A 288358-nucleotide genomic window follows, 5' to 3' on the forward strand; every position below is an offset into this window, starting at 1 on the left:
CTAGAATTATAGGAAAGTGTTATGATTGAGTCACTGAGGAGGAAAAAACAAAACACAAGCTCAGCCCAGAAAATCAGAGAGGTTGGAAACTAGCGGATTGCAGACCCCTGATCCTATCACACAACTAGCAGTAGCCGTGGAGTGTTCCTACGGTGATCCTAGACACCTCGTCACAGCCGGAGATCTACACAAGCCTAGAGAGAGAAAAGAGAAAAACTGACGGCCCCAGAGCAGACCCCAAAGCAATAGGCAGCCCCCAACATATAATGACGGTGAAGCAAGATAAAAACACTAACACAGATAGAAAGATAGGTTGAGCAAACGATGGGGCCCAAGATAACTAAAAAGGACAGGACAGATAAGCTGCTGTCTGCAATCCGAGAAAACCCTGCCAAAAAATACTACCAACACAACTGATAAACAAAAAGGACCCTGAAGTAACTAGACTTCAAACCCTATATCAGCACTCAGAATATTCTGGAAGCAGAGCAAAAGAGAACACTGATCAAGGAAAAAGAATCCAGCACACCCTCGGCCGGGGATGGCTGAACACAAAAAACAAGGTAAACAAAACCAAAACTAATAAGTTCAATAGCAGAGCAAAAACTTATCTTTGGGAAGCAGGAAACAGACTGGTCTCCAAGAATCCAGCAGAGAAATCACCAGCGACTCAGGAGGGCGTCGGCTGCCTTATATCCAGTCTGTAGTTCCCGTTACCCAGTCACGATCCACCTGATCAGGTGTTTGGTTTCTTTCATCCAAATCAGCCTCACAACCTTCCTTCACCAGAAGAGGGAGATCCTCGGACGCAAAAGATGAATGAACAGATGAGCTCACAACAGGAAAGTGAGGGGAGGACATTGGCAAAAATGACAGTTTTTCAGAATGACCCGCCTCCATACAAATCTTCAGAGGTGTTGCTTGAAAGTCTGCCGGCCCAGATACCAACGGGGACCCATTACGGTCTCCATTAACTCCAGTGAACGTTTCTTCTGCGAGTGTATGCCGTGTTTTTTAGCGAATGCAATGTCCATCCAATTGCTGCTAGTCCCAGAATCAATCATGGCTGTACTAGTAATCCAACAGGATTGCACCCAAATCTCAATGGGAATAGTACAAAGTATGTCCTTTCTGACCTCGCCTGAGATCGACATAGCAGAACTTATTGAAAATACTTCCCCACCCACAGGTGACGTTGCTTCTGAACTAGAATCAGGGAAGTCTGGAGTTTCATCTGACATCACTTTCCTACAAGTATTTGACTGAGAACAAACGGAAGATACATCGGAAAAGTCACATTCAATTACCACAGCTTCGGACCTGCATTTTTTTCCGGGACAGACCGAGATGTAGTGACCCGATTTTCCGCAGGTAAGGTACAAGATACACTAGCAAGGTATAGTGTGCAGAGTTCCTTTATATATGCAGCAGACAGGAAACAAGGAGTATCACAGAGGAAACAAGATGGCCCCCGTGAAGCCAGCAACTCCATTTTGGATAAGGGCAGAATCTAACAGAACTAAGGGCAAAAGCAGACTAAACAGGTACGCAGTCCTAGTCCTCACAGGAGTGTAGCATGCAGTCAGGGATCGGGGCTCTCTTTAGAAAAGAATTGAAAAGTGGAATTAATATAGGGAGAAGTTCATCCTGGAAGGTCTTGTAGTATAAGTATGACAGACCATCAGGTCCCGGGGTCTTCCATTTGGAAGGTTATGGATTACATCTTAACTTTCTCTTCAGTATTTGCGTCATTTAATGATGCTATTGCTTCTGAGGAAAGAGAAGGTACCGTATTTTTCAGACTATAAGACGCACCGGACCATAAGACGCACCCCAAATTTTCAGAAGAAAAATAGGGGAAAAAATGAATGCGTCAAATGAGGGTCCATCTTACAGTCCGAATTATTCAGCTTACCTGGGGGGTAGGGTGTTATATGGAGTGCTGGTGGAGTGGGGTCACAGGAGGTGGTCTGGCTCATCCCTGGCTGGTGCAGCAGGTTCGGTTGTGTGGGGGCTCTGCCATTTTGTGAAAGCCCCCACACATCCATCCTAGGCTGATGGGTGGCGATTTGGCAGATGATCGGTGGTGCGGGGGCTCCGCCAGCATTAGTGGAAATCCCGGAGCCCCTGCACATCCATCCCAGGCTGGTGCAGCACTTTTGCAGGTGATCGGCGGTGCGGGGGCTCCGCCGACATTTTGTGAAAGGCCATAGCCCCCGCACTTCCATAGTTGTAATGCTGAATTGAGCTTCATGAAAATGGCCACGCACAGTGAGATCTCAGGAGACGAGATCCTCTCAGCGTTTTTTCGGCTTCATTGACGGAAATTATTTCTGGTTACTCGACCCCGCCGGCTGCATTTTTGGGAGGTGCCTCTGGCATGTCTCCGCGCATGTGCAGAACAGGCCATCTGGAAGCCTGAACCAGCAGTGTGGTGCGGTGGCTGTGCTCCTGCGCACACCCATGATGGACCGCCGCTGCCTGGATCGGTCTGGATAGGCCTGGAACAACATCTGCCTTTAATCTTCTTCAGGCACTGAAGGTTCTCCATCAAGGACAGAGAACCAACTGATGTGAGGAATAGGTACTGCCCTTTTTATCTGTACATTTCCTCTCCTTGAAGGGAGGAGCTCCTCTCTCCGAGGCGCTGTTGTGGGGGAAGGAGACACAGCTATTTCGCAATGCAAAGCAACAGTTTCTTTACAGACAGTGCAATAAAGCTTATAAGGAAAAGAACAACCTACCAATAGTTAAGCATGGTGGAGGATCCAGAATGCTGTGGGTTTGCTTTGCTGCGTCTGGTACTGGAGGCCTTGTCTGTAGCACAGAAATCATGAAATCAGAGAATTATCAAGAGACTTTAGAGCTAAATGGCCTACCCAGTGTAAGAAAACTTGGTTTGAGTCAAAGATCATGGGTCCTCCAGTGAGACAATGACCTAAAGCACACATCCAAAAGTACACAGGAATGACTGAAAGAAAATATGTTCTGTTTGAAATGTCCAGCAATGAGTCCTGACCTCAATCCCACTGGAAATCTTTGAGGTGAGCTGAGAAGTGTAAGAAGCTTATAGATGGCTACAAGAAAGGCTGCCATCAATGCCAAAGGGTGTGCAACCAAGTATTAATTAGGGGTGCCTTTAATGCTGCACATGTTTATTCTGCTTCTTCTTTGAAATTGCAACACGTAAGTTGAAAGACAATGGTTTATTGTTGTATTACTTTGGACCACTAATTAAAATATCCTGAGGATATAACTTTGGTATATTTACATTTATTTCTGAAACTATTGCACAGTCTATTAAAAAAAATGAAGGGGTGCCAATAATGGTGACCAACACTATTATACTTTCCTCCGATTGTTCCTCTCTTGGATTTGGCTTACAAATACTGAATGTGCGAACATGGCCTAAAAATCCAAGTTTGCTGTACAACGCTCCAATTAAATCTGCAGCTGAACTCAAAATGCAAATTTTATTATCACAGTGAAATGGAAAGTAAATACAGCAGCATCATTAGGTCTAATATATGCAGTTTCTATAGTTAAATATGGTGTCAGATCCACTTTAAATGGTAATAGATGATCTATACAAATGTTATCCTTAGATGAAATAATATTGCCATTAATCGCATGACGCATCTATTGAATATATTCAAGTACAAATGTAATAGCCATAGAAAAAAGCAATACCATAGTAAAAATTGTGTAAATATAAAAAAAAACAAAAGAAACACAAGGATGATTTATAAGATAGTGTGATGAAAATTTAATGCTGGAAGATCTAAAGAAATCATTAAGGTTAGCATACAATCGCACAAGTGCATATTCCATCCTTTTAAAAAACAGACCTCACAACTCTGGATCAATGGTAGCCAGTGAACACAAGCTAATTTTCACACAGATGTCAGGTCTTGTGGGGAAAAAAAAGGGAATTAGACCTACAGCTAATTCTGCTTCCAGTAGTCCCTCAGGACAACACCATGGAGGTAGTCCTTTCTTGACCTATAGTGGGACAGGATCACAGAGAGGTTAAAAGGCTCCTCCCACCTCCACTCTCCAGTGTTTTTTCAAAGTACCACAGAAGGATCGATGGAAATGGTCTAAACGCGCCCTTTGCCTACAGTATGTAAGACCCCTTAACGGCTCCATCTCAATCTCGAGCCATGTCGATCTGATGGATGAACAATCTACCAGTCTACCAGAAGATCTATCCCGTGCAAGCCTAAAGACAAACATAAGGGAGGGAATTAAGGGTGCTGTCCTGAAGGACTACCTGGAAACAGAATTACCGGTAGGTCTAATTCCCTTTTTCCATTACATCCCTCTGGGCAACACCATGGAGGATACCAAAGTAAAGGTCCCAGGGTGGGTACAGAAGCCCAAGGACCAAAGTCCCAGGCAAAAAACAGGTTAGATATAGAAATGTATATACAATATACCAACGGCGCTAGTGTGCAGGGTTGATTCAGCAGCGAGTAAGGAACCCCCACACCACCAGGGGTGAAAATAAACAATTTAAACAAAATGATACTCGCGCTATGAATCAATGGAGAATTAAAAAAAAAAAATATATATATATATATATATATATGTATATATATATATATATATATATATATATAGCTACCTGTAGGATCAAGGCAACAAACTCATAAGCATTAGATGTTAGAGGATACTGAGTATTGATGGATCAAACTCTGAATAGGAGTGCAGTGGGAAACGCCCGATGGTTCACTAATGTGAACAGACTTTTAAACAGTAGATTCACCGCTGTGAGTGGACTTTTGCTTTTGAGCGGTAGAAGCCAGCGGCATATACTTGCTAATCGTTTAGGAAGTCTCTCAATCAGTAGAAAAAAAAAAATAAAAAATAAAACAAATAAAACACCGAGCTCTGTTCCGGCCGGTAACAGGCTCCAGGTGCTGGCAAACATCCGATAATTCTCCGATGGTGATAGATCCCGCGTGAATGGCAGGACCTGCGATGATAATCCAGATCACGAGAGGCGCGCAATCACGTGATGTCTGATAACAAGAGTGCCGCTTGAGCCAAAATTCCAACTAGTTTTGGAATAGCACGAATTCCTTCCTCAGGTCCTGCCAGATTCACACCACGCTGACCGCGGGTGTCTACAATCTATAATGCGGCTGGTATGCTGACCGCCGTTGGACTGTGTCTACTTTGGTGAGCGATCATTTATGCTCTTTTTCCCTGCTCTCACGCCATTCACGCGGGATCTATCACCATCGGAGAGTTATCGGACGTTTGCCAGCACCTGGAGCCTGTTAGCGGCCGGAACAGAGCTCAGTGTTTTATTTGTCTTGTTTTGGGTTTTTTTCTACTGATTGAGAGACTTCCAAAACGATTATCAAGTATATGCCACTGGCTTCTACCGCTCAAAAGCAAAAGTCCGCTCACAGCGGTGAATCTACTGTTTAAAAGTCTGTTCACATTAGTGAACCATCGGGCGTTTCCCACTGCACTCCTATTCAGAGTTTGATCCATCAATACTCAGTATCCTCTAACATCTAATGCTTATGAGTTTCCTACTCCACACTGATGAGGGGCAATACCCCGAAACAGCTGTCTGTGGATGGATACCATGTTTTGGCATAGGTGGTTTCCTTCATTGGAGACTGCCCTTCCCGTGGTTGTTCCTTCCCGGTGAAAGACCTGGCTAGTCATTGCTTGCGTTGAGAAACATGTGATGGTGTCTCCGCGGCTTCTGTTTTTTGCATGTTTTACATATTTCCCATAAGGGATGGGGGCAGTGCTCTAGAATCACTGCGTTGAGAAACACGTGATGGTGTCTCCGCAGTGTCGGATGTTGATCTCCATGAGGTCAATCATCCTCATTTTTTCATGGTCTTTTACTAGGCATTGCTCCTACTAGCCAGTTTCCTACTCCACACTGATGAGGGGCAATACCCCGAAACAGCTGTCTGTGGATGGATACCATGTTTTGGCATAGGTGGTTTCCTTCATTGGAGACTGCCCTTCCCGTGGTTGTTCCTTCCCGGTGAAAGACCTGGCTAGTCATTGCTTGCGTTGAGAAACATGTGATGGTGTCTCCGCGGCTTCTGTTTTTTGCATGTTTTACATATTTCCCATAAGGGATGGGGCAGTGCTCTAGAATCACTGCGTTGAGAAACACGTGATGGTGCCTCCGCAGTGTCGGATGTTGATCGCCATGAGGTCAATCATCCTCATTTTTTCATGGTCTTTTACTAGGCATTGCTCCTACTAGCCAGTTTCCTACTCCACACTGATGAGGGGCAATACCCCGAAACAGCTGTCTGTGGATGGATACCGGATACCATGTTTTGGCATAGGTGGTTTCCTTCATTGGAGACTGCCCTTCCCGTGGTTGTTCCTTCCCGGTGAAAGACCTGGCTAGTCATTGCTTGCGTTGAGAAACATGTGATGGTGTCTCCGCGGCTTCTGTTTTTTGCATGTTTTACATATTTCCCATAAGGGATGGGGGCAGTGCTCTAGAATCACTGCGTTGAGAAACACGTGATGGTGTCTCCGCAGTGTCGGATGTTGATCTCCATGAGGTCAATCATCCTCATTTTTTCATACTCAGTATCCTCTAACATCTAATGCTTATGAGTTTGTTGCCTTGATCCTACAGGTAACTATATATATATATATATTTTTATTCTCCATTGATTCATAGCGCGAGTATCATTTTGTTTAGGTATAGAAATGATCTGAAAGATCAAAGAAATATAGATATCAAAAGAGATCCACAAAAGATTATCACCGTAGTGAGTGTCTGATATATGTCTATAATGGCCAATTCCAATATGAATGTGGTAAACAAGATATGCCGCAGAAACCGAGAGTGAAACACACCCGTTGTACCCCAATACCAATAATGAACCGCAGTGAATTACAGTTATTGTGATAGATACTTATAAACACTGCAGTCACAGAATAGGTTTAAAAAACCTTATTGCCCAGCAAAAGTATGGTGATAACCACAGCCACAATACAATGAGGACTGTTCAGACCAGTAATCGGCTGCATGTGCTTATAACACAGGATTGTTCCTTCATCGGTCCTCCTGGGCTCAGATTAAACCTTGGTTAGAGACCCAATTACCATACAAGGAGACCTGCAGGACAGAGACCCTGGACTGCTGGAAGATCAAAGCAATAACAGTTAGTACATGGAAAATGGCAGAGCATTGGGACGTATGTACCCTACTCATCCAGGAGATCATGTCTATTCCGAATCCTTAGATGTCTAAACCCCAAGCAAGGGTTGGATATTATTGAAACTAAGGAAATACTCCATCTGGCCGGTAATATCTCCTGCCACTACCAACATCAAGCTTCTCATTAGAAGCGTTGAAAGGGAAATGTGGACATCCCTTCTGTTTTACTGATGTTAGACACAGGGAGTCTGGACTCTGGAACTGAGGAGAGTAAGTGGTGGTGGTGGTGGGGGGGTTGTTGGTAAAAATCCTTTGACATAAGATACTATTTGAAACTGCCTCTATACAAGTCATTAGCCCAGACATTGTAAATGTGTCAACTTATTTATTTATATATTATATCCTAAAAGGCAATCTTCTTAGAGATATTTATACACCCCGACTGCCATGGTGGGAGGAACCACACTCTAACTAGAGGGAAGTAGGTTTCTTCCCATCACAGAGGGGATTGTCTACTGCGAGGCAGAAGGCCTATGCCTATGGCTTATCAACTGTAAGAGTCCTGGATACAGCTCTTTTTTACCTTAGGAGCCCTGACTACTGTAAGAGCAGTGGGTATGGGATCCTCTGCCACATGACGCAATGCTGCTGATTCGCCACAAGGTACAAAAGGCAGTGATGCAGTCCCTAGTAAACATAATACAATGGATTTATGGGACAAGAATCTGTCTACCAGGTGTTGATCAAGGAAAAAAGTCCGACTGCCCTATGTGGAGTCGGGAAGGATTCTTTTCTTCCACCTTGTGGGATTTCCTGCACCCAGAACAGTAGTATGTTCATTTATACTATAAATTTTATAGGATGAACCCCAAAGACGTATGTATCCCTTTAAAAGCTAACTATGAAAGAAAATTGCCTTTAACACTCAAAGCAGTAACTCACTTGAGAGTTCTGTTCCAAATAAAAGAAATGCAGCAGCAAAAAAGGCAAATACAATTCTAGGATGTATTAACAGAAGCATACAGTCTAGATCACGTGAAGTCATTATTGCCCTCTACTCCTCTTTGGTTTAGACCTCATCTGGAATACTGTGTCCAGTTTTGGGCACCACATTTTAAAAAAGACATCAACAAACTGGAGCAAGTTATTTATATAGCACCATGGATTCCATGGTGCTGTACAAGTTCAGAGTAGAGCGACCAGTCTGCAAACCATGTCCTATGAGGAACGGTTGCAGGATTTGGGAATGTTTAGCTTGCAAAAGAGAAGACTGAGAGGAGACTTAATAGCGGTCTATAAATATCTCAAGGGCTGTCACATTGTAGAAGGATCATCTTTATTCTCATTTGCACAAGGAAACACTAGAAGCAATGGGATGAAACTGAATGGGAGGAGACACAGATTAGATATTAGAAAAAACTTTTTGACAGTTAGAGTGATCAATGAGTGGAACAGGTTGCCTCAAGAGATGGTGAGTTCTCCTTCAATAGAAGTCTTCAAACAGAGGCTGGACATCTGTCTGGGATGATTTAGTGAATCTTACTTTGAGCAGGGGGTTGGACCAGATGACCCAGGATGACCCTTCCAACTCTACCATTCTATGATTCTAAGTTGCTAGGCCAATTCAAACATAGCTGTTCGTCTGGCTCAGCCCAGTTGTAAAGAATAAAGCAAAAGAAGCTGGATCTGGATTCCAAAACACAAGGACTCTATAGCCGGGGTTAGGGGCCCAAGACAAAATGTGAAGTGGCAGGCCGACCATACAAGGTGCGGTCACGCAACAAGGCACAAGTCAGAAGGTCTAAACCAGAGGTCCACAGCCAGAGGCACAAAGCCACAATGCCAAAGGTACTATGAAGCAATGAGGTACTATGACACACAAATGACAAACCTTGAGGCACAGAGGCACCGAAGCATTATGACGCATTATGATGCACAGAAGCACTATGATTCACAGAAGCACTTTGATGCAATATGATGCACAAAGATGCTATGGAGCACTGTGATGCACTTAATATGATATGCCATGGCACTATGAAGCACTATGATACAATGTGATGCATAGAGGCACTATGAAGCACTATGAAGCAATATGATGCATAGAAACACAATGAAGCACTATGATGCAATATGATGCACAAAGGCACTATGAAGTGCTATGATGCAATATGATGCGCAAAAGCACTATGAAGCACTATGATGCAACATGATGCATAGAGGCACTATGAAGCATTATGATGTACAAAGGCACTATAAAGCGGTATGATGCAATATGAAGCACTATGATACAATATGATGTACAGAGGCACTATGAAGCCATATGATGCAATATGATGCACTATGATGCACAGACGCAATATGATGCATAGAGGCACTATGATGCAATATGATGCACAGAGGCACAATTATGCCCTATAATGCAATATGATGCACAGAGGCAATATGATGCAATGATGCATAGAGGCACTATGATGTAATATTATGCACGGAGGCAATATGATGCATAGAGGCACTAAGATGCAATATAATTCTTGGATGCAATATGATGCAATAAGCTGCACAGAGGCACTACGATGTAATATGATGCATAGAGGCACTATAATGCCATATGATGCACAGACTACGGCCATGCTTGAAGGTGCCAAATGAGAGACCAGGCCCACAGTTACATCCAAGAGAGCAATCAATCAGAGATCCGGATAAACCTCGATTCTGAATAGTACATCTCAATTGTCAGACCGGCTACACCTGAAGGAACTAATTGTTACGTGCACACCGCTAGGTTCAGATAGGAGCGGAACAGGCCTCATTAATTCTTCGGAACTCTGGCAGAACTGTTACTCAGGGTGACCATGTACTGTAGCTTCCTCAGACACAAGATGGAGCCACTTGCTCACACAGACACAACAAATAGAGTCCTCATGAACATGAACAGTGTAGTTTAATATCACAGCACATTCAGTACAATTCAAGTCTCTTAAGCACAGGCTTGATAACAGTACAGCTGCTTCTTAGAGGCACATTGACTAACAGTCTATTTTGTTAGCACAGTTTAGCACAGAAGACTCTTTAGAAAGGCACAGCAGTACACAGCATTTCTGCTAGCACAGTGAGATGGAGGATGGGGGAGGGTTTACTTATTGTACTTATCTTCCTGCTCCTGATAGACTTTCTCCAGTAGCAGTATAGGGGTAGCCCAGCTCCACCCTGTTTGGAATCCTGTGTCCCTATGGTTCACTTGCCTGAACGTATTTTAGAGACAGACCATACACCACTCATACCTTTCGGCTGCTGCCAGAATGTAAACAAGTTTCCCACAATCCCCCTGGGGCTCTGCTAACCAAACCCTGTCTCCTGTGACTGTGTTAACCCCTCTAGTTGCTGGATGCTTTTGAAGCAACAGCAGTCATCCCTATTTCTGCATGTCACATAATTAATGAGCCGCAGCTGGAGGGCAGTCTTCATGGAGACCATGTGCTGCATTACCACCATGTGTCCAGCCATAAGGCTCTTGTGCAGACATGGCCTGCAATTAACTGAGGTCACATCATGAGATGTAGCCTGGACATATGGCCTTACTATAGCTTAGAGGTCCAAGACCTAGCTGCTTATATGTGAAAACACATCTCGGCACATGAGGCTCTAGGCCCGGCTTTCGCACAAAGGCATGAGACTATCATTAGCCCAGAGGCCTAGGCCATCAACACAACATTCCAACGTGCATTCACTTGTGCTGGCTCCATACCTGCTAGAAAAGCAGGGGGAGCTGGTAACGCCAAGAGCCCACCATGGAGGGAAGCGGCGTCCTATCAGGAATGTTGCATTACTGCCAGTGATTTCCTCTCCTGTTCCCCACGAGATCCAGGAAACTAGCCTGTTGCCTGTCTCGGTCTGCACTTTCGCGTTCCTCCGTGGAACGCACGCCGATCTTATGTCCCAGCGCCCCGCTCTGACATCACCAGAGGCGCGACGGCCTTCTCCATCGCTTGACTTCAGGAAGTAGCGGTGTTTTGCCACCCCCCCATCGGAAGGAAGCGGCTCTACCCAAGAGCCCGTCTGCTCGACTGGTCTCTGTGACTGAGGGACTCCCCACTGGGAAGTGTCAGCCCCAGGCTGCTTGACAGGGGGAAGGATTGGACGCACCGCACGATCTCCCTGAGCCCATTGCGCAGGCTGGCTGTTGGCTGAGGAACCTCTCCGAGAGGTGTTAGCCATGGTCCGCTTGACAGGGGGAAGGGAAGGCCAATCCCACCAATCCCTGAGACCATCTGGTACAGCGATTGATGGCTGAGGGACCTCTACTCAGAGAGGAATCAGCCATGGACTGCGTGCCAGGGGGAAGGGAAAGCTGTAAAATGTCCACAGGCCATCTTCATTCTAGGAGCAACCTCTCATACAACCGTCCTCTGTTGTAACAGGAAAAACACTGGAGGGTGGAGGTGGGAGGGGCCTTTTAACCTCTCTGTGATCCTGTCCCGCTATAGGTCAAGGAAGGACCACCTCCATAGAGATGTCCAGAGGGACGTAATGGAAAAAAAAATTCAGAATGCTCCTTTTCGTTTTGGATCTGCAAAAAAGTCAGTCATGTCTGCAGTTTCCGAAAATTTTGCAGCCATGTGAACTTAGCCTTAGCTAGTGACATCTTGCTTATGATGGCCATTATAAAAGGTCCAATAATCTGGTGCAGAGTATTTGAATATGAATCCATCTGTGACTGTGACCCGCAGCGTTGACCTGCGGTAAAAAGCTTACTGCAGGTCAGCAAGCGAGGGCTGATGAGACCACGGCTCCCATCAGACTATGCCTGCTGTCACTGATAACAGCTACAGCAGGTGCTGTTGCTGGGAGACGTAGTGTCATCTGCCAGCACTCACAGTTTAAAAAAAAAAAAAAAAAAAGTAAAATTACATACATATTTAAATTGAAAAAAAAAACAAACAAACCATGATACTCACCTAACAGCAAATCCCCAATGTCCTCATCTCCTAGAAAAAATGTAAAATAATACTTCAACATATACTCACCTCACATATTCCTGAGTGGTCCATGGCGATCTCACGTGCAGAACTGTCACATCGGGAGATGTTGCTGCTCTATCCGGCCGCCGTGAGAGAATTCACCAGAGTTCATCAGCTCCAGTGCTCTCACTTACGGCACTGCTGCGTGAGATCTGCAAGTGGGAAGGGAGAAGCTAAGTGCCAGATTTAGCGCATCTTATAGATGTGCCTTTTCTGGGATGGCTAACAGGCGCCACTATCCATGGCCCCTTCCTAGGCTATTAATATCAGCCCGCAGCTGTCTGCCTAGCCTTTGCTGGTAAGATTTATATGGGGACCCCATGTCATTTTTTGGGGGGGTCCCCCTGTAAATTAGTCAGTTAAGACTAAACAAACAGCTGTGAGCTGATATTAATAGCCTAGGAACCTTTATGGCTATTTGCTCCTTCCCAGAATATTAACATCAGGCCTCAGCTTTCCCTCTGCTAGTTATTAAAATTACGCAGGAGCCCATGCAATTTTTTTTTCCCTTCTTTTTTCTTTAAAATTAAATGTTGCTGTCTGATTACAGCCTATGTACTTCGTTCTGTTTGTCACCAGCCTATGTAGGAGCACTATGTGTGTGTGTTTGTTTGTGTTTACTTATTGGCTTATTAATTAGGGTGTCAGGCTGATACCTTTTCATTACTAAAGGGCCCGTCACACTAAGCGATATCGCTAGCAATATCGCTATAACGTCACTGGTTTTGTGACGCAGCAGCGATATCGCTAGCGATATCGCTATGTGTGATACTTACCTCCGACCGGCTCCCCGGCTGGTTATTGCTGATCGCGCGAGAACGTCCTGGGCCGTTTCTCGTCGTCAGCTTCCTGCTGTGGAGACGAGCGATGCGTGGACGCGGGCGGGAGAACGTCAGGATCGTCTCGTCTGACAGGTAAGTAGCGACCCCCGACTGCTGCTATGTCGCTGGTGAGATCTGCCTGTGTGGCAGCTCACTAGCGACCACTTAGCGATGCACCAGCGATCCATATCGTTGTCGGAATCGCTGGTACATCGCTAAGTGTGACAGTACCTTAAGCCTAGGGCTAGGTGTCAATGACAGCTGCTGACACCAAGCCTAATCCCATTACCCTGATACTGTCAGTAGCTTGGAGGATTCCCATTAAAAATAAAAGATAACCTTTAATAGTTCATTAAAACCTGAAACATCACATAAACAACACATAAACAAACATAATAGTGCTCGTGCGTATCAGTGCTCATTTTAAAAAATGGTTCGGTCTCACCATTAAGGCCCCGTCACACATAGCGATCTCGCTAGCGAGATCGTTGCTGAGTCACAAGTTTTGTGACACAACAGCGATCTCACCAGCGAAATCGCTGTGGGTGACAGCGATCAGCGACCGGCCCCCCTGTCGGTATCGCTGATCGCTGTAGGAAAGCCCTGGCCATTTTTTTGGTCGCTGGTCTCCCGCTGGCCAGCACGCATTGCTGCGTGTGACAGGCGGGAGACCAGCGATCAGCTGGTAACTAATGTACACATCGGGTATCTAAGGTACGTGCGGCCCTTAGATACCCGATGTGTGCGTTAGTTTCCTGCGCGCCGATGCAGGGAGCTGGTAACTAAGGTACACATCGGGTATCTAAGGGACACACGTCCCTTAGATACCCGATGTGTGCCTTAGTTACCAGCTCCCTGCATCAGCGCGCTGGTAACTAACATACACAGCGACGCCGGGCGCTCGGCGTCACTGTGCTGATCGCTGGTGAAGCTGTCTGTTGGACAGCTCACCAGAGATCACATAGCGACTCACCAGCGATCCTGACACGTTGATATCATTGTTGGGATCGCTAGTGAGTCGCTGTGTGACTCCAGCTTTACTCATGGACATAGATACCCCGGCGTATTTTTCAGAGGTCCCCTGCCGGGTATTCGGGTCCATATAGTAGCACAATACAGCGCGTGGAAAAAGAGGTTAAAGGGTTACAGGTGTGCAGTTTTCCCTATCCTCCATGTCGTGCCCAGGTATTACTCCTGCCCTTACAAGGACAGGCCCCCAAATAGACCCTATAGTGTCACCCCCAGTCATCAAAAAGGGTATTTTCTCCCTACGCGTTTCCTCCCCAATAACGGTGATTCATCAGGGGAGTTATACAAATAGATATAAGGGGGTTTAAATATATTTGTCCATAAAGAAAAAGAGAAGGCCCCGCAATGGCTGGGTGCCTCAACTAGCAGAGTGACTGTCCATATCACTGCCAAAAAGTAAGTCCTTACAAAAAGCAAACAGAGAAAAACACAGCAGCGTTTGCAGTCGATACTGAGCTGTCACCTTTTTCATCTCCAACATTCATGGCCCATTCTACTTCTCTGCAGTATTTATCAATGGTGTCCACTACACTCTGAGGGCTTCCACTCTCTGAATTCTCCTGGACATAGCTCAACATCCTTTGTTCCTTTATGTCTTCTTGCATTGTAATGTCACCTGAGCAAGTCTACAAACAAAAGAAATGGAGTAACAATATCACAAATATTGAAGTTTCTTTACTTATACAAACACTTGGGATATCAAAACAAATGTAAATTTCCTAAAAGCAGATTAAATGGAAGAACAATGTACCATAGTTGTCAAATAGTAACAAATTTATCTTGAGCTAATAATTGCACAACCCCCCTATATAAACACACATACAGCCTCCCTATATATATATATATATATATACACACACACACCACATACCACATGAGCACACACACAAGTTCCAACACAGCCCCCCCTACACACACACCCCATGAGCCCCCAAAAGCCTCCCCACATACACACATACCACATGAGCCCCCACACAGCCTCCCTATATACACATACACCCCACACAGCCTCCCTATATACAGTGGGTATGGAAAGTGTTTAGATCCCTTTAAATTTTTCACTTTTTGTTTCATTGCTATTTGGTAAATTCAAAAAGTTCATTTTTTTTCTCATTAATGTATACTCTGCTCCCCATCTTAACTGAAACCCCCCCCAGAAATGTAGACTTTTTTGCACATTTATTAAAAAAGAAAAACTGAAATATCACATGGTCATAAGTATTCAGACTCTTTGCTCAGTATTGAGTAGAAGCACCCTTTTGCACTAGTACAGCCATGAGACTTCTTGGGAACGATGCAACAAGTTTTTCACACCTGAATTTGGGGATCTTCTGCCATTCTTCCTTGCAGATCCTCTCCAGTTCCATCAGATTGGATGGTGAACGTTGGTGGACAGCCATTTTCAGGCCTCTCCAGAGATGCTCAATTGGTTTTAGGTCAGGACTCTGGCAAGGCCAGTCAAGAATGGTCACAGAGTTGTTCTGAAGCCACTCCTTTGTTATTTTAGCTGTGAGCTTAGGGTCATTGTCTTGTTGGAAGGTGAACCTTCAAACCAGTCTGAGGTCCAGAGCTCTCTGGAAGAGGTTTTCATCCATGATAGCTCTGTACTTGGCTGCATTCATGTTTCCTTCAATTGCAACCAGTCACCCTGTCCCTGCAGCTGAAAAACACCCCCATAGCATGATGCTGCCACCACCATGTTTCACTGTTGGGATTGTACCGCTTAGGCCTGTTTCACACTTCCGTTTTTGTGTCCGCCAAACGTTTCCGTTTTTTTGACGGAAACTGATGCAAACGGATCCGTTTTTTAAAAACCGGATCCGTTTTTTTGACGGATCCGCGGTAACCACTAATGGAAGTCTATGGGACAAAAAAAACGGATCCTGCAAAAAAATGGCGGATCCGTTTTTTTACGGAAACCAACGGATTTTGACGGATTTGAAAAAACGGAAGTGTGAAACAGGCCTTAGCATTATCACCAAAAAGTTCTATCTTCGTCTCATCAGACCAGAGAATTTTATTTCTCATAGTCTGGGAGTCCTTCATATGTTTTTTTAGCAAACTCTACTCATATGTCTTGCACTCAATAGAGGCTTCCATCAGGTCATTCTGCCATAAAGGTCCGACTGGTGGAGGGCTGCAGTGATAGTTGACTTTTGCGGAACTTTCTCCCATCTCCCTACTGCATCTGTGGAGCTCAGCCACAGTGATCTTAGGGTTCTCTTTACCTCTCTCACCAAGGCTCTTCTCCCACGATTGCTCAGTTTGGCTGGACGGCCAGATGTAGGAAGACTTCTGGGGGTCCCAAACTTCTTCCATTTAAGGATTATGGAGGCCACTGTGCTCTTAGGAACCTAGAGTATGTCAGAAATTCTTTTGTAACCTTGGCCAAATGTGTGCCTTGCCACAATTCTGTCTCTGAGCTCCTTGGCCAGTTCCTTTGACCTCATGATTCTTATTTGGTCTGACCTGCACTGTGAGCTCTTATATAGATAGGACTTGATTTTTAAAGGCACATGCCTATCAGTTTAATTAAACACAGCTTGACTCCAATGAAGAACTAGAACCTTCTCAAGGAGGATCACAAAGAAATGGACAGCATGTGACTTAAATCTGAGTGTCTGAGCAAAGGGTCTGAATACTTATGACCATGCAATATTTCAGTTTTTCTTTTTTAATTTGCAAAAAATCAAGATTGGGTGCAGAGTGTATATTAATGAGAAAAAAATTGAACTTTTTTGAATTTACCAAATGGCTGCAATGAAACAAAGTGAAAAATTTAAAGGGGTCTGAATACTTTCCATACCCACTGTAAATACACACATGCCCCCACTGTCACGCACAGGGTAGGTCAGACTAAGTGCAACACAAAGGGGATAAGGGAAGGGCAACAAACACTAGGGAAGGGGGGAGTGGAGACACCTAGACAGATCTAACATCACCCTGTCTGTCCAACTGTTCCTATATAGGTTCCTCACCTATCGCTGAGCAGGATACCTAATCCCTGTGTAAGAAGATGGACCGGATGTAACTCTCTTGCGCTGTCACCATTGTTGTCCGGGGGAAGGCTTCGCAACCCAAACCGACCTTTGCACTTGACAGCAGGGGGCATGACTAAGATAAAAGGGCCTGGGTGCATTTTTTTTTTTAATGAACAGCATTCAGACTGAAAATACAGTCTTGTGAACAAGTCCTTAGTGGGTGTTCCAGAGATGGAACACCACTGACAATGAAGTAATATTCCAGTAATATGCAATCTATTCTATTATTTCTAAACACTGTTTTTCGGTGATTCCTTTGCATCCCTGTTCATACTGCATCCACACACATACAAATGATCCACCATTTGAAAGGTAAACTTGCCCCCTTTAGCAAGAAAATAGCCAAACAAATCACACATCCACAATTTGATCACAAAATACAGTTTAAACATTAATTTTCATAAACCTGCAGTAAGGAAAAATGACCTGCAGGTGGCACCACAGTACCCCAAAGCACACTACCAACACATTTGTAAACATGCACTGCTTTTTTGCTGATGACTTCGCAACACACACACACACGATACACCATTTGAAAGGTAAACTTTCTCCCTTCAGCAAGAAAACAACTAAACAAGCCACGCATTTAAACTGTATTTAGTGATAAAATTGTAAACATTCATTTTCATAAACCTGCAGAAAGACACAATGACCTGCAGGTGGCACCTCAACCGGAAAACATTTTTTTGGCCACTACTTATCAAAACAATTTATTGTATTACCAATCTACATATATAAATACCTGTCTGTGTTCATCAGCTCATGAAATACATTTACATTTGACCAGCTTGCTTTTTCTGAAATTGCCTGCGCCCCCGACGACCAATGTGCGAAAATTTCGCACGAGCTAAGCTAGTCAATTTATTAAATGAGAAAGCCCTTTAACTAAAGTTGTGCAACATTTACATGGTTCTACACAAGAGGTTATGCTCTTTCTGCCCTAATATTTCACCTTGTAGCCAGTCTGCTTATTTCCCAGTGCAAAATTGAAACACAGTTGAAGAAGCCAGTTATCCAGAATATTCAGCTTTGTAGCTCTGGACATATCTCGCAGTAAGATCACATGCAGAAATGGTTGCACTATACAGCTATCTCTATAAAGTAACCTGCTATGACTTTAGCCAATGCAAGATAAAAGGGGGTCACCTGAAATTCTTATCGCTGCGGACATGTATGCCAACTGACTGAATGGTTGCCCATCACATGAAGGCAACACGCGTAGACCTTCTAAACGGTTAATTGTTACGATCAAAAGTAAATATCTGCATAATTCATATATATGGTAATATATCATGTGACATTCTTATTCATGCATATTTTTACTCTTTTGAACTCAGGGACATTATTGCCACAAAACTGCCAAGAATATATACAGCTTATAGTTAATAATATATAAGTAATAAATAATAATAGTTCACAAAGTTCCTCACTACTCACCACAAGGAATGTCTTCTTCTCCACACATGAATCCAGGAAGCAGTGATAGACCTGAATCACTCATATACTACTGCTGTGTCAGATTTCACCCCCTCACTGGGTGTAACCTCCTTAGAAGTGTGATTATTTTTTAGGGCCTGAGGCACAGGACAACCTCCACCTCATCTGTTAGGTAAGCTAGCAGCAGGCACAGGCAATACTAATCTGACCTATATCTTATCTAGATATTCAACTGCATGCTAATAAAAACGGAAGCTCTTTGTGTGACCGTATTTTACCTCCAAAAGGCCCTATAAAACAAAGGTATCTACGCTAACGGTATGCACACACATTATTTGCGCATTTGCATTCATTTTTTAATCAAAAACGTCTCTTGGCAGGAAAAACTGTGTTATAATTGAAAATGCTGAAAGAATTTATGTGCTGCAGATGTGAAACTATTTCAAATCTGTATAGAAAAAATAATGTCATTTCATAATTTATTTTTCTTATGGATGCAATATGTATCTGACCTTATAAAGGAAATGTCTTGCAATTCATGCTGCCCAAACTATGAGAAGGATGAATCAGATCATGTTTGCATGAATGCAGCCAGATATAATTTTTCTCTTAAAGGGAACCTGTCAGCAGGATTGTGCACAGTAACCTACAGACAGTGTCAGGTTGGCGCCGTTATACTGATTAAAATGATACCTGGGATGATGAAATCCGTCTTGTGGTTGTGCAGTATTTATTTTCAGTTAATAATATGCTCGCGCTCCGGGGCGGCCTGTGGGGGGTCCCTCAGTGACCTGCCCCCTAGTTTACGTAATTTATAAATGTACATACTTAAAAAAAAAGACACACCTTCTACAGGCAGGCACCAGATGTGCTCAGGGCCACCATCAGGTCATTACTGCCCTTAATGCTGTATGGGGCAGTACGCAGAGGGGCCCGCAGATCCAGGGCCCAGCTTATGTGCTTCTGCTCACCGGGCACCAGACATTAAAGTGGTGCGTGCTGCGGCACACACGTCGACGTTGGGGCCCGGGAGCTTTGTCGGAGCTGTGCACAGCCGTCTAACCTTGAAGGCTGCACAGCTCCTGCTCTGATCTTCCGTCTTCTGTGTACTGTCACGGCTGTGGCGCGGGTGCGATGACGTCATCGAGTACACGCCGACATGTACCGGATGCTGTAAGCAGAGCCCTGCTGCTGGAGAGCGTCTGTGAGGTAAGTATAAAAACGTTTTTATTTTCTTTATAAAATGAATTAAATGGGTGAGGGGAGGAGGAGAGGGACCTGCACATAATGAAGTTGGTGGGTTAAAGAGAACTGAACATGATGAAGTGGGGGGGGTTAAAGGGGACTGCACATGATGAAGTTGGGCGGTTAAAGGGGACTGCACATGAGAAGTTGGGCGGCTAAAGGGGACTGCACATGATGAAGTGGAGGGGTTAAACAGGACTGCACATGATGAAGTTAGGGGTTAAAGGGGACTGCACATGATAAAGTGCGGGGGTTAAAGGGGACTGCACATGATGAAGTTGGTGGGTTAAAAGGGACTGCACGTGATGAAGTGTAGGGTAAGTGGCACTGCACATGATGAATTGGGGGGTAAGGGGGCCTGCACATGATGAAGTGGGGGAAGGGGACTGCACATGATGAAGTAGGGGAAAGGGGCTGCACATGATGAAGTAGGGGAAAGGGGACTGCACAAGATGAAAATAGGGGAAGGAGACTGCACATGATGAAGTGGGGGAAAGGGGACTGCAAAAGACGAAGTGGGGGAAGGAGACTGCACATGATGAAGTGGGGGGACAGGGGACAGGAGACTGTAAATGATTAATTTAAAGTGAGGGAGGGGGAAAGCAAATTACTTGAAGGTGGGGAGAGCAGATGATGATCTGGGGAGAGCAAATAATGAATTTTGAGGGTGGGGGAGTAAATGATATATTGAATGTGGGGAGAGAGCTGTTGATAATGAATAGAGGGTGGGAGAAAGAATACATGACAATGAATTGGGGGGAAGGGGCATGTAAATATGAGTCGAGGGAGTGGGAGATACATTGCGGGGGGGTGTTGAGTATGCAGTGACTGGTAATGCATTGTGGGAAAGAGTACAGGTGCTAATTAATTTATATATTAGGTGGGGGAAGTGGCTATGTATAGTTAGCTGGGTCACAGTGGCGGTGTCATGTCGCTGTCAGACTCAGGGCCTGCTGTTCCTGCTTCAGCTACTAGGAGGGGCCAGACTGGCACGTCGCCACCAGACTCGGGGCCTGCTGTTCCGGCCTCGGCCACTCGGAGGCGCCGGTCTGTCACGTCACCGTCAGACTCGGGGACGGCTGTTCCTGCCTCGGCCACTGGGAGGCGCCGTGGCTCGCCCGTGGGTGATGGTGGTGACAGAGAAAGGGCTCCTGCGCAGGCATCTGGTGGGCGCAGGCTCCGCCCCTCTGTCAGTCATCTGGGGGTTACTACATCACCATCTGGCCTAGTCCTGGGGCGGTCCTAATGACATCATCAGTCCGGGAACCTGTGAGAGATGACCTGATCCCTCAAATACCTTGGGACTGGTCTTGCAATCCGCCAGATATATTCTTGGTTCCCCTGCATGCTACTGTGTGATTTGCTATAGTTAACTGACCTCAGCCTGGATTCCTGACCATTCTATTGCCTGCCGTTTTTGTACCTCTGCCTCTCTCCCGATTTTTGCCGCTGACCTTAGCTTGGATTCATGACCCTTCTTCTGCCTGCTGATTTTTGTACCTTTGCTGCCCTCCTGGTTTTTTACTGACCTTGGCCCGGTCTTTTAGACCCTTCTTTTGCCTGCTGATTTTGTACCTCTGCTGCAAGCCGGCCTCCCACTCCTGCCTTCGGACCACGATTACGGGTTTTAGTTTCAACCCCTTGGCGGCCGTCATGCTCTGGTCCACAGCTCCTCTAGACTGCTACCCCCTGGGCCTTGCTACAATTCCAGATCCCTGTATAGGGGTTAAGGGTCTCGGGGTTACTCGGGGCGCTGTTCCTACTGCAGCCCAGATTCGCAGACGGTCGTCACATTATATCCGGCCACAAAGACTGCCTTTTGAATGTATGTCCATTATATATAAAAGCAGTCTCCTGAATTTTTTTTTTCCCTTCTCCTGCCTGAGCTGATTTCTTGGCCTAACACCTGCTTCAGTGCACAGCCTGAAGGAACACTCCCATCTTCCTATACCAGCATGCTAACAACTGACGAAAAGCAGTGAAAAAATTCTAATATCGCATGGTAGAGTGCAGAATAGATTTTATTGAAAGGTGAAAAGAGCAGAACATGGCTAAAAAGTGACATTGGCAGGAAAAGAGAGGCCGGGTGACAATGGCTGCTCCAAATTAATAATCATGGAAATACATCAACATTGTGAAGTGCCTCAATATCTAGACATAGGTAGTGTTTGCCCATGGACGTAACCATGAAATACAGGGAAAAAGTCCCTAAATAAATTAATAACAGGCAAAAGCGTACAGATAGTAATCAGGAGAACACTTACACAGTGAAGGAGCAGCAAATGGGACCACAGCCGTACCCCAACGCGCGTTTCGGCGATTGTGCCTTCCTCAGGGGGCATGTGTTGATTCTGAAAAGGGCCCATTATATAGGGGAAGTGAAACTGAAAGTACCAATCACACCCAGGGTCAAGACACACCCACCCATCTCAGCGTGACAGTCACCGCTGGCGCTAACAAATCACAGGAGGGGAGTGAAAATGGAAGCACCAATCACGTCCGAGCACTAGACACACCCACCCATCCCAACAAGCAACCACCGCTGACGCTGACAAACCACGGGGCCCCGTGTAGTCAAACGTCAGACGGTGGGCGGGAGGGAGGAGGGGAGATGTCACGTCGTCCGTGACGCAATCGGCGCATGCGCAGTGCGGGCGGAAGTAACCGCGGCCATTTTTGAAAGGGGAACACTGTAAGGGCAAAGATAAAATCGGCGCCCGCATACAGCATACAGAAGTGTGCAAGCAGCCATTGCAGAACTGGGAATAAGAGGAGCAGGGACAGGGTAAATACCATATTGGGTACAGACAAACAAAAAAACAAAAACAAGATAGACAATGAATAATTAATATATATATCAGTTATATAATGCATATAGGTAAACAACTAATATATATAAAAATAGTAACAATAACAGTGCAAATAAGAATGAGGAATGTCCATATTAAAAGGGAAATAGTCCAATGCAAAAATCAGGTAACCAAAGGTTGGGTGTGTAGAGATGGTCCTAAGGCGCCGCATCCCCATAACACAAGGCTGGAATATTCATTCACATGAAGGGCCGAAGAACAGCAAAAGCACGAAGTCACTATAATAAGAATAAAACAAATTAAAAACATGCTAAAAACCACAAACCAATAACACATAATTGGATTAAAGGAAAGGAGCAAAAGAAAGGCTCTCATTGAGGCCATGTGGGTGAACAGTCTTAAGTTGCCAGATCCACCTGGCTTCAAGCTGGCTGAGTCTTATAGATAAACCCCGCCTCGAATATCAATTTTGAGCGCATCGATGCCTTTAACCTTCAATAAGGTAGCATCACAGTCATGATGATCAAAAAAATGACGTGGTATAGTTCTAAGGGTGGCAGGGTCCTCGTGTGTGCGTGCCGCTTGAATCCCCAGCACATGCTCCCTCACTCTTACCTTAAGTTGACGTGTTGTATGGCCAATATAAATCAGGCCACAAGGACAGGTGGCATGATAAATGACATATCTAGTGGTACAGGTTATTCTCTGACGAATGTCATATGTATTGGTTCCACTGGAGTCACAAAAAGAGTTACCGCGTATTATGTTGGGACATGCCACACAACCACCACAAGGGACACAGCCACCCCCAGAACTAAAATTATCCAAGAAAGTCAATGGTTTACGGGCACTATAATGACTGGAAACCAGATAGTCTCTAAGATTCTTAGAGCGCCTAAAGGACATGGATGGTCTATGTGATAGAAACTGGTTGATAACTGGGTCAACCCGGAGAATCGGCCAAGCTCTCTGTAGAGCCATACGTACCTGGTTGGACCTATAACTAAAAGTGGTAACGAACCTAATAATCCCGTCTGTTTTGGAGTGCTGGACAGACTCAGGGCGATATACAAGGTCATGACGGGAAGCATACTTAGCCCTATTAAAGGCCCGCTTGATGGACCTGTGGCTATAAACACGTACCAGAAAACGTTGACGCAAAATTTCGGCTTGCCGAAAGAAATCATCATCCGTAGAGCAGATCCTACGAAGACGCAGGAACTGCCCCACGGGGACGGCACGAATAATATGCTTGGGGTGACTAGAATTAGCATGTAACAGAGAGTTAGTGGAGGTTACCTTCCTGAAAATGTCCGTCTGCAGGACCCCAGCATGGTCCCTCTTAATAGTGACATCTAAAAAGTCCAAGGATTCCCCACTATAGAAAAACGTTAGATGAATATTCAGATCGTTGCCATTTAAGAGAGTAATGAGTTGTTCAAGGTCGACGGGTGTGCCATGCCAGACGAAGAATATGTCATCAATGTACCGTGTCCAAAGGGGGACACGGCACATTGAGAAACCCTCGTCTGACATGAAGAGGTCCCTCTCCCACAGCCCCAGGAACAGACCCGCATAGGAGGGCGCATAGGCCGCACCCATCGCAGTCCCCTGGAGCTGTAGGTAGAATGACCCCTTAAACACAAAGAAATTGTGTGTGAGGGTGAACTCAAGTAGTCTCAGCAGGAGGTCCCTTACACCCAAACATAGGCTGGAAGTACTTAAAAAGTATTTGACAGCCCTAAGACCATCGATGTGTTTGATGTTGGTATACAGGGACTCCACATCCGCCGAGACCAAGAGAGTGTCACCCCCAAGGCACAACCCGTCGACCCTGCGCAACAAATCACCTGTGTCCCGGAGGAAGGAGGGAAGGCTAGTGACAAGGGGCTGCAGGTGGAAATCAATCCATTTATTAACATTTTCCAAGACATTCCCCCGCCCCGAGACAATGGGCCGCCCGGGTGGCACAGAGGAGCTCTTATGTATTTTGGGGAGAAGATATAGGGTAGAGACTTTTGGTTCAAGGACAATTAGTGCATTATATAGCTCTTTGGTGATAATGCCGTCCTGTGTGGCATCTTTGAGAATAGTCTCCAACATAGCGGAGTATGCAGAGAGAGGGTTATATGTTAATTTTTTATAACAGACAGTGTTATTGAGTTGTCTGAATGCCTCCTTCTCATACATATCTACCGGCCACAGGACGACATTACCACCCTTGTCAGCTGGTTTGATGAGAACCCCAGGTATATTTTGAAGTGATCTCAGCCTACATCTCTCCTCATGAGAAATATTGTCATTAGTGACAAACCGAGGAATATTATAGAACTCCTCTGTGACCACCCGGACGAACATGTCAATGGTGGCACAAGAGGATAATGGGGGGAACTTCTTGGATTTTGGTCGAATGGACGGGGGAATCTTACCTCCATCGTTCTCATTTCCAGATGCCAACTCCTCCAGTATGGTTAACGCCGCCTGTTCCTCCTCTGTGGGAAACAGGGATTGCATGTTGTTAGAATGGAAATATCTCTTAAATAGCAACGATCGCGCAAATAAGTGGAGATCCTTTATGGTGTCAAATAGGTCAAATCCAGAAGCTGGAGAGAAAGAGAGCCCCCTACTGAGGAGCCGCAGATCGGCCGCAGAAAGCAAAACGCCACTAAGGTTAATCACCTTGTTGTCATGTCCGGAGGCGACCAGATTCCGCTTGTACGGATGGAACGTGTGGTCCCGCAATCTCGCCATCTCATTATTGGAAGCAGATAATGAAGAGGTAGAGGATAAATCAGACCGCCCACTCATGGAGGAGATAGATAAAGCAGAAGAAGCCTTACGTGAGGAGGGCTGGATGACGCTATGTCTCCATAAGTAAGGAGACATCTCTTGGATGAATAATCTTTAGAGTCCCTGTTAAATTTGGAAACTTGACAATCCTGAATCTTTTTAACAAGGGAGTCCATAGTCTTATCTAGATCTGTCTCAAATTTGAGCATTTTATCAGATGGACATAAGGTACGAAATTCATTTAAAGACGTGTCAATTGTGGTATCAAGACTATTAATAACTGATGTATTATGCTCAATAAGTAACCTCATCAGAGATACCGAACATGCATTACACGTTTCCTCCCATTTAGTGATGAGTGTCTCATCATCTATGGGAAAGGACGGTATGATTTTAACCCTCAGACCTCTGGGGATCATTTTATTGGTTACATATTTGTCCAAAAAAATCCTATTCCACCAAAGTTTGGACCTCTTGAGGAGCATGTTTTTAATCACAGAAAATTTGTCCTCCAATCCTAAATCCGAAGTCTGTAATGAATCAGCCGTGTTGCCGCTGAACACCCGATCCATTTGGGACAGCCAGGTTTGTTCTCTGGCTCGAAAATCCATGTTGCTGACCAAGAAACCTGTGCATAACACAGTAAGAATAAATCGTAAAAGCGAAAGACAGCAAAATGTGCTGGAGTGGATTATCAAAATCATAATGATCTAGATGTGTTGGTAATCACAACCAAGATTCCAGCACATGAATGGACAGTGCAGAACACACTGCATATTAAATGTAACAACTGACGAAAAGCAGTGAAAAAATTCTAATATCGCATGGTAGAGTGCAGAATAGGTTTTATTGAAAGGTGAAAAGAGCAGAACATGGCTAAAAAGTGACATTGGCAGGAAAAGAGAGGCCGGGTGACAATGGCTGCTCCAAATTAATAATCATGGAAATACATCAACATTGTGAAGTGCCTCAATATCTAGACATAGGTAGTGTTTGCCCATGGACGTAACCATGAAATACAGGGAAAAAGTCCCTAAATAAATTAATAACAGGCAAAAGCGTACAGATAGTAATCAGGAGAACACTTACACAGTGAAGGAGCAGCAAATGGGACCACAGCCGTACCCCAACGCGCGTTTCGGCGATTGTGCCTTCCTCAGGGGGCATGTGTTGATGCTGAAAAGGGCCCATTATATAGGGGAAGTGAAACTGAAAGTACCAATCACGCCCAGGGTCAAGACACACCCACCCATCTCAGCGTGACAGTCACCGCTGGCGCTAACAAATCACAGGAGGGGAGTGAAAATGGAAGCACCAATCAAGTCCGAGCACTAGACACACCCACCCATCCCAACAAGCAACCACCGCTGACGCTGACAAACCACGGGGCCCCGTGTAGTCAAACGTCAGACGGTGGGCGGGAGGGAGGCGGGGAGATGTCACGTGGTCCGTGACGCAATCGGCGCATGCGCAGTGCAGGCGGAAGTAACCGCGGCCATTTTTGAAAGGGGAACACTGTAAGGGCAAAGATAAAATCGGCGCCCGCATACAGCATACAGAAGTGTGCAAGCAGCCATTGCAGAACTGGGAATAAGAGGAGCAGGGACAGGGTAAATACCATATTGGGTACAGACAAACAAAAAAACAAAAACAAGATAGACAATGAATAATTAATATATATATCAGTTATATAATGCATATAGGTAAACAACTAATATATATAAAAATAGTAACAATAACAGAGATATTTCCATTCTAACAACATGCAATCCCTGTTTCCCACAGAGGAGGAACAGGCGGCGTTAACCATACTGGAGGAGTTGGCATCTGGAAATGAGAACGATGGAGGTAAGATTCCCCCGTCCATTCGACCAAAATCCAAGAAGTTCCCCCCATTATCCTCTTGTGCCACCATTGACATGTTCGTCCGGGTGGTCACAGAGTAGTTCTATAATATTCCTCGGTTTGTCACTAATGACAATATTTCTCATGAGGAGAGATGTAGGCTGAGATCACTTCAAAATATACCTGGGGTTCTCATCAAACCAGCTGACAAGGGTGGTAATGTTGTCCTGTGGCCGGTAGATATGTACGAGAAGGAGGCATTCAGACAACTCAATAACACTGTCTGTTATAAAAAATTAACATATAACCCTCTCTCTGCATACTCCGCTATGTTGGAGACTATTCTCAAAGATGCCACACAGGACGGCATTATCACCAAAGAGCTATATAATGCACTAATTGTCCTTGAACCAAAAGTCTCTACCCTATATCTTCTCCCCAAAATACATAAGAGCTCCTCTGTGCCACCCGGGCGGCCCATTGTCTCGGGGCGGGGGAATTTCTTGGAAAATGTTAATAAATGGATTGATTTCCACCTGCAGCCCCTTGTCACTAGTCTTCCCTCCTTCCTCCGGGACACAGGTGATTTGTTGCGCAGGGTCGACGGGTTGTGCCTTGGGGGTGACACTCTCTTGGTCTCGGCGGATGTGGAGTCCCTGTATACCAACATCAAACACATCGATGGTCTTAGGGCTGTCAAATACTTTTTAAGTACTTCCAGCCTATGTTTGGGTGTAAGGGACCTCCTGCTGAGACTACTTGAGTTCACCCTCACACACAATTTCTTTGTGTTTAAGGGGTCATTCTACCTACAGCTCCAGGGGACCGCGATGGGTGCGGCCTATGCGCCCTCCTATGCGGGTCTGTTCCTGGGGCTGTGGGAGAGGGACCTCTTCATGTCAGACGAGGGTTTCTCAATGTGCCGTGTCCCCCTTTGGACACGGTACATTGATGACATATTCTTCGTCTGGCATGGCACACCCGTCGACCTTGAACAACTCATTACTCTCTTAAATGGCAACGATCTGAATATTCATCTAACGTTTTTCTATAGTGGGGAATCCTTGGACTTTTTAGATGTCACTATTAAGAGGGACCATGCTGGGGTCCTGCAGACGGACATTTTCAGGAAGGTAACCGCCACTAACTCTCTGTTACATGCTAATTCTAGTCACCCCAAGCATATTATTCGTGCCGTCCCCGTGGGGCAGTTCCTGCGTCTTCGTAGGATCTGCTCTACGGATGATGATTTCTTTCGGCAAGCCGAAATTTTGCGTCAACGTTTTCTGGTACGTGTTTATAGCCACAGGTCCATCAAGCGGGCCTTTAATAGGGCTAAGTATGCTTCCCGTCATGACCTTGTATATCGCCCTGAGTCTGTCCAGCACTCCAAAACAGACGGGATTATTAGGTTCGTTACCACTTTTAGTTATAGGTCCAACCAGGTACGTATGGCTCTACAGAGAGCTTGGCCGATTCTCCGGGTTGACCCAGTTATCAACCAGTTTCTATCACATAGACCATCCATGTCCTTTAGACGCTCTAAGAATCTTAGAGACTATCTGGTTTCCAGTCATTATAGTGCCCGTAAACCATTGACTTTCTTGGATAATTTTAGTTCTGGGGGTGGCTGTGTCCCTTGTGGTGGTTGTGTGGCATGTCCCAACATAATACGCGGTAACTCTTTTTGTGACTCCAGTGGAACCAATACATATGACATTCGTCAGAGAATAACCTGTACCACTAGATATGTCATTTATCATGCCACCTGTCCTTGTGGCCTGATTTATATTGGCCTTACAACACGTCAACTTAAGGTAAGAGTGAGGGAGCATGTGCTGGGGATTCAAGCGGCACGCACACACGAGGACCCTGCCACCCTTAGAACTATACCACGTCATTTTTTTGATCATCATGACTGTGATGCTACCTTATTGAAGGTTAAAGGCATCGATGCGCTCAAAATTGATATTCGAGGCGGGGGTTTATCTGAAGCCAGGTGGATCTGGCAACTTAAGACTGTTCACCCACATGGCCTCAATGAGAGCCTTTCTTTTGCTCCTTTCCTTTAATCCAATTATGTGTTATTGGTTTGTGGTTTTTAGCATGTTTTTAATTTGTTTTATTCTTATTATAGTGACTTCGTGCTTTTGCTGTTCTTCGGCCCTTCATGTGAATGAATATTCCAGCCTTGTGTTATGGGGATGCGGCGCCTTAGGACCATCTCTACACACCCAACCTTTGGTTACCTGATTTTTTCCTTGGACTATTTCCCTTTTAATATGGACATTCCTCATTCTTATTTGCACTGTTATTGTTACTATTTTTATATATATTAGTTGTTTACCTATATGCATTATATAACTGATATATATTAATTATTCATTGTCTATCTTGTTTTTGTTTTTTTGTTTGTCTGTACCCAATATGGTATTTACCCTGTCCCTGCTCCTCTTATTCCCAGTTCTGCAATGGCTGCTTGCACACTTCTGTATGCTGTATGCGGGCGCCGATTTTATCTTTGCCCTTACAGTGTTCCCCTTTCAAAAATGGCCGCGGTTACTTCCGCCTGCACTGCGCATGCACCGATTGCATCATGGACCACGTGACATCTCCCCTCCTCCCTCCCGCCCACCGTCTGACGTTTGACTACACGGGGCCCTGTGGTTTGTCAGCGTCAGCGGTGGTTGCTTGTTGGGATGGGTGGGTGTGTCTAGTGCTCGGACGTGATTGGTGCTTCCATTTTCACTCCCCTCCTGTGATTTGTTAGCGCCAGCGGTGACTGTCACGCTGAGATGGGTGGGTGTGTCTTGACCCTGGGCGTGATTGGTACTTTCAGTTTCACTTCCCCTATATAATGGGCCCTTTTCAGCATTAACACATGCCCCCTGAGGAAGGCACAATCGCCGAAACGCGCGTTGGGGTACGGCTGTGGTCCCATTTGCTGCTCCTTCACTGTGTAAGTGTTCTCCTGATTACTATCTGTACGCTTTTGCCTGTTATTAATTTATTTAGGGACTTTTTCCCTGTATTTCATGGTTACGTCCATGGGCAAACACTACCTATGTCTAGATATTGAGGCACTTCACAATCATAGAATCATAGAATCGTAGAGTTGGAAGGGACCTCCTGGGCCATCTGGTCCAACCCCCTGCTCAAAGCAGGATTCGCTAAATCATCCCAGTTAGATGTCTGTCCAGCCTCTGTTTGAAGACTTCCATTTAAGGAGAACTCACCACTTCTCGTGGCAGCCTGTTCCACTCATTGATCACTCTAACTGTCAAAAAGTTTTTTCTAATATCTAATCTGTGTCTCCTCCCATTCAGCTTCATCCCATTGCTTCTAGTCTTTCCTTGTGCAAATGAGAATAAAGTTGATCCTTCTACAATGTGACAGCCCTTTAGATATTTGTAGACAGCTATTAAGTCTCCTCTCAGTCTTCTCTTTTGCAAACTAAACATTCCCAAATCCTGCAACCTTTCCTCATAAGACAGGGTTTGCAGACCGGTCACCATTCTGGTCTCTCTTTTCTGAACTTGCTCCAGTTTGTTGATGTCTTTTTTAAAATGTGGTGCCCAAAATTGGACACAATATTCCAGATGAGGTCTGACCAAAGAGGAGTAGAGGGAAATAATTACTTCACGTGATCTAGACTGTATGCTTCTGTTAATACATCCTAGAATTGCATTTGCCTTTTTTGCTGCTGCATCACACTGTTGACTCATATTCAGTCTGTGATCTATTAGTATACCCAAGTCTTTTTCACATGTGCTGTCACTTAGCCCTATTCCTCCCATTCTATATATGCTTTTTTCATTTTTATTGCCCAGATGTAGTACTTTGCATTTCTCCCTGTTAAAAACCATTCTGTTAGTTGCTGCCCACTTCTCCAGTTTATTTAAATCTTTTTGAATCCTCTCTCTCTCTTCTCTAGTATTAGCTATCCCTCCTAGCTTTGTGTCATCAGCAAATTTAATCAGTTTACCCTCAATTCCTTCATCTAAATCGTTGATAAAGATGTTGAACAATACAGGGCCCAGGACAGAGCCCTGTGGTACCCCACTTGAGACATTCTTCCAACTGGATGTGCAGCCATTTACGACCACTCTTTGGGTCCGATCACTAAGCCAGTTATGAATCCACCTAACAGTTGCCTTGTCCATTCCATACTTAGTCATTTTTTCAATAAGGATTGTATGAGAGACTTTGTCAAATGCTTTGCTGAAGTCAAGATATACTATATCTACAGCATTTCCTTGATCCACCCAATCAGTAATACCATCATAGAAGGAAATTAAATTAGTCTGACATGACTTATTAGTTACAAACCCATGCTGACTCTGTTTAATCACTTCATTCTTATCCAGGTATTGACATACATGTTGTTTAATAATTTGTTCAAAGATCTTTCCTGGTATAGAAGTCAGACTCACCGGCCTATAGTTGCCTGGGTCCACCTTCTTCCCCTTTTTGAAGATAGGAACAACATTTGCTCTTCTCCAGTCTTCTGGCACTTCTCCTGTTCTCCAAGAATTTTCAAAGATTATGGAGAGGGGTTCAAAAATTTCTTCTGCTATCTCCTTCAGTACTCTGGGGTGTAATTCATCTGGACCTGGAGACTTGAATACATTTAGGTTAGCTAAGTGTTTCCTCACTATCTTTCTGTTTATAGATATCCTGGATTCTTCTATTCCCTTAATAGGACAGTGAATAACAGTTGATGTTACATTTCCTTTCTGAGAGAAAACAGATGCAAAATAGGAATTTAAAAGTTCAGCCTTCTCAACATCCTGTCTTACCATTTCATCATTTTCATCCTGTAAAAATCCTATAGCATCTTTGACTTTTCTTTTACTTTTGACATATCCCCAAAATCCTTTATTATTGCTTTTGACATCTCTTGCAAGCCTCAATTCATTTTCAGCTTTAGATAATCTGATTTGTGCCTTGCAGGTTCTGCAGACAGCATTATATTCTTCTTTAGATATGCCTCCTTCTTTCCATTTTATAAACATTTTTTTCTTCCTTTTTAGCATGTGCTTAAGTTCTGTGTTCATCCATCCTGGTTTCCTTAAATGCTTCCTATTCTTCCCTCTTTTCGGAATTGTTAACAACTGTGCTTTGAGAATTTCATTTTTCAAGATTTCTCATCCCTCCTGGACATTTTTGTCTTTTAGGATATCCAGCCATTGGATCCCTCCAATTCTCTTTCTGAATCCCTTAAAATCTGCCTTTCTGAAATCTAACCTTGACGTCTGAGTCTTCACAGGTCTTCCGCCTCTAGTTATCCAAAATTCTAAAATAGCATGGTCGCTACCTCCTAGGGTCCCAGCCACTTTTACCTCCTCAACCATTTCCTCCCTGTTTATAAGGATTAGATCCAAGGTAGCAGTTCCCCTTGTTTTCTCCTTTACCTTTTGGAAGATAAAGTTGTCAGCAAGAGAGGATAAGAATTTCCTTGACCTGTTAGTTTTGCCTGAGAGAGATTCCCAACAAATGTCTGGATAGTTGAAATCTCCCATGACAACTATGTCATATTTTTTGGAGAACTTGGCCATTTGATGCATAAAGAGTTCATCCATATCTTCAGCTTGCACAGGCGGCCTGTAGTAAATCCCTACAATGGTGTCCTTTCCATTGTTCTGTCCTTGTATTCTTACCCAAACAGTTTCCACAGAACTCCCAGTCTCTGAAGCTTCAATCTCTGTGCAGATATACGCATTTCTAACATACAATGCGACACCCCCTCCTCGTTTATCAAGTCTGTTTCTTGCAAATAAGTTGTATCCTTCTAGTCTTGTATTCCAATCATGTGTATTGTCCCACCAAGTTTCAGTGATTCCAATGACATCATATTTCTTTTCCTGTGTTAGTAGTTCCAATTCTCCTTGTTTGTTGCCCATGCTTTGTGCATTAGTATAGAAACATTTTAGTTTGTGATTGGTTTCTCTTTCTCCAATATTTTTTTTAATTAGATTCTTTCGTCTTTGTTCTTCCTTTCCACTTCTAATAGCAGAGTTCTCAGTAGCATTTGTCAGGTGTATGGCTTTTTCTGGTCTTTTGCTTCCCTTCCCATGTTGTTCTAGTTTAAAGCTCTCCTTACAAGTGTAGCAAGGCGACTTCCAAATACCTGCTTTCCAGTCTTCGTAAGGTGCACCCCATCTCTAGCAAGTAGTCCATCGTATAAGTAGTTCACTCCGTGATCCAGAAATCCAAATCGTTGCTGACGGCACCATCGACGTAGCCAGTTGTTCACCTGCAGAATCTTATTCCACCTCCTTGTTCCATGGCCATCCACTGGGAGGATGGAAGAGAAGACCACCTGCGCTCCCAGTTCTTTCACTTTCTTGCCTAAGTCTTCAAAGTCTCTGCAGATGGTTTCCAGGTCGTTTCTTGCGGTGTCATTTGTCCCCACATGTAGTAGCAGGAATGGGTAGTCATCTGTAGGTCTGAAGAGTCCTGATATCCTCTCAGACACATCTTTAATTTTTGCACCTGGAAGACAGCACATTTCTCTTGAAGTTATATCCGGTCTGCAGATAGCGGCCTCTGTTCCTCTCAACAGGGAATCCCCCATGACCACCACTCTCCGTTTCTTCTTCACAACATTTTTCTTTCTCCATCCAGGAGGACTCTGAAGGCGTACAAGGTTGCTGTTTGTTGGCAAAGTCTTATCCTGATGTATTTCTTCATCGTTTTCCTGCGTGAGAGCCTGGTACTGGTTTCTGAGCAGTATGGGTGCTGACTGCCTCCTGATCCTCCTGCTTCTCTGGGTCACATGTCTCCAATCCTCTGTTTCTTCAGGTGCACTTCGAATTTCTTCTCTTTCTGTAACATGAAGAGATAATTCTGCTCTGTCCAAGAACTCTTCACCTTCCTTAATGATCTTCAACGTAGCTAACCTCTCTTCGAGATTTTGCAACTTTTCCTCCAACAGGGTCACAAGCTTGCATTTGTGGCATGTGAAGTTTGGCTTTTCCACTGGTAAATCTGTGAACATGTAGCAAGAAATGCAGCTCACCAAATGGCTCCTGGCCTCTTCCATCTTGAGATTTCTTAAAAAGATGAAAGATGAGCCAAAATTCGCGCGCCGATAGGTGCGCGGTTTCTCCGATTTCCTCTTTTCAGCTGCAACGGCCAAAACCCAGTGATCGTTGAGCTCGCGGAGACTCTTCACTTATCCCAGAAGGCACTGCGAATATGCAAATGATCTCCTCAAGACTCTTCCCCTGGTTTCTCCGATTTCCTCTTTTCAGCTGCAATGTTGATGTATTTCCATGATTATTAATTTGGAGCAGCCATTGTCACCCGGCCTCTCTTTTCCTGTCAATGTCACTTTTTAGCCGTGTTCTGCTCTTTTCACCTTTCAATAAAAGCTATTCTGCACTCTACCATGCGATATTAGAATTTTTTCACTGCTTTTCGTCAGTTGTTACATTTAATATGCAGTGTGTTCTGCACTGTCCATTCATGTGCTGGAATCTTGGTTGTGATTACAAACACATCTAGATCATTATGATTTTGATAATCCACTCCAGCACATTTTGCTGTCTTTCGCTTTTACTATACCAGCATGCTGCAGCCTGGAGACTTCAAGGGAAATGCTGGGCGCCAGAAATCCACATTCCTGGGACATCGGCCTCTGGGCAGCTCTGGTCATGCTGGCCCAGAGGCTCAGGTATTGCCCGCAAATGCGGCTAAAGTTTTGTTACCCGTCTCTCTCTCGTTTTCTAAGAAATCTCTGTGTGTGAAGGCTTATGTGGATTGCGGTTCTGCAGGCAACTTTATGGATTTTTTGCTTTCAAGGAATCTTGGTGTACCTCTGCTAAGGCTTAATGCCCCTGTTCAAACCACTGCGATTAATGGTACGTCTATTATCCAGGGAGGAGTGGAATTTGTCACTACAGAAATTGCTATGTCAATGGGGACATTACACACCGAACAGATGTCGTCTTTTGTCATTCACAATTTATCACATGCAGTTGTTTTAGGTATGCCATGGTTGCGCCAGCATAATCCTGTTATTGACTGGCACCTAGGTGATATCGTGCGCTGGAGTCCACAGTGTCAGAATAACTGTATGTCGCTGTCGGTGAACCAAATTAAAATTAAAACACCCTTTATACCATATGCAATCAGGGACTATGAGGATGTCTTTTCCATAGTGGAGTCTGAGAAATTACCTCCTCATAGAGAGTATGACTGTCCTATAGACTTGGTCCCAGGTTCCCGTTTCCCTAAGGGGAGAATATTTAATCTCTCTGGTCCAGAGAGTGTAGCTATGAATGACTACATAACAGACAGCCTACAAAAAGGCTTTATTAGACTATCCACTTCACCTGTAGGGGCTGGGTTTTTCTTTGTAGAAAAAAAGATGGTGGACTCAGACCTTACATTGACGATCGTGAGCTGAACGCTATTACTATAAAAAAATCAGTATCCGCTTCCACTCATCCCTGATCTTTAAAATCAACTACTTGGAGCCCGATGGTTTACTAAGCTTGATCTCCGGGGAGCTTACAATCTGGTCCGCATAAGAGAGGGAGATGAGTGGAAAACCACGATTAACACACCCCTTGGTCATTTTGAGTATCTTGTTATGCCGTTCGGGTTAAGTAACGCACCAGCCGTGTTCCAAAACTTTGTGAATGATATCTTCAGGGATATCTGTGGGGTATATGTAGTGGTTTATTTAGATGACATCCTGATCTACTCTGCTGATGTTCTTACACACGCGCAACATGTCTGTTCTGTGCTCCAGAGACTTCGAGAACATTCTCTATTTGCCAAGCTGGAAAAGTGTGTTTTTATGGCTGAGGAGGTACAATTTTTGGGGTACATGATTTCTGCTAAGGGGTTCCGCATGGATCCTGCCAAGATCCGACCCATTAGAGAATGGGTGCAACCCAAAACTCTAAAAGCGCTGCAGTGATTCTTGGGGTTTACAAATTACTACAGTAAATTTATCAAAGGCTTCTCTGAGATCGCCAAACCGCTCACGGATTTGACCCGGAAGGGGGCAGGCGTGGTTAATTGGAAGCCTGAGGCACTTCAGGCATTTTCTGTTTTAAAGGATTGTTTTTCTGCCAACATGATATTAATCCAGCCTGATCTAGACCGCCCCTTTGTGGTAGAGGTCGATGCCTCTGAGGTTGGAGTAGGGGCAGTGCTTTCCCAAGGCACTGCCTCCTGACTCAACTCCGTCCATGTGCCTTCTTTTCCCGAAAATTCTCTTCTACTGAGAAAAATTATGATATAGGGAATCGGGAATTGTTGGCCATAAAATGGGCCTTCGAGGAATGGCGCCACTTCCTCGAAGATGCGAAACACAAGATTACAGTGATCACAGATCACAAGAACCTGACCTACTTGGAGTCAGCTAAACGACTGAATCCTAGGCAGGCTAGGTGGGCTTTGTTCTTCTCAAGGTTTAACTTTGTGATCATGTTTTGTCCAGGGACTAAAAATGTAAGGGCTGATGCCCTCTCTCGAAGTTTCTGCCCCTCACAGGCCGAGGACTCGGAACCAGTTCCAATACTGGCCAATGGGATCATTGTGTCGGCAGTGTCTCTGGACCTTCTGGAGGAGATCCGTAGGTCCTCAGAACCAGCCCCTGACACGACGCCCCCCCAGAAATTGTTCGTTCCAGCCCCGTTTCGTCTACAAGTTCTGAAGGAGTCGCATGACTCTGTCCTGGCAGGCCATCCTGGTGTCAATAATACCACCAGACTAGTGACTAGGAATTTTTGGTGGCCGAAGGTAGTTAAGGACTGTAAAGATTACGTACTAGCTTGCGAAATCTGTGCTCGCGCCAAGTCTCCCCATAATCGGCCTGCTGGCTGGCTCCAGTCCTTGCCCGCCCCAGAGAGTCCATGGACCCACATCTCCATGAACTTCATTACTGACCTACCGCCCTCAGAAGGGAAGATATGTATCTGGGTGGTGGTGGACAGGTTCAGTAAGCAGTGCCATTTTGTTCCCCTGTCTGGACTACCTAATTCAGAAACTTTGAGTAAGCTGTTCATTATTCACGTAATAAGACTGCATGGCGCTCCGGTGAATATCGTGTCCGACCGAGGTACTCAGTTCGTTTCTAAATTCTGGAGGGCATTCTGCAAACGCATTGGTGTTGAATTATCCTCCTCCTCCGCTTACCATACTGAGACCAATGGTCAAACTAAGCGCACCAACCAGGCCCTAGAGCAGTATCTTTGCTGCTATGTCTCGGAACATCAGTCTGATTGGGTGGAACATCTCCCGTTAGTCGAATTCGCCCTAAATAACCAATACCAGGAATCCATCAAAACCACCCTGTTCTTCTGCAATCATGGTTTGCACCCACGTTTTGGTTCATTTTCGGCCAAGATGTCGGAGCTCCCGAGGGTAGAGAAATCCATACATCACTTAAGGACAATCTGGTCGGAGGTGAACACAAACTTGAAAGGGTCCCAGGTCAGGCAGGCTTCGGGCGCAAATAGACGGCGGTCCAAGGGGCCACACTAGTAGTTGGGGACAAAGTTTGGCTGTCTACCAAGAACATTAAGCTTAAGGTGCCATCTGCCAAATTAGAGGTAATTAACCCGGTAGCCTTTTGTTTAAAGCTCCCTCAGTCTTTTAAAATACCCAATGTTTTCCATAAATCCCTCCTCAAGATATACCGCTCCCCAATTCATCCCGTCCAGTCCCCTCCTCCTCCAGTTTCGGTCAAGTGTGCCTTAGAGTATGAAGTCCAGGGTATCCTTGTGTTAGCAGCGGATTAATCAGCGTAACATCCAGAGTCAGCAACACAGAATGTAGATTTATTCATATCCAGGTTGAACAGCTTACAGCATGAAATGTGATCAGTCTGGTATCTGCTGTGGCTTGCAGCATGGGAGCATTACAACAGCAAGAGAGGAAGAGAAGGAGGGGGCATCCTGTCTGTTTTTTGTTTTTTTGTCACTGAACTTTGTTAACAATCTCACAATATGCACAATATATAAAACAGTACAGTAGTAGTTGTTGCAATACATACAGATCAATATGCATTATTCCAATACCCCCACTCAACAACTACTTATCCTCTTAGTCCCAGTGTGGTCCTCAATTCTTGGAACCTGGCTCGTGGCAATGGCTTTGTCATAATGTCAGCTGCCATCTTATCAGTTTCACAATAGACGAACTGAATTATGCCACGATCTATCAAATCACGTAAATGATGATGTCTGACGTCAATGTGCTTGGTTCTAGCACTGATCTTTTCACTGCATGCAAGTTTAAAGCATCCTTGGTTTAGAAGAAAACTTCCATCTTCCTCTCTCTGGATTTGGATTCCTAGATAATATGTCACATTTCCAAGGTCTTTCATTTCAAAATGCTGGTTCAGAATTTCAGCCATTTTTCCAATTTCTGCATCTTCCTGATGAACTACAATCACATCGTCCACATATAAGAGAATATACATCCACTTTCCATCTGTATATTTTGTGTATAAGCATGGATCCGCTTGACCTCTTTTAAAACCTTCTTCCAACAAGACCTTATTCATCTTGGTATTCCATGCTCTTGCTGATTGCTTAAGACCATAAAGGGATTTTTGTAGTTTGCAAACAAGATTCTCTTCACCCCCTTTTACATAACCTTCAGGTTGAGTCATGTATAAGTCCTCCTCAATGTCACCATTTAAAAAGGCAGTTTTTATATCCAAATGTCTGATATTCATCTTTTGTACAGCAGCTACAGCTAACAAAGCTCTGAACGTGGTCTGTTTAGCGACTGGAGCAAACATAGCATCGTAATCTTCGCCATACTTTTGAGAATATCCTTTTGCCACCAACCTTGCTTTAAATCTGTGGACTTTACCTTCAGAGTCATATTTGGTTTTGAAGACCCACTTGCACTTGATTGCCTTTTTGTCCTGTGGCAGCTTGGTGAGTTTCCAAGTTTGATGTTGATGAAGCAATTTGATTTCCTCATTAGCAGCATTGATCCACTTTGTTCTTTCATGGACAGGTAGTTCTTACATTTCATCACATGACTGCGGCTCTGATTCAGGTAGTGTCTTGACTATGTAGGATAGACGTTTAGCTGGTACGCCTCTGTTTGATCTTGAAGATCTCCTGATTTCAGATTCACCTGATTTTTCTGTTGTTCCTTCAGTGGTTGAAGAATCCAGCCAGACCTCTACATCCTCCTTGTTATTGTCTTGTAATTGTGACTTCAGCTGGACTACTGGCGTGATGTCACAAAACTTGGGGGACACAAAGTTCTCATCAATCACTACATCTCTACTCATTGTGACCTTGTTTGTTTCTGGGTGTAGAATCCTATAACCTTTCTGTGTTTCACTGTAGCCTATAAGGATCCCTTCCTTAGCGTGAGATTCCCACTTATCAATCAATCAATCAATCAAATTTATTATCGCCAAGTACATATTACATATATACAAGGAATTCTTTGTGGCAAAGAGGCAACATAATATATAACAACAGATACAACAAGTAACATCTAACAAGACAGATACAGTATATAGTCTACACATGACGATTTAATTGTTGAACAGAGAGTAGATAGAAGCTGTTCATATGGCGGTTGGTGCTGCATTTGGGGACTCTGAAGCGACGTCCTGAAGGGAGTAGTTGGAATGAGGAGTGTCCCGGGTGAGAGGGATCGGATGAAATTTTCAATGCGTGGGATCGAATACTCTTATCATAAAGATCCTGGATTTTAGGCAGGGGGGAACCTATAATTCTCTGTGCTGTTCTGAAAGTCCTTTGTAAGCGGAGTTTGTCATGTGCAGTGGCTCCCCCATACCAGACTATCAGAGAGGAACAAATCACAGATCTGGTGACAGCATTAAAGAATAAGATCAGCAGATTCTTAGACAAGCCATATCTTTTCAGCTGACGAAGGAAGAACATCCTCTGTTGTGCTTTTCTTATAACAGCATCCACGTTTTTCCCACATTTAAGATCATGAGAGATGATAACACCAAGGAATTTGGTCTCTGTGACCCTAAGAACCACTTCGTCATGGATGTAGATTGGAAGTAACTCATGTTGATCTTTCCTAAAATCCACAACCATCTCAGCAGTTTTTTTAGTGTTGAGTACAAGATTATTGGCTTTACACCAGTCACATATTCTTTCCACCTCACTCCGATACAAGTCATCAGCATTTCCCCTGATGAGACCAATCAGTGTCATATCATCGGCAAATTTCAAGATTTTTACTGAGTCCGCTGAAGAGATGCAATCATTCGTATAGAGAGAAAACAGTAACGGGGACAAAACACACCCCTGAGGTGCCCCGATGTTTGTGACCAAGGTGTCCGAAGTGAATGGTCCAACTTTTACACTCTGTATCCTGGCTGTCAGGAAGTTATAAATCCACAAGCATAAGTTGAGAGTGACTCCAAGAGCTACCATTTTCTTATGAAGTAAATTCAAATCAATGGTATTGAATGCTGAGCTAAAGTCCATGAAAAGAATCCGGACATATGAGTGCAGTTCATCTGTATGATCCAAAATGTACTTCAGTGCCAGATTGACAGTGTCGTTTGCCGAACGATTCTCCTTATAGGCAAACTGAAGCGGGTCCCATAGCTTCTGCGTGAATTTTATCAGGTGGGACATCATAATTCTTTCCAAGACTTTCTTAGCTACAGATGTGAGTGCTACTGGTCTATAGTCGTTCAACTCAGAGGATCCCACTTTCTTGGGGACAGGGATAATTGTGGAATTTTTCCATCACTGAGGTACAACGCACTCTTTCAGTGACACATTGTATATATTTGTCAGTATAGGGGCAAGCTGGGTAGCACATACTTTCAGACACATTGGAGATACACCATCAGGGCCAGGTGCCTTTTTGACCTTAAGTCCCTTCAGGATGCGTATCACCTCTGCCTCGGAGATCACTACTTGGGTATTGCACAATGAATGATCTTTATATGAACAGACTGAGGAGCTTAGAGATGAATAGCCACTGTGTGTAGAGCTTGCCTCAAATCTGCAGTAGAATTCATTTAACTCTGCTGCCAGACTTCTGCTGGGGTTCACTATAGTGGGGTGGCTTTTATAATTGGTGACCTCTCTTAATCCTCTCCATGCAGATCTAGTATCTTTTGATGAGAACCTTTCCTCCAGAATCTTTGCATACTCGTGTTTGGCTAACTTGATCTCTTTAGATAGCGAGTTCCTAAGTTTCTTGAATTCAGTAATATCGGCTGCTTTATAAGCCTCCTCTTTTCTCTTACGGATCAACCTGACTTTATTTGTAGACCACGGCTTGTTGTTTCCCCGAAAGTGGACAGATTTGGATGGAATAAACGTGTCTTCACAAAAACGGATATATGAGGACACTGCATCAACCCATTCATCCAGACCCGAGCATGTTTCCTGGAATACCTCCCAGTCCGTGCATTCAAAGCATGCTTGTAGTTGCAATTTTGCCTCCTCAGACCATGTCTTCTTTGTATAAACTGTAGGTTTGGATGTTTTCAACCTTTGCCTGTAGGCTGGAATTAAATGAATTAGACAATGATCTGAAAAGCCCACTGCTGCTCTCCTCACTGCCCTGTAGGCCCCTTTTATGACTGTATAGCAGTGATCAAGCATATTGAACTCTCTCGTGAAGCAGTTTATATGTTGAGTAAATTTGGGGAGATCCAGGTTGAGTTTTCCTTTGTTAAAGTCCCCCATTACGATCACAAATGCTTCTGGAGATCCTTTCTCCCATTCTGATATTTTGCAAGCTAATTCACCAATAGCAGCTTTAACAGATGCTTGAGGGGGAATATATACTGCAACCAGAACCATAGATGAAAACTCTCTTGGAGAGTAAAATGGTCTACAATTGAGTGCAAGGTACTCTAGATCTGGAGAGCAACCTTTTCCCAGTATGTTAACATCACAGCACCAGCTAGTGTTGATGTAGAGACATATCCCACCCCCAATCACGGTCAGCTCTGTAGATAACAAAACGAGGTAGATCCAGACTACAATCAGAGATGGTCTCATTCAACCAGGTCTCAGTAAAACAAAGAGCAGCTGAATTGGCCATATCAGATCTCATGTCACAAAGTAAGCTCAGATCCTCCATTTTGTTAGATAAGGAACGGACATTAGCCAAGTGAAGTGAAGGAAGAGCTGTTCTGAACCCTCTCCTCCGAAGGCGTGCCTGGATGCCTCCTCTCCTACCTCTCTTGCAGTACACCTCCACAGGTTTCACAGAAGTAATGGATTTTATGTACTCAATTGTTGAATTAGCAATCATGCTCCAAGAAGGGGAGTCCATGAGAAATTGCGGATGATTCCAGAATAATAAATCGTCCCTTGAAATCATAAGAGTATGATTACAGAGTGCAGTGGCCATGATTACACTCAGCTTGTAGCTATAAAGACTGAACAGTCACAGCTTAGCAGAGTTAAATGTACAACTTTCCATAAAGGGTGCTTAGTTCGCCTTTCTTTGGGAACATGTACAAGCGCTTTACTTCTGAATATTCTTATATGATGTAGTTTTGGCTTTCTGCTGTTCCATTGCTCAAACGGAGTTTTCTCTGTAGCTTTACCTGGTAGTCTGTTCTGAAGATAGCAAGCTGTCATGATTGCTTCACCCCAATATGCTGTGGGCAGATTTGCATCAAACAACATACTTCTTCCACTTTCACAGAGTGTTCGGTTCCTTCTTTCCTCGACACCATTTTGCTCAGGATTGTACGGTACAGTGGTCTGAAATAGGATTCCATTTTTCTTTAAAATGCTCTGTGTCTCATTACTTGTGTGTTCAGTCCCATTATCTGCACGTAGAATCTTTGGCATTCTCCCAAATTTATTATATACCTCAGCTAGATATACTTCAAGTTTCTCTGGAACTTCTTTCTTGCTGTGAAGCAGATGGATAGCTGTATATCTTGAATGATCATCTATAAATGTGAGAAAATATCTCTTCTTCCCAGGAGTCTGAGTGCTCATTGGACCACAGACATCTGTATGTATTAAATCTAGTGTCTGTTCTGTTCTTGTAGTACTTCTCTTAGGAAAAGCTTTTCTAGACATTTTCCCTTTGATGCAGCTAGTACATTTCATTATCTGGTTACATAGATCAATTGTAATGTCCTCAGCTAGTTGCTTTTGAACTAACTTCCTTATTGCTTCTGGGTCTCTGTGTGCTAGGCGCCTATGCCATACATGAATGCAGATATTGTGCCTTTCTTTCTGAGCAGTATACACACTCTTTTCATTTAAGCTGGTAAAGTTCATTTGTGATTTTTCCTTCTGCTAGTGTGTGGCCCTCTTTTGAGATGATGCAGCTATCATGCTTAAATGTAACTTCATTTCCTTGTTTTGTGAGTTTCTTCACAGATAGTAAATTACTCTCAAGACTAGGCACATAGAGCACATCTTTTACTGGGATCTTCTTGCTTTGTGTTGGTGAGATTTGACAATCAATATAACCATCTCCTATACCTTGTGAAGTCATGTACTGACCATTAGCCATAATCACCTTCTCTGACTTACTTTGGATAAGCTTAGAAAAGAAGTCCCTGTTATTAGTCATGTGACTAGTTGCTCCAGAGTCTATACACCATGCATGCTTTGATTTAGTTACACTGACAGTAAATGCAGTTTCAGTATTCACAGAATCTTTTTCTGCAGACACAGCACTTTTAACCCTTTGAAGACTGCTTTGCTTTTTCAGCTTATTCATTCTAGCTTTCCAGACTCTGCAGTCGGCTTTCAAATGTCCTGATTCCTTGCAAACAAAACATTCACGTGTTTCTTTTAGGTGCTTTCTGTTATCATTTAGATTTTGTGCTTGTAAAGCAGATTCTGCATCGCATGTCCTGCTGTTTACACCTTCCGCTTTCCGCTTATATTCATCTATGAGCTTCCCTCTGACATACTCCAATGTAAGCTCATCATCTGGGCGCGCATATAGAGTGGTTACAAGCGTGTCATAGTTTTCTGGAAGACCGCTAAGCAGTAATGCGGCTACATGAAAGTCCTTCATATCTTCCCCAATGCCTCTCAGGTGTTATACAATCTCTAGAATGCTTGTTATGTAGTCCTGCATATCCTGGCCATTCTGTAGTTTAGACTGGTACAATTTTCTCATGAGATAAAGTTTATTGCTTAAATTTATCCTCTCATGCACCTTTTGCAGCTGCTCCCACAGTTCTCTTGCAGTTTCACTTTTATACACATGCACAATCTGATCATCATCATCTATACTGAGTGATATGGTACTTTGTGCTTTCTGATCCATCTCTATCCACTCCTGTGATATACTGTGTCAGGTTTAGGCTCCTGTGTGTATTTCCACGTACCCTCTCTTATCAGCAGCATTTTCACTTTGAATTTCCAGGATTGATAATTCTGATTAGTGAGACTTGGTAATGTAAACTTCATGGAGTTGCTGCTGCTGGTGGCCATCTTTGCTGTCTTCCTTTCTTTTCTTTCCTCTGTGCTCTGGGGATCTGGGACTCTAGGACTCTGGGCCCATAACCTTTTAGCAGCGGATTAATCAGCGTAACATCCAGAGTCAGCAACACAGAATGTAGTTTTATTCATATCCAGGTTGAACAGCTTACAGCATGAAATGTGATCAGTCTGGTATCTGCTGTGGCTTGCAGCATGGGAGAATTATAACAGCAAGAAAGGAAGAGAAGGAGGAGGAATCCTGTCTGTTTTTTTTTTTGTCACTGAACTTTGTTAACAATCTCACAATATGCACAATATATAAAACAGTACAGTAGTAGTTGTTGCAATACATACAGATCAATATGCATTATTCCAACACCTTGATTCCCGTTTGGTGAGAGGGTCCGTGCAATATTTGGTGCATTGGAAGGGCTACGGCCCAGAGGAGAGGTCCTGGGTCCCCGCTAGTGACATTCATGCCAAGGGGTTAATTAGAAGGTTTCACCTCCTTCACCCTGACAAACCGGGTTTTGAGGGTCCGGAGGCCCCTCTTGGAGGGGGGGTACTGTGATGTCACTGTCAGACTCAGGGCCTGCTGTTCCGGCTTCAGCCACTAGGAGGCGCCGGACTGGCACGTCGCCGCCAGACTCGGGGCCTGCTGTTCCGGCCTCGGCCACTAAGAGGCGCCGGTCTGTCACGTCGCCGTCAGACTCAGGGACTGCTGTTCTGGTCTCGGCCACTAGGAGGCGCCGGACCGTCACTTCGCCATCAGACTCGGGGACGGCTGTTCCTGCCTCGGCCAATGGGAGGCGCCGTGGTTCGCCCATGGGTGATGGTGACAGAGAAGGGGCTCCTGTGCAGGCTTCTGGTGGGTGCAGGCTTCACCCCTCTGTCAGTCATCAGGGGGATACTGCATCACCATCTGGCCTAGTCCTGAGGGCGGTCCTAATGACATCATCAGTCCGGGAACCTGTGAGGGATGACCTGATCCCTCAAATACCTTGGGACTGGTCTTGCAAGCCGCCGGATATATTCTTGGTTCCCCTGCGTGCTACTGTGTGATTTGCTATAGTTAACTCTGACCTCAGCCTAGATTCCTGACCATTCTATTGCTTGCCGTTTTTGTACCTCTACCTCTCTCCCGAGTTTTGCCGCTGACCTTAGCTTGGATTCCTGATCCTTCTTCTGCCTGATGATTTTTGTACCTTTGCTGCCCTCCTGGTTTTTTACTGACCTTGGCCCGGTCTTTTAGACCCTTCTTTTGCCTGCTGATTTTGTACCTCTGCTGCCCGCCGGCCTCCCACTCCTGCCTTCGGACCACGATTACGGGTTTTAGTTTTAACCCCTTGGCGGCCATCCTGCTCTGGTCCACTGCTCCTCTAGACAGCTACCCCTGGGCCTTGCTACAATTCCAGATCCCTGTATAGGGGTTAAGGTACTCGGGGCGCTGTTCCTACTGCAGCCCAGATTCGCAGACGGTCGTCACAGGCGGATTATAATTTATATTTGGAATTGTGGGTTGCATAATAACCAATTATATGTTAATGGTGGGTGCATATCTGTATTCAGATGTGTAGTGTAAAAGAAAGGGAAAAAATGGGAAATGTGCTCTGGAAGCCATGTTCTAGGTAACTATGTGTTATTTTATGCAGAGACGAGTCCTGGCTGGAAGAAGTGATGGCAGTCTGCATGAAAAACAAAAGCAAAGATGAAGGATTTAAGCTAGAGATGTCACTGGTGAGTCAGTGTGTTACCTGTACACTGACACTATACACTGTATGCTATATACAGAGGTCCTGTGTATAATGTCACTAGTAATCATGGCATTATGTGTACACTGACACTGTATACTATATACAGAGCTCCTGTGTATGTCACTGGTGATAACTGTATTACCTGTACACTTTCCACTGTATACAGAGGAAAGTATTCAGACCCCTTTAAATGTTTCACTCTTTGTTTCATTGCAGCCATTTGGTAAATTTAAAAAAAGTTTATTTTTTTCTCATTAATGTACACTCTGAACCCCATCTTGACTGAAAAAAACTGAAATATAGAAATTTTTGTAAATTTATTAAAAAAGAAAAACTGAAGTATCACATGGTCATACTATTCAGACCCTTTGCTCAGTATTAAGTAGAAGCACAGTTTTGAGCTAGTACAGTCATGAGTCTTCTTGGGAATGAAGCAACAAATTATCACACCTGGATTTGGTGATCCTCTGCCATTCTACCTTGCAGATCCTCTCCAGTTCCGTCAGGTTGGATGGTGAATGTTGGTGGACAGCTATTTTCAGGTCTCTCCAGAGATACTCAATTGGGTTTAGTTCAGGGCTCGGGCTTGGCCGGTCAAGAATGGTCACAGAGTTGTTCTGAAGCCACTCCTTTGTTATTTTAGCTGTGTGCTTAGAGTCATTGTCTTGTTGGAAGGTGAACCTTCGGCTAAGTCTGAGGTCCAGAGCACTCTGGAAGAGGTTTTCATCCAAGATATATATGTACTTGGCTGCATTGATGTTTCCTTCAATTGAAACCAGTCATCCTGTCCCTGCAGCTGAAAAACACCCCAATAGCATGATGCTGCCACCACCATGTTTCACTGTTGGGATTGTATTGGGCAGGTGATGAGCAGTGCCTTGTTTTCTCCACACATACCGCTTAGAATTATCACCAAAAAGTTCTATCTTCATCTCATCAGACCAGAGAATCTTATTTATCATAGTCTGGGAGTCCTTCATATGTTTTTTTTTAGCAAACTCTGCGTGCTTTCATATGTCTTGCACTGAGGAGAGGCTTCTGTCGGGCCACTCTGCCATAAAGGCCCAACTGGTGGAGGGCTGCAATGATAGTTGACTTTGTGGAACATTCTCCCATCTCCCTTCTGCATCAGTGAAGCTCACAGTGATCTTGGGGTTCTTCTTTACCTCTCTCAACAAGACTCTTCTCTCACAATTGCTCAGTTTGGCTTGACGGCCAGGTCTAGGAAGACTTCTGGTGGTCCCAAACTTCTTCCATTTAGGGATTATGGAGGCCACTGTGCTCATAGGAACCTTGAGTACTGCAGAAATTCTTTTTTTAGCCTTGGCCCGATCTGTGCCTTGCTACAATTCTGTCTCTGAGCTCCTTGGCCAGTTACTTTGACCTCATGATTCTCATTTGGTCTGACATGCACTGTGAGCTGTGAGGTCTTATATAGACAGGTTTGTACCTTTACAAATCAAGTCCTATCAGTTTGATTAAACGCAGCTGGACTGCAATGAAGAAGTAGAAGCATCTTAAGGAGGATCACAAGGAAATGGACAGCATGTGACTTAAATATGAGTGACTGAGCAAAGAGTTTGAATACTTATGACCATGTGATATTTCAGATATTTCAAGATTTTTTAAATTTGCAAAAATTACTACATTTCTGTATTTTTCAGTCAAGATGGCATGCAGAGTGTAAATTAATGAGAAAAAATGAACTTTTTTGAATTTACCAAATGACTGCAATGAAACTGTCATGGAGTGACTGGCACAGTGTGACAAAACCCAGCGATTGGTCGGTCACCAAAAATTTAAGCGACTCAACGCTGATGGTGTAGGGGAGAGGAAGGCCCTGACAATAGGGAACCAGGGACGGTAACCTCTGAGCACAACTTGAGCCTATCACCCTGGTCTAACCTAACACCCTATGCAGGTCCTTGCCCCTCCAGACCTCAGGATACCTCATCCCTAAACTGTCACCTTAAACTGCCCATGCTATTGCACTGGCCGGCTTAGGACGCTAGCCTAGCCACTACAGCTAAGAAACACAAGGGGAGGGGAACAGACACAAAAGGGACGAGGTAACAAAAATACAGCACTTAACTTATCTGCACCGCTACAAACTCCACACCACAGATAGCACAGAAACAGGACTCCAATACACCAAACTTGGCTGAACACCAGAGAGCTGCTTCTGCTTGGTTGGTATCCAGAAAGGACCTGTATCACCAACAGTCAGCTGATGCATCAGGTGACCTATTAAAGGATGGTGGGAGTGGTCACCACCTGCATCATCAAACCCAGCAGCAATGCAATTACACCAGCAGGCCATCAGGAGCAAAAACTGACATTTAGGCTGGTTTCACATTTGCGTTTTTTTGCGCTGCGCTTTTGCGCATAAATGCGCATGCATTTTTTTCCCCTATACTTAACATGGGTGCACATAGTCATGTGTTTGTACGTGTTTGTATGCGCATGCGTTTTTTTTGTATTGTGTTTGCCCGGGCGCACAAAATGCATCCTGTTGCATTTCTTGTGCGCCCGACCTGTCTCAAAAAAATGCATGCGCACGCAATGCACACGAAATTCACCCAAAAACACATGATAGTCTATGGGTGCGCTGACGTGTGCATGGTTATGGGTGCGCTGACGTGTGCATGGTCATGCGCACGTCAGGGCAAAAAAAGCATGCGTTTTTTTGTAAAAAACCATGTGCAAAAAACAAGAAAACACATAAAAAACGCCTGATGCATTTTTTATGCTTGTTTGCACTGTGCACACAGCGCAGCGCAAAAAAACGCAAGTGTGAAAGTAGCCTAACTGAAAGAAAAAAAAGTTTTAATATGAAAAGCCAGATCTGTCACAGATCCACAAAATGGATTGTGACAGAAAGAGTGAAAAATTTAAAGAGGTCTGAATACTTTCCATACCCACTGTAAGGGTTACTATCTTGTCCTTTTTTTCTTCTGGTAAAAGGCAAGTCTGCAGCTCGGAGTTTAGCATGAGACCTAGGAATGACTGTATTTTCACTGGATCTAGTTTTGACTTGTGAATATATATAATCCAGCCAAGATCTTCTAAAGCTGGCTCTCCCATCTTTCAGTTGTGCTGTACAGTGCTCCTCTGATTTTCCCACAATCAGGAAGTTGTCTAGGAATGGAATGATGATGGTGTTCTGGACTCAAAAGTAGGCAGTCATCTCGGCTATTACCTTGGTGAAGCTTCTTGGTGCCACTGATAAGCCGAATGGAAGGGCTCAGAATTGATAATGCCGTATTTGTCCATCTATATACTGTATATAAAAATGATTGTATGTATGTGTGTGTGTATCAGTCACGCCCACTCCACATAGCAACCAATCACTAAATATCTTTGATTTCATCAGAGCTGTTTAAAAGAAGCTGAGCTGTGATTGGTTGCTAAGAGCAACAGTTTTTCTTGTAGACAGTTGTGAGAACTGAAGACTATTATTCTTACCATTTCTATGGTGTTATTGTGTTATAACACAATTTATTACCGTGCCGACACAGTCCTCCCTCTGACACAAACTGCAGGGAGAGCCCAGTATCACACAGGATAAGATTAAATACATGGCTCAGCAGACTGTATCACACAGGATAGGATTAGATACACGGCTCAGCAGACAGTATCACACAGGATAGGATTAGATACATGGCTCAGGAGACTATCACACAGGATAGGATTTGATAGATGGTTCTGCAGTCAGTATCACACAGGATAGGATTAGATATACAGCTCAGTATCACATAGGATAGGATTAGATACACAGCTCAGCAGTCAGTAACACAGGATAGGATAAGATACACAGCTGAGCAGACTGTATCACACAGGATAGGATTAGATACACGATTCAGCAGACAGCATCACACAGCATAGGTTTTGATACACAGCTCAGCAGACAGTATTGCACAGGATAGGATTAGATACACGGCTCAGCAGACAGTATCACACAGGATAGTATTAGATACACAGCTCAGCAGACTATATCACACAGGATAGGATTAGATAACCAGCTCAGCAGACATTATCACACAGGATAGGATTAGATACATGGCAAAGCAGACAGTATCACACAGGATAGGATTAGATACACAACTCAGCAGACAGTAATGTGGCGCCCCTGAGGCTCAGTCGCCACAGAGGTATTGCACCTTCTCCTAAGGTGTAGTGCTCCACCAACTAGGTAAGTTGGGAACTCCTTTCCACACTCCAACACCTGCACCCACACACAGGATAGTTCAGCAATGGACCAGATTGCGGCTCCATGCTTAGAGGATAGCAGAGCAGCTTTCGTGGGTCCTTGCTTGGTAACACGAGATGTGCTGGGAGGTGGGTGGAGTTGGGATATATAAAAGGTTGGGATGGTTTAGAATTAGAGTTCAGGTCAGTCTGGAGGTCAGTCATTCATGAGAGTCTGAGGACGGATCCCTGGAGGAGGGATGGAGGAAGGAGTGCTGCACGCAGCGTTGGCTTAACATCTTCCTTGCCAAACACCACAGGTGGCATCACAAACTATTCCATTACACTTAAACTACATTAACTACAAACTACCATTGATTTGGGCGCCCAGGGCCACGGACTGGGTCACCGCTGCTGTGACACATCCCACTGACACCGGCCCGGTACCGAGTACCCCACAGTCCTGGGATGGAGGGCGACCCAATTTTGGCGTCACGAGCAGGATGACGAGACCCGATGCCATCGGGTTCTGTGCGCCTGAAATTTGTGAGACTTTGTGCTTTTGAAAATGTGCAGAAGACCTGATTTAATAGACTGTAAAATGGACATTAGAAATGGCCACTGGCGCGGAGAAGAAGGGCGTGAAGAGATGGGTGGTCCTAGGAAAAGACCACGAAGAGTATTGGGCTTTCCCTGCCTGAATTACTATGTGACAGCGACATGGCCCACCACCCGAGGGGTTCGTATACTGGCTTGGTATGGAGGCGCTGGAAGAAGACGCCGCCCTCGGAAGGAGGGGCAGAAGAAGCCACTGGCGGGAAAGGGGCCGAGGCAGGAAGAACGCCAGAACGCCATTTTGGAGAGTGAGGGAAGGAGGCCTGTGGAGCGCGGAGAAACGGATCTCACCGGTTCCATGGCTGAAGGCTCCGACCCGATCTCAAGGATGAATCATCAACAGCTGGAGGATGAGATTATTCTGCGACTGAGGCAATTAGCGCTATGGACATTAAACCTTCAGCGCGCTCGGGAGGAGCCTACACCTGTGGTACCCGCGACACCGGTACCCACCGCTGCTGCACCGGATCTTTTCCCGGCAGACCTTGCGGAGCTTGGAGCCGCTGCCATGCCATCGGCAGCGTATACTGTCCCCTCTTTGCCGCTGATACCGGAGGAGTTGTATACAGCACAGGGAGCTGAAGCAGAGGAAGAGAAGCTCCTGCCCGGACCTGGCGCGGCTGCGCAGGTCTCGCCAGCGACCCCCGCAGAACTGGAGCTGCCATAGGCTCCACCGCCGTCCCCGGTGTCTCACCGGGCAGCGCCCGCTACCACCACGCCTGCACTGGAGCAGAGGCTGCACCGCCGGGAACTCCCAGGTATACACCCCGGCCTTCCTAATGGGTTGATGGGGAGGAGGAGGAGGACCATGCTGCTAGGGTTACGGTTAGAGCCAGCATGCCCGATCAGACATCTACAGGCCAGAGGGGGGTCTGGATCATTTTGGGATGGTGATCTCGGGATTCCTTCACTGCCAAGTCCCAGGCAGTGGCTTGTCAGAGCCGACAAGCTGCAGAGGCCCTAGGAGCTAGACCTCGTACCAGAGCTACGGAGTCACCTATTGTGGAAGAGCAGTTGATGGGCGTTGAGATACATCATGGGTTCCATTTTCCACAGTTTCAAGGCCCTGTTTCAAGAAACCAGAATCACGATCAGAACCGTTCCAGTTCAGCTTCCAGAACTCCAGGAGGGGACCAGCACTAAAAACTTTTAAATCTCGTTACCCAGGAGGGTTTGTTTGTACCAGTTGTGCCTTTTTCTTTTTTTCTATTTTTGCTATCATGGTTTTCTGGTAGCGCCTTTAGTTGCCCTGTTTTGCAATAGCAGCGTTCTTCAATTTTGAACTAGCGATCATGAACTTGGAGTGATCCAAAAACTCTTACTTGTAAATAGTTGCACCTCTTTAGGTGCCCTCTCTTGGTTTTACATATAGAGACACTTTGCGAAGATAATGTTTTTGCATGGACACTTTTTGAGGATGATGTTTACCTCAAAGGACACTGCATGAGATCCCAGCTGGGAGCGGTGTCCAGCACTTACAAGAATAACTGTTGAATGTTTTACTGTGAAGTATTTGATAATGTGTTTTACAAGAGTATTAGTAACTGAGAAATGGCTTTTACAGAAGAATTAGGAATGTCTGATCTAGAGATGAGTGATGTGAATAAAGAATTGAAAGTAGACAGGTGACGGACCAGGTACTTGCGGTCAGTGTCTTGCGTCTAGAAGAGACAGTGAAAGTAGAAAAATAAATGTGTACTAGAGAAGGAAAATGAGAGAAAAATGTGTTACAGAGAATAGCACTTTGAATTGAGAATTGCACTTAGAATTAAAAATTTTAGATAGAATTTAAGATAGAATTGTTTGTAGCGTTCAAGACGAGTACCTCCTATACTAGGAAGATTAGTATAAGAAAAGTTTGTTATGCATTACAAAATATTTGTATGTCTTCTTTGCTGTCTACTTTGTTATCTTGCAGCCCGCGGATGTGCTGTGTTTAACGGGGGGTATGTGGCGCCCGTGAGGCTCAGTCGCCACAGAGGTACTGCACCTTCTCTTAAGGTGTAGTGCCCCACCAAATAGGTAAGTTGGGAACTCCTTTCCACACTCCAACACCTGCACCCACACACAGGATAGTTCAGCAATGGACCAGATTGCGGCTCCATGCTTAGAGGATAGCAGAGCACCTTTCGTGGGTCCTTGCTTCGTAACACAAGAAGTGCTGGGAAGTGGGTGGAGTTGGGATATATAAAAGGTTGGGAAGGTTTAGAATTAGGGTTCAGGTCAGTCTGGAGGTCAGTCAGTCAGGAGAGTCTGAGGACGGATCCCTGGAGGAGGGATGGAGGAAGGAGTGCTGCAGCTGCCTCAATAATCTGAGCCAGCTGGCACGGGAAAGGAACAGAAGGAGAAAGACGTAGAACTGCAACCTAAGCTTCCATAAGAGAGAGAAGGAACACCGCGGAACGAAGGAGTAGGAGAACAGAGAGGAGTTATGGGTTGGAAGAGGAACCCTGCCTGTAGGTTCTCAGCGCAAGGCCGGGGCCCGGTCCCCGAGGTTGTATGGACACTTATGGTTCTGCAGCAGACACCGGTGGAGTAGTTGGCTATAAATGCACTACTCCCATCCAAGACTTGGGGCACAACAGCATCTGTATAGAGAGCCGTGACTCAGGATAAAGGGAGTCCCTGAAGTAGGCTACAGCTGTCTGCCATACAAGGAGAGTTGTTAGGAACATCTGACAGGAGGAACTTCAGAGTACCACGGTACTGGAGCTCTTCACACTAAAAGGCGCAATTGAGGAGTCGTTCAGGAAAGGAACATGTTGGCGGAGTGTTGGAGAGGAGAAGCCTGACTTGCCCGGGAGGTTGATTGAGTCTCTGCCCCGGAGGACACGGCACGGAGGCAGGCACCAGTGTGTACCTCGAACTGTGAGTAAAGCTTTGGAACTACAAGCCCTGGTGTCTTCCATTCAATTGTGCGCCAACGCCGCCAGCAGTGCTACATCTGGGTACCAACATTCCTCACACCGCCTGCGCCTATACACTGCCCTGGGGTTACAGCTTCACCTGTGGGGAGCTACACCATCTATGCTGCAACACACCATCAGCCCCAGAGGATCTGCACGCAGCGTTGGCTTAACATCTTGCTTGCCAAACACCACAGGTGGCGTCACGAACTATTCCATTCCACTTAAACTACATTAACTACAAACTACCATTGATTTGGGCGCCCAGGGCCATGGACCGGGTCACCGCCGCTGTGACACATCCCACTGACACCGGCCCGGTACCGAGTACCCCACAGCCCTGGGACGGAGGGCAACCCAGTAACACACAGGATAGGATTAGATACACAGCTCAGCAGACAGTATCACACAGGATAGGATTAGATACACAGCTCAGCAGACAGTATCACACAGGATAGGATTAGATACATTAGATACATGGCTCAGGAGACTTTATCACACAGGATAGGATTCGATAGACGGTTCTGCAGTCAGTATCACACAGGATAGGATTAGATATACAGCTCAGCAGACAGTATCACACAGGATAGGATTAGATATACAGCCCAGTATCACACAGGATAGGATTAGATACACAGCTCAGCAGTCAGTAACACAGGATAGGATTAGATACAAGGCTCAGCAGACTGTATCATACAGGATAGGATTAGATACACAGCTCAGCAGACTGTATCACACAGGATAGGATTAGATACACGGCTCAGCAGACTGTATCACTCAGGACAGGATTAGATACATTGCGAAGCAGACAGTATCACACAGGATAGGATTAGATACACAACTCAGCAGACAGTAACACACAGGATAGGATTAGATACACAGCTCAGAAGACTGTATTGCGCAGGCTAGGAATAGATATGGGTCGCCCTCCTAGGGCTGTGGGGTACTCGGTACCGGGCCGGTATCAGTGGGATGAGTCACAGCAGCGGTGACCCGGACCGTGGCCCTGGGCGCCCAAGTAATAGGGGAAGTTGTGAATGGTAGAATGTAGTTAGATGAATACAGTTGTGGCCAAAAGTATTGACACCCCTGCAATTCTGTCAGATAATACTCCGTTTCTTCCTGAAAATGATTGCAAACACAAATTCTTTGGTATTATTATCTTCATTTAATTTGTCTTAAATGAAAAAACACAAAAGAGAATGAAGCAAAAAGCAAAACATTGATCATTTCACACAAAACTCCAAAAATGGTCCAGACAAACGTATTGGCACCCTCAGCCTAATACTTGGTTGCACAACCTTTAGCCAAAATAACTGCGACCAACCGCTTCCAGTAACCATCAATGAGTTTCTTACAATGCTCTGCTGGAATTTTAGACCATTCTTCTTTGGCAAACTGCTCCAGGTCCCTGATATTTGAAGGGTGCCTTCTCCAAACTGCCATTTTTAGATCTCTCCACAGGTGTTCTATGGGATTCAGGTCTGGACTCATTGCTGGCCACCTTAGAAGTCTCCAGTGCTTTCTCTCAAACCATTTTCTAGTGCTTTTTGAAGTGTGTTTTGGGTCATTGTCCTGCTGGAAGACCCATGACCTCTGAGGGAGACCCAGCTTTCTCACACTGGGCCCTACATTATGCTGCAAAATTTGTTGGTAGTCTTCAGACTTCATAATGCCATGCACACAGTCAAGCAGTCCAGTGCCAGAGGCAGCAAAGCAACCCCAAAACATCAGGGAATCTCCGCCATGTTTGACTGTAGTGACTGTGTTCTTTTCTTTGATTGCCTCTTTTTTTCTCCTGTAAACTCTATGTTGATGCCTTTGCCAAAAAAGCTCTACTTTTGTCTCATCTGACCAGAGAACATTCTTCCAAAACGTTTTAGGCTTTTTCAGGTAAGTTTTGGCAAACTCCAGCATGGCTTTTTTATGTCTCGGGGTAAGAAGTGGGGTCTTCCTGGGTCTCCTACCATACAGTCCCTTTTCATTCAGACGCCGATGGATAGTACGGGTTGACACAGTTGTACCCTCGGACTGCAGGGCAGCTTGAACTTGTTTGGATGTTAGTGGAGGTTCTTTATCCAACATCCGCACAATCTTGCGTTGAAATCTCTTGTCAATTTTTCTTTTCCGTCCACATCTAGGGAGGTTAGCCACAGTGCCATGGGCTTTAAACTTCTTGATGACACTGCGCACGGTAGACACAGGAACATTCAGGTGTTTGGAGATGGACTTGTAGCCTTGAGATTGCTCAGCTTCCTCACAATTTGGTTTCTCAAGTCCTCAGACAGTTCTTTGGTCTTCTTTCTTTTCTCCATGCTCAATGTGGTACACACAAGGACACAGGAAAGAGGTTGAGTCAACTTTAATCCATGTCAACTGGCTGCAAGTGTGATTTAGTTATTGCCAACACCTGTTAGGTGCCACAGGTAAGTTACAGGTGCTGTTAATTACACAAATTAGAGAAGCATCACATGATTTTTTGAGCAGTGCCATTACTTTCGTCCACCCTCTTTTTTATGTTTGGTGTGGAATTATATCCAATTTGGCTTTAGGACAATTCTTTTTGTGTTTTTTCATTTAAGACAAATTAAATGAAGATAATAATACCAAAGAATTTGTGTTTGCAATCATTTTCAGGAAGAAACTGAGTATTATCTGACAGAATTGCAGGGGTGTCAATACTTTTGGCCACAACTGTAGTTCGTGACGCCACCTGTGGTGTTCGGCAAGGGAGGCGTTAAGCCGACGCTGCCGTCAGATCCTCCGGGACAGATGGTGTGGTGCAGCAATGATGTTATAGTCCTCCACAGGCAGGGCTGTTGTCCCAGGGCAGTGTATATGTGGAGACACTTAGATGGTGTAGTGTTTGGTGCAGGGGATGTAGCAGTGCCAGGCGGACGGACACAGGAAGGAATGGAGGACACAAGGGCATGTAGTTCCAAAGCTTTACTCACAGTCTGTAGTGCCCGCTTCTGTGCCGTGTCCTCCAGGTCAGGGACTCAGTCAACCCCCAGGCAAGATGGAATGCTCCCTTCCACGCTCCGCCAACTTATGTGCCTTTTCTGAACATCTCCTCTATTGCGCCTTTAAGTGTGAATATCTCCTAGTACTGAGTTACACTGGAGTTCCTCCTGACAGATGTTCCCAAGAACTCTACTTGCACGGCAGACAGGTGTAGCCTGCTTCGGGGACTCTCTACACCTAAGTCCCAGCTCTCTATCCGTGTTGCTGTTGTGCCCTCAAGTCTTAGATGGGAGTAGTGCATTTACAGCCCACTACTCCACCGGTGTCTGCTGCAGAACCATTAGTGTCCATACAACCTCGGGGACCGGGCCCCGGCCTTGCGCTTAGAACTTCTAGGCAGGGTTCTTCCTCTAACCCGCGTCCTCTGTGTTCCCTTTTACTCCTACGTTCCGTACTTGTCTTTCTCTCCTATGGAAGCTCAGGCTTCAGTTCTATGTTTTTCTCCTTCTTTACTTTCCCATGCCAGCTGGCTCAGATCACTGAGGCAGCTGCAGCACTCCTTCCTCCATCCCTCTTCCAGGGATCCCCACTCCTCTCCGAGTGGTTTCCTCTCTCAGACTCTCTGACTGACTGACTCACCGACTGACCTGTAATCCTAAACCATCCCGCTCTTTTATGTATTCTCAACTCCACCCACCTCCCAGCACGTCTAGTGTTCCAAGCAGGGAACCACCAGAGGTGCTCTGCTTCTCTCTAAGCAAGGAGCCGCAATGTGGTTTTGCTGAACTACTCTATTGTGTGGGGAGTGAGTGTTGGAGCGTGGTCAGGAGCTTCCAACTTATCTGGATGGTGGGGCACCACACCTTAGGAGAAGGTGCAGTACCTCTGTGGCGACTGAGCCTCAGGGGCGCCACAGATACATGGCTCAGAAGACGGTAACACACAGGATTGGATTACATACTCGGCTCAGCAGACAGTATCACACAGGATGGGATTATATACACAGCTCAACAGACAGTATCTCACAGGATACGATTAGATATACAGTCAGTAACACAGGATAGGATTAGATACAAGGCTCAGCAGACAGTATCACACAGGATAGGATTAGATAGCTCAGCAGACAGTATCACACAGGATAGATTAGATACATGGGAAAGCAGACAATATCACACAGGATAGGATTAGATACACAACTCAGCAGACAGTAACACACAGGATAGGATTAAATACACAGCTCAGCAGACAGTATCACACAGGATAAGATTAGATGCTCGGCTCAGCAGACTTTATTACGCAAGATAGGATTAGATACACGGCTCAGCAGACAGTAACACAGAGGATAGGATTAGAAACACGGCTCAGAAGACAGTAACACACAGAATTGGATCAGATATTCGGCTCATCAGGCAGTGTCACACAGGATAGGATTAGATACACAGCTCAGCAGACAGTATCACACAGCATAGAATTATATACACAGCTCAGCAAACAGTAACACACAGGATAGGATTAGATACACGGCTCAGCAGACAGTATCACACGGGATAGGATTAGACACACAGGTCAGCAGACAGTAACACACAGGATAGGATTAGATAAGATACACAGCTCAGCAGACTATCACACAGGACAGGATTAGATACACAGGTCATCAGACAGTAACACACAGGATAGGATTAGATACACAGCTCAGCAGTCAGTATCTCAGTATCACACAGGATAGGATTATATACACGGTTCAACAGACCGTATCACACAGCATAGGATTGGATACACAGGTCAGCAGTCAGTAACACAGGATAGGATTAGATACAAGGCTCAGCAGACCGTATCACACAGGATAGGATTAGATACATGGTTCAGCACACTGTATCACACAGGATAGGATTAGATACACAGCTCAGCAGACTATCACACAGGATAGGATTAGATACACAGCTCAGCAGTCAGTATCTCAGTATCACACAGGATAGGATTATATACACGGCTCAACAGACCGTATCACACAGCATAGGATTGGATACACAGCTCAGCAGTCAGTAACACAGGATAGAGTTAGATACAAGGCTCAGCAGACAGTATCACACAGGATAGGATTAGATAGCTCAGCAGACAGTATCACACAGGATAGGATTAGATACATGGCAAAGCAGACAATATCACACAGGATAGGATTAGATACACAACTCAGCAGACAGTAACACACAGGATAGGATTAGATACACAGCTTAGCAGACAGTATCACACAGGATAGGATTAGATGCTCGGCTCAGCAGACTGTATTACACAGGATAGGATTAGATACACGGCTCAGCAGACAGTAACACAGAGGATAGGATTAGATACACGGCTCAGAAGACAGTAACACACAGAATTGGATTAGATACTCGGCTCAGCAGACAGTATCACACAGGATAGGATTAGATACATGGCTCAGCAGACAGTATCACACAGCATAGAATTATATACACAGCTCAGCAAACAGTAACACACAGGATAGGATTAGATACACGGCTCAGCAGACAGTATCACACGGGATAGGATTAGACACACAGGTCAGCAGACAGTAACACACAGGATAGGATTAGATAAGATACACAGCTCAGCAGACTATCACACAGGATAGGATTAGATACACAGGTCAGCAGACAGTAACACACAGGATAGGATTAGATACACAGCTCAGCAGTCAGTATCTCAGTATTACACAGGATAGGATTATATACACGGCTCAACTGACCGTATCACACAGCATAGGATTGGATACACAGGTCAGCAGTCAGTAGCACAGGATAGGATTAGATACACAGGTCAGCAGTCAGTAACACAGGATAGGATTAGATACAAGGCTCAGCAGACAGTATCACACAGGATAGGATTAGATACATGGTTCAGCAGACTGTATCACACAGGATAGGATTAGATACATGGCTCAGCAGACAGTATCACACAGGATAGGATAAGATACAAAGCTCAGCAGACAGTATCACACAGGATAGGAATCGATACACGGTTCAGCAGTCAGTATCACACATGATAGGATTAGATACACGGCTCAGGAGACAGTATCCCACAGGATAGGGTTAAATACACAGCTCAGCAAACAGTATCACACATGACAGGATTAGATACACAGCTCAGCAGACAGTATCACACAGGACAGAATTAGATACACAGCTCAGCAGACAGTAACCCACAGGATAGGATTAGATACACGGCTCAACAACAGAATGTGCCAATGGAGAGGATGTTTTCATTCCAAGAATTCCACTCATTCCATCTGTAACGATAATGTAAAATATGACATAAGATTTCCCTGATTATCACATTTTCTGGAACATTCCAGACTCTTTTATTCACATACTGAACTCTGCTATGCCAGTTGTGAGAGCTTGACCCCCCTTCCTTTCCCCCATGCCTGCAAATTTCTGCTCACTCACAGCCTGACACTGTCCACCCCCCTTGCTTCCTTCCCCCTCAGCCTGCACACACCCTCAGTGTAACCTGAGATACCAGTGAATAATTTCCCTCCTCAAAGGAGGGAGCCCCTTTGACTTCCCATAGACAATAATGAGAATCTATTCATTTGGTCATAAAACGATGTGAGGTTGTGCTAGAAAAATGAAAACTACATATTTGGAACGTTCTTCGACAGAACTATTTAGCCTGTGCTTTTCCCAGTTCTATCTTCAACGGAATCCGGGAAGTGGATTCCTGCGCAGCTGGGGCAGCTCGATGCTTTATGTTTTGTTTTGAATGAACACCAGTGACAAGCTGAATAAGATGATACTATGTGCGTTTCTATATGAGGTACCATCTGCGAGATATGACTATTACAAGTTTTCAGAACCAGATCTGTAACTCTGAGCTAGGTAAGGGAGCTGGAAAACCAGCCCCTTTAGTGATGTCACAAGCCCAGGGGTATAAGTCACTTTCACACAGGACAGCTCTCATTCTAGACTGGGAAGCTGCTGCAACCAGATCTCAATGCATTGTTACGTCTGGCTCCTCCTACCAGCATGGTTCTGCCTAAGATGATCTAAGCAATACGTGAGTTTTATTTTTTCTCTTAATCCCCTTTTATTTGTATTTGCATTGTACATATTTCGATGTCTCATATTGTAAAAGCTTTTTATATCTTCTGTAAACACTGCCTGTACTTTGGGAGTAAAGTATAAAATTATTAGTTCCGTCTCTATGCTCTATGACTAATTCATGTGCCTAAAAGTTAATTACGCTACTAATTTGGGTTGGCTTCGTACCCCTTTATTAATTTTAAATATCAATATAGAAATCGGGAGCTGGTGTCAGCGAAGTGTGTTTTGGTTAGGTGGGTAGCGCTGGCAGTGACGGAGCGGGTTTTATAAGCTGATTGTCTGGCTGCGGCCAGAGCCTTTATAATTCCCTTGCTGCAGCGTGCCTAATAGCCAGCACACAAGTGGCCTGTCTTGCGACTAATTATGCTAGCTGCAGTTCCCTGACTGACCTGAGGGTAAAGGGGCACCGGAGAACAGCAAGTTCCAAAGCAGAACCAAAAGTGGGATATACGTAAATCCCTGCAGTTCGTGACATATTGTGGCAGCAGTGGGATACCTACAATAAGTCCCTACGATAAATTGTTAGAGCAAGCAAGACTAGCTTGCTGTTTTCATCACATTGCCGGCAGTGGTGGGATAACTAAGATAAGCCCTCCTGCACATGTGATAGCCGTGTGAGACCAAAGGTCATACAACCCCTGATCGTGACAATTTGGTGGCAGAGTGGTGAGATCATAGAGCATTAGTGATCTATTTTGAGCAATCATTCCTCTCACTAAAGACTTGCACGGTTCTTCCGAGGACTCTGCAGCAAAAGTTTTGGAGAACGGACTCAGTGTTTATTAGTCCTGAGACAATTGTGTGTACTTGTGATTACCCCCTCCCTTCTCTTTGTTTTTCTATCTTATCTTTTATTTGGCAACCATAGCTATGTGGGGAGAATCCTAATATAAGCGGCTGAACAAAGACGGCCCTGTGCACGTCAAACCAGCTTGACGCCGCCGACAAAAGCAGAGAACAGTTGATCGTGGCACTGGTGCAATGTGAAGAGAGGCAGGACCATTCCCAGGGCCCAGTGGACACAGAAGGCAGAGCCCATGCCGATGGTGCAGCCACAGCGGTCCAGCTGGTGCCGGCCGGCCTTACCTGCAGCCAGGGAGCCGTGGACCGCTATCTGGAACACTGCCCCGCTGAAGATACGAACAGAAGTCAGCTGCTGATCCAGCAAGCGCTGGAGAGAGCTGAGAGCCAAGCTGAGAGAGCTGAGCACCAAGCAAAGGTTGAAAGAGCCGAGCACTGAGCCCAGAGAGACCACGAACTGGAGGTGCTCCGGCAGGGGGGAATACTCTCCACAGCCTGGAGCCGCAAGCCCAACAGCGCTCAGAGTCCTAAACCCCGGCCAGAGCATTTTCCCATGATGGAAAAGGATGGGGACTTGGACATTTTTCTGCAGGCCTTTGAGAAAGCCTGCAGACAGTACCAGCTGCCTATAGAACAATGGGCCAGGTACTTGGTCCCAGGGCTAAAAGGCAAAGCTCTGGAGGCGTTTGCTTCTCTCCCGCCAGAAGACGATGACAACTACGGTGCCATGAAGCAGGCCCTGATCGCCAAATACTGGCTAACCCCTGAAGTATACCAAAAGAAGTTCCGGAACCTCCAACGTGGCCCACACGACAGTTATAGTGATGTGGAGCAAGGACTCAGGACCCACTTTGACCAGTGGATCCACGGACTGTCAGTAAACACCTTTGAGCTGCTGAAAGACCTGATCAAAGACCAGTTCTTACATATTTGCCCAGCTGAGGTCTGACAGTTCATACTGGACCGAGAGCCAACAGATGCCAACGAAGCAGCGCAGATCGCCGACACCTATGAGGCCAACCGGAAACCGGAGACACGGAAGCCAGTCACCACCAGCTGAAGAGGGGATAAGCCTGCAATCAACCCCAGTGCCCCTGCCAGCTGACACAACGGAGGCCCTGTCCCATTTGCCATCGCCAGGCCTACATCAGACCCTTGCCAGTGTTTTCTCTGCAAACGGACTGGTCATATCAGTACCACCTGTCCAGAGAGGCAGAAGAAGCCCCCAGTCAAGCCCTCTGGGCCCAACGCCTCTGTTCTTTTGGTGGGTGGGGTGGCTGGGAGGATTGATGACAACGTGCAGCACGTCTGTGTGGGGACCAGTCTCGCTAGAGGCCTCAAGGACACTGGGGCCGAACGAACCCTCATCCGACCTAGACTGGCGACCCGTGAATAGATGATTGATAGGAAAACCATAACTGTCACCGGGATTGGGGGCGTCTGCTGCCCCTTGCCGATGGCCCAGGTTTTTCTTGATTGGGGTGCCGGGAGCGGGGTGAGGAAAGAGGGGGTGTCTGACAAGCTGTCCACTGATATTTTGTTGGGGACTGATTTGAGGAGGATGGTTGCATACTACGTCCCTGACACCCATCCCCAACCTGATTCAAAGGGTAACGCTAACCCTGATGATGATGGGAGGATGAATGTGTTACCTGACAATGCCTTATTCAATAATGATGCCTATGATAACAATTCTTTTCCTAGGAATGATGCCGATAGTGATGTAAAGGTGCCAACTGAACCTTATAACCATTTTTCTGAGAAGGTTGATGTGTCTACAGGTACAGGAGTGCTCAGCTACCTTGCTCTGCAGATTGAGAGGGCTGAGGAACCCCTAACAGGAGCAAGCGACGGTGCTCAAGGAAATGGGGAAGTGCATGGGAATCGTGAGGAAGGTGATGCCATGCCACTGACCAGTGCCACCGAGGAAAGTAACTGGCCCATAAGTAGCACTGCTCCTGAAATGTTGGGGGAGGTAATGCCCATAGCAGTGCCGGCTGATGGGTCTGTTGAAATCCCAGGGGAGACAGCCTATGTAGCCGCTGTCACCCGCGGTCAGAGTGCCCGGAATACAGGTAGCGCCCTGCCTTCTAGACACTCCTCTGCTACAGGAGTCACTGAACCAGAGGGGGATCCAGAGCAGGTCCCAGAGGGTCCCAGTGAGGAGGGGACCTTGACGTCACTTCTGGCTGCCTCCAGCCAGGAGTTCCAGGCCGCTCAACGCTCAGATGCGAGCCTGGAGAAATTGAGACACCTCGCCGAGACGCCCACCTCCATGACTGATAAGGAAAAGGTGTTCTGGGAACGAGGAAGGTTGTACCAGGAGACAATACCTGGAGAATCCCAAAAGGAGTGGTTGAGGGAAAGAGAGCTGGTCGTCCCCTATCAATTTAGGGTTGAGTTGTTACGGATTGCCCATGAGATTCCACTTGCTGGACACTTGGGGATCAGCAAAACAAAGGCCCGGCTGTTTCAACACTTCTATTGGCCCAAGAAGGGGACAGACGTGACCGAATACTGACACTCCTGTACCACCTGTCAAAAAGTGGGGAAGGTGGGGCCTGCTCTTAAGGCTAACCTGATCCCTTTGCCGATGATAGAGGAGCCTTTCCAGAGAATCGTGGTGGACATTGTGGGCCCACTGGCTGTCCCCAGCAGCTCTGGAAAGCAATACATTCTCACTGTGGTAGACTACGCTACGCGGTACCTAGTGGCAGTAGCTCTGTCCTCAACCAGGGTGGATAAGGTGGCAGATGCACTGGTGACCATCTTTTCAAGGGTAGAATTTCCCAGGGAGACGCTTACAGATCAAGGGACCCAATTCATGTCTCGCCTAATGGAGGCTCTCTGTGAGAAAATGCAGGTGAAGCACCTGGTATCGAGTGCGAATCACCCACAGACTAAAGGTTTGTGTGAACGCTTCAACGGTACCCTCAAACAGATGCTCCGCATGCTGGTTGAGACCCAAGAGCGCGACTGGGAGTGGTACCTCCCACACCTGCTATTCGCTTACAGAGAAGTTCCACAAGCCTTGACGGGGTTCTCCCCCTCCGAGCTCCTGTTTGGCAGGCGAGTCCGGGGACCCCTTGGGTTTGTAAGAGAATCCTGGGAAGATGAGCCAAACCCCACTGAAGTGTCCATCGTGGATTATGTCATGCGCTTCCGTGACAAGATGCAGACTTTGACGCAGTTGGTGCACGACAACATGGTCCAGGTTCAGACTGAATCGGAGCACTGGTACTACCAGAAAGCCCAGGAGCGGACCTACCAGGTGGGTCAAAAGGTGTGGGTGCTGGTCCCCGTACCAAAGGATTAGCTTCAGGCAGCCTGGGAAGGCCCATACGTTGTCCACCAACAGCTCAACCCGGTCACCTACGTGGTCACGCTTGACCACGCACGGGGTAGGCGCAAGGTCTTTCATGTCATCATGATGAAGGCTCATCACGAACGTGAAGCCTGCATCCTACTGGTCTGCAACCTGCCCAAGGATGGGGAGGAAGACCCCCTCCTGGACATGCTGGCCCAAGCCAAGGCCGGTGGGCCCATCGAGGACATGGAGTTAAGTGACTTGCTAACCGTACCCCAGCAGTAGCAATTGTTCGCCACACTAGGACTCTTCCGGGCCGCGTTCTCCAACCGACCTGGATGGACTGAGTTAGTGGCCAACGAGGTGGACACCCGGAATCATGCCCCACTACGGCGAACACCATATCGGATCTCTGAGGAGGTACAGCAGGTTATGCCCAAGAGATCGATGAGATGTTACAACTGGGGGGTGATTTAACGGTCCAAGAGTGCGTGGGCCTCACCTGTAGTCCTCGTGGCCAAAAAAGATTGGACCACCCGGTTCTGCGTGGACTACAGGGGGCTCAACACCATCACAACCTCTGATGCACACCCAATGCTGCGCATCGAGGATCTGTTTGAGCGGTTGGCGAATGCAAAGTACATATCCATCATGGATATGAATTGGGGATACTGGCAGATTCCCCTGAGCCCTGCGGTGCAGAAGAGCTACGCCTTTATCACCTCCTTTGGACTGTACGAGTTCACAGTCATGCCCTTAGGCATGAAAAATGCCCCTGCCACATTCCAGCAGATGGTCAACCACCTGCTTCAGGGACTGGAGAAGTGCGCCGTGGCGTACCTGGACAACACTGACATCTTCAGTTCCACCTGGGAGGAACACCTTCAGCACCTCCATGAGGTGCTCAAGCGTATTCACCAGGCAGGTCTGACCATCAAGCCAGGAAAGTGCCAAATGGGCATGAGCAAGGTCCACTACCTGGGACACTGGGTAGGTGGGGGTTCCAGAGCCTGATAAAGTGGACGCAATCGTGTCCTGGCCCACCTCCAGGACCAAGAAACAGGTGATGTCCTTCTTGGGCACTGCAAGGTACTATAGGCGGTTCGTACAGCACTATAGCGCCCTTGCAATACCCTTGATGGAACTCACCAAGCAGAAGCTACCCCAAACAGTCGGCTGGACAGACAGCTGCGAGGTGGCCTTCCGAGCTATGAAAACAGCCCTGTGCAACTCTCCAGTGTTGAAAGCAGTCGACAGCAGTCGGCCATTCCTGGTACAGACAGACGCCAGCGAGTTTGGCCTCAGTGCTATGCTCAGCCAGGTCGACTCAGGGAACCAAGAGCACCTCGTGTTGTACCTGAGCCGGAAACTTCTGCGAGGGAAGTGGCATACTCCACCGTCGACAAGGAGTGCCTGGCCATGGTCTGGGCACTGCAACGTTTGCAGCCCTACCTGTACGGGCGCACCTTCATGGTGGTAACCAACCACAACCCTCTGAGCTGGCTGCATAAAGTGTCCAGAAAAAAACAGAAGGTTGCTACGCTGGAGCCTTGCCCTCCAGCAGTACGACTTTACCGTACAACACAAAAAGGGCAGCGAGCATGAAAATGCCGATGGGTTGTCCCGCCAGGGCGAACCCGCTGAGGTGTGCATGGCAGAGTACCGATGGGTCCTGCCTCCTTAGCTCACTCTAAAAGGAAAGGTATAATGATAATGTAAAAAACGACGTAAGATTTCCCTGATTATCACATTTTCTGGAACATTCCAGACTCTTCTATTCACATACTGAACTCTGCTATGCCAGTTGTGAGGGCTTGACCGCCCCTTCCTTTCCCCCATGCCTGCAAATTTCTGCTCACTCACAGCCTGACACTGTCCACCCCCTTGCTTCCATCCCACTCAGCCTGCACACAAACTCAGTGTAACCTGAGATACCAGTGAAGGATTTCCCTCCTCACAGCAGGGAGCCCCTTTGTCTTCCACCATGTGAGGACTTCCCATAGACAATAATGAGAATCTAATCATTTGGTCATAAAACGATGTGAGGTTGTGCTAGAAATATGAAAACTACATATTTGGAACGTTCTTCGACAGGACTATTTAGCCTCTGTTTTTCCCAATTCTAGTTTCAATGGAATCTGAGAAGTGGATTCCTGCGCAGGCGGGGCAGCCCGATGCTTCGTGTTTGGTTTGGATGAATGCCAGCAGCAAGCTGAATAAGATGATACTATGTGTGTTTCTATACAAGGTGCCCTCTGCGAGATATGACTATTATAAGTTTTCAGAACCAGATCTGTAACTCTGAGCTAGGGGAGGGAGCTGGAAAACCAGCCCCTTTAGTGATGTCACAAGCCCTGGGGTATGTCACTTTCACACAGGACCTCATTCTAGACTGGGAAGCTTGTTATGATTGAGTCACCGTAGGAGGCAGACACAAAAATAGAAGCTACATCCAGAAAACCAGAGAAGTTGGCAACTATCAGATTGCAGACCCCTGAACCTATCAACACAACTAGCAGTAGCCGTGGGGGGTTCCTACGGTGCCCTAGACCCCTCGATCACAGCCGGAGAGCTAAATAGCCTAAAGACAGAAAGGGAAATCTAAACTGCCCCAGAGCAGACCCCAAAGTAAAAGGCAGCCCCCAACATATAATGACGGTGAAGCAAGATGAAAAAACACTCACACAGATAGAAAAATAGGCTGAGCAAACGATGGGGCCCAAGCTAACTAAACAGAACAGGAAAGGAAGGTTGCTGTCTGCAATCTGCCAAAACCTATCAAAGACATAAGCCAACAAGCTGATATGGAAAAAGACCCTGAAGCAGCTAGGCTTCAAAAACTAAATCAGCACTCAGGTATTTTCAGAAGACAGAGCTAAAGGAATTCAGCTCACCCCAGCAGGGAATGGCAGAAATCCAGAAAAACAAAGCAAAACAAAGTCAAAGCACAAATGCAAAAGGCCGAGCAGAAAACTTAGCTTTAGAAGAGCAGGAATTCAGACTGGTCTCCAAGGATCCCACAGAGAAATCACCCGCAGGGCAGAAGGGCGTTGGCAGCCTTATATCCAGTCAGTAACTCCACTCAGCCAGTCATCATCATTAGGCTCAGGTGTATGATAATCAGGCTCACTACCTTTCTTTACCAGAAGAGGGAGTTCCTCGGGCCTCAGTAGTGAAGGGGAAAATGAACTCACAACAGAAGCTGCTGCCATCAGACCTCAATGCATTGTGACATCTGGTTCCTCCTACCAGCATGGTTCTGCTAAGATGATCTAAGCAATACGTGAGTTTTATTTCTTCTCTTAATCCCCTTTTATTTGTATTCACATTGTACATATTTCAATTGTCTCATATTGTAAAAGCTTTTTATATCTTCTGTAAACACTGCCTGTCTTTTGGGAGTAAAGTATAAAATTATTAGTTCCGCCTCTATGCTCTATGACTAATTCATGTGCCTAAAAGTTAATTACGCTACTAATTTGGGTTGGCTTTGTGCCCCTTTATTACTTTTAAATATTAATATAGAAATCAGAAGCTGGTGGCAGCGAAGTGTGTTTTGGCTAGGTGGGTAGCGCTGGCAGTGACTGATCAGGTTTTATAAGCTGATTGTCTGGCTGCGGCCAGAGCCTTTATAATTCCCTCACTGCAGCGTGCCTAATAGCCAGCACACAACATGTGGCCCGTCCGGCGACTAATTATCCTTAGTGCAGTTCCCTGACTGACCTGAGGGTAAAGAGGGCGCCGGAGAGCTGCAAGTTCCAAAGCGGAACCAAAAGTGGGATATACATAAATCCCTGCTTTTCATGACATATTGTGGCAGCAGTGGGAAACCTACAATAAGCCCCTGTGATAAATTGTTAGGGCAAGACTAGCTTGCTGTTTTCATCACATTGCCGGCAGCGGTGGGATAACTAAGATAAGCCCCCCTGCACATGTGATAGCCGTGTGCAGCCAAAGGTAATACAAGCCCTTTTCATGACACCATCTGATTTGCCTTTTGATTTTTGGCATTTGCAATGTCCATTAACAAGGCTCAGGGACAGTCCTTGAAAGTAGTAGCGATCTATTTGCAATCTCCATGCTTTTCTCATGGTCAACTTTACGTATCCTGTTCAAGAGTTGGAACTGCCAAAATCTGTTAATTTTTATACCGAAAGGAAAAAACAAAAATGTTTATCAAAAGGCTCTTGAATGAGTTGAAAATAAAATACTATCAACACTTAGGTAATCATTTAGTTAATTTGTGTTGCAAATCTGTAGTGTTGAATATATGATGTCAAATGTTTTTATGTGAAATATAATCATTATAATTTGCTATAACTAACCACAGTTAGCTACTATGCCTGGGCAACGCCTGGCTCTTCAGCTAGTCCACACATAAAGTAACTCTTAGAAACATTTGATGATCTGGATGCACAGGGATATGATAATATGCATCATTTAAGCCTATGACTGCCATGTAGCAATTGTGAGACAGTAGCTTTATGGCCATGCTTATTGATCGATTCCATCTTGAATGCCTGATATGTTATCCATCTGTTTAGGTTCTTAAAGTTGATGATGGTTCTGAACGAACCGTTTGTTTTTGTTTTTTTCAAAATAAGGGGGATTAAAATCCCCTTCCTTTTTCTTCTTCCAGAACCTCGCATAAAACCTATTTACTTATCAAGCCCAAGACCTCCGTCTCCAAGGCTAATTGTTCCTCCATTGACCTCCTAGGGGTGTCAGTATGAAGGTCTGATGAGGCAACTGACAAAAATCTATCTTCAGGCCACCTCTTACAATATCCAGAATCCAGCTGTTGGAAGGCATGTTTTCCCAGGCTTGGATGAAGAGGGAAAGCCTTCCCCCCACTTGTACATTGGTGTCATTAAGAAGATTTTTTGCTCTCTGAAGAGTTACCTATGAACATAAATCTGGGTTCTTTCCTACTCCTGGACTCCCATTTTCTTATATCTCGCTGTGGACGTCCTCTATTATATCTTTTCCTCTGAAAGGAACGTCTCTTTGTATCCACTGCACAAAAACTGGAAAATCCCTTCTTTTTATCTTCAGCTTTTTCTAAGATATTCAAATCAACAATGTGAATCCAGACACTCACCACTGTCCAGAGCACATAACATGAACCATGAAAACAATTGGTTTCGTTTAAAATATTTTTTTTATTAATTAATATTAAAAATTAATGAACCAATTAACGACAAAAATCACATATCAGATGCCTCAATAAAAAGGGGAATAAAACCACCATGCAGTACATACATTTATAGATAAATGGACCATCCAACATAAATGTAATACATTATTTTTAGAAAAAAATGTTTTTTAAGGAAAATTGGAAAAAAAATTATTAAATTAATAATGTATCTTTATGTTGGATATCTTCTAAAGGCCTATACACAAATGAAACCATGAATCAATGTGCAAAATACATAAAAATTATCTTTTGTGCTTAAAATTATCACATAAAGACATCTACTAATAAGTGAATAAAGGTTTATGCACAAGATCCCTATAGACAAAATTTTACATGTTGAAAAAGAATAGGCAGAGAATATATACGCAGGGTCTCTATGGAGACATTTATTAAGCAACAGAGGGAGCCACTCGGAGAGGAGTGGGGATCCCTGGAAGAGGGATGGAGGAAGGAGTGCTGCAGCTGCCTCAGTGACCTGAGCCAGCTGGCACGGGAAAGGAGAGAAGGAGAAAGACATTGAACTGAAGCCTGAGCTTCCATAGGAGAGAAAGACAAGTACGGAATGTAGGAGTAAAAGGGAACACAAAGGACGTGGGTTAGAGGAAGAACCCTGCCTAGAAGTTCTAAGCGCAAGGCCGGGGCCCGGTCCCCGAGGTTGTATGGACACTAATGGCTCTGCAGCAGACACCGGTGGAGTAGTGGGCGGTAAATGCACTACTCCCATCTAAGACTTGAGGGCACAACAGCAACACGGATAGAGAGCTGGGACTTAGGAGTAGAGAGTCCCCGAAGCAGGCTACAGCTGTCTGCCGTGCAAGTAGAGTTCTTGGGAACATCTGTCAGGAGGAACTCCAGTGCAACACAGTACTAGGAGATCTTCACACCTAAGGCGCTATAGAGGAGACGTTCAGAAAAGGCACATAAGTTGGCGGAGTGTGGAAGGGAGCATTCCATCTTGCCTGGAGGTTGACTGAGTCCTTGACCCGGAGGACACGGCACAGAAGCGGGCACTACAGACTGTGAGTAAAGCTTTGGAACTACATGCCCTTGTGTCCTCCATTCCTTCCTGCGTCCGTCCGCCTGGCACCGCTACATCCCCTGCGCCAAACACTACACCATCTAAATGTCTCTCCACATCTACACTGCCCTGGGACAACAGCCCTGCCTGTGGAGGGCGATACCATCCTTGCTGCACCACACCATCTGTCCCAGAGGATCTGTCTGCAGCGTCGGCTTAACACCTCCCTTGCCGAACACCACAGGTGGCGTCACAAACTATTCAATTAACATTCACATCTTCCCATTACTTGGGCGCCCAGGGCCACGGTCCAGGTCACCGCCACTGTGACACATCCCACCATTACCGGCCCGGTACCGAGTACCCCACGGCCCTGGCAGGGCGACCCAGAAGCATATATACATGCCAGCGATGCTATCACAAGGGGAGAAGAGAAATGAGATGCTTCCTGAATGCAGGCAGAAGGAAAATGGAGAACTGGATGGAAATAGAGGTTGAACTAATCATAATCCTTTGCAAAGGCTACCAGGATACATTGCAACCTTACCAGAATGCACTGCAAAAGCTTACCAGAATGCACTGCACTGAGAGAAAAATATGAGCATCAAAAGTGAAAGTAAGATAACACAATAACACTGCGGTTATGACTCTGGTCACTAGAGGGAGCCAGAAACAATGAAAACAATAGAATCTAAGGAAAACTGAACAGTCTATATATTCTCCAGTAAATCATTGTAAATAAAAACAAGCAGTCAATGGTTATGAATTAGATGTTCGAGACAGAACACTCCCCGTCTGACATCAAACGAATGTCACTATCCTTTTTCTCCAAAGACAACAATAGGACCAGTTCAGTTACTGGTCTGAAGATTGTCTTAAGTTCATTCCCTTTGGCCATCCCCAGTACAACTTTGCAGATGTTGCCATCCTTACTCGGAAATGTTGCGGTCACTAGACCAAGTCACCACTGGTTCCGGTGGACTTGGCAGTCTTTCACAAGGACGAGGTCACCAATGTCCAGATTAGGCCTAGTAGATTTCCACTTCATCCGTGGCTGCAGGGTAGACGAATGTTGTTTGCGCCACCTGTCCCAGAATGTGTTTGCAAGACTTTGTACGTGTCTCCACTGGCGCTTGTAGAGGTCCTTAGCATCGAATCCTCCTGGAGAGGCACTGGATAGACCTGTTTTCTGGGTTAGGAGAGTAGCTGGAGTCAAAGTATGAAGTGTAGACATCTGAGGGCGGATTTCAACATCTGAGTCCTCTCTCACTAGTTCAAAGGTGTCTGGAAAACATTCCTCAGTGTACAATAGTTTTGGTCCTGAGAGCCATGAAGTGCTTCATAGTCGACTTGCGTCAACTGCCCTCGCTGCGTGATCTCCAGGATTTTGATCTGTGGGAATGTAATGCCACTGTTTTGGATGAACTGATCTCCTAATTCGTAGCATTCTGTTGTCGACATAAACATAGAATTGTCTAGTTTCATTGTGGATATATCCAAGGACTACTTTGCTGTCTAAGTAGAACTTGGCTTGTGTCAGGTCGATGTCCATCTCTGATGCGATGAACTCTGCTAATTCTACTACTAAGACTGCAGCACAAAGCTCTAACCTGGGTATAGTGTGCTCTGGCTGTGGAGCAAATTTGGCCTTCCCCATAACAAATCCAATGTAGCTCAGACATTTGGAGTCTACACTTTTGAGATAGGCAACAGCAGCAATTGCTTTGACAGAAGCATCTGCAAATACGTACAGTCTTTGGCTTTGTATTTCTGTAGATGGCACAGGGGTGTATGGTCTTAGAACATTCAGATTGGAGAGTGATGCTAAAGAGTTCTTCCATACTTCCCACTGGATTCTCTTATCAGGTGCATCCCAGTCAGATGTTTCCTTAGTTAAGTCTCTTAGGGTGGTTTCACATTAGCATTTCAGGCCGCAGCGTCGGCCTGCGCACGGCCGCGGCTAAGCCCCGCCCCCTGCCGTGCCTCGTCTGGTAGCTTTGCCTATGGGCGCATGACGCTGCATGCATCCTGCATCCCCTATCTTTAGCACTGGGGACGCAGGCCGTGCAATTTGGTGCGCTTGGCGCACCATCAAAAGGACGCATGCGCCGCCAAACGCATACCTGCGCACAGCCTGCGTCCCCAGTGCTAAAGATAGGGGACGCAGGATGCATGCAGCATCCTGCGTCCATAGGCGGAGCTACCGGCGGAGGCGCGGCAGGGGCGGGGCTTAGCGGCGGCCATGCGCAGGCCGACGCTGTGGCCTTAAACACTAATATGAAACCACCCTTAGTAAGGCTTTGCCTTGTATAGTAACAGGAGCTGCAAAAACCAAGGGATCGTACAAGCTGTTGATGGTAGACAGGACACCTCTGCGTGTGAAAGGCTTTTCTTCCTGGCTGACCTGAAAGGTAAAGGTGTCTGACTGTACATTCCAGAGAGGCCCGAGGCTGCGTTGCATTGGTGTGGGTTCTGACCCCAGGTCCAAGTCTCTGAGACTGTTACATAAGTTTTGTGAAGGGAATGCTTCCATGAGTTCTTGGCTGTTTGAGGCTACTTTGTGAAGCCTGAGGTTAGAGCAAGCAAGCATCTCTTGGGCTCTCCTGAGAAGACTGATGGCAGTCTCATTTGAAGGCATGGCTTTCAGACAGTCATCAACATAAAAGTCCTTTTCTATGAATTGTCTGACATCTGATACGTATTCTGTTTCTCCTTCTTGAGTTGACCTTTTGAGCCCCTAAATGGTGACTGCAGGACTATTGCCAAAGATGTGCACTCTCATGCAATACTCTGTGACCTCTTTAGTAGGATCATTGTCTCTGTACCAGAAGAATCTTAAGAAGTTCCTGTCTCTGTCTCACAAGGAAACAATGGAACATTTGCTGGATGTCAGCGATGAAGGCAATGGAATCCTTACAGAAATGCATAAGTACTCCCAGCAGTTTGTTATTGAGATCTGGTCCTGTCAGTAGAACATCATTCAGGGAGATATCATCAAACTTAGCACTGGAGCCAAACACCACTCTAATCTGGCCCAGTTTCCAAGGGTGGTATATTCCAAACATGGGTAGGAACCAGCATTCTTCAGAGTCTTTGAGAGTAGGAGCTAGTTCTGCATGTCAGTTTTTGAAAATCTTTGACATGAAGGAGAAAAAGTGATCTTTCATCTCTGTTTTTTTCTGCAGGTTGTGTTTAAAGAGAGGAGAAATGTTTTAATGCCTGATTTCTGATGTTTGGTAGACGTGGTCTGTGGGTTCAGAAGGAAAGAGATGCGACCCAGCTGTTGTTCTCATCTTTTTCAAGTCCCTTGTCCATTACCTCTAAAAACAACTTGTCCTCTACCGACATTGCCACTTAGTTGTCTTGCTTAGTTCTCTGGAAGGCTGAGCACCCCAAACAAGGCCGGACTGGCCATTTCGCAATTCTGGCAAATGCCGTAAGGGCCTGTTTGGTCATGGGCCGCTTTGTCTGCTATGTAGTTAACAGAATCGGTGTTCTCAGTACACCCAGTACACCTTATTAAGAGTTGTGATAGAGCACAAAGTCGCTGACTCCGTCACTTACCCCAGCAGACCACGGATACCATTAGCAATGTTGGTCTTGTAGTAAATCTTGCTTTCCTTCATCCAGGGTAATATATCCCCCATCTGGTGCTCGTGGATGGGGACAGCATGGGCCTGTGTGACTTCAAATGCCAGGGTTGAATTTCAGCCCCTGTCCGTACCTGACCCCAACTGATCCTCATAGCTTCCTGACACCATACTGCTGACATGAGTAAAGTCTATTAAATGATTGGGTAGTTGCATGCTGTGTGGTAGTTCCTTCACATGGAACTCGTGTTGAGGGAGCTATTTAGGGAGGGCTAAATTAACCCTTCACGGTTGATCCAGTGATTTCAAAATTAGTTCATAGGGCGTTGCTAGCAACTGGGAATGACCACACGGAGACGAGGGTCTCTGTACGGGAGGATCCAGGCAGATCACTAGTCCCCTTCATTTTAGTCACTTCTTTTATAATCTTTTGCCTAATTATGCACAGTTCTCAGCTACCAATAACATCATTGTAATACATTCACTTTATAAACCAATAGTATTGCAAGAAAACTGGAATATGTCCCTAGTTACGTGACGTAGAGAATAGAACAATAGCATATTATTTTATGGTCTCATATCTCATATCTTGTACAAGCTAGAACAGTCTAGTTTCATAACAGCGACGAACTTTCACCTAATTACAAAATTTATCTTGTAAACAACAAAATGGTGTCGCAAGCACAAAAATGGAGTCTGAAGAACAAGATGTCCCGTACATCTGAATACTGTACTTCACAATCCCCCTAGATAAATTTTGTTAGCATCTCTGATGCTGCATATGTGTTATCTCAAGCCATAAGCTCGAGGGGTACTGGTCTTCACATGACTGATGCCGTGTTATCAGTCATGGCTGTCGCGGCGCACCCATCCCCCTGTATACTGCAGTTCACGAATAACAATTTTTGATAACGGTGGTGGAGATCTTTTGTAGGTAGCCATGTGCTTGGCTTCAACATCTTCATCAAGTAGCCTTTTGAGATTGGTGCAGAGAAGAGCAGGGGCAACGACGCCTTTGGTAGCATCATTAGCTGTCTTAGGGCAGAATTTCCTAATACATACAGGAATACACCAAAGAACAAGTTTTAGTATCACATATACAACAAGGATACAGGTAGCAATATGCAACAAGCTCTGTAAGATCACAGCTATCCAGCCCCCATTTCCCTTAAACCAATTGGCTGGATGGAGAAAGGAGAAGGTGTCTGACCACCAACTGTCCTTATTACGATCATTGTCTTTATCATATTGATCTCTGAGTCATTGAATATCTTCTAACTTTAACTTTTAACTTCTAATAATATGGAAAATGCGGAAAACCAAAACATTATGCCACTTTATTTGCTACTGACTTGTTGGGTGATGAAGAGGACTTCATAGGGACCGTCATACAAGGGTTCTAGTCCGTGCTTCCTGACATGCCTTTTCACGACTACCAAATCACCAGGCTTCAGGACATAACAGGTGTCGGTTTCTGCTGAATCTGAAAAAGAAAAGGAAACTAGAGCATGGATGTTAGTAAAAAATTTTGCTAAGCTGAATAACACATTGAACAGCACGGTCAGTTTTTTTCTGATAACTGCTGAGGCCGGAAATTTGCAACTGGAGGCCTAGCACCAAACTATATCTCATATGGGGACAGGCCATATTTTGCAATAGGGGTAGTACGGATATGGTATAGTACAATGGGTAGGAGCTTTGGCCATGGAGCCGTAGTCTCCTGCATCATTTTGGTCAATTGTCCCTCAGTGTGCCGTTCATGCCTCTCAACTTCCCCACTGGATTGTGGGTGGTACGGAGTATGGAGGGCTACAGTGGATCCAAGCATTGTCAGAACTTCTTGGTACACATGAGAAGAAAAGTCCGGACCTTGATCAATTTCAACAACTTCTGGAACCCCATATCTGCATATAACTTCCATCACCAGTTTCTTCGCTGTGGTTTTTGCAGTCATGTTCGTAACAGGGAATGCTTCCAGCCAACTGGAGAACATGTCAACAACAACCAAACAGTATTCATACCTTCCAGACTTAGGCATCGTGATATGGTCCACCTGGAACCTTTGGAAAGGATAGTCGGGCTTAGCAAGATGCTTCGGGGGTACACGTTGAAGTTGACTGGGATTACAAGTCTGACAGATATTACAGGAGTGCTGTCAAAACTGTGGAAATTCCCAGGGCCCAGTAGAATTTTTGCACCAGTGCAAGGGCCTGATTCTTTCCTCGATGTGTAGGCCCATGTGCCCATGTGGCAATAGCAGGGTACATCCACTTAGGGAGACACACGAGTTGGTCCTTTTTCCAGAGACCATTATCCATTTGTGCCCCATCAGTCTTCCATTGCTTCACCTCTTTGGAGACATTCTCTGCATCGTCATTAAGCGGTCTCGCAGGGTCCGACAGAAAACTTCAGTCTGTTGTAGATCATCAGGTTCTTGTAGGGTCAATGCTTCTTGTAACTGTTTACGCTGAGAGTGTGTGGTCACCATAGTAGGTATGGTTGGTTCAATGGGTAAGAGAGCGGCGGCTTTTGCTTGCATATCCGCAAATACGTTGCCAACAGTATGTGGACTGGTCCTAGGACCGTGCGCCTTAACTTTGATAATGGCCACCCGAGTAGGTAATTTGATCGAGTCCATGAGGGTTTTTACAGCTTCAGCATTTTTCACTGGGGTTCCGGCAGTAGTAATAAACCCTCGATTGGCCCATAGAGCCCCAAAATCGTGAGCAATACCAAATGCATACCGTGAGTCCGTGTATATATTAGCCCATCTGTTCTTGGCCAAAGTACATGCAGTAGACAGAGCATGGAGTTCTGCTTCTTGTGCTGACTGTGAGGGCTGGAGCGCAGCTGCGTGCAATACAGTGTCCTCTGTGGTAACAGCATATCCCGTGTGGAATCTACCAAACTCATCAGCATATCTTGAACCATCCGTGTATAACACCAGATCAGAATTTGGGAGTGGATTCTCACTGACATTTGGTGGCGTAGCTGTTTCTTCAGTCAGAAGTTGGGAAGTCATATTGGAGGTAATCCTCATCACTGCCATCTTCCCTTATAGTTCATTATACCGTCTTTCAAGGCGTTGTAAAGGGGTTGCATTATGCGGGATGCATCCGGTATCAACTGACAACAATATGTGCATAAGAAAACGCTGGAGTTCAGTTTCATCTTTTGGGAAAGAAAGGGAGCTGACAGCTATTTTTCTTTCTTCTGCGAAGGGGTCTGGCACCCTGAAGGAGACAGTGACCCAAGAATATCACTTGACCAAGGCAGAACCGAAGTCTCGAGGCCGAAACCCGACAGTTCAGTGCTGCCAGATACTTAAGGAGGCTAACAGTGGCAACAATAGCAAAAGACACCTGCTCATATTTTTTTTTTTTGCAAAATGGTTGGGACTGTTTTGGGCCCCTTGTGGCACAACTGTGGGACAGGCATGCAAAATACAGATTTCCTCACTGTCTTCATCTACATAGGGATTATATAACATAAGAACCATCTGACCATCATATTGGAATTGTATTCTTGAGCGTAACTGTGATAATAAATCTGCTCCTAGTAAATTTACTGGACATGTGGGAGAGATTACAAAATGAACAGTAACCTCGGGGAAGGGTTTTATGGGGTTTATAAAAGTATATTAATTGGGTCTTCCATCTACCCCGAATAAAACAGCAGCCTGTATGATAATTTCTCTGAAAGTGTCCGAGTCTGGCACAGCGCCAGCATTGGCAGGGAGGGGCTGGGGAGTAAGGTTCTCAGTCATAGGATTAGGAGCTGAAGTCTGAGGGGGTGGCCAGAGTTTGCTGTATGGGCTGAAGGGCACACTGATAAGGGACAAACTGTGTGCTCGCAGCCGCGCTGAGCGCGATGGTGGGGGCTGGAGCAGCTACTAGTTTTTTTTTGTTTTTTCCTCTCTCTGCTGAACAGATGGGTTAAATTCTTCTGAAAACTTTTTTTTTCTCTCTGGATACTCATAACCACTAGCAATATTAGGCATAGCGGGGACTGAGGCTGGCAGCGGTGGCTGATAATAGATACGGTGAGCGTTTAACAAAGAAAAGGTGGGGGCTGCGACTCTCGGTCTCCTTGTACAATTGTCATCTAGCAGGGAGACCTCTTCTTTCAAATCATCACTTTTAACTATTTGTCTGCCTGACACATTAGTATCAATCTTAGTTCCTTCTTAACCATTCACTTCCTCACACCACAGTCACTTTCTTGAACCACAATCCAGTCCTTGCCATAATAATAGACAATTTTCCTTCTTCAACATAGCAGTAACAGAAACAATCAGAATTCACTTCCTCTGTTCTTTCTAACACCTTCGTCACACAATTCATGTGCCAAGCCACAAAATTCTTCTTTTCCTTCCACGGATTCTCTCATTTAGAGCTAAATATCCTTACTTCAGTTGTGCACAATACTGGAGCGGCCGTCTCAGTTTGTTCCACCAGGTCAACCCCCTCTGGGAAGTCCAAAATTCGCGGTACTCAGTGAAAGGAGGAGGGTGTCTCAAACTATCCCTCCGGACACCACTGGTTATATATATCTATATATACCTGAGTTACGTATCCTACCCAGTGTTCGATCACTTCACCACGCCTGACTCTAATAGTGAACTCAGGATTTCAGGATATTCTGACTATAAAGAGAGCCACAATCACTGGTCAATCCGGGGTGTCCATCCCTTATGAGGTATGGTTCGAGCACTGGGCCCCCAACGGGACTGCACCCCCACCACGGGGACAAACCTCAGATCCTCTTTGCAGCAACAAGCACAGGAAAACCACACCAACGGTCAGTCTGAACAGTATAACTGCCAACTTACTGTGGTTGTCGTGGGGGATGATCAGTCCCAATTTTCCAGCACCCATGTCCGCTCCGAAGGTCCTTTGTCTTGTTGTCCGCCGGGGGCTGAGGCGTCCCTATTCGGGGGCCCCACGTTGGGTGCCAAGCTGTTGAGGGAGCTATTTAGGGAGGGCTAAATTAACCCTTCATGGTTGATCCAGTGATTTCCAAATTAGTTCATAGGGCGTTGCTAGCAACTGGGAATGACCACACGGAGACGAGGGTCTCTGTACGGGAGGATCCAGGCAGATCATTAGTCCCCTTTATTTTAGTCACTTCTTTTATAATCTTTTGCCTAATTATGCACAGTTCTCAGCTACCAATAACATCATTGTAATACATTCACTTTATAAGTAGAGTTGAGCGATACCGTCCGATACTTCAAAGTATCGTATCGGATGGTATCGGCCGATCTTTAAAAAAAGTATCGGTATCGCCGATTCCGATACCGGAAGTCCCATTCAAGTCTATGGGACTTCCGGTATCGGAATAAGAAAAACCCTTTCCTGCCCTTGTACAGCCTCTCTGGGGTCTGTACGGGCCTTTCGGGGGGCTGTGCCGGCCTGCCAGGGGGTCTGTGCAGGCTCCGGTGGTCTGTGCCGGCCTGCCGGTGGTCTGTGCAGGCTCCGGGGGGCTGTGCCGGCCTGCCGGGGGGCTGTGCCGGCCTGCCGGGGGGCTGTGCAGGCTCCGGGGGGCTGTGCCGGCCTGCCGGGGGGCTGTGCCGGCCTGCCGGGGGGCTGTGCAGGCTCCGGGGGTCTGTGCAGGCATCGTCCGATGGGACTACAAGTCCCATCGGGCGATGCCTGCTACCATGACAGTGATTGACACATTAGCCAATGATGGGACAGTAGTAGTCCCATCATCCGGCTAATGTGTTAAATGTAAAAAAAAAAAAAAAAAAAAAAAAATTACATGCTACATACATACAACATGCATACTACATACATGCTACATTCATACTACATACTACATACATGCTACATTCATACTACATAAATACTACATGCAACATACATACTACATATATACTACATGCATGCTACATACATACTGCATGCATGCTACATGCATGCTACATGCTACATACATAACACATATATACTACATGCATGCTACATACATACTACATGCTACATACTACATATATACTACATGCATGCTACATACTACATGCTACATACATACTACATATATACTACATGCATGCTACATACATACTGCATGCTACATGCATGCTACATACATACTACATACATACTACATACATACTACATATATACTACATACATACTACATACATACTACATGCATGCTACATGCATGCTACATACATACCACATACATAACACATATATACTACATGCATGCTACATACATACTACATGCTACATACATACCATATACATACTACATGCATGCTACATACATACTACATGCATGCTACATACATACTACATATATACTACATGCATGCTACATACATACTACATGCATGCTACATACATACTACATGCTACATACATACTACATGCTACATACATACTACATGCTACATACATACTACATATATACTACATGCATGCTACATACATACTGCATGCTACATGCATGCTACATACATACTACATGCTACATACATACCACATATATACTACATACATACAATACATTCATACAATACATACATAGACATACAGTACATATAACATAGAGTAACATACTTACCAATACTTGTCACATTGTTCCCCGAAGCCATTGTCTTTTCCGGAATAAATATTAACATAACAAACCACAAAAATACTCACCCACGATCCGAAGCAGTCCACGAGTGTGTCCCACGACGATCTTGGGTAGAGAACTGCAGCATCAGCTGTTGCTGCCGTTCTCTACGGGCTGCAGGAATCCAATGACGGAAGGTAGGTATCCTTCCGCACTGTATTCCTCCGCCACTTAAAAAAAAAAAAAGTCCCTAGTCTCACTTTATGCCATTGCTGTGTGGGAAATTCCCACGCAGCAATGGCATAAAGTGAGACTAGGGACTTTTTTTTTTTTAAGTGGCGGAGGAATACAGTGCGGAAGGATACCTACCTTCCGTCATTGGATTCCTGCAGCCCGTAGAGAACGGCAGCATCATCTGATGCTGCAGTTCTCTACCCAAGATCGTCGTGGGACACACTCGTGGACTGCTTCGGATCGTGGGTGAGTATTTTTGTGGTTTGTTATGTTAATATTTATTCCGGAAAAGACAATGGCTTCGGGGAACAATGTGACAAGTATTGGTAAGTATGTTACTCTATGTTATATGTACTGTATGTCTATGTATGTATTGTATGAATGTATTGTATGTATGTAGTATGTATGTGGTATGTATGTAGCATGTAGTATGTATGTAGTATGTATGTAGCATGCATGTAGCATGTAGTATGTATGTAGCATGCATGTAGCATATATGTAGTATGTATGTAGCATGCATGTAGTATATATGTAGCATGTATGTAGTATGTATGTGGTATGTATGTAGCATGTAGTATGTATGTAGCATGCATGTAGTATATATGTAGTATGTATGTAGCATGTAGTATGTATGTAGTATGTATGTATGTGGTATGTATGTAGCATGTAGTATGTATGTAGCATGCATGTAGTATATATGTAGTATGTATGTAGCATGTAGTATGTATGTAGTATGTATGTAGTATGTATGTGGTATGTATGTAGCATGCATGTAGTATATATGTAGTATGTAGTATGTATGTAGTATGTATGTGGTATGTATGTAGCATGTAGTATGTATGTAGCATGCATGTAGCATGCATGTAGTATGTATGTAGCATGCATGTAGTATGTATGTAGCATGCATGTAGTATGTATGTAGTATGTATGTAGTATGTATGTAGCATGCAGTATGTATGTAGCATGTATGTAGTATGTATGTAGTATATATGTAGCATGTATGTAGCATGTAGTATGTATGTAGCATGCATGTAGTATATATGTAGTATGTATGTAGCATGCATGTAGTATGTCTGTAGTATGTATGTATGTAGCATGCAGTATGTATGTAGCATGTATGTAGTATATATGTAGTATGTATGTAGCATGCATGTAGTATGTATGTAGCATGTAGTATGTATGTAGCATGCATGTAGTATGTATGTAGCATGTATGTAGTATGTATGTAGTATATATGTAGTATGTATGTACAGTCATATGTAAAAGTTTGGGCACCCCTATTAATGTTAACCTTTTTTCTTTATAACAATTTTGTTTTTTGCAACAGCTATTTCAGTTTCATATATCTAATAACTGATGGACTCAGTTATATTTCTGGATTCAAATGAGGTTTATTGTACTAACAGAAAATGTGCAATCTGCATTTAAACAAAATTTGACCGGTGCAAAAGTATGGGCACCCTTATCATTTTCTTGATTTGAACACTCCTAACTACTTTTTACTGACTTCCTGAAGCACTAAATTGGTTTTGTAACCTCATTGAGCTTTGAACTTCATAGCCAGGTGTATCAAATCATGAGAAAAGGTATTTAAAGTGGCCACTTGCAAGTAGTTCTCCTATTTGATTCTCCTATGAAGAGTGGCATCATGGGCTCCTCAAAACAACTCTCAAATGATCTGAAAACAAAGATTATTCAGCATAGCTTTTCAGGGGAAGGAAACAAAAAATTGTCTCAGAGATTTAACCTGTCAGTTTCCACTGTGAGGAACATAGTAAGGAAATGGAAGAACACAGGTACAGTTCTTGTTAAGCCCAGAAGTGGCAGGCCAAGAAAAATATCAGAAAGGCAGAGAAGAAGAATGGTGGGAACAGTCAAGGACAATCCACAGACCACCTCCAAAGACCTGCAGCATCATCTTGCTGCAGATGGTGTCACTGTGCATCGGTCAACAATACAGCGCACTTTGCACAAGGAGAAGCTGTATGGGAGAGTGATGCGAAAGAAGCCGTTTCTGCAAGCACGCCACAAACAGAGTCACCTGAGGTATGCAAAAGCACATTGGGACAAGCCAGTTACATTTTGGAAGAAGGTCCTGTGGACTGATGAAACAAAGATTGAGTTGTTTGGTCATACAAAAAGGCGTTATGCATGCGCTGTATTGTTGACCGATGCACAGTGACACCATCTGCAGCAAGATGATGCTGCAGTTCTTTGGAGGTGGTCTGTGGATTGTCCTTGACTGTTCTCACCATTCTTCTTCTCTTCCTTTCTGATATTTTTCTTGGCCTGTCACTTCTGGGCTTAACAAGAACTGTACCTGTGTTCTTCCATTTCCTTACTATGTTCCTCACTATGTTCCTCACAGTGGAAACTGACAGGTTAAATCTCTGAGACAACTTTTTGTATCCTTCCCCTGAAAAGCTATGTTGAATAATCTTTGTTTTCAGATCATTTGGGAGTTGTTTTGAGGAGCCCATGATGCCACTCTTCATAGGAGAATCAAATAGGAGAACTACTTGCAAGTGGCCACTTTAAATACCTTTTCTCATGATTTGATACACCTGGCTATGAAGTTCAAAGCTCAATGAGGTTACAAAACCAATTTAGTTCTTCAGGAAGTCAGTAAAAAGTAGTTAGGAGTGTTCAAATCAAGAAAATGATAAGGGTGCCCATACTTTTGCACCGGTCAAATTTTGTTTAAATGCAGATTGCACATTTTCTGTTAGCACAATAAACCTCATTTGAATCCAGAAATATAACTGAGTCCATCAGTTATTAGATATGTGAAACTGAAATACCTGTTGCAAAAACCAAAATTGTTATAAAGAAAAAAGGTTAACATTAATAGGGGTGCCCAAACTTTTACATATGACTGTAGCATGTAGTATGTATGTAGCATGCATGTAGTATGTATGTAGTATTTTTTTTTTTTTTTTTAACATTTAACACATTAGCCGGATGATGGGACTACTACTGTCCCATCATTGGCTAATGTGTCAATCACTGTCATGGTAGCAGGCATCGCCCGATGGGACTTGTAGTCCCATCGGACGATGCTTGCACAGACCCCCGGACATCAGCACAGCCCCCCGGCAGGCCGGCACAGCCCCCCGGCAGGCCGGTACAGACCCCCACAGGGTGCACAGACCACCGGCAGGCCGGCACAGCCCCCCGGCAGGCCGGTACAGACCCCGGGCAGTCCACACAGCCCCCCCGGCAGGCCGGCACAGCCCCCCGGCAGGCCGGCAGAGACCCCCGGAAGGCCCGAAATGACGGCGCATCATGATGCGCACACACCGCGCATCATGATGACGTCAGGCCGTCAATCAACTGAACTTCCGATTCCGATGCCGAATTCCGATATTGAAAAAATATCGGAAGTCGGTATCGGAATTCCGATACAGCAAGTATCGGCCGATACCCGATACTTGCGGTATCGGAATGCTCAACACTATTTATAAGCCAATAATATTGCAAGAAAACCGGAATATGTCCCTAGTTACGTGACATAGAGAATAGAACAATAGCACATTCTTTTAGGGTCTCATATCTCATATCTTGTACAAGCTAGAACAGTCTAGTTTCATAACAGCTGCGAACTTTCACCTAATTACAAAATTTATCTTGTAAACAACAAAATGGCGTCGCAAGCACAAAAATGGAGTCTGAAGAACAAGATATCCCGTACATCTGAATACTGTACTTCACAGTTGCAAGGTTGAAACAGAGATGGATGTCCTTTCTCCAATGTATTTGTTAACATGCTTGTCACAGAAGATGGGGCGTGCATGTGTCACAAGCATACGTTTCCTATTTTGACCCATCCTAGGTCTATCCTTTGGGCATAGGGAGCATTGTGGAGTCCATTGATATGACATCTCACTTTATGGACCTGTAGGATATCTCTTCTCAACAGCAGTATTATCTGAGCCTGATGGTCGAGTTCCGGTATAAGGTGTGCTATGCGTTTTAAGTGAGTGTGATGGATTGCCACATCTGGCATAGGAATTTCAGATCTGTTGTCTGGGATCTGGTTACACTCGATGATTGTAGGTTGTGGTAGGCAGAATTGTCCGTCTAAGAACTCAATTTGGTAGTCAGTAGCTTTCCTACCTGCTGTTGTCACAGTACCTGCACATGTCTTTAATGAGCAGGGGGTGCTTGGCCCTTTGATGTTGAATAGGTCAAAGAATGTTGATCTAACCAAGGATCAATTACTTTGATCATCCAAGATAGCATACAGTCTTACAGCTTTGTCTCTATGACCCTTTGGGCACACTCTGACGAGGCATATTTTTGAACAGGACCTACTGTCTATTTTTCCTTTACAGACTTCAGTAAATTGTGAAGTAATCTCTGGCATAGCTGCATCAGTGTTCCTTTCCTCCCGGCCATGCTCACTGTCAGTTGGTGTGTTTTGTGCACTCCATGGAGCTGGGCCAGGGTGTAGAGCAGTGCTATGATCTGTGGTGCCAGATTCTGAGCATTTTACACTGGCCTTGCAATACTTGGCAAAATGAGTGGTGGAAGAGCAGCACTTGTAGCAGATACTGCTCTCTTTCAGGAAGCTTCTGCGATCTGGCATAGATTTTCCTCTGAAGGCTCTGCATTTCAGGAGAGGATGAGGTTTCTGATGGAGCGGACACCGCTTGCCAGTGTCCTGCACCTTTGTCTCTAATTGAGAGCAGCCAGCAGACCTGTAATTGGAACTTGGAGAAGAAACAAGTCATGTGCACTGCCACAGATGTTCTGCATGGGTTTGCAGCTGGTGACGGTGTGGCATATGACATTTCAAAATCAAAGCTGGGATCATTTCCGATTGTAGCTTGTTCGTGTATAAAGTCTACAAAAACGGAGAAGGGAGGGAATGGAACACTGTGTTTGTATTTGTACGTGGAACCATGTGTGAGACACCTCTACTGTAGATTGTAGGGCAACTTTTGGACTATAGGGTTAACACCTTCGGCTGTGTCAAGGAATGCAAGTCCTTGTAGGTCACCTTCACATTTGGCAACTAGGACTTCCTTCAGCAGGTCACTTAGTTTTCTAAGTTTCTGGAGACCTTTGTTAGATATTTTAGGAAAGTCATCGAATCTTTTGAACAAGGCTCTCTCTATTACGTCTGCTGAGCCGTAACACTCATCTAGCCTCTTCCAGATCTCTTTGAGGCCGATCTCAGGGTGATTTATATTAATATCATAGTAGAAAAAGACAGCAGGATGGCACTCACCATTTTCTTGAAATGATTCATTTTATTTCATATTGACAAAGCATAGGCATCAGCATGGGAGAGATGTAAAAAGACGGACAACAGCCGTTTCGTGCACAATGCACTTCAACAGGTCCTATGCTCAGACCCAAGGATACACTAATTTATACCACATGTGTGAACAAAAAACTCCACCCTTTACCTGAACGTGTCTTAAAAAAACCCCTAAAATAAAAAAATAAAATTAAAAACAAGCATAATTTACATACACCATATGCAATAAAACTAGCATTCATAACTGCGGTGTAGAGACCCTTTCAATGCCAGTAAACCGTAATGCCTCCACATTCCCTCCATGTACTTTCCTCATGTGTTCTATAAGGGTGTCCCTAGACTTATAGAACACATGAGGAAAGTACATGGAGGGAAGGCGGAGGCATTACTGTTTACTGGCATTGAAATGGTCTCTACACCGCAGCATGGAGGGAATCATAAAAAACATCTTTTGCAATTAGAGGCCAAATGGATCCTCTATACAAAAGCCACAGGTCCTTTGAGTCTAAATGAAAAAGTAGATATGTCCGTATTTCTCTGAAGCGGTTATGATTGCTAGTTTTATTGCATATGGTGTATTTAAATTATGCTTGTTTTTAATTTTATTTTTATTTTAGGGGTTTTTTTAAGACACGTTCAGGTAAAGGGTGGAGTTTTTTTGTTCACACATGTGGTATAAATTAGTGTTTCCTTGAGCCTGAGCATAGGACCTGTTGAAGTGCATTGTGCACGAAACGGCTGTTGTCCGTCTTTTTACATCTCTCCCGTGCCGATGCCTATGCTTTGTCAATATGAAATAAAGTGAATCATTTCAAGAGAACGGTGAGTGCCATCCTGCTGTCTTTTTCTACTATGATATTTCATGTTTTTCTCATATGGATAGAGCACCCGTTCAATAAGGGTTATAGGTGTCACACTGATAGCGGTTACAAGCAGCCTTGTGGGTATTTCTTATCCAAGGACAGTGCCGGATGTTTCTTTCTTTCCTTGGATTGATATTTGATTTATATTAATGTCTCTGATCCTTACTGCGTGTTTGACTGACTCTCCTAGGTATTTGAATAAGAGGTCTATCTCTTCCCTGTGTTGTAGCCCCAAGTCTCTAGTGACATTTTGGAAGGAAGCTTTCCAAGCACTGTAACCATCAGCTTGGTCAGTGAATTTCTTGAGTCCCTTGGCAACCAGTTCACGTCATGTGAAGAACTTAGCAAATTCTGTTGTGAACCAGTCGTCAGCAGAGTATACTGGTGATGGGCCGCCCTGATAGTGATGTGAGGTGCATTCATACCTGTTAGTATCCTCAGGCTGGCGCCAGCCGATCTCATATTGCCTCGGTCTGACGTGCAGTGTGTCAGCAAGGTGATTCACGTTGGTTACCTGGCGAGGGGCAAGGTAGACATTAGCAGAGTTGCTTTGCTCCACGGTTTCCTGGAGCTGAGCCTCATGATGACTCTCACTCGCTTCACTGGATGTGTCGTGCTCTTGGTTATAGTTTGGATCAGGAAGTTAATTAACATATTGAGATGTGCGTTGTGGTGAATCTTGCAATGGCAACTTCAGACTTGACATACTGCTTCAGCTATGCAGCTCAGGGTTTTGCGCGGATTCTAATGAATCTGCTTCGGCTAGGGCTGCGGCGGCTTCTCTTTTTGCTGCTAGGCTCTCTAAGGCAGCATCCACTCGTGCCTTTTATAACTGCGACCTTCTCTCTTGATCGGCTCTCTCGTCATTTATGCATGCCTTCTCTAATTATGACCTTCTCTCTTGATCGGCTCTCTCTTTATCTATGCGTGCCTTCTCTAACTGTGCCTTTCTCTCTTGATCGGCTCTCATTATCTATGCATGCTTTCTCTAACTTAAGTTGCATCTCTTCTTCAGCAAAGCTTGCTCGCATTTTGGCGGCTTCAGCATTTGCGCGGGCAATGGCGACCGTGCTGCTAATGGATACAGTCTTTGAGGAGACGGAGGTGACAGATTTTGTCCTGTGTGATTTGTGGGACATGGTGTCTTGGGGGAATGCTTGGCTGTGCAGAGATTGATGTAGCTGTATTAGGTCTCTGTGTAGCTGGTGACTTGAATCTCACTAGGTGGATTTCTGCAGTTTCACTAGTTCCTGCAAGATGGATGGAAGGCTGTCTTTTCCCTGAATTCCACTAGCTGGATGGCCGCGGTTTAACTGTTCTATCCTCACTAAATGAAGCAGAATTCATGTAGCTATACAGGCAGCTGAACTGCTACACCAGGGTCCAATAAGGAGACTGTAGTTGAATCTCTGCTTTATTGAACGTGATGGTATATTGGCGTGGTAAAACTACAAGCAAGACATATATATACACACTCAGTCAACACAGTGTACATCAGAAATACATATTATACATAGTACATTAGAAATCAACATCTGCACTAATAGCTAACCAGGGGAAGTACTAATTAACCAGGTTAATGTGAGACAGGAATTAGATACAGGAAGCAGAAATACATACCAGTGATGCTATCACAAGGGGAGAAGAGAAATGAGATGCTTACTGAATGTAGGCAGAAGGAAAATGGAGAACTGGAGGGAAATAGAGGCTGAACTAACCATAATCCTTTGCAAAGGCTACCAGGATGCATTGCAACCTTACCAGAATGCACTGCAAAAGCTTACCAGAATGCACTGCAACGGTGGGAAAAAATATGAGCATCATAAGTGAAAGTAAGATAACACAATAACACTGCGGTTATGACTCTGATTACTAGAGGGAGCCAGAAACAATGAAAACAACAGAATCTATGGAAAACTGAACATTCTATATATTCTCCAGTAAATCACTGTAAATATAAACAAGCAGACAGTCAATGGTTATGAATTAGATGTTGGAGACAGAACATATGGTGTTAGCAATCTTCTCCTCTTTTAGGCCCATAGTTTTCTTAATGGCCTTGACTAATTTGTCTGTATCCTCAACCGGAAAACATGGTCTGTCCTCTATGGTACGGATTGAAGAAGATGAGGAAGAAGATTCACTCAGATATTCCCTTTCTGATAACAGGGAAACATTAGATTCAGAAGAGACATCCCTGGATTTTCTCTTCTCTTTTTTTCAAATGGGATTTCAGGGGGCCCCCCTGTTACAGAACCCCCCAGCACCCCGAATAGGAGATGCATGTATGATAGGTGCAATGTGAGATGCATACCCCTAATGCAGCAACTGACCGACTGCAACTCCTGGGCAGAGGTAAACGAGATATCCCACTTCTGACCTCCCCCCACCTTTGTAAATCCTGAAACATGGGGTGGTAATGTAAGAGGTATTACAGCACAGAAGTCCCCGTTATACCCCCACCTTTACTCTGAAGACAGATTTGCATTTTGAGGCGAAGTCCAGGATCTCTTTACTGATAATCTTCTGATTATAGGTTGAACAGAGACTTTTATACCAGTCGTCTGTTAGCGAGGTTTTAGGCCTTTCCTAGTGATAAAACAAAAACAAGGGGTCCTATTACAATGGTGAAATTCACATAGATATTACTCACCACCCACTGTGACTTCAAGGGTACTGGATTTGGAGGCTGTTCCGTGATACATGCAATATCCTCTTTGGACACCGAGAAATCCAGAGACACTCTGTTCCTCTGACTGGGACAGCTGCCACTCCTGCACTTGAACGGCTTCCCCCTTTGCTGTGTCCACGCTGATGACGATGATCAGACTGGTGCTGCTGCTCTTCCATGATATGTCAGGAAGGAGAGCTGTAGTGTTAGCACTCTGTATGTGGGCTGCCTTTAAATGAGGGACCCTGAAAAAAGAGGATGAATGAACTCATGGAGATCAACATCCAACACTGCGGAGACACCATCACATGTTTCTCAACGCAGTGATGCTAGAGCATTGCCCCCATCCCTTATGGGAAATATGCAAAAACATGTCTTTTGAGAAACATGTGATGGTGTCTCCGCGGCTCTTGATTTACATGTTTTTAAATGAGGGACCCACAGTCCTGTCTTTATGATCCACATCCTCCGGTCCCACTTCCAGTTCCCTGCTCCTCCCCCCTGTAAGACTGCCCCAGGGCGTGATCTCCCAGAGCATTCTGGTCAGTGACACTAGCGATGCGCTCCACTGTTTTCCCCCAGCACCCCCCTCAATTGAATGCGCCATCACTTTCTGCACACCTCACCACTGCTTCTAGTACTCACAGACCAGGGTGGTGCAGCGACCAGAGATATGCAAGGTATTTTTTCACTGCCGCCTGTACGCACACATGGGCCCACCATGGACCAGCAGATGGCTTTTCCAGGGACCTGATGGCCGGTGTTACAGGGGTGCAGCCTGCTTTGTCAGATGCCGGGACAGGCCTTGGTAAGCTTCTTCTCTCTTCACAGCTTGCTTCAGCAATAGGTTTCCCTCAAGGGCAGGAAACCAACTGGTGCGGGGTAGAGATACCACCCCTTTCAGTAGGTTTCCTGTCCTTGATGGGCAGATCCTTCTCACAAGTGTGCTGTCATGGGTGAAGGGAAAAAACATCATTTGCATAATAATTTTGAAGGTGATGTAGAATCTGAAGTGTAGCTCTTGGGTTTGTTGCAATTGCATTGTAGTTGTATTGCACAGACAGACAGAGTTATGATTGTCACCTGTCTTAAATGTAGAGCTGCATGATTAATTAAAATACTTTTAATTCATGATTTTAATTTTAGTCTCACCCCCTGTGAATTTGCTGGAATGTCTAGAATGATTGTCACCTGTCTTAAATGTAGAGCTGCATGATTAATTAAAATACTTTTAATTCATGATTTTAATTTTAGTCTCACCCCCATGTACTACGTAATTTTAGCTAATTGCATTAATAGGTAGGCATGGCTATGAGATAAAACCATAACAAAATTAGTAAAGAGACCAATAAAGGTCTAAATATGTGTGTGGTATGTTTGTGAGCAATTCAATGTAATCCACTCAAGAAGCAGGATAAGGCCTCAGGCTAGGGATGGTGTCACTGTCTTTCTGCACTGTTACTTTTTCTGTATCTTACACAACAGGCACTCTTGTAACCAATGAATCACACTCATGTTCATTCACATGATTGCACTGTGAGCTTTAAGGACTTGCCTTCAGAGTTATGTACAGATGTGGCCAAAGGTTTGAGACTGACAAATTTTGGTATTCATAGTTTGCTGCTTCATTGTTTTTAGATAATTTAGTCAGATGTTTCTGTGGTTACTGAGGTACAATTTGAAGTTGACTCAATCTTTGCATTGTGGGTCTGAGAACTATCCGAGGACTTCAGAACCAAAATTTTTGAAAAATATCAACAATCTCAAGGTTACAAGTCCATCTCCAGAGAGCTTTATGTGCCTTCGTCTATGGTGCGCAACATAATCAAGAAGTATATAACCCATGGCACTGTAGCTAATTTCCCTGAATGTGGATGGAAGAGAAAAATTGATGAAAGGTTGAAATGCAGGATAGTCCAGATGGTGGATAAGCAGCCCCAATTAGATTCCAAAGAAATTTAAGCTGTCCTGCAGGCATAGGGTGCATCAGAGTCAGCTCAAACTGTCCATCGACATTTGAATGAAAAGAAACACTATGGCAGAAGACCCAGGAGGACCGCACTGCTTACACAGAAACATAGAAAAGCTAGACTGCAGTTTGCCAAAATGTACATGAGTAAACAAAAAATAGTTCTGGGAACGTGTCTTATGGACAGATGAGACCAAGATAAAGTATTCTACTGTTTACTGAAAACAGAACTAAGAAAAGAACATTATCTACAGTCAAATATGATGGAGCTTGGGGCGTGGCTGGAAGTCAAGGAAGCAAGACATGTCAGAGAGAGCTCTGATCCCGCAATGCCAAATCCTGTGCAATCCTTAAAGGGAATCTGTCACTCTTTTTTTTTTTGGCTTGCAGCTGCCGGCATAGACATAGGGGGCTTATCCGCAGCATTCTGTAATGCTGTAGATAAGCCTCCGATGTAACCTGAAAGATAAGAAAAACGAGTTAGATTATACTCACCGGGGTGGGCGGTCTGGTCCGACGCCTCCCTTCTTCATGCGATGACGTCCTCTTCTCCCATCCTGCAATGACTGCGGTGCAAGCGCACTGCTCTGCCCTGTTGAGGGCAGAGCAGAATATTGCAGTGCGCAGGCACCGGACCTCTCCCGACGCCTGCGCACTGCAGGACTCTGCTCTGCCCTCAACAGGGCAGAGCAGTGCACTTGCGCTGCAGCCATTACAGGACGGGAGAAGAGGACGTCATCGCATGAAGAAGGGAGGCGTTGGACCGGACCGCAACACCCACCGGACCGGACTGCCTACCCCGGTGAGTATAGTATAATGTGTTTTTCTTATCTTTTAGGTTACATTGGAGGCTTATCTACAGCATTACAGAATGCTGTAGATAAGCCCCCGATGTCTATGCTGGCAGCTGCAAGCCAAGAAAAAGGGTGACAGATTCCCTTTAAGTTAAAAAGGCCATCCAAGGCCCAGAACACCCTCCCACCCTTAGTCTAGCCTCTAGCTCTCATATGAGCCATCCTGAGTCCGGATCGTCTGACCTGCAGGAGGACAGTGAGGCCTACCTCGGACCTGCAGCCTTGGCCTTTCCTGCTGGCATCTGCACGCTCACAGCCTTGAGCCAGCCTTCTCCATCTGCGTCAGGATCCAGATCAGTGGAGTACCGAAGGTGAGACAGAGATTTCTAGGGGGGCCCTCGGGCCTTCGTGACCTGCAGCTGTGAGCTTCAGCACCGAGGACAGTGTGACCCACGCTGACTGCGCTACTGATGCCGCCAGCGCCTCCCTCCCCGACTGTGCATCTCAATAGCAGGGTGAACGCTTACGTGTGGGGTATCCCTGCTGCATCCCGGATTCTGGGCCCAGCCACTGTGGAGTCTCCTTGGGTCCCCCCAGCAGTTTTTTCCGCGGGTTGGGTGTAGGGTTGAGGGTGGCACTGCTGCTTCTGAGTCTCACCACTCCACTGGAGAACCCTTGCTTTGGGAGGTAAGAGGGCTTCTAAGCCAAAAGATTAAGCCATCACATAATATCTTCAGTGACTCCATAAAAACGTGAAATCTTAGCAAATGCAAGCCTATACAGGTCAGGCCAACAGTTCTTTGCTGACACCTAGTGGTCAGTCATCAAAATTGCATAACAAGCCAAGGCAATTTACTTTTTACTGATACATGCTTGGGAATTTCATAGACTTTTCTGCACTTTTTGACCTGATATTATGTCTATTCTCTCAAACAATAGCATGCTAAAACCTGAGACTTTTCGTGATATCTTAATCCTTTCCCCACTACTCACTCAACGCTTAATATGCCCCCTCCCCTTTGACCTAATTTAACCAGCGCTGGCAATAACTACCACATTACTATACATAACACGGATGCCCCCATGCCAAAGTCATGGAGAACCACCTCAGCTACTCCTAACCACAGAAACCAATGTTCAGTAGATCCTGGCAACATGTCCTCCGAGCCACATTCTCCAGATGATTCATCCTACTCATCTCTGCCTGATGGGGCTGACTCAGACAAGATCCCAGCTATCACAACCAGAAATACAAGCACTCCTATTCTGGATCAAGCAGCTCTACTCTCACAGTTCAAGTCTATCTTACATTCTGAATTATCTAAAATGTTGGAAAAACTAACTAAAGAACTTTCTAAAGAAATTAGGGAGCTGGGTTCTCGTACCTCTGATTTGGAAGATAAAATGAACTCCACTTCAGCTACAGTCATATGTAAAAGTTTGGGCACCCCTATTAATGTTAACCTTTTTTCTTTATAACAATTTTGGTTTTTGCAACAGCTATTTCAGTTTCATATATCTAATAACTGATGGACTCAGTTATATTTCTGGATTCAAATGAGGTTTATTGTGCTAACAGAAAATGTGCAATCTGCATTTAAACAAAATTTGACCGTGCAAAAGTATGGGCACCCTTATCATTTTCTTGATTTGAACACTCCTAACTACTTTTTACTGACTTCCTGAAGAACTAAATTGGTTTTGTAACCTCATTGAGCTTTGAACTTCATAGCCAGGTGTATCAAATCATGAGAAAAGGTATTTAAGGTGGCCACTTGCAAGTAGTTCTCCTATTTGATTCTCCTATGAAGAGTGGCATCATGGGCTCCTCAAAACAACTCCCAAATGATCTGAAAACAAAGATTATTCAACATAGCTTTTCAGGGGAGGATACAAAAAGTTGTCTCAGAGATTTAACCTGTCAGTTTCCACTGTGAGGAACATAGTAAGGAAATGGAAGAACACAGGTACAGTTCTTGTTAAGCCCAGAAGTGGCAGGCCAAGAAAAATATCAGAAAGGCAGAGAAGAAGAATGGTGAGAACAGTCAAGGACAATCCACAGACCACCTCCAAAGACCTGCAGCATCATCTTGCTGCAGATGGTGTCACTGTGCATCGGTCAACAATACAGCGCATGCATAACGCCTTTTTGTATGACCAAACAACTCAATCTTTCTTTCATCAGTCCACAGGACCTTCTTCCAAAATGTAACTGGCTTGTCCAAATGTGCTTTTGCATACCTCAGGCGACTCTGTTTGTGGCGTGCTTGCAGAAACGGCTTCTTTCGCATCACTCTCCCATACAGCTTCTCCTTGTGCAAAGTGCGCTGTATTGTTGACCGATGCACAGTGACACCATCTGCAGCAAGATGATGCTGCAGGTCTTTGGAGGTGGTCTGTGGATTGTCCTTGACTGTTCTCACCATTCTTCTTCTCTGCCTTTCTGATATTTTTCTTGGCCTGCCACTTCTGGGCTTAACAAGAACTGTACCTGTGTTCCTCCATTTCCTTACTATGTTCCTCACAGTGGAAACTGACAGGTTAAATCTCTGAGACAACTTTTTGTATCCTTCCCCTGAAAAGCTATGTTGAATAATCTTTGTTTTCAGATCATTTGAGAGTTGTTTTGAGGAGCCCATGATGCCACTCTTCATAGGAGAATCAAATAGGAGAACTACTTGCAAGTGGCCACCTTAAATACCTTTTCTCATGATTTGATACACCTAGCTATGAAGTTCAAAGCTCAATGAGGTTACAAAACCAATTTAGTGCTTCAGGAAGTCAGTAAAAAGTAGTTAGGAGTGTTCAAATCAAGAAAATGATAAGGGTGCCCATACTTTTGCACCGGTCAAATTTTGTTTAAATGCAGGTTGCACATTTTGTGTTAGTACAATAAACCTCATTTGAATCCAGAAATATAACTGAGTCCATCAGTTATTAGATATATGAAACTGAAATAGCTGTTGCAAAAAACCAAAATTGTTATAAAGAAAAAAGGTTAACATTAATAGGGGTGCCCAAACTTTTACATATGACTGTACCCTCTCTACTCATGAAAAAGAGATACAGATACTCCAGAAAGAAATTAGATACCTGGATGATATTTTGATTTTTTTCTGATTCATTGCAAGAACATCAGAAACATGTTAAAACCGTCCTGAGACGTCTGAAAGAGAATCATCTCTACAGTTAAGCCTGACAAATATGAATTTCATCGCACAGAGATGCAATTTCTGGGGTATGTCATCTCGCCACAGGGGCTTAACATGGAGGCAAGTAAGATCCAGGCTATCCTTGATTGGCCCACACCTAAAAATGTCAAGGAGGTACAGCGTTTCATTGGATACGCAAATTTTTATAAACAATTTATTTATGATTTCTCTGAGATTGTTCGACCCATTACATAGCTAACCAAGAAGGAAAAGACTTTCTTGTGGTCCTCACAGGCTCAGGAAGCCTTTGATTGTCTTAAGTCCCGGTTTACTTCTGCACCTGTACTACTTCACCCAAACCCAGCACATCCTTTCATCGTGGAAGTGGACGCTTTGGACTGTGCTCTGGGGCCATCCTCTCACAAAGAATGGGAGACAAGGGTCTGTTACATCCATGTGCTATTTTTTCTTGCAGACTTTCCGCTGCAGAGAAGAACTATGATGTTATCCATTATCGCTGCATTTAAGGAATGGAGGCACCAACTGCAGGGGGCAGCACAACAAGTTATTGCGCTAACAGATCATCGCAATCTGGAATTTCTTAGATCGGCTAAATGTCTTTCTCCATGGCAGGAGAGTCTATTTTTTTAACCAATTTAATCTTGTAATTTCGTACCGCCAAGGGTCACGTAATGGGAAAGCGGATGTTTTGTCCCGAATCCATGTCACCGATTCCGTACCCGGAACCCCGTCCAAGACCATATTGTCTGATGCCAACTTTGTCGGAGTCATTCAGAATAAGGACTTATGGAAGACCATTAAGGAGGCCTATGATGCAGACCCATTTCTTACCTTCCCTTCTGCTGATGTGAATGTAGTTCTCAAAAACGGTATGTGGGGCCGGGATCAACGTTTATACGGTCCGGAGGCCGTAAAGTTGCAGGTCCTCAAGTTTGTCCATGACTCCAAGTTGGCTGGTCATCGGGGGGTACAGAAGACACAGGAGTTCCTCAGCCTTTTTTTTTGTTTTGGTGACCTACCTGTTTGAAAGACGTAAAGAGGTACATTCTCTCTTGTAAGGTATGTGCACACTTTAAAGACTCCTCGTGTATCACCTACTGGATAGCTACAGCCACTACTCATCCCCTCTCGCCCTTGGGGGTCTATTTCGATGGACTTTATAGTAGAATTGCCCACCTCTGGGGGAAAGAATTCTATTCTGGTGGTTATAGATCACCTTACTAAGCTGCCCATTTAATCCCTTGTACTGTCCTTCCCTCTGCCAAGGAGATGGTAGATCTGGTCATCCAGAATGTATTCCAGCTGCATGGAGTTCCGGACTAAACCATCTCCAATCGGGGAGTGCAGTTTATGTCCAGGTTCTGGAAGGGATTCTGTTCTGCGTTTGGTGTTAATGTTTGTCTGTCTTCAGCATATCATCCTCAGACTAATGGGCAGACAGAGCGGACTAATCTGACTTTGGAACAGTATCTTCGATGCTATATCAGTCATTCACATGATGACTGGTTGGAATTGCTTCCGCTAGCAGAATTTTGTTACAAATCTCAGAGTTCATCTATTAAGGTAACACCATTCTTTGTCAACCTGGGTTATCATCCCAGTATTCTTCACAGATCCCCGATCGATGCACTGGTGCCTGCAATTCATGAGAGGTTGGCGGCAATGAGACAGAATCTGGAAACCTTGACTGAATCACTATCTACTGCACAGGAGAGATATAAAAGATCTGCCGATAGGTTTCGGAGGCCTGTACCTATGTTCTAGGTAGGGGACTCTGTGTGGTTATCCACAAAAAACCTGAGATTGAACATTCCGTCACAGAAACTGAGAAAAAAATTCATCGGCCCATTCAAGATCTCTGGGATCGTGAGTTCCGTTGCCTGTCGTCTGAAGTTACCAACGACATTGAAGATACATCCTGTGTTTCATGTCTCCCTATTAAAACCAGTGTCTCGAAATACTTTTTTACACCTCCTCAGCCTGTGTTGGTGGACGGACAAGAACTGTTTGTTGTGGAGTAGATTCTGGACTCCAGGATCTGCAGGAATCAACTGCAGTACCTCATCAAGTGGCAAGGATATCCGTCTGATGAAAACTCTTGGGAGCCGGTGAGCAATATCTGTGCTGTTCAAAAGATTACACTATTCCATCAGAAATATCCTGATGCTTCTGAGTTGGGGGTAATGTAAGGATTCCTTTTTGCCTGTTTGCTCTAATCCAAGGTGGAGTCTTGTATCTCGCCCTGCCATGGTACTTCCTGTCTGTCCTGATTACTTAAGTCCAGGTCTTGTGCTCCTCTTTGCCTGAGTAGTTTGTTGATGTTAGCTCATTATCTCCTGCTGTTCTGCTGATGGACTCCCTGCTGCTGCTGCTCGTTACTCGGTGCTCTGCCTCTCCTCGTTCTGCTGCCTACAGTCCGCTGGGTATCTCCCTGCTGCTGTCTGTGCTTAACTACTGTCTGGACTTCTAGTTGTAGCTATTCACTCCTGGAACTGCTGTGACCTGTAAGGAATCCTGACATCATCTTCTTTAGGTCTGTGTTTGTGTGGGCTGCTATGCGGGACTTGTGCAACGCACGCAAAATCCTACTAGCGCACGGCCAGCGCACGGTCTGTGCACCCTATGCTAAAGATAGGATGTGCAGATCGCATGCAGCGATGTGCGACACTAGGCGGAGATGACCGGAGGGGGTGCGGCAGGGGGCGGGACTTAGCAGCACCATGCGCTGCGGGCAAAAACGCTAGTCTGAAGCTAGCCTTACAGCCCAAAAGGTACACATAGTCACCTTCTCTTGTTAATGCCACTTCTGTATAAAGCTGGACTTCCACGTTAAGTGCCAAGTGCATTCCCCCCCTTTATGATAGCTGGACTTCTACACTTTAGTGCTGTGTGCATGCTCTTTCTTAATATCGCTGGACTGCCTCATTAAATGCAGTGGGCTTACTCACATACTTTCTGCTGGACTCCTATGTTTAGTGCCTTGTACACACCTCCATTATATTACTGTTATACTGGTTATTAGAGGTCATGCCCAGCTCTTCAGTTACTCTGCACATTTCTATATTGAGCTGTGTTTTTGTTACAATTGTAGGAAATGCTCTGCTAGTTTTGCTTTACTTGCATCATTCCATATTGTGCTGTCTTTTCGTTACAATTGCAGGAAGTGTTCTGTTAGTTTTGTTAAACTTGTTACATATACTTATTTGCATCAACTTTGGTCTCAGTGTCATATTATCCCATGCAATCAGATTCCGTAATACCCATCTAATTGTTAAAAGATACAAGTTAGTTAGATCATGCACTGCACATGATCTAACTTCCTAGTGCCTGGTGACCCGGATGTCGTCCACCATGGCAACGATCAGTACCCTGCAATGTTGGGACTGCTCCTGGCACTGAGAGCCGGGTGTCAGCTGTCAGTAACAGCTGACACCCGGCAGCGATCACCAGCGCACAGCACCCTGTGCACAAGCGATCGACATGAAGTACATGCACTGCATCGGTCAGGAAGTCTTTCCCGATCATGACGTACATGTACTACAAATGTCGGGAAGGGGTTAATAGGAAAAAATACCTGATCAAAGCCAAAGGACAAGACAAAGAGGTATTACGAACACCGTCCAAAGGGTTAGGTAGCAGAAGATTAAAACTCAGAACAACAGAATGAGGCTAACACTCACCAGGAAGCAGAAACTATGTGCGGCTGGGATCAGGGGCAGACTGCTCAGTTAAATTGCTTGGACAATCTCCAGAACACCGAATACCTGGAGAAAGTCCTGCACCTTCCAGTCACAGATTAGACAGCTGAGCTGTCAATCAAAGCACAGACAGCTCAGCACGCCCATCACAGGACTGAACAACCAAGCTGTCAATCAAAAGACTGGCAACTCAACATGACAGTTTCCATAGGACAGCATAGCAATCACTCACTGAGCAGAGGAATCGTGTCAAAGCCATTCAACAAGGAGGCATTTGGCTTGTAGCAGTTCCAATAGAAGTGGAAAAGGACGTCCACTAGCTTCATCAGCAGACCTTGTGTGATGTTTTTTTCCTGTTTAGTCTTCATAATTACACAGTGCGTCAGCTAAGTATTAGGGCTAAATGGGCTGCCCGACAACTCATTTGATTATCTGTCTACTGATTTCAGGAGAGGAGAATCTCCCATGTGTGGTGCTGCTGCTTTGGACTAAAGGGAAGAGAATTTACGGTAAGAAATTAATGATATGCAGCTACTGCAGAAGTTTATTATGCGGATGAATGAATGGAACTGCACACAGAGATGGGCACATCCACAGTTTGGGTATGTAACTGGGCTGGTAATTTCAGCGTTCATGTGAAAGCAACCAAAGTTACATTTGCACAATGTTGCTTTTGCTTCACATTATGGCTTATTGTAATGGCATTTTATAAAAGATGTTTGTGGGAATATTTTCAGATGTATTCACAAATGGCCGATTTCTTGCAAACATTTTCTGACTGAAAAGCCCTTCCTTATTTTCAAATGTTTAATAGTTCAGCACCAGGCACATGAATTTCACCAAACTCTTTTAGAAAATCTTCCTTGTGTAAAAATATCTTAAGATAAATTTCATGGTATTCACAAACTATGGATGAAGATTCAGGTCATTTTAATTCCAGCACAAATACATTTATTCTTAACGGCAGCACAAAATGTATTAAAGATGACATTATATTTGCTGCAACATACTGGAATAAATGTTCAATAGCATGAGATATTGTGCTGTAAATATGTCACAAATTTTGTCAAATTTATTACGTATCATATAACAGGATAATACATTTTATTCAATTTGCTCCAATTGTTACGTTTCTGCGTAGGATTAACACGCATACAAATACAGAATCCCTTGTAATATCCATATTGCTCCAATAGTCATTTAAGAGTAATAACAAATCTCTGATATTCTAGGGTGGTAAAGGAGTTAATAGAAATACCAGTGGTTATGGGATACCAACCACTATTTCTGGTAAGAAAGGGTGCAAAAGAATAATATTGGGGTATATTTAAAAAATGTCTAATTTTCACTGCCTAATTCTTATTGATACACTTGACCCTTGTTGGAGAGACATGTTTTACCATTCAGAGATAGTGATAGAATTGCAGACAGACACCAGCAACAGTTCAAGTGAATTTTACTCACCAGGAGGCATTGAGCTTGATCGTTACAGTAGCTCTTCAAGAGGTAACAGGCTTAAACATAAATGGAAAGTTGGTTTACCTCAACGAGCGAACACTGGAGACACTTTGCTGGCACTTGCAATATTCTGCTGGCAAACATGTCGGCAGCAATTTCATCACACAGACACAATCTTTTTTGTCTCCACAGTCCTGCACAGAACACATCTATGGTGTCTGTCCCAGTCCCTTCTCATAGTCACCTCTCCTCACAGTGGTACACAGGAGTAGCTCCTGTCTAGCAACATGCACACTTGCGGCCTAGTTACTCAGTTTTCACATCACAATTCCTGACACATAGGCATTTGTATCTCTGATGAAGTAATTCTCTTCACACTCAGGCGCAAGATGCTTATTTAGCCAACTTTACAGTCGGAAGAAGCCTCCATGTATCTAATCTTCCTTCTATAATGGCTACTATCTTTGCCCTGTCAGCAGATACTCTTCACTCATAGGAATAAGCCTCTTTCCTCCACTCTGTGGTGGCAGTCCTTACCATATATTTGTAATGGTGGCTCTCTTATCCAGGATGGTTTATTTCTTCCACCTGGGGCAGACTGCAACAACTGCATTTTATTAACTATTTATGCAGATTCATGACTCCTGTTATTCCATGGCCCGCTGTCTATTCAAATTAGACCCCCAGCATTTCTCCTAAAAAACGTGTTGGCGCGCACAACACCAATTCCTCGCATTACACTCGCATCTCTTCACTTAATCTGTCACACAATAGTCGCAGCGCACATATAAACATATGGTATAGTACAAAACACTGTATTAAATATAACAACAACATATCCTAATATCAACATGGCATTAGCACAATCCCAAACAATTTAAATTTAAGAAGTAGCAATGGGCCTTCAGATAGCAACAGTCTGTGATATTCAGAAGAAGGCGGCAAACCCAGATTCAACCCTTGTACATCCCACAACTGGCAAAAGTCAGGGATGGAGATGATGTTTCTTTACCTTTATATTTTATAACCTATTTAGCCTGTTTTAGACATTGAAACTGCAAGAACTAGTGGAAGATTTCATCTCTGAAGGTCGCAGAATTATGAATGTAGATCTGGGCTATAATACATATGGTAAGTAATATATGTATTTAAACATTTTATATGGATTTTTATATATGCGTGGCATTGCATCCAAGTTAGTGACTTTTGTGAAGATTAGTCTGCATTCTTGTGATTTAGGACCTTATTACCTGTTTGAAGGAACCGTATTTTTCAGACTATAAGACGCACTTTTCAACCTCAAAAATCTGAAGGATAATGAGGGGGTGCATCTTATAATCCAGATGTACCTGCTATGACTTTGGATGGGGAGGTGGGGGAGCGGCATCAGCAAAACAGCAGGTCACAGAAGGCTAACCCCTGTGCCCGCTCCTAAAGACAAATGAATATTCACTTCTGTCCATGCCCATGAGATTGGAGAGCAGTGAATATTTATTTCTCTTTAATAGCAGACATGCTGTTAGCTGCATCTGCCTGCTTCCTGCAGCTGCTTTGCTCTGAAGTGTGTCTGCTACTTAAGGGATTGACTATTCACTGATCTCCACTCACATGGGCGTGGAGAGCAGTGGATATTTATTGATCTTTAATAGCAGGCACAGTAGTCGCAGCAGCAGCCTGGCTTCCTGCTGTTAAATAGAATGAATATCCACTGCTATCCATGCATATGGGAGTGGAGAGCAAGAAATATTCATTCCCTTGAGTAGTGGGCACATGTGATCGTCCGACTGCTTCATGAAGTCAGCGGCTGCGACTACTGTGCCCGCTATTTAAGATCAGTGAATATTCATTGCTCCACATGCCCATAGTCCCAGCGTGGGGAGCAGTGAGTATTCCAGAAGCTGTCCACGGTTTGTAAGCAGTGTATGATGTCACTACCATGAGCTGCTTACAAGCATAAATTAGCTGCTGACATCAGAACAGTATGCTGCGAGGGAGCGCAGGAAGGTAAGTATAATGGTTTATGTTTTTTAATGTTTTTCAGATGGGGACCATGCATACCAGGATAGGGATTAAGAGGGTATGTATACCAGGATAGGGATGAGAGGACCATGCATACCAGGCTAGGGATGAGAAGGCCATGCATTTCAGGATAGGGATGGGTGGACCATGCATACCAGAATGTGGATTCAGGGGACCATGCATACCAGAAAGGGGATTGAGTGTACCATGCATACCAGAATGGGGATTGAGGGGACCATGCATACCAGAATATGGAAGAAGGAGCCATGTGTACCAGGATAGGGATGAGGGGGCCATGCATACCAGGATGGGGATGCGGGAGCCATACATACCAGGATAGGGATGAGGGGGCCATGCATACCAGGATTGGGATGCGGGAGCCATGCATACCAGGATAGGGTTGAGGAGCCATGCATACCAGGATAGGGTTGAGGAGCCATGCATACCAGGATGGGGATGAGGGGACCATATATACCAGGATAGGGGATATTAGCACAGATTTGACCACAGTTTTTGTTTCAATTTTTTATTTCTATTTTCTTCCTCTAAAACCTAGGTGTGTCTTATGGTCCAGTGCATCTCATAGTCCGAAAAATACAGTTCTTTCTAACATCTTTGTTGCCAGAGCTGGAACAAGCTCTCCAAAAGGACTATAGCATCTATCCTCTGAATACTGCTTTTTCCAGTGCATCTTTCTCATTCATGTATTCCAGAAGTGAAGGATAGTTTGTGCAGTCATATCGTCCACAGGTACGGACATATTCCAGGAATTCAGGGGCACCTGGAACGATGACATTGTCTGCGAGAACAACTGTGCCCTTTTTTAGCAAGTTGCACTTCTGCGGAAAGAAAAGAAACACTTGTCATGAGTGAACATGCAATATTAAAGCTTCTGTTGTCAGAGAAATAAAAAAACAACACCAGCAGCTTAGTTGTTCACCAAAGTGGCACTTAATATAATACCTAGGCTAGTAGTACAGTGTGAATATTTCTGCATGTGGCGTTCATACTCAATGCTGAATAGATAGAAATGGTTTGAAAATTTTCTTTCCATTTTTAAATTGTTTGCATATCATTGACATGTGTAATGATCTTGCGATTTCCCTAACTTCACAAATTCTTGGTTGTACAATTTCAATGCTGAGAAGTGTACATTTTAGGTACCCAGTGAGGTAGCAATTGGCATTTAAATCCTATTAACATCAATGCTAAGGTAGAACACAAGCCTAACACTATCTCAATATAGTCACTATCAGGGCGGTAACGATCATGGTCGCAGAGGGTGTGATCATAAACGGGCTCTGTAGAAGGGGGGTCCACCGACGCCAGCGACTATTTCAACTGGATGTGCATTCAAGGAAGCACATTCAGCTGAAATGTAACGTGATGCAGAGATCCGCTAAGTCTCTGCACTGCAACACATGCCACTAAACAATCAGAGGCAGGCAGCTCAGGATGGAGGACATTATTACTGGAAGGGACCCAGGATAGGAGACATTATACCAGGAAGGAGCCCAGGATGTTGGACATTATTACTGCAAGAGATCCAGGATTGGGGACATTATTACCTGAAGGGGCTCCAGATGGGGGACGTTATACGTGAAAAGGGCCAAGGATGTAAGACATTAGTACAGGATGGGGGACATTATTACATTATGCTCTTTACAGGATTTACAATGCTGTAAGGGCTCATACATCTGAAAAAATGCAGGACAGGGCCCAGGTCCAAATTTTACACAGGTGTCCATCTACTACTATACAGTTGTTGATATATTTTATGACTCTACAAAGGGATAGTACCTATTATATAGAAAGGACATAATGAATGACAGCTTCAATTTTCCATAGAAAATCAACACGAGTGAGATGTGAGTGGCAAAATTGATCTTCATCCAATAAGTGTTCAGGTTTATATATAAAGCTTGGCGTTGGAAAATATGACTAAAAATGATGATATGGTCAAAATACTTACCGTATATACTTGAGTATAAGCCAAGTTTTTCAGCCTCTTTTTACTTAGCTTATACTCGAGTCACGGGTCCCACTTAACTGGTCACGATGCAGGGTGGAGGTCCCTGGCATCTCAGGACGATGTAGTTGCATCCCTGCAGCCTCGGTCAGTGTCCCCGGTGGCTACTGCAGGGCTGGCGGTCAGCGTTGGCAGCAGGGCAAGTTCCAGGGTCCTAAGCAGGCGGGGACACCGGCGCGCTATGGGAGTCAGGTACCGGGTTTGCCACTTGCTTAGGGCCCCGGCACTTACAATATTCACCTGTCCCCGTTCCACCGCCACGCGCTGTCTTCAGCGTCCTGCAGTCCTCTGACTGTGACGTTCAGGTCAGAGGGTGCGATGATGTAGTAAGTGCGCGCCCTCTGCTGAACGTCACGGCAGAGGACCTGGAAGACAGAGCGGAGTGCGGTGATGGAACAGGGATCGGTAAATATCACCAGTGCTGGGGGCCTGAGCCAGCGGCGACACCGGCACCTGGCCCACATAGCGTGCCGGTGTCCCTGCCTGCTCTGGACATCGGCACCTGGCCCCCAATGACAAGAGGTGAGTAAGTAATTTTCTTTTTATTTGCAGCAGCAGCAATACATGGTCCGTATTTATCTATGGAGCATCTTCTTAGGCCACCATTAACCCTTGTGCAGCATTTTATGGGGGGGTATATATCTACGGAGCATCTTTTTGGACCACCATTAACCCTTGTGCAGCATTTTATGGGGGATATTTATCTATGGAGCATCTTCTTGGGCCACCTTTAACCCTTATGCAGCATTTTATGGGGGTTATTTATCTATGGAGCATCTTTTTGGACCACCATTAACCATTGTGCAGCACCGCCCTCGGCTTATACTCGAGTCAATAAGTTTTCCCAGTTTTTTGTGGCAAAATTAAGGAACTCGGCTTATACTCCGGTCGGCTTATACTCGAGTATATACGGTACTTGCCTAAAAATTGTGCACACGGGGTAGTCCTCAGTCGACTTTTCAAAATATGTTCACTGTGAATGCTGCATCATTTCAGAATAAAACATATCTGGCTGCAATCGCAAAGCCAATGTTTCATTCATACAACCCATTGTTCAAACAGCATTAATTTGATGACAGGTTCTCATTAAATAGAATAAAATTTGCAATAACAGGAGTGCTAGGCTTGTTAGCAACGGCGAAGCGCACTAAATAAAAATAAATAATAAAGTGCGTTAGCCACTCGGGGTCCACCGTGCAGTAGGTGTTACACCGCTGCTAGGTACTGACAGAGGAACAATATGGCGGTATGATGCGCACAGGTTCAACTTCACCCGGAGTGCGCAGAGCGGGCTCTGTTCACACACGGAGGTGCCGATATGGCGGTATAATGCGCACGGGTTCAACTTCACCCAGAGTACGCAGAGTGGGCTCTGTTCACACACAGAGGTGCCGCAACAAAAACATACAAAATGCCAAACCTGTTAGTGACACAGGCCTCAGGTAAATGCACACATGGTATCTGGTCACAGGAGCAGAACCCAAGACAGAGGAGCTGCGTCCCTCTAGACCTACCGTGTGTGCGGCGTCTCTTCTGCGAGAGCCAAGAAGTGCTGCAACAATAGCACGGCGTAGGACACTGCCGCTCGACGACAAAGCCAGAAAGCAAGCGCAATGTCGGATGCTAGCGTAGCGGTGCAGTGTGCACAGTGGCTTAAGGCTTGCCACTGACTGGCGCTGACTGCTAAACTAATTCCCTATCCACATGCGTAATATCAGAGGGAAGGGGTTTTATAATGAGTCAGTCACCAGAAACATACATCCGTCACCATTCACACATAGCAAGTATAGTCTATACTAGCGCATGGCCGAACGGTCATGACCATTTTTTATAGCCGTGCGGGACCTTCCAGATCTCCGAGATGAACCAATGAGATCTGGTGCAGGACCTGGGCACATGACTCCCAATCTCCAATGGGAGATCGTCTCGTGAGCATGCCCAGTAGGAGCACAGAGGAACTTAGTCTCTGGAGCGGTCTGCTGCAAAGTAATCTACACTGCAGTAGATAGACAGCAGGAGACCGCGGAATGTGAGGCTCTGGATTCCTGCAGAGCAGATGCAGAAACCTGAAGCCTAACAAGGATATTCTAATTAAAAGTGAGAAGTAACAGTACTAACGGTCAAACAGTAGCTGCAGAATCAAATACATTTTAAGGTATGTAAAGATAGTAATTTGTAATATTCCCCCTGTGTAAATCTATTGTAAGACCACATATTAAATTTTGGGATTTGGTTTTGGGCTTCAAATTAATAAAGGGTGTTCAAAGGCCCTCACATAGATTATGAAATGGGATTATGAGGTTTCTTTTCTAAAAAGACAATGACAAATACTTCGGACTTGTTCAGCTCAGAAAAATGAAGTGATCTCATTTACATGTATAAATATATTTGTGGGCAATATAAAAAATTGTCAAGAGATTTATTTTTTTCCAAAAACTTACATGCCAGCAAAGAAAAGTGTTAATTACAGTTAGAGTAGTCACTTCTTACCTCCAGAAATATTAATGGAAGATAATATATCTATCATCATTTATAAAAATATAACTTATAAAAAAACAAATGTGTATTAACACAGCAGTAAGTTAATATGTAATAACACATGTAAAAACCATACGTAGTTGATATTTTTTTGTTCAACAAAGTATATAAGCCATCCCACCACGACAAGGTGTACCCAATCCGGCTGGCCCCTATCTCTTCTAACACAATCAGACACAGGTCTTGTTTTGCCCCATCCACTGTCTACAGTATTTGGAGGTGTGTTGGCATGTTGCAAGGTGAGTGATTAGAGATAGGGACTATCCTAAATGGGTTCCCGTGGTGGGAAAACTTTTACGCTTTTTTGATTAAAAAAAATGTCAACCAAGTACCTTATGTTATTTTTTACATGTATTGCTATTTACTTACCTATTGCAGTGTTTTGACAATTTTTTTTAATTGTAGGTTATATTTGTCTGTCAGTGGCACAGTGTATATGTGCACTTACATATTATACTTATACTACCAGGTGTGCTGGCCCTTGTTTTTACCTCAGTATTTTGTACTTGGTAAATTTGGGTGTGTGCCCTTCCCCTTGGGCTGTGTACCATACCGATTCGGTTTTCCACAGGCAAGTGTTAAACAGTCAGGTATAGGTCCTGCTCAGCCCTCGTCTATTTTGAAGCCTGTTGGCACATAGTGAGGTGAGTTACTACAGATAGAGACCATCCTGATTGCGTACACAGATTGTCGCAGTGTTATGGCTTTTATGCTTTTTTGATCAAAAAATGTCAACTAAGTTCTCTATGTTTTTTACATGTACTATTACCAGTTACTTACTGCAGTGCTTCTATGCATTGATTTTATTCTAGGTTATATTTGTTTGCTAATGACCACAGTGTATACAGTATGTGCACTTACATATTACACTTTTACTAATAGATGTGCTGGCTCATATTTTATGTTTAAAATTTATAAAAGACTAGATGCTATTTGAATGCCAATGGTAAAATAAATTACCATACATACTCTACTATAAGCCGAGTTTTTCAGCACATTTTTTGTCCCAAAAGAATGGAGGGAAAGTGGCAGCGGTGGAGCAGCAGGTCACAGAGGCAGGAGCCGGCTGCTGCAGCCAACTCCTGTGCCCACTGCTAAAGAGAAATGAATATTCACTGACTGGCAGTGATTATTAATTTCTCTGTAATAGCCCGCACAGCGTCAGGTGCAGCCGCCGACTTCTAGCAGCGGTTGGGGGATCACGGGGCCCGCTAAAGAGAAATTAATATTCACCTCTCTACACTCTCATAGGTGTGGAGAGAGGTGAATATTCATTCCCTTACGTAGCAGGGACACATGATTGCCCAGTGGCTGCAGCTGCCACTGTGCGCACTACTTAATATCAATGGATACTCACTGCCCTCCACGCACAGCACATAGTCCCGGTGTGGAGAGCAGTGAGTATTCCAGAAGCTGTGCTCTGCTTATAAGCAGCACATGACATCCCTGCCATGCACTGCTTACAAGCATAAAGCAGCTGCTGGCACTGGAACAAGACGCCGCAATTGAGCGCAGGAAGGTAAGTAGGATGGTTTATTTTTTTTATGCTCTTTTGATGGGAACCATGTATACCAGGATAGGGATGAGGGTACCATGCTTAGCAGGATAGGGATGAGGGGGCCATGCATACCAAGATGGGAATGAGGAACCATGTATACCAGGATAGGGAAGAAAGCCATGCAAACTAGGATGGGGATGAGGAGGCCGTACCACAGGATGGGAATAAGGTGGCCATGTACACCAGTATAGGGATGAGGAGGCCGTGCATACCAGGATAATGATGAGAAGGCCGTGCATACTAGGATGGGGATGAGGGGACAATGCAAACCCGGCTTATACTTGAGTTAATAAGTTTTCACAGTTTTTTATTAGGTGCCTCGGCTTATACTCGAGTATATACGGTCTTAAAATAACCTTTCACCAAATCAAAATCATATCTGAAGAGATAGTAAATCTCTCTATATATAAAAGTGAATGTATGTATGTATGTGTGTGTGTATCACCAACCAATCACGAAGCATCTTTCAATTTACCAGAGCTGTTCAAAAGAAGCTGTGCTGTGATTGGTTGCTATGAGCAACAGTTTTCCTTGCAACCAATCACTAAGCATCTCTCATTTCACCAGAGCTGGTTAAAAGTAGCTGAGCTGTGACTGGTTGCTATGAGCAAGTTTCCCAATTGACAACACCTCAGCAGACACTGACATTGTGGGAGAAATCTAGGATCCCTGGGAACATAAGCTCCCAGCCATTGTCTGCCCCCCTGAAAGCAGCAGAGAGCACATGACAGAAATGAATCCCCCCTCCCTGCCCATATCCCTATCAAACATCCTCCATCCTGTAGGCACATCTTCCCTCTTAAAGGGATCATTGGTATGGAAATCAGAGCAAATCCATCCAGGGCTTTGGTTTTGACCCCAGGCCTCTCTTAAAGGGATCCCTGGTATGGAAGTTAGGACCGTTCCACTCAGTGCTCTGGTTCTGACCCCAGGCTGACGGGATAATATGGGATATTAGGGGTAGTAGTCCGGTGGCTCTGGCTGATGGGATGATGTGGGATATTAGGGATAGTAGTCCGGTGGCTCTGGCTGACGGAATGATGTGGGATATTAGTGGTAGTAGTCCGGTAGCTCTGGCTGACGGGATGATGTGGGATATTAGGGGGAGTAGTCTGGTGGCTCTGGCTGATGGGATGATGTGGGATATTAGTGGTAGTAGTCCGGTGGCTCTGGCTGACAGGATGATGTAGGATATTAGGGGGAGTAGTCCGGCGTCTGTGATGGGATGATGTGGGATATTATTGGCAGTTGTCTGGTGGCCCTGGCTGACGGGATGATGTGGGATATTAGGGGTAGTAGTCCGGTGGCTTTGACAGGATGATGTGGGATATTAGGGGTAGAAGTCTGGTAGCTCTGGCTGACGGGATGATGTGGGATATTAGGGGTAGTAGTCTGGTAGCTATGGCTGACGGGATGATGTGGGATATTAGGGATAGTAGTCCGGTGGCTGTGACGGGATGAGGTGGGATATTAGGGGTAGTAGTTCGGTGGCTCTGGCTGACGGGACGATGTGGGATATTAGGGGTAGTAGTCCGGTGGCTTTGGCTGATGGGATGATGTGGGATATTATAGTGAATGTGGCTATGCGTTATAATTTGTTATAACTAACCGTAGTTAGTTACTATGCCCGGGCAGCGCCGGGCTCTTCAGCTAGTATACAATAAAAATACACCCTTACCTCCAAAAGTTTAGTATCTTCTGCGTATTTATCCTTCCAGTGATCCACAAAAACAAAGTCTACTGTATCTATTTCATATTTCTTCTTCAGCTGAGGAATAATGTTGTGTGTACTTCCCTCTATTATTTGCACCTGAAAAAAAAAAGTCGACTTTTTTTATTTTATAACTGACCACTGATTACTCTCGTCATCTATCGGCAGCGTGCAGTGGACAAGTTGTATGATAACCATCAGTTCTCTTTGTCAGTAACAACAACGTCTACAGACTGTGGGTCACATTTACTAAGACAGTTGTATTGAGGCCAGTCAAGGTGCTCGACATTATTTCAAGGGGTTTTCTGGGATTCAACTAAATTACTGCAGTCATTTTGTGTAAGTGCAGATTGCTGATTCCTGACAGTGTATAATGAACACAATTACAGGATTCCGCTCTGCTGCCTGCTCGGGCAAGAAGTCACGTGGCGTCTAGGTTCTCATCTGATTTCTCAATAGAACATTGTCAAAATAAAATGAAACACTAAGTACCAAGGAACTAATGTACACGGTATTGAGAGAAGATGCCATTTTATTGTACATGACATAGCCAACTTCAGAAAGTGAACAGCTTTGGTTTGGAGAAATCAACATTTTTCAGATAAAACGTATAGAAATACCTTGTCATTAACACCTGCAAATTCTACAATCTGTTTAGCTATTGCGGCATATTCTGTATTAAATTCCACAGTAAATAAACGAGCTCCAGGCTTTAAAAGCCGTGCAATGCGGACAGCTGAGTAGCCACAATATGTGCCCAATTCCAGGGCGAGATTTGGATTAGTCTCTTTCACAATATTATCCAGGATCAAGCCTGTAACAGAAAACGAGTGTGAATAACTAGTAAAATGAAAATGCTCAAGCTTTTCAATGTACATGAATAATGTCAGCATTATAGGCCGGAAGCCAGCATCTTCATATCTACCACTCATTATTCTCCATGACAACACTTTGGTTGATATCCATATAACTAGTTGCGTAGCAGCTGGTTGAGAAGAAATGACAACTTTCCTAATGACAAGGTTAAACTTCCAGTGCAAAGAGAAAAAGGTGGTGTCATAGGGACAATGGAGCAAAAGAGGTGCGGGTTTTTGGCTATGACTTTGTGCAAGTGATTTGTAAAGAGTATACATTTTTTTATACTTTGGCCACATTTTACTTTTTGTTTTACAGATGAGGATTTAATGAGAACAGAACTAGTAACTAAGAGACAATGGGGAAAATGCTAATTTCTTTCTTTTTCTCTTTTGCAATTCAGCATACCGTAGTTGGTTTACCCAGACAAGTATATACCTCCAGATACACTGTAGTTTTCTTTATATAACAATACAGCGCACCAGGGCCGGCCCGAGAGATTACGGGGCCCTAGGCGAAACTATTTTGTTGCGCCCCTACTATTCTTGGCAGTAGATGAAAACTTGGGATATAAATTTAGGAGCAAAATAAACCACAATCACAACAACAATGATTAATTAACTCTCTCCTAACTCTTTAATCTTCTGAGAAGTTGTATAGGACAAATATATACAAAGTGATCAATAACACAAAACAAAAACGACCATAGGTATTTAAAATTTTTGTTTCCTTGCCTTTTTTTTTTTTAAAAGGATGACACTAAGTCACCGAGATTAATTTGTTTAGCAACTTCAGATTCTATCGAAATTGTTGCCAACCCAACCAACCTCTCTTGCGTCATATTTGCCTTTAAATATGTACACTTTTCTTTCCATCCCTAAAACTTTTAGACTTTGGAAAAGATTTTTTTATAATTTTTTCTATTTTTTCCCTGGCGCCCCCTTTGGGTCGGCGCCCTAGGCGGCCGCCTAGTTCGCCTATACGTTCGGGCCGGCCCTGCAGCGCAAGTTCAACTGTCTAGGCATCCTGGATTAGAAATTCTGCTATGGGGCCCCGTGATTTCTATGTACGCCTATGCTCTGAGCTCATGAAGTATGTGGATATATGATGCCATAAGTGACCCCTTTGTGATTATAAGGGAGAGGGGAAGGTTGTTCGAATTCTGTACATAAAGAGAATCAGTCAGTAGGACCAACTCTCCTAATCTGTCTATATGGGCATGCAGGTCATAAGAAGCTGAATAAAATGTACACATATACGTATGCATTTAATTTCTTTACATATTCTTACCCTTTTGGTTTCCCACATTCATAGCCCATTCCTTTTGGTTACAGTATTTATCAATATTATCTACGACACTCTGGGGGTCTCCAAGCATTGCATTATCCAGCACATACTGCAAAACTCTCTGTTCCTTGGTTTGATTCGTGAAAAAATGTTTGACTCCTTCTATCACTTCATGTAAAACAATTCGAGTAAAAGCTCGTCGTGGACCATGTAAAACTATGTACAAAGTTAAAAAAAGCAGAATACTTGCTGCAAATAGGAACAGTAGGTTGAGATCTATCATCTGCATGAGAAAAAAAAAAAAGACAGTACATTACAAAGCGAGCTATTTACTTGCTTTAAAGGGGCAGGCTCATCATAACAATGTCTTTTTCTCTACACCATATGCACTATATTAAAATTATAACCAGACAATTATTTAAAGACAATGCATATACAATGATAAGATAATGACAAGGAAGTAGACTCTAACAGCTATGTTCATACCACTAGCTGTCGTTTACCCATATGGCTGATCAACATCCCAAAAAGCCAGTTTATGCTATCAGACGTAATTGTACAAATATAACTGATTATCATAACGAAACACAATTTCTAATTAACCAATTTGTAGCTAAAGGGTATAATATAGAACTACTTGAGAGAACAAGGCAGCAGGTAGATTCTATGCCAAGATTTTCATTGATCCATAAACCCCCTTTAGTTAACGATCCAGCTACGATTCACGAACAAATTTATAATCTACCCATCATCAACCAGTTTCATGCAGGCCATAAGGCTTTTAACAAAATCATTTGTAAACATTGGTCACATTTACAGGGTGATAAATATGTGGGTGATTTGCTTCCAAATAAGCCTCGATTCGTGTATACTAAAGCACGAAATTTAGACCTACGATTGGCACCCACGACCAAGATGAGTGGCTCTAGCACAAATGTTAATCAAACAGCCCGTGTAAGCTCAAATCCACAAGGTTTCCAATCTTGTGGAAAATGTGCGTGCTGCATTAGAACAGCAACTTCTAAAAAACTTCATCATTGCTTCACGGACTCATCCAACATGAAAACTTTTTATATTAGAGATAGAATTTCTTGCCATACATCGGGTGTCATATACATTTTAAAATATCCTTGTGGTAAAATCTATGTTGGAAGAACTAAGAGACCCCTACAGGTCAGAATCAAGGAGCACCTTGATAATATTAGAAAAGGATACAAAGGACATCCACTATCTCGTCATTTTGCTGACATTCATAAGCGATGTAGAGGAGTCTCCTTTATGGGCATACAAATAGTCCGACCAAACCTCAGAAGGGGTGACTATCTCAAAGCTATGTCTCGCGTAGAATCCAAATGGATATACACCCTGGATAGTTTGGCCCCAATAGGCTTGAATCATGAAATAGAACTATAAGCTTTTTTAGCTTTTTTTTTTTTACCTTTTTCACCTTTTTTACTTTCTTCACCTCTTCATGTTTCGCACACCTCTTCTAAGGGCATTACGCCCTATTAATATTTACGATTATTTAGGTTCCCTTTTTCCCTCGCAGGGTATTTTTATGGATGTTTTAAAACATATTTTTGATATGTTTTGTATGTTCACACTTCTTAATCCTTAAACATGATCTGCCAACCTCATGATATGGCAAATAATAATAAAAATTTTTTTTTTTTTTTTTCCTTTCTCAAAAAATTTTTTTCCAAAAGTTCTTTTTTTTTTCAAAGAGTTTTTTTCCAGTGTATAATTATACATTTTTTATGACATTTTTTATGATATTTTGAACCTATTGAGCAAACTAATAGGGTTCAAACTGAATTTAATATCTGAAGGTTAGAAAGGAAATGCAACATCAACTGTTATTCACTGTCCTATTAAGGGAATAGAAGAATCCAGGATATCTATAAACAGAAAGATAGTGAGGAAACACTTAGCTAACCTAAATGAATTCAAGTCTCCAGGTCCAGATGAATTACACCCCAGAGTACTGAAGGAGATAGCAGAAGAAATTTTTGAACCCCTCTCCATAATCTTTGAAAATTCTTGGAGAACAGGAGAAGTGCCAGAAGACTGGAGAAGAGCAAATGTTGTTCCTATCTTCAAAAAGGGGAAGAAGGTGGACCCAGGCAACTATAGGCCGGTGAGTCTGACTTCTATACCAGGAAAGATCTTTGAACAAATTATTAAACAACATGTATGTCAATACCTGGATAAGAATGAAGTGATTAAACAGAGTCAGCATGGGTTTCTAACTAATAAGTCATGTCAGACTAACTTAATTTCCTTCTATGACGGTATCACTGATTGGGTGGATCAAGGAAATGCTGTAGATATAGTATATCTTGACTTCAGCAAAGCATTTGACAAAGTCTCTCATACAATCCTTATTGAAAAAATGACTAAGTATGGAATGGACAAGGCAACTGTTAGGTGGATTCATAACTGGCTTAGTGATCGGACCCAAAGAGTGGTCGTAAATGGCTGCACATCCAGTTGGAAGAATGTCTCAAGTGGGGTACCACAGGGCTCTGTCCTGGGCCCTGTATTGTTCAACATCTTTATCAACGATTTAGATGAAGGAATTGAGGGTAAACTGATTAAATTTGCTGATGACACAAAGCTAGGAGGGATAGCTAATACTAGAGAAGAGAGAGAGAGGATTCAAAAAGATTTAAATAAACTGGAGAAGTGGGCAGCAACTAACAGAATGGTTTTTAACAGGGAGAAATGCAAAGTACTACATCTGGGCAATAAAAATGAAAAAAGCATATATAGAATGGGAGGAATAGGGCTAAGTGACAGCACATGTGAAAAAGACTTGGGTATACTAATAGATCACAGACTGAATATGAGTCAACAGTGTGATGCAGCAGCAAAAAAGGCAAATGCAATTCTAGGATGTATTAACAGAAGCATACAGTCTAGATCACGTGAAGTCATTATTTCCCTCTACTCCTCTTTGGTCAGACCTCATCTAGAATATTGTGTCCAGTTTTGGGCACCACATTTTAAAAAAGACATCAACAAACTGGAGCAAGTTCAGAAAAGAGCGACCAGAATGGTGACCGGTCTGCAAACCCTGTCTTATGAGGAAAGGTTGCAGGATTTGGGAATGTTTAGTTTGCAAAAGAGAAGACTGAGAGGAGACTTAATAGCTGTCTACAAATATCTAAAGGGCTGTCACATTGTAGAAGGATCAACTTTATTCTCATTTGCACAAGAAAAGACTAGAAGCAATGGGATGAAACTGAATGGGAAGAGACAGATTAGATATTAGAAAAAACTTTTTGACAGTTAGAGTGATCAATGAGTGGAACAGGCTGCCACGAGAAGTGGTGAGTTCTCCTTCAATGGAAGTCTTCAAACAGAGGCTGGACAGACATCTGACTGGGATGATTTAGCGAATCCTGCTTTGAGCAGGGGGTTGGACCAGATGGCCCAGGAGGTCCCTTCCAACTCTACGATTCTATGATTCTATATATTTCCAGTATTCTGCAAGCATCTGGTTACGGGATTAGCCCATGAATTGTGTGCATGGATTCAAATTCAGTTCTCAACAAGGCACCCTGCTCGCTATGATTGGGCGTTGATAGGTGCACATACATTTTTAGTACATTTTTTCAGTCATAGTTTTTAATATGTGTCTGAATAAAGGTTATTACCCATTTTTTAGTATTTTTCATTTTTTATTTTTTCATGTCCATTTTACAAAAAAGTTTTGGAACTAATATGATTTATCTTCAAGCCCTCTTTGTTTGACCAAGGGTTAACCACAAGTAGCCACAATCAACTTTGTTTGTGCAGACACACTAGTCTCTTTATATAAGATAGGAGGAGTTCAAGCCAGGCTCCTATGGGTCAGGTGATCATTGTATACAGGCTTAGAATGCTATATAAGGATGGTTCACACACTGGGAAGCACATCCCTGATGAAGAGAGAAGTCTTCTCTCGAAACGCGTCGGATTTGTGCCACTTGCAAGCCACCATCCTTCCCCTAGTGTGACGTCACGCTACACTCCACGCCGATCTCCTTAGCGTTGCTCACGGCCGGAGCATGCGAGGCAGCGGCGGCTCCCACTGCTTCACAATTTAACAGCAGCGGCTATCACCCTCACGCCTGCACCATTGATCACCTGTCAGCCAAGTAAGTGCCATATATTCCTGCACCACGTTAGTGGGCACAGGCCGTTACTGATAATCATCCACGTTGCAGGTGGTCTGCCTTCATGTGCATTTGCACAGCATTCAGGCTATTCCTGGTTCAACTGAGGACACCTAAAAAATAGCACCCAGCAAGGTTAGCATACAGCCTCTAACCAGTCAACTAATATTTGGTGGTATTTTCCTTTATTCATAATTTATTTTTTGGCTCAGCATTTTAAATCATATGAAGATTTTGAGGCACCTTTCTTTCTGATATCCATACTACAGCTGTTTTTGTGAACAAGTTCAGGTCAGTGTTTTTAACCCTTAAGGGGTTCACTTTCAGGCAAACATTAGTGTTCATTTATTTATCACTGGTTGTATTTTTATTTTATTTTAACAGCTTTTTCTTCTAATTAAAAGGCATCACATATATTCAAGTACAGGCAAACAGCTTCAGGACAGTCCATTTTTTCCATTTATTTACAAGTGAGTAATCTGATTCACCCTTTTGCGTTTCCCAGTATTGTGCAGTGTTATACCATTTTCTACAATGCATATACATTTTTATTGATTTAAAGATAATTTATTTTTTGATCCCTTACAGCAAGGGTCTCCAACCTCTTGGTGTCTGTTGGCCTCATTGGAAGAAGAACAGTTGTCTTGGGCTATATAAGGACCTTTGGTCACAAGACCATGATGTCACCAAAGGTCCTTCTTCCCTAAGGCTAGTTTCACACTTGCTTTTTTTTGCAGCGCGTTTTTCCCGCAAAAAAACGCATTGAAAAAACGCATACATAAGCATACAACTGCTGCGTTTTTTTCAAGCATTTTTATGAGCATGCATGAAAAAAACGCAGCGTTTTTATGCGTTTGTATGCGTTTTTAGTGCGTTTTTACCGCGTTTGCGTTTTTTTCCAACATTTTTAGGTGGCCCCTCACACTACCCAAACCATGACTTTACTAACCCTAACCCTGACCCTAACCCTAACCCTGACCCTAACCCTTAACCAAATCATACTTAACCCTAACCCAAACCCTAAACCCTAACTAACCCTAACCCTAACCCTGACCCTAACCCTAACCCTGACCCTAACCCTAACCCTGACCCTTAACAAAACCATACTTAACCCTAACCCTGACCCTAACCCTAACCCTGACTCTAACCCTAACCCTAACCCTGACCCTAACCCTTAACAAAACCATACTTAACCCTAATCCTGACCCTAACCCTGACCCTAATCCTTAACAAAACCATACTTAACCCTAACCCTGACCCTAACCCTGACCCTAACCCTTAACAAAACCATACTTAACCCTAATCCTGACCCTAACCCTGACCCTAACCCTTAACAAAACCATACTTAACCCTAATCCTGACCCTAACCCTGACCCTAATCCTTAACAAAACCATACTTAACCCTAACCCTGACCCTAACCCTAACCCTGACCCTAACCCTTAACAAAACCATACTTAACCCTAATCCTGACCCTAACCCTGACCCTAATCCTTAACAAAACCATACTTAACCCTAACCCTGACCCTAACCCTAACCCTGACCCTAACCCTAACCTTAACCCTTAACAAAACCATACTTAACCCTAATCCTGACCCTAACCCTGACCCTAATCCTTAACAAAACCATACTTAACCCTAACCCTGACCCTAACCCTAACCCTGACCCTAACCCTGACCCTAACCCTTAACAAAACCATACTTAACCCTAATCCTGACCCTAACCCTGACCCTAATCCTTAACAAAACCATACTTAACCCTAACCCTGACCCTAACCCTGACCCTAACCCTGACCCTAACCCTTAACAAAACCATACTTAACCCTAATCCTGACCCTAACCCTGACCCTAATCCTTAACAAAACCATACTTAACCCTAACCCTGACCCAAACCCCAACCCTAACCCTGACCCTGACCCTAACCCTAAACCCCCTTAACTAACCCTAACTCTAACCCAAACCCCTAAATTCCATGGTTAAAAAAAAAAAACGCATATGCAAAAAAACGCATACATGAGCATGCCAGTGTGCACATATGCGCATCCATAGGCTATAATGGCCATTTTTAGCGCAAAACGTGCGCATATGTGCGCATGCGCTTTTTTGCAGGGCCAAAAAATGCAACATGCTGCGTCTGGAAAATACCAACGCACACCCCAAAAAAACGCAGCGCATGAAAATCGCATACATGCGCTTACCAGCGCGCAGGTATGCGCACCCATGTTAAATATAGGGGAAAAAACGCATGCGCAGGTATGCGTTTTTTTCCAGCGCTAAAAAACGCAAATGTGAAACCAGCCTTAGAAACTGCGATGATTATGCAAAACTGGCATTAGTGCAGTTTCTGTTTTATTAAGACAGGAGGCTTTTTAATGAGCCTTACAAAAAGTATCCCAGAGAAGCAAAGAATTTTTTTTAACAAGCTGTCGAAAAATTATCCTTTCATTGGGATCAGCAACAGGTTTGCTGTTTGGGAAATTAAGATATGATGCATACAGAGCGGCAGTTGTAATCGAATCCCCTGGCATTGACTGACAGTTGACCCTAATGCAGAGCCAGTTGCCAGTCAGTGCTGGGGGTACAGTTTTGACTGAAAGAGCAAGGCTGCCAGGAGGAATAGAGTTTATTTGCAGTGGGCTCTCAGTGCGGTGGCTGCACAGTGTCAGAACACTATTAACTTGCGGTCTGGCCTGTTGGTTAATATTAGGTCAAGCAGTGCCCCCCTCTTGTTGGGTCCTGAACTAGTTGTGAAAGATAATTGTCTCTCATAGTTGTCAAAAACCTATTACCTTTGCTGGAACTGCAGGTTTCAGTTCCCCAATGTATTTCATGGTCGTTGAAGTCCCCATAATAATGACTTCTCCATGAGTCGCTGCTTCATCTATTTGCTTTATGAGGATATTCTCCGTTGCTTCCATTATTTTTGGAGACTTATAACAAACCCCTATCAGTAATTTATTATTTTTTCCCCCTCCCCTTATCTCCACCGACAGGGACTCTACATTTTCATTAGATTCATATATATTATCACGCAAGATGGGTTTTAAGGATGATTTTACATATAAACACACACTTCCCCCTCACTTATTTGCACGGTCATTTCTGAACAGACTATAGCCCTGTAAATTAACCGACCGCCCAGTCATGGCTCTCATCCAGCCATGCCTCAGATATCCCCACCATGTCATAATTCTGTTCCAACAAAGTTAATTCTAATTCCTCCATTTTGTTGGTGAGTCTTCTGGCATTAGTATACGTGCACTTTATGTATCTCTCAATTATGGTGCTGTATCAATATAACTGTGCATGTACGTGAAGCTGCATATCACTATCTTCTTCATGGCATATAAATATCCAGCTTAAGCTGTGTTCACATATCCAGTTGTCATCCTTCTGTGACAGATCCAGTATTAAACAAAACCTTATGTCACGGGTGTGTCAGAGGCTGCAGACAGTCGAACTGCATTTAGCTGCAGAAGTTCTCAGCGGTTGACCTTGCAGACTAGTGGCCACCTCCCCCGGCCTTAATGGTGTCACCTAGATCTGGGTGTTATATTCTATTTGCACTTCCCTGTTGAGGCTTGGAGCTGCAGCAGTCAGCTAGCGTCCTCTTTGGAGTTTGAAGGACATCAGTGTTTCTCTCTGAGTCTACTCAAACTAAGTGTTACCCTTGTTTTGTGCATCCCAGTTGTCTTTAGTGTTAGTGGGGATTGACCAGCGTCTACCCCTTCCTTCCCTAAGCAGTGCATAACGCTAGGGTCTGACAGGGACTAGGTATCCTGCTCGGCGATAGGTGTGGAACCTATTTAGGGTCTCTTAGGGCAGACAGGGTGACATTAGATCTGCCTACGGGTCTCCACTCCCCGCTTCCCTAGTGTTGGGCCCCCCTTCCCCTTCCACCTTTGTGTTGCACTTAATCTGTCCTACACTGTGCGTGACCTCTGATCCACTTAAAAATGGAAGCTGGTTTGTGTTTTGTATCCGATTTTGTTCCATATGTAACAGATCCAAATTAACTGAGCACATCTAGTGTTCGGGGCATGAGCAGTGCTAAAAACAGATCCGTTAATTGGATAAACATCCATTATTATCTGTTTTTCATATACTTCAAGGTAAGAAACATGGTTTGCTCTTAATTTATTTCTTGGTCTGGACAAAAAAGTTGTGAAGACTACACTTTTGTCCTAGAGAAATGATCTATGATAGAGAGTATTAGGTAGTAGAAGAATTTAATCTTATAATGTGATGAGACAACATGATATTTGAGTCAGAAGTAACAAGCAAGGGGTCTGTGGGTAACCTCTCTTCAAACACACTACACAGCTAAAATTAAAAGGACCCATAATGTAACTGCAAAATGTCTTTGAAAAATAAATACATAAAAAGTATACATTACAAAGTGTGATGTGAAATGAAGATATAGATGACACTGTCCATAAATGTTAAATGACATTTGAAATTGGAGTTTTTGCACAAGAAAACTCTGTGATCCAAATAGTTTAACCACTAAGTTTTTAACTAAAAGTACAGGAAAAATATATATCTTTGTACCGTATTAGCCAGTAGACAGAAATGCCTGATGAAGAGACCTGAGTAGTCTCGAAAGCTTGCAATTTGTTACCATCTTTTCAGTTAGACATTAAAAGGTATCAAACACTGAGGACTCTCAATTCTAAATATTTTTCTAACTAAAAGTAATAAAGAAACCACTGTTTTTTTATACTTTTTTTTTAAATAAAAACATTTATATGTCGCCATGACATAGAGCTTAGGCCCCATTAATGTTATGTTCCATATATCTTATTAAATCAAAAGAAAGATCTGATTTTGGCACAAGGGAGAGGGGAAACATTATTTTAATTAAATGTTACTGAATGTTTCTTCTTTTCCTGGTGACAATATGTGTTCCCTTTTTTAATAAAAAATTAAGTAGTGCAAAAATCTGTCGTGAGTTGTGACGGATGCCTTATTCAGATGTACAGGTGTCATTACAAACAGAGTGATCTTTTTCAAGTATTTATTTCTGATAATGTTAATGATTATGGCTTACAGCCAAAGAAAACCCAAAAGTCATTATCTCTGTAAATTAGAATAATTAACAAAAACACCTGCACAGGCTTCCAAAGTATTTAAACAGGTCTCTTACTCTGTTTCAGTAGGCTCCACAATCATGGGGAAGACTGCTGACTTGACAGACAGATGTCCGGAAGGCAGTCATTGACATACTCCACTAGGAAGGTATGCCACAAAAGGTCATTGCTATAGAAGCTGGCTGTTCACTCAGTGCTGTATCCAAGCATATTAATGGAAAGTTGAGTGGAAGGAAAAAGTGTGGTAGAAAAAGGTGCACAAGAAACCAGGATAACCGCAGCCTTGAAGGATTGTTAAGAAAAGGCCATTTAAAAATTATGGGGAGATTCACTAGGAGTGGATGGCTTCTGGAGTCATTGCATTGCTTCAAAAACCACCACACACAGACGTATCCAGGACATGGGCTACAAGTGTCTCATTCCTTGTGTCAAGCCACTCATAACCAATAGACAACGCCAGAAGCGTCTTACCTGGGCCAAGGAGAAAAACAACTGGATTGTTGCTCAGTGGTCCATGGTGTTGTTTTCATATAAATTAAATTTTGCATTTCATTTGGAAATTAAGGTCCCAGAGTCTGGAGGAAGAGTGGAGATGCACACAATCCAAGCTGCTTGAGGTCTGATATGAAGTTTCCACAATCAGTGATGGTTTGGGGAGCCATGTCATCTGCTGGTGTAGGTCCACTGTGTTTTAACAAGACAAAAGTCAGCGCAGCCGTCTACCAGGAAATTTTATAGCATTTCATGTTTCCTTTGCTGACAAGTTTTTTGGAGATGGAAATTTAATTTTCCAGCAGAACTTGTCACGTATCCACACTGCCAAAAGAACCAATACCTGGTTTAAAAACAACAGTATCACAGAGCTTGATTGGCCAGCAAATTCACCTGAGCTTAACTCCATAGAGAATCTATGGGGTATTGTCAAGAGGAAGATGACAGACACCAGACCCAACAATGCAGACATGCTGAAGGCTGCTATCAAAGCAACCTGGCTTCCATAACACCTCAGCAGTGGAACACGCTGATCGCCTCCATGCCACGCCACATTCATGCAGTAATTAATGCAAAAAGTGCCCAGACCAAGTATTGAGTGCATTTACTGAACATATATTTCAGTAGGCCAACATTTCAGATTTTATAATCATTTTTCAAGCTGGTGTTATAAAGTATTCTAATTTACTGAGATAATAACTTTTGGGTTTTCATTGGCTGTAAGCCATAATAATCAACATTAACAGAAATAAATGCTTGAAATAGATCACTCTGTTTGTAATGACTATATATAATATGCAAGTTTCACTTTTTGTACTGAAGAACTGGAATAAATTCACTTTTTGATGATATTCTAATTTTGTGAGAAGCACCTGTAAATGATATAGCTCAATCTGCACTGATACCTAGTGAACAAAAAACGACATTTTTATAATAAAACACCCCAAAAAAATTCTCAAAAAACCCTTTCTGAACAGTTTTTCATCATACCCATGACATCATCTAATGTTTCCTTTGGTGATAAATATACAATATTATGTCTGAGTGATAAACCCCATACTTTTAGTCAAACGAACTTTACCCTAGTGTTCTCCAGTTCAGCTCGGACTTGTTGAGGCCATAAGACAACATATAAACTACTGCATAATTATTGCTATGGGAGACCAAGTCTAAAGTAGCATAAATACAGCTGCTCAAGTGTCAGGGCTTTTTTATTTTTTCAGAGAAAAAAAATACATCATGAAGCCAAAAGTACATTCCACACAGCTATGCAACAAGGTTAGGAAAATGTAGCAGTCATTGACTTCAAGTTTTTATATAAGGAATATTGTTTGGAATATATTCATTGGGGTATTCACAGATATTCATGAAACTCCCACAGTATAAGTCATAAATATTTTAAAGGGGTTGCCTGATACTTATAATGTCCTTTATAAATATCTATCTTTAAAAGGGTTTTCCATTACTAGGACAACCCCTTCTTAACTAAATGTTTGAGCTGATAAAATTATAAAGCCTATTCTCACCTCTTGCGCCGGGTCTGTTCCCACGGTGTCTGCACTTGCGGTCCCAGGGTTGTGATGTAATGTTGTGACACATGATGCCCGGCGCCTAATCAGCACTGGTGTCACTGTGTCCACCTTCGGACAAACTGAACTTGAAGAGGAAGTCTAGGCTGATCTTTGGCTTTCTCTTCATGTTCAAGCTGTCCGAAGGCTGAGACAGTGACACCAGTGCTGATTGGGCGCCGGAGTCACGTGTCACAACACCGCGGAAACGAAGAGAAAAGCAGCGTGCCTACAAATTGGGAACACCACAAGATATAAAATGATTAACAATGTTTATTGATTACAAAAGGCACATACAAGAAAAACACACAATTTGGTTTGTACCCCCTCTGTTCCCTGCAGCACTCATGGCTCTCTGATCGACTTTGGTACCTTTGCTTCCATGAGCTTGGCAAGTTTGGGGCCATTTTCTCCTTCTTATTATACCATAGGAATAGGTTTGGCTGCTTCTTTTACATTTCATGCTATTGCCTTGATCTTTATTGGCTGGGTTATCCAGCATTCTTTCATTATTTTGATCAGGCCTACCTCTTGCCCCAACTTTAGCTTATTATATGGTGCTTTGATTAGCTACATATGATTTATGCTTGGGTGGCTCCGCTAATATGACAGATTTGCAATCTTGTCTTTGATTACACAATAATTGTTTTTTTCCTTGGAGCCTGTGAGGGATTCGGTGTGGGTGAATCATTGCCTTATTACACAGCATGACTACTGTAGTTCATGCTTTATGTTTTTATGAAAATTGTGTGTTTTTCTTGTATGTGCCTTTTGTAAATAAACATTGTTAATCATGTTATATCTTGTGGACATGTTGCTTTTCTCTTCATTTCCACAGTTTTCTCTAGCATGCCTTTTACTGAACCCCTTTTTGAATATTATACAGCTTAGTGGTGCCCTCCATATGTTTGCTTTCCGTGTCACAACACGGCATCACAGCCGCAGGGAAAGCGAGTGCTGACGTTGCGGGAACGGCGCCGGCAAGGGAGGTTAGTGTAGGCTTTATTATTTTATCGGGGCTGAACATTTAGTTTAAGAAGGGGTTGTCCTCGTAGTGGACAATTCCTTTAACCCCTTCCTGACATGCGCCGTGGCGATCAGGTGCAGGTGTCAGAGCTAACACCCTGCAGCAACGCCCACGATCAGTGCTAGCACCGTTCGCAGGCAGTTAACCCATCTGATACCGCTGTAAGTAGTAACAGCGGCATAGAGGAGAATTCCCTGCGCGCTTCCATTAGGACAATGAGTTTTGATCACGTTTTCCTGATGGTCTACATGGAGACCCCCGGCCGCAAGATGCCCTCAGAGTCCTTCAGGGTCCTGCAGGGTAGGGGGTTTGTGAGCACCTGTTGACAGCAGGTGCTGACACGCCTCCTTCCTTGCTTGTCAGATGCTGATGTGATACTCTGCAGTGCAGAGCATCAGATCAGCGAACTGACACCATACAGTGATGTCCCAGGATGGGAAAATGTAAAAAAGTTAAAAAAAATTAAAAAAAGTGTAAAAATATATATATTTTTAAATCCCCAAATAAAGAAAAAATAAGAATAAAATATTTTTTAAATAAATACATTAATTTATGTAAAAAGAAACAAAACAATAAAAGTACACATATTTGTTATTGCCGCATCCATAACGACCAGCTCTAATAAAACTGTCCCACTCGTTAACCAGTTCACACCATAAAAAATAAATAAAAAACCAGGCAAAAATCAATGCTTTGTCATACCATCAAATAAAAAGTGCACTATAACATGAAAAAAAGATGAATGTAAATAGAAATGGTACCGCTGAAAACGTCATCTTGTCACGCAAAAAAAAGCCGTCATACAGCTCCATCAGCAGAAAAATAAAAAAGTTATAGCTCTCAGAATAAAGCAATGCAAAAATTATTATTTTTTTGTATAAAATAGTTGTTATTGTGTAAAAGCGCCAAGACATAAAAATATATAAATTGGGTATCTCTGTAATTGTACTTACCTGCAGAATAAAGCTGCTGTCAGGATCCTAACAGCGCTGGCGTACAGCCTTCGCTGTGCAGGGACTCACCCATATTGTAGGGGCCTCGGGGAAAGGAACAGCTGGAAAGTACTGATGCACAGGACCTGAACGCTGTAGTTTTAGCAAGCAGGCACAGGACCTATGGTCATGTGACCGCAAGGGGGCGGGGCTTAGCATCCTGCTTACTGGAATGGTAGAACACTCAGAGTCGGGCAAACCGGAGGTCATACACGGTATGGGCAAACGAGGTACAGGAGGAATAGGCAGACGGGAGGTCAGACGAAGCCAAAGGTCATACACAAGAGGGCTGTGCGGTACAAGCAGAGAGCAATCGAGTCACAAGCAGAGAGTCATACACGAGGGGGTGGTGCAGTACAAGAGGGTCAGGCAGAACTCGTAACAGGGACAGAATCAGATCACAACCAAACAAGCAACAAGTTATCAGGCACAAGGCACACGTATATAAGAGGTCACTTAACTCAGTCGAAGGCAGGAGTATAACTGACACCGGACCTAGGTGCAGTGAGCATTAAATAGCCGCTCTCTGCCAGAGAGAGGCAGATACAATTATCCCCCTGTCTGACCAGGATGGGCCAAAGCAAAACCCCGTCCTGGATCATGATAGCTGCCTTACCAATTCTACCACACGCGGAACGATATTAAAATAAAAACAGAAAACAATTCCTGAATTGCTGGCTTTTGCTAAATCTGTCTCCCAAAAATCGGAATAGAAAGCGATAAAAAAATGTCATGTGCCCGAAAATGGTACCAGTTAAAACATCAGCTTGTCCCGCAAAAAACAAGCCCTCACATGACTCTGTCGGCCACAATATGAAAAAATTATAGCTCTCAAAATATGTTGATGCAAAAACTAGTCTTTGCAATAAAAAGTGTCTTTTAGTGTGTGACAGAAGCCAAACAAGAAACCCCAATATAAATCTGGTATCGCGGTAATCGCACTGACCCGAAGAATACAGTCGCCTAATCATTTATACTGCGTGAGGAATGGCATAAAAAATAAATAAAACAAATTCTTCACATGCTGTTGATTTTTTAATATAAAAAAGAAAGAAAGTAACCAGCTCACCGGTCTGCCACGGGTGCACGGAGCTCCTCCAGGACAAGCGTGGATCACATGAAGAGAAGAAAAAAATAAGCGCTCCAGCTCCCATGAAATCGTAGATTTTCATTTTTCCATTAAAAGCATTAGACAGATGTCATGCTCATGTGAACTAGCTCAGGGAACAAGCGACGTGTTTCGATCAAAAAATATTTGTCACAGCCAGATCTTTATGTGGCTGTGATAAAGATCTTTTTGATCGAAACACGTCGCTTGTTCCCTGAGCTACCTCACATGAGCATGCATCTGTCTATTGCTTTTAATGGAAAAATAAAAATCTACGATTTCAAGGGAGCTGGAGCACTTTTTTGTTGTTGATTTTTTAATTATGCCTCCCAAACATTGCACTAAGGCTCGGCACACTGCGCTGAGCGCTTACATTGGGGTTTCCATGTAAATTTCTGAAATACGTGATTCATACGGAACCTCTGGTGGAAGATTCCCTATAATGATGCAGATGGAGGCACTGTGGACGCCATAGGACCTGTGATCCGGTGGTGTCCATCTTTTTAAGATTGCATAAAATATCATCGGCCACAGTTTTGTGCACTTTTGAAAAGAAGGACACCGCTAAATAGAGGCCAGACGGAGTCCAGAGTAACTCTGCTGCCTCATTATAGTGAATGGATCCATCGGGGTTTTCATCTGTCATGTCACTCGGAGATATAGATGGAAACCCCGATGTAAGTGCTCAGTGTAGAGCGCCGGATAAATGTGATCATAAATGTTATGTAAAATGTTCCCAATAAAAGCTTCAACTCAGTCCACAAAAAACAAGCCCTCACTCAGGTACATCATCTCTTAGCGGAAATATAGGGGGTTCCCTTGGCTGCTGAGAACAATGATTTTTGTTCCGGCATAAACAATCCAGTCACTTGATGAATATGTAGCATTTTGCTTGTTTAGTATACACCCCATAGTCCTCCATATATTATAATGTGCACCACAGTCCTCCATATAGTATAATATGCCCCATAGCCCTCCATATAATATAATACACTCCCCATAGTCCTCCATATATTACAATGTGCACCACAGTCCTCCATATTGTAAAATGTACACCCCATAGTCCTCTATATAATACAATATGTCCCATAGTCCTCCATACAGTATAATACACTCCTCAGTCCTCCATATAGTATTATACACTTCCCATAGTCCTCAATATAGTACAATACACTCCTCATAGTCCTACATATATTAAAATACACTACTCAGTCCTCCACATAGCATAATACACTCCTCATAGTGCTCCTTATAGTATAATGCACCGCCATAGTCATCCATGCAGTACAATTCACTTCCCATAGTATAATGCACCCCATAGTTCTTTATATAGTATAATGTATTCCCCATAGTCGTCGATAGAGTATAATGCAGCCCACACATAGTATAATGCAGCCACCCTATAGACCATAATGCAGCCACCCCCCAGAGTTTAATGTAACCACCCCACAGAATATAATGTAACCCCCCCATAGAATATAATGCAGTCCACCTCATATAGTATAATGTTGCCCCCTCATAGAGAATGATGCAATCACCCCTCATAGTATATAAATATAATACAGCCCCCCCCATAGAATATAATATTGCCCCAAATAGAATAGAATACAGCCCACCTCCCCATAGAATATAATGTAGCCCCATCAAAGAGTATGATGCAACCCTCTGTCATAAAATCTAATACAGCCCCCCATAGAATATAATGTAGCCCCCCCATAGAATATAATACAGCCCACCTCCCCATAGTATATAATGTAGCCCCCATAGCATATAACACAGCCTTCTCCATAGAGTATAATGCATAATGTACCCCCATAGTATTTAACACAGCCACATAGTATATAACACAGCCTCTCCCATAGAATATAATATATTATTATTATTTATTGTTATAGCGCCATTTATTCCATGGCGCTTTACATGTAAGGAGGGGTATACATAAAAGCAAGTACAATAATCTTAAACAATACAAGTCATAACTGGTACAGGAGGAGAGAGGACCCTGCCCGCGAGGGCTCACAATCTACAAGGGATGGGTGAGAATACAGTTGGCGAGGGTAGAGCTGGTCGTGCAGCGGTTTGGTCGATCGGTGGTTACTGCAGGTTGTAGGCTTGTCGGAAGAGGTGGGTCTTCAGGCTCTTTTTGAAGGTTTCAATGGTAGGTGAGAGTCTGACATGTTGTGGTAGAGAGTTCCAGAGTAGGGGTGATGCGCGAGAGAAATCTTGTATGCGATTGTGGGAATATACCCCCATAGTATATAACACAGCCTCCCCCATATAATATAATGTACCCCCCAATAGTATATAGCACAGCAAGATGGTATATAACACAGCCAGATAGTGTATAACACAGCCTCCCTCATAGAATATAATATACCCACATAGTATAGAGCACAACCTCCCCTATAGAATATAATATACCCCCATAGTATATAACACATCCTCCCCCATAGAATATAATATATCCCCCATAGTATATAACACAGCCTCCCCCACAGAATATAATATACGCAATAGTATATAACACAGCCACATAGTATATAATGCAGCCTCCCCCATAGAATATAATATACCCCCAATAGTATATAACACAGCATCCCCCATAGAATAGAATACACCCCCAATAGTATATAACACAGCATCCCCCATAGAATAGAATACACCCCCAATAGTATATAACACAGCCCGCATAGTATATAGCACAGCCTGCATAGTATAACACAGCCCTCATATTATATAGCACAGCCCACATAGTATATAACACAGCCCGCATAGTATATAGCACAGCCTGCATAGTATATAGCACAGCTCGCATAGTATATTGCACAGCTCGCATAGTATATTGCACAGCCCACATAGTATATAGCACAGTCCGCATAGTATATAGCACAGCCCACATAGCATATAGCACAGCCCTCATAGTATGTAGCACGGCCCACATAGTATGTAGCACGGCCCACATAGTATATAGCACAGCCCGCATAGTATATAGCACAGCCCACATAGTATATAGCACAGCCCACATAGTATATAACACAGCCCACATAGTATATAGCACAACCTGCAGAGTATATAGCACAGCCCTCATAGTATATAGCACAGCCCTCATAGTATATAGCACAGCCCTCATAGTATATAGCACAGCCCTCATAGTATATAGCACAGCCCTCATAGTATATAGCACAGCCCATATAGAATATAGCACAGACCGCATAGTATATAGCACAGCCCACATAGTATATAGCACAGCCCACATAGTATATAACACAGCCCTCATAGTATATAGCACGGCCCGCATAGTATATAGCACGGCCCGCATAGTATAGCACAGCCCGCATAGTATACAGCACAGCCTGCATAGTATATAGCACAGCCCTCATAGTATATAGGACAGCCCTCATAGTATATAACACGGCCCGCATTGTATATAGCACAGCCTGCATAGTATATAGCACAGCCAACATAGTATATAACACAGCCCTCATAGTATATAGCACGGCCCGCATAGTATATAGCATGGCCCGCATAGTATAGCACAGCCCGCATAGTATACAGCACAGCCTGCATAGTATATAACACAGCCCGCATTGTATATAGCACAGCCTGCATAGTATATAGCACAGCCCGCATAGTATATAGCACAGCCCACATAGTATATAGCACAGCCTACATAGTATATAGCACAGCCCGTATAGTATATAGCACAGCCTGCAAAGTATATAGCACAGCCCGCCTAGTATATAGCACAGCCCGCATTGTATATAACACAGCCCTCATAATAAACAGCACAGCCCACATCTCCTCTTCCCCCCTGACAATGGCCTCACAGTCCAGTTCTCACTGTTATAGTAAAAAAAAAACAACACTCCTCACCTCTCCTCGTGCCCGCGCTGCTCCCAGCTCCTGTCTCAGCGGCTCAATTGCAGGTACACAGTGAGTGTGCATTGACGTCATCACGCACCCGCCGTGTCAGAGGCAGAGCGGGGAATGATGGGCGAGGGAGTGTCAGCTGATGCTCTCTCCTCCATCATTGCTTTGAACTGTACTGGCAGATGCTGGTATAGTTCAATGCGGTGGGGGGAGTCAGCACTGGTGGCAGGCGAGCCCCCCTGTCTCACAGGGGCCCCATAGCAGCTGCATGATGTGCCGCTAGCTGGGGGGCCCTGAGTGAGTGGGGGCCCTAGGCAGCTGCCTGGTCTACCTGTCCCTAACCCCAGCCCTGCTTGCACCTTATTTATGTATATGTGCAATATTCTTTGACGGCATCTTATACTGCTATATACTGCTCAAAAAATAAAGGGAACACTATTTCATTTGCAGCAGGCTGTTTGTGTTCCCTTTATTTTTTTGAGCAGTATATATTGTGGTGTAGTGACCACTGTGTCTGCTAGGGGGCGCTGTGTGGGTGGTCCAGGACAGGCGTATAAGCAATTCCAGTGTCCTGATAGGAGTAGGAAGCTGAATGATCGTAATGTAGGAGAGGAGAGGAACGTCCTGAATAGCACACAGACAGGACACATGAGTTTTGTGTTGCATGTGTTTTTTTTTTTTTCCCTTTCAAGTCAGCCTGCGGTGGCTCAGTGGGGGTCAAGAAGGTGACAAGCGGCTTGCTGTAACTTGGCAGGGTTACAAAGGTGACAAGCGGCTTGCTGTAACTCGGCGGGGTTACGAAGGGGACAAGCGGCTTCCTGTAATTCGGCGGGGTTACGAAGGGGACACAAGCAGCTGTGTGTGAGCGGCAGCCGGTGGTGTTGGAGATCGGTGACAGCAGGAGCAGTGGTGGTGCCAGCAAGGACTTGTGTGGTATCGTAAAAGACATAAATTGTTTTGGTGTGAACTGTGGTCTAAGGAGACCTGTAGAAAGGACATGGGGAAATCCCGTTAGGTGGTGGTGACCCAAACCGGGGTGGTAACCCCAAAAGGGGTGGAGTCCCAGAGGGGGGCGGTGACCCAAATTGGGGTGGTAACCCAAAAAGGGGTGGAGTCCAAGAGGGAGGCGGCGACCCAAATCGGGGTGGTTCAGGAAATGGCAGCACTGGTTGCCTCAGTGGGTATGTCTGGGGAACCGCAGTGTGTGTGTATGACTTTTGAAGAATCGGGGACTGTCTTTCCGGATAATGACGGGCCGCAGGTGTGTACCGTGATGTTGCACCGAGAAGGAGTCGCTGGACGGTTGGACTCAAAGAGTCAGATGACTCTGACAGGTACTCCTCTCGCTTTCTCTCTGACCGAGAGAAACGTCAGGGTTAGCTGTGATCCTGGGGTCACGGTAGACTATGCAGTAGACAGAGTAATGTTTGAGGGGACCAAAGGTGGTGAGTGCCAAGGGGGCGGGATACCACCTGACTTAGTGTATGCCTTGGAGAGGGGCCGGGACTTTATCGTGTTTGATGATATATGGCAGGAGGTTGGAGATGTTTCTACTGTTGGGCTAAGAAGGTGACGGTTCCTAAAGTGGACAGGTCAGAGGCAGAACTGACCGGAAGCAGGGGTACGTCTGCCCAACGGATGGACCTGACGTCTCGTGACAGGACTGACGTTAACCTGATTGATAAGACGGCTGAAGTAATCACACGGTTAATGGGTAACTGGAGGGATGACTCGGCAGGTCGGGGTAACTCAGACTCTGGGGGTGACTATGGCTCTGAGAGAGAAAGGGAGCACAGAATAGAAGAGCTAGAGAAAGAAATCTCTGAGCTCAAAGGTCACCTGTCCACCTGGCAAAGCGTGAACAAGACCCTTAGGGAAGAGATGGAAGAAATCAGAGGAGTAGTAAAAGGTCTTCTGCGGGAGAAGAGCTTGGATGAAGATTTACAGCGGCCGGGCCCGAGTGATAACAAGACGGAACTGCCAGTATCCATCTTGGCAAAGCGTTGTGAAGAGATAAAATCTCATGAAGTTGGTGAGCTAAGAACTGAAGAAGACAGTCACCCGGTCGGGACAACTGTAGTGATGGAAGTGTCCGTGGTAAAGCCAGAGGCTTCTGTCCAAGAAGGGAACAAGACCACGACCTTCAAATCTGTAATCAAGGTACCCGAAGACATGCAAGAAGCCTGTGCAGAGGAAGGTGTGCATGAGGCTTTCAAAGAGGCGGTCAAGGCGTGTAAGGTGCACTGGGCACCTGAGACTCGGCAGTTGGTGATAATATCAGCCAGGGAAGATACAGCAAACCGGGTAGCTGTCCTAAAAGAGATGCATTTGCAATGTCTCCACGCCAAACAGCTGGTCAGGCGGAGTAATATGAAAGCTGCTCGACGCCTAGAGTTAGCAAGGGAGGCTATGGATCGGCTGGGTTTGCGGAAAGATGTAATTCCGGTACCCAAAAGTCTGATTGGGAGAATCATTGGAAGACTCAGGAAGGTAATGCAAGACCTTGTAAATATCTCCGGTGTGGTGAGGGTCAGGATCCTTCCTGATGATGAAGACCAGGTATCCAGTGAAGAGGGTAGAATTCCCATCATGGTGGTTGGCTCCGTGGAAAGCCTGAGAAACTTTCGGATGCTCTTGGAGTATCGAGTGGGGTACCTGCAAGAGTTGGAGCAGTTGAGGCTGGACCGTTGGTGGATCAATAAAGCGGTACGGAACACCAGGTGGCGGCTGCCTTCAACCCAAGATGTAAGGACCCGAAGGGTTTCTCCAAGTAGTGACATGGCAGGTGGCCGAAGAATGTCAGCAAGTGGCAGTTCGACGGGCTGTATGAGGCTGAGAGATCTTAGTTCCTGTGAGACGCTGAATGGGTCAGACTCAGGCCAGAAAGTAGGCTCGATTAAGACTTATGACCGCACCAACTGGGAGAGCCGGTCAGTGAGAGAAAGGAGTGTGGTGACTACACAGTGTCTGATGACGCAGACAGACTGTGACTGGAGGGCCAAAGATCAGGGCCGACATTCTGACCACTGGGGGCGGGGGAGGCCTAACGTAGAGATGAGGCCGGATGACAGAGACGATTCTCTCGACCTGTGGGGCAAGGTGTAATGAGTGCCTGGTCTTGAGATCCCGGGGGAATGTTGTGTGTTCAACCCCCACAAGTTTGAACAGAGGGGGGAGGTATGTGGTGTAGTGACCACTGTGTCCGCTAGGGGGCGCTGTGTGGGTGGTCCAGAACAGGCGTATAAGCATTTCCAATGTCCTGATAGGAGTAGGATGCCGAATGATCGTAATGTATCTCAAGGTGGGTGGCCTTTAGATGAAGACTTGTGTATGTGTTGATCAGCAGTGATACTGCTGAGGTTCCGTGTCAATGTCTTAGGGAAGTCTTCAGGTAGCTGGAGAGACGGGCGAGACCACCTACCTACAAACCCACCCAGGGGTGTGTCTGAAAACACTGGTAGTAAAAGACTGAGTGTGAAGGACCTGTGATGAGGTCATAGCCATGTGACCCGGTGGGCGTGGCTACAGACCATATAAGGTGGCCAGGGTAGGTCACATGAGTGAATGCTTGGACCCGGTTGGTCCGTTGTGGAAGGTCCCGCTGGGAGATGGGGCTTCCTGCCTGATAGCAAGAGAAGTGGCTGTGTGTAATGGCTGCTAGTATCTGAGAGTTCCCAGGGGAGGGAATGAACGTCTGGAGTCTGAAGCAACCATAAGGTAACCCTGACGGGGTGAGACAACTATGAGGCTGAAGAGCCTGAGTACTGGACATTGCGTAACCTGTGTGACCACAGGGATAACAGAGGGAAGCTCTGTCATGAACGTTATGCTGTGGATATGAACTTTATGTTGCTGCTGTGGGTTTATGATTCCTGAATAAACCGCATGGACTGTTATGGTTTTATGGAAAATCCGTGCCGGATCTGATTATTTGGCTGCCAAGCGAGTGTCCCCAACATTGAATGACAGCGCTACCTTACAATATCAACTTGGGCACTTTAGCAGTTTATATCTACAGTATATGCACATGGGATTTAAAGAGAAACTGACAGCAGGATTGTGCACAGTAACCTACAGAGACCATGATTAAGGTGAGATGCTGAAACATGTTGGTTTTTTACATATGTGTGGAATATCTGGTATTGTTACCTACACTGGTTACATGTTTTAATGGATTCAATTAAAAGTTAAGTTTTTATCTGACAAGTGGAATCATTCATTGCAGGAGATAATCCCCTATTTTTCTATGCTAACCTACAGTGTCAGGTTGGCGCAGTTATACTGCTAAAAATGATACCTTGGTTGATGAAATCCATCTTATGGTTGTTTAATCTTTATTTTTGGTTTTGAGTTAATGATATGCTCGTGCTCCGAGGTGGCCTGTAGGGGGTCTTCATATGGTGCTCTGCTTAAGTATTCATAATGCAGAGTGCTGACAGATCACTGATCCCTCACTGACCTGACCCCTAGTTTACTTAAAGGGAATCTGTCACCCCATTTTTCGACTATCAACTGCCGGCACCGCCATCAGGGGCTTATCCGGTCCGGCGCCTCCCATCTTCTAACGGTGACGTCCTCTTCTTTGCTTCCCGTTGCGGCTCCTGCGCCCTGTTGAGGGCAGAGCAGAGTTCTGCAGTGCTCAGGCGCCGTACCTCTCTGACCTTTCCCGGCGCCTGCCCACTGCAGAACTCTGCTCTGCCCTCAACAAGGCAGAGCAGTGTGCCTGCGCAGGAGCCGCGACGGGAAGCAAAGAAGAGGACGTCACCGTTAGAAGATGGGAGGTGCCGGTCCGGACCGCGACACCCATCGGACCAAAACCGGACCACCCCTGGGTGAGTATAATATAACTCGTTTTTCTTCTCTTTCAGGTTACATCGGGGGCTTATCTACAGCATTACAGAATGCTGTAGATAAGCCCCTGATGGTGGTGCCGTCAGCTGATTGTCGAAAAATGGGGTGAAAGATTCCCTTTAATGAATATGATATATAAAAACCTTCTGCAGGTAGGCACCGGCGGTGGCACCTGCACTGCAGCTTGGTCAGATATGTAATGAATTGTATACACATTTGTTTGATGTAATCCTGAAGTTCTTAAAAAAAAAAATCAGTTTGAAACTGGCACCGGCCGCGCCTGCGCAATAACAGCTACCATAAGACAGATTTCATCAACTAAGGTATCATAGGTATCATTTTAATCAGTATAACAGCGCTGACCTGACACTGTGTGTAGGTTACTGTGCACAATCCTGCTGACAGGTTCCTGTTAGTTGAAATATCTTGTTTTCAACATCCTCCCATGAACTGCCTGTATCATGCAGGTAGAATGGAGCGTTATCCATTATCATGGGTGCTTACCTCTTACAATCTTCATTGGCGCGCGCTTTTCTTGTGTGCCTCGCCTCTGGTTGCCATGGTGATGCGTCCCCTCAGCGTCGTCTTCCCCCGCCCACACCATTATGCGTCTGGTGTGGGCAGGAAAGGACGTCGTTGGACGCCGATCCGCTGTTTTCCCCTTGGCCGGATGTATGACGTGAGCGCCACAACATGTCGGCGATTGGTAAATACTAATAGGAATAGCCTATGCCTCTGCCCTAATATCACCCCTCTGAAGAAGCCAGATGCGAAACACGCATTAGGGGTGGTCTTCTTGGTACTTTGATCCCGCTTGGGTAAATATGCCACTGTGGCTTTACTTATAACTAGATTCTGTGTGTGCAAACACTAAGCATTAAATAGCACGTATTCTAGCAATCTAGTAGTCTAGACCTGAGTTAAAGATGTAGTATGCATGACATGAAAAGTTCATTGATGCAACAACTTTCATATGTATCTGTGGTGGGTTTTTTATTATATTGTAGGATCTTCTTATCCACATGTGAATATAAGGTATGAACACCCACTATATATTCAAATCAAAATCCTATTTCATAATGCATTTTTTATGCAACCTTCCACCTTATATATTGCTAAGTGTGAGAGAAAACAATGTATTTCAGGCAAATGAAAGGCTATTGTTCTTAACTCCCTGTATGCAGATTGAATATAATTGAGACCCGTTTTGCACAACAGAAACACTAGTCTGCTATTATTTGCATGCCAAAACCCATGGTCACATTTACCTTTGTTTTAATATCTCCTTCTTACATTTATGCTTGTCTGTCATTTGTCATTTTTCTTTATGGATTTAGTTAATAAAATGTATTTGAATATATTCTGGCTACATACTCCTAGCTCTTTTCTGTAGGTGTTTTTCATGTCATTTGATGACATTTAACTCATAAATATTCAACTGTAAGTGGTATTATTGAAAAGTGTAAAAGTTTAGAAACCACAGAAACGCAGTCTCAAAAATACCATGCAAACTTACAGAGCGGAGTCCCCGAGCGCTCAGGTGCAGAGTGCATAAAAGCTGCCAATGTGCTGCTAACTCAACTGCAGAACTCCAAGCGCTAAACTTATTCAAGCCTTACATCACCAATCACAATGACAAGCACCGGATGGAGTGGTGTAGAGGACTGGGCTCTAGAGCAGTGGAAACCTTTTTACATGGAGTGAGAAATCCCACTTCTCTCTCTGATTGACAAGACAGAGTTTGGTGAATATCAAGAGAATGTTACCTGCCTGATTGTGCCAACTGTAAAGATTGCTGCAGGAGTAATAATGCTATGGGGATATTTTTAAGGGGTTCGTCTAGGCCACCTAGTTCCAGTGAAAGAAAATCATAAAAGTTTATTCCGGATCAGCTTATTTACACGTCAGGAGGGGACTAGGCACAGAAATGTAACACCCTTGGATATCTGCCAGCTAGCGAGAGCGAGTGGCAGGAGTCATGCACCTGTCCTATTCACTAGGAAGCACACAAGCTGCCAGACATCTGTAGACATGATGTCAGCAGCTGACCTACCGATGCAAGTCTAAGGCTGTGTGCACACGCTGCGGATTTTGCTGCGGTTCCGCAGCGGTTTTGGCCGCTGCGGACCCGCAGCAGTTTCTGCTGCGGTGTACAGTACAATGATTCCCTATGGGAATCAAAAACCGCAGTGCAGGCGGTGCGGAATTTTCCGCGCGGATTATCTGCGGTTTTCAATCCGCAGAAAGAATTGACATGTCAATTCTTTCTGCGGATTCTCCTGCGGTTTGCCATCTCCTCCATTGAGGAGATGAAAAACCGCAGGGCAAAACCGCAGAGCAATCCGCAGGTAAAACTGCAGGTCTTTTGACCTGCGGTTTCACCTGCGGATTGTACAAAATCCGCGCGGATGAATCCGCACCTTTTCCGCAGCGTGTGCACACAGCCTAAGCCAATCAAGGTTACGTCTTTAATTCTTTCGCATGCCATGACATTTTGGACAAGTGTACCTTCCAACTTTGTGGGAACAGTTTGGGAAAGGCACTTTTCTGTCTGTGCACTAGTGTACAAAACAGGGTCAATAAAGTCATTGTTGGATTGTTCTGGGAGAATCTGACATCCCGCACACAACCATGGTGTCAACTCCATCCAACACCTACAGGAGAAATGAAAATGGAAAATGGGAGCCAGGTGCTCTCCTCCAGCTGTGTCTGACCTCTCAAATACTCTGCTACATTAATGGGCAAAAATTCCCACAGACACACTCCAAAATGTTATAAGAAGCCTTTCCAAAAGAGTGATTTCTGTTTTAGCAGCAAAAGAGGTAAAAATAATTTTAAAAAAATCTACATTAATACCTATAGATTTAGGATGGCTGTACTAAAAGCTCCTGCAGGTGGAATGTGTAGGGGTCGTTCATAGAGTGTACTTTTGAATGTTCCTGAAAAGAAGAATGTTAAGCTGCCTTGTCCACATATTTCTACTTGCAAAACAGAATAGTTATGCATTTAACATTCATGTTTAATCATTTTAATACTTGTAGAAAAGCCTAATTTAATCCTGTATATTACAGGAGCTGGGGAGTCAACAGCGCAATAGGCTCTTATCCGATATAAATTAAGAGATTAAAAAGGTCATGTTAACCTGATACAGTTGTGTATACACCACAGTATGAAGCATAGGATTAGAGCTGCTGCAGGTCCACACGTCATCTGACCGGTACAATGGATAAAGGAAAAAACGTGGATTGCTGATAAATTGGTATTAACATCCAGCAAACACAAACTGTATATGTGGTTGCATTATCGACGCATTTCGAAGTTGACCCATTTCTTCCGCCAGACATATGGTTATATTCTGAGGAAGAAGTGTGTCAACTTCGAAACGCGTTGGTAATAAAACCGCATTTACACACTTTGTGTATCCTGGATCTTAATTCCAATTTCTTTGCAGCACGGACAATACACGTTTTTTCCTTTATCTAATGTAATCCTGTGTAATGCCACTTTACAGTAAAACCTTCAACCGGAGAGCAGCAGGATAACCAGGTAGGAAGTAGGAACATCACACATTGCTTGCGATCAGTCTTGTAAAAAAAAAAACATGCTGGCCAAGGTTCAAGTTCAGTATATGTAATCCTGACATCACTGTAAATTCAGGTGGGGCAACATTTGGAAGCGTGTGTCCATAGGTGGTCCTTGGGGGGGCTCCTTTGCGTCTTTGTGCATGGAGGAGTATACAGCTTCATTAGGTATAGCTAGATTAGTAGCCCTTAATATGGTTTTGCAATAACAGACACTATCACTATCCAGGACTGGAGGAACAGATTACAGACAGTCACTACTAATACTGCAGTCATTAGAAAAATAAATAGAAGAACACAACAAGGACAGCATTGTTCTACCACCATATGCCAAGCAGTTGTGTAACAATCCAAGCTCTGCCACCATAGAGACAAACAATGCTGGCAACTACTGGATGCCAGCACCTCTACCAGGAGCAGGGGACTTGTGTGGCACCCTGCAGATCTGTGTCCCATCCCTCCCTGCCTCCTTGGAAAGTGCATGCTCTGCAGACAAGAGTGGGAAGACATGCAGCTGCTACCTTGTCTGGCCGGGAGCTCCTCTCGTCCTCGGCTCGGCTCTCAGCGCTGTGAACTTTATGCAGTCAGCAAGCTGCAGCCTCCAATCAGATCGCATCACATCAGCCAGTGGAGCGGCCCCAGCCCTCTGCCCATGCCCACCCATCGGCAGCTGTGCCCTGTGCGGCCCCCACAGAGACATGCGGCCTGACAGCCTCTCCGGGGCTTCGCTCTGCACCATGCTCTCGGCTTCTTTTCCCTTAGATGTTCAGATTCTTCTAAAAGAAAAACACAGCACAATAACTTACAATAAATACAAAGTGTCAATTAATAAAAATCCCTGTAGCTCTAAAATTCTCTGACAACCAGAACTGGAAGTTGTTACACCTGCAATTGTGGTTGGCACTCATCCAATGGTACACAATCTACAATAAACTATTCTTTATAGCTGATAAAAATGGATTATGTATACTCAGTACTTATCAGTGCTATTGGTGGTATCTGCAATGTCAGGCAGCATTATTATGCGCAGCTTTCATAGCACCTTTAATTGTACAGCCCTTTTCAAACATCTTCACTGTCCCCAATGGGGCTCACAGTCTAATTTCCCTAGCAGTAAGTCTATGGAGTGTGGGAGGAAACCAGAGTACCCGGAGAAAACCCACGCAAACACAGGGAGAACATACAAACTCCTTGCAGATCTTATCCTTAGGCCGGAGTCACACTGGCGAGGAATACGGGCGCGTGAGAGGCGCAAAAAGCACGCATTACACACGGACAAGTGATTTTCAATGGGGTCACTCGCACCAGGCGTATTTTTCTCATCCGTATCCTACGCTCCGTGCCACTCGCAGCATGCTGCGATTGTCAGCGTACTACGCCCGTAGTACGCCAATGCAAGTCTATGGGTGCGCAAAAAATACGGATTACACATGGACCACACATGTGACCTGCGAGCAATACGCAGGTCTTTTGGCTGGTGACAGGAAATGGGCCAATCCATCATCAGGAAGCCTAGACATGCAAATGAGCTAAAAAAGAGCTCCAGACATCCAGGAAGTCAGCCTCCACGGAGTACAGCAGCATCATGGAGTCCACTTATATTAATGTTGAGATGCTCATTGTGCTGGTGCAGGAGCGTCCCGAAATATGGGATCCACACGATGCTAATTTTGCGAACCGGACAAGGAAGGAGGCGTCATGGAGGCGCATCTGTCGCCAGATGTACCATGACTTTGGTGACAGACCACGTGATGAGCAGCATAAAATTCGTAAGTGCAACGCTAAACATCATTAACCTTAGCGCACGCTTCAAAATGAATCTACAATCAGCACCCCCCCCCTTCCTGGGCATGTAATTTTATTAGCCTCATGAGGCCGTTACATTTGGATGTGACACGTGGCTTCACACAGCCATAATTAGGGGTTAGGCCACAAGCTCCTCATCCTTCTAGCCAATAAATTTATTTTCAGTGTAGCTAATGAGACCCTGTGTATCGGCCCAATTACATATGCCACCATGGGTAGAAAGCACACCCCAGAAGGCCCCATGCCTAGACTACTGTTAGAAAATGTGACCTCTCAAATATGTGATTTTGACAATCTTTCCTGTCACATTGCAGTGGAAGATGTGATGAAACGCTGGCGAAGCATCCGGGACCAATACCGCCGGGAACGCCAGCAGCGGTCCAGGAGTGAGGATGCTGGGCATGTGAAGGGAAAATATATATACTATGACCGGCTGAACTTCCTCGCCCCAATTCTGGATCTGAGACCGTAAGTACATAGCTCACACCACATTACACAAATACTTTACAGGGACAAAAATATTGATGTATTTTTGCCTCTGTTCTATTTCATAACAGAACTCAATCCAACCTTACAGATCAAGGAACGGCCTCAGAGGCAGAGCCCATTATAGATCCTGTAGGGGATGAGGTGGCTGGCCCATCTTCTCCCCCTACAAGAAGGATGGCTGAAGATGAGTCATCACAAGACCACACAATGGCTGCCCTACACACCACACCACCAGGATGGTCTGCTGCTGCCACCTCACCCATCCTGGAAGAGCCGGGCAACTTGAGCAGCAGCCCAACTGCCCAGATCAGGTCCTCCCCACAGGCTGCTGTAGTTTCACGGCGAACAAGAAGAAGGCGCCAGGTCACTCTTCAAGAGAGTAGGACCAATGTGGACACAGGGGTGCTAAATTATTTGTCCAGAGTAACAACAGATGATGGTGAGGAGGCCTATGCACGTAGCCTCACCCTTTATCTCCGTGCCCTTACTCGTGAGGTCAGGCTCCGTATTAGGGGATGTATTCAGATCCTGCTTGATGCAAGCACCCCGCCAATACCCCATATTAGGTTTTTGAATTTCTGGAGAGGTGGCAGCACTCACCACGAAATTTAATGCGCATGAGACCATCTACACAGATGCTTGCTCAAGCAGGGTCTGAACAGCTCCTAATACGTGGGCCAACACCTCAACCCCTTCCTCCCCCTACCCAACCATCTATACCGCAGCACCAAATGTCTTCCTCAAGCCAACCCCACCAATATGGACACTTGTACCCACCCAGTGTTGGAGGCTGGTCCCAACCTGGTTGGGGACGATCTGGCTATCTTGGTGGGTATGAGCCACGGGCCTACCAGAGCCAACAAGAAGCCCCTCACCATCATCATTACTCTGGCCAGTATCCCCAACAGTCCCAGGAGGCTGGACAATTCCAGCATCATGGGCACCAGTATGGCCCCACACAGGGCGATGTTGGCCACAATGTCCAGCAGCACCCACAGGCTGTTGATCCACGTTCCCCTTCCCCAACATATGAGGATTTATGATTCTGATGGTTAGAGATGTCCAGTCAGATGTAACTGGTGCTCCTAATCTAAATGTAAAAACAGGTGTTCTCCTTCACCAACATTTATAACATCATGTAACATTCACATTTTTCAACTATGTTTTCCAAACATATGAAACAATCCATCATGACAGGCAACGCTACCTCACGCCTTTCAGACAGATATTACATGTGTGTAGAAAAGAGAAACTTTAAATGCGCTATGCTGTAAACTGAAAGGATGAAAATACACTACTCACTTGCAAACGCATAGGAAAGGCGTGCTCGCCTTAGTTAAGTAGTCACCTTTTTTGTTAGCAATCTCTAGGACAAAATTTCTAGGCGACAAGCATTCAGAATAACCCGCTTTCTCTATGTATTAACAAGTGAGTTTTGTATTTTCATCCTTTCCGGTATAGCATGCTTAAATATTGTCTGGTGTACAGACAGGTAATATCTGTGTGAAAGCCGTGAGGTAGCCTTGCCTGTCATGGTGGAATCTTTCTATGTTTGGCTAACATTATGTGGAAATGTGAGTGTTATCTCGTTGCCTTTATTTTGGTGATGGAGCTCACCTTTTGTTGGCAAATCTAGGTTAATCTAGTGATGCAGCAATGTTTTTTTGGCCTAATGTTTGTGGCTGTTTTGTTCTGTTATGTTCATTTTACAACAAGTTAAAGAAGGCACAAAGGGTCATTTTGGCCATTGCCAAATTTGTGTTATGGCAAAATTATGTTTGCCTTTAAGCGAAAAAAAAAAAAAAAGGCAAAACTAAATATTTGTCTACTCTACTTAACATCTCTGTGTGATTTTTCACAATCCTTCACAACATACTAACAGACACCAACCAATGCACTGAAACCTTCATAGAATCATAAAGGCTTGAGTAATATATATTTTGACACAATTAAAGAAAAAAATTATAACATAGACACTGCATGCTCTTGCCAAGAAGTTGCCCCCTCAGGTGAGATAAAGTAATTCGTGAATATATCACGCACTTTGAGGCCAGAGAGCGGTCTACGTTGAGGGTTCATAGGTGGTCTCACCCTGCGCACATTGTCCGGCCTACGCACAACACCATCAGAGGAGGAACAATCATGTATCCTGGTGAAGTTATGCAGAACACAGGCTTTCACAACTTCATTCACATTTTGCTTACTCAACTGAATGGCAGACTGGAGTACTCGCCATTTGGCAGAAAGAATCCCAAAGGAACACTCCACCAGTCGCCTAGCACGTGATAGGCGCAAGTTAAAAATTCTGCGCCTGTGGTCAAGGTTGCGCCGGGGATATGGCCTCATGACATTGCGCGATAACTGAAAGGCCTCATCTGCCACAAGGACATAAGGGACAGATTGTTCTGGGGAGCCTGGTAGCTGGCGTGGTGGTGGTAGATCCAGCTGGTTGGTGCGTAGCCGCCGAGCCATTATGGAAGTATTGAAGACTCTTGAGTCTCCCGTCCTTCCATAGGCCCCAATGTCAACAATTATAAACTTGTATTGAGGGTCTACCAGAGCCAACAATACAACAGAAAAGTATTGTTTATAATTGAAGAATTGGGAGCCTGAGTTCGGCGGCTTACGCACCCTGATATGTTTGCCATCCAGGGCCCCAATACAATTTGGAAACTGGCAGTCCTCCTCAAAGTCCCTTGATATCCTTAACCAGTCTTCCATCCTGGGCTCGGGCATGACCACTTGATGGAGTCTTGTCCAGATTTGTGCACATGTAGACCTCACTATGCCTGAAATGGTTGATTTTCCTATGAGAAACTCATGGTGGAGGGCGGCATAAGACAGGCCAGTGGACAGGAAGCTGTAGAACAACAGAAATAGTAAAGCTTAGAATGGCTAAAGTAAAAAAAAAATCATTTACATGCCGAGCCAAACTTGTTAGGAAATGATAGAGAAGAACACACACATATTTGGTGGCACAATGACTAAGTGATATGCTGGACATATTAGATGTAACATTCTGCTGTGTCAGGTTATTGATATTTGGAATAAGATGATGGCATTCAACTTTGTCCAAGAAGGGCAAAAAACATAATTTAGCACACACATTAGGAATAGCGAGAATGTGGTTGTGTAGTACACACCGTATTGTGAGTAGAAGTCGCTCCTCTGCAGATATGGCTTTGCGCATCCTTGTATCCTGAAAGGTTATCCCAGGGCGCACTGTCTCCAAGAGTCTATCAAATGTAGCAATGCTCATGCGACAGTACTGGTAAAATTTCTCCGGATGCTCCCGCAGAGAAGAATAGAGGCGGTGAAAATGCCCTCTTGTGAGTCGTTGCCTCAAAAGTGGATGGACCCACATGCGTCTCCTCCTCCGCGGATCCACTATCACAGGATATGGTTGCCCAAAGCGCCGTGACAAAAGCCAGGTAAAGAGAACCTGCTCAGTTGTATTGAATCGCAGACCCTCTGCCATGCTGCACAAAGAACACCAACACACCTCGTGAAAGCAAGGGGACAAATGTACAGAATGTAGGCATCCACCTGTTTCTGAGTGTCTAAATAGGGTGCAGGCTAATGATTTAAATTGTTTGCAGGCCTGAAAACCGTTAAATGTCCATTTTGCAAGGCTGCGAGAAAATCTCGCCATACGGATTGCATACGGATGCCACACGAATTACATACGGATGCACACATGCGCAAAATACGCGACCTCACCCTGCTTACGGATGACCTACGGAGCACTATTTAGTGGTCATTCATCCGTATTACGCAAGTAAACTACGGACCGTATTTTGCGCAGGTTAGTGTGACTCCGGCCTAAGGGCTCATACCCATATGTGAGGAATAAAAATGGCCATGCATGTGTAAGGCTATGTGCACACGCTGCGGATTTTTCCACGTGGATTTTGCAAAATCCGCAGGTCAAAAGACCTGCGGTTTATCTGCGGATTAGTCTGCGGTTTTGCCCTGCGGTTTATCATCTCTACAATGGAGGAGATGGCAAACCGCTGCAGAATCCGCAGAAAAGAATGACATGTCAATTTTTTCTGTGGATTGGAAACCACAGCAAAAACCGCGCAGAAAAAAATCTGCACCGTCTGCACTGCGGTTTCCATTTTCCATAGGATATAATGGTACTGTACAACGCAGCTAATTCTGCTGCGGATCCACAGGGCCAAAACCGCTGCAGATCCGCAGCAGAATCCGCAGTGTGTGCACATACCCTAATGCGATTTCCGTGCGATTTTTACACAGTACACACTCCATGCGAGTGACGGTGGCGTATCGTCCTCCCGGCCCCTCCCATCAGTTCCTGGATCATTTTGCCACCTGGCTTCCACATTTTCTCTCCTGTGACATCCCCACCCTCATCACGGGTGATTTCAACATCCCCATTGCTCTTCCCCTCTCCCCATCTGCTACTCACCTTTTATCTCTAACCTCCTCTTTCTGCCTCTTGCAGCATACTAACTCTCCAACGCATGAAGACGGAAACTCCCTTGACTTGGTCTTCTCTCGGCTTTGTGCAGTGGATGATTTTGCAAACTCCCCTCTCCCACTCTCTGACCACAACCTTCTTTCTTTCTCTATAAGCGAGAGTACTATGAACTGGGGAGACGCGCCGCCAGCATACTCTACCCATCAGTGCCCGTTTAGGTAATCTTGAGGATTTTTCCTCCCTGTTCCTCTTGCCTCCTCATTTAGTATTTGCTGTGAGAGTTCATTGTACTCTCGCTTGTGTGGGGGTGTTTGCTCTTGTTGCATGTGATTGTGCACTCCTGCTTGTGGCTGCTTAGTGACACAATGGCCAGTAATCTTTGAACCCTGTGCAATATAAATACAATATTTGGTTGCCCCAATTTTAGGTATTACTTAATTATATTAGGCACACAGAAAGGGTTAACTATATGCTATATGCTGGGAGGCCGGTTTAAACCCTATGCAATGTAAAATAAATACCTTGTCATCTCAATTTGAAGTGCGATTCGACTCTAATAGACACATAGAAAGAGTTTATACCAGGCCATACCCTAGGCAGGTTGATTTGATTCCTTAGAGCTCACATTATGGTTACATTATACAAATATATATGTAAATGCGGAGAGTATTATGTATTGTTCCAATGTGGCACTTGTTATGTAATCTCACAACTATTGCATATTTATTGCTACTTTATTGACATCGTTTTATGTCAGAGTTGTTGGGTCAGGCGCGTCTTTTCAGCACTGTTGCACTTTATCTCCCCGCACATGTTCCCCCACCTCCCTGTTCTGTCCATGTTTTCCAATAAAGGGATTTTCTGTCAATAATTTGGATCTGCATGTCGTATTTGTGTGGTTACCACACCCCCTTTCTCTGTTATTTAACAACGGATCCCTAGTTGTCCATTTTCTAAACAGCATGTATTTACGGATATTTTTCTTTAGGACGCTGTTTTATACCTTTGCTGTAATATTACTCCCCAGCAACATGCCCGCTGTCTTGGGGTCATACTTCACTCCAAGCTTTCCTTTACCCCCCACATCCGATCACTGGCTCGCTCTTGTTATCGGCACCTCAAAAACATTTCTAGAAATCGACCTTTTCTTACTTTCGACTCCTCAAAAACTCTTACTGTTTTTCGTTATACATTCCCATCTGGACTATTGTAACTCTCTTCTAAGCGGTCTCCCTCTTACCAAACTCTCCCCCTTCCAATCTGTCCTGAATGCTGCAGCCAGGATCATATTCCTCGCCAATCGTTACACCGATGCCTCTACCTTGTACCAGTCATTACACTGGCTACCCATCCACTCCAGAATCCAGTACAAACTTATTACTCTCACCCACTAAGCCCTCCATGGCTCAGCACCACCCTACATCTCCTCCCTCGTCTCAGTCTACCACCCTACCCGTGCCCTCCGTTCTGCTGATGACCTGAGTTTAGCATCCTCAATAATCAGAACCTCTCATTCCCGTCTCCAAGACTATACACGTGCTGTGCCAATTCTTTGGAATTCACTTCCCAGGTCAATACGATTAGTCCCCAATCCCTACAATTTTAAGCGTGCCCTAAAAACGCACTTATTCAGACTGGCCTACCGCCTCAACGCATTAACTTATCTTTCCCTGTGTGGCACAGTCAAAAGTTTTACCATAACCAGGTTCCCCGCATCATGTTCCCACATGCTTTATGCATCTATTAGCCCTCTGTGTCTGTACTGATACACACTTAACATTATGGCTGGTTCGAACAATTAAGGCAACTGTTACCACCCACCTTTCCTGTCTACCTTTTTTTTTTTTCCCTCATAGATTGTAAGCTTGCGAGCAGGGCCCTCATTCCTCTTGGTATCTGTTATGATCTATGTGGTTATTGTTATGCTGTAATGTCTATCGTCTGTACAAGTCCCCTCTGAAATGTGAAGTGCTGCGGAATATGTTGGCGCTATAGAAATAAAATGTATTATTATTATGACATGTAAGCAATCCGCATACAATGCGATTTCAACATGAGCTTTTACATAAAGCAGTTCTCTGTATGTAAAAGCTCATGTTAAAATTGCATTGCAATACACAACTGCACACAAAGTATTAAAACCAAATTTTCTTCAAAACATTATATAGATAGACTAGCTGAAGAGCCCCGTGCTGCCCGGGCAGAGTAACTAACTGTGGTTAGTTATAGCAAATTATAATTATCCTCCATCCCATAGTCCCGTGCCCATATACCCATCACACATCCTCCATCCCATAGTCCCATGCCCATATACCCAACACACTTCCTCCATCCCATAGTCGAGTGCCCATATACCCATCTCACATCCTCCATCCCATAGTCCCATGCCCATATACCCATCACACATCCTCCATCCCATAGTCCCATGCCCATATACCCATCATACATATTCGCCATCCCATAGTCGAGTGCCCATATACCCATCACACATCCTTCATCTCATAGTCCCATGCCCATATATCCATCATACATATCCTTCATCCCATAGTCCCGTGCCCATATACCCATCATACATATCCGCCATCCCATAGTCCCGTGCTCATATACCCATCATACATATCCTCCATCCCATAGTCCCGTGCCCATATACCCGTCATACATATCCTCCATCCCATAGTCCAGTGCCCATATACCCATCACACATCCTCCATCCCATTGTCAACCATTATGACATCATAATGGGGGCGGGGCTTGATACACACACTTTTTCCCCCATTATGTAGATAGGGGCAAAATTGTTTGGTGAATTGGAACACGCGGGGTTAAAATTTTGCCTCACAACATAGCCTAGGACACTCTCGGGGTCCAGACGTGTGACTGTGCCAAATTTTGTGGCTGTAGCTGCGACGGTGCGGATGCCAATCCCGGACATACACACACACATACATACATACATACAGTTGTGGCCAAAAGTATTGACACCCCTGCAATTCTGTCAGATAATACTCAGTTTCTTCCTGAAAATGATTGCAAACACGAATTCTTTGGTATTATTATCTTCATTTAATTTGTCTTAAATGAAAAAGCACAAAAGAGAATGAAGCAAAAAGCAAAACATTGATCATTTCACACAAAACTCCAAAAATGGGCCAGACAAAAGTATTGGCACCCTCAACCTAATACTTGGTTGCACAACCTTTAACCAAAATAACTGCGACCAACCGCATCCGGTAACCATCAATGAGTTTCTTACAAGGCTCTGCTGGAATTTTAGACCATTCTTCTTTGGCAAACTGCTCTAGGTCCCTGATATTTGAAGGGTGCCTTCTCCAAACTGCCATTTTTAGATCTCTCCACAGGTGTTCTATGGGATTCAGGTCTGGACTCATTGCTGGCCACCTTAGAAGTCTCCAGTGCTTTCTCTCAAACCATTTTCTAGTGCTTTTTGAAGTGTGTTTTGGGTCATTGTCCTGCTGGAAGACCCATGACCTCTGAGGGAGACCCAGCTTTCTCACACTGGGCCCTACATTATGCTGCAAAATTTGTTGGTAGTCTTCTGACTTCATAATGCCATGCACACGGTCAAGCAGTCCAGTGCTAGAGGCAGCAAAGCAACCCCAAAACATCAGGGAACCTCCGCCATGTTTGACTGTAGGGACCGTGTTCTTTGCCTCTTTTTTTCTCCTATAAATTCTATGTCGATGCCTTTGCCCAAAAAGCTCTACTTTTGTCTCATCTGATCAGATAACATTCTTCCAAAACGTTTTAGGCTTTTTCAGGTAAGTTTTGGCAAACTCCAGCCTGGCTTTTTTATGTCTCGGGGTAAGAAGTGGGGTCTTCCTGGGTCTCCTACCATACAGTCCCTTTTCATTCAGATGCCGACGGATAGTACGGGTTGACACTGTTGTACCCTCGGACTGCAGGGCAGCTTGAACTTGTTTGGATGTTAGTCGAGGTTCTTTATCCAACATCCGCACAATCTTGCGTTGAAATCTCTTGTCAATTTTTCTTTTCCGTCCACATCTAGGGAGGTTAGCCACAGTGCCATGGGCTTTAAACTTCTTGATGACACTGCGCACGGTAGACACAGGAACATTCAGGTCTTTGGAGATGGACTTGTAGCTTTGAGATTGCTCATGCTTCCTCACAATTTGGTTTCTCAAGTCCTCAGACAGTTCTTTGGTCTTTCTTTTCTCCATGCTCAATGTGGTACACACAAGGACACAGGACAGAGGTTGAGTCAACTTTAATCCATGTCAACTGGCTGCAAGTGTGATTTAGTTATTGCCAACACCTGCTCGGTGCCACAGGTAAGTTACAGGTGCTGCTAATTACACAAATTAGAGAAGCATCACATGATTTTTCAAACAGTGCCAATACTTTTGTCCACCCTCTTTTTTTATGTTTGGTGTGGAATTATATCCAATTTGGCTTTAGGACAATTCTTTTTGTGTTTTTTCATTTAAGACAAATTAAATGAAGATAATAATACCAAAGAATTTGTGTTTGCAATCATTTTCAGGAAGAAACTGAGTATTATCTGACAGAATTGCAGGGGTGTCAATACTTTTGGCCACAACTGTACATACATACATACACACACTTGAGCTTTATATATATTAGATAGATAGATATATTAAAAGCCGGCAAATGATCTGCCGCATACAGTATACTGTAGAACAGAACAGGTTAGAATAGATTCCATACTGTATATACACATACATAGAATACGTATATACGGTGGGGAAAAAAGTATTTAGTGAGCCACCAATTGTCCATGTTCTCACACTTAAAAAGATAAGAGAGGCCTGTAATTGACATCATAGGTAGACCACAACTATGAGGGTCAAAATGAGAAAACAAATCCAGAAAATCACCTTGTCTGATTTGACAAGATTTATTTTGCAAATTATGGTATCCTTTGTTGGCAATGACAGAGGTCAAACGTTTTCTGTAATATATAATGAAAAACTAGGCACTCAACTTATAGATAATTTTTGGTGATTTTTTTTAACCCCCTTCATGACCCAGCCTATTTTGATCTTAATGACCTGGCCATTTTTTGCAATTCTGACCAGTGTCCCTTTATGAGGTAATAACTCAGGAACGCTTCAACGGATCCTAGCGATTCTGAGAGTGTTTTTTCGTGACATATTGGGCTTCATGTTAGTGGTAAATTTAGGTCGATAATTTTTGCTTTTATTTGTGAAAAAATGCGGAAATTTGGTGAAAATTTTGAATTTTTATTCTGTTAAACCAGAGAGTTATATGACACAGAATAATTAATAAATAACATTTCCCACATGTCTACTTTACATCAGTACAATTTTGGAAGCAAAATTTTTTTTTTATTAGGAAGTTATAAGGGTTAAAAGTTGACCAGCGATTTCACATTTTTACAACAAAAGTTACAAAACCATTTTTTTAGGGACCACTTCACATTTGAAGTCACTTTGAGGGGTCTATATGGCAGAAAATACCCAAAAGTGACACCATTCTAAAAACTGCACCCCTCAAGCTACTCAAAACTACATTCAAAAAGATTAGTAACCCTTCAGGTGCTTCACGGAAATTAAAGCAACGTGGAAAGAAAAAATGGACATTTTAATTTTTCCAACCAAAATTTTCTTTTAGCATCAATTTTTTCATTTTCACATGGGCAACAGGATAAAATAGATCTTAAAATTTGTTGGCCAATTTCTCCTGAGTTCACCAATAACTCATATGTGATCATAAACCACTGGGCGCACGGAAGGGCTCAGAAGGGAAGGAGCGCCATTTGACTTTTTGAATGGAAAATATGCTGAAATATTTAGCAGTTGCCATGTTGTGATTGGAGAGCACCTGTGTGCCTAAACAGTGAAACCCCCCCACAAGTGACACCATTTTGGAAACTAGACCCCTTAAGGAACTTATATAGATGTGTGGTGAGCACTTTGAACCCCCAAGTGCTTCACAGAAGTTTATAATGCAGAGCAGTGAAAATAAAATGTTTGCGAGGGTGGTCAGGAGCCGGAATCTCCAGGAGTGGACCCTCTGGACCGTGGTACCGAGTGGCCCCAGGTGAGCTGCAAGGTAGAACCAACCCCTATACAGGGACCGTTAGGAGCAGGCCCAGGGGTTCGAGTACCATGGTAGCTGGTAACGAGAGGGGCGGCTCAGGATGGACTGGAGTAGGACAGTGGGACTGAAGTGTAGATGACAGAACAGGGCTGGAACACAGGAGACGGGAATGGAGTAAGACTATAGACTGGAACATGGAGGAACTGAAGTGTAGATGACAGGACAGAATTGGCACAGGAGACAGGAATAAAGGAGGACGGAAGGACTGGAGCAGGATGGAACTGGAACACCGGAGGCAGGACTGGAGTAGGATGGAACAAGAATGCCGGAGGCAGGACTGGAGTAGGACGGCAGAACTGGAACAGGATGGAACAGGAGCACCGGAGGCAGGACTAGAGTAGGACGGCAGGGCTGGAACAGGAACACCGGAGGCAGGACTGGAGTAGGACGGCAGGACGGATCAGGAACACCGGAGGCAGGAGATGGAGGAAACAGGAACACTGGAGCAGGACTGAGAATAACTGTTAGCGAACATGGTAGACAGGCTGCGAGGCTGCTGCAGGAAACACTGAGGACGGCACCGAGAGACTGTAGAGAGCACAGGAGGAAGCAGTGCCCAGTGTGCAAGGTAACACTACGATCAGGTGCCTCCCTCAGGGGGAAGTGGCCTGATATAGCCCTGTCTGGTCTGCCATTGGTCTGAAGGTGCTTCCGGGTCAGGGCACAGCCGGAGCACAAGAAGCAGCAGGGAGGCGCGGCCGCGACCTATGGCGCATGCGCATTGCATGCAGGGATGGCGTTGGCCGCGAGCCTAACAGAGGTGATCGCCATGGCCGTCGCGTGGAGAGAGGCTGTAGCGTGGGAGTGGAGGCTGACTGCTGCGTGGGAGCGGAGGCCGGGTGAGTATGACGGAGCGGTGTAACATAAAACATCATTTTTTTTCCTCAAAAATGATTTTTTTAGCCCGCTATTTTTATTTTCTCAAGCCTAACAGGAGAAATTGGACAACAAAAGTTGTTGTGAAATTTGTCCTGAGTACACCAATACCCCATATGTGGGGGGGGAACCACTGTTCGGGCACATGTCGGGGCTCGGAAGGGATGTAGTGACATTTTGAAATGCCAACTTTGATGGAATGGTCTGCGTGCGTCATGTTACATTTGCAGAGCCCCTGATGTGCCTAAACTGAGGAAACCCCTCACAAGTGACCCAATTTTGCAAACTAGACTTCCCAAGGAACTTATCTAGATGTCTGTTGAGCACTTTGAACACCCAGGTTCTTCACAGAAGTTTATAACGCAGAGCCGCGAAAATAAAAAATAATTTTTTTTTCCACAAAAATGTTTTTTTTAGCCCACATTTATTTATTTTCACAAGGGTAACAGGAGAAATTAGACCCAAAAAGTTGTTGTGCAATTTTTCCTGAGTATTCTGATACCCCATATGTTGGGGTAAACCACTGTTTAGGCACACGTCGGGGCTTGGAATGGAGGGAGCACCGTTTAAATTTTTGAATGCGAATTTGGCTGGAATAAATGGTGGCGCCATATCGCGTCTGGAGACCCCCTGATGTGCCTAAACAGTGGAAACCCCTCAATTCTAACCCAAACACACTCCTAACCACAACCCTAACCCCAACATTTCCCTAACCATAATCCCAACCCTAACCATAACCCTAACCCCAACACACCCCTAACCCTAATCCCAGCCCTAACCATAACCCTAACCACAAGCCTAACCCTAATCCCAACCCTAACCCCAACAAACTCCTAACCCTAATCTTAACCCTAATCCCAACCCTAACCCTAATTCCAACCCTAACCCTAATTCTAACCCTAACCCTAATTCTAACCCTAACTCTAACCCTAACCCTAACCCTTACCCTAATTCTAACCCTAACCCTTATTCTAACCCTAATTCTAACCCTAACCCTAATTGTAACCCTAACCCTTTGTTAGGCGTCTGGGTTCTGCGTCTGCTCTGCAGGAATCCAGAGCCTCACATTCTGCGGTCTCCTGCTGTCTATCTACTGCAGGGAAGATTACTTTGCAGCAGACCGCTCCAGAGACTAAGTTCCTCTGTGCTCCTACTGGGCATGCTCACGAGGCGATCTCCCATTGGAGATCGGGAGTCATGTGCCCAGGTCCTGCTCCAGATCTCATTGGTCCATCTCATAGTAACATAGTAACATAGTTTTGAAGGCTGAAGGAATACCTTATGTCCATCTACTTCAGTCTATTTTTAGTGCAGCTGTTCTGCATTGTTGATCCTGGGGAAGGCAAAAAAAACAACAGAGTAGAAGCCCATTTTCTCCATAGGGAAAAAAATTCCTTCCCCTAAGCTGGGTCAACCATCTACCTATAATATTATGTTATTTGTAACCTTCTATACTGTTACTCACAAGAAAAGCATCCATTCCTTTCTTAAATTCATTCTCGGAGATCTGGAAGGTCCCACACGGCTATAAAAAGCGCGCATGACCGTTCGGCCATGCGCTAGTATAGACTTTTCAAGCTAAATGTGTGAATGGTGACGGATGTATGACTCTGGTGACTGACTCATTTGAAACCCCTTCCCTCTGATATTACGCATGTGGACAGGGATTTAGTGCAGCAGTAAGCACCAGTCAGTGGCAAGCCTTAGGCCACTGTGCATACCGCACCTCTACTCTAGCGTCCGACATTGCGCCTGCCTCCTAGCTTTGTCGACTAGCGGCCGTGCCCTATGCCGCGCTGCAGTTGCAGCCCTCCTTGGCGTCCGCAGTAGCGACGCCGCACACACGGTAGGTCTAGACGGACGCAGCTCCTCTGCCTTGGGTCCTGCTCCTGTGACCAGATACCGTGTGTGCATTTCCCTGTGGTCTGTGACACCAACAAGCTCAGCGTTTTCGTATGTTTATGTTGCGGCGCCTCTGTGTGTTAACAGAGCCCACTTTGCACACTTCGAGTGAAGGCTAACCCGTGCGCATTATACCACCATATTGCTCGTCTGTCATTACCTAGCAGTGGTGTAACACCTACTGCACGGTGGACCCCGAGCGGCGAACGCACTTTATTATTTATTTTTATTTAGTGTGTTCCGCCGTTCCTAACACCCTTATTCTAACCCTAACTGTAATTCTAACCCTAACCCTAATAGAAAAACAAAAATAAAAATATTTTCTTTATTTTATTATTTGTCCCTATCTATGGGGGTGATAAGGGGGGCGGTGATTTACTATTTTTTTCATTTTGATCACTGTGAGAGTTTATCACAGTGATCAAAATGAATGAATGGAATCTGCCGCTTGCAGATTTGACGGGTGCTCTGCGCATGCTCCCGCCATTTTGGAAGATGGTGGCACCCATGATCCGGGATGGCAAGACACTGGGAGCCAGAGCGGGACTCGGAGGGTACCAGGGGGAGAGGAGGTGATCGGACTGCAGGGGGAGCGGAGGGAAGGGGAGAAGAGGCAGATCGTGACAGCCGTAGCCGATCGCTGCTGTCAGTCCGTGGCAGGGGCCGATGTCCAATGCTACTGCAGTATCGGCATGGCTGGATTGTAATATTTCATCAAAATTCATTGATGAAATATTACTATCACTCTGATTGGCTGTTTCACTTTCAACAGCCAATCAGAGCCATCGTAGCCATGGGGGAAGCTAAGCCACCCCCCGTGGTGAAGCACAAAGGGTTCTGTGCCTGCGGGTCGGGTGACCTTTCATTGACCCCGGCCACCTGACCCGCAGGAGGATGATTTATACCATGACACCTACGTAGGCGTCATGGGTCATAATGGCACAGCTTTTCATGATGCCTACGTAGGCATCATGGGTCGGGAAGGGGTTAATGCAGCCAAAGTAAAACATTTTGGCCACATCCCGCTTTAACAATTACTACATAAAGAAAAAGGAAAACAAATCAATACAACACGATTATTACAATCATAATGGATACATAAAAATAAAGTATATACAAAACAGGTGTCAATCTGGGTCATAGAAATATCGCTATATAATGTGCTGAAGGGTCAATATACATTGCTCAATATCAAAAAGTGCCTTGGAATAAACCCTAAGGCAAATATTTCATACTAGAATACATTCCAAGAGTGTAGAGAAAAAAATATTTAGAAGACATACCAGACTGTTAACCCTTTCCCTACATTGGACGTACTATTCCATCCATGTGACCTGGGACCTAAGTCTCATGGACGGAATAGTACATCATGTGCGATCAGCAGTGCTCCCGGTGGGAGCGCTGCTGATCTCGGCCGGGTGTCAGCTGATTATCACAGCTGACACCCGGCACAATGTGCCGCGGTGGTCACGGACCGCCCCCGGCACATTAACCCCTGGCACACTGCGATCAAACCTGATCTCAGTGTACCGGGGGCATAGGAGAGAAGCGCGCAGGGAGGGGGCTCCCTGCATGCTTCCCTGCGACCCTAGGAGCGACGCGATGTGCTGCGTCGCTCCCAGGGTCTCTTCTCTGCAGGCTCCCAGATCCAATATGGCTGCGGGGGCCTTCGGGGGCCTGCAGAGAGGTGGCTTCCTCAGTGCCTGCTCTCAGCAGTCTGTGCAGCGCCTGTCAGATCGCTGATCTGACAGTGCTATGCAAACTGTCACATCAGCAATCTGACACTATACAGTGATGACGCACAGTGGGACAATATAATAAAGTTAAAAAAAAAATGTAAAAATAATTTATAAAAAATCCCCAAATAAATTAAAGAAAAAAAATCCCCAATAAATTCTTTTTTTTTTGTAAATAAAAAAAAGATAAAAATGAACATGTATAGTATCGCGGCCTCTGTAACGACCCGCCCTATAAAACTGTCCCACTAGGTAACCCCTTTAGTGAACCCCTTAAAAAAAACAAAAAAACAAAGCAAAAAACAATGCTTTATCATCATACTGCCGAACAAAAAGTGCAATAACGCGCGATCAAAAAAACGGATATAAATAAACATGGTACCACTGAAAATGTCATCTTGTCCCGCTGCCGTACAGCGCCATCAGTGAAAAAATAAAAGTTATAGCTCGCAGAATAAAGCGATGCAAAAATAATTATTTTTTATATAAAATTGTTTTTATTGTATAAAAGCACCAAAACATAAAAAAATGATATATTGCTGTAATCGTACTGACCCGAAGAGTAAAACTGCTGTATCAATTTTACCACACGCAGAACGGTGTAAACGCCCCCTCCCAAAAGAAATTCATGAAATGCTGGTTTTTGTTCATTCTGCATCCCAAAAATCAGAATAAAAAACGATCAAAATATGTCACATGCCCGAAAATGGTACCAATAAAAACGTCAACTCATCCCTCAAAAAATAAGACCTCACATGACTTAAAATATGGAAAAATTATAGCTCTCAAAATGTGGTGATGCTAAAATTGTTTTTACAATAAAAAGCGTCTTTTAACATGTGACAGCTGCCAAACATAAAAACCCATCATAAATAGTAAATCAAACCCCCCTTTATCACCCCTTAGTTAGGGAAAAATAATAAAATTAAAAAAATTTTTATTTCTATTTTCCCATAAGGGTTAGGGCTAGGTTTAGGGCTAGGGTTAGGGCTGCGATTAGGGTTAGAGGTGTGTTGGGGTTAGGATTGGAGTTAGAATTGGGAAATTTCCACTGTTTGGGAACATCAGGGGCTCTTCAAACGCAACATGGCGTCTGATCTCAATTCCAGCCAATTCTGCACTGAAAAAGTCAAACAGTGCTCCTTCCCTTCCAAGCTCTGCCATGCGCCCAAACAGTGGTTTACCCCCACATATGGGGTATCAGCCTACTCAGGACAAACTGCACAACAACTTCTAGGGTCCAATTTCTCATGCTACCCTTGGGAAAATAAAAAATTGGGGGCAAAAATATCATTTTTGTGGAAAAAATATGACTTTTTTATTTTTATGGCTCTACGTTATAAACTTCTGCAAAGCACTTGGGGGTTCAAAGTGCTCAAACATCTAGATAAGTTCCTTGGGGGGTCTATTTTCCAAAATGGGGTCACTTGTGGGGGATTTCCACTGTTAGGTACATCAGGGGCTCTCCAAATGCGACATGACACCTGCAGATCATTCCATCAAAGTCTGCATTCCAAAATGTCACTACTTCCCTTCCGAGCCCCTACGTGTGTACATACAGTAGTTTTCTCCCACATATGTGGTATCAGAGTACTCAGGACAAATTGGACAACAACATTTGGGGTCCAATTTCTCATGTTACCCTTGGGAAAATAAAAAAAATGGGGACTAAAAGATGTTTGTAGAAAAAATATGATTTTTTTATTTTCATGCCCTGGGGTCATATACTTCTGTGAAGCACTTGGGGGTTCAAAGTGCTCACCACACATCTAGATAAGTTCCTTGGGGGGTCTAGTTTCCAAAATGGGGTCACTTGTGGGGGGTTTCCACTGTTTAGGCACATCAGAGGCTCCCCAAATGCGACATGACACCCGCAGTTGATTCCATCAAAGTCTGCATTCCAAAACGTCACTACTTCTCTTCTGAGCCCCAATGTGTGCCCATACAGTAGTTTTCTCCCACATATGGGGTATCAGCGTACTCAGGACAAATTGGACAACAACTTTTTGGGTCCAATTTCTCCTTGTGCCCTTGGGAAAATAAAAAAAATTGGTGACTAAAAGATCATGTTTGTGGAAAAAAATATGATTTTTTAATTTTACAGCTGTAGTTATAAACTTATGTGAAGCCCATGGGGGTTCAAAGGTCTTACCACACATCTAGATAAGTTCCTTGGGAGGTCTAGTTTCCAAAATGGTGTCATTTGTGGGAGGTTTTCACTGTTTAGGCACATCAGGGGCTCTCCATACGCGACATGGGGTCCAATCTCAATTCCAGCCAAAAAAGTCAAACGGCGCTGCTTCCCTTCTGAGCTCTGCCATGCGCCCAAATAGTGGTTTGCCCCACATATGGGGTATCGGCATACTCAGGACAAATTGCACAATACCTTTTCTGGTCCTGTTTCCCTTGGGAAAATAAAAATTGGGGGTAAAAAGATCATTTTTGTGGAAAAAATATGATTTTTTTAATTTTACGGATGTACGTCATAAACTTATGTGAAGCCCATGGGGGTTCAAAGTTCTCACCAGGCATCTAGATAAGTTCCTTGGGGGGGTCTAGTTTCCAAAATGGGGTCAATTGTGGGGGGTTTCAACTGTTTGGGCACATCAGGGGCTCTCCAAACGTGACATGGCGTCCGATCTCAATTCCAGCCAATTGCGTAGAAAAAGTCAAATGGCACTACTTCCCTTCCGAGCTCTGTCTTGCGCCAAAACAGTGGTTTTCCCCCACATATCAGGTATTAGCGTACTCAGGACAAATTACACAATAACTTTTTCAGTCCAATTTCTCCTGTTACCCTTGGTAAAATAAAAAAAATTGGACCTGAAGTAATTTTTTTGTGAAAAAAAAGTTAAATGTTTATTTTTTGTTAAACATTTAAAAAATCCCTGTGAAGCATCTGATGGGTTAATAAACTTCTTGAATGTGATTTTGAGCACCTTGAGGGGTGCAGTTTTTAGAATGGTGTCACTTTTGGGTATTTTCTATCATATAGACCCCTCAAAGTGACTTCAAATGTCATGAAGTCCCTGAAAAAAAATGGTGTTGTAAAATGAGAGATCGCTGGTCAACTTTTAACCCTTATAACTTCCTAACAAAAAAAAAATTTTGGTTCCAAAATTGTGCTTATGTAAAGTAAACATGTGGGAAGTGTTACTTATTAAGTTTTTTGTGTGCCATATCTCTGTGATTTAAGGGCATAAAAATTCAAAGTTGGAATATTGCGAAATTTTCACCAAATTTCCATTTTTTTCACAAATAAGTGCAAGTTATATCAATTAAATTTTACCACTAATATGAAGTACAATATGTCATGAGAAAAACAATGTCAGAATCACCAGGATCCGTTGAAGCGTTCCAGGGACAGTGGTCAGAATTGTAAAAATTGACCCGAGACTTAACGTGCAAACCACCCTTGGGAGAAAAGGGGTTAAGAGTGCTGTGGATTCGTGGGAATCCAAAATATTAAAGGCAGGTCACATCTCTATTAAAACAGATAGGTGTAATTAACCTAATATTGCAGGCAGTGAATAGGTTAATCGTGAGTAAAAGACAAGTGCCTACCGGTAAATGTGAACTGGTACTCGTGGAGGTACTCATGAATAAACCCCAATGGTCAGAAGTTCTAGCGTGGTATATATAAAATCAATAAGCTCCCACTAAATTTCATTTGAACTTAAAACACAATGGTGAGCAGTGGAACTTACCGAGGTTTTCAATGTTTCAGCATGCCTGGTGATAAAATGCGGTGTCCACCGCTCATCTATACACCTGTGGGGCATACAGAGGCACTTAAAAAGCCAGGGGAAGGGACTAATAGACCGGCGTGCAGCCAATCGTCAGTGTGCAGGAGAGGGGGAATGATCAGGGCGCGCTATTTTTTGCGTGCCAAGCCTCTATTTCCTGCTTGCCAGTGACCGTGTGGGAGGAAGCGAGGTCAGCAGGAAGTGAGCTCTGTGATTGTTTGCGTTCCAGCGGCCATGTTTTTTGCGTTCCACTGTGAAATCCAGTTAAAGTGGCCAATGGGAGCTTTATGGAGCATCCCATTAATACTTATGAGAAATGAAACGGTGAAAGTGAGGTACTGTGAGGAACTGGAGACAGTTGGAGGCAGATGGGATCAATAGAGCCGGCTCTAAAAAGAAAGGATAGGAATATTAGTGACAATCAATACATATAATACAGCATTATGATGTTACTGGTGTATAGTACTAAAAGGGGGAACAAATAGTAAAGTTATACTTGTCAGGCAATGGATGTCCATATCATATATAATATAGAAGAGAAATAGTTTAAATAAATGACCCCAAGTCATAGTCTCTATTGGTATACTCCATCCGAGGGGTCTCGAGTTTGTGGATCCAGAAGGCTTCCTGCTGATTTAACTGTTTAATGCGGTCACCCCCTCGTCTGGGGCGTAAAATCTGCTCTATTACTTGGTATCGCAACTGGGAGATTTTATGGTTGTGGGTGATAAAATGGTGTGGAATTTGTAAAAGTAAATTCTTGCAATGGATTGTAAATTTATGTTTAGATATTCAATCTTTAATTGCCTGTGTGGTTTCACCAAGGTAGGCCAAACCACAAGGGCACTAAATTAAATAAATCACGTATGACGTGTCACAGGTGAAATATTTCTGAATTTTAAACTTCTTTCCTGAAAGGGGATGATGGATGTATTCTCCTTTTAAAATGTTGCCACATTGGTTGCAGCACAAACATGGGAATGTGCCACATTTTGGGCTATGGAAAGTGAGCTGACTGGATCCCGTGGTGGTCTTGCCCAGGTCCGCATGGACCAATTTGCCCCTGATATTTGGTGCCGGTTTGAAGCATCGGAGAAAGGGTTCTTGAAACTCGGTAATATCTGGATGAGCTTCCCGTAGAAGATGCCAATGATGGCGTATGCTTCTATGTATACGGTATGCGAAGGGGTGGTATAAATGGACAAAAGGAATCCTGTTACTGGCATTGCTCTGTGGATTGGGATGAGTTACATGTGCTTCAGTCAAGATGGATTGTGGATAGCCCGTTTTGGAATTTGGTATGTAACTCCTCTATCCGCTGCATGCGAAGGGTGCTGTCAGTTACAATCTGGTTGATTCTCTGTACCTGGGATTTGGGAATAGATTTTTTTTTATGGATTCAGGATGAAAACTTTGATAATGTAGTAAACTGTTCCTATCCGTACTTTTCAGTGATTCAGCTGAATATTGTTTGAAATTTGAGAAAATACTTAACAAATGTTCCTTTGATCTAATTACTTTAACTATACAACACCTCCATAAGGCAATTGAAGCCAGCTCTGAAATAATCAAGAGCATCAAGACCCAGTTATCCTCAGCCAGCACTGTGGAGGAACTTAGTTCTCTTAAAGCGCAAATTCAAGCAAACATAGATCAACCCAAATGAGAACAAAAAAAGACACAAGTTTGCATGGGACGTGGAAGATTATCAACTAGACTGGGTCTATAAATGACGAGACAGGCCCTCTCCCAATCGCCCTCCTCAAAAATCTATTTTCCGTTCTTTAACGGAGTTGTCTACCTCAGGTTCGGAAGCAGAGAGGCGAGAACCAGTATCCACTGGCCGTTTTTTAGGACAACTGTTATGAATGGATCACCGAGGTGGATAGCAGGCCCAGACTAAGCCACAGAAAACCAGAGAGGTTGGTAACTAAGCGGATTGCAGACCCCTAATCCCGTCCACACTACTAGCAGTAGCCGTGGAGCGTACCTACGATGATCCTAGATGCCTCGGCACTGCCGGAGAGCTAACCAAGCCTAAAGCAAGAAAGGGGAAATCTAAACTGCCCCGGAGCAGACCCCAAAGGAATAGATAGCCCCCAAACAGATTGTCGGTGAGACAAGATGAAAACACAAACGCAGGCAGAAAATAGACTGAGCAAATGATAGGGCCCACACTGACTAGAAAGGACAGGAAAGGAAAGACACTGTCTGCAATCACGCAAAAAACCCTGCAAAAGTCCAGCACGTCTGATGCACAAAAAACACTGAAGTCGCACGACTTTGCCCCCACTATATCAGGACTCTGGTATTTTCTGAAAGCAAAGCAAAAAGAGACCAATATAACAGGGGACAAAACAAACTGGCACAAGCAGTAACATATGGGCGGTGATTCAGCACAGCCCCAGCCGGAGCTGGCTGACCTGCATAAAGCAGAGATAGACAAAACCAGATCAAATGCAAACAGAATAGCAAATGAACCACTTAGCTGAACATGCAGGGACACAGCAGGAGACATCAGACCTCTGGAGGCACAGGAAGAAAATCACCAGCAGGGATAGAGGGAGTCGGCTGTCTTAAATCCCAATCTGAAACCCCAGATCTCCAATCGTCTTCCTCATTATCAGGTGGCAAGCCTCTGTCAATCAGATCAGCTCCACTACCTCCAGTTACCACCAGAGGGAGCCCAGAAAAAGAACTCGCAACCCCTCTGTCAATCTGACCAGCTCCACTACCTTCAGTAATCACCAGAGGGAAGCCAGAGAGAGAATTCACAACAGACAATGCAAAAAACAACAAAAAGGAAAGGACTAGACGAGGCCATGGATGTAGGAAGAACCAATGACCAACCCCGCACAACACGCTCTCAGGTACCTGGCCGTTAGCTATTAACATTTCTTCAAAAGCTTTAGGGATATCTGAGTACAATGTGTTACAAAGGGGTCTTTCATTTTGTCCAGCTTACAATATGAATACCTTTAGTATGGAGATGGATCTCCAACGGTTCTTTCGACGTCAAAGGCTTATGATATATTTCTCACCATCTCCCTCAACAAATAATAATAATAAATTTTATTTTTATAGCGCCGACATATTCCGCAGCACTTTACATTTCAGAAGGGATTTGTACAGACAATAGACATTACAGCATAACAATAATCACATAGATTATAACAAATACCAAGAGGAATGAGGGCCCTGCTCGCACGCTTACAGTCTATGAGGAAAGAGGTAGACATGAAAGGTGGGTGGTAACAGTTGCCCTGATTGTATGGACCAGCCATAATGTTAAGTGTGTAACAGTACAGACACAGAGGGCTAATGGATGCATAAAGCATGTGGGAACATGATGCGGGGAACCTGGTTATGGTAAATCTTTTGGCTGTGCCACACAGGGATAGATTAGGTTAATGTGTTGAGGCAATAGGCCAGTCTGAATAAATGTGTTTTCAGGGCACGCTTAAAATTGTGGGGATTGGGGACTAATCGTTTTGACCTGGGAAGTGCATTCCAAAGAATTGGCGCAGCACATGTAAAGTCTTGGAGACGAGAGTGGGAGGTTCTGATTATTGAGGATGCTAACCTCAAGTCATCAGCAGAACGGAGGGCGCGGGTAGGGTGGGATACTGAAACAAGGGAGGAGATGTAGGGTGGTGCTGAGACATGGAGGGCTTTGTGGGTGAGGGTAATAAGTTTATAGTGAATTCTGGAGTGGATGGGTAGCCAGTGTAATGACTGGCACAAGGTAGAGGCATCGGTGTAACGATTGGTGAGGAATATGATCCTGGCTGCAGCATTCAAGACAGATTGGAGAGGGGAGAGTTTGGTAAGAGGGAGACCGATTAGAAGAGAGTTACAATAGTCGAGATGAGAATGAATAAGAGAAACAGTAAGTTTTTGCAGAGTCAAAAGTAAGAAAAGATCGAATTCTAGAAATGTTTTTGAGGTGCAGATGACAAGAGCGAGCCAGTGATCGAATGTGGGGGGGCAAAGGAAAGCTAGGAGTCAAGTATGATGCCAAGACAGCGGGCATGTTGCTGGGGACTAATAGTGGAACCACACACAGAAATGGCAATGTCAGGTATAGGTACATTAGTAGGGGGAGGAAACACAAGGAGTTCAGTCTTTGACAGGTTCAGTTTCAGATATAGTGAGGACATGATGTTAGACACAGCGTTTAGACAATCGCCGGTGTTTTCTAGAAAGGCTGGCGTGATGTCAGGAGAAGAAGCGTATAATTGGGTGTCATCAGCATAGAGATGGTACTGGAAACAAAATCTACTGATTGTTTGACTAATAGGGGCAGTGTACAAGGAGAAGAGGAGGGGGCCTAGAACCGATCCTTGAGGAACCCCAACAGTAAGGGGAAGGTGAGAGGAGGAGGAACCGGCAAAAGATACAGTAAAGGAGCGGTCAGAGAGATAGGGAGAGAACGGTGTCCTTGAGGCCAATGGAACAGAGCATAGTGAGAAGGAGCTGATGATCCACAGTGTCGAATGCTGCAGAGAGATCCAAGAGAATTAGCATGGAGTAATGACCATTTGATTTAGCTGTTAGTAGAGCGTTAGAGACTTTAGTGAGGGCAGTTTCAGTAGAGTGTAAAGAGCGAAAACTGGATTGGAGAGGGTCGAGAAGAGAGTTATCAAAGAAATAGCAGATAAGATGGGAGTGGACCAGGCGTTCCAGGAGTTTAGAGATGAAGGGAAGATTAGTGACAGGTTTACAGTTAGCGGCACAGTTTTGGTCGAGGGATGGTTTTTTAAGTAGTTGATGTATGATGGCATGCTTAAATGAGGAGGGAAATATACCAGAAGAGAGAGAGAGATGTTAAATATTTTAGTTAGATGAGGAGTGACAGCAGGGGAAAGGGACTGGAGGAGATGTGACGGAAATGGGTAACTGGTGCAAGTGGTTGAGCGAGAAGATGCAAGGAGCCTGCTTACTTCTTCTTCTGTGACTGGTTCAAAATCAGAGAGTGAGCTAGATGCAGTGGGGGAAAGAGGATGGTGCATGGTGTGAGGTGATTGGGAGATAATTTCCTGTCAAATCTGGTCAATTTTTCTTTGAAGTAATTGAAGTAATTGGCCAGATCGTCAGCTTGGAGCTCCGTGGTTGGGGCCTGTACTCTTGGGTTGAGTAGAGAATGAAAAGTGTCAAAGACGTTTCGGATAATTGGACAGTGAGATGATGAGGGTGTTGAAATAGGTTTGTTTGGAGAGGTGAAGGGCAGTGTTGTATGTTCTAAGCATAAACTTATAATGGATGAAATCTTCGTGTAGATTGGATTTTCTCCACAGACGTTCGGCGCACCTGGAGCACCGCTGCAGGAAACGTGTTTGCAGGGTGTGCCAGGGTTGTCGCCGTCTGTGTTGTGGTGTTCTATTTATAGGAGATGCAAATTCATCCAGGGCACTTTAAAGTGTTTCATTGTAATGCTTCAGTGCAGAATCAGGACATGAGAGGGAGGAGATAGGGGCCAATGAAGACTGCAAGTTCTTCATAAGTTTCTGGGTGTTAATGGCCTGTATGTTTCTATAAGTATGGACAGTGGGGGTGACCTGAGCGGGATGGCAGTTCTTTATAGAGAAAGAAAGAAGGTTGTGGTCAGAGAGTGGAGTTTGCGAAATCATCCACTGCACAAAGCCGAGAGAAGACCAAGTCAAGGGAGTTTCCGTCTTCATGCGTTGGAGAATTAGTAAGCTGCGAAAGGCCAAACGAGGAGGTTAGAGATAAAAGGTGAGTAGCAGATGGGGAGAGGGGAAGAGCAATGGGGATGTTGAAATCTCCCATGATGAGGGTAGGGAGAGAAAATGTGGAAGCCAAGTTGCAAAATGATCCAGGAACTGATGGGAGGGGCCAGGAGGACGACACACCACCGCCACTCGCATGGAGAAGGGAGTGTAGAGTCTGACGGCATGGACCTCAAAACAAGGGAAGACTAGTGAGGGTAGTTGAGGGATAACCTGAAAGGTACATTTTGGTGATAGGAGCAGACCAATGCTTCCACCTGCTCTATTGTCTGATCTTGGGGTATGAGAGAAGTGTAGTCCCCCCGTATGAAAGAGCAGCAGCAGCGGTAGTGTCTGACTGCTGGATCCAGGTTTCAGTAAGAGCCAGGAGGTTAAGAGAAATGGAAAAATGCTTCCACGTCTGAAGTAGAAAATAAAAAGCTACTTTCTGCAGCCAACCTAGGGCTTAAAACCAAGAGTCGTTTAAAGGGTACTACACACATAGCAAGACCGCTAGCAAGATCGCTGAAACGTCACAGGTTTTATGATGCAACAGCAACCGCGCCAGAGATCTCGCTACGTGTGACACATAGTGGCTACGGGCCCCCCGCTGCAATATCGCTGATCGTGCTCGAATGTCCTAGGCCATTTTTTGATCATTGGTGTCCCGCTGGCCAGCATGCATCGCTGTGTTCGATGCCATAACAACGACGAGCGACCTCGTTGGCGACTCAGAACTTAGGGACACAGGCGTGATTTTGCTTTAGCTTTTCAATGCCCCCTCAGCTCCGATTGATGGTCTAAAATTAAGATCTTTTAGTCCAGTCAAAATACAAAAAACAAATCTTTTACCCTGAACAAATTCCAAGAAAGCGTTTTATTGCTTTTTTTGTAGTATTACATGTAGGGAAAAACATACTAAAAGTTTACCAAGATAGGGTTACCACAAAGGGTCCAAATGTGATGTCAAAGAATATGGCCGCCAAAGCTGTAAATTGTTAAATGCGACTCGCCTTTCAGTGTCTATCATATTTCTTTTACAACTACTACTATTATAAGCTGAAGACTTTGCCTCATTTTTCAAGCAGAAAATTGATAACATCAGGGACAGTTTTGGTCAACAACCCCCAGAGCCCTTCCTCCCGACTTCCCAGCCCTCCACCTTCAAAACCAACTTCTCCACCATTACAGAAGATCGACTCTCCACTCTACTCTCAAGATCACATCTCACCACCTGTGCACTCGACCCGATCCCATCCCACTTCATCCCAAACCTCACCACAGTCTTCATCCCAACCCTAACCCATCTCTTCAACCTGTCACTAACAACTGGTGTTTTCCCCTCAAGCTTTAAACATGCCTCCATCACACCTATCCTCAAAAAGCCCTCTCTTGACCCATCCTCTGTATCTAGCTATCGCCCTATATCACTTCTCCCATACGCCTCCAAGCTACTGGAACACCACGTCTACCTTGAACTGTCCTCCCATCTCTCTTCTCGCTCCCTCTTCGACCGCTTACAATCTGGCTTCCGGTCACACCACTCCACTGAAACTGCCCTTACTAAGGTCACCAATGACCTCTTAACTGCCAAGAGCAAGCGACACTACTCTGTCCTCCTCCTCCTGGACCTGTCGGCTGCCTTTGACACAGTGGACCATTCCCTATTATTACAGACCCTCTCATCCCTCGGCATCACAGACTTGGCCCTCTCCTGGATCTCATCATACCTAACAGACCGGACATTCAGCGTCTCCCACTCACACACCACCTCCTCACCTCGCCCCCTATCTGTCGGAGTCCCACAAGGTTCAGTCCTTGGGCCCCTGCTGTTCTCTATTTACACCTTTGGCCTGGGACAGCTCATAGAATCTCATGGCTTTCAGTATCATCTTTATGCTGATGACACACAGATCTACATCTCTGGACCAGATATCACCTCCCTACTAACCAGAATCCCTCAATGTCTGTCCACTATTTCATCCTTCTTATCCACTAGATATCTGAAACTCAACATGGACAAAACAGAATTCATCATCTTTCCCCCATCTCACGTGACCCCCCCCTACGAACCTATCAATTACAGTAAATGACTGCCCACTCTCCCCAGTCCCACAAGCTCGCTGCCTCGGAGTAATCCTTGACGCTGATCTCTCCTTCAAACCACATATCCAAACCCTTTCCACTTCCTGCCGACTTCAACTCAAAAATATTTCACGCATCCGTTCATTCCTCACCCAAGAATCTGCAAAAACCCTAGTCCATGCCCTCATCATCTCTCGCCTTGACTACTGCAACCTCATGCTCTGTGGCCTCCCCTCAAACACTCTCGCACCCCTCCAATCTATTCTAAACTCTGCTGCCCGACTAATCCACCTGTCCCCCCGCTATTCCCCAGCTTCTCCCCTCTGTCAATCCCTTCACTGGCTCCCAATTGCCCAGAGACTCCATTACAAAACCCTAACCATGACATACAAAGCAATCCACAACCTGTCTCCTCCATACATCTGTGACCTCGTCTCCCGGTACTTTCCTGCACGCAACCTCCGATCCTCACAAGATCTCCTTCTTTACTCCCCTCTTATCTCCTCTTCCCACAATCGCATACAAGATTTCTCTCGCGCATCACCCCTACTCTGGAACTCTCTACCACAACATATCAGACTCTCACCTACCATCGAAACCTTCAAAAAGAGCCTGAAGACCCACCTCTTCCGACAAGCCTATAACCTGCAGTAACCACCGATCGACCAAACCGCTGCACGACCAGCTCTACCCTCGCCTACTGTATTATCACCCATCCCTTGAAGATTGTGAGCCCTCGCGGGCAGGGTCCTCTCTCCTCCTGTACCAGTTATGACTTGTATTGTTTAAGATTATTGTACTTGTTTTTATGTATACCCCTCCTCACATGTAAAGCGCCATGGAATAAATGGCGCTATAACAATAAATAATAATAATAATTATAATAGTTATTATTTAACGATTTATTTATCTTCTTTTACAGAGCTGAGAATGATGGAATGTCAAGAAACTTGCCCCTTATGCAGCCATGAAGTAGAAGATGGCGGAGAAAGAGTGGTGATTGGTGCGAAAGGAGCTGAAGGGATCAATAAAGCCAGTATTGAGAGGGGCGTTAGCACTGTGGTAGCTGCTGGAGCAGTGGTGCACAAGAGATGTCGTATGAACTACATAAATAAGAAGCAAATAGACTTGCATAAGAAAGCTACAGTTGTGGCCAAAAGTATTGACGCCCCTGCAATTCTGTCAGATAATACTCAGTTTCTTCCTGAAAATGACTGCAAACACAAATTCTTTGGATTATTATCTTCATTTAATTTGTCTTAAATGAAAAAGCACAAAAAGAATTGTCCTAAAGTCAAATTGGATATAATTCCACACCAAACATAAAAAAGAGGGTGGACAAAAGAATTGGCACTGTTCAAAAAATCATGTGATGCTTCTCTAATTTGTGTAATTAACAGCACCTGTAACTTACCTGTGGCATCTAACAGGTGTTTGCAATAACTAAATCACACTTGCAGCCAGCTGACATGGATTAAAGTTGACTCAACCTCTGTCCTGTGTCCTTGTGTGTACCACATTGAGCATGGAGAAAAGAAAGAAGACCAAAGAACTGTCTGAGGACTTGAGAAACCAAATTATGAGGAAGCATGAGCAATCTCAAGGCTACAAATCCATCTCCAAAGACCTGAATGTTCCTGTGTCTACCGTGCGCAGTGTCATCAAGAAGTTTAAAGCCCATGGCACTGTGGCTAACCTGACAATTGACAAGAGATTTCAATGCAAGATTGTGCGGATGTTGGCTAAAGAACCTCGACTAACATCCAAACAAGTTCAAGCTGCCCTGCATACCGAGGGTACAACAGTGTCAACCCGTACTATCCGTCGGCGTCTGAATGAAAAGGGACTGTATGGTAGGAGACCCAGGAAGACCCCACTTCTTACCCCAAGACATAAAAAAGTCAGGCTGGAATTTGCCAAAACTTACCTGAAAAAGCCTAAAACGTTTTGGAAGAATGTTCTCTGGTCAGATGAGACAAAAGTAGAGCTTTTTGGGCAAAGGCATCAACATAGAGTTTGCAGGAGAAAAAAAGAGGCATTCAAAGAAAAAAACACGGTCCCTACAGTTAAACATGGCGGAGGTTCCCTGATGTTTTGGGGTTGCTTTGCTGCCTCTGGCACTGGACTGCTTGACCGTGTGCATGGCATATGAAGTCTGAAGACTACCAACAAATTTTGCAGCATAATGTAGGGCCCAGTGTGAGAAAGCTGGGTCTCCCTCAGAGGTCATGGGTCTTCCAGCAGGACAATGACCCAAAGCACTAGAAAATGGTTTGAGAGAAAGCACTGGAGACTTCTAAGGTGGCCAGCAATGAGTCCAGACCTGAATCCCATAGAACACCTGTGGAGAGATCTAAAAATGGCAGTTTGGAGAAGGCACCCTTCAAATATCAGGGACCTGGAGCAGTTTGCCAAAGAAGAATGGTCTAAAATTCCAGCAGAGCATTGTAAGAAACTCATTGATGGTTACCGGAAGTGGTTGGTCGCAGTTATTTTGGCTAAAGGTTGTGCAACCAAGTATTAGGCTGACGGTGCCAATACTTTTGTCTGGCCCATTTTTGGAGTTGTGTGAAAGTGTGAAATGATCAATGTTTTGCTTTTTGCCTCATTCTCTTTTTTGTTTTTTCATTTAAGACAAATTAAATGAAGATAATACCAAATAATTTGTGATTGAAATCATTTTCTGGAAGAAACTGAGTATTATCTGACAGAATTGCAGGGGTGTCAATACTTTTGGCCACAACTGTAGCTGTGCTAAAATCTTTTCCACACCTAGCAAAAACAGAGCTGAGATTGAAGATGCTGGGTGTAAAGCGATGGTGGCATTGTTCGAGGGCAAACCTGGAGACAATCTGTCTGTAATGAGGTATTCTACTCTCTGCAAAAAAGTTGGTTCAGCCAAAATCTTTGTTACACCTGAACGACTGCCACCGACCTCCTCTGCAACGAAGTATCATGCCCTTCGGAGTTACCTCCAAGTGATGCTTTGGATGGACAATGGGGAGGCCATGGACACTACTGAATGGGGTGGGAATTGCAGAACAACAGTCTAGTTCCAGTGATGATGGATACTTCACCCGCGCCAGAAACACTTCTGAAAATAATTCACTGCAATTGTTCTCGTGGTTGTAGTACACTTCGGTGCACTGGCAAAAGACACGGACTTACCTGTTCACGGGTATGTGGACCATGTCAAGAAGGGCATTGTGACAATATGAGTGAGGAAGCAGTGTCTGATGATGAAAATAGTGACTGTTGTGAGTTCATTTTCCCCTCCGTCACTGAGGCCTGGTGAACTCCCCATTCTAGTGAAGGAAGGTAGTGAGCCTGATTATCAGACACCTGGGACTGATGAAGACGATTGGCTGAGTGGAGTCACTGACTGGATTTAAGGCAGCCTACGCCCTTTCTGCCCTGCGGGTGATTTCTCTGTGGACTCTTGGACACCAGTCTGATTCCTGCTCTCCTAAAGCTAAGTTTTCTGTTTTGCCTTTTGCATTTAAGATTTCTTTTTGTTTTTCTTGCTTATTGGATTCTGCCACTCCCTGCTGGAGTGTGCAGTGTTCCTTGAGCTCTGTCTTCTGAAAGTACCTGAGCGCTGATTTAGTTTTTGAAGCTTGGTTGCTTCAGGGCCATTTTTATATCAGCTTGTTGGCTTTTGTCTCTGATAGGGTTTTGGCAGATTGCAGACAGCAGCCTTCCTATCCGTTCCTATCTAGGTAGTTTTGGGGCCCCGTCTTTGCTCAGCCTGTCTTTCTGTCTGTGTAAGTGTTTTCATCTTGCTTCACCGTCATTATATGTGGGGGGCTGCCTATTGCTTTGGGGTCTGCTCTGGGGCAGTTAGATTTCCCCTTTCCTTCTTTAGGCCTATGTATCTCTCCGGCTGTGATCGAGGGGTCTAGGTCATCGTAGGAACCCCCCACGGCTACTGCTAGTTGTGTTGATAGGTTCAGGGGTCTGCAATCTGATAGTTGCCAACTTCTCTGGTTTTCAGGACTTAGCTAGCATTTCTGTTTTTGCCTCCTACGGTGACTCAATCATAACAGAATCACCCGCCCAACCGCAGATCCTGGGGTACTCAATAGCAGGAAAGAATTGTGTTTAAAAAAAAAAAAAAAAAAAAAAGTGTATATTCTTTCCTCTATATCTCTGAGGCCGTAGGGGGAATTTTTTTTCTCTCAATGGAGATAAAGCAAGTGTCTGATCGTGTGGAGCAGCTCGCTGCTGAAGTGCGAGGAATTTCCACCTATCTTGCTCGTTCACATGCTGTTGAACCAAAGATCCCCACACCTGATATATTTTTTGGGGATCGATCTAAATTTTTGAGTTTCAAAAATAATTGTAAATTATTTTTTGCTTTGAAGCCTAACTCGTCAGGGAGCCCCGCGCAGCAGGTTAAAATTGTCATCTCTTTGCTGCGCGGCGATCCCCAGGATTGGGCGTTTTCTTTGAAACCAGATGACCCTATTCTGACTAATGTGAACGCATTTTTTCAAGCCTTGGGGTTGCTCTACGACGAACCTAATGCTATTGATCAGGCTGAAAAGACCCTGTTAGAATTGAACCAGGGTCGAGAATCTGCAGAGTTGTACTGTCAAAAGTTCCGAAAGTGGGCGGTCCTTACTACCTGGAATGATAGTTCCTTGGCTGCTCTCTTTCGGAAGGGTTTGTCAGAAGCCGTAAAAGATACTATGGTGGGATTTCCTGTTCCCTCTGGTCTGGACGATTCTATGTCTTTAGCCATTCAGGTTGATCGGCGTTTACGTGAACGCAGGATTACACGAGAGGTGTTGCCACCGGTTGAACAGACGTCTGAACCTATGCAATGTGATAGAGTTTTGTCTAAGGCGCAACGTCAGGAATTCAGAAGGCGTAATAAGCTGTGTTTTTTCTGTGGAGATGCCTCACATGTTATTTCTGTTTGTCCTAAACGTGAGAAACGCTTTGCACACACGTTTTCTGTTGGTGGGGTTCAGCCTAAGTTTCTTTTGGCGATTACTCTGATCTGTTCACTGTCCACATTTTCCGCCAAGGCTTTTGTGGATTCGGGAGCAGCGCTAAACCTAATGGACTTGGATTTTGCTAAACGTTGTGGATTTCCGTTGACACCTCTGCAGATGCCTATCCCTTTGAGGGGGATTGATGCTACCCCTCTGGCTAAAAATAAACCTCAGTTTTGGGCCCAGTTGGTCATGCGGGTCGCCCCAGACCACCAAGAAAACTGCAGATTTTTGGTGTTGCATGGTCTGCATGATGCCGTTGTTCTGGGGTTTCCCTGGTTGCAGATTCATAATCCAGTTTTGGATTGGAAGTCTGTCTGTGGTGAGTTGGGGTTGCCGGTGTACCTTTAGTGAGGCTCCGGTTTTTTTCACCTCTCCTCAGTCGCATGAGGTTCCTGACTATTTGGCGGACTACTATAATGTATTTAGTGAGAATGAGTCTGCGTCCTTGCCTCCTCATAGGAGTTATGACTGTGCAATTGAACTAAACCCGGGGTGTAAATTTCCTAAGGGTCGGCTCTTCAATTTATCTGTACCCGAGCACGAGGCTATGCTGTCCTATATTAAGGAGGCGTTGGAGAAGGGTCATATTAGACCATCCTCTTTCACCCTTAGGTGCCGGGTTTTTTTTGTGGCCAAGAAGGATGGTTCTTTAAGGCCTTGTATTGATTATCATGCCCTCAATAAAATTACTATTAAATATCAGTATCTGTTACCCCTGATTTCGGATCTATTCTCTAGAGTCAGAGGTGCTTGCTGGTTTACCAAGCTTGACCTCAGGGGGGCGTATAATCTTATCCGCATTAAGCAGGGGGATGAATGGAAGATGGCGTTTAATACTCCGGAGGGACATTTTGAGTACCTGGTGATGCCTTTTGGGCTCACTAATGCCCCTTCTGTCTTCCAGTGCTTCATGAATGATATTTTCCGAGACTTTGTCGATAAATTTTTGATTATCTATCTGGATGATATTTTGATCTTCTCCAAGGATTGGGATTCTCATGTGGAACATGTTCGGACTGTGTTCCGGATCTTGAGAGAGAATTCTCTGTATGTCAAAGGATCAAAATGTCTTTTTGGAGTACAGAGAATTTTTTTTCTGGGATTTATTTTGTCTCCGTCAACTATTGAAATGGACCCGGCTAAGGTACAGGCCATTTATGATTGGGTTCAGCCCACTTCTTTGAAGGCCCTCCAGAAGTTTTTGGGTTTTGCTAATTTTTATCAGAAATTTACAGCAAAATTTTCTAGTATTGCCAAACCATTGACTGACCTGACCAGGAAGGGTGCGGATGTGTTAAATTGGTCTCCGGAGGCGGTTGCTTCCTTTCAGGAGCTGAAGCGTAGATTTACCTCCGCCCCGGTTCTGCGGCAACCTGATGTCTCACTCCCGTTCCAGGTAGAGGTGGATGCTTCTGAGATTGGTGCAGGAGCGGTGTTGTCCCAAAAGGATCCCGTAACATCTAAAATGAATCCCTGTGCTTTCTTTTCCCGTAAGTTCTCTTCATCTGAACGTAACTATGATGTGGGGAATCGGGAACTGTTGGCCATGAAATGGGCATTTGAGGAGTGGAGACATTGGTTGGAGGGAGCCAAACATCAAGTTGTGGTCCTCACTGACCACAAAAATTTGATTTACCTAGAGTCGGCTAAACGCTTGAACCCTAGACAGGCTAGGTGGGCCTTGTTTTTTTACACGTTTTGATTTTGTGGTCTCTTTCCTTCCTGGAACTAAGAATGTCAAGGCAGACGCCCTCTTTAGGAGTTTCTTTGCTGATTCTCCTGTGGTGACCAAGCCTGCCACCATCTTAGGCGAAGGGGTAGTTCTTTCTGCTATCTCGCCCGATTTGAGACTTGCTCTGCAAGAGTTCCAGGAGGACAAACCTGAGCGTTGCCCCAGTGGAAAGTTGTATGTTCCTGACCAGTGGAAGAAGAGAGTGATGTCTGAAGTTCATTGCTCTGCATTGGCTGGTCATCTAGGTATTTTTGGTACTAGAGATCTGGTGAGTCGCTCTTTTTGGTGGCCCACCTTGTCTCATGATGTCAGGAATTTTGTGCAGTCCTGTGGGACTTGCTCCCGGTCTAAATCTTGTTCTCGCTCTAGTGGGTTGTTGATACCTTTGCCGGTCCCCAGGAGGCCATGGACCCATATTTCAATGGATTTCATCTCTGATATGCCGGTCTCTCAAAGAATGACTGTTATTTGGGTGATTTGTGATAGGTTCTCTAAGATGGTTCATCTTGTACCACTCCCTAAGTTGCCATCTTCCTCTGAGTTGGTGCCTCTGTTTTTGCAACAGGTGGTTCGCTTGCACGGGATTCCTGAGAACATTGTATCTGACAGAAGAGTTCAATTTGTGTCTAAATTTTGGAGGACGTTCTGTTCCAAGTTGGGAATTCAGTTGTCCTTCTCCTCTGCTTTTCACCCTCAGACCAATGGGCAGACAGAGAGAACAAACCAGACCTCGGAGTCGTATTTGAGATGTTTTATTTCCGCTGATCAGGATGATTGGGTTTCATTTTTGCCCTTGGCCGAATTTGCTTTAAATAATAGAGCTTATTCTGCCACTTTGATGTCACCTTTTTTTTGTAACTTTGGATTTCACCCTCGATTTTCTTCAGGGCAGGTGGAGCCTTCTGCCTGCCCAGGTGTTGACACTGTGGTGGAGAGAATGCACCAGATCTGGGACCAAGTGGTGGATAAGTTATCTCTCTCCCCCAGGAAAAGGCCCAGCGGTTTTCCAATAGACATAGGACCATTGGTCCCCAGTTTAAGATTGGTGATATGGTGTGGTTATCATCAAAAAATATTGCTATGAAGGTGGCTTCTCCTAAGTTTAAGCCTAGATTTATTGGACCTTACAAGATTTTGGAGATTATTAATCCGGTCTCTTTTCGGTTGGCTCTTCCTGTCACATTTAAGATCCATAATGTGTTCCATAAGTCCTTGTTGAAGAGGTTTGTTGAGCCAGTTGTGCCTGAGGTGGCACCTCCGGACCCTGTATTGGTTGAAGGTAACTTGGAATATGAGGTAGAGAAAATTCTGGATTCCCGTCTGGCTAGATGGAGACTCCAGTATTTGGTTAAGTGGAAGGGTTATGGTCAGGAGGATAATTCCTGGGTCTCTGCCTCTGATATTCATGCCAAAAGATTGGTGCGTGCCTTTCATCGGGCTCACCCTGATCGCCCTGGTAGCGTTGTTGAGGGTTCGGTGACCCCTCCTCAAGGGGGGGTACTGTTGTGAGTTCATTTTCCCCTCCGTCACTGAGGCCTGGTGAACTCCCTATTCTAGTGAAGGAAGGTAGTGAGCCTGATTATCAGACACCTGGGACTGATGAAGACGATTGGCTGAGTGGAGTCACTGACTGGATTTAAGGCAGCCTACGCCCTTTCTGCCCTGCGGGTGATTTCTCTGTGGACTCTTGGACACCAGTCTGATTCCTGCTCTCCTAAAGCTAAGTTTTCTGTTTTGCCTTTTGCATTTAAGATTTCTTTTTGTTTTTCTTGCTTATTGGATTCTGCCACTCCCTGCTGGAGTGTGCAGTGTTCCTTGAGCTCTGTCTTCTGAAAGTACCTGAGCGCTGATTTAGTTTTTGAAGCTTAGTTGCTTCAGGGCCATTTTTATATCAGCTTGTTGGCTTTTGTCTCTGATAGGGTTTTGGCAGATTGCAGACAGCAGCCTTCCTATCCGTTCCTATCTAGGTAGTTTTGGGGCCCCGTCTTTGCTCAGCCTGTCTTTCTGTCTGTGTAAGTGTTTTCATCTTGCTTCACCGTCATTATATGTGGGGGGCTGCCTATTGCTTTGGGGTCTGCTCTGGGGCAGTTAGATTTCCCCTTTCCTTCTTTAGGCCTATGTATCTCTCCAGCTGTGATCGAGGGGTCTAGGTCATCGTAGGAACCCCCCACGGCTACTGCTAGTTGTGTTGATAGGTTCAGGGGTCTGCAATCTGATAGTTGCCAACTTCTCTGGTTTTCAGGACTTAGCTAGCATTTCTGTTTTTGCCTCCTACGGTGACTCAATCATAACAAGTGACTATTGACCTGACACGCTTATTCAGTGATGAAGTAGGTCTTAAAATGCACTGTGTATTAATTCTATAATTTCTAGAAATGTACATATATGTCATGACGTCATTGATGACGTCATGACCTCGCCTGTCCATGTAGTTAGTATAAAACTTTGTATAAAAATTGTTATATGAAAATATATAGTATACAAAATGCAAACTCTTCTGTAACCTAAAGCTACAGCTTTGAAAAAGGTAAATATTCGTTATTTTTAGTGCGATGGCTGTCATCATCTTATGATGTCATAGTTAGGACCTTTGTGGTGATCTATTTTTGGAAAACTTTTAATATGTTGTTCCCCACATATAATAGGAATAAAAAAAAAAATCATAAAATGCTTTCTTGGAATTTGTTCCGGGTCAAACCGTATTTTGACTGGACTATTTGTAGCGTTTCTTTTTATAGGTCAGCTTTCAATTATATGCAATCATAACATTTAACATGTACAGTTATAATAATCGCGTGTCCCCATGTCAGTGACTGTGGATCCACAAATAAATAGCGCACTAGCGACTCAGACAGGGACACTGAAGCAAACCGCGAAGTGATAGCGCAGTAGTGGCCACCAATCGGAGCAAAGGGGCATGGAAAAGGCAACACTGAAGCACGCCTATCGAGGTCTGTGTCGTCAGAATAGCTGCTGTGTGACAAGGTCCCAATGACCGCTGAGGTCGCTATACGGATTGCTGTATCGTTGCTCCGTCGTTGAGTAGATCTGCCTGTTTGACAGCTTACCAGCGACCACGTAGCGATGTACCAGCGATCCTTACCAGGTCGTATCGTTGTCGGGATCGCTGGAGCGTCGCTATGTGTAACAGGACCCTTAGACCTCCACATGGCTCTCATGCCTTGGAAGCATTTATTGGTTGTGTCAACAAATCTTTCTCTGACCTATGCTCAGATATGAATCTGGGTTTCCTGCACTATCCCCCAACTTATCCTCATCAAATCGACAGGCTCTTAAGTCACTACAAGAGGACCCAGATCTGATTATTAAACCGGTGGATAAGGGAGGGGCTTTAGTAGTAATGGATAAAACATTTTATATCTCCGAAATTTTGAAACAATTGAGTGACAATTCTGTTTACACCAAGCTTCCTAGGGATCCTACAAGTAGAATTCGTGAACTTATCCAAGATATCTTACATAAATACACTGGACTGGGTATACTGGACAGTAAAACCTGTGAATTCCTCACTAAAGATCATCCCATTAACCCAGTATTCTATGTATTATCTAAGATACATAAAAATTTAGAACATCATCCAGGGCAGCCCATAGTAGCATCGACTGAATCTATTCTTTCCCCCTTAGCGGTTTTTCTTGAAAGATCTTGACACCCCTCACTCAAAATCAACCCTCCTTTTTATTGGATACAGGACATTTTCTGAGTATAATTCAATAACTGGAAAAGATATTTACACCTCTATACCACATTCACAAGGTATCGAGTCAGTCAGGAAATTGTTGTCACATTCAGGAATGGAATCTGATCAGGTAAACTTGTGTCTGGAACTTCTTTCCACAGTTCTCACTAAGAATTTTTTCCTGTTCCAAGACAAATATTATCTGCAAAATCAAGGGCCTGCCATGGGCTCAAATGTAGCAACACATACGCTAATTGCTACATGGCAGATTATGAGGAGTCTATAATTTACGATAGTCAATTATATCTCAATAACGTTCTAGTATGGAAACGTCTTATCGACAATATTTTTTGGTTATGGAAGGAAACTGAAGATTTTCTACTTCATTTCTTTGGGATTCCCAATTCTTCCTGGCCGGGCCTTTCCTTCACCATGTTGCATGATAGTCAGAGAATTAACTTTCTAGACACTTTAGTGTTAAAAGATGTGGAGGGTAAATTTTCAACTCATCTTTATATAAAAATAACAGATAGGAACAGTTTATTACAATATCAAAATTTTCATCCTGAAACCATAAAAAAAATCTATTTCCAAATCCCAGGTACAGAGAATTAACCAGATTGTAACTGACAGCACCCTTTGCACGCAGCAGATAGAGGAGTTACACACCAAATTCCAAAACGAGTTATCCACAATCCATCTTGACTGAAGCACATGTAACTCGTCCCAATCCACGCACCAATGCCAGTAACAGGATTCCTTTTGTCCATTTATACCACCCCTTCGCATACCGTATACATAGAAGCATACGCCATCATTGGCATCTTCTACTGGAAGCTCATCCAGATATTCCCAAGTTTCAAGAACCCTTTCTCCGATGCTTCAAACGGGCACCTAATATCAGGGACAAATTGGTCTGTGTGGACCTGGGCAAGACCACCACAGGACCCAGTCAGCTGACTCTCCATAGCCCAAAATGTGGCACATTCCCATGTTTGCGCTGCAACCAATGTGGCAACGTTTTAAAAGGAGAATACATCCATCATCCCCTTTTAGGAAAGAAGTTTAAAATTCAGAAATATTTCACCTGTGACACGTCATATGTGGTTTATTTAATTAAGTGTCCTTGTGGTTTGGCCTACCTTGGTGAAACTACTAAGGCAATTAAAGATCGAATATCTAAACATAAATCTACAATCCGTTGCAAGAATTTACTTTTACCAATTCCACACCATTTTAATCACCCACAACCATAAAATCTCCCAGTTGCGATACCAAGTAGATTTTACCCCTCAAATGAGGTGGTGTGTTATGATGAGTCACCGAAGGAGGAAAAAACAAAATACCAGCTAAGTCCAGAAAAACCAGAGAGGTTGGCAGCTATCGGATTGCAGACCCCTGGACCTATCCACAACAACTAGCAGTAGCCGTGGGGGGTTCCTACGGTGCCCTAGACCCCTCGATCACAGCCGGAGAACTAGATAGCCTAAAGACAGAAAGGGGAAAAACTGCCCCAGAGCAGACCCCAAGCAATAGGCAGCCCCCAACATATAATGATGGTGAAGCAAGATGAAAACACTAACACAGATAGAAAGATAGGTTGAGCAAATGATGGGGCCCAAGCTAACTAAATAGGACAGGATAGGAAAGCTGCTGTCTGCCATCCGCAAAAACCCTATCAAAATGAGCCAACCGACTGATAGGAAAAACAGGCCCTGAAGTCGCTAGGCTTCAAAAGACTATATCAGCACTCAGGTATATTCTGAAGACAGAGCAAAAGATCAACAGATCAGAGACAAAAATGGAATTCAGCTCATCCCCGGCCGGGGATGGCAGAACTCCCAAAAAACAAGGCAAAACAAAAAACAAAACAGAAGAGTACAAAGCAGAGCAGAAAAACTTAGCTTTGAGATGCAGGAATCAGACTGGTCTCCAAGAATCCAGCAGGAAAATCACCAGCCAGGAAGAAGGGCGTCGGCAGCCTTATATCCAGGCCTCAATTCCAGCCACCCAGGTGTCTGATAATCAGCCTCACTACCTTCCTTCACCAGAGGAGGGAGTTCATCAGACCTCAATAGTGAAGGGAAAAATGAACTCACAACAGTACCTCCCCCTTGAGGAGGGGGTCACCGAATCCTCATCCATGCCACCAGGGCGATCCGGGTGAGCCCGATGAAAGGCATGCACCAATCTTTCGGCATGAATATCAGAGGCAGAGACCCAGGAATTATCCTCCTGACCATAACCCTTCCACTTTAGCCAGACGGGAATCCAGTATCTTCTCTACCTCATATTCCATGTTACCTTCAACCAATATAGGGTCAGGAGGTGCCACCACAGGAACTACTGGTTCAACAAACCTCTTCAAGGACTTATGAAACACATTATAAATTTTAAATGTGACAGGAAGAGCCAACCGAAAAGAGACCGGATTAATAATCTCCAAAATCTTGTAAGGTCCAATAAATCTAGGCTTAAACTTAGGAGAAGCCACCTTCATAGCGATATTTTTTGATGACAACCAAACCAGATCACCTACCTTAAACTGGGGGCCAACGGTCCTACGCCGGTTGGAAAACCACTGGGCCTTTTCCTGGGAGAGAGACAATTTATCCACTACTTGGTCCCAGATCTGGTGCATTCTCTCCACCACAGTGTCAACACCTGGGCAGGCAGAAGGCTCCACCTGCCCTGAAGAAAATCGAGGGTGAAATCCAAAGTTACAAAAAAAAAGGTGACATCAAAGTGGCAGAACTAGCTCTATTATTTAAAGCAAATTCGGCCAAGGGCAAAAATGAAACCCAATCATCCTGATCGGCAGAAATAAAACATCTCAAATACGACTCCAAAGTCTGGTTTGTTCTCTCCGTCTGCCCATTGGTCTGAGGGTGAAACGCAGAGGAGAAGGACAACTGAATTCCCAGCTTGGAACAGAAAGTCCTCCAAAATCTAGACACAAACTGAACTCCTCTGTCAGATACAATGTTCTCAGGAATCCCGTGCAAGCGAACCACCTGTTGCAAAAATAAGGGCACCAACTCAGAGGAAGATGGCAACTTAGGGAGTTGTACAAGATGGACCATCTTAGAGAATCTATCACAAATCACCCAAATAACAGTCATTCTCTGAGAGACAGGCATATCAGAGATAAAATCCATTGAAATATGGGTCCATGGCCTCCTGGGCACCGGCAAAGGCATCAACAAGCCACTAGAGCGAGAACAAGGTTTAGACCGGGAGCAAGTCCTACAGGACTGCACAAAATTCCTGACATCACGAGACAAGGCGGGCAACCAAAAAGACCGACTCACCACATCTCTAGTACCAAAAATACCTGGATGACCAGCCAATGCAGAGCAATGAACTTCAGACATCACTCTCTTCCTCCACTGGTCAGGAACATACAACTTTCCACTGGGACAACGCTCAGGTTTGTCCTCCTGAAACTCTTCCAGAGCACGTCTCAAATCGGGCGAGATGGCAGAAAGAACTACCCCCTCGCCTAAGATGGTAGCAGGCTTAGTCACAACAGGAGAATCAGCAAGGAAACTCCTAAAGAGGGCGTCTGCCTTGACATTCTTAGTGCCCGGAAGAAAAGAGACCACAAAATCAAAACGTGTGAAAAACAAGGCCCACCTAGCCTGTCTAGGATTCAAGCGCTTGGCCGACTCCAGGTAAATCAAATTCTTGTGGTCAGTAAGGACCACGACTTGGTGTTTGGCTCCCTCCAACCAATGTCTCCACTCCTCGAATGCCCATTTCATGGCCAACAGTTCCCGATTCCCCACATCATAGTTACGTTCGGATGGGGAGAACTTTCAGGAAAAGAAAGCACAAGGATTCATTTTAGATGTCACAGGATCTTTTTGGGGCAACACCGCTCCTGCACCAATCTCAGAAGCGTCCACCTCCACCTGAAACGGGAGAGAGACATCAGGTTGCCGCAAAACCGGAGCAGAAGTGAATCTTCGCTTCAGCTCCTGAAAGGAAGAAACAGCCTCCGGAGACCAATTCAGCACCCTTCTTAGTCAAATCCGTCAATGGCTTGGCAATACCAGAAAAATTAGCTATAAATTTCCGATAAAAATTAGCAAAACCCAAAAACTTCTGGAGGGCCTTCAAAGAAGTGGGCTGAACCCAATCTTAAATGGCCTGTACCTTGGCCGGGTCCATTTCAATAGTTGACGGAGACAAAATAAATCCGAAAAATGAAATCCTCTGTACCCCAAAAAGGCATTTCGATCCCTTGACATACAGGGAATTCTCCCTCAAAATCCGGAACACAGTCCGAACATGTTCCACATGAGTGTCCCAATTCTTGGAGAAGATCAAAATATCATCCAGATAGATAATCAAAAATTTATCCACAAAGTCTCGGAATATATCGTTCATGAAGCACTGGAAGACAGAAGGGGCATTAGTGAGCCCAAAAGGCATCACCAGGTACTCAAAATGTCCCTCCGGAGTATTAAATGCCATCTTCCATTCATCCCCATGCTTAATGCGAATAAGATTATACGCCCCCTGAGGTCAAGCTTGGTAAACCAGCAAGCACCTTTAACTCTGGAGAATAGATCAGAAATCAGGGGTAACGGATACTGATATTTAACAGTAATTTTGTTGAGGGCATGATAGTCAATACAAGGCCTTAATGAACCATCCTTTTTAGCCACGAAAAAAAACCCAGCACCTAAGGGTGAAGAGGATGGTCTAATATGACCCTTCTCCAATGCCTCCTTAATATAGGATCGCATAGCCTCGTGCTCGGGTACAGATAAATTGAAAATCCGACCCTTGGGGAATTTAAACCCCGGGTTCAGCTCAATTGCACAGTCATAACTCCTATGAGGAGGCAAAGACGCAGACTCATTCTCACTAAATACATCATAAAAGTCAGCCAAATAGTCAGGAACATCATGCGACTGGGGAGAGGTGGAGAAAACAGGAGCATCACTAAGGGCACACCGACAACCCCAACTCACCACAGACAAAGATTTCCAATCCAGAACTGGATTATGGATTTGCAACCAGGGAAGCCCCAGAACAATGGTATCATGCAAATTATGCAACACAAAAAATCTGCAATTTTCTTGATGGTCTGGGGTGACCCGCATTAACTCCTGGGTCCAAAACTGAGGTTTATTCTTCGCCAAAGGAGTAGCAGCAATACCCCTCAAAGGGATAGGCGTCCGCAGAGGTGTCATAGGAAATCCACAACGTTTAGCAAAATCCAAGTCCATCAGGTTAAGAGCTGCTCCTGAATCCACAAAAGCCTTGGCGGAAAATATGGACAGGGAGCAGATCAGAGTAATTGCTAGAAGAAACTTAGGTTGAACACCACACACAGAAAACATGTGTGCACAACGTTTCTCTTGTTTAGGGCAGACAGAAATAATATGCGAGGCATCTCCACAAAAAAAACACAGCTTATTATGCCTTCTGAACTCCTGACGTTGCGCCCTAGACAAAACTCTATCACATTGCATAGGTTCAGACATTTGTTCAACAGGTGGCAACATCTCTCGTGTAGTTTTGCGTTCACGTAAACGCCGATCCACCTGAATGGCTAATGACATAGAATCGTCAAGACCAGAGGGAACAGGAAATCCCACCATAGTATCTTTTACAGTTTCTGACAAACCCTTCCGAAAGAGGGCTGCCAAGGCACCATCATTCCAGGTAGTAAGGACCGCCCACTTTCGGAATTTTTGACAGTACAACTCTGCCGAATCCCGACCCTGGCTTAATGCCAACAGGGTCTTTTCAGCCTGATCAATTGCATTAGGTTCATCATACAACAACCCCAAGGCCTGAAAAAATGCGTTCACATTATTAAGAATAGGATCATCAGGTTTCAAAGAAAACGCCCAATCCTGGGGATCGCCGCGCAGCAAAGAGATGACAATTTTAACCTGCTGCGTGGAGTTCCCAGACGAGTTAGGCTTCAAGGCAAAAAATAATTTACAATTATTCTTGAAATTCAAGAATTTAGACCGATCCCCAAAAAACACATCCGGAGTGGGAATCTTTGGTTCAGTCGCATGTGAATGAGCAAGATAGGCGGAAATTCCCCGCACTTCAGCAGCAAGCTGCACCACACGATCAGACAATTGCTTCATCTCCATTGAGAGAATAATTCCCCCTACGGCCTCAGAGATATAGAGGAAAAAATATGCACACAAAAAAAAAAAAAAAAAAAAAGAAATCTGACGCTTTCCTTTTTTTTTTTTTTTTTTTTTTTTACAATTCTCTCCTGCTATTGAGTACCCTAGGATCTGTGGTATGGCTGGTGATTCTGTTATGATGAGTTACCGAAGGAGGAAAAAACAAAATACCAGCTAAGTCCAGAAAAACCAGAGAGGTTGACAGCTATCGGATTGCAGACCCCTGGACCTATCCACAACAACTAGCAGTAGCCGTGGGGGGTTCCTACGGTGCCCTAGACCCCTCGATCACAGCCGGAGAACTAGATAGCCTAAAGACAGAAAGGGGAAAAACTAAACTGCCCCAGAGCTAACTAAACTGCCCCCAAGCAATAGGCAGCCCCCAACATAATGATGGTGAAGCAAGATGAAAACACTAACACAGATAGAAAGATAGGTTGAGCAAATGATGGGGCCCAAGCTAACTACATAGGACAGGATAGGAAAGCTGCTGTCTGCCATCCGCAAAAACCCTATCAAAATGAGCCAACCGACTGATAGGAAAAACAGGCCCTGAAGTCGCTAGGCTTCAAAAGACTATATCAGCACTCAGGTATATTCTGAAGACAGAGCAAAAGATCAACAGATCAGAGACAAGAATGGAATTCAGCTCACCCCCGGCCGGGGATGGCAGAACTCCCAAAAAACAAGGCAAAACAAAAAACAAAACAGAAGAGTACAAAGCAGAGCAGAAAAACTTAGCTTTGAGATGCAGGAATCAGACTGGTCTCCAAGAATCCAGCAGGAAAATCACCAGCCAGGAAGAAGGGCGTCGGCAGCCTTATATCCAGTCCTCAATTCCAGCCACCCAGTCATCATCTAGCTGCCCAGGTGTCTATAATCAGCCTCACTACCTTCCTTCACCAGAGGAGCGAGTTCATCAGACATCAATAGTGAAGGGAAAAATGAACTCACAACAGTGGTGACTGCTTAAACAGTTAAAACAGCAGGAAGCCTTCAGGATCCACAAACTCGGTACACTGAATCCAAGGGGTCGCAATAGAGACTATGACTTGGGGTCATTTATTTAATCTATTTCTCTTCTATATTATATATGATATGGACATGCATTGCCTGACATGTACAACTTTACTATTTGTTCCCCCTTTTAGTACTATACACCAGTAACATCATAATGCTGTATTATATGTATTGATTGTCACTAATATTCCTATCCTTTCTTTTTAGAGCCGGCTCTATTGATCCCGTCTGCCTCCAACTGTCTCTACTTCCTCACAGAACCTCACTTTCACCGTTTCATTTCTCATAAGTATTAATGGGATACTCCATAAAGCTCCCATTTGCCACCTTAACTGGATTTCACAGTGGAACGCATAAAACATGGCCGCTGGAACGCAAACAATCACAGAGCTCACTTCCTGCTGATGTCACTTCCTCCCACACGGTCACTGGCAAGCAGGAAAGAGAGGCTTGGCACGCATAACATAGCGGACCCTGATCACTCCCCCTCTCCTGCACACTGATAGGCTACACGCCGGTCTATTAGTCCCTTCCCCTGGCTTTTTAAGTGCCTCTGTATGCCCCACAGGTGTATAGATGAGTGGTGGACGCCGCGTCTTTTCACCATTCATGCCGACACACTGAAAGCCTCGGTAAGTTCCACTGCACACCAATGTGTTTTAAGTTCATCTGACCTGAAATTTAATGGGAGCTTATTGATTTTATATCTACCCCACTAGGACTTCTAACCATTGGTGTTTATTCATGAGTACCCCCATGTGTACCAGTCCACGTATACCGGTAGGCACTTGTCTTTTACTCACGATTAACCTACTCACTGCTGATTCAATGCCTGCAATATTAGGTTAATTACACCTATTTTAATAGAGACGTGCCTGCAATATTAGGTTAATTACACCTATTTTAATAGAGACGTGTCCTGCCTTTAATATTTTGGATTCCCACGAATCCACAGCACTCTTAACAGTCTGGTATGTCTTCTAAATATTTTTTTCTCTACACTCTTGGAATGTATTCTAGTCTGAAATATTTGCCTTAGGGTTTATTCCAAAGGTACTTTTTGATATTGAGCAATGTATATTGACTTTCCAGCACATTATATAACGATATTTCAATGACCCAGATTGACACCTGTTTTGCATATACTTTAATTTTATGTATCCATTATGATTGTAATAATGGTGTTGTATTGATTTGTTTTCCTTTTTCTTTAAGTAGTAATTGATAAAGGCCGGATGTGGTCGATACGTTTTACTTTGGCGGCATTAAAAAAAAAATCACCAAAAATTATCTATAAGTTGAGTGCCTAGCTTTTCATTTTATGTTGTGCGGTGTGGGATCCTACAGTACTAAGGCATCTTCTTTGGTTGTGCACACGGTTTTCTCTTATACAAACGTTTTCTGTAAGTCTTCACAAGGTTGGCACACACTGTTGGTGGTATGTTGGCCCATTCCTCCATGCAGATCTCCTTTAGAGCAGTGATGTTTTGGGCCTGTCGCTGGGCAACACAGACTTTCAACTCCCTCCAAAGTATTTCTATGGGGCTGAGATCTGTAGACTGGCTAAGCCACTCCAGGACCTTCATATGCTTCTTAAGAAGCCACTCTTTCATTGCCCTGGCGGTGTGCTTGGGATCATTATCATGCTGAAAGACCCATCCACATTTCATCTTCAATGCCCTTGCTGATGGAAGGAGTTTTGAACTCAAAATCTCACGAAACATGGCCCCATTCATTCTTTCATGTACACGGATCAGTTGTCCTGGTCCCTTTGCAGAGAAACAGCCCTAAAGCATGATGTTGCCATCTCCATGCTTCACAGTAGATATGGTGTTCTTTGGATGCAACTCAGCATTCTGTCTCCTCCAAACACGATGAGTTTTGTTTCTACCAAACAGTTCTACTTTGGTTTCATCAGACCATATGACATTCTCCCAGTGCTTTTCTGGATAATCCAAATGCTCTCTGGCAAACTTCAGACGAGCCCGGATATGTACTGGCTTAAGCAGGGGGACACGTCTAGCAGTGCAGGATCTGAGTCCCTGGCGGCGTAGTGTGTTACTGATGGTAACCTTTGTTATGGTGGTCCCAGCTCCATGCAGTTTATTCACTAGGTCCCCCTGTGTGGTTCTGGGATTTTTGCTCACCGTTCTTGCGATAATTTTGACCCCACGGGGTGAGATATTGCATGGAGCCCCAGATTGAGGGAGATTATAAGTGGTCTTGTATGTCTTCCATTTTCCTATTATTTCTCTCACAGCTGATTTCATCACACCAAGCTGCTTGTCTATTGCAGATTCCATCTTCCCACCCCGTTGCAGGGCTACAATTTTGCTTCTGGTGTTGTAAACTGTATGTGGCCCAGATATGGATTATGGCGTGGGACTGAACGCTGGGAAGGTATTGTATATTGTTTGTTTTTTTAATTTCCTACAGGAGAACTAGGGCATCGCTTGGATTAGCAGAACAATAAAGATGTAAAACTGTGTTTATTGTTTTATTTCATTAAACGACTTTATTCTGCTGTGTGGTTTTTTTAACCACTTTACAACTCTAGGATTAGTAATGGAGAGGTGTCTTATTGACACCTCTCCATTACTAAGTCGGGCTTGATGTCACCTTACAATACAAAGGTGGCATCAACCCCCAACTATTACCCCATATGCCACCACTGCAGGGCAATGGGAAGAGAGAGGCTAAGTGCCAAAGTGGGCTTCATAATGTCACATCTTGCAGGAGAGTCTCTCGCCTGGTTGAACCCTTTATGGGAGAGAGGGGACCCTCTGGTTAATGATCTTCAATCTTTCCTAGAAGCTTTTCATAGGACCTTCGATGAACCTGGTCATGCCACGTCGACAACTTCAGCCTTGCTCTGCTTACATCAAGGAACTCTCACGGTGGCTCAGTATGCTGTTAGGTTCCGTACTCTCTCGTCCGAGTTATCCTGGAACAACGAGGCCTTGGTGGCTAACTTCTGGGAGGGTCTATCAGGAAGAATCAAGGATGAGCTGGTGGGCGGGACAGGCCTATTACCTTGGATGATCTGATATCCTTGGCAACCCGGATTGACCTGCGTTTTCAGGTCGGGAAACTCCAGTGCCTAGGTTCGGTAGGAGAGGCCACCCTAGGTAGAGAACATTCCTCTCCCTCATTGCAGATTGCGGTCTCCGTGTCCTTCGGAGCAATAAAATTTTCCTGTCTGTTGGATTCCAGAGCCACCGGGAACTTTATCCAGCAGACGATTGTGGATCATTACCGCTTATCAGTCCAGCGTTTTCCTGACCCATTGCGGGTGACCGCTGTCGATGGCAAGCCACTGACCGAGCCCATCCAGTTCCAAACCGAGCCTGTGGAACTCCGGGTAGGTCTAATGCACTCTGAAAGAATCCATTTTTATGTGTACCCTGGTTTGTCTCATCCCTTGCTTTTAGGTTTACCATGGTTCTAGATACACGAACCGGTTCTTAATTGGAGAACAGGAGAGATTCTGCATTGGGGAAATTTCTGCATGGACCAATGCTTAACCCGGATTCAACCAGTTTCGTCCCCTGTCCAACCTGCTTCCTTGCCAGGGTTACCGTCCTCATACTGGCCCTTCTCGGATGTCTTTGGGAAAAAGGAGGCAGAGAGACTTCCCCCCACACAGGTCATATGACTGCCCAATTGATCTTCTTCCCAGGAAAGTCTCCTCCCCGTGGGAGAGTTTACCCTCTTTCCCAAGCAGAGACTCAAGCTATGTTGGATTACATCCAGGAGAACATGGCCAGAGCATTTATCCGAAAATCATCTTCACCGGCAGGAGCAAGATTCTTCGTGAAGTAGAAAGACAAATCCTTGCGGCCCTGTATCGACTACCGGGGCCTAAACCTGATCACGGTAAAAAACAGGTATCCATTACCTCTAATTTCAGAGCTGCTTGACCGCCTCCGAGGGGCCAAGATCTTCACCAAATTGGATCTCAGAGGGGCCTACAATTTGATCTGAATCCAAGAAGGAGACAAATGAAAAACAGCCTTTAACACCCGTGATAGCCACTACGAATACCTGGTAATGCCGTTGGGCCTAAGCAATGCACCCGCGGTTTTACAGGAATTTGTCAATGACATATTCAGGGATATACTCTATACATGTGTTGTTGTCTACCTGGACAACATTTTGATCTTCTCGACCAACTTGGCTTCACACTGGAAGCAAGTGCATCTGGTCTTACAGAGACTCAGCGAGAACAGGCTGTATGCTAAGTTTGAGAAATGCCTCTTTGAACAATCCACTTTGCCTTTCCTCGGTTACACTGTATCCTCCACAGGATTAAAAATGGATCCAGAGAAGTTGTAGGCCGTCCTCAAGTGGCCCCTTTGGTCTGGGCTGAAAGTCATACAGTGGTTCCTGGGCTTCGGCAACTACTACAGGCAGTTCATTCCAAACTTTTCCACCCGAGTGGCACCCATCTCAACTATGACCCGGAAAGGTACATATCCCAAGGATTGGTCCCCCAAGGCAGAGGAGGCCTTTATTTCTCTCAAAAAAGCCTTTGTTGCCGCACCTGTCCTCCATCGTCCAGATTCTAATGAGCAATTTTTTCTTGAGGTCGATGCTTCCGCCATAGGTGCAGGAGTAGTTCTACTGGCCGAATGAACTTTTGTGTTTTTTTCCATGGTTTTTTCTCCCGCAGAAAGGAACTATTCCATTGGAGATCGGGAATTGTTGGCTATCAAATTAGCTCTGCAGGAATAGAGACATCTTCTTGAGGGAGCTCTTCATCAGGTAGTCATATTCTCCGATCACAAAAACCTTGCTTACCTCCAAACCACACAGAGGCTGAATCCCCGTCAGGCCCGCTGGGCTCTGTAGTTTGCTTGATTTAATTTTGACCTTCATTTCCGTCCAGCTGACAAAAAAACATCAAGGCAGACGCACTCTCCAGAGCCTTTTTGCCTCCTGATCAGGAAGAAGAACCTCAGCACATCATTGAACCTTCAAGGTAAGTCACTGCTGCTTCTGCTGATCTTACCCAGCTTCACCCCTGGGAAAACTCTCGTGACTGCCTCTGAATGTAATCGTGTCCTTCGGTGGGGTCACTCTTCCAAGTTGGCTGGTCACGCCGGTCAGAGGAAGACTCTGCAACTCATCACCCAGTACTACTGTTGGCCTAATATGGCAAAGGATATCCAGGAGTATGTCACAGCCTGTCCTTCCTGTTCCAGTAACAAGACTGTTAAATGCCTACCCGCCGGTAGGCTTCAGCCTCTTCCGACCGATTCTCTAAGATGGCCCACTTCATTCCGCTATCCGGTCTACTGTCTGCTCCAGAACTTGCGGATCTCTTCATTTGGCGTCTCCATGGTTTTCCTCTTCACATCGTCTCAGACAGAGGCGTCCAGTTCACATCAAAATTCTGGAGAGCAGTTTGTAAACTGGTAAAGATAGAACTGGATTTTTCTACGGCATACCATCCCCAATCCAATGGGCAAGTGGAGAGTACTAATTAAATCCTGGCTGGATTCCTGCATCACTTTGTCAACTTGCATCATGACGACTGGGTAGACCTACTGCCCTGGGCGGAATTCTCCTACAATAATCAAGTAAGTGAATCTTCTGGAAAGTCTCCCTTTCAGATTGTGTTTGGACTGCAACCCGGAATACCTCTTCCCTTCTCTGGATCATCTGGCATTCCAGCTGCCGATACTTTTTCCGAAGATTTCTCAAAAGTTTGGAAGGACACCAAAACTGCCTTGGAGAGAGCCTCCCAACTGTAACGTCCGTCTGCGGTTCTGGGCTGCAGCCAGGCAACACCCCGAGAAACACTGATACCCTTTACCCCTATACAGGGATCTGGATTTACAACAGAGCCCAGGAGGTACTGTCTGAATAGGAGCAGCGGCCAGAGCAGGACGGTCGTCAGAGTGAAGTACAAAAACGGCAGGCAATAGCAGAGTCAATTTCAGGCCAAGGTCAGAGTCAAAAACCAGGAGGGCAGCAGAAGTACAGAATCGTTAGGAAGTAGCAGAGTCAGAATATCCAGGCCAAGGTCACAAACCAGGAGAGTAGCAGAAGTACAGAATCGTCAGGCAAAAGAGGGGTCAGAAATCCAGGCTGAGGTCAGAGTCAAACAGAAATCAATCACTAAGTAACACACAGGGGAACCAAGAATATATCCGGCGGCTTGCAAGACCAGTCCCAAGGTATTTGAGGGATCAGGTCATCCCTCACAGGTTCCTGGACTGGTGATGTCATTAGGGCCGCCCCCAGGACCAGGCCAGATGGAGTTGCAGTAACCCCCTGATGACTGACAGAGGGGCGGAGCCTGCGCCCACCAGATGCCTGCGCAGGAGCCACTTCTCTGTCACCACCATAACTCACAGGCGGACCACGGCGCCTCCCAGTGGCCGAGGCAGGAACAGCTGTCCCCGAGTCTGACAGTGAAGTGGCGGTCTGGTGCCTCTTAGTGGCCGTGACCGGAACAGCAGGCCTCGAATCCAACAGTGACGTGACAGACCGGCGCCTCCTAGTGGCTAAAGCTGGGACCATAGGCCCTGAGTCTGACGGCGACGTAATAGAACCACGGCGCCTCCCAGTGGCCGAGGCAGGAACAGCCGTCCCCGAGTCTGACGGCGAAGTAGCGGCCCGGCGCCTCCTAGTGGCTGCGACCGAAACAGCAGGCCCCAAATCTGTCGGAGACGTGACAGTACCCCCCCTTCCAAGAGGGGCCTCCGGACCCTCAAAACCTGGTTTGTCAGGGTGAAGGAGGTGAAACCTTCTAATTAGTGCTTTTACATGCATGTCCCGCGCAGGGACCCAGGACCTCTCCTCCGGGCCGTAGCCCCTCCAGTGTACCAGATACAGTACGGACCCTCTTACAAGGCGGGAGTCAAGGACACCCTGGACTTCATACTCCAAGGACCCTCCGACCGAAACGGGAGGAGGAGGGGATGGGACAGGGTGAATTGGGGAGCGGTACAACTTGAGGAGAGACTTGTGGAAGACATTGGGTAATTTGAAAGACTGAGGGAGTTTTAAACGGAAGGCCACCGGGTTAATCACCTCTATAATCTCGTATGGACCAATAAATCTGGGAGCCAGTTTGGCAGACGGTACTTTAAGCTTGATGTTTTTGGTGGAGAGCCAAACTTTGTCTCCAACTCCCAGGTGCGGTCCTTTGGATCGCCGTTTGTTCGCTGCTGAGGTCTGTCTAACCCGGGCCCCTTTCAAGTTAGAGTTTACCTCAGACCAAATGGTTTTTAAATGATGTATATTTTTCTCTACCCCAGGAAGCTCCGACATTCTGGCCGAGAATGAGCCAAAGCGCGGATGCAGCCCGTGGTTGCAGAAAAAGGGGGTAGACTTAATGGAGTCCGGATACTGATTGTTTAGGGCAAACTCGGCTAGTGGCAGATGTTCTGCCCAATCGGACTGGTGTTCTGAGATGTAGCAACGAAGGTATTGCTCCAGAGCCTGGTTGACACGTTCGGTTTGCCCATTGGTTTCAGGGTGGCAAGCCGAGGAAAAAGATAATTCAATACCAATGCGTTTACAGAACGCCCTCCAGAACTTTGACACAAATTGGGTACCCCTGTCAGACACAATATTGACCGGGGCACAGTGTAAACGTACCACATGTACAATAAACAGTTTACTCAACGTTTCCGAGTTAGGTAACCCCGACAGGGGGACAAAATGACATTGTTTACTGAACCTGTCCACCACCACCCAGATACACGTCTTTCCATCTGAGGACGGTAGGTCCGTAATGAAGTCCATGGAGATGTGGGTCCATGGACTCTCGGGGATGGGCAAGGACTGGAGCCAGCCGGCAGGGTGAGTATGGGAGGACTTGGCGCGGGCACAGACCTCACATGCTAAGACATAATCTTTGCAGTCCTTAACCACCGTCGGCCACCAAAAATTCCTAGTTATCAATCTGGCGGTATTATTGAGACCAGGATGGCCTGCTAAGACAGAGTCATGTGATTCTCTAAGCACTTGTAGGCGAAACGCAGGCGGAACGAACAATTTGTTGGGTGGCGTAGTGTCAGGGGCTTGTTCTGGGGATTTACGGATCTCCTCCAGAAGGTCCAATGACACTGCGGACACAATGATCCCAGTGGCCAATATCGGAACTGGTTCACAGTCCTCGGCTTGTGAGGGGCAGAAACTGCGAGAGAGGGCATCGGCCCTCACATTTTTTGTACCAGGGCGGAAGGTGATTATAAAATGAAACCTAGAGAAAAACAATGCCCACCTTGCTTGTCTAGGCTTTAACCTTTTTGCTGATTCTAGGTATGTCAGGTTCTTATGATCGGTAATTACCGTGATCTTGTGTTTGGCGCCCTCGAGGAAGTGACGCCATTCCTCGAAGGCCCATTTAATTGCCAATAGTTCCCGATTCCCAATATCATAGTTTTTCTCCGTGGGAGAGAATTTGCGGGAAAAAAAACGCACATGGACGAAGCTGAGTGAGGGATGTAGTGCCTTGTGATAGCACTGCTCCCACTCCGACTTCAGAGGCATCCACCTCCACAATAAATGGACGGTCCAGATCCGGCTGAACCAAAACTGGGTTGGCCACAAAACTCTCTTTTAACGTAGAAAACGCCTGAATTGCCTCAGGATTCCAGTTGGCCACGTCCGCCCCTTTCCTGGTCAGATCCGTGAGTGGCTTGGCAATCTGAGAAACCTCTAATAAACTTGTGGTAATAATTAGCGAACCCCAAAAATCGCTGCAGCGCTTTCAGCGATTTTGGTTGCACCCAAGCCTTAATAGGCTGGACCTTGGCAGGATCCATGCGGAAGCCTTTACCTGAAACCATGTATCCTAAAAACTGTACCTCCTCAGCAAAAAAGACACATTTCTCCAGTTTAGCAAACAAGGAGTGTTCACGTAGTCTTTGTAGCACAGAACAGACGTGTTGAGAGTGTGTCACAGGGTCAGCAGAGTAAATCAGAATGTCATCTAAATACACCACGACATACACCCCACAAATGTCTCTAAAAATATCATTAACAAAGTGCTGAAATACGGCAGGTGCGTTGCTGAGTCCGAACGGCATAACCAGGTACTCAAAATGGCCAAGGGGTGTATTGAAGGCCGTTTTCCACTCATCTCCCTTTCTTATGCAGACCAGATTATATGCCCCCTGGAGGTCAAGTTTAGTAAACCAACGGGCTCCTGTTAGCTGATTAAAAAGATCAGGGATGAGTGGAAGCGGATACTGGTTTTTTATAGTGATTGCATTCAACTCCCGATAATCAATGCAGGGTCTGAGACCACCATCTTTCTTCTCCACAAAGAAGAACCCAGCCCCAACTGGAGAAATGGACGGTCTGATAAACCCTTTTCTTAGGCTATCTGCAATATAGTCATTCATGGCCTGACGCTCTGGGCCAGAGAGATTAAATATTCTTCCCTTAGGGAGACGGGCATCCGGAATCAGATCAATAGGGCAATCATACTCTCTGTGAGGTGGTAGCTTTTCAGATTCTACAATAGAAAAGACATCCTCAAAATCTCTGAAAGCAAATGGTATGTGGGGGGTTTTAACCTTAACTTGGTTTACTGCCAAGGATATGCAATTTTTCTGACACTGTGGGCTCCAGCGTACAACGTCACCCAAGTGCCAGTCGATGACAGGATTGTGCTGGCGTAGCCATGGCATACCCAGAATAACTGCAGAGGTTAAATTGTCCATCACAAAAAATGACACCAGCTCAGTGTGTAAGGCTCCCACAGACATAGCAACCTTGGCAGTAACAAACTTAACCCCCTCCTGAATAATGGACGTGCCATTAATAGCCGTGGTTTTAATAGGGGCATTAAGTTTTAGTAGAGTTACACCCAGATTCCTAGCAGTCAAGGAATCCATAAAATTTCCTTCAGAGCCACTATCCACATACGCATTTAAACACAGTGATTTCTGACCACATGAAACTGAAATGGGTAATAAAACTTTAGCCGCATCTGCGGGCAATACCTGAGCCCCTGGGCAACCATAGCCAGAGCAGTTGCCCAGAGGTCGACGTGCCAGGAGCATGGATCTCGGAGGTGCAGCTCTCTCCCTGAAGACTCCAGACTGCCGCATAGTTGTCCAAGAAAATGAGAGAGATCTTCCAGGCTGTGCACTGCAACAGGTGTTCAGGCTAAAAATCAGCTCAGTCAGAAGAAGAAAAAAAAAAAAAAAGTTCAGGGAGACTGCTTTTGTATATGTTGGGTATATACACAAGCAGTTAATTTTATGGCCGGATATAATGTAACGTCCGTCTGCGGTTCTGGGCTGCAGCCAGGCAACACCCCGAGAAACACTGATACCCTTTACCCCTATACAGGGATCTGGATTTACAACAGAGCCCAGGAGGTACTGTCTGAATAGGAGCAGCGGCCAGAGCAGGACGGTCGTCAGAGTGAAGTACAAAAACTGCAGGCAATAGCAGAGTCAATTTCAGGCCAAGGTCAGAGTCAAAAACCAGGAGGGCAGCAGAAGTACAGAATCGTTAGGAAGTAGCAGAGTCAGAATATCCAGGCCAAGGTCACAAACTAGGAGAGTAGCAGAAGTACAGAATCGTCAGGCAAAAGAGGGGTCAGAAATCCAGGCTGAGGTCAGAGTCAAACAGAAATCAATCACTAAGTAACACACAGGGGAACCAAGAATATATCCAGCGGCTTGCAAGACCAGTCCCAAGGTATTTGAGGGATCAGGTCATCCCTCACAGGTTCCTGGACTGGTGATGTCATTAGGGCCGTCCCCAGGACCAGGCCAGATGGAGTTGCAGTAACCCCCTGATGACTGACAGAGGGGCGGAGCCTGCGCCCACCAGATGCCTGCGCAGGAGCCACTTCTCTGTCACCACCATAACTCACGGGCGGACCACGGCGCCTCCCAGTGGCCGAGGCAGGAACAGCTGTCCCCGAGTCTGACAGTGAAGTGGCGGTCTGGCGCCTCCTAGTGGCTGTGACCGGAACAGCAGGCCTCGAATCCAACGGTGACGTGACAGACCGGCGCCTCCTAGTGGCTAAAGCTGGGACCATAGGCCCTGAGTCTGACGGCGACGTAATAGAACCACGGCGCCTCCCAGTGGCCGAGGCAGGAACAGGCGTCCCCGAGTCTGACGGTGAAGTAGCGGCCCGGCGCCTCCTAGTGGCTGCAACCGGAACAGCAGGCCCCAAATCTGTCGGAGACGTGACAGTAACGCATGAAAAAGCATGCGGACAAGAGACGTCTAGATGCTCCTACCTTTCGCCCCGGAGACAAGGTATGGCTCTCCTCCAAGTACATCCGTCTGAAATTGCCGTCCTACAAATTTGGTCCCCGGTTCATTGGGCCCATTGAAGTCTTGAGACAAATCAACCTGGTCTCTTACAATCTGAAATTGCCTACTTCCTTACGTGTGCCTAATTCCTTTCATGATTCCCTCCTCAAACCAGTAGTTTTGAGCTCCTTGTTTAAGGACCCAGGTACCACTCCTGATCCTGTCTCTGAGGATGATGTCTTTGAGGTAGAGCATATCTTGGCCACTAAGAAAGCTAGGGGTAAGATCTACTATCTGGTGGACTGGAGGGGCTTTGGTCCTGAGGAGGCTTGAAGAAGAGGGGCATAAAGAGGGGGCTACTGTTACAGTTGGTCCCCGTTCTGGCTCTACACCCCATTCTGGCGCTGCTCCCAGTTCTGGTCTCCCACCTGCTCCTGCTTTCCACGCTGTCCCTGTGCCTCAGTGAGCTCCCTGCCTGGGTCCTCATGCTCTATCTGTCCCTCAGCGTCCTGCTCTTTCACCCTCCCCCACCTCCTGGCATGCTGCCAGCAGACCTTCAGGGAAAGTGCTTAGGATGCGAGCGCGCTTCCCTCTGGTCTCTTAAAGGGACAGCGTGCATTTTTTAATTTAGCAATTATCCAATAGCAGCGCACTAATTACTACTTCTGGCCTCTCCTCCATAGGGAGAGTGCCGGAGCAACAAGTATCTATCATTGCTACATCCGGTTCTGTCTGTGTTCTGATCGTGCTGCGCTAGCAATCCGTTTGCACTTGCTCACACTGTTTGTCTCCACAGAGTATCACTATCATGTATCCAACTACCTCTTATGACATCTGTATTCGTCTCCAGAGGTGTATCTAGGCTTTCTGGCACCCAGGGCAAGAATTCGGTTCGGCGCCCCCCCTCCCCCCCCCAAGTACATATGCGACTTGCACACTTAGCCATGTACCCACGAGCTGCTCTCCCTAATGCTCTCAATGTTCAGTAAAAAACTGAGAGAAGCAGGAAGAGAAGCTCGTTGTCACAGGACCATAACTATGAGTGAAGTGCCCATGTGATGAGTACTGGAACCTGCAGAGCTGAATCCTGACATTGCAGCTTCTGAATTCTCACAACGAATGCACTGCACACTTTTAGGATTCTCCCTTGCCGATGTACAATGATGTCAGCACAAGTATGTGATTTGTATACTTCTGGCCACATTCCGACTAGACGTGTCTGGCCTCGCTCTGTTCATTTTCATTGAGTGAGGCCACACATGTCTAGTCAGCATGTGACTGCATGTATGTAAATTACCGGCATAAGAGAATCCTAACAGCGTTCAGTGAGCACTGTGAGAATTCAGAAGTCTGCAGTCACAAGGAATGACTGCAGACTCAGCACAAACCTGGACAACCCCTTTAATGTTCCTAACATAAATAAAAACTTGAGAATTAGTCAGTGTCACAAATAACATTTACATCCAGGTACCTTATAGATGTCATCATCTCTGGAGTCGCTCTCCTTCTTTTCTTCTTCTTGTCCAGACTCCATGATGAGTTTTCTCATCACCAGCCGTATCTGCAGACTTCAATCTTCTCCGGTCTTCTGCAGCTAATCTCCACATGATCCCCTTAAGGATAGAAGAGTCATTATAATGCCCCTAAATACAAATATCTGCAATATACTGACGCCTCACACTATTCCCCTCCCTCCTCATATTGTCTCCTCTAACATCCCTCCTGTTCACCATACTGTCTCCTCATATATTTACCCCCTCACTCTCTATACTATCTGCTCACACATACCCCCGACTCCCCATACTGTGTCTGCACACATCCCATCACCCTCACTCCCCATACTGTGTCCACTTACATTAACCCGTTTGCTTCCCATACTGTCTGCACCCATCATACTGTGTCTGCACCAATCCCCCATACTGTTTCCTCATACATACTCTTTTTGTGTCCTCAAATCTCCCCACACATTAAATCCCCCCATCCCCACTCCAAATCCCCCCATCCCCAATCCACCACACACATTAAGTACCCCCATCCCCACTCCAAATCCCCCCACACATATTAAATCCCCCATCCCCACTCCAAATCCCCCCACACACATTAAATCCCCCATCCCCACTCCAAATCCTCACACACACATTAAATCCCCCATCCACACTCCAAATCCCCACACACATTAAATAACCCCCCATCCACACTCCAAATCCCTCACACACACATTAAATCCCCCCACACATACATTAAATAACCCCCCATCCCCACCCCAAATCCCCCCACATGCACATTAAATAACCCCCCATCCACACTCCAAATCCCTTACACACATTAAATAACCCCATCCCCACTCCAAATCCCCCCACACACATTAAAAAACCCCCATCCCCACTCCAAATCCCCACACACATTAAATCCCCATCCCCACTCCAAATCCCCCCCACACTTTAACCCAATCCCCACTCATTAACCCCCATCACCACTCCAAATACCCCCACACATTAAATAACCCCCATCCCCACTCCAAATACCCCCACACATTAACCCCATCTCCACTCAACCCCCATCACCTCATTAACCCCCACACACATTAACCCCCATCCCCACTCATTAACCCCATCCCCATTCATTAATCCCCCACACATTAACCCCCATCCCCACTCATTAACGCCTCCACACATTAACCCCATCCCAATTCATTAATCCCCCACACATTAACCCCCATCCCCACTCATTAACGCCTCCACACATTAACCCCATCCCAATTCATTAACCCCCCACACATTAACCCTTATCCCCACTCATTAACCCCCATCCCCACTCATTAACGCCCCCACACATTAACCCCCATCCCCATTCATTAACCCCCATCCCCACTCTTTAATGTCCCCACACATTAACCCTTATCCCCACACATTAACCCCTATCCCCACACATTAACGCCCCCACACATTAACCCCCATCCCCATTCATTAACTCCCCACATATTAACCCCCATTAACCCCCATCCCCACTCATTAATGCCCCCACACATTAACCCTTATCCCCACTCATTAACCCCCATCCCCACTCATTAACGCCCCCACACATAAACCCCCATCAATTAACCCCCCACACACATTAACCCTTATCCCCACTCATTAACCCCCATCCTAACTCATTAACGCCCCCACACATTAACCCCCCCCACACATTAACCCTTATCCCCACTCATTAACCCCCATCCCCACTCATTAACGCCCCCCACACATTAACCCCCATCCCCATTCATTAACCACCATCCCCACTCATTAATGCCCCCACACATTAACCCCCATGCCCTCTACAAATCCCCACACACATTAACCCCCATCCCCTCTACAAATCCCATCTCCCATCTTTGGTGGTTCTTCAGCTCCACAGTGGAGCACACTTACCACCAGGGTTCTCTCTGGGCATCGGGGAGTGACGTCAGCAGCGTGATCACATGACCTGATCACGCTGCTAACGTCCCTCTGACCCGGCGGTCAGAACTGCAATTTCACTGGCGTAATTGCTCCCTGGGAGCCGGCACGCGCTCCTTCTCTGCGCCGGCTGTCAGCTTGACAGCTGACACAGAGAACCGCCGACTCCCAGGCCGGGGGGGAAGCAGAATGCAGCCGCCAGGGAGGACACTGCGGACCGCTGCATTTGGCGGCCCGACTGCGCCCCCTGCTGGCTGCACCCGGGGCAAATGCCCCGGCTGCCCCCCCTAGATACGCCGCTGTTCGTCTATGCGAGTGCCATCCCGTTCCGCCATTAGCCATCCGAACCCGAGGACTACGATAAGATTACTGGAGCCAGCCTTCTACCAACTACCTGGAACCGGACCTTCCTCACCAGTGCCTGCTTCTTCCCGCATACTCGGTCTTATCCATTATATCTGCTCCCCTTTTGTCCCTCTGGGACAGCTGCCACGTGTTCGGGGTCTAACTGGAGGTACCACCTGTGTCCCCCGGGTATTCCACTCTGGTCCTGTCCGAGGAACTTTACTATGGGTACCCGGGGCTCACTAGTTATGCCCCCTTCGGAGCCCCCTGGACCGTGGTCCAAAGGTTCCACTTTAAAAATAAAAAACGAATGTGAACTCACCATCTGTGCCTCTGCTTCCATTCGTTACAGGCTGCCTTGATAGGGTCAGAATTTGGCATTTCTTAGTTAGTGTGGGGTCTACCTTCCTCACATCCAACTAAACCAACAGTCCTTTTAAGGACTAATTCTGCATTATATAGGTTCCAGTGGTAGGCAGGCAGGGGAGTGTACGTCACTGTGTACACATCAGTGCAAGGCCTGCAGGCACTGTTTGTGTGTATATAGAGCATTGCATATATCTTATCTGTGCGTACTGAAAGGTTAGCCAGTTTACGCCTTTTTTCTCTTTTTTTGCCTGGCTGTTATTTTTGCTTAAATAAAGCAGTATTTGGGCCAAAAAAACATACAGGCCACCAATTTTTTGGTGCAGTATCTTCATGCCTGCTGTTATCTGTGCATGGCGAAAGTTTGGCCAGTTTACAGCCTTTTTTTTTTTCTTTGCCTGGCTGTTATTTTTGCTGAAATAAAGCAGTATTTAGGGCTCAAAAAAAGGCCACCCATTTTTTGGTGAGGTATCTTCGTGCCTGCTCTTTTCTGTGCGTGGTGAAAGTTTGGCCAGTTTACGGCTTTTTTCTCTTTTTGGCCTGGCTGTTATTTTTGCTGAAATAAAGTAGTATCTAGGGCAAAAAAAACAGGTCACCCATTTTTTGGTGCGGTATCTTCGTGCCAGCTGTTATCTGTGCGTGGTGAAAGTGTTGCCAGTTTATGGCTTTTTTCTCTTTTTTGCCTGGCTGTTATTTTTGCTGAAATATAGCAGTATTTAGACCACAAAACAAAAAAAGGCCACCCATTTCTTGGTGCAGTATCTTCGTGCCAGCTGTTATCTGTGCGTGGTTAAAGTTTAGCCAGTTTACGTTGATTTTCTTTTTTTGGCCTGGCTGTCACAGTCATTATATCCAGCAGTCTTTGGTATCCCAAATATAATAAAAAAAATACAGCCTGTTATCTCAGGTTGAGGCCTGGTGTATCTGTTGTGTAAAATTGTTTGCTTTGTAGGCAGACTTATCACATCTAATTTTTCAGTAGTCCGTTTAAAACAGGCAAGGCAAGGGGCATGGAACGGTGAAGTGGATGTGATGCTGATGGTGCATGTAGAGGACGAGGCTGTGGTCAAGCAGAATGTGGGCCACAGCAAAGACCCACATCTTTGCGCTCGACCTTCCTGTTCCAGTTTCTAGGGGTCTGCACCACACCACTATTGAATGCAGAGCAGTGTGAAACGGTTGTTGGCTGGATAGCAAATAATGCTTCCAATCACTTAGCCACCACCACCACCATGTCTTCCACATGGTCAAGTCTGAGTAGCCGTGAGTGTGGACCAGATAATACTCACCCTCAGGCCCTGGCAAGATGGGGGGCCCACTCACGCTGTCTGGGATACCGTACGTAGCTCCTAACAGTCGCCGCCACGCCCCCCAATGCAGGTCACCCTCCCAGAGACCCACCGGCCACCGCAGCCCTGATAAATCCCAGCAATGACATTGTTGGGCTTCTCTGCACGCACAGGACCTGTGATGAGGTCACAGGAGGTGAGGAGTCAGGGGTCACATGATCAGGGGCCTCCGTGGCTGCACTCTGCAGGACTCTGCTGTGCTGGTCGTCATGGTGCTGGATAAGGTGAAGTTTCTGTGTGGGGTCAGGAGGGGTTTACAGTATGGATGTAGCAGAGCTGTGTGTGTACGAGGTGTGCGGAGCAGAGCCGTGCGTGTGTGTATGAGGTGTAAGGAGCGGAGCCATGTGTGTGCGAGGTGTACGGAGCAGAGCCGTGTGTGTACGAGGTGTACGGAGCAGAGCCGTGTGTGTGTACGAGGTGTACGGAGCGGAGCCATGTGTGTGTCCAGAGCGGAGCTGTGTGTGTGTACAAGGTATACAGAGCGGAGCCGTGTGTGTATGAGGTATACGGAGCGGAGATGTGTGTGTACGAGGTGCATGGAGCGGAGCCGCGTGTGTACAAGGTGTACGGAGCAGAGCAGCGCGTGTACGAGATGTACGGAGCGGAGTCGCGTGTGTACGAGGTGTACGGAGCGTCGCCGCGTGTGTATGAGGTGTGGTGAGTGGAGCCGCGTGTGTACGAGGTGTACTGAGCGGAGCCGCGTGTGTACGAAGCGTATGGAGCTGAGCCGCGTGTGTATGAGGTGTACGGAGCGGAGCTGCGTGTGTCAAGGTGTACGGAGCGGAGCAGCGTGTGTACGAGGTGTGGAGAGCAGAACTGCGTGTGTACGAGGTGTACGGAGTGGAGCCGTATGTATACGAGGTGTACAGAGCAGAGCCGTGTGTGTACAAGATGTGCGGAGAGAAGCCGTGTATGTACGAGGCATACAAACTGGAACCGTGTGTGTATGAGGTGTGCGGAGCCGTGTGTGTACGAGGTGTATGGTGGGGAGCATTCATACCTTCCAACCGTCCCGGATCCAGCCAGACAATTTTGAGAGAGAGACTGCCCCAGCTGGAAGGTTACTTTTCCCGCTGACACAGGAGTACACAACAGAGCCCCAAGGAGCACTTTAAATCTCACACGTGATGTTCTACCGGAAGTGACGTGCTGGAAGCTGACCGGAAATGAGGTAATTTCGGGAGGAGATTGTGACAGAACCATGGAGGCACTTGAGGGAATGCTTCCGATCCATCACCGTGTCCTCCGACAGCATGAACAGCGGGATCATCCTTGAACTCGGGGATGCTGGCCATGTGAGTGGATTATGATATGTCCTGCATCGGGAGGCTCAGATGGGCACTACAATGTGAGCCGGGCTGATATGGTATCTTTATAGAATCTTTCTTTCTCTCACTCTGTTCTTTCTTTCTCAATGTTCTTTCTCTCTAATCTTTTTTTTCTTTCTCTCACTCTGTTCTTTCTCTCTGTTCTCTTTCTTTCCCCTCTTTCTTTCTTTCTTTCTCTCTGTTCTTTCTCTCTCTGTTCTTTCTTTCCCCTCTTTCTTTCTGTTCTTTCTCTCTCTGTTCTTTCTTTCTCTTTCTTTCTCTCTTTCTTTCTTTCTCTGTTCCTTCCCCTCTTTCTTTCTCTCTACCTCTCTGTTCTTTCTTTCTTTCTTTCTTTCTTTCCCCTCTTTCTTTTTTTCTCTTTCTGTTTTTTTTCTGTCCACTCTTTCTTTCTCTTTCTAATCTTTCTTTCTTTCTCTCTCTATCTGTTCTTCCTTTCTTTCTCCGTTCTTTCTTTCCCCTCATTCTTTCTCTCTGTTCTTTCTTTCTCTCTTTCTGTTCTCTCACTCTGTTCTCTTTCTTTCTCTCTCTATTCTTTCTTTCTCCTCTTTCTTCCATACGTACGCTACTAATCAATAGCCTCCTTCAGATGAACGTGATTTTGCCACAGAGCGTGTGTCTGTGTGGATCACATGCGTGTCCGTGTGATCCACACGGAGACAAGTCTGTTTTTGACCGACACCACGGATGCCACACGGCATGAATCGTGGTATGTGTTAAAGGGTGGGCTCACTGAGACTCTTTCGGGGCCCTCAAAAACCTGGAGCCGGCCCTGCTCACCCTGATCCTCCTTCCTCCCACCATGACGAGTGCCCTGAGACAACTGATCCCACACTCGGAAACTCTGAAGAGCTGTTCAATACTCCATTTGTAGATTCGGGCCTCTCGCCCTCTCCACTTGAAACGGGGCAAGGTGATATTCCATGTAGCGATGCACAAATCTTTGAGCAGCCACGGTCACCTGAGGTGGATGATGATGAGACACAATTGCCAGAAAGTCAGGAGGAGGAGCAGGGTGCAGATGTGGAAGACGAGGTGGTGGATGACATAGTGACTGACCCAATCTGGCAGGAGGACATGCAGAGCGAGGAAAGTAGCACACATGGGGAAGGAGGCATAGCACCCCAACAGGAAGGAAGAAGCAGTGTGGTGGCCGCAGACAGAAGGCGTGCATCTGTTCCCCGTAACACCAACAGGACGGAAGTTGCCATTCCTTCTGTTAGATCTTCCCGAGTCTGGTTATTTTTTAAGGACTCTGCTAATAACCCCAAACAGGCCATTTGCAGCTCTTACTATGCCTGCATCAGCAGGGGTAGCAAAACTACCAGCCTAACCACCACCAGCATGATTAGGCACATGGCAGCAAAGCACCCAACTTTGTGGACCGAACCCCAGGATCCAGGAACACTGTCTGCAGGTGACAACACTGCTTCTTCCACTGTTTCGCATCCAAGCCAATCCCCAGTTCACCGTGCCTGTCAAGATGCCTCGGGCCTCGCATCTGTTGTAGCCCACAGTCAACCAGCACCTTCATCAAGCCCGTCCATGTCCTTGTCCCAGCCCAGCCTTCAGTTGTCTATACCACAGTCATTGGAATGCAAGCGGAAATACGCAGCCAATGCCCCTCAGGCCATATTACTTAATTTGCACATTTCTTGTCTGCTTGCACTCGAAATGTTGCCTTTTAGGCTCGTTGAGACTGAAGCTTTTCGCAACCTGATGGTGGTGGCCATCCCAGGGTACTCGGTCCCTAGTCGCCACTAATTCTCTTGTTGTGCCGTACCTGCATTACACCAGCATGTGTCCAACAACCTTACCCGTGCCCTCAACAATGCCGTTACTGTGAAAGTCCACCTAACCACGGACACATAGTCAAGTGCCTGTGGGCAGGGACGGTACATCTCACTGACGGCACACTGGGTTAATATAGTGGAAGCTGGGACCCTGTTGGACCTTGGGATGGAACACATCCTCCCCACGCCAAGGATTGCGGGCCCTATGTCAATCAGGGTTGCCCCCACAGTCTACAGCTCCTGCACCTCCTCCTCTTCTTCAGCCTCCATCTCTGAAATGAACACATCAGTCAGAAGTTGGAAGCACTGCCTCAGCCAAGCGGCAACAGGCTGTGCTGAAGCTAATCTGCATAGGTGACAAACCGCATAATGCAGAAGAATTGTGGACAGCGCTGAAACAGCAGTCATATATTTGGCTGACACCGCTGAACCTACAGCCAGGCTCGGTCATGTGTGACAATGGCCTGAACCTGGTGGTGGCTGTGAGGCAAGGTGAGCTCACACACGTACCTTGCCTGGCTCATTTGATTAACCTCGTAGTTCAACGTTTTCTCAAAAGCTACCCAGAGATGCCAGATCTGCTAGTGAAAGTATGCCATCTGTCTGACCATTTTAGAAAGTCAGCTACAGCTTCAGCTGCACTTGCCCGGCTTCAGAAGCATTTGCATCTTCCGGCTCACTGACTGGTGTGTGATGTCCCCACGCGTTGGAATGCTACACTGCATATGATGAAAAAGATTTGTGAGCAGAAGAGGGCAGTTATTGACTACCAGCATCAACAAGGCCGTCGATATTCAGTTCAGACTCCACACATAAGACCTCAGGAGTGGACATGGATGTCAGACATATGTACCATCCTCCAGAACTTTGAGGACTGCACCAAGATGGTGAGCGGCCATGACGCCATCATTAGTGTCACCATCCCACTTATCAGCATTCTGAAAACCTCTCTGCTCACAATTAAAAATGATGCATTGCAGGTAGAGAATGAGGACATGGAGCAAAGAACCATACAGGGCGATTACACTCAGCCCAGCCTCATATTGTTGCAACGTTGATTGGTAGACAATGAGGAAGAGGAGGAAGAACAGGAGCTACTTTCATACGCTATAGACGGTACTACAAGCATAGCAGTAAACCGTCTGTTCAGCGTTGATGGCCTGAGGACAGGGACGAGGAGGATGAGGAGGACAGCATGGTCGGTCCTCCTGTTGGTGAGGACACGGAAGTCTTACCTGTTAGTAGTCTGGCACACATGGCTGACTTTATGTTGCGCTGCATTTCCCGTGACCCTCGCATTATAAAAATTTTCGGGGACAATCATTACTGGTTGCACAACATAAAGAAGGATTTTTCCAGCGTCTCCAGGAGATAAAATAATAATTGCTTTATTGAGAATATAAAATCTTCATACAATCAGGTAAAAACGACATAAAGAGGCGTATGGAGGGGAGCAATTTCCTACGCGTTTCACCCTAAAAGGGCTTAATCATGATTACCATGATTAAGCCCTTTTAGGGTGAAACGCGTAGGAAATTGCTCCCCTCCATACGCCTCTTTATGTCGTTTTTACCTGATGGTATGAAGATTTTATATTCTCAATAAAGAAATTATTATTTTATCTCCTGGAGACGCTGGAAAAATCCTTCTTTATGTTGTGCATGCACTATACACCCGGGTCAGGGTGTTTCCGTGCGTCGGAGGTGTGATCAGGAGTGAAGAGGGGTGAGCTGAATACTTCTTGTTTGTGCAATCATTACTGGTTGGTGACACTTCTAGTCCCACGCTACAAGGAAAACTTTCATTCTCTTCTTCCAAAGGCAGAGAGGTGTACAAAAATGATGATGTACCAGTGGGCCGTTGTAGCGGAATTACCGAAAAAATTCCCATGTGAGAATGCTGGCAGCAGAATTTGTTGTACAGCCAAGGAGTTCAAGCGAGAGAGACAGAAGTACAATCCCGCTGAGGCAGAGGAACAATGGCAAAGTTCTGGGACAGTTTTCTCAGACCCTCACATCATGCCGCCACAGAGGCAAGGGGTGGTGTCACAAGAAGTGCAATGTTTGGGAATAATAATAATATAATAATAATAAATTTTTATTTTTATAGCGCCGACATATTCCGCAGCACTTTACATTTCAGAGGGGATTTGTACAGACAATAGACATTACAGCATAACAATAATCACATACAGTAGATTATAACAAATACCAAGAGGAGTGAGGGCCCTGCTCGCAAGCTTACAGTCTATGAGGAAAGAGGTAGACACGAAAGGTGGGTGGTAACAGTTGCCCTGATTGTATGGACCAGCCATAATGTTAAGTGTGTAACAGTACAGACACAGAGGGCTAATGGATGCATAAAGCATGTGGGAACATGATGCTGGGAACCTGGTTATGGTAAAATTTTTGGCTCTGCCACACAGGGATAGGTTAGGTTAATGTGTTGAGGCGATAGGCCAGTCTGAATAAATGCGTTTTCAGGACACGCTTAAAATTGTGGGGACTGGGGACTAATCGTATTGACCTGGGAAGTGCATTCCAAAGAATTGGCGCGGCACGTGTAAAGTCTTGGAGACGGGAGTGGGAGGTTCTGACTATTGAGGATACTAACCTCAGGTCATCAGCAGAACGGAGGGCGCGGGTAGGGTGGTATACTGAAACAAGGGAGGAGATGTAGGGTGGTGCTGAGCCATGGAGGGCTTTGTGGGTGAGGGTAATAAGTTTATACTGAATTCTGGAGTGGATGGGTAGCCAGTGTAATGACTGGCACAAGGTAGAGGCATCGGTGTAACGATTGGTGAGGAATATGATCCTGGCTGCAGCATTCAAGACAGATTGGAGAGGGGAGAGTTTTGTAAGAGGGAGACCGATTAGAAGAGAGTTACAATAGTCGAGACGAGAATGAATAAGAGAAACAGTAAGAGTTTTTGCAGAGTCAAAAGTAAGAAAAGGTCGAATTCTAGAAATGTTTTTGAGGTGCAGATGACAAGAGCGAGCCAGTGATCGAATGTGGGGGGCAAAGGAAAGCTCGGAATCAAGTATGACCCCAAGACAGCGGGCATGTTGCTGGGGAGTAATAGTGGAACCACAGACGGAAATGGCAATGTCGGGTGTAGGTACATTAGTAGCGGGAGGAAACACAAGGAGTTCAGTCTTTGATAGGTTCAGTTTCAGATATAGTGAGGACATGATATTAGACACAGCGTTTAGACAATCGCCAGTGTTTTCTAGAAAGGCTGGCGTGATGTCAGGAGAAGAAGCGTATAATTGGGTGTCATCAGCATAGAGATGGTACTGGAAACCAAATCTACTGATTGTTTGACCAATAGGGGCAGTGTACAAGGAGAAGAGGAGGGGGCCTAGAACCGATCCTTGAGGAACCCCAACAGTAAGAGGAAGGTGAGAGGAGGAGGAACCGGCAAAAGAAACAGTAAAGGAGCGGTCGGAGAGATAGGAGGAGAACCAGGAGAGAACGGTGTCCTTGAGGCCAATGGAACGGAGCATAGTGAGGAGGAGCTGATGATCCACAGTGTCGAATGCTGCAGAGAGATCCAAGAGAATTAGCATGGAGTAATGACCATTTGATTTAGCTGTTAGCAGATCATTAGAGACTTTAGTGAGGGCAGTTTCAGTGGAGTGTAAAGAGCGGAAACCGGATTGGAGAGGGTCGAGAACAGAGTTTTCTGAGAGATAGCGGATAAGACGGGAGTGGACCAGGCGTTCCAGGAGTTTAGAGATGAAGGGAAGATTAGAGACAGGTCTATAGTTAGCGGCACAATTTTGGTCGAGGGATGGTTTTTTAAGTAGTGGATGTATGATGGCATGCTTAAATGAGGAGGGAAAAATACCAGAAGAGAGAGAGAGGTTAAATATTTTAGTTAGGTGAGGGGTGACAGCAGGGGAAAGGGACTGGAGGAGATGTGACGGAAATGGGTCACTGGTGCAAGTAGTTGGGCGAGAAGATGCAAGGAGCCTGCTTACTTCTTCTTCTGTGACTGGTTCAAAATCAGAGAGTGAGTTAGATGCAGTGGGGGAGGGAGGACAGTGCATGGTATGAGGGGATTTGGAGATAATTTCCTGTCGGATCTGGTCAATTTTTTCTTTGAAGTAATTGGCCAGATTGTCAGCTCGGAGCTCAGTGGTTGGGGCCTGTACTCTTGGATTGAGTAGAGAATGAAAAGTGTCAAAGAGACGTTTCGGGTTATTGGACAGTGAGATGATGAGGGTGTTGAAATAGGTTTGTTTGGAGAGGTGAAGGGCAGTGTTGTATGTTCTAAGCATAAACTTAAAATGGATGAAATCTTCGTGTAGATTGGATTTTCTCCACAGACGTTCGGCGCACCTGGAGCACCGCTGCAGGAAACGTGTTTGCACCGTGTGCCAGGGTTGTCGCCGTCTGCGTTGTGGTGTTCTATTTATAGGGGGTGCAAATTCATCCAGGGCAGTTTGAAGTGTTTCATTGTAATGCTTCAAAGCAGAATCAGGACATCTTGTAAAGCTTGGGAAGCTGGTGAGGGAGTACCTTGCAGATCGTACAAACATCCTCCAGGATTCCTCTGTGCCTTTTAATTATTGGGTATCCAAGCTGGACATGTGGCATGAACTGGCTCTCTATGCCTTGGAGGTCCTGGCATGCCCTGTTGCTAGCGTTCTGTCAGAGCAGGTTTTAAGTGCCACTGGTGGAATTATAACAGATAAGTGCATCCGCCTGTCAACTGACAATGCTGACAGGCTGACTCTTATCAAAATGAACAAGGGCTGGATTGGCCAAGACTTCTGTACACCACCGAATGAAAACATCGAAACATAACCTCATATAATTTTTTTTGGTGGTTGGGGAGGTGTATTCTCATGCACCTCTTCACAATCACACATGGTTATCCGCTTCCTGAGTGGGTCTGTTTGGTGTTATCCTCCAGCTTATCCTCATCTTCATCATCCACAACCAGTAGAATACCAGGGTCAACGTATTCCATCATGCAAAAGTCACTATATTTTTATTTATATCCCTGTCTGAGCTGTTGCTAGGGACAAACATATCTCGTTGGACACATTCTGGCTTCATATCTATGAACTTTTGTTCGCTCCTCCCTTTTGTTATTTTCTTTCATAGGTGGACTCACATTTTTTATTTCATTTTTTGATTTCAGTATGACTTCTAATTATGTCTCCTCATTATCCACCACTAGATCACCAGGGTTAACGTGTTCTTGGCTGCTTCAGGCAGTTAAATTTTTGGCAAAGGTGTCTATGATTCCCATAGTATACTTTTAAAAAATGTAACCCCCATGGGGAAATGTTTGTCAGCCCATGCACTGCGTGTATTGGCGTTCCAAGTCTAGGAGACCCGCTCCTTTACATTGGGCCTAGTGTTTACTGAAGGATTCATCAATATCTCCTCATTCTCCGCCACAAGATCACCAGGGTTAACGTCTTCTATGCTGCCAAAGGCAGTCCAATTTTTGGCAAGGGTGTTTTTATGATGCCCTTTATTAATTTTAAACCAAAAGAAATGTTCCTCCCCAGGGGGAAATGAGATGTACTCATCTTCTTCCCATTTATTGTTATATTTTCCATTTTTCCTATCTGTGGAACATCCTCTTATGACCTAGTGTATACCTCTCCAATATAAAAATATTGAAATCCTATTACCGTATATACTCGAGTATAAGCCAAGATTTTCAGCCTATTTTTTAAGGCTTAAAGTGCCCCTCTCGGTCATATACCGGGGGTCGGCGGGGGAGGAGGAGCGTGGGTGTCAGAGATCATACTCACACCCTCCTGGCGCACGTCTCTGCAGCCCCTGCTTCTCCCAAGGTCTCGGCACCCCAGCTCCTCCAGGTTTCAGCGGTCACGTGGTACCGCTCATTAAAGTCATGAATATGCGCAGCGGCACCACGTGTCCGCTGAAACCTGGAAGAGCTGAGGCGCCGAGACCATGGAAGAAGCAGGGACTGCAGAGACATGCGAAGGGGGGGTGAGTATGACGGGGGAGGACAGGGAGCAGTGCAATATTTGCCTGTCCCCGTTCCACCTCCGCGCGCCGCTCTGTCCTCCGCGTCCTCTGACTGTGACGTTCAGGTCAGAGGGCGCGATGACGTAGTCAGTGCGCGCCCTCTGCTGAACGTCTCTGCAGAGGACCCGGAAGACAGAGCGGCACGCAGTGATGGAACGGGGACAGGTGAATATCGCCAGTGCTGGGGGTTTGAGCAAGCGGCGACATCGGCACCTGGCCCACATAACACGCTGGTGTCCCCGCCTGCTCAGGACACCAGCACCTGGCCCCCAGTGATGAAAGGTGAGTAAGTCATTTATTTTTTTTTTTAAATTGCAGCAGCAGCGGCAGCAGCAATATATGGGCTGTATTTATCTATGGAGCATCTTCTTGGGCCACCATTAACCCTTGTGCAGCATGTTATAGGGGGTATTTATCTATGGAGCATCTTCTTGGGCCACCATTAACCCTTGTGCAGCATTTTATGGGGGTATTTATCTATGGAGCATCTTTTTGGACTACCATTAACCCTTGTGCATCACCAGCCTCGGCTTATATTCGAGTCAATAAGTTTTCCCAGTTTTTTGTGGCAAAATTAGGGGTCTCGGCTCATACTTGGGTCGGCTTATACTCGAATATATACGGTACATTATATTTTTATTTATATCCCATATCTCGTTGAACACATTCTGGCTTCATATCTATGAACCTGTGTTCGCCCCTCCCTTTTGTTATTTTCTTTCATAGGTGGATTCACATTTTTAATTTATTTGATTTCAGTATGATTTATCATTGTTCTCTGCCACTAGATTACCAGGGTTAACGTGTTCTGTGCTGCTACAGGCAGTCCCATTTTTGGCAAGGGTGTCTACGATGACCATATTAGACTTTTAAAAAATGTACCCCCCATGGGGAAATGTATGTCAGCCCATGCACTGCGTGTATGGGTGTTACAAGTCTAGGAGTCCCCCTTCTTAACATTGGGCCTAGTTTTTAATGAGGCCTTCATCAATGTCTCCTCATTCTCCGTCACTAGATGACCAGGGTTAACGTGTTCTGTGCTGCTACAGGCAGTCCAATTTTTGGCAAGGGTGTCTAGGATGCCCATAGTATACTTTTAAAAAATGTACCCCCATGAGGATATGTTTGTCAGCCCATGCACTGCGTGTATGGGTGTTCCAAGTGTAGGAGACCCTCTCCTTTACATTGGGCTGTTTTTACTGAGGCCTTCATCAATGTGTCCTCATTTTCCGCCACAAGATCACCAGGGTTAATGTCTTCTGTGCTGCCAAAGGCAGTCCAATTTTTGGCAAGGGTGTTTTTATGATGCTTGTTACTAATTTTAAGCCAAAACAAATGTTACTCCCCCAGGGGGAAATCTCATGCAAATGAGATGTACGTATCTTCTCCCCATTTATTGTTATGTTTGCCATTTTTCCTATCTGTGGAACATCCTCTTATGACCTAGTGTATACCTCTTCAATATAAAAATAGTGAAATAGTATTTCATTATATTTTTATTATATCCCTGTCTCTGAGCTGTTGCTAGGGACAAACATATCTCGTTGAACACATTCTTGTTTGATACTGCTGTATTAGGGGCACCTAAAATGGTTGCCCTTCCAAAGTGAACCCCATCTTTATAGCCTGCCCCGTTAAGCTCCACCTATTACCCCCACCTTCGCCATTCACCCCTGATACCCGCCCTAAACCCCTTCAAAACATTAACCCCGGCCGTGCCAGATTTTTACCCCCTGTACAGCTCACTATAGGGTCCCCTCAACCCTGTCATGCAGGCCTCCCCTTAAAAGGCCTGCGGTCCCAGTCCGGCCTTACTTGTTCTGTGCTGCTACAGGCAGTCCAATTTTTGGCAAGGGTGTCTAGGATGCCCATAGTATACTTTTTAAAAATGTACCCCTCATGGGGAAATGTTTGTCAGTCCATGCACTGCGTGCATGGGCATTACCAGTCTAGGAGACCCGCTCCTTTGTAATTGGACATTTTCCTTTAGGTGGCCGTCCATGTTTCGTCCAAGGGGGGATTGCGGTGCGTGCAAATTTGGGTCAAGGCGGCCCTTGCATTCAATGAATAAGGAAACTGTATGGCAGGACCAACTGAAGACTGTGAAGTGGGTTTTTAAGTGGCCTTCCAGTATGTGGGTTCAAAGGCTTATTGGGGGTGCATATGACTTGGCAGCAGGGCAGGCCTTGCTGTCAATGCATAAGAAAAGAGTATGGGAGCACAAAATGCATAATGTAAAGTGGATTTTCCTGGACCCATCCAGTATGTGGGTTCAAAGGCTTATTCGAGTGCATATGACTTAGTAGCAGGGCAAGTCTTGCAGTTAATGCATAAGAAAAGAGTATGGGAGTACAAAATGCATAATGTGAAGTGGATTTTCCTGGGCCCATCCAGTACGTGGGTTCAAAGGCTTATTGGGGTGCATATGACTTGGTAGCAGGGCAGGCCTTGCAATCAATGCATAAGAAAACAGAATGGGAGTACAAAATGCATAATGTGAAGTGGATTTTCTTGGGCCCATCCAGTATGTGGGTTCAAAGACTTATTGGGGTGCATATGACTTGGCAGCAGGGCAGGCCTTGCTGTCAGTGCATAAGAAAAGAGTATGGGAGTAGAAAATGCATAATGTGAAGTAGATTTTCCTGGGCCCATCCAGTATGTGGGTTAAAAGGCTTATTGGGGTGCATATGGCTTGGTAGCAGGGCAGGCCTTGCAGTCAATGCAACATTTTTTATGGAGGCCCTCCTGGACATCTCGTGAAAGGGGTATTGGGGTGCGTCGTAATTCTTGGCAGCCCCTCCACTCACTGCATAGGCTACAACAGTTTAGGAGACCCACTGTTTAATAATGGTCCTTTAAGCAAAAATGCTTCCTGATGCCCATGTAAAAATAGTCTCTGTGACTTTAAGAGTCCCTCCTTCATAAGTGAAACAAGATGTGTCTGCTTATGGGTCACACACCACATGGCCAGATAGGGGTGTTAAATGTTACAATGACATTTCCCAGTGAATGCATTTGTATTCCTGGACATCTCGTGAAAGGGGTATTGGGGTGCGTCGTAATTCTTGGCAGCCCATCCACTCACTGCATAGGCTACAACAGTTTAAGAGACCCACTGTTTAATAATGGCCCTTTAAGCAAAAATACTGCCTGATGCCCCTGTAAAAATAGTCTCTGTTACTTTAAGAGTCCTTCCTTCATAACTGAAACAAGATGTGTCTGCTTATGTGTCACACACCACATTGCCAGATAGGGCTGTTAAATGTTACAATAACATTTCCCAGTGAATTCATTTGTATTGGTTGAAAGCAATGTTAAAGTTGAAAAACGCTTCAAAAATGCTGCGTCTGAACATAGCCCAAGTGGGGGATTAACATTTTGGTCTGGGTTTAATTATTTTGCCTTATTTGCAAGTCATTAACCTGGAAAGGATGTACCTTAACATATTTCCCAGCAAAATCCGTTTTGGTTTCGTTTTGGTATGCTTTTTGGTGCATCGGTAAAAATGGCATGAAACTCTGAAAAACTTGTTTAAAGCTGTGAACTAGGAGTCAGGAATGCTTCCAGGGGCGATCCCCATGATGTCCCCATGTCATTTGAGCCGTCTTTCCATCATTTTCAGACGTTTTTAGAGCCTAAAAGACCCCCGGGGGATCACTGTAAAAATGCTTGGGTCTCCCATAGACCTACATTGGGCTTGTTGTTCTGTCCGAGTACCTGAGTATTCCAATTTGCTCGACCCGAACAACGAACATCTGAGCATTTTAGTGCTCACCCATCACTAACATATATATATATATATATATATATATATATATATACAGCTCTGGCAAAAATTAAGAGACCACTGCAAAATTTTCAGTTTGTCTGATTTTTCTCTTTATACCGTATATACTTGAGTGTAAGCCGAGATTTTCAGCCCATTTTTTAAGGCTGAAAGTGCCCCTCTCGGCTTATACTCGAGTCGTATACCAGGGGTAGGCGGGGAGGGGGAGCACGGGTGTCAGAGATCATACTCGCCCCCTCCTGGTGCACGGTCTCTGCAGCCCCTGCTTCTTCCATGGTCTCGGCGCCCGCTCTTCCTGCGTTCAGCGGTCACGTGGTACTACTCATTAAAGTCATGAATATGCGCATGGAAGAAGCAGGGGCTGCAGAGACCGTGCGCCAGGAGGAGGTTGACTATGACGGGGGAGGACGGGGAGCAGTGCAATAATCACCTGTCCCCATTCCGCTGCCGTGCGCCGCTCTGTCCTCTGCGTCCTCTGACTGTGACGTTCAGGTCAGAGGGCACGATGACGTAGTCAGTGCGTACCCTCTGCTGAACGTCACTGCAGAGGACCCAGAAGACAGAATGGTGCACAGCGATGGAACAGGGACAGGTGAATATCGCCAGTGCCGAGGGCCTGAGCAAGCGGCGACACCGGCACCTGGCCCACAAAACACGCCGGTGTCCCCGCCTGCTCAGGACAGCAGCATCTGGCCCCCAGCGATGAGAGGTGAGTATTAGAGATGAGCAACTTTGCCTTTTTTCGGGTCGAGTCGGGTTTCATGAAACCCGACTTTCTCAAAAGTCGGGTTGAACGAAATCGGCCGATTATCGTGAAAAGTCAAAGGCCGACTGAAACACGAAACCCAATGCAAGTCAATGGGGAACCATGGTCGGCAGGGAGTGGAGGACAGGAAACACACCTACAGTGCCCATTTTAATGCCCAAAACATCAATTCTTATTACTTAAGCTTGTCAACCTTAATTTACTTTATAATAATAGTTAGGCATTGAAAACTGGGGGTTATTTGGCTAAAGTTGTGGGGGGGTAGGGCTGGCTCCAGATTTTCATGGGCCCTGGGCCAAAGAGTTTTACTGGGCTCCTTTAACACATGCCACAATTCATGATCATCTGATACGGCAGAGAAATAGCGGTATAGTACAATGAAAAATACTTCACTTCTTACATCTCATGACTGATATCCATTTTAAATTCTCAAATAGCTCCAAAAACGGACAGTATATTACTCCATACAGTATTATGGCCACCGCATAGTGCGCTATACAGAGTAATGAGGCCAATATATTTGTCCATACAGAATCATTGGTCCCATATAATGTTTGAAACAGTATATGATGAGCTCCACATAATGCTACAGTATATGTTGGTCCCCATGGATGAAGCTTCACTGTGTTATGGGCCCAAATAATGCTCCATATATAATGGGCCCCATTTCTAAGGCTCCAGTGCATAATGGGCCCTGTAAATGCTGCTCCAGTGTCTGATGTCCACCTTTGGAATGCTCCAGTGTATGGTGGGCCTCATATATCATTCTCCAGAGTATAGTGCTCCCCAAAAATAGCTGTCCCAACATTGAAAACAATTAAATAAGTCTCGCTAGGAAATCCCTGTACTAGTCTGGACTCCTCGTCGTTCCCATCTTCCATCTCACTGCACTTGGACTGTTTAGGCAGAGGGCGTACAGACGTGATGTCATCGTGCTCTCTGACCAGAATGTCACTGTCAGGAAACGCGGAAGACGTCACGGCGGTGGAGCAGGGAGAGGTAAGTATTTAAACTTTGCAAGTGCTATGATCCTGAGCAAGCAGGGGGGGCCGACTTGTTGGCGACGGCACTGGCACAGGGCCCCCCATAGTACGGCGGTGTGTCTGATGGCGGGTGGGCCCTCCCACCGGCAGAGACACTTTTGCGCACTATGAGGGGCCCTGTGCCAGTGCGTCGCCCATGAGTATGCCCCTCCCACCTGCTCAAGGAACCTGCACTTTCATCTGCACCTTCCTCTTTGTCACCGTGTAAGGTGGTATAGTATGCGGGAAGGAGAACCTGAGTGTCATCAAGGTCAGATTCTGGCTGTGTAGAGTGCGAGGGGAATGTAGTGGTCTGGGTCAATGTGCCAGCAGAATCATCTAGCAGTGGCTGAGCATCAGTGCACTTGTGGCGCCCCCCAGGAGTACGATAGCCACAGTGGCATTACCTTCCTCCTAGGGAGTGTGATGCCATGCTTGGGAGCAACGAAGGATCTCTCTAGCAATTAAACCAACACACAACACAGTTCCCACTCCAGCCCAGCAGGGAGACCTCTGTACCTGACTGCTGAGGAGCTGCTCTCTGTGGTCAGGAGGAGGGAAGTTAGGGCAGTCTGTGAAGGGAAGAGGAAGTGTGTGGACGTGAGAAGGGGAGCTGGAGGATGAGCAGAGTTAAGGCTCACTCCTAGCTGGAGTGCATGGTCGGTATTCTGGTCTCCGAGTTTGTAGGGACACTGACGGTCCTGCAGCAGAAACCGGAGGAAGTAGCAGCTGTAAATGCTCTGTTCCCAACTAAGGCTTGGAGGCCCCAGCAGCGACGTGTGTGAGCCAGAAGGAAAAGACTATGGCTGCCTGCCATATGAGAAAGTTCCAAAAGAGAGTCAACAGGGGGAACTTCAGTGAACTCAGTACTGCGAGTACCTCAGATAAGCACTAGAACGGAGGCCACACTACCTATCTGCAGAGAGAGAATTCCAAATTTGCTTCCAGGCTGACCCACTCCTTTCCATCTGTACTCTGGGTCCTGGACGGCACTTACCAAGTACAGGTAAAGGAACTGCACGACTGTGTCTGTCATGTTTCTCCTGCGCCTGGCGCACGGCTCTGCTACATCCTGCACTGCACACCTTCTACCAACTCTTTCATCTGCCCTGCGACTATGGCTCTACCTGTGCAGGGCTTCTACATCTTAGCTGCACCACAACATCTGTCCCAGAGAAGCGACACTGCAGCGCGGATCAATCTGATCAGAAACCACAGGTGGCGTCACGTATCATTCACCTATAAACGTTATTCACCCCTTTGCATGGACGCCCAGGGCCACAGAATGGGTCATCACCACCAATGTGACACATCCGTCTGAGACACCGGCCCGATACCGATTAACCCTACTGCCCTGGCTGGCCACCCACACTCCATGTCAGATTCATCTTGGACTGGGGAATTCACGATTTGACTTGATAACCCAGGCATGGTATGATAGAAAGAGCTCCATGGAGTAATCGGTAGTGTGGCCTGCCACATCCTTCACTTTTGGTAGGGGTGAAGGACACAAGGAAAGGTGTTGTTCCTAACCAGGAGCCTCCAATGACGACTCAGTGCTTTTATTTTTTGAAACTTCAGAAGAGGAGGCGAGAGAGCTGGAGGCTGTGTCAGCAATGTAAGCCAAAACTTGTTCCTGAAGCTCCGGCTTTAAAAGTGGTTTACCTACTCCCAGAAAAGAGAGCCTTCTAGGCCTTGTGGAGCCAAACGATGACGCAGGCTCAACACCTCCTGCCTTAGGTGCTATTGTGCTTTTGCCACTACCAACAGGCAACCCCCGCCCACTTCCATGGCGTCTTCCACCATACTACAAAATACCACCAGCTATATGGTACTGTAAAACAAGGTAGAAGGTGTATCTACTATTGTTGAGATTTTGAATCTCACTATAGATATGAGGATGCTGAACTATTGTCTCAGGCCCAGTAGAGATTACACCTCAATGTAACAGGCTGAAATTGGATGGTGTATGACAAGGTGTAGGATGTCTATAGGATTGGTGAGAATTTGAATCTCACTATAGATTTGAGGACGCTGAATTATTGTCTCTGGCCCAGGAGAGATTACACCTCAATGTAACAGGCTGAAATTGGATGGTGAATGACAAGGTGGAGGGTGTCTATAGGATTGGTTAGATTTTGAATCTCACTAGAGATTTGAGGACGCTGTCAATGATGCTCTCAGTCCAAGTATGGACCCAGGCAGCCTAATAAGCAGGACTGCTGCACAGTGCACACACAAAAGGGTGAAAAAATGAACGTTTGGTAACTGTGCAGAAAAGAGGAAGAGAAGTATTTTTGCTTTTAAAAAAGCAGTTTGCACAGCAATGTGCAAACAGAAATGCAGCTATCAGGGAGCCTTATAAGGCAGCCTAATAACCAACAGAGCTGATGCACAAAAATAGAGCCTCCCCTGTCACTGCACACAAAGTGTTGTGTTGTAAGTGAAAATCGCTAACAGCAGAAGCAGTTTTTTGGTTCTTCTTCCCTGCCTAATGCTCTCCCTACAGAATCAGCAGCAGCAGCTCTCCCTATGCTAAGATCGGCATAAGTAAGATGGCGGTCAGCGTTCACGCCCTTTAATAGCCCCTGTGACGCCACACAAAGCCAGCCAATCACTTGCATGCCCTTCTCAAAGATGGTGGTGACCGATGCCTATGTCATCGCGTTGCCCACAGTGTGCGTCCTCCATCATTGGCTGAAAAAGGGCGCTGGATGTATCTTTTGAAACGTGACTTTGGCGCTCTGGTCGCCGACCTCGTGGCCGACCTCACGCTATGGCCGGGTTTCGTTTCATGAAACCCGGCTTCAGCGAAAGTCGCCGACTTTTGAATATGACCGACCCGTTTCGCTCAACTCTAGTGAGTATGTCTTTTTCTTTTAATTGCAGCAGCAATATATGGGCTGTATTTATCTATGGAGCATCTTCTTGGGCCACCATTAACCCTTGTGTAGCATTTTATTGGGGGTATTTATCTATGGAGCATCTTCTTGGGCCACCAATAACCCTTGTGCAGCATTTTATGGGGGCTATTTATCTATGGAGCATCTTCTTGGACCACCACTAACCCTTGTGCAGCATTTTATGGGGGGTATTTATCTATGGAGCAACTTCTTGGGCCACTATTAACCCTTGTGCAGCACCACCTTCGGCTTATACTCGAGTCAATAAGTTTTCCCAGTTTTTTGGGCAAAATTAGAGGGGTCGCGGCTTATACTCGGGTCGGCTTATACTTGAGTATATACTGTAGTTATATTTTTGTAAAATGTAAATTGCTCTTTTATTCTATAAGCTACTGACAACATGTCTTCAAATTTCCAAGCATTAAATTTTGTATTTATTTTCAGAAAATGAGAAATGGTCAAAGTAACAAAAAAATGCAGTTCTTGCAGACCTCAAATAATGCTAAAAAAACAAGCTCATAATGATTTAGAAACAACAATACTATTTTAACTCAGTAAGAGTTCAGAAATCAATATTTTGTGGAATAACCATGATTTTTAATCACAGCTTTCATGCGTCTTGGCATGCTTTCCACCAGTCTTTCACATTGCTTTTGGGTGACCTTATGCCACTCCTGGTACAAAAATTTAAGCAGTTCTTCTTTGTTTGATGGCTTGTGACTATCTATCTTCCTCTTGATTACATTACAGAGGTTTTCAATGGGGTTCAGGTCTGGAGATTGGGCTGGCCATGACAGGGATTTGATGTGGTGGTCCTTCATCCACACATTGATTGACCTAACTGTTTGGCATGGTGCATTGTCCTGCTGGAAAAACCAGTCCTCAGAGTTGGGGAACATTGCCTGAGCAGAAGGAATCAACTGTTTTTCCAGGATAACCTTGTATGCGGCTTCATTTATACGTCCTTTGCAAAGATTAACCTGCCCAATTCCAGAATTGATGAAGCATCCCCAGATCATCACCGATCCTCCACAAAATTTCACAGTGGGTGCAAAACACTTTGGTTTGTAAGCCTATCCAGGTCTCCGTCTAACCATTAGACAACTAGGTGTTGGGCAAAGCTGAAAATTAGACTCATCAGAGAAGATTACTTTACTCCAGTCCTCTATGGTCCAATCCTTATGGTCTTTGAGAATCTTCAGCCTGGCTCTCCTTTTCTTCTCATTGATGAAAGGCTTTTTTCTGCCTTTACATGACTTGAGCCATGCCTCTATGAGCCTGTTATGAACTGTTCTTGCCGTGCACTTCACCCCAGCTGCCATTTGCCATTCCTTTTGTAGGTCACTTGATGTCATCCTGCGGTTGCTGAATGACATTCGAAGATGACAGTCATCTGGGTCAGTGGAGAGTTGTTGTCGCCCTCTGCCGGTCTGTAGCTTTGTTGTCCCCAATATCTGCTGCTTGATCTTGTTGTACCCAATGTCTGCTGCTTGACCTTACTGTAATGGACTGCATCATAGATATTTTAAGGGTTGAGACAACATGACGCTCACTGTATCCCTCTGAAAAAGCCAGAATTGAGCCTTTCTTTTCCTCACTCAAGACTTTTCTTTTCAACTTCTTTGGTATGATTAAAAGCTATTTTTTCATTCCTATTACTTTTGTGATATTACAACCCCTGGCAAAAATTATGTAATCACTGGCCTCGGAGGATGTTCATTCAGTTGTTTAATTTTGTTGAAAAAAAGCAGATCACAAACATGGCATAAAACTAAAGTCATTTCAAATGGCAACTTTCTGGCTTTAAGAAACACTAAAAGAAATCAAGATAAAAAAATGGTAATGGTTAGTTTTTTAGACCAAGCAGAGGGGAAACATTATGGAGTCACTCAATTCTGTGGGAAAAAATAATGGCATCACCCTGTAAATTTTCCTCCTCAAAACTAACACCTGCATCAAATACAAACAACATGGGAAGGTTGTTAAAGTCAAGACCGGAAACTTAAAGCAATATGTCTATAAAACAGGAAATGCACAACAAAACAAATGAGGAACGAATGGGAGGAAACTGGAGTCAAACGTCTGTGACCGAACTGTAAGAAACTGAAATGGGATTTACATACAGAAAAGCTAAACGAAAGCCATCATTAACACCTAAACAGAAAAAACAAGTTTACAATGGGCTAAGGAAAAGCTATTGTGGACTGTGGATGACTGGATGAAAGTCATATTCAGTGATGAATCACGAATCTGCATTGGGCAAGGTGAGGATGCTGGAACTTTTGTTTGGTGCCGTTCCAATGAGATTTATAAAGATGACTGCAAATTTCCACAGTCATTGATGATATGGGGCTACATGTCAGGTAAAGGCACTGGGGAGATGGCTGTCATTACATCTTCAATAAATGCACAAGGTTATGTTGATAATTTTGACACTTTTCCTATCCCATCAATTGAAAGGATGTTTGAGGATGATTAAATCATTTTTCAAGATGATAATACATCCTGCCATAGAGCAAAAACTGTGCAAACATTCCTTGAACAAAGACACATAAGGTCAATGTCATGGCCCGCAAATAGTCTGGATCTCAATCCAATTGAAAATCTTTGGTGGAAGTTGAAAAAAATGGTCCATGACAAGGCTCCAACCTGCAAAGCTGATCTGGCAAGAGCAATCAGAGAAAATTGGAGCCAGATTTATGAAGAGTACTGTTTGACAGTCATTAAGTCCATGCCTCAGAGACTGCAAGCTGTTATCAAAGCCAGAGGTGGTGCAAGAAAATACTAGTGATGTGTTGGAGAGTTTTTTTGTTTGTTTGTTTTTCATGATTCCATAATTTTTTCCCACAGAATTGAGTGACTCCATAATTTTTCCCCTCTGCATGGTCTAAAAAACTAACCATTACTGACAACCACATTTTTTTATCTTGATTTCTTTTAGTGTTTCTTAAAGCCAGAAATATGCCATTTGAAATTACTTTAGTTTTTTGCCATGTCTGTGATCTGTTTTTTTTTAAAAAAAATTAAACAACTGAATGAACATCCTCCATGGCCGGTGATTCCATAATTTTTGCCAGGAGTTGTACTTGTTTTGCCATCCAGCTTGTCCTATTGCAAAAGGATTGTAAACACCACAGCAGGGTTTTTTTTTTATACTTTCCTTCATTAAATAAGATTTGGTTCAGGTGATCAGATAATCAGAAGCACATTAAGTAGAATGAGGTGTACTCTGGTTGTAATTAAACTGACACTGGAATGGAATGGCTGTTAGACATGTAGAGAAGCTGATTTTTATAAAACTGTGCAGTGGTCTCAAATTTTGCCAGAGCAGTATGTGTGTCACTGACACACACACACACACACACACACACACACACACACACACACACACACACACACACACACACACACACACACACACACACACACACACATATATATTCCAGTTGCAAATCTTTATTCATTACATACCCTTTTATAGGGGTTGTCTGTTCCATTTGCACAACAGCAGGAGAAATCGATTCACAATTGGGGTTGCTACAGATTAATTTCACAGAAGTGGCGTTCCCTTTATTTGTTTTGAGCAGCGTATATATACACACCTATTCTATCTGTTCTATTCTAACCTATCAGTGTGATTTTACAGTAGTCGTATATAAATGAATTTCCGGCTTTTCAAAGGACACCTGTTCTGCCTTCTTCCACATATGACGCTGTGTGGATTCCAGCATACGGCTAAACCCTTCATCCGCTCCCAGTAAAAAGACTGTATGGATGTTTAAGTCTATATTTATTGAGATGATGTGAACAACAATGGTAGATGATAATGGATGATATAGTGGAGGAGATTGGTGAACACAATAGTGAATGAGATCGGGTAAAAACTATAAGAAAACAGACGGTACAATATATCAGTACTGGCAGAAAACAACACAGCAGTAATACAGGTTGCTATTACATCAGCAGCAGGCAATAATACAGGGAGCTATTACATCAGCAACAGGCAATAATACAGGGGTGCTGTTACATCAGTAGCAGGCATTATTACAGAGGTTGAGTAAGGCTGGAGTCACACTTAACGTATAAAAATACGGACCATATTCTAAGGTCGTAATACGCAGAAATGTTCCCTGAACAGTGATCCGTATGTCATCCATTGGCAAGATGTGGCTGCGTTTTTTGCGCATGTAAGCATCCGTATGACATCCGTATGCTGAGATTTTCTTGCCGGCTTGCAAAATGGACATATAATGGAGCCCAATGACAGGTTAAAACACAAACGAAAGAATAGATATCGACACATAGAGTACATATATATATATATATATATATATATATATACATACACACGTCATTGAGGCACATATATATACATTATATTTATGTTTGATAGAGTTCTACATAGCAGAATAGCCGCTAAATCAATTGCCGGCTTCTGTAAAATCATTCCAAAACCCGACATGAAATGACACATGGTTTACATACAGTAAATCATTTCACTTCATTTATTTTTTTATATGTCTTTGACTAACAATTAGATTAGGGTATGTGTGCAAAATTTGTGACACGTAGGTGTTAAAGTAAGGGGTTAATTTGTTGAAAAAAAAAAGCATGGGTGTTATGATGAGTCACCGAAGGAGGAAAAAACAAAATACCAGCTAAGTCCAGAAAAACCAGAGAGGTTGGCAGCTATCGGATTGCAGACCCCTGGACCTATCCACAACAACTAGCAGTAGCCGTGGGGGGTTCCTACGGTGCCCTAGACCCCTCGATCACAGCCGGATAACTAGATAGCCTAAAGACAGAAAGGAGAAAAACTAAACTGCCCCAGAACAGACACCAAAGCAATAGGCAGCCCCCAACATATAATGACGGTGAAGCAAGATGAAAACACTAACACAGATAGAAAGATAGGTTGAGCAAATGATGGGGCCCAAGCTAACTACATAGGACAGGATAGGAAAGCTGCTGTCTGCCATCCGCAAAAACCCTATCAAAATGAGCCAACCGACTGATAGGAAAAACAGGCCCTGAAGTCGCTAGGCTTCAAAAGACTATATCAGCACTCAGGTATATTCTGAAGACAGAGCAAAAGATCAACAGATCAGAGACAAAAATGGAATTCAGCTCACCCCCGGCCGGGGATGGCAGAAATCCCAAAAAAACAAGGCAAAACAAAAATCAAAACAAAAGAGTACAAAGCAGAGCAGAAAAACTTAGCTTTGAGATGCAGGAATCAGACTGTTCTCCAAGAATCCAGCAGGAAAATCACCAGCCAGGAAGAAGGGCGTCGGCAGCCTTATATCCAGTCCTCAATTCCAGCCACCCAGTCATCATCTAGCTGCCCAGGAGTCTGATAATCAGCCTCACTGCCTTCCTTCACCAGAGGAGGGAGTTCATCAGACCTCAATAGTGAAGGGAAAAATGAACTCACAACAGTACCTCCCCCTTGAGGAGGGGTCACCGAATCCTCATCCATGCCACCAGGGCGATCCGGGTGAGCCCGATGAAAGGCATGCACCAATCTTTCGGCATGAATATCAGAGGCAGAGACCCAGGAATTATCCTCCTTACCATAACCCTTCCACTTAACCAAATACTGGAGTCTCGTCTAGCCAGACGGGAATCCAGTATCTTCTCTACCTCATATTCCATGTTACCTTCAACCAATATAGGGTCAGGAGGTGCCACCACAGGAACTACTGGTTCAACAAACCTCTTCAACAAGGACTTATGAAACACATTATGAATTTTAAATGTGACAGGAAGAGCCAACCGAAAAGAGACCGGATTAATAATCTCCAAAATCTTGTAAGGTCCAATAAATCTAGGCTTAAACTTAGGAGAAGCCACCTTCATAGCGATATTTTTTGATGACAACCAAACCAGATCACCCACCTTAAACTGGGGACCAACGGTCCTACGCCGGTTGGAAAACCGCTGGGCCTTTTCCTGGGAGAGAGACAATTTATCCACTACTTGGTCCCAGATCTGGTGCATTCTCTCCACCACAGTGTCAACACCTGGGCAGGCAGAAGGCTCCACCTGCCCTGAAGAAAATCGAGGGTGAAAACCAAAGTTACAAAAATAAGGTGACATCAAAGTGGCAGAACTAGCTCTATTATTTAAAGCAAATTTGGCCAAGGGCAAAAATGAAACCCAATCATCCTGATCGGCAGAAATAAAACATCTCAAATACGACTCCAAAGTCTGGTTTGTTCTCTCCGTCTGCCCATTGGTCTGAGGGTGAAACGCAGAGGAGAAGGACAACTGAATTCCCAGCTTGGAACAGAAAGTCCTCCAAAATCTAGACACAAACTGAACTCCTCTTTCAGATACAATGTTCTCAGGAATCCCGTGCAAGCGAACCACCTGTTGCAAAAACAAGGGCACCAACTCAGAGGAAGATGGCAACTTAGGGAGTGGTACAAGATGGACCATCTTAGAGAATCTATCACAAATCACCTAAATAACAGTCATTCTCTGAGAGACAGGCATATCAGAGATAAAATCCATTGAAATATGGGTCCATGGCCTCCTGGGCACCGGCAAAGGCATCAACAAGCCACTAGAGCGAGAACAGGGTTTAGACCGGGAGCAAGTCCCACAGGACTGCACAAAATTCCTGACATCACGAGACATGGTGGGCCACCAAAAAGACCGACTCACCAGATCTCTAGTACCAAAAATACCTGGATGACCAGCCAATGCAGAGCAATGAACTTCAGACATTACTCTCTTCCTCCACTGGTCAGGAACATACAACTTTCCACTGGGACAACGCTCAGGTTTGTCCTCCTGAAACTCTTCCAGAGCACGTCTCAAATCGGGCGAGATGGCAGAAAGAACTACCCCCTCGCCTAAGATGGTAGCAGGCTTAGTCACAACAGGAGAATCAGCAAGGAAACTCCTAGAGAGGGCGTCTGCCTTAACATTCTCAGTGCCCGGAAGAAAAGAGACCACAAAATCAAAACGTGTGAATAACAAGGCCCACCTAGCCTGTCTAGGATTCAAGCGCTTGGCCGACTCCAGGTAAATCAAATTCTTGTGGTCAGTAAGGACCACGACTTGGTGTTTGGCTCCCTCCAACCAATGTCTCCACTCCTCAAATGCCCATTTCATGGCCAACAGTTCCCAATTCCCCACATCATAGTTACGTTCGGATGGGGAGAACTTTTGGGAAAAGAAAGCACAAGGATTCATTTTAGATGTCACAGGTTCTTTTTGGGACAACACCACTCCTGCACCAAACTCAGAAGCGTCCACCTCCACCTGAAACTGCAGTGAGACATCAGGTTGCCGCAAAACCGGAGCAGAAGTGAATCTTCGCTTCAGCTCCTGAAAGGAAGAAACAGCCTCCGGAGACCAATTCAGCACATCAGCACCCTTCCTAGTCAAATCCGTCAATGGCTTGGCAATACCAGAAAAATTAGCTATAAATTTCCGATAAAAATTAGCAAAACCCAAAAACTTCGGGAGGGCCTTCAAAGAAGTGGGCTGAACCCAATCATAAATGGCCTGTACCTTGGCCGGGTCCATTTCAATAGTTGACGGAGACAAAATAAATCCCAAAAATGAAATCCTCTGTACCCCAAAAAGGCATTTCGATCCCTTAACATACAGGGAATTCTCCCTCAAAATCCGGAACACAGTCTGAACATGTTCCACATGAGTGTCCCAATTCTTGGAGAAGATCAAAATATCATCCAGATAGATAATCAAAAATTTATCCACAAAGTCTCGGAATATATCGTTCATGAAGCACTGGAAGACAGAAGGGGCATTAGTGAGCCCAAAAGGCATCACCAGGTATTCAAAATGTCCCTCCGGAGTATTAAACGCCGTCTTCCATTCATCCCCATGCTTAATGCGAATAAGATTATACGCCCCCCTGAGGTCAAGCTTGGTAAACCAGCAAGCACCTTTAACTCTGGAGAATAGATCAGAAATCAGGGGTAACGGATACTGATATTTAACAGTAATTTTGTTGAAGGCACGATAGTCAATACAAGGCCTTAATGAACCATCCTTTTTAGCCACGAAAAAAAACCCAGCACCTAAGGGTGAAGAGGATGGTCTAATATGACCCTTCTCCAATGCCTCCTTAATATAGGATCGCATAGCCTCGTGCTCGGGTACAGATAAATTGAAAAGCCGACCCTTGGGGAATTTAAACCCCGGGTTCAGCTCAATTGCACAGTCATAACTCCTATGAGGAGGCAAAGACGCAGACTCATTCTCACTAAATACATCATAAAAGTCAGCCAAATAGTCAGGAACATCAAGCGACTGGGGAGAGGTGGAGAAAACAGGAGCATCACTAAGGGCACACCGACAACCCCAACTCACCACAGACAAAGATTTCCAATCCAGAACTGGATTATGGATTTGCAACCAGGGAAACCCCAGAACAATGGTATCATGCAAATTATGCAACACCAAAAATCTGCAATTTTCTTGATGGTCTGGGGCGACCCGCATTACCACCTGGGTCCAAAACTGAGGTTTATTCTTCGCCAAAGGAGTAGCATCAATACCCCTCAAAGGGATAGGCGTCCGCAGAGGTGTCATAGGAAATCCACAACGTTTAGCAAAATCCAAGTCCATCAGGTTAAGAGCTGCTCCTGAATCCACAAAAGCCTTGGCGGAAAATGTGGACAGGGAGCAGATCAGAGTAATTGCCAGAAGAAACTTAGGTTGAACACCACCCACAGAAAACATGTGTGCATAACGTTTCTCTCGTTTAGGGCAGACAGAAATAATATGCGAGGCATCTCCACAAAAAAAACACAGCTCATTATGCCTTCTGAACTCCTGACGTTGCGCCCTAGACAAAACTCTATCACATTGCATAGGTTCAGACATTTGTTCAACAGGTGGCAACATCTCTCGTGTAGTTTTGCGTTCACGTAAACGCCGATCCACCTGAATGGCTAATGACATAGAATCGTCAAGACCAGAGGGAACAGGAAATCCCACCATAGTATCTTTTACAGTTTCTGACAAACCCTTCCGAAAGAGGGCTGCCAAGGCACCATCATTCCAGGTAGTAAGGACCGCCCACTTTCGGAATTTTTGACAGTACAACTCTGCCGAATCCCGACCCTGGCTTAATGCCAACAGGGTCTTTTCAGCCTGATCAATAGCATTAGGTTCATCATACAACAACCCCAAGGCCTGAAAAAATGCGTTCACATTATTCAGAATAGGATCATCAGGTTTCAAAGAAAACGCCCAATCCTGGGGATCGCCGCGCAGCAAAGAGATGACAATTTTAACCTGCTGCGTGGAGTTCCCAGACGAGTTAGGCTTCAAGGCAAAAAATAATTTACAATTATTCTTGAAATTCAAGAATTTAGACCGATCCCCAAAAAACACATCCGGAGTGGGAATCTTTGGTTCAGCCGCATGTGAAGGAGCAAGATAGGCGGAAATTCCCCGCACTTCAGCAGCGAGCTTCTCCACACGATCAGACAATTGCTTCATCTCCATTGAGAGAAAAATTCCCCCTACGGCCTCAGAGATATAGAGGAAAAAATATGCACACAAAAAAAAAAAAATTCTGACACTTTTTTTTTTTTTTCTTACAATTCTCTCCTGCTATTGAGTACCCTAGGATCTGCGGTATGGCTGGTGATTCTGTTATGATGAGTCACCGAAGGAGGAAAAAACAAAATACCAGCTAAGTCCAGAAAAAACAGAGAGGTTGGCAGCTATCGGATTGCAGACCCCTGGACCTATCCACAACAACTAGCAGTAGCCGTGGGGGGTTCCTACGGTGCCCTAGACCCCTCAATCACAGTCGGAGAACTAGATAGCCTAAAGACAGAAAGGGGAAAAACTAAACTGCCCCAGAACAGACACCAAAGCAATAGGCAGTCCCTAACATATAATGACGGTGAAGCAAGATGAAAACACTAACACAGATAGAAAGATAGGTTGAGCAAATGATGGGGCCCAAGCTAACTACATAGGACAGGATAGGAAAGCTGCTGTCTGCCATCCGCAAAAACCCTATCAAAATGAGCCAACCGACTGATAGGAAAAACAGGCCCTGAAGTCGCTAGGCTTCAAAAGACTATATCAGCACTCAGGTGTATTCTGAAGACAGAGCAAAAGATCAACAGATCAGAGACAAAAATGGAATTCAGCTCACCCCCGGCCGGGGATGGCAGAGCTCCCAAAAAACAAGGCAAAACAAAAAACAAAACAAAAGAGTACAAAGCAGAGCAGAAAAACTTACCTTTGAGATGCAGGAATCAGACTGTTCTCCAAGAATCCAACAGGAAAATCACCAGCCAGGAAGAAGGGCGTCGGCAACCTTATATCTAGTCCTCAATTCCAGCCACCCAGTCATCATCTAGCTGCCCAGGTGTCTGATAATCAGCCTCACTACCTTCCTTCACCAGAGGAGGGAGTTCATCAGACCTCAATAGTGAAGGGAAAAATGAACTCACAACACATGGGCTCCCGCGGTAAATTATCAAACAGAGAGGGAAAGCCAGTGATTGAGGGCTGATTTTAATAGCCATGAGGGACCATTGTTTTTGCCCCCCCCGGCTACAAAAATCTGCCCCCAGACACCCTCTAATTGGAGGTAATTGTCACTATTATTTCTATTATCACACCTACTACATATTGGGGTAGGTTCTTGGAGATGGGAATAGCCCTTTGAACTCTTGAAGATACAGCCATTTTTGTATTTTACTGGCCTTTTTGCAACCTTTGTCAACATATTATATTCTCACTGTTCCGCTAATTATCCAGTTTTATTTTTCTTTATCTACCAAACGGTTCCAGAGATATTGGCCTTTTTCTTTAGAGCCAATTTTTATGGTCTTTACAAGGGGGCATGGCTCACAGGGTAATTATACAAAACAGCCTAAAGAAATATCCAAAAGAACCCTGTGAGTTATGCCCCCTTGTAAAGACCATAACAATAGCACAATATAGCAGCAGCAATAAAATAAGAACTGACTGGCCACTTTTGCCTTGATGACAGGTCCTCATTAAACCCCATCCTGCAGGTTTTTCATTTTTAACGCCTCTATATAGTAAATAAAAAAGCCAAAATAACTTTTTTTACAAATGTACAAACAAAGCTGCACAAAATCATAGTGAAAACACCTCAAATTAAGAGAAAAGTTCAGTTTGATGGAGGTCTATGTCGGTAATAGGCGAGCGTATGTAAACCTTGTGTCCCGCAGTGCTATGGAGCGTTAAACAGAGTACACCAACTCCTCTAGATGGCAACAGAGATGAGAGAGAGTTGAATATCAGCTCACAAGCAGACCAGCAGTAACATAGCAACACAACCACTAGGTGGCAACAGAATAGTCAGAGAGCCAAGTTGTAACCATAGAATACATAGTACAAAGGGGGAATCCAAAACACAGTGTGAGGAGAGCAACAGGTCAGTACCGGTCAGTAGCAGAGGTATCAGAAGGGAGAGACAAATCAAGTCAAGGACGAGCCAAAGTCAAATACTGGTGAATCCAAACACACAGAGAGATAAGAAGCAGGGGAGGGCAGAAGGGAGGTAACAGACACGGGTAGGGTCAGATGTACGCAGCAGGACAAATCAGGAACTCACCAGAGCCAGCTACACATGCCGAAGGCAAGCAATATAACTGGCACTGCACACAGGTTGCAGTACAGATATATAGTAGACCTGACACAGAAACGAGGCAGGAAAAATTAACCCCTGACATGACAAGACTGGGAATGGAGAGACAAAATAAAACCTAGCCTGGATCATGACACCCTGCTCTCTAGCAATGGTGGATACATGCATGAGCTTATGTAAATATTCAGCTCTGGTATTCTGAACAGGGATATCACAAAATTTATCTGGAGATATATAGATATTTCACATCTAGTCTCTCATCAACCATTCACATGAGGGGGGTGGCCATGACACGTTCACAAGCTCCTATAACATGCAGTTGTCATAGGAATCACCAGACTTCAAGGCTTTATTTGATGGTAGCGGTTGCCATAGATATTAGGGATTCAAAATCAAGTCATTTCTGTCAGGCGTCACATTCACACTTTAGGTAAAAGCTAAAAATTGGACTTCTCACGGGGTCAGATGTATAACAGTTTGTATATCAGAGCCCAGTTACAAGCACAATAGTAAACATCTGCCCCAAAACCAAGAACTCGGGACCACCTCTGTTAGCTAAAGAAGTTGGCTGTACACAGAATGCTGTATCAAATCATATTAATGGAAAGTTGAATGGAAGGAAAAAGTGTGGTAGAAAAAGGTGCACAAGCAACCAGGATAACCGCAGCCTGAAAGGATTGTTAAGAAAAGGTCATTCAAAAATTTGGGGGAGATTCACAAGGAGTGGACTGCTGCTGCAGTCATTGCTTCAAGAGCCACCACACACAGAAGTATTCAGGACATTGGCTACAAATGTCGCATTCCTTCTGTTAAGCTACTCATGACCAATATACAATGCCAGAAGTGTCTTACCAGGGCCAAGGAGAAAAAGAACTGGACTGTTACTTAGTGGTCCAAGGTGTTGTTTTCAGATGAAAGTACATTTTGCATTTCATTTGGAAATCAAGGTCCCAGAATCTGGAGGAAGATTGGAGAGGCACACAATCCAAGCTGCTTGAGGTCTAGTGTGAAGTTTCAACAATCAGTGATGGTTTGGGAAGCCTTGTCATCTGCTGGTGTAGGTACACTGTGTTTTAGCAAGACCAAAGTCAGCACGGTCGTCTACCAAGAAATTTTAAAGTACTTCATGCTTCCCTCTCCCGACAAGCTTTTTGGAGATGGAAATTTCATGCACCACCAGGACTTGGCACTGTCCACACTGCAAAAAGTACCAATACCTGGTTTAAAAACAACAGTATCAATGTGTTTGATTGGCCAGCAAACTCGTCTGACCTTAACCCCATAGAGAATCTATGTGGTATTGTCAAAAGGAATATGAGAGATACCAGACCCAACAATGCAGACAAGTTGAACGCTGCTATCAAAGCAACCTGGGCTTCCATAACACCTCAGCATTACCACAGGTTAATCGCCTCCATGCCATGGTGCATTGATGCAGTATTTGATGCAAAAGGATTCCTGACCAAATATCGAGTGCATTTACTGAACATACATTTCAGTAGGCCAACATTTTGGATTTTAAAATCATTTTTCAAGCTGGTGTTATAAAGTATTCTAATTTACGGAGATAATGACTTTTGGGTTTTCATTGTCTGCAAGCCATAATCATCAACATTAACAGAATTAACCCCTTAACGACCGCCGATACGCCTTTTAACAGCGGTAATTAAGGGTACTTAAACCACAGCCCCGCTAATTCACGGCGCTGTGGAGTAAGTAAATAGCGCCCCCCAGTGTCGGATTTTCTCCGGGGTCTCGGCTGCAGGGGGTAGCCGAGACCCCAGAGAACATGAATCGGGTCGGTTTTTATCGACCCAGCTTTTGCGATCACCGTTATTAACCCTATAACGGCGACCGCAAAAAAAGCCACGATTTTCCATTTAATTTCTCTTTCCTCTGATGTGATTGCACATCAGAGGAGAGAGAAATAAGGTCCCAGATCCCCCCCTGTACCCCCCGGTGGTCCTCTGTCCCCTCCCGGTGGTCCTGGGCCCCTGTGTCTTCCTCCAGTGGGCGCCGCCATCTTGGATCCAGAGAAAATGGTGGGCGCATGCGCAGTGCACCCGTCGGGAATCTGCAGGCTCCGGCTGGCAGACTTCATTCATTCATTTTGATCACTATGATAAACTATCATAGTGATCAAAATAAAAAAATAGTAAATAGCCCCCCCCGTTTATCAACCCCTTAGATTGGCAAACATAATGAAATAAAGAAAATATTTTTTTTTTCATTTTTCCATTAGGGTCAGGGTTAGGGTTAGGGCTAGGGTTAGGGCTAGGGTTAGGGTTAGAATTAGGGTTAGAAATAGGGTTAGTGTTGGAATTAGGGTTAGGGCTAGAATTAGGGTTAGGGTTGGAATTAGGGTTAGGGCTAGGATTAGGGCAAGGGTTAGAATTAGAGTTAGGGCGAATTAGGATTAGAATTAGGATTAGGGTTGGGATTAGGGTTAGCGTTGGGATTAGGGTTAGGGGTGTGTTGGGGTTAGGGTTGGAGCAAGATTTGAGGGGTTTCCACTATTTACCAACTTTGGGGGTCTAATTTCTCCTGTTACCCTTGGGAAAATAAAAAAATTGGGGGCTAAAAAAATCACTTTTGTGGAAAAAAAGACTTTATTTTCACAGCTCTGTGTTATAAACTTCTGTGAAGTACTTGGGGGTTCAAAGTGCTCACCACACATCTATATCAGCTCCTTGGGGGGTCTAGTTTCCAAAATGTCACTTGTGGGGGGTTTATATTGTTTAGGCACATCAGGGGTTCTGCAAACGCAACATGATGCCAACAGAACATTCCATCAAAGTCTGCATTCCAAAATGGCGCTCCTTCCCTTCTGAGCTCTCCCATGCACCCAAACAGTGGTCCCCCCACATATGGGGTATCAGCGTACTCAGAACAAATTGCACAACAACGTTTGTGGTCCAATTTCTCCTGTTACCCTTAGGAAAATAAAAACTAGCGGGCTAAAAAAAATCATTTTTGAGGAAAAAATGATTTTTTATTTTCACGGCTCTGCGTTTATTAACTTCTGTGAAGCACTTGGGGGTTCAAAGTGCTCACCACATATCTAGATAAGCTCCTACGGGGGTCTAGTTTCCAAAATGGGGTCACTTGTGGGATTTTTTCACTGTTTAGGCACATCAGGGGCTCTCCAAAAGCAACATGGCGTCCAATTTCAATTTCAGCCAATTCTGCATTGAAAAAGTCAAACGGTACTCCTTCCCTTCTGAGCTCTGCCGTGCACCCAAACAGTGGTTTACCCCCACATATGGGGTATCAGCGTACTCAGGACAAATCGTACAACAACTGCGGGTGTATAATTTCTCCTGTTACCCATGTAAAAATAAAAATTTGGGGGCGAAAAGATCATTTTTGTGGAAAAAAAATGATTTTTTATTTTCACGGCTCTACGTTATAAACTTCTGTGAAGCACTTGAAGGTTCAAAGTGCTCACCACACATCTAGATAAGTTCCTTAAGGGGTCTAGTATCCAAAATTGAGTCACTTGTTGGGGGTTTCCACTGTTTAGGAACATTAGGGGCTCTCCGAACGCAACATGGCATCCGATCGCAATTGCAGCCAATTCTGCGTTGAAAAAGTCAAACGGCACTCCTTACCTTGTGAGCTCTGCCATGCGCTGAAAAAGTGGTTTACCCTCACATATGGGGTATTGGCGTATTCAGGAGAAATTGCAAAACAAATTTTGTGGTTTATTTTCTCTTTTACCACTTGTGAAAATAAAAAAATTGGTTCTGAAGTAAATTTTTTGCAAAAAAAAGTTGAATGTTTATTTTTTCCTTCCACATTGCTTTGCTTTAGTTTCTGTGAAGCACGTAAAGGGTTAATAAACTTCTTGAATGTGGTTTTGAGCACCTTGAGGGGTCTAGTTTTTAGAATGGTGTCACTTTTGGGTATTTTCTGTCATGTACACCCCTCAAAATGACTTTAAATATGATGTGGTCCCTAAAAAAAATGGTTTTGTAAAATCGCTTGTCAACTTTTAACCCTTATAACTTCCTAACAAAAAAAAAAATTGTTTCCAAAATTGTGCTTATGTAAAGTAGACATGTGGGAAATGTTAATTATTAAGAAATTTATGTGACACATCTCTCTGATTTAAGGGCATAAAAATGTAAAGTTTTAAAATTGCAAAAATTTTCAAAATTTTTGCCATATTTCCATTTTTTTCATAAATAAACACAAGACATATCGAAGAAATTTTACCACTAACATGAAGTACAATATGTCATGAAAAAACAAACTGAGAATCAGCGGGATCCGCTAAAGCGTTCCAAAATTATAACCTCATAAAGTGACAGTGGTCAGAATTGTAAAAATTGGCCCGGGTCATTTAGCTGTAAAATGGCTTTGTCACTAAGGGGTTAAACACTTGAAATAGATCACTCTGTTTGTAATAACTCTATATAATATATGAGTTTCACTTTTTGTATTGAAGAACTGAAATAAATTAACTTTTTGATGATATTCTGATTTAGTGAGAAGCACTTGTATTACGATAGATAGTAAAGAAACTTAGGTTTTTGTCTCTTTAACTCCTTTCTGGCATCGGACGTAATATTCTGTCACTGTGCCCTGGGCCTATTTGACCAGGGATGGAATATTACATCTGAATGATCGCCCGCACACATGGGGGATGTGCGGGCGATCTCTGCTGGGTGTCAGCTGTCAGAATCAGTCACAGACCGCTCCCAGCACTTTAACCCCTGAAATACTGCAATCAAACATGATCGCAGTATTCCAGAAGCTGGGAGAAGGCCGACAGCCCCTCCGCCTTTGGATCGGAGACCCCGTGGTGTGACGATGCGGGGTCCCGATCGTTGCCATTGTGACCTGATGTTGTCATGACGACATCCGGGTCACCAGACCTAGAAAACTTGCTGTCATGCCCAGTGCTTGACAAGCAAGTTTGTCAGTGCAGAGCTGACAGTTTCTGCAGCATAGGGATGCTGCTTCATCTCCATGTTGTAAAAGTGATCAGCCTACAAAAAATGATAGTCCCATATTGGAACAAAGTAAAGAAGTTAGAAAAAAGTATTAAAAAAAGCTTAATTTTAAAAATATTTAAAAAAAAAAATCAAAAATCAAAAAATCAAAAGATATGTATCTCTAAATAATCATTTGAATGGAAAAAAAACAATATAAGTAAACATATTATCCCGCGTTCGCAATGACCTGACCTATAAAACTGTACCACTAGTTAACCCCTTTAGTAAAAAACAAGGCAAAAAACAATGCTTTATCATCATACTACCGAACAAAAAGTGGAATAAAACGTGATAAAAAAGACGGATATAAATAAACATGGTATCACTAAAAACATCATCTTGCCCTGCAAAAAACAAGCCATCATATAGCCCCATCAGCAGAAAAATAAAAAAGTTATAGCACTCAGAATAAAGAAATGCAAAAAAATAATTTTTGCATCACTATATTTTGAGAGCTATAATTTTTCCATATCTTGGCCCACAAACTCATGTGATGGCTTGTTTTTTGCAGGATAAGTTGATGTTTTCATTGGTACCATTTTCGGGCACATAACATTTTTTGTTTGCTTTCTATTCTGATTTTGGTGAGGCAGAATGATCAAAAAACAGCAATTCAGGAATTTCTTTGGGGTGGGGGGTTATGCCATTGCATGTGTGGTAAAATTGATAAGGCAGTTTTATTTTTTGGCTCATTACAATTACAGCGATACCTCATTTATATAGTTTTTGATGTTTTGGCGCTTTTAAACAATAAAAACTATTTTATAGAAAAATAATTATTTTGCAATAAAAAGCGTCTTTTAGCGTGTGACAGCAACCAAACATAAAAACCCGATATATATCTGGCATTGCTGTAATCGCACCGACCCGAAGAGTAAAGTCGCCTAATTACTTATACCGCATGAGGAACCAATTCTTCATCTTATGTTCATTTATTTATTCTCCAATATAGAAGAAAAAATTTGGCACTCCTGCAATCAATTTCCTACAGCACCCTAGTGTGGTGCAAATTCACACACCTGGATTACACGCCAGCTACAAGCATCTGTAGCATGAGAAAAGAACAGAAAAGATGGCATTCACCATTGGCTCGGGAGTGATGTAGAGACTGTGGACAACGGCCGTTTCACGCACCAGAGCTTCAACGGGTCCTGTGCTGAAAACATATTTGTGGGGAAATTTTAATTTTAATTTTTACGGCTCAACGTTATAAATTTCTGTGAAACACCTGAGGGTTCAATGTGCTCACCAGACATCTACAGTGGGGAAAAAAAGTATTTAGTCAGTCAGCAATAGTGCAAGTTCCACCACTTAAAAAGATGAGAGGCGTCTGTAATTTACATCATAGGTAGACCTCAACTATGGGAGACAAACTGAGAAAAAAAAATCCAGAAAATCACATTATCTGTTTTTTTTTTCATTTTATTTGCATATTATGGTGGAAAATAAGTATTTGGTCAGAAACAAAATTTCATCTCAATACTTTGTGATATATCCTTTGTTGGCAATGACAGAGGTCAAACGTTTTCTGTAAGTCTTCACAAGGTTGCCACACACTGTTGTTGGTATGTTGGCCCATTCCTCCATGCAGATCTCCTCTAGAGCAGTGATGTTTTTGGCTTTTCGCTTGGCAACACGGACTTTCAACTCCCTCCAAAGGTTTTCTATAGGGTTGAGATCTGGAGACTGGCTAGGCCACTCCAGGACCTTGAAATGCTTCTTATGAAGCCACTCCTTCATTGCCCTGGCGGTGTGCTTTGGATCATTGTCATGTTGAAAGACCCAGCCACGTTTCATCTTCAATGCCCTTGCTGATGGAAGGAGGTTTGCACTCAAAATCTCACTATACATGGCCCCATTCATTCTTTCATGTACCCGGATCAGCCGTCCTGGCCCCTTTGTAGAGAAACAGCCCCAAAGCATGATGTTTCCACCACCATGCTTTACAGTAGGTATGGTGTTTGATGGATGCAACTCAGTATTCTTTTTCCTCCAAACACGACAAGTTGTGTTTCTACCAAACAGTTCCAGTTTTGTTTCATCAGACCATAGGACATTCTCCCAAAACTCCTCTGGATCATCCAAATGCTCTCTAGCAAACTTCAGACGGGCCCGGACATGTACAGGCTTAAGCAGTGGGACACGTCTGGCACTGCAGGATCTGAGACCATGGTGGCGTAGTGTGTTACTTATGGTAGGCCTTGTTACATTGGTCCCAGCTCTCTGCAGTTCATTCACTAGGTCCCCCCACGTGGTTCTGGGATTTTTGCTCACCGTTCTTGTGATCATTCTGACCCCACGGGGTGGGATTTTGCGTGGAGCACCAGATCGAGGGAGATTATCAGTGGTCTTGTATGTCTTCCATTTTCTAATTATTGCTCCCACAGTTGATTTCTTCACTCCAAGCTGGTTGGCTATTGCAGATTCAGTCTTCCCAGCCTGGTGCAGGGCTACAATTTTGTTTCTGGTGTCCTTTGACAGCTCTTTGGTCTTCACCATAGTGGAGTTTGGAGTCAGACTGTTTGAGGGTGTGCACAGGTGTCTTTTTATACTGATAACAAGTTTAAACAGGTGCCATTACTACAGGTAATGAGTGGAGGAAAGAGGAGACTCTTAAAGAAGAAGTTACAGGTCTGTGAGAGCCAGAAATCTTGATTGCTTGTTTCTGACCAAATACTTATTTTCCACCATAATATGCAAATAAAATGAAAAAAAAACAGACAATGTGATTTTCTGGATTTTTTTTTCTCAGTTTGTCTCCCATAGTTGAGGTCTACCTATGATATAAATTACAGACGCCTCTCATCTTTTTAAGTGGTGGAACTTGCACTATTGCTGACTGACTAAATACTTTTTTTCCCCACTGTAGATCAGTTCCCTGGCGGGTCTAGTTTCCAAAATGGTTTCACTTGGGCCGTGCTCCCAAACAGTGGTTTTCTCTCTCATATGGGATATTGGCGTACTCAGGATAAATTGCACAACAAATTTTGGGGTTCAATTTTTACTGTTATCCTATTCAAAATAAAAAAAATTAGATCTGAAGTAAATTTTTGAGGAAAAAAGTTAAATGTTCATTTTTTTCCACATTCCAAAAATTCTTGTGAAGCACCTGAAGGGTTAATAAACTTCTTGAATGTGGTTTTGAGCACTTTGAGTGGTGAGGTTTTTTAGAATGGTGTCACTTTTGGGTATTTTCTATCATATAGACCCCTCAAAGTGACTTCAAATGTGATGTAGTCCCTAAAAAAATGGTGTTGCAAAAATGAGAAATCGCTGGTCAACTTTTAACCCTTATAACTTCCAAACAAAAAAAAATTTTGGTTCCAAAATTGTACTGATGTAAAGTAGATATGTGGGAAATGTTACTTATTAAGCAAATTGTGTGATATATCTCTGATTTAAGGGTATGAAAATTTTCGCAAAATTTCCATTGTTTTCACAAATAAACACAATAAAATCGCAAAAAAAGCCCATTAAACTCTTAAATCCAAATTTTGGGTAATATACCACACTTCACATAGCATCACTTTATCGTAACCGAATAATGAATTAATTCAGTACCACACAATGGTATATAGATTAAAAAAAATATCCTTTATTGACAATACATCCACATACATAAGAAAGGTATCGAGCAGATAAAACAAGGGACCATAAAATCCATAGGAATTCCCATATCAGCTTATAAATGATGGAGACAAAAAAACCCCATCATGCACAATGAATAATAGTTTGGGGAGATAACATAACCTTTTAAAATGTAGTATTACTATAGCCTACCAAGGCGTATACAATTAATAATAATAAGGTATACCGCTCCCCCCACAATGATCCTACTAGTAGTGCTGACCTAACAATGCGTCTAGGGTTAATAAATTGTTCTCTGGTACATACCAAGACAAGCTGACGGAGATCCCCTGGTGTCCCTCTGCCCCGACGCGTGTTTCACACTGCTTCTTCCGGAGACGTGTCAGGGCAGGGGGCACTACGGTTTATATACTACAATCCGCACTTATTATTGACCAAAAGAATTGTGAACACCTGCGATAGAATTATAGAGACGCCAGAGAGCGCCTGCGCAATACACGCTGAAAGTCCTGTGCCGCTACAGTGTATAAGGAAGCATTACATGACGCATGCGTAAAGTCACATGGTTACCGCTGTCAAATCAGGGGGATGGTCAGCGGTCACGTGACCTGGTAATGCCAGGTCCTATTCAGGACGAGGAGAAGCCATAAGCCACAATAGACCATATCATAAACCCCTGCGGCCCAGTACATCATCATGCTACAGCTTGAAAGAAGAAATATATATATCACCTAGTGCTTGGGACTCTCTCAATTTTGACCTAATCAATTTATATCATGATGATAATGTAACATGCTCTATTATATAGTCACAGCAGACCTTACAAGGAATTACGCCCTCTTAAACAAACATATAATAATATGAATCATACACCCATTATAATGTGACTAAAAGTGCCATTTGACATAGTGGATATGAATTACACAATAAATTAAAAAAGGTGCTATTTCTACCTATTGCACCATAATCATGTGCAAAATATTATTAATTATCAAGCCTAATGATAATGTGCCTAATAATAAAGTGTCTTACAATTCTGCAATTAATAAATGCCAATAAAAATATGGCAATCAATATAAACATATTACATAAACATATTAAAATAATTGAGTGAAAAAAGAAAAAAGAGGAAAAAAAAATTCCACCAATTCCATCTTAATTTTTGTTAGGGGGTTAAAAGTCAATGGTTTATACTCAATGGAATTGCCTAAAAGCTTATAGGCCTGAGTTTCGTACATAGTATTTGGCCAAATAACTATGTTACCCCCTTTTTCGGCCATTTTGAACATAACATCATTCCATTCTCTCAGTTGCTGCAATGCCTCCCTCTCAATCCTGGTAAGATTATTAAATGCCTTGTTTTTTGATTTCCTCAACTATTCTATATCTGACGAGACCATTTTTGTGAAGGTATCTATGGCAGGCACCATGAACAGTGGAGGAAATTTTTTTGATTTGTTCAACATTTTTGTAGGAAAATTAGTACTTACTGTTGGAACATCCTCAATCAGAGACTCCAAAATTTGTAAGGCCTGCTGTTCTTCTTTGCTAGAAAAACCTTCATCAACTTCTCCTTTACAATGTATCCTTTTGAGAACCAATTTTCTGGAAAAAATTTTCTTTTATGGCCGTAAATGGATCTAAATTGAATGAGGGTGAAAAGGTCAATCCTTTAGACATTCTCTTGTGCCTCCGTTAATTGATGTGAGGATAAATTAATTACCTTAACACCATCTTTCTCAACTTTCTTTTAGGTTGAACTCCTTTTGTAAAATTGCCTAGTTCTAGGACCATATTTTCTCTCATGGACCGATCCACCACCTTCACTCATGGATGAATTGGATATAATAGATGAGTTCCTAGAGAAGCTTCTCTCAACCAATTCTTTTTTAATTTGCCATCGAAATATTTTGTTTGACTCGAAGTCTCCCAAATCTCTTTCATATTTCTTTTGCTTGCCCTGGCTAATATTGCTTTCCCATTTTTCCACATCCTTACCAAGGTTCTTAATTACCTCTTGAAATTTTTCAGCACCTGTTGAAGAGCTTTCTGCAGGGCCTCTATTTCCAATTCAATCACCTTCAATGAAGAAATATTCTTCTCAATTATAATGGAAATAGATTCCAATGAGCAAGTATTCGCTGCTTTCATCCACCGATTGATTAATTTTTCGTCACCCAAATCAAAGGTGGGAAATACATTGATTCTCAATCCCCTGAGAACAATCTTTTGAACAACATAGTTTTCCAGGCTAACCTTTGTCCACCAAATTTTAATTTTTTTATGTAGCGCATTTTTATATTTTTTTGATATTCTCATTATAACCATTAGAAGTAAAAGTAGAATGTTGTCCAACACCTTTCTGAAATATACTTGAAGCCTTAGCTTGCCAAGAACTTTCTTTGGCCTTAAAGTCCATATTTGCGGGCTCTGTTAAACAACAGCAATTGACAACATAATAACAAAAAAATGCCCATTAAACTCATTAAATCCAAATTTTGGGTAATATACCACACTTCACACAGCATCACTTTATGGTAACCAAATAATGAATTAATTCAGTACCACACAATGGTATATAGATAAAAAAACATATCCTTTATTGAAAATACATTCACATACATAAGAAAGGTATCGAACAGATAAAACAAGGGACCATAAAATCATGGTCCCTTGTTTTATCTGTTCGATACCTTTCTTATGTATGTGGGTGTATTGTCAATAAAAGATATGGGTTTTTTTTTATCTATATACCATTGTGTGGTGCAAATAAACACAAGTAATATCAAATAAATGTTACCACTATCATGAAGTACAATATGTCATGAAAAATATTCTCTGAATCACCGTGATCTTTTGAAGCTTTCCAGGGCTATAACCTCATAAAGGGACAGTGGTCAGAATGATAAAAATTGGCCTGGTCATTAACGTGCAAACCACACTCGGGGGTAAAGGGGTTAAACTTTTTTGTGGCACATTTTTTCTTTCCAGTGCTTCTTTTAGATTCAGTTCAGATGCCCCTCGCGGGCCTCAAGCATCTGCAACAATAAGCAGGCGTCACAGTCCTACATATTGGCCCGCAACATGCTATGTAATGCAGACAGATCCTGCTCACTTATCACCTGGTACTAGCTGCTTTATCATTTACGTAATATTCTGCATTTCTCTGTCCAACTACCACCGTCATTCCCATCTGCTTCCAGCCAACACTGATGGGAAGACTCCTATAGAGCGAGACTGGTGCTCGCAGGCCTGCAAGTGAGATTGTCAATAGTGCATTTAATGGGAAGTAGAAGGAACGAATTGAATAAGAACTCTTTAGTATGCATAACACGAGCGCAGGCTGAGGAACTATCAGTGTTCTTGCATTGAATAGTTTACATGTACTATGCATGTGTGAACAGATGAGCAAAGTATAGAAAGATGTGGAATAATAAAGGATAATAAAATGCTACAGTGAAAACTCCTTAATCAGGCCCCTAGTGTGCTAATCCTAAGTAAATATAAAAGGCAAGAAACTGCTTATGTGAGAAATTGGCCTACACAGGGACTCTAATATGCTCCCGTCACAGAACAAAGTGTAAATATGTTAAATAAAATGAAGTGAACCCAAAATGAAAGCCAGAATGCACCATGTTCATGTATATTTATGTCTGCTGATGGATGATGAGCGACAGTATGAATTTCATTTTTCCTGATAAGAGCATCTGTTCAGATCTGTTTTAATGAAAATTTGCTTTTCCGCAAGATAGACGGATGTGATAGACCCAAAGGGATATTGCTTTAGTTCTATCTTCCCTGCTGACGTCTGCCTGTGTGCTCATGCCGCTGGCTTCCCAACGGAAGAATGTGCCAAGACAGCTGTGATGACGGACAGTTTCATCCTTAGCAAGTGAACTGTGAATTTATGTATCCTGTATACAAGGCAAGCAGAGCGCCAGGCAGAAACACACAGGAAAGTTAAAGGGGTATTTGGGTTACAAAAAATTATTACCTACTAGCTTGATAAGTGATATCTTCTAGTTTGGGGGGGGGCAGAGAGGCTGCCAGAGAAAGCAGAGTACAGAGCCTGACTTTTTCTGGCAGTCCCACAGAGAATGAATACTGGGTCACATAAGCAGGCTATCTACTCCCCATTCAGACAAGGACAAAAGTTCTATATTCCAGTGACCTTAGCAGTCTTATATCTTAGAAGGCGGACTGCCACCAATCTCAATGGTATCACCTGTCTTATAAATAGATGATAACTAGAGATGAGCGAATCTTTAAATGTTCGGTTTGTATGATCACCGAATGTGCAATATTCGCCAATTTATTCGTCGAATGATCGCCGAACATAGCTGAACGTCATTCAAGTCAATGGGAGGAAAAAACAAGCGCATGCGCAACACCTTCAAACAGCACGAAAAGATGCCAAAACACATTAAATGAGGGACAGACACCAGTAAATCCACACCCACCCACAGTACAAATTGTAGCATGGCACGGTAGCAATCAGCCAGGCATAAGGTATCGGGGTCTGAGCCAGCATTTACAGCTTTCAATTGAATGTCAAATAGTGATGGGCGAGCACTAAAATGCTCGGGTGCTCATTGCTTGGGTCAAGCAAATTGGAATGCTCGGGTGCTCGACTTGAGCAACGAGCCCAATGTAAGTCTATGAGAAACTCGAGCATTTTTGCCGCAGTCCCCCCCGGCGGTCTGCAGATTAACTAAAAATTGCAGAAATCGATGGGATTAGTGCTTAAATGACATGGAAAAAGCATGGGGAAGATCCCTGGAAGCATTTCTGACTCCCAGGTCACTACTGTGAGCAATGTTGTCAGAGTCTTACGTGTTATGAATGGTTCACCGAGGAGGATGGCAGGAACAGGCTAAACCACCAGAAGACCAGAGAGGTTGGTAACTAAGCGGATTTAAGACCCCTGATCCTATCCGCACAACTAGCAGTAGCCGTGGAGTGTTCCTACGATGTCCTAGACACTTCGTCACAGCCGGAGGACTAACTAAGCCTAAAGACAGAAAGATGACATCTAAACTGCCCAGGAGCAGATCCCCAAAGGAATAGACAGCCCACAAACATATATTGTTGGTGAGACAAGATGAGACACAAACACAGGCAGAGAACAGACTGAGCAAACGGTGGGGCCCAAGCTGTCTAGACAGGACAGGACAGAAAAAGATACTGTCTGCAATCACACACATAACCCTGGAAAAGTCCAACACTTCTGATATACAAAAAAACCTGAGATCACAAGATCTCACCCCCGCTAGATCAGCACTCTGGTATAAACTGGCAGCAAGCAAAAAGATCCTAACATAACAGGGGACTGAACAAGCTGCAACATATGAAGCAGAGCCCAGCGCTGCCCCCAGCAGGGAGCATGCTGAACCCTAGCAGCAAAGCAAAAAAAAGACACAACCAGATTAGATGCAAAGGATTAGCAAAAGAATCACTTAGCTGAACATGCAGATCTGGCAAGGGACAAAAGAGCTCCAAATGCACACAGAGGAAAAAATCACCAGCAACCTTTAAGAGCAGTCAGCTCCATTATATGCTCCCAGCCAGCAATCCCAGATTCCCAATTATCATCGTCAGGTGGAGAACCTCCATCCACCTGGCCAGCTCCACTACTCTCAGTAACCACCAGAGGGAGCTTCTGCTCAGAAATCCGAGCAAGGGAGTTCACAACACCTGGGGTTGGGGAGCTTGTCCTGCCCTCCTGGATGGCGGTTGCCAGAAGCTGCATCTGCTGCCGTTGCTCTTGCTGGCTCTGCTGGAACTGCTGCCGTTGCTCCTGCTGGCTCTGCTGGAACTGCGGCCGCTGCTCCGGCTGGCTCTGCTGTAACAACAGCCTGTTGGTCTCCTGTTGCTGTGCCTGGGACTGGACCAGGTGTTTCAGCAGGTCCTCCATTATTCCAGGTAGAGCTTGCTGCCTCGCTGAAAACTTGACCCAGGACATGCAGCAACTACCTCAAGTCTCTGCTGGGACAGCTGCCCGCACATCTAGCACCAATTGTAGGGATTATACTCGCTCAGGTGCTGCGGGAGACAATCAGGAGGCAGGTTTCTTTAAAGTTTATGGGGTTTATATTGCATCATAAACCCATAAAGCAGCACAAAAGAGATAGCTTTTAGCTTAGGCAAAAAGAGAACACAAATGTCCGTTTCTTCAGACTCAGTCCTGGAGCCTCAGCACACACGGGAGGCTTAGTCCTCCCCATATATAGCTCTGGGTTTCAGGAGTAGTTTAGCTTATAAAGTTCTAGCCACACCCACGAACCCAACAGCTGACTGGTCACGTGATTGTGACCTCACCACAGGTCCTTGCAAAACATCAGAAATAGAATGATATTAATTAGGGCTTAAATTACAGAGTGCACCCATCTCTGAGCCACATACCTCCCATCAACTATACAATCCTTAGCCACGCCACAGTGGCTATATAGATATCAGTAGCAGGCAGGCATTGTATGTGCCATACTTCATTGCATACATCAAGAGGGTCCATTCCATTACTGCCTGCTGCTGCCTATAAAATATATTGACAGTGTATACCTAGCCCCAGGTATCAGTGGGCAGCAGCGTCGGACTGGAGTACCTTGGGTCCACCAGAGAAAAATCATTATTGGGACCCACTTTGCAGTTATATAGAAATAATACCAATTCTGTTGCAAAATGAAGTAATATCAAGCAAAGTGTTTATTAGCCTACCATGGTATCCTTCAAAAGGAACCTGAAGCCCCTACTCTTCCAACAAGCCTACAACCTGCAGTGATCCTCAGTCTACTGAACTGCCGCACGACCAGCTCTACCCTCTCCTAGTGTATCATCATCTTTCCCCTGTAGACTGTGAGCCCTCGCGGGCAGGGTCCTCTCTCCCGCTGTACTTGTGTGTGCTATGTATTGCTCATGTTTTGTATACTTGTCTATGTATGCCCCCTTTCACAAAAGCGCCACGGAATAAATGGTGCTATAATAGTGAATAATCCATTTGTGAGAATCAAATCTACTATTGTGGCACATCCTGGAAATATGGGAGTACACGTTAAAGTACAATAAGAAAAATTGAGTATTATTTCCGAGATAAAAATAAATATTATATAAAACCGACTTTACTGAACAACCCTATAATTCCCAAAGAAACAGGAATTTCACCTTTCCCAATTTTAAAAATTGGAAATCAAATTTGCCTACAAGCCATCTCAGCATATTCTTAGCATCTACTCAGTAATACAAATACACAAAATTAGCTCAAAGTATGTTAAGAATATGCTGGGATCACCCAGCAGCACCATTGAAGCAGCACATCAAACTTGCCCCACCAACAACACTATTAGGCCCTCTTCACATGTCCAAATAAAACAGGTACGTTTTACATCGATAACGGTGTCACCCGTGTTTTCAATCAGTGTGTCGTCCATGCGCCATGTGTGCTTTTCCGGTATGGATACTGGAAATGAAATTACAAAGCCTCTCACATACTTTCCATGTTAAACACGGACGGCACACATACAGCTCATGGATGGCTTGCTTACACGGACCCATAGACTTGTATTGGCCCTTGTCATCTGTGTTGCTGGGAAAACACGGACATGAGAGCAGCACTGTAAGTTAAATAGGAGACACGTGGCATCCGTGTAAAACGTGATCCCAAGTTGTGTGAAGAGGGCTGTACAGTCACATAGTAGAAAACATTAGCCGAATTGCTGTCTTTTTCTACATCCCACCTCACAAACAGCAGAATAAAAAGCAATAAAAAAAGTCTTACATATCACCCCAAACAACTCCATATCACCCCAAACTACTCTACTAAATCCCCTCTGGCTCCGTGGCCGATGGTTCGGGGGCTCTGATGGTTATTATTCACTTTGAAGCTATATTATAAGGGGAAGCCACAAGACCCCTGCAGCCCAGTGCGGAGACTGGCAGAGACCCCCACTGAGCCACAAGACCCCTGAAGCCCAGCAATAAGACTGGCAGAGACCCCCGGATGATCAGAGCTGGAGCTGCAGGGGATTTATCATGTCATGCTAATTATTTTTACAATCTCAGAAAACCCCTGTAGTAACTGTTCACACGCACCATTTTTGCTGCAGATTGATCTACAGTGTTGGAAGAAAATATTTTGCTTTTTTACCACCTTTTCACTTGCATTTTTGTGTCCGATTCATTAGAATAGGGAAAAAACACAGACACACATCCTATATACTGTATGTACATGCATATATACAGTGGGGAAAAGGTATTTAGTCAGCCACCAATTGTGCAAGTTCTCCCACTTAAAAAGATGAGAGAGAACTGTAATTGACATCATAGGTAGACCACAACTATGAGAGACAAAATGAGAAAAAAAATCCAGAAAATCACCTTGTCTGATCTGACAAAATTTATTTTGCAAATTATGGTGGAAAATAAGTATTTGGTCATTAAAAAAGTTCATCTCAATATTTTGTTAGATATCCTTTGCTGGCAATGACAAAGATCAAACGTTTTCTTTAAGTCTTCACAAGGTTGGCACACATTGTTGGTGGCATGTTGGCCCATTCCTCCATGCAGATCTCCTCTAGAGCAGTGATGTTTTGGGCCTGTCGCTGGACAACACGGACTTTCAAATCTCTCCAAAGGTTTTCTATGGGGTTGAGATCTGAAGACTGGCTAGGCCACTCCAGTACCTTCATATGCTTCTTACGAATCCACTCCTTCATTGTCCTGGCTGTGTGCTTGGGATCATTATCATGCTGAAAGACCCATCCATGTTTTATCTTCAATGCCCTTGCTGATGGAAGGAGGTTTGCACTCAAAATCTCATGATACATGGCCCCATTCATTCTTTCATGTACATGGATCACTCGTCATGGTCCCTTTGCAGAGAAACAGCCCCAAAGCATAATGTTGCCACCCCCATGCTTCACAGTAGGCATGGTGTTCTTTGTGTGCAACTCAGCATTCTGTCTCCTCCAAACACGACGAGTTTTATTTCTACCAAACAGTTCTACTTTGATTTCATCGGACCATATGACATTCTCCCAATACTCTTCTGGATAATCCAAATGCTCTCTAGCAAAGTTAAGACGGGCCTGGATGTGTAATAGCTTAAGCAGGGGGACACGTCTGGCACTGCAGGATCTGAGTGCCTGGTGGCGTAGTGTGTTACTGATGGTAGTCTTTGTTACGGTGGTCCCATCTCTATGCAGGTCATTCACTAGGTCCCCCCGTGTGGTTCTGGGATATTTGCTCACCATTCTTGTGATTATTTTGACCCCACGGGGTGAGATCTTGTGTGGAGCCTGATATCGAGGGAGATTATCAGTGGTCTTTTATGTCTTCTATTTTCTTATTATTGCTCCCACAGTTGATTTCATCACACCAAGCTGCTTGCCTATTGCTCTGAATTTCCCCATGGTGGGACGATTAAAGGTTTATCTTATCTTATTTGGTCTTCCCAGCCTGGTGCAGGGCTACAATTTTGTTTCTGGTGTCCTTCGACAGCTCTTTGGTCTTCAGCATAGTGGAGCTTGGCGTGTGATTGTTTGAGGTTGTGGACAGCTGTCTTTTATACTCACAACAAGTTCAAACAGGTGCCATTACTTCAGGTAGTGAGTGGAGGACAGAGGAGCCTCTTAAAGAAGAAGTTACAGGTCTGTGAGAGCCAGAAATCAAGCATGTTTTTAGGTGACCAAATACTTATTTTCCACCATAATTTGAAAAATAAATTTTATTAAATCAGACAAGGTGATTTTCTGGATTTGTTTTCTCATTTTGACTCTCATAGTTATGATTGAGTCACCAAGGAGGAGAGAAGGACCAGTTTAAGTCACCAGAAAACCAGAGAGGTTGGTAACTAAGCAGATTGCAAACCCCTAAACCTATCCACACAACTAGCAGTAGCCGTGGAGCGTACCTACGATGCCCTAGATGCCTCGGCACAGCCGGAGAGCTAACTAAGCCTAAAGCAAGAAAGGTGAAATCTAAACTGCCCCGGAGCAGACCCAAAAGGAATAGATAGCCCCCAAACATATATTGTCAGTGAGACAAGATGAAAACACTAACTCAGGCAGAAAAATGGACTGAGCAAATGATGGGGCCCAAACTGACTAGACAGGACAGGAAAGGAAAGACACTGTCTGCAATCACGCAAAAAAACCTGAAAAATCCAACATGTCTGATGCACAAAAAACACTGAAGTCACACGACTTCACCCCCACTATATCAGCACTCTGGTATATACTGAAAGCAAAGCAAAAAGAGACCAATATAACAGGGGACAGAACAAACTGACAAGCAGTAACATATGGGCGGTGATCCAGCACAGCCCCAGCAGGAGCAAGCTGACCCGCACAAAGCAAAGATAGACAAAACCAGATCAAATGCAAAAAGATTAGCAAATGAACACTTAGCTGAACCATGCAGAAACAGAGCAGGAGACATCAGACCTCAGAAGGCACAGGAAGAAAATCACCAGCAGGGATTGAAGGAAGTCAGCTGTCTTAAATACACCAGTCAGAAACCCCAGATCTCCAATCGTCATCATCATTATCAGGTGGCAAGCCTCTGTCAATCTGACCAGCTCCACTACCTCTAGTAACCACCAGAGGGAGCCCAGAAAGAGAACTCGCAACACCTCTGTCAATCTGACCAGCTCCACTACCTTCAGTATCCACCAGAGGGAGCCCAGAAAGAGAATTCACAACAGTCTACCTATGATGTCAATTACAGGCCTCTCTCATCTTTTTAAGTGGGAGAACTTGCACAATTGGTGGCTGACTAAATACTTTTTCCCCTACTGTATATATAGTATATACACACACATGCACCACAGATATACATAATCATACTATATACTGTATATATGTACACACATACTATATACACATATACAGACACACACTGTATACTGTACATGTACACATACAGATACACATATATATGAATACTTACCAGGTCCTGGTGCTTCCCTTGTGCTGCAGACATTTTTCTGACCAGGCTCTGACTTCTGCTCTATTGTAAGATGTCCCCCCTCACTCTCAACTTAACCTCCTGACACTGCAGGGAGAGAGAGGGGGGATGTATAGGGGGGTTTGGGAAAGACAATCAAGGACTTCAGAGGATGCACACCATTATTCACTGTAAGGAATGTGGTACTGTAACAACCCTGCTGGCGTCACTGCATGGCCTCCCATCCCCCGCACATCAACTTACTCCGGGTCATGCTGTGAATTCTGTCTGTTGCCAGTCCTGTGCTCTGTGCCTCTCCTCTCCTGTATGTTTCCTGGCTATGTGTGTATAGGGGGGCGGTGCCAGAACTCTCTGGTTCTTATGCAGTCAGGGTGCACTGGTCTAATCTGTCCCTGACCAATCACCTAGAGCCCTTGACTATTTAGTTCCGCCACACCCACTGAAACATGGCCTGTGCAATGTCTAATCTCAGTTAGTATCTTGCTGCTGAGGAAGCCAGGCCCTGTCCTATGTTTTGCCTTCTCTGAAGGCTCTTATTGCATATTCCTGTGTCTTGGTACCTTGCCTAGTACTTCTCTGTCCGCCTGCCAGGAGGCTGAATATCCTGGCCCTTGAGTCTTGGTCCCAGTACCTTGTCTGTACTCTGTCCTACCTTAGTCTCCCTTTCTCCTTGTCTGTGGCTTCCTTCCCTGCTGTGTCTTTCCTTGTGTCCTCTCTGTTTGTGCATCTGCTCCCTTGCAGCTCTGACTGTGCATCTGCACCCTTGCAGCTCTGACTGTGCATCTGCACCCTTGCAGCTCTGACTGTGCATCTGCACCCTTGCAGCTCTGACTGTGCATCTGCACCCTCACAGCTCTGCCTACCCGGTTCCCTAGCCGCTCTGCCTGCTCGGCTCCCTAGCCACTCTGCCTGCTCGGCTCCCTAGCCGCTCTGCCTGCACGGCTCCCTAGCCGCTCTGCCTGCTCGGCTCCCTAGCTGCTCTGCCTGCTCGGCTCCCTTGCCGCTCTGCCTGCACGGCTCCCTAGCCGCTCTGCCTGCATGGCTCCCTAGCCGCCCAGCCTACTCCGCACTCCTGCGGCTCTGCCTACTCCACACTCCAGCCTATATCCATACCTGCACCTCCTGTGTGAACAGGTCCAAATCCGTGCCTGCTTGCCCTGTGTCTCAGCCGTGTCCGCTTGCCCTGTGTCTCAGCCTGCTTGTCACTCACACCTGTCCAGGTGTCCTGTTCCTGAGTGGGATCAGCAGCCACAGCCAGACACCACCCTGGAGTGGCACCCGGCAGGTACCTGCCGCACAAGCCTGACCTCACCATCAGAGGCTCCAGTGAAGACCGAGGTAGCTGCCATAGTTACGCCCCCTCCAGGGTAGTCTGGTTTGTGGCACAGTGGGGCCACAACCCCCCGGCTCACGCCATTCAGCCAAGGCGTGAGCGTGACAGGTACACTGTCTGTGCACTTCATAAAGGGTGGCAGGAGCTGGGGCTGGGCCCACCGGAGAATTCTCCCGTGTCCCGATGCCCCAGTCTGACCCTGGTGGGCAGGAGTAATTTTTTGGGCATCTTAATCCTGATTATTTTATTCCAAAGCAATCCAGAGCCCCCTTTATTTTTCTCCATTTGCTTATTGACACAGCAGAATACAGCCAGAGCCTTTTCATAGTACAGCGTGAAAATTCAGCTATTTTAAACAGGGTTGCCCATCCCAGCCATCACATCGGAGTGCACAGAAATTTCTGACATTTTTGGGGTACTGTTAAATTTATTTTGAAGTGTCTTATAGAATTTCTTGACACCATTTTGCTGCCCAAAAAATACTTAGCTGCCCAAAATTTTTTTTAGCTACAGTACAGATATTTTATTTTTTTTTTGTCCGCCAGATGGATCGCATATCGTTGCGCTCAAAATTGTGCCACTTCAGACCTCCATAGAATTTTTTTGTTGTGTCTTATCTTAGCCTACTTGTTGACACAATTTAGCTGGGGAAAAAAATAAAAAAATTCAGGCCAGATGCCTGATCTATCTGTGGGCTACAAATTGTGGCATTTCCAGCCTCCTTTCTCCTCTTTTGGCTGTGTCTTACCATAAATCTATAGAGTATTTTTTCTGTAAAAAAAACCCATACAGGACACATATTGAACAGTGTGGTATCTCTGTCAGAAACCTGATCTATCTGTGGGCAACAAATTGTGGCATTTCAGGCCTCCATTCTCATTTTTGGCTGTGTCTTACCGTAATTCTATACAGTATTTTTCTGTAAAAAAAGCAAACATACGGGCCACATATTGAACAGTGTGGTATCTCCGTCAGCATTTCAGGCCTACATTCACCTTCTTTTGCTATGTCATACACTAGTTCTATACACTATTTTGATGGAAAAATTAAAAAAATTCAGGCCACATATTGAACAGTCTGGTATCTCCGTCAGATGCCTGATCTATCTGTGGGCTACAAATTGTGGCATTTACAGCCTCCTTTCTCCTCTTTTGGCTGTCTTACCATAAATCTATACAGTATTTTTTCTGTAAAAAAAACCATACAAGACACATATTGAACAGTGTGGTATCTCTGTCAGAAACCTGATCTATTTGTGGGCTACAAATTGTGGCATTTCAGGCCTCCATTCTCCTTTTTTGGCTGTGTTTTACTGTGATTCTATACAGTATTTTTGTCAGGCTGCTGCAATGCAGGTATGTGCAGACTCCACTAGATGGCAATAGAGTGGAGGAAGGACTGAACACTCCCAGGGCAGACCTGCAAAGCAGCAGAGACAGCTACCACCAGGTGGCAGCAGAATCGTCAGACTAGCCGGGTCAGCAACAGAGAGGGAATGAAGTACCAGAGGTCACAGCAGTACGTGTGGTCAGAAACAAGCCAGAGGATCAGCAACGGTCAAAAGCGGATAAGACAAAGACAAAACACAGAAACAGGTCCGAATTCAAGCCAAGTCAAAACCAGGGAGTCAACAAACTTACAGGGAAACACTGAGTCAGGACAGACAGAGGGAATAAACAGACATGGGGCAAGTCAGGGATCACAACAGGACAAATCAGAATATACCAAAGTCAGATACACACTCCGAAGGCAGAACTATAGCTGACACCGCCTGCAGGATGCAGCGAAGCAAAATAGCAAACCTGAAACCAGACTGAGGCTGAGAAAAATTAACTCCTGAAATGACCAGACTGGGAACATGGAAAGACAGGACTCAAAACTCGGTCTGGATCATGACAGTACCTTCCTCTCAATGGGGGCCACCGGACCCGCAGGTTTCCCAGGATAACGTGTATGAAATGCCCGAACCAATCGATCAGCCTGGTTCTTTTGGATCTTTTACAAAATGCCCTTCCAAATTCGGACACAAATTGTACCCCTCTATCAGAAACCACACTCAAAGGCACGTTATACAGCTATACAACGTGTTCAACAAACAACTTAATGTTTCTGCATTAGGCAATCCTGTCAAAGGTACAAAATGCACCTATTTACTGAATCTGTCAACCACTACCCAGATAACAGTTTTGCCATTGGAAAGAGGGAGATCAGTGATAAAATCCATTGGCAAACCGGGATTAATTCCATGATTAAGACCATACAGGTCGAAACATGTAGGATTTTCCTTGCACTGGTATTTTTAATATGATGATCAAATAAATGTCAGGGAATAAGATTAATGGTACAATCATAAGGACGATGTGGTGGCAAGACCTCAGCCTCTTTTTCGGATCATGACAATTTTTCTGTAAAAAAAACAAACATACAGGCCACATATTGAACAGTGTGGCATCTCTGTCAGATGCCTGAGCTATCTGTGGGCTACAAATTGTGACATTTCATGCATACATTCACCTTCTTTTGCTGGGTCATACACTAGTTTTATACACTATTTTGGGGGAAAAATAAAAAAAATTCAGGCCACATATTGAACAGTCTGGTATCTCTGTCAGATGCCTGATCTATCTGCGGGCTACAAATTGTGGCATTTCAGGCTTATATTGAACTGTTTTTGCTGTGTGCTACTGTGGTATCCCACAAAGTGGCCATTTGTATGGGATACCGGATATATAGTGTGTTGTCATATAAATGCTGTGAATGTTTATGGGGACTGGGCATTTTAACTACATTGTCAGACCTGCTGACAGAGAGCTGTAAATAGGTTCATCTCCTCCTAGGCTTGATCAGGTGACCCAGGTCTGTTTTAATATGCCGAAGGTTCTTGAAAAACAACTCAGAGCACTCAGCCAATGACTGCAGCTCTAACGTCACATACAGTTGTGGTCAAAAGTTATTGACACCCCTGCAATTCTGTCAGATAATACTCAGTTTCCTCCTGAAAATGATTGCAAACACAAATTCTTTGGTATTATTATCTTCATTTAATTTGTCTTAAATGAAAAAACACAAAAAGAATTGTCCTAAAGCCAAATTGGATATAATTCCACACCAAACATAAAAAAGTGGGTGGACAAAAGTATTGGCACTGTTCGAAAAATCATGTGATGCTTCTCTAATTTGTGTAATTAACAGCACCTGTAACTTACCTGTGGCACCTAACAGGTGTTGGCAATAACTAAATCACACTTGCAGCCAGTTGACATGGATTAAAGTTGACTCAACTTCTGTCCTGTGTCCTTGTGTGTACCACATTGAGCATGGAGAAAAGAAAAGACCAAAGAACTGTCTGAGGACTTGAGAAACCAAAATGTGAGGAAGCATGAGCAATCTCAAGGCTACAAGTCCATCTCCAAAGACCAGAATGTTCCTGTGTCTACCGTGCGCAGTGTCATCAAGAAGTTTAAAGCCCATGGCACTGTGGCTAACCTCCCTAGATGTGGACGGAAAAGAAAAATTGACAAGAGATTTCAACGAAAGATTGTGCGGATGTTGGATAAAGAACCTCGACTAACATCCAAACAAGTTAAAGCTGCCCTGCAGTCCGAGGGTACAACAGTGTCAACCCGTACTATCCGTCGGCGTCTGAATGAAAAGGGACTGTATGGTAGGAAACCCAGGAAGACCCCACTTCTTACCCCGAGACATAAAAAAGCTAGGCTGGAGTTTGCCAAAACTTACCTGAAAAAGGCTAAAACGTTTTGGAAGAATGTTCTCTGGTCAGATGAGACAAAAGTAGAGCTATTTGGGCAAAGGCATCAACATAGAGTTTACAGGAGAAAAAAGAGGCATTCAAAGAAAAGAACACGGTCCCTACAGTCAAACATGGCGGAGGTTCCCTGATGTTTTGGAGTTGCTTTGCTGCCTCTGGCACTGGACTGCTTGACTGTGTGCATGGCATTATGAAGTCTGAAGACTACCAACAAATTTTGCAGCATAATGTAGGGCCCAGTGTGAGAAAGCTGAGTCTCCCTCAGAGGTCATGGGTCTTCCAGCAGGACAATGACCCAAAACACACTTCAAAAAGCACTAGAAAATGGTTTGAGAGAAAGCACTGGAGACTTCTAAGGTGGCCAGCAATGAGTCCAGACCTGAATCCCGTAGAACACCTGTGGAGAGATCTAAAAATGGCAGTTTGGAGAAGGCACCCTTCAAATATCAGGGACCTGGAGCAGTTTGCCAAAGAAGAATGGTCTAAAATTCCAGCAGAGCATTGTAAGAAACTCATTGATGGTTACCGGAAGCGATTGGTCGCAGTTATTTTGGCTAAAGGTTGTGCAACCAAGTATTAGGCTGAGGGTGCCAATACTTTTGTCTGGCCCATTTTTGGAGTTTTGTGTGAAATGATCAATGTTTTGCTTTTTGCTTCATTCTCTTTTGTGTTTTTTCATTTAAGACAAATTAAATGAAGATAATATTACCAAACAATTTGTGTTTGCAATCATTTTCAGGAAGAAACTGAATATTATCTGACAGAATTGCAGGGGTGTCAATACTTTTAGCCACAACTGTAGAAGGGGGATGAGCCAAGTCCTGGGACAGAGTTTTGAACTTTGAAGTGGCAGTTGGTGGTCGGACATCTTGGTAAGAGGAGGCCATTTTGTAGGTGAAGGAATTACCTACTTGATCCCTTACGGCTTTGCTTAAAAAGTGGACTGGCAGGAAAAGGGGAGTTAATAGTCCTCATATGAGGAAGAATACCATTGCACCTCTAGGAGGGAGAATTACCTCAGGGAACAAACAGAGCACAGTGCTGAAGAAGAGATATTCAGAGTTAATAAAACCAGAGGTTACTAACATCTGCCTGTCTGCAGGTACACAGCAATCATGGACCGTGAGTGTAACCCTGTACCTCACTTTACTGCTGTTTGTAAATAATAATTTGCCCCACTACCTTCAGTAAAAAGACTTTTGTTTCAAATTCTTACAGCTGCTTCATGACTGGGGCTCAAATGCAACAACTACTACCACCATCATCTTCTGCCTAAAGTCAGTTACTGCGCAGACAGAAAGTATGAGGAGCAGAGGGTGAACGCTTGGGCGGTGATGTACTCTGTCAGTAGATTACGAAGGCAAAAGCGTCTAGATTAAATCAAGACTGGAAGAGCCAGTGCAAGAGCCCTTGGAAGAGCACGGTGCCAAGACTCGCAACCACCAAAGCCTGGTGTTCCTGGACTAAAACCTAACAAACTATCACCTAGTAATACTGAACTTGTATGACGATTATGTCAAAAGGAAGTACCTGCAGTTGCTAGAACAGAAGCTAGAGATTTTGACATTTCAGCTGGATTTCAAGATGTGTCAATTGGAGATTGTGGTGGTCATAGATGTGACTTCCATGATATGGGTGTTTCCACTGGACAATCCATACAACATACCATAGAATCAAAATCTGCTTTTTCTGCCAACTCTATTCAGCTGTGCACAAACTATGTCAAATTCATTGCTAGACCCCATTGGGTCTTGTACCAGTACCATGTTGACTACATGTCATGATCCATTTTTGGATCTGTGTCAGAGTCGGGGCTCTCTTATATAAACAGTTTTCCTTTCTGGCCCTTGGGGGTTAATATGGGTTTTTGCCCCCCGGTGGCCGCTGGTGTTACTACAAGTTTAGTGAGTCTGCTGCTGGGTTCCCCCCCCGGTGGCCGCTGGTGTTACTACATGTTTAGTCAGTCAGCAGGTGTGACCACTCCCTCCTTCCTATAAAGGGTCAACAGGTGCTGCAACTCACTCTCCAAGTTAAGGAGAGTCAGGGCACCCCCTTAGCCAGAGGGGCAGTTCAGGGGCCCAGGTTCCACATCTCCTGTTTCCCCCTACTGCACCGTGACATTATCACCAACCCCTCATTTTTTTCTGGTGAGCCATGGCCCAAATGCAAACCTTTGTCCAATTGCTGCAGACCCTCACTGAGGAGCGTGGGGTGCTGCGTGGTGTGGTGGAGCAGCAGCTGCAGCAGTTGGGGGGGTTCAGAGCCTCAGCACAGGTGCAGGCTCAACCAGAACCCAAGTTATCTCTCCCAGACAGGTTTTCTTGAGGGAGAGATAATTTTTTGGTTTTTCAGGAGGCCTGCAAGCTACACTTCAGGCTCCGCCCTCGTTCATTAGGGAGTGAGGAACAGCGGGTGGGATTCATCATATCCCTCCTTAAAGGTGATCCCCAATCCTGGGCCTTCTCCCTGCCGGCCGATTTACCATCTCTACGGTCGGTGGATGAATTTTTTGTGGCTTTGGCGAATATGCCCCCTGTAGTCCTTGCTAGGGAGGAGGACTCACTGGTGCAGTCGGACGAGCCCAGGCAGGTGGGAGGAGTTGGTTCCCCAATGGTGTTGCCTGCAGTTCGTCATGGTTTGGGGGCATGTTTTAACTGTGGGCAGAATGGTCATTTTATCAGGGTCTGCCCGGCTCACGCCCAAACTTCTGTACCACCTAAGAAGCCGCGTCCCCCTGGTCGTGTGATTGGCGGTCCAGGGAAGTAGTCCGCTGAGGTCAGTCGTGTGAGGGTTGCTGCCCGGGGGCTACTGTCTCTGCCGTCATTCTACAACCATCCCCTTCTTCTCTAGTTGGGGCAGCAGAATGTGCTGCCAGGGAGTAGGGGCAAGTCTCAACCTTCACCATTAGCCAACCCTGAGAGGCGGAGTCCTCGTAGGAAGGGATCGGAGAAGTGTGGTGGTTCCCTCTCTGAATTGTGGGGGTGTGAGTGTTGTGACACAGGGGGATGCCTCTGTCTGTTCCTTAAAGAGTTCACCATCTTGTGGAACACGTGTGCATGGCAATAAACGTTCAGGGCCGGACCTGTGTGTGAATGAGTACATATGGGTGTCCACCAAAAACATCCAGTGGAAGTGTGCTGCAGGGGTCTGGATTTCTCGGGTGATCGGGCCGTATTGGGTGTCGGCCATTCCTGGCCCGGGGACTTACCAGCTGAAGTTGCCCCCAGTAATGCCCATACACAACTCATTCCCCAGGTCGGCGTTCTGGAGATTTGTGGCGCCTCCGGAGCATACGTTGCCACCTCCATCAGCCCACGTTTGCCATGAACCAGAGAGTCAGGTGGTCGCTGAGGTGAACTCTGGTGGACCTAGGTGTCCTCTCCGTAGGTGTTTTTCTGGTGAGGTGCAGTGTTGAGGGTCCAGAGGCCCCTCATTGAAGGAGGGGTACTGTCACGATCCATTTTTGGATCTGTGTCAGAGTCTGGACTCTCTTATATAAACCTTTTTCTTTTCTGGCCCTCAGGGGTTAATATGGGTTTTTGCCCCCGGTGGCCAGTGGTGTTACTACAAGTTTAGTGAGTCTGCTGCTGGGTTCCCCCCCCGGTGGCCGCTGGTGTTACTACATGTTTAGTCAGTCAGCAGATGTGACCACTCCCTCCTTCCTATAAAGGGTCATCAGGTGCTGCAACTCACTGTTGGTGATATTATTCATTTGGAGACCAACCAAGCTGGACTCAGGAGCAGGCTGTGTTGCAGTGGAGCTCCAGCTATCCCCTTGTTCTGGTGCCTTATTCTGCTGCTCAGAGCATTAGCAGCAGAGAGAAGCTAAGTCTTGTTTTTTAGTATATTTTACCCTCAGGTGTCTGTCGTATCTTTCCTTGTTTGTTATTTGGTGCAGTACACGTTTTCCCTGTCTCACCTCCTGGGGAGGGTGTTGGGGGTTTAGCTCAGGGCTAAACAGGAAATAGGGACAGGTCGGGGACTTGGGCCTCACTACCATCAAGTCTACCCCCAAGTTAATTAGAGTCAGGGCACCCCCTTAGCCTGAGGGGCAGTTCAGGGGCCCAGGTTCCACGTCTCCTGTTTTCCCCCTACTGCGCTGTGACACTACAGTCCACAGATTGAATGTAGATCCCTAAGGTCACCTCTACTTTACCAGCATGATGAATTAATAGGAAAAGCATGTGTTTTTGAAGGAGCTATTCTTTTCTTGCCAAAGAAACAAAGTAAGATCAATGAGGTGGGTAGCCGTACACGCAATGGAGAAATATTAAAGATTACAATAACTTTCACAAACTACTTACCAATAACTTCACTAACTTGCTTTCACTTTTACAAAATTATATTCTGAAGCCTTGAAGAAGATGATGAATATGAAGCAAATAGATATAAATTATTATCACCCAAATGATGTTACAGAAGTCAGAACATGCAACCTATCTGTGTGGCAATGATTTACCTGCGAAATTTTGAAGTATGAGACTAGTAGCATCTTGTGGATTGATGTGAGCCACAAAGTCCTTCAAAGTGAAACTGTTCTGGATGTAATGTACAATTTGCTCTACACAATTAGAACATGCCTTCTATGATGCTTGCATTAAAGAACTGATTGGCCAGATATGTATGGACTCAGGAAGTTGCAGGTACCTGCAGGTACCTGTACTGCGCTGGGTCCTGAATCTTTATGGTTGTGTTCCCTGTTTATAGGGGAATGGACAGGCCCCATTACCCAGGAAGAGGGGGGCGTATTTAGACAGGGAACCCACCCGGAAGTTGAGGGAAAAAGCGAGCGACGCAGGTGCAAGTCCCCCGCTGTCAGCGTGCGAGCAGCAAGGGGGGCAGCGCGCTACGCACCCGAAGTACCGGCGCTGAAGATCCAGAGTGAAGTGGTTCAGTCTTCACAGTGTCGCGGTGGGTGAGTATGATCTCTGTCTGTGTGTGTGGCTGTCTGTGTGTGTGTCTGTCTGTGTATATTTCTTGCAGCTCCTGTCCTACACAGTACCATACTATATATACAGGTCCACACTATATCCTGCATTACAGTGTGTCTGTATGTATATAGTGTGGACCTGTTTACAGTATAGTGCTGTGTATACACTTTATACAGCCCATCAGCCTCTATTCTATATACAGCCAGAACAGCAACAGCCTCTGATATATACAGCCAGGTAAACAGCCTCTGATATATACAGCCTGGAAGCAGCCCCTCATATATATACAGCCCAGCAGCAGCTTCTAATATATACAGCCCAGCAGCAGCCCCTCATATATATACAGCCCAGCAAAAGTCTCTCATACATATACAGCCCAGCAGAAGCCTCTCATACATATACAGCCCAGCAGCAGCCTCTGACATATAGAGCCCAGCAGCAGTCTTTGATATAGACAGCCAAAATTTCTACAATGTACATACATACATATGTACATATTTTAATGTTTAATTCCCTTTCAGTACTTCAAGGGTTGACAAGGTCATTTTGTTACTTTTAGATTACCATCATGGACAACCATGAAGGAGATAGGCACAGACATTGCACAAGAATTTGGGAGTCTGGGTCTTTTAAAAGACGTAAGGCAAAAGAAGCAACAATTAAATCAACAGAAGAGATATCGAAGACAAGAAAATTGTACGAGTTCTTCACTGTTCATTCAAGGCAAGTGTCGGAAAGGAGTAATGACCTTGCTTTAGTGGAAATGGTTGTTGATCCTGGCAAAGAAAAGGCTGAAGTAGTAACGTGTACAACTGAAGAACACAAAGAAAAGGATACTGATAGTGGCAGATCTTATGAAGGTGAAGTTGAGGGCCCACCAGGGGGTGATGACATTGGACCTTGGCCATCCATTATTTCAGAACCGATGCAAGATTACTGGCTGAAAAGGGGTGTATCAACAATCCAGCACTATGATGAAAGTTTGTTCATTGTTCATTGCACACTTGGCTCAGCAACCTAGAAAGGACCGCAATATTCCAAGAATATGTACACTTGGGCTTTTCTGTCATCAAAATCATAATGGGGAAGTCATAACGAGGAATTGGTTATGCTTCTCTCCCTCTAAAGGATGCATTTACTGCTTCACGTGCAGATTGATGTGCTTTATTACAGCATCTGAGTCTTCTCAGCTTTTGTCTAATGGATTCTGTGATTGGAAACATTCACAAGAATGTATAAAAAGTCATAAGCAGTCAGCGGAATATCTGAATTCTACAATTGCTTTCAATATGAGGTTAAAAGCGATTGGACGAATTGATACGGAGCTAACACAACAGGTTGAGGCTCAGGAGCATTATTGGAGGTCAGTATTGAAACGAATAGTAAATATTATTCAGTTTATTGCCGAGCGTGGCTTAGCATTTAGAGGAGATAACGAATTAGTTGGATCACCTAGAAATGGAAACTTTCTTGGCATTCTTGAACTCATCGCCCAGTACAATGACTTTCTTGCACACCATATCAAAACCATATCAAAACTCAAGCCAATCGCGGCAAGGGTCATACAAAATGGGCAAACAAGTCCTTAGAGAAATTATTTCTCGAGTTAACAAATCAAAATAGTACTCCATCTCTTTGGACTCCACACCCGATGCAGCTCATGTTGACCAACTAACCCTTGTATTGAGGTATATGGAGAAAGATGGCCCTGTGGAACGCTTTGCAACATTCATGGCAATCAAAGGCCATGGCGCTCAAGACATGTTCAATGCCTTGTTGGAGTTTTTGAAGAAATATGACCTAGACCTGGGAAATTGCCGTGGTCAAAGTTATGACAATGCACCTGCAATGAGTGGCAAATGCAACGGCCTGCAAGCCAAAGTGAGAGAGAAGAACAATCTTGCATCCTGGATTCCTTGTATGGCACACTCTTTAAATCTGGTTGCTAAAAATGCTGTAGAAAGCTGCTCGAGTGCTGTACATTTTTTTGACTTCCTTGAAAAGCTGTTCCTCTTCTTCACAGTTTCAACGCATTGGCATCAGCTCCTGACTGAGGCTTTGAAAAATATTGACTCAGCAACAGCATTGACTCTCAAACGTGTCACAATAACGCGTTGGTCCTGCAGAGCTGATGCTACTAAGGCCCTTAAGCATGACTATCAGCAGATTAAAGATGTACTTAAACAGATTAATGATGACCTTGAAGAAAAAAGCTGTGTATGATGTGAAGCAGAAGGACTGTTATGACAACTGAATCAGCTTGAAATTGGTATTAACACCACCTTCTGGAATGATATCCTGCAAAGAACTGATGCTACTAGTAAAAATCTACAACACGCAAACTCGATCTAAACACTGCTGTGGCGTCACTGACCAGCTTAAAAAACTATGTTGCATCAAAGCGTGACTCCTTCAAAATTTATGAGAAGCAAGGTGAAGAGCTGTCTGGTCTGTCTGAGTATGTTCAGACGATAACTCGATACAGGTGCCGAAGCGTGTGTCTCAATCCATTGGATTATGGACATACGGAAGAAGTACAACTTAGCCCTTCTGAAAAATACAGAACAGAAACTTTCTTGCCTATCATTGATCAGTTTATCGCTTCTCTTGACCAACATCTTCAAGCATATAAAGATATATCAAGCAAATTTAGCTTTTTTAGCCATCTGAAAGAACTGTCTTCAGACGAGCTTAACGCCACAGCAGAGCAACTCGTCAGGTCTTATTCAGATGACTTGGACATTACATTTATCGATGAACCGTGTCAGTTTGTAACATTTGCCAATTTATTCACAGACGAGGAGCCAAAAGATTTCAGCACTGAACTTTTCATGTACAAGCTTATCATGGAAAAGAGTGTCCAGGACACTTTCCCAAATATTGAGATAGCTCTAAGGATATATCTATTTTTGATGGTAACAAACTGCAGTGATGAGCGTTCCTTCTCAAAACACAAATTAGTTGAAAACCGATTAAGGACATCCATGAAGCAGGAACGACTTGTAAATTTGGCTATCAAGAGCATTGAGTCAGATATACTGCGTGAATTGGACTTTAGTGACATCATTAGTGATTTTGCAGCACGAAAATCAAGGAAAATGCCTGGATTGTAAATAATGAATGATTTTACCTGAATTACTCTGCGTAAATGATTTTTGTAAATAAACTTGCGTTTGTTTCATTTTGTGCTTTTTACATTACATATTGCAATACCTTGAAAAATGGGCCTCCCTCCAAAATGGACCCTGGGCCGCCCACCTCTTAAATCCGGCCATATATATATATATTAGCATTCTGCTCTGCTAGAACTTGTCATACTTGAGGTCAGATGACAACTAGTGTCCGCTATGTCAGTAAATGGAATACTGCAAACATGGCTGAAACTTTAGTTGGCACATGACAGCAAGTGTGCAAAGCATCTCATCATGGTTACGTGTTAAATGTTGGAACCGGCAGAGCCCGTCCATGTATGTGGTTTATTAAATTTATTACATTATATGTCTGGTATCTGCTCTATTCATTGTCTATGGAACTGATGGAAATAGCCGATGGAATCGCTCAGTAGGTCTATAGATAATGAAGAGAGCAGAGGCCAAGCATGCAGAACTCTGCTCCATCGAGGAAGAGACTGCAGACGAATCCCCAGTGATCAGCAAGTTATCCACAATCCAATGGATCACACATACATCGTACATACAGTATACCATTCGTACACACACAGATACACACATATACCATACATATACACACATATATATACACATATACACACACCACACACATACAACATACTTACTTCTACCATACATACATACACACACACTTATATACACATATAGTATACACATACCGTACACACATATACAAACACATATACCGTATGTAGGGATACGGTATATGTAGGGATTGGAGAAGCAGGAAGCTCATCTGCATTTTTCCAGTGCATTCTGGGAAGAGAAGAGTCGCCTTAAGCTGATCGATCGCTGGGACTTGCCGGGTCTCGTTGTTTGAGGACATCGCAAAACCAGGGATTGGAGAAGCAGGAAGCTCATCTGCATATTTCCAGTGCATTCTGGGAAGAGGAGAAGAGTCGCCTTAAGCTGATCAATTGCTGGGACTTGCCGGGTCTCGCTGTTTGAGGACATCGCAAAACCAAGGATTGGAGAAGCAGGAAGCTCATCTGCATATTTCCAATGCATTCTGGGAAGAGAAGAGTCGCCTTAAGCTGATCGATCGCTGGGACTTGCCGGGTCTCGCTGTTTGAGGACGTCGCAAAACCACCCATCATAGACTGCATCAGCAATAGCAATATGGAAGAGAAGAAAATCCACATGGTCACCTGCAACACATGCTACATGTGTACGGATCTTCCGGCCCAAAAACTCAACTTTACCTGTCAGAAGTGTAAACTTGTTGCCCTCTTAGAGGAAAAGGTGCAGGGACTGGAAGAAAGAATAGCAACATTGAAGGTAATTAAAGAACATGAGGACTTCATGGGTGAAGCAGAAGCAACCATTCAGGATACAGAAAGTGAGAAAAGCTTCAGAGCACACACAAAGGCTGAAAAGTGGAGCCATGTGATGAAAAAAAGCAAACGGATCAAGTGGTCATCACCACCCACACAGCTTAGCAACCAATATGAAGCCCTCATGCTGGAGAACGAAAATGGAACAGCTCAGGATGATACCGTATCTACAAGTGAAAACACACTATCAACAAAAGAAGTTACTCTGTCAACAAAAGCGGAAACAAATGACACTCAAAAGCACTCACGAGCAACAAACAGTGCGTCTGGAAAGAAAAGAAGAGTGGTAGTTATGGGCGACTCACTACTAAGAGGCACAGAGGCAACTATCTGCAGGCCGGACATAACTGCACGAGAAGTATGCTGCCTCCCAGGAGCAAAAATCAAGGATGTGGCCAACAGGATACCAACTATCCTCAAATCCAAGGACGACCACCCTTTCCTACTGATACATGTAGGCACAAATGACACGGCAAGAAATGACCTACCAACTATCTGCGAAGACTTTGAAATTCTGGGGAAGAGAATAAAGGAACGGAACATACAGGTTGTTTTCTCATCAATCCTCCCAGTCGATGGTCATGGCATCAGAAGATGGAATAGGATACTAGAGGTGAACAACTGGCTATGATGGTGGTGCAGGCAGCAAGGATTTGGATTCTTGGACCATGGCGTGAATTACCTCTACGATGGATTTCTCGCAAGAGATTTGATACACCTCACAAAAACTGGGAAACACACATTCACCAGAAGACTTGCCACACTCATCAGGAGGGCTTTAAACTAGAAGAAGAGGGGATGGGAGGAAAAACAGCAGACATCCCTGAATTTATTGTTTTTTCTGAGTGGTGCTTTTTAAAGTTTATATACTACAGTCATGGCCAAAAGTTTTGAGAATGACACAAATATTATATTTTAACATGATCTGCTGCCCTCTGGTTTTTATGTGTGTTTGTCAGATGTTTTTATCACATACAGAAATATAATTGTAATCATATTATGAGTAACAAAAGGTTATATTGACAGTTAGAATGAGTTAATGCAGCAAGTCAATATTTGCAGTGTTGATCCTTCTTCTTCAGGACCTCAGCAATTCTCCCTGGCATGCTCTCTATCAACTTCTGGATCAAATCCTGACTGATAGCAGTCCATTCTTGCAAAATCAATGCTTTTATTTTGTCTGAATTTGAAGGTTTTTGTTTGTCCACCCGTCTCTTGATGATTGACCACAAGTTCTCAATGGGATTAAGATCTGGGGAGTTTCCAGGCCATGGTCCCAAAAATCTCTATGTTTTGTTCCCTGAGCCATTTAGTTATCACCTTTGCTTTATGGCAAGGTGCTCCATCATGTTGAAAAAGGCATTGTTGATCGCCAAACTGCTCTTGGACGGTTGCGAGAAGTTGCTCTTGGAGGACATTCTGGTACCATTCTTTATTCATGGCTGTGTTTTTAGGCAAGACTGAGAGAGAGCCCATTCCCTTGGCTGAGAAGCCACCCCACACATGAATGGTTTCAGGATGCTTGACAGTTGGCATGAGACAAGACTGGTGGTAGCGCTCACCTGGTCTTCTCCGAATAAGCCGTTTTCCAGATGTCCCAAACAATCGAAAAGGGGATTCATCAGAGAAAATGATTTTACCCCAGTCCTCAGCAGTCCACTCCCTGTACCTCTTGCAGAATATCATTCTGTCCATGATGTTTTTTCTGGAGAGAAGTGGCTTCTTTGCTGCCCTCCTTGAGACCAGGCCTTGCTCCAAGAGTCTCCGCCTCACAGTGCGTGCAGATGCACTCACACCTGCCTGCTGCCATTCCTGAGCAAGCTCTGCACTGCTGGAGCCCGATCCCGCAGCTGAAACACTTTTAAGAGACGGTCCTGGCGCTTGCTGGTCTTTCTTGGGCGCCCTGGAGCCTTTTTGGCAACAAGGGAACCTCTCTCCTTGAAGTTCTTGATGATGCGATAGATTGTTGACTGAGGTGCAATCTTTCTAGCTGCGATACTCTTCCCTGTTAGGCCATTTTTGTGCAGTGCAATGATGACTGCACGTGTTTCTTTAGAGATAACCATGGTTAACAGAAGAGAAACAATGATGCCAAGCACCAGCCTCCTTTTAAAGTGTCCAGTGGTGTCATTCTTACTTAATCATGACAGATTGATCTCCAGCCCTGTCCTCATCAACACCCACACCTGTGTTAATGGAGCAATCACTGAAACGATGTTAGCTGGTCCTTTTAAGGCAGGGCTGCAATGATGTTGAAATGTGTTTTGGGGGATAAAGTTCATTTTCTAGGCAAATATTGACTTTGCAAGTAATTGCTGTTAAGCTGATCACTCTTTATAACATTCTGGAGTATATGCAAATTGCCATTAGAAAAAATGAAGCAGTAGACTTTGTAAAAATTAATATTTGTGTCATTCTCAAAACTTTTGGCCATGACTGTATATACTTTTTAATTTTATCAATTTTTTGGGGGTTTCATCCTTTAAAAATCTTTTTTAGAAAAAAAAGGAAAGAAAATCATTTTTCCCTTTGTATCTCTTTTTAGTTTTCTTCCACTTTTTGTGACATTTTATCAGTTTTTTAGGTTTAATTTTCACTTCTTTCTTCCAGTTTTTTGTTAAAAAAAGAATTTTGAATTTTTACCTGTTTTGGTAATTCCTGTGTTATCTTGCCAATTTTTGATTTTCCATATTAGGTTTTAATCACTCACTTTTTTTGAAGTTTTTGGAACAGACACAGTAGGTGTTATTCAGAAAGTAAAGCATGTCGTTTTCTACGGGCAGCTCCGTATGCTGCAGCATGGCATAATGTATTGAAAGGAAAAAAGGGAAGTAGCTAGTTGAGCTCAATTGCTGTCTGCATTTTGTTAAAGTGACAGAGGATTTAACAGCACAGTAGGTGCTAGCAGATAGTGTGAACAGGAAAGGATTGTTTTTTGTTTTACGTGTAGGAAAAGTGTTTTCAGCGGCATACTAATTTGTGCCGTCTGAGAAGGACCACAGGTCTAAGAATGCCTTCTGTGACGGCAGAGGGGGGGAAGCAGTTCTTTCCCCACTCTTCCCTCCTCCCATCTCTCTCACCTCTCTCCTCCCTCTATCTCCGCTATTCTCACTCCCATCTCTCATCTATTTCTCCTCCTATACCTCATTCTCCCTCGTCATCTCTCTCTCTCCCCTCCCTATCTTCTTCATCTCTGCCTATCTCTCCTCCTTCTCTCCCTCTCTCTATCATCTCTCCTCCCTCTCTGTCTTCATCACCAACGCCCACCTCTTATCCCTCTCCTTTTCCCTCCTCCTCCTCCTCGTCTTCCCCACTCTCCTCCACTATCTCTCACTTTTCCTCCTATTCCAAATACTTCCTCCACCCTTCCCTCTCTTTCTTTACCTCTCCCACCTCTCAGTTCATCGTCACCCGCTGGCCCAGTGCCAGATCCAGACAATGAAGTGTCCCTAGTTCCACAGGGCACTCTCTCTAAAGAGACAGTTATAACACCGGGAGAAGTGAATCACTCCCCACACATGACAACACAGGTGCCCTCCTGATACAACAGATAGCAGAAGGGAGGTGTGGACCATCCACACACAGAAAGACAATCACACAATGGCACAGTTCCTCCTCTGATGAACATGAAGAGGAGATTATGCTGCATAGTACTAGGGGAAACTCACAGACACCAAGAAGGCAGGGGCAGAGAGAGCCAGAACTCTTACACTATGTGCCCTTCACCCCTAGTCAGGTGTTCAGTATTCTAAGAAATCTGCCAGACCCAATTATGAACCCCATGCCATTTTACCGAAAAATGCAGCAGAGCCAGCAGACATATGCTGCAGCCTGGAGTGATCTCTGGTCCATAATGGAGGTAAAAGCAGGTGAAACAATCTGGCCAATCATGAAGGAACACTTCAAGCTTCCATCAGAATTAGATGTGCATTCCTGGGAATCAGGATCAAAGCTAATTGAACAGCTTAGAGAGTGGGCCAACGCCAGAGAAGCACTCAGCCTGCATAACATGAGACAAGCCGAGACAGAGTCTGTAGACAAGTTTCATGGCAGAGTGAGGCAAGTATTCCAAATTTTAGGCTTCACTATTCATGATCAGGTACACGGACAAATGTTGGCACAGGCCTTTGTGCATGGACTAAGAGAACCAATCAAGACTATCAAACTACTGATAGTGGCCAGGCCTGAGAACAGGACAATAGCAGTAGATGTCCTGCTCGCAGTAGCCAGAAGAATTGAGTCCCTCCCAGGAGTGCGGAGGACAGGCCCTCCTGTGGTGGCCACTGACGTGGAGGAGCAACCACCTGCAGAGACAGAAGACCTGTCAGGTGTTTCAACTGTGGCAACTTTGGCCATTTCTGGAACCAGTGCACAGCACCCCGGCAACCCAGGTCATCCCGCAGAGGAATAGGCCAAGAAAGAAACGCAGAAGACAATGAAGAACCCTGTCCATAGGACAGAAGCAAAACCTGGTCTGCCAGACGTCACGCCCCTGACATGTGAAAGCCTGTCAGCGGACCCAATACCTCAAATCACTGGGGGCTGTCATATTTTTCCTTGTGGACACTGGTGCAGTCAGAAGTGAAAATCCTCGACCCCACCAGTCTATCAGAGCACTGTGTGTCTTGTATAGGGACTGCAGGTCAAGACAGACGTTCCCCAGCTCGCAAGCCCCTAAGCATGTGGACACAGCCAGGACACTCCATCCTCTTCCAGTTTATGGTGGAGACCTGCCCACCACACCTGATGAGAGCAGACCTACTGCAGGAACTGAAGGTGACCAAAGTGTCCCATGAAGATGTGACCTTGACCTCTTCTTCACCCCAGACCCAAGAAGAATCATTCATGCCCATGCTGGTGGCCCTACAAGAGCCTCGCTCGAACAACCGGTGCAAGCCTACCCAAGGAGGTGTTGGACATAGCACCCAGAAGCCTATGGCCCAAGGGAGACTTCAAGACTTCAAGTTGCGCCAGTGCGGGTGTCACTCAAGTCTGGAACCCCGGACGCTCAGAAGGCCCAGCAACCGCTGCTCATCACCCAGAGCTAAACTGCCTCTGACCAACTGGAGGTCTAAGTGGAACTGCTGTTCAAGAAACGGCCTAAGAACTTTGGCATGGGCCAGGAAAACTCTCAACCCAGAGAGACCACACCCGCTTCGTGAAATGGCTGCACTGCTTCCGGCTCCAGCGCCAGAGGATCATCTTGGACAAGATTCTGAAGGTGCTCCCTGAAGTTAATCCAGGCCCTGGACCAGAAGACAGCCACTCAGCTCCTCAAATTGGTTAACAAGAAGCTGACCTGAAATCAAGCTGGGTGAAAGGAACTGCTGCTGGCTGGTAAAGACGCCCCAGCAAAAAGACCCCCTGTGAAAGCAAGAAAGCTCAGCTGGACGTCATCTCTTACGAAGAGGACCCCAGCAAACGGCTGGTTTCCTGCCGGCCCTGCGCCAGAAGATGGGAGTCACTCACGGCACTGTGAAGACCAAGGCCAGATTGAGCCGCCTCACCCACGGGAATCATCATGCAGTCCCACCTTCTCTCGATCAAAAGGAAGACTGTGAAAGGAGAACCAGACCAGATTGAATGGTGCATAACCTGAGGGGTGTGAGCGAAGCGACCGTGTTTGAAACCCCAGTTGTGCTAGATCTACACACTCTGCTGACAAACGTGCCAGCCACAGCAACGGTGCTCACGGCAATGGATCTGCCCGAAGCTCCCCTCAATGTTCCCCCTCACCTGGACGACCAGTTCCTGAAAACGCACAAGGGGGGTGCAGAACAAATGAACAGTGAGGCCCAAGAGGGCCCGGAACTGCCTGTCACAGCTCGCCAGAGCATTGTCCTCCATCCCCGTCAACTGGATTGCGGAGCATGCAGAAGTCATTGACATCGCTACCTGCACAGCGATTTCCTTGTCTCCTCTATTCTGCCTGACGGAGCAGAAATGTAAATTCTGCAGAACAGAGGCCAGTGGTGTCAAAAGCAAGTTCCTGAAGACACCGTATCGCCCACTAGACGAAACACTTGACAGATGACCGGAGGGCCGCGGAGGAGAAGATGGCTCCCTCAACAACTCCGAAGATGCAGGCCTTCCTTAGTCTAGTCTCGTACTGCAGAACTGGGATCCCTGGTGCTCCAGGCTTAATGCATCCTCTGTACAATTGCATCAACGCATTGAAGCCTTCATCTCGTACAGGAAACTGAAAGACTTCATAGTCTCTGCCAACTCTAGGCCTCCCTGACTACAAGAAGCCATCCCGTCTTGGCAGAATGGAAAAGGAAGGACAAAGATAGAGAAGGTCATGCTACTGGCCAGTCCTAAAACAGACCCCGCCGAGGAAAACCAGAGGCCTCTAGACTACCTCTCAGCCGGCCTGGATCCAGTTGCAAGGGGGGGCCCTCCTGCATGAAAACAATACCCGCAGCACACGCCCTCCTGACAAGACTGCTCTCCACCACTCTTCAGTGCTCTCAGCCGTTACCTGTCTCTACTCCCACTCCCAAGGGGGGATGTGGATACGGGCCCTCAGATGAAAAATCTGCAAGATACCGTAGATGGCTTCAGTTTTGCAGATGATGAAGGAAGGTTCCACACGGGATGTGCAGCAACCAGCAATCAAGACATTTTATGGTCCAGAAGGTTGTCAGCCCAAGAGCGCAAGAAGCGGAGCTAATAGAGCTGGCGAAAGACCTGCCAGATTGCGAAGAGCAAAAACTTCCAGGTACTCGCATGACATGGCACCTGACTTCGGACCCATCTGGGCTGCAAGAAACTTCATCACAGCAAGCGGATTGACCGTGAAGCACGATGGAGCCATCAGAGACCTGCTGGACGCCCTTCAACTACTAAAAGTGGTGGCAGTGTTGAAGGTCAAGGCACACGGAAAACTGACCACAGTAGAGATACGGGGCATCAACATGGCAGACGTGGCAGCCAAAAAAGCAGCCGGAGGAAGACAATATGGAAAATGGGAGAGGTCGTAGAGCCGGAGGGCTACTACAAGACGACTGAAGACGAGAAAACCTGACAAAGTGACTTCCCGAAACCTGTACAAGAAGTAGCAGGATCAGACTCGGAAGGAGAAGGAAAGCTGGATGCTGAAGGGCAAAAGCACTGGGCTCCAAGAAACCTGTCTACCTCAAAACGTCTACCTCAAAATGTCTACCTCAAAACAGACCCAGCCTACCTCAAAGTGTGTAACCTATGGTGGTTCAATGGGCACATGGCCCCCACACAGAATTGAAGACACAGATGAATGACCTGATTGGACTCAACTCACACCTCAACAGCGAAGATTCCCAGCAGCTGTTTGGTCTCCGACAAATTTAACATCGGACAAGCGGAAAAGTTCCCCCATATCATCTGGCCTGAAAACTTCCCAGTAAGGAACCAGTTGGCGAAGACTACTGCAAGGAAGCTACTCTCAAAAATAGTGTGCAGATATGGGGGTTCCAGAAGCAATAGCAAGTGATCAGGGACCTACATACACAGCAAACCTGACACTACCCACCATCCAACACCATAGACTAGGTGGGACACTTAAGAGCAGCATGCTAAAAATTTGCCCAAGAGACAGGCAAACCCTGGCATTAGACACTCCCATAGGCTCAGGAAAAAGCTGTCACCAATATGAAACTTTATTTGGGTCAAAAACCCAGTCTAGGGGTATTCTTTACTTAGCAGTTGACTATGCAATATGATACTTTGTCTGCATGTGTAATTGAATTTATTAAGAATCTTGCTAATGTCCATTCTCGAGTTTTCTCCTTCATTGCCAGGTCCAGTTTCGGTGCCTGGTATGCACGCCCTGAAGTCAGGAGACTGCTGAGTGTTGGTGAAAAAAAAAGTCCGTAAACAGAAGCACTCGATCCCAGATCCGATGGCCCTTCCCCAAGTGCTGACGTCATCAACCTGGAGGGAGAACCCCCACCTGGATCCACGCACCGCATTGCAGGAAAAGGCCTTCATACCAGAAAATACACCTGAGCTGGAATGATGCTGTGGATGACCTCCCTGACTGAATAAATTACCTACCTGACAGAGAATACACATGCACTGACTGCATAGACTGCTAACTAAGAGACTTTGATTACATTGCACCACACCCCTTTTAGGGACAGATCTCCTGACCGCCCATTTGCGAAAAGTCTGTACAGAGGAGGATGTATACACTAGGAATATGTCAGTCCATTGGCAGCATAAAAGAGTTGCAGCACTTTGGGCCAGGAGCAGGATTTTAGGGCAAGTGATATCTAAGGGGGGATTGTTATGGAAATATATATGTATTTCATCTAGATCTCACTTGCCTGCTATAGGCTATATACTGCTATATACTCATATATACTGCACACAGATACATATTCACAGTTTGAACCTTATAACTAGTTGGTGGAAATAACCTGCTACCCAGTCATCTCATTGTCTTGTGACTTGAGAAATATCTAGCAGACATAGGGAATGAAGCAAGGCCAGATGGTCCAGCCAATATTGGAGACTTGCTGACGAGTGCAAGACTCCGGACAGTAAATCATGTGGTGTCTAAGTAACCCCAGGTCGGACACCCATATATGTTCATGTATTCAAACTGACCAATTAGATAAGAAGTAAAACCTTTATGTTAATGAGTAACCACTTCTTTATACGAACTGATAAAAGACCATGAATAATGGTCAGAGTTCTGCTGGAAGGAATTGCTGCTAACCATGTGCGGCGTCTTTCCTTCCTTGAGCACTCAATAAGACTCTGTCTAATCAGGACAGGCCACAGTACACACAGGGGTAAATTCACCCAACCAAAAAATCCACATCACAAGTTTCCACAACAAATTTACAATGACAGACTGGTACAGAGGGGAGAGGACCCTGTCCTTGCAGACTTACATTCTACGGGATAGCGGGGAAAAGACAGAAGGCTGGTGGTGCAGCAGCTCTTGTGGTGATGAGGCGGCAGCTCAGGCGGTGGTGAGGCGGCAGAATGGTTACTGCAGTCTGTAAGCTTTCCTGAAAAGATGGGTTTTCAGGTTCCGTTTGAAGGATAATCGGACTTGTTGAGGCATGACATTCCAGAGGATAGGGGATATTCGGGAGAAATCTTGGAGGCGGTTGTGTGAGGAACGAATAAGTGTGGAGGAGAGTAGAAGGTCTTGGGAGGATCGAAGAGTACGTGAGGGACGATATTGGGAGATTAGGTCAGAGATATAGGGAGGGGAAAGGATGTGGATAGCTTTGTAGGTCAGTGTTAGTAGTTTGAACTGGATTCGTTGGGGAATTGAGAGCCAATGGAGGGATTTTCAGAGGGGAGAGACAGGGGAGTAGCGAAGAGAGAGGTGGATTAGTCAGGCAGCAGGATTGAGGACAGACTGGAGTGGTGCAAGAGAGTTAGCAGGGAGGCCACAGAGGAGGGTGCTGCAGTAGTCAAGGCGGGAGATGATGAGGGCATGTACAAGAGTTTTAGTAGATTGAGGACTGAGGAAGGCACAGATTCTGGAAATATTTTTGATTTGGCGGCGACAGGAGGTGGCAAGAGATTGGACGTGCGGTTTGAAGGACAGGGCAGAGTCGAGAGTTACTCCAAGGCAGCGGATTTCAGGTGCGGGAGAGAGCATGATGCCATTTACCATAATAGATAGATCGGGTAGGGAAGATACGTGAGATGGAGGAAAGATAATGAGTTCAGTTTTGTCTACATTGAGTTTTAGGAAGCGAGAGGTGAAAAAGGAGGATATGGCTGATAGACACTCCGGGATTGTGGACAGCAGAGAGGTGACATCTGGGCCAGAGAGGTAGATCTGAGTGTCATCTGTGACACTGAGTTTTTGTCTGCCTGATGTAAAGACTGTTTATCTTTTGTTGGTGTTTTGGTGATTTATGAAGCAAATAAACCAATTGTGATGACACCAATGGTGTCACTGGTGCTGCCTAGGGGGCGCTATCAGGGGGCACGTGAAGTGCAGGAACAAGGCACGCAGTCCACAAGGACTTGAGACTAAGCAGTGAGCACAGGAACTGGCACTAAGCAGACATGTGACCAGGGAGTCACCTCGCGTGAGTACAGGGAATGAAACTGACCACGCAGAGTGCAGGGCACAGACAGTAAATGTGGTCAAGAGCCTAGGGTCAAAAGCCAGAAGAAAGCGTAGTACCTAGGTATAAGAGAAAGAGTAAACGGATACAAGCCAAGGGGTCAGATAACCAGGAGGGACAGGTGTTGTGATCTCATTTTCGGGTTTGCCTCTGGCTTCTGGTGAGGGTTATGGAGCTGGCTGTGCTGACAGAGGAGTAGTGAGTTCTCTATCTGGACTCCCTCTGTTGGTGAAGGGAGGTAATGAAGCTGATCTAAATGGCAGAAACCGGCCACCTGAGGAAGAGGACTGTGATTGGACATCAGGAGTTTCTGAGTGGATATAAGGCAGCCGACGCCCTGTAGGGTTGCTGGTGATTTCTCCTGCTCTGAGGTCTGGCCTCCAGTTCAGTTCCTGTCTTCTAAAGCTAAGTTTTGCTCTGCTATTGTTCCATGAGATTTTGTCTGATTTACTTAGTTTTGTGTTCAGCCAGTCCCGGCTGGGGCTGTGCTGAATTTCCATTTTTGTCCTTGATCGGTTTAATCTGTTTTGCTCTGTCCTCAGAAAATATCGGAGTGCTGATATAGGGATTTTGAAGTCTAGTGACTTCGGGGCCGTTTTTCCTATCAGACGTGTTGGGACATTTTTGGTAGAGTTTTTGTGGATTGCAGCCAGCATCTTTTCTGTCCTGTCCTATCTAGTTAGTTGGGCCCCATCGTTTGCTCTGCCTGTCTTTCTGTCTGTGTTTGTGTTTTCATCTTTTTTCACCGTCAGTACTTGTTGGGGGCTGTCTATTGCTTTGGGGTCTGCTCGGGGGCAGTTTAGATTTCCCCTTTCTTTCTTTAGGCTTATTTAGCTCTCCGGCTGTGACGAGGCATCTAGGACCACCGTAGGCACGCTCCACGGCTACTGCTAGTTGTTGTGAATAGGATCAGGGGTCTGCAATCCGCTAGTTACCAACCTCTCTGGCTTTCTGGACTTAGCTTGCCTTTTTATTTTTGCCTCCTCCGGTGACTCACTCATAACAGAATCACCAGCCATACCGCAGACTCAATAGCAGGAGAGAATTGTAAAAAAAAAATGTGTGAGATTTTTTATTTTTTATGTATATTTTTTCCTCTTTTTCTCTGGGGCTGTAGGAGGAATTTTTTCTTAATGGAGATTAAGCAATTGTCTGATCGTGTGGAGCAGCTCACTGCTGAAGTGCGGGGAATTTCCGCCTATCTTGCTCATTCAAATGCTGCTGAACCAAAGATCCCTACTCCTGTTTTTTGGGGATCGATCTAAATTTTTGAATTTTAAGAATAATTGTAAATTATTTCTTGCTTTGAAGCCTAACTCATCGGGGAGCTCTGCGCAGCAGGTTAAAATTGTCATCTCTTTGCTGCTCGGCGATCCCCAAGATTGGGCGTTTTCTTTGACAAGTGATGATCCTATTCTAGCTAATGTGGACGCATTTTTTCAAGCCTTGGGGTTGTTGTATGATGAACCTAATGCTATTGATCAAGCTGAAAAAGCCCTGTTGGCATTAAGCCAGGGTCAGGATTCTGCAGAGTTATACTGTCAAAAATTCCGAAAGTGGGCGGTCCTTACTACTTGTAATGATGGTGCCTTGGCAGCTCTCTTTCGGAAGGGTTTGTCAGAAACCGTAAAAGATACTATGGTTGGATTTCCTGTTCCCTCTGGTCTTGACGATTTTATGTCATTAGCCATTCAGGTTGATCGGCGTTTACGTGAACGTAAAATTACACGAGAAATTCTGCCACCTGTTGAACAGATGTCTGAACCTATGCAATGTGATAGAGTTTTGTCTAGGGCGCAACGTCAGGAGTTTAGAAGGCGTAATAAGCTGTGGAGATGCCTTTCATATTATTTCTGTCTGCCCTAAACGAGAGAAATGTTTTGCACACACATTTGCTGTAGGTGGTGTACAACCTAAGTTTCTTTTGGCAATTACTCTGATCTGCTCCCTGTCCACATTTTCCGCTAAGGCTTTTGTGGATTCAGAAGCGGCTCTGAACCTGATGGACTTGGATTTTGCTAAACGTTGTGGTTTTCCTATGACACCTCTGTGGACGCCTATTCCTTTGAGGGGTATTGATGCTACTCCTTTGGCGAAGAATAAACCTCAGTTTTGGACCCAGGTGATAACGCAGGTCGCCCCAGACCACCAAGAAAATTGCAGATTTTTGGTGTTGCATAATTTACATGATACCACTGTTCTGGGTTTTCCCTGGTTGCAAATCCATAATACGGTTTTGGATTGGAGATCTGTGTCTGTGGTGAGTTGGGGCTGTCGGTGTGCTCTTGGCGACACTCCCGTTTTCTCCACCTCTCCCCAGTCGCATGATGTTCCTGACTATTTGGCTGATTTTTATGATGTATTCAGTGAGAGCAAGTCTGTGTCTTTGCCTTCTCATAGGAGTTATGACTGTGCAATTGAGTTGAGACCTGGATGTAAATTTCCCAAGGGTCGACTTTTCAATTTATCTGTACCCGAACACGAGGCTATGCGATGTTATATTAAGGAATCGTTGGAGAAGGGTCATATTAGACCATCCTCTTCGCCCTTAGGTGCTGGTCTTTTTTTCGTGGCCAAGAAAAATGGTTCATTAAGGCCTTGTATTGACTATCGTTCCCTCAACAAGATTACGGTTAAATATCAGTATCCGTTACCCCTGATTTCGGATCTATTCTCCAGAGTTAAAGGTGCTTGCTGGTTTACTAAGCTTGACCTCAGGGGGGCGTATAATCTTATTCGCATCAAGCGTGGGGATGAATGGAAGACGGCGTTTAATACCCCGGAGGGACATTTTGAGTACCTGGTGATGCTTTTTGGGCTCACTAATGCCCCTTCTGTCTTCCAATCCTTCATGAATGATATTTTCCGGGACTATGTGTATAAGTCTTTGATCATTTATCTGGATGATATTTTGATCTTTTCCAGGGATTGGGATTCTCATGTGGAACATGTTCGGATTGTGTTCCGGATTTTGAGGGAGAATTCCTTGTATGTTAAGGGATCGAAGTGCCTTTTTGGTGTACAGAGGATTTCATTTTTGGGATTTATTTTGTCTCCGTCAACTATTGAAATGGACCCGGCCAAGGTACAGGCCATTTATGACTGGGTTCAACCCACTTCTGTGAAGGCTCTCCAGAAGTTTTTGGGTTTTGCAAATTTTTATCGTAAATTAATAGCTAATTTTTCTGGTATTGCTAAACCACTGACTGATTTAACTAAGAAGGGTGCTGATGTGCTGAATTGGTCTTCAGAGGCTGTTTCAGCCTTTCAGGAGCTGAAGCGGAGGTTCACTTCTGCTCCGGTTTTGCGGCAACCTGATGTCTCACTTCCTTTTCAGGTGGAGGTAGACGCTTCAGAGACTGCTGCAGGAGCTGTTTTGTCCCAAAAAGATCCGGTGACGTCTAAAATGAATCCCTGTGCCTTCTTTTCCCGAAAGTTCTCCCCACCTGAACGCAACTATGATGTGGGGAATCGGGAATTGTTAGCCATGAAATGGGCATTTGAGGAGTGGAGACATTGGTTGGAGGGAGCTAGACATCAAGTTGTGGTCCTCACTGACCACAAGAATTTGATTTACCTTGAGTTGGCCAAGCACTTGAATCCTAGACAGGCTAGGTGGGCCTTGTTTTTTACGCGTTTTGATTTTGTGGTCTCCTTTCTTCCAGGCACTAAGAATGTTAAGGCAGACGCCCTTTCTAGGAGTTTCTTTGCTGATTCTCCTATTGTGACCAAGCATACTACCATCCTAGGTGAGGGGGTAGTTCTTTCTGCCATCTCGCCCGATTTGAGACGTGCTCTGGAAGAATTCCAGGAGGACAAACCTGAGCGTTGTCCTATGGGAAAATTGTATGTTCCTGACCAGTGGAGGAAGAGAGTGATGTCTGAAGTTCATTGCTCCGCATTGGCTGGTCATCCAGGTATTTTTGGTACCAGAGATATGGTGAGTCGGTCTTTTTGGTGGCCTGCCTTATCTCGTGATGTCAGGAATTTTGTGCAGTCCTGTGGGACTTGTTCCCGGTCTAAACTCTGTTCTCGCTCTAGTGGGTTGTTGATGCCCTTGCCGGTGCCTAAGAGGCCATGGACCCATATTTCAATGGATTTTATTTCTGATCTTCCTGTCTCTCAGAGAATGACTGTTATCTGGGTGATTTGTGATAGATTCTCTAAGATGGTCCATCTTGTACCACTCCCAAAGTTGCCATCTTCCTCAGAGTTGGTACCCTTGTTTTTGCAACAGGTGGTTCGGTTGCATGGGATTCCTGAGAACATTGTATCGGACAGAGGGATTCAGTTTGTTTCCAGATTCTGGAAAGCCTTTTGTTCCAAGCTGGGAATTCAGTTGTCCTTCTCCTCTGCGTTTCACCTTCAGACCAATGGGCAGACAGAGAGAACAAACCAGACTTTGGAGTCATATTTGAGATGTTTTATATCTGCTGATCAGGATGATTGGGTTTCATTTTTGCCCTTGGCCGAATTCGCTTTAAATAATAAAGCTAGTTCTGCCACCTTGATGTCTCCCTTTTTCTGTAACCTTGGGTTTCATCCTCGATTTTCTTCAGGGCAAGTGGAATCTTCAGCCTGCCCAGGTGTTGACACTGTGGTAGAGAGAATGCAGCAGATTTGGGACCAAGTAGTGGATAAGTTGTCTCTCTCCCAGGAAAAGGCCCAGCGGTTTTCTAACCGGCATAGGACCATTGGTCCCCGGTTTAAAGTGGGTGATATGGTTTGGTTGTCATCAAAGAGTATCTCTATGAAGTTGGCTTCTCCAAAGTTCAAGCCAAGATTTATTGGACCTTACAAGATTTTGGAGATTCTTAATCCGGTTTCTTTTCGATTGGCTCTTCCTGTTACGTTTAAGATTCAAAATGTGTTTCATAAGTCGCTGTTGAAGAGATATGTTGAGCCAGTAGTTCCTATGGCGGCACCCCCTGACCCTGTATTGGTTAAAGGTAATGTGGTATATGAGGTAGAGGAAATACTGGATTCTCGTCTGGTTAGACGGAGACTCCAGTATTTGGTCAAGTGGAAGGGTTATGGCCAGGAGGACAATTCTTGGGTCTCTGCCTCTGATATTCATGCCGATAGATTGGTTCGTGCTTTTCATCGGGCCCATCCTGATCGGCCCGGTGGCGTGGATGAGAGTTCGGTGACCCCTCCTCAAGGGGGGATACTGTTGTGAGCTCATTTTCGGGTTTGCCTCTGGCTTCTGGTGAGGGTTATGGAGCTGACTGTGCTGACAGAGGAGTAGTGAGTTCTCTATCTGGACTCCCTCTGTTGGTGAAGGGAGGTAATGAAGCTGATCTAAAAGGCAGAAACCGGCCACTTGAGGAAGAGGACTGTGATTGGACATCAGGAGTTTCTGAGTGGATATAAGGCAGCCGACGCCCTGTAGGGTTGCTGGTGATTTCTCCTGCTCTGAGGTCTGGCTCCAGTTCAGTTCCAGTCTTCTAAAGCTAAGTTTTGCTCTGCTATTGTTCCATGAGATTTTGTCTGATTTACTTACTTTTGTGTTCAGCCAGTCCCGGCTGGGGCTGTGCTGAATTTCCATTTTTGTCCCTGATCGGTTTAATCTGTTTGCTCTGTCCTCAGAAAATATTGGAGTGCTGATATAGGGATTTTGAAGTCTAGTGACTTCAGGGCCGTTTTTCCTATCAGACGTGTTGGGACATTTTTGGTAGAGTTTTTGCAGATTGCAGCCAGCATCTTTTTTTGTCCTGTCCTATCTAGTTAGTTGGGCCCCATCGTTTGCTCTGCCTGTCTTTCTGTGTTTTCAGCTTTTTTCACCGTCAATACTTGTTGGGGGCTGTCTATTGCTTTGGGGTCTGCTCTGGGGCAGTTTAGATTTCCCCTTTCTTTCTTTAGGCTTATTTACCTCTCTGGCTGTGATGAGGTGTCTAGGACCACCGTAGGCATGCTCCATGGCTACTGCTAGTTGTTGTGAATAGGATCAGGGGTCTGCAATCCGCTAGTTACCAACCTCTCCGGTTTTCTGGACTTAGCTTGCCTTTTTGTTTTTTCCTCCTCCGGTGACTCATTCATAACAGACAGGGCAGTACAAAGCAGGATGCAGAGGCAAAAGTCAGGGGATAAACTGGGTCATATACAGCAAAGCACAGAGGCACAACGTTTATGGACGAGAAACCTGGGTCAGCAACCACAAACCGAGTATACGGAAGTATCACCCACACCAAATCCAGGAACTGCCAACATTAAATAGCCGCCCCAGAACAAAACAGAGGTGAACTAAAATTAACCCTAACCAGGATGGAGGCGGAACCATCTTGTCCAGAGTCATGACACCCACATGAACTTTCAAGAGAATGTGCCTCCTGTTTCCTCCTACGCACCTAAGTGAGTACAAAACCTTACAACACACATACATAAATACACACATATACAAACACAGATACATACATATACATACTGTATACTGTGCATACATACTCACACATAGAAACACACACATACTGTACATACACAGACAAACACACATACATATACTGTACATACAAACACAGACATACCCAGATACACATACATAGATACAAACATGTAAATACACACACAGATACATATACTGTACATACATACACATACATGGATACACACACATACAGATACACATATATACATATACTGTACTTACATACACAAACCTAGATACATACACATACATACACAGATGCACACACACATATGCACATACTAATTTATGGCCTCAGGGGTTCAGATGAGCCATGGAGGAAGTCGGCCACATAGTGCAGAAACCAGCTGGAGAGGGCTGCAGAACTCACCACTGTGGAGGATGGGGACACAGAGCAAAGAGCACTGATCTCATTTCCCTGCTATGGTTGTGCTGTCCCATGTAGTGAGCCTCCTCCCCCAACCTCTTCCCTGTGAGATGCTGCTGGGAATGGAACAGTGGAGGGAGCAGAAGACCTCCTATAAGTCCTGCTCTTCCTCCACTGTTATCCCTGACTGTGTTATCCCTGACAGAGACAGCAGCCGGTGAGTGCTCTCATCAGTCTGGTGGGGAAAGCGTTCATTGGCCAGAATCTCTCCCTGCATGACATGCCCTCTTTTTGAACTCCTGCACTCTGCGCACCGCTCTCCCCAGCTATGGGTATACACATGATTAAGGGAGGGAGGGAGAGGGGCCCGGTGCTGTATGACACCGGGCCCCTCTCACTCCTGCCCGTAATCTCAACTCAATGGCCCCATAGTGGCTGCATACTCCGGTGCTATGGGCAGTACACCCCATCCTGCAGGGGACCCCCTCCACCTTCGGGTCCCAGTGCAGTTGCACGGGCTGCACCAGCGGTATTTCCGACCCTGCCTCTCATTCCATGCTATGCGCTCAAACGGTAGTTTCTGATCACATATGCAATAAATTTAAAAGCAATAGTTTAATGGAAAGAAATATTTTTCATTTTCCCACCTCATTGTTAAAAAATTCTTTGAATCACCTGTCTGTCCAAAATGCTCAGTACATTTCTACATAAATTAGTGATAGGTATAGTTTCCAAGATAAGGTCAATTATGTGAGCTTTTGCTGCTTTGGCATCTCCTGGGCTTTTAAAATGCCAGATGGCATTAACAATCTATTCCACCCAAAATTATGCTCCAAAAGTTCAATAGGGTTCTTTCCCTTCCAAGTTACGGTGGGTTCAAAAACAGTAGATTCCAAGTAATGGACAACTTCTTTAAAAAAGTACTGTGATTCTTTTAATCATATGTTCAGCTGAAGTGGTGGGAGTTGGACCCCAACGATTTGATATTGTTAGCCAATCCTAAGTATAGTCTGTCAGTTGTGTAGTCTTGGGAAACTTTTCCACACAACAGCCACAGACCAGATAAGATTTCCCCACGGAGTACCAATTTCTTTCAGCATTTCCTTCCACAGGCAACGTGCATGGATGGGACATGTGATTAGTAAAACTGAGCAAAAGCGTGAAATTGGTCAAAATGCAGTACTACAAGTGTAAATATATTATATGCACAGGCTGCTTATAAGGACTGGGAGCCCAAAAAAATAATTCTCCTCTGGGTCTAAGATCCAACACAAATAATGGAGTCACAGGTCAAGCAGAAGCCTATATGTGGCTTACCTCAGACTCGGATCTGAACATTTTCACTACAATCTGCTTGTCATACATTGCTTAATAAATAACCTATGGTTATTGATTATACATCCTGTGTGTGCAAAGATCATGCATTTATGATGTAAATGTGTCATTGGAATAATCTTTTTTGATGAACATTTCAATGATTTAAAAGCAATATTCTAATGGAAAGAAATATTTTTTTATTTTCACACCCCATTGTTAAAAAATTCTGTCAATCACCAGTGTCTATCCAAAATGCTCAGTACATTCCTCCATAAATCAGTGATGGGTGTAGTTTGCAAGATAGGGTGAATTGTGTGAGTTTTTGTAGCTTTGGCATCTCTGAGGCTTTTCAAATGTCACATGGCATTAGCAGCCTATTCCACTCAAAATTATGCTCCAAAAGTTCAATAGTGCTTTTTCCCTTCCAAGTCATGGTGGGTTCCCAAACAGCAGTTTCTAACCACATATGGCATATCAGATCATAATCAGAAGAAATTGCCCAGCAATTTGTGGGGTCCGTTTTCTCCTGGTATTGAAAATAAAGAAAAATATGTTTCCAGCAAGATTTTAGTAAAATAAAAATAATTGATTTTTTTTCCTTCTAGTTTGTTTTTATTCCAGAAGCTCCTCAAGAGTTATCAAATTTGATGAATATATAAATTAGAAGTGAGCTTACCTCAGTCAGCATATATAGTCCTCCAGCCTTATATAATAGGGTGCCTGGCTCCATTGTTGATTCACAGCGACAGATATTTGTTATACAAAAATATGCAAAAACACATGTCCCACAAAAAATCACTCGGCAGACTTATAGTACACATGTGCCATGAAAAATCATAGCGCAGACCTTGCATACACACATCCAGGGGAAAATCGCTTGGCAGACAATTTGAATTTTCGTGGGATGTATTTTTTATATGGATAAAATAAAGCATTTATTTTTCATTTTTTAAGTGCGGATGTGCCGTGTATTTCTGGATTACAAATATCCTGAATATGGTTTAAATGCCTTGAGAGTTGCTGTTTTTAAAATAGGGTCTTCCTTCAAAGTAACTTCAAAAGTGAAGTGTTCCCTAAAAAAACAAATTTTGTAAATTTCATTAAAAAAATACTCAAACTTTTAAGCATGCTAACAAACAAGTAAAGAATTGTAAAAATGTATGGTAATGTAAAGTAGACATGTAATAAATGTGATTTATTAACTATTTTGTGTGGTATGACAGACTGTAAAGGATAAATATAATTAAAGTTCAAAAATTGCATATACAAGTGCTTCTTACTAAACTAGAATATCATCAAAAAATTAATCTATTTCAGCTCTTCAATACAAAAAGTGAAACTCATTTCATATATATAGTCATTACAAACAGAGTGATCTATTTCAAGTGTTTATTTCTGTTAATGTTGATGATTATGGCTTACAGCCAATGAAAACACAAAAGTTATTATCTCAGTAAATTAGAATGATTAACAAAAAAACAACTGCAAAGGCTTCCTAAGTGTTGAACCCCTTCCCGACCTTTAACGCCACATAGGCGTCATGAAAGTGGGTGCCAATCCGACCCATGACGCCTATGTGACATCATGAATTCATAGCCCCCCTGCAGGTCGGGTGACAGGGGTCACTGAAAGGTCACCCAGCACACACAGGACCCTTTGTACTTCACCCCAGGGGGGTGGCTTAGCCCCTCGTGGCTACGATCGCTCTGATTGCTGTTAAAAGTGAAAAATGAAATTTGGTGAAATATTACAATCCAGCCATGGCCGATGCTGCAATAGCATCGGGCATGGCTGGAGAACTCGATCCGACTCCCCCCCCACTAACTGACAGGGGCGATCGGACCCTGCCACTGACTGACGGCGGCTCCCCTGCCCCTTCCCTTCGCTCCCCCCACCTTCCGATCCACTCCCTCACCTCCCCAGTACCTCTGGCCGTCCCGGTGTCTCGCCGTGCCGGATCATGGGCGCCGCCATCTTGGAAAATGGCAGGCACATACGCAGTGCGCCCGTGGAATCTGCCGGCTGCAGATTCATTCATTCATTTTGATCATTGTGATAAACTCTCACAGTAATCAAAATAAAAAAAGTAAATAAACCCCCCTTTATCACCCCCATAGGTAGGGACAAATGATAAATTAAAGAAAATATTTTTATTTTTCCATTAGGGTTAGGGTTGGAATTAGGGTTAGAAATAGGGTTAGGGTTAGAAATAGGGTTAGGTTAGGGATTAGGGTTAGGCTTGTGGTTAGGGTTAGAGTTGGGATTAGGGTTAGGGGTGTGTTGAGGTTAGGGTTGTGGTTAGGGTTATGATTAGGGTTGGGATTAGGGTTAGGGATCTGTTGGGGTTAGGGTTGGAGTTAGAATTGAGGGGTTTCCACTGTTTAGGCACATCATGGGGTCTCCAAACGTGACATGGCACCACCATTTATTCCAGCCAATTTTGCGCTCAAAAAGTCAAACAGTGCTCCCTCCATTCTGAGCCCCGACGTGTGCCCAAACAGTGGTTTACCCCCCACATATGGGGTATCAGCGTACTCAGAAAAAAATTGCACAACAACTTTGGGGGTCTAATTTCTCCCATTACTCTTGGGAAAATAAAAAATTGGGGGCTAAAAAAATGATTTTTGTAGAAAAAAAATGAATTTTTATTTTCTCGGCTCTGCGTTATAAACTTCTGTGAAACACTTGGGGGTTCAAATTGCTCATCACACATTTAGATAAGTTTCCTGGGCAGTCTAGTTTCCAAAATGGGATCACTTGTGGGGGGTTTCCACTGTTTAGGCACATCAGGGGCTCTGCAAAGGTAACCTGACGCCCGCAGACCATTCCATCAAGTCGGCATTTCAAAACGTCACTACTTCCTTTCCGAGCCCCAACGTGTGCCCAAACAGTGGTTCCCCCCACATTTGGGGTACCAGCATACTCAGGACAAACTGGACAACAACTTTTGGTGTCCAATTTCTCCTGGTACCCTTGTGAAAATAAAAAAATTGTCGGCTAAAAAAATCATTTTTTGAGGAAATAATGATTTTTTATTTTCACGGCTCTGCGTTATAAA

General features: G+C 44.7%; 1 protein-coding gene and 1 long non-coding RNA gene across 5 annotated transcripts; one reads left to right on the forward strand and one right to left on the reverse strand.

Annotated features, from left to right (window-relative positions):
- Positions 1-101720: 101720 nt before the first annotated feature.
- On the reverse strand, positions 101721-203724 carry LOC141069485 (catechol O-methyltransferase-like). Of its 4 annotated transcripts, none has more exons than XM_073559077.1 (5): positions 203706-203724; positions 113740-114019; positions 112215-112408; positions 111562-111693; positions 101721-104597 (listed from the first exon to the last, which is right to left on the reverse strand). In XM_073559077.1, the coding sequence occupies exons 2-5, from the start codon at positions 114017-114019 to the stop codon at positions 104418-104420; spliced, it is 786 nt and encodes a 261-aa protein (XP_073415178.1). In that variant the 5' UTR covers positions 203706-203724; the 3' UTR covers positions 101721-104417. The 4 variants fall into 4 exon arrangements, with proteins under 4 accessions (XP_073415178.1, XP_073415174.1, XP_073415175.1 ...); XM_073559073.1 differs by lacking the exon at positions 203706-203724 and adding an exon at positions 196996-197118; XM_073559074.1 differs by lacking the exon at positions 203706-203724 and adding an exon at positions 140994-141133.
- LOC141069548 (uncharacterized) lies at positions 172138-188317 on the forward strand. The gene is made up of 2 exons (XR_012226587.1): positions 172138-172586; positions 187235-188317. It is a non-coding gene; the product is annotated as an uncharacterized lncRNA (long non-coding RNA).
- Positions 203725-288358: the final 84634 nt, after the last annotated feature.

The sequence above is a fragment of the Dendrobates tinctorius genome, unplaced genomic scaffold (genome assembly GCF_039654945.1).
Source record: "Dendrobates tinctorius isolate UK_male_01 unplaced genomic scaffold, ASM3965494v1 ptg000265l, whole genome shotgun sequence".
NCBI classification, from domain to species: Eukaryota; Metazoa; Chordata; class Amphibia; order Anura; family Dendrobatidae; genus Dendrobates; species Dendrobates tinctorius.

What these genes read in the sequence shown, in the direction of transcription:
- LOC141069485 (XM_073559073.1), bottom strand. Translation starts at nt 197,103, where the DNA reads ATGCGGCAGTCTGGAGTCTTCAGGGAGAGAGCTGCACCTCCGAGATCC. An exon ending in TTGCAGGTGTTAATGACAAG is followed by an intron (nt 111,694 to 112,214) that starts GTATTTCTATAC and finishes TTTTTTTTTCAG; the next exon opens with GTGCAAATAATAGAGGGAAG. An exon ending in AAGATACTAAACTTTTGGAG is followed by an intron (nt 104,598 to 111,561) that starts GTAAGGGTGTAT and finishes TTCTTTCCGCAG; the next exon opens with AAGTGCAACTTGCTAAAAAA.